Here is a 262709-nt window from a genome sequence, read left to right on the forward strand (position 1 = left end):
TTCGTTTAGAACACAGTCTAGGAGGGAAAACTTTTTGCAGAATTTCGCTATTCACATTGATGATGATAGGACTATGATCGGAGCTAAGGTCAAAGTTTGATTTAATATCACATCGATCGATTGGTATACTTTTGATTATAGCAAAATCTAATAGGTCTGGAATTTTATTTCTATCAGTGGGCCAATAAGTTGGTTCGCCAGTTGATAAATAGTTAAGATTTTTTTGTTGAACTGTTTCCAGGAGATGTTTTCCTTTGGTTGTAATAAGTCTTGAACCCCAGGTAGTGTGTTTTGCATTCCAATCTCCAGCAATTATGTAATGGGAGCCTAGAGAATCAAAAAGTTCATTATATTCTTCAGTTGAGATCATATGTCGAGGGGGACTGTATAGTGAAGCTATGGTAATATGCCATGTTGTGCTTTGTATCTTTACCCTTGCACTTTGTATTTTGTTTGTAATATATGGCTGCAGTTCATAATGTTTAATAGAGTTTTTAATAATTACAGCAGATCCTGCATGAGCTCCACCATCGGGATGATTGGCATAATATATTACATAATTGGGTATTTTGACTACAGTTCTGTCAGTGCTGTGACTTTCAGAAATCAAAAGTATATCAATCTTGTGCATTTTCAGAAAAACAATAATCTCCTGTATATGATTTGCAAGTCCGTTTGAGTTCCAAGCTGCTATGATAAGTGTATGAGCCATTAGTGTGCAATCTTGTTAATAACAGTTGTGAGCATTGTTAATATCATGCTGTTCTGATTAAGTAGCTGGTTGAACATGTCTCTGAATTGGTTAAGGAAGCTGCTCAAGACGTCTGTTAAATTTTCGTTCTCATTGTGTGTTGACTGCCTGTTGGGATTATTTTGTAATATAGCAGAATAAGTCGGCTTTATGTTCGGATGATGATTTTGGAATGTAGTATTAATGGTTGGCGTTTGATGTACTGTTTCTTGGTTTTGTTGGTGGATTTGAGGTGGACCCCTATTGTTGGTTTTCTTGTTAATTAAATCTCGGTATACAGAACAGCCCTTAAAATTGGCTGGATGGCCTCCGTTACATAAAGCACATGTGGCGGGAGTGTTACGTGGCTTCTGGCAGGTTTTTGAGTCATGTCCACGCCCACATATTACACAGTTGAATGGTTTTGTGCAGTATGTTTTTGAATGTCCGTACCTCTGGCATCTCATACACTGAACTATTCCATTCTTAGGTCTAGGAGGCTCAACCGTTATTCTTGTGTGGTGTAAATATTGTATATCAAATATTTCCTTATTATTAGTTTGAGGCTCCAAGTCTACAAAGAATAAGGGTAGAGGTGCTTTACTTACTCTGTGTGTGACGTTGACTATATTTCTAACTTTATGTCCCTTGGATTGTAACTCGTGTTTTATATCATTAACTTTTACAGAATGATGGAGTCCTCTAATAACTACTCGGTAGGCACGTTCCTCTTTTAGTTGATACGTGTGGTGAACTATTCCTTCTTCTCGCAAATATTTTACTAGTTTTCTGTAGATATCTACTGTTTTGGGATATATTTTGACAGTGTTTTCGGATAATGTTCGAGTGTGGAATTCTTCTTCCGCTAAAACGTTTGACAAATTGGTTAACATAGCAGCATAATCAGTAACACCGTAGATGTATATAGGAGGAGGTCTGGATTGTATTGCTGTATTATTATTTTCAGATGTACTTTTGCTTGTATCCTCATTTGTGTCATCAAGGCTATGTAAAGCATCAAATTTGTTTGAAGTAAGTGTGTTTTGTTTATCAGTATTTGTGCTAGCTTTTTTATACCTTTTTCGTTTTTGTTTAATAACATCTTGCCAGGGATGTTTGTCTGTTTCTGGGTTTGGATTTTGTGTTTCATCATCGCTGCTACTCATTGAATAATCAGAGTAATGACTGCAATCCAAATCATCCATGTGCTGTGTTGACGCTGAAGGTCCTGGTGGAACGTCAGGTGCTATCGGATTCGGCATGTTAGTGTTAGGTTGCAATGATTGGTTTTGAGGAGTATAAAAAATTTGCTGACCATGTGTGTTAAAGTTTGGTATCATATTATAATTAGGCATAGTATTAGTTATAAACATGCTTGGTTGACCCTGTATATTTGTATTGCATTGTGTATTAGGATAAAATTGTACATTACCAGATGTAGGTACGTTCTGATGACCCTGTATATTATTGGGATGACTATACATACTGCGAAGATGTTTTTGCTACTCCTTGGATGTAATCTTAATCATCCATTTTTTGAAATTCACACACATTCACATTTAAAAATATTAAAATTATAATATTTACACTTCAACTGTTAATGAGTTTGGTTTTTGTATCGCCAGAATAATTACTCGCTGATAATAAACTCGAAATAGATGTTCACTGCTTGAACGCTAGAATGATAATCAGTAAAGGAAATAAAAATAATAAATTATGGTTTTGCTTGTTTTCGATTCAGAGGGTTGCACACCAGCTAGACAGGCTGTTTCTACCATTTCAGGCTTCCTCAGTAGCTTTCGTTAGTGTGCCTACCTCTGGACCGAAAAACAGCTCTACCATCATTTTAAAGGGAATCTGAAAAATAATTCAAATTTCCCATCAGACGCGATACAGCGACATCTACTAACAAATTGAAGAATCTCAGATGCAGAATCCACCAATTTAATAAGAATTAAAAATGGTAAATAGTATTTTAAAACTGAGATTTTTCGTGTTGAAAGTTCTTACTGGTACATCCTTAATCTGCGACTTTTTCAATTAATAAGACAGCAGACTACGAATATAGAAAACAAAAGGGAAACGATCACATTTCGCTTTCATTCGTCTAGGAAAAACGGACAGCAGAGGAACTTTCAGTACTCAAATCCGAGTAAAGGAAATTAAAATAATAAATGATGGTTTTGCTTGTTTTCGATTCAGAGGGTTGCACACCAGCTAGACAGGCTGTTTCTACCATTTCAGGCGTCCTCAGTAGCTTTCGTTAGTGTGCCTACCTCTGGACCGAAAAACAGCTTTACCATCATTTTAAAGGGAATCTGAAAAATAATTCAAATTTTCATCAGACGCGATACAGCGACATCTACTAACAAATTGAAGAATCTCAGATGCAGAATCCACCAATTTAATAAGAATTAAAAATGGTAAATAGTATTTTAAAACTGAGATTTTTCGTGTTGAAAGTTCTTACTGGTACATCCTTAATCTGCGACTTTTTCAATTAATAAGACAGCAGACGACGAATATAGAAAACGAAAGGGAAACGATCACATTTCGCTTTCATTCGTCTAGCAAAAACGGACAGCAGAGGAACTTTCAGTACTCAAATCCGAGTAAAGGAAATAAAAATAATAAATGATGGTTTTGCTTGTTTTCGATTCAGAGGGTTGCACACAAGTTGCCAGTTATTATTTTTATTGTTTTTGTAATTCTTTAATTCTACTTTTTTTTCTGTATAGATCTATTAAATTGTCTACTTATAAAAATTGCAATGTTATTAAGGGTGGTTTTTAAGGGTTGAAATATTATGATATTATATCCTAAAGCATAAAACAATCATTATTTAACCAGTCAAAATCAAATTTTACCTATATTAAAGTTTACAATGTTTTTATATAATTTTTGGCAATAAGGGTAGTTTACACCCTTAAAAATAATCAACGCCCTTGAGCATGATATAGAATATGAAGTACAGGTTAAGATGATCCTAACCCCAAATTTTTATGTAAATTGATGCAAGCCGAAATTATTCTTTTAGAATAAGTAAACTTTTCATATATAGCTCCAACAAGGGTGGTTTTAAGGGTTGAAATATTTTGATATCATATCTTAAAGCACAAAACAATCATTATGTAACTAATAAGAAGCAAATGTTGACAATATTAAAGTTTAAAATGTTATTTTATAATTTTTTACAATTAGGGGTGGTTTTCACTCTTAAAAAACCAAATGTTGTTCTGAAGCTATTTTTTTGTGGCATTTTTATAATCAAGTATATTCAAATGGGAAATAAGCCACAATTTTACCTAAAAATGATTTTATTAACGTTTCGACGCCCAAGTCGGCTGTCGTTGTCAAAATACAAAATAATACTCTAATGATGGTTTTATTTTGTATTTTGACAACGACACCCGACTTGGGCGTCCAAACGTTAATAAAATCATTTTTAGGTAAAATTGTGGCTTATTTCCCATTTGAATATACTTGATTAAAAAACCAAAAGCGTACAACAGCTCAATATAGAAAATGAACTAGAGGGTGAAGTGAGCCTAATCCCAAATTTTTGTACAAGTCGATGCTGGACGAAAAAATTGCGAGGTTTTGCCATTTTTCCAGCTTCATTTCCTCGACTATAATAGATGTCGGTGCTAGTATCATATTAAGGTGAAGAACATAAAATAGAACCAAGTTACATAAAAATCTCAGTTTAGACAAAAATTGCAGATAGAACCTTGTTATTCTGACGCAACGAAATGATGAAAATTTCATCCTGAGTTAGACGTTTCTGCTGTTCCACCTGGAACTAACAGAGCTATGGGACAATGTCGGTGTTATTTATGTCAGAAAAAAGACCGAAAGTCCCGGCACAACTGTATTGTGTGTAAAAACTTTGTGTTGCCCACACTGTGAAAAATTTCATGTGTTTGTCTTGCAGCGATAATACCTATTGTTTTTAAGAAGAAATGAGTACTTTGTAAAATTATGTTTCATAATATGAAAAACAAGTCCTAATTATCTTTCAAATCAATTTCCTCAACGTTCACATATAAAAAAAATGGATATAAGGATGGGGTGCAAATACACCCCGCACGGTTAGCACCCCGAATCGAAGCACCGCCTTACGAGGGTTAAACAAAGCTCTCAAATCGTTTAACCAGAAGATGTGTTTTCTTCTACAACTCCTTCTACCCTGTATTCTTCCTTGGAAGAATTTGAAGAAATATTATTTGAGATATGATGAAATAATATGATGTAATTTTATTTCATATTAAAAATTAGTTATATTCCGGTTCAAAAATTAAAAACTCATCATTTTTAATTCCGGTGAACGTAGTCTACCTAAATCTGTTTATGTATAAATTGTACACGTTACCATAATGTTTTTTAGTCTATTGTATTCGAATATCTTCAAGGATTTTTTTAAAATGATAATTATATATTATATCGTTATAGTACAATTTCACGATAAGATATTCAAAACATTTATTAGTCATCGTGATAGTTATAAAACAATTATTCAGAGAGGGGCTAAATTATGGAATAAATTCATTTTCTGTAAAATGGACGACTTTGGAGAAAAATCCCCAAAATAGGTCGATTTTTATTTTTAAATTACAATTTTTTGACATATGTTCATAATAGTGACGTCATCCATCTGAGCTTGATGACGTAATCGATGATTTTTTTAAATGGGAATAGGGGTCGTGTGGCACCTCATTTGAAAGGATGTTCAATTCTCTATGCAGTAATATAAACATTAATTTCATTATTTATACATGGTGGCCAAAAAAATAATTTATGAATTAAATTAATTGACGAAAAAAGAAGAATGTACATTGCAATTTATTTAACTCAAAATACTTTCTATCGCTGTCAGAGAATATAAAAAAATGTTTATTTGGCAAATAAACATTGATTTTCGCTTAAATTAAATGTTCAAACTGGCAGAAGGTAGGTTGGAGGCTGTTTGTGATTTAATTTAAGCGAAAAGAAATGTTTATTTGTGAAATAAATATTTTTTTTCTATTTACTGACAGCAGTACAATCTATTTTGAGTTAAATAAGTTACATACATTCTTCTTTTTGAGTCAATTAATTTAATTCAAAAATTATTGTTTAGGCCACCCTGTATAAATATTGATATTAATATTTTTATTACTTAATAGAGAATTGAACACCTTTTCAAATGAGGTGCCACACGACCCCTATTCTTATTTAAAAAAAATCATAGACTACGTCATCACGCTCGGATGGATGACGTCACTACTATGAAATATATGCCAAAAAATTTTAATTTAAAAATAAAAATCGGCCTATTTCGAGATTTCTCTCCTAAGTCGTCCATTTTAAAGAAAATTAATTTATTCCATAATTTAGATCCCCTCTGTATATAAGCACTTTACTGTATATTGCTATGCGACAACACAGACCAAATCTTTATAGTGAGGCAGATTCTTGAATGGATTCGACCATTTCTCGACCAAGATCTCCATTTATATTTTTTTTTTTTTTTTTTTTTTTTTTTTTTTTTTGGAGGTCGTCTGACATATGTCTCCGATGGCACTGCAGCCTCATGGGCTTATTGTGCCAACCATCCTACCTTTTATGTCACCCAATCCACAAGCTTGGTTCCACGTACCAAATTGTACATCCCTAGCATGGGTTGGGTGGCATATTCTGCTGGACTTAATTTTGGTTGTCCATAAATAGCCTGCCTTTTGTGATCCAAAGCCTCACACTCGTACAGTACATGATGTGCTGTTTCAGTTCCCCTATTGCACAGTCTGCAGTTAAGGTTCCCTTCGTACAGCCCAATTCTATTCAGGTGTCCTTTTAGGGCACAGTGACCCGTGAGAAGACCTGTAATTATGCGGAGCTGACTCCTATGTAATTTTATTAGTTCCTCAGCTCTCCGTTTTGAGGGTTCCCTTATTAAGGGCCTCCCGTGTCGCTGACCAGGTACGTTCCCCCAGTATTCTTTGTGTTTGTTTTTGACCCATTCCCTGACTTGTCCCCTAATTATTGTTTTAGGTACTCCTAGAGCAGGTTCTGGGCCAAAATATAAAGTTGATGAACCGTTCCTTGCCAGCTCATCTGCTTTCTCATTACCGTCTATCCCGGTGTGTCCTGGCACCCAGAATAGAGTTACACTATTTCTTTCGGCCAGTTCTTCCAGTTCTTGCCGGCATTCCCATACCAGCCTTGACGTCACTTTCGGGCTCATTAGTGCCTTCAGTGATGCTTGGCTGTCTGTGAGTATATTGATCCGTCTATTTTCATAGGCCCTCAAGTTGTTCATTGCGACACACTGCAGAATTGCGTACATTTCCGCTTGAAACACAGTTGTGTATGTTCCTAGTGAGAAACTGAGTCCTACATTCTCTGTTTCACTAAAAATACCGGCTCCAGTGCCTTCATCGGTTTTTGATCCGTCTGTATACCAGATCGATCCTCTGATTTTGCTACTGATGCTGTTCCATTCCCTTCGGTCATTGATTTCTATTCCGAAGTTCCTATTAAATGTGTATTTTGGTACCATGTGGTCAGTGTATGTATCAGATATACTTACCCCACCATAGTTCCAAATCTGATTATGGCCAAGGTTCTCGTATTTATCCCTTGGTTTTCCTTGCAGCCTGTATGCTCCCATCCTCGCTTCCCCTTTGATAAATATATCAAGAGGGGGTAGGTCTAACAGGGTTTCCAGTGCCGCCGTCGGTGTTGTTTTTATTGCTCCCGTTATTCCCAAGCATGCAAGTCTTTGTATCCTGCTTATCTTGTTTATAGCGGTTCTTTGCTGCATCTTTGTCCACCATACCAAGGATGCATATGTTATCATGGGTCTCACTATCGTTGTATATGTCCAGTACGCCATTTTCGGACAGAGTCCCCATGTTTTTCCATGTGTGCGTCTGGTCAGCATTAATGTCGCCTCCGCTCTTTTAATTACTCTTTCAAGCTGTCGGTTCCAGGTAAGTTCTGGGTCCAGTATAACCCCTAGATACTTTACCTCTTTAGACAGCTCCAATTGTTCACCATTAAGGATCAGAGGCCCTAAGTCCTCCAGCTTCCTTCTTCTGGTGAACGCAATTGTGACTGTTTTGGAAGGACTGACTCTCAGCCCTTCTTCCTCAGTCCATTTGGTGACAATATTAAGGGCCTGTTGCATGCGTTCCCTTACTATGTTTTGGAATTTTCCCTGAACAAGGACTACCAAGTCGTCTGCATAGCCCAGGGTTTCATGGCCGTTCAATTCCAGGGACTCAAGCAAATCGTCCATGACAAGGTTCCATATTAGCGGGGACAGAACACCTCCCTGCGGACACCCTCGTCGGACCTGGGCGATAATGCTCTCCCCTAGAATGGACGTATATACGAGTCTCTGTTGTAGCATGTGGTCTATCCACTTGCAACAAATTTCATCGATCCCTTTTCTCCTCGATGCTCTTGAGATTGTTTCTAAGGATATGTTATTGAACGCTCCTTCTATGTCCAAAAAGGTCGCTAATAGTACCTCTTTGTGCTTGAGAGCATATTCAGCTTTTTCTACAAGCTGATGTAATGCTGTCTCTGTTGACATTCCTGCTCTATATGCATACTGGTTCTTATATATCGGTCTGTTTTCCAATACGCCATCCCGTATATGCCTATCTAGCAGTTTTTCTAGCGTCTTAAGCAGAAAAGACATAAGACTTATTGGTCTCAGAGACTTTGCCCCATCCTGTCCAGTTTTTCCAGGTTTTGGTATAAAAGTTACTCTGATCATTCTCCATGCCTTTGGAATATATCCTAGAGCCAAACTGCTCCGAAGCACTGTACATATTCTATTTGCCAGAAGGTCGGATCCCTTCTGCAACAGTACTGGATAAATCCCATCTAATCCTGGCGATTTATAAGGTTCGAATGAGTGTAGTGCCCATTTTACTTTTTCCCCAGTTACTACTTTCTTTGCTGCCTGCCATTTCTCCTTGGATGCCCACAGAGGGGTATCTAGTTCTGATTTCTGGCAGTTCTCCAAAGTTAAGTCTGTAACTTGGGAACCGGGGAAGTGGACTTTCAGCAGTTCTCTAATAGTTCCTTCCCCTGTTTCTGTGTACTCTCCGTTTTCTGTTTGGAGAGTATATATCGGGCTCTGAGGTCCTTTTGAGAGAATCTTATGGAGTCTGGCGTATTCTGGAGTTCTTTCTATATCCTCACAGTACCTTCTCCATGATTCTCTTTTCTGCTTCCTCAGAGTTTTATTGTACTCAGTTAGGGCCTTTCTGTATTCATCCCAACTGATATTCTTGTTCATTGCGTTGTTGAATTTTTTACGAACTTTCCTTCTTAATTCTTTAAGTCCCTCATTCCACCAGGGCACTTTCCTGTTGGATTCCTTATTGATTGAAGGACAGTTGTCATTATACGCCGAGATGATTGTGTCTTGCAGCTGCTCCACAACCATTTCGAGGTCTGTTGTATTTCTTATCGTATCCTTAGTCTGTTTTAAACTATATTCCAGGTCTGCTTTATAAGCCTCCCAGTTAGTTTTCCTAGGGTTACGATAGGTTTCTAGGGTACATGTTTTTTCCCCTACTTCAAATTGTATGTGTCTGTGATCCGAGCAACTCGCATCATCAGACACACGCCAATTTGTAATTTTATTGCTAACGTAGTTGGTGGCTATCGTTATGTCTATGACCTCCTTTCGAGCCCTAGTCACAAAAGTCGGTTTATTACCTGAATTTATTATGTTCAGCTCGTTTTCCATGACAAATTCGAGTATAGATTCACCTCTTACATTCGTGTTCGTACTTCCCCACGTTGTATGATGTGCATTAGCATCACAGCCGATGATCAGCTGGGTTCTGGACCCCCTGAAGTCTCTTACCAGCTGCTCCACTTCCTTAGTTGGAGGAGAACCAGGTGCATCATATGGAAGGTACGCCGATGCGAGCGTAATCGCTCTTGACACCCTTCCCCTCCCCGGCCTTATCTTGACTGCCGTCAAGTCTCTAAAACAAAAATTTGTTAACGGCAGTATGTTAAATTTCTTTTTGATAATAATGCAGGTTCGAGGGACCTCGGAGGTTCTGTCATATATGAGTTCCCCTCCAACTCCCCCTAACCCCATAATATTTCCCCTGTTCACCCAGGGTTCCTGAATAAGGGCCACATCGAATTCCCTTTTTGCAGCCGTAAGGGCAGCCGAAGCAGCCTTACTGTGCTGCAAGTTAATTTGAAGGATTCTGATTCTCCCCTCCATCTTTTGCTCCAAGGACTCTAAAGATGACCATTCCGAGTCTGTAATAAGCTCGGAAACGGTTCCTCTCGAGGGCCCTGAAGGACACTTCGTCTATAGAGAAGGCCAGGAGTACTCCTTCCTTCTCTACTTTTTTGTTTAGAAGGAGCCACCCTCCCACTCTTAATTCTGGGTTCTGTTGCCCCAGTCGTGTTCGGATAACTCCCTCTTCTTGTGTCTGGCCTGGTATAAACACAAGAACTTTGGGTCTTTTGGGAAGATCTTTGGATTCGACAGCCGTCAAATCCGCGTTCTCCCACAAACGGCCCAGCCGTTCCACTGCACCTACCAGCCAGTTTTTGGTGTGTTCATTAGCGGGGGTAATCCATAAGACGCCTCCGCTAAAGGTAGTTCTGGCGAACTGCAGTGGATTACTGCTCCCCGAAGGAGCTTCATCCATTGCATCCGCAATCCTACTCTGGATCAGGTCAGCTTGAGCCTGATCCAGTGTTACCTCCGGATGTCGTCGATCTATGATCGCCATCCTGAGTCTTTGTGCGGCCTCTGTATAAGAGTCAGCAGGTCTGGGAGCCTGCTTCGTCTTTTTGGAGACCTGGGGTGGTGTAGCAGAGTACTCTCGGGGTCTCTTCTTACTTTCTTTATCGGGTCCTTTGTCTGTCCCGATAGCAGGTCTAGAAGAGCCCTCTTTCCTCTGCATCCTTTTCCGTGGTCGTTGTTCCCACGTCCCTTCTGCCATTTTTCTTTCCTTTGTCTGTTTCCTCTTCTGAGCCCCAGACAAACGTTTTTTGTCTGACAGGTCCATTCTTTCAGCCCCTGTCGTGATTGTATCAGCGGTTCCTTGAGTTCCCGCTGATGCTTCACTGTCGTGTTCTATTGTGTCCACGACATTGCTTGAGCTGGAGGACTCGTCCGAGTCCGAGATCACTCCAGCCTCTTTTTTTTTATTTTGTTTTTGTTGGTCCATGTTTTATCCCACGAGTAGCTAGGGAAGTTTTGGTCACCTGTGCCAGAGCCCCGCATTAACACAGGAAGGCTAATAAAACCAGGGATTCGCCCATTTCCCGGAGTTCGCATAATAGCGGCTTAGCAACCCCTAAGTCCCGTAGGAGCATCCTCTACTACGCCAAACCTTCGGCTTATGCTGTTCCACCTTAGCTTGAGGGGATTTTTATTGTGGTTACCTTCCACTTGGCCGGCCGGTTAAGGCAAGCCCCCACACCTGGCAAACATTTCCTCAACAACCATTTCCATTTATATTACTAAATCTAATAGACAGAGCAACAAGTTATCGGAGAGGCCCAAGGCCTCTTAGCAGTGCCGGAACGCACTGCTAACTTTTTTTTACAAAACCTAAATTTTCTATTTATTTTTTTTTCTTTTCTTAACCAGTGCCGGAACGGCAAAAGATCACCTTTTTTGCTGTGGAACATATTTTTTAGGTTTTTTGGGTCATTATTAACAAGAAAGGTAACTTGTGATTTTTCTCAGAAATGGATAGTTTTCGAGTTATAGACGATTTAAAATCTAAAATATGCGAAAATACGCATTTTTGAGGCTTAAAAACTCAAAGTACTTAAATTGTCGTTTAAACATTCATTTTCAATATTCTGAAGAGTGATTGGATCTAACTTTAATTTACACCGTTGTTATTTAATTGTTAAATATGCGTGTCCGTCCGATTTTTTTGCCGGTGCGGCGCGCTCTGTTTCAACAATCTCCTATTTCCCTCCCAAAAATATTTTTTAGATTCTTTGGAACATTCTAAATAAAATAAGTTTCTTGTCATTTTTCTCAAAAGTTAATAGTTTTAAAGTTATAAGCGATTTAAAATCCGAAAATGTGCATTTTTCGCTTTTTTCAGATTTTAAATCGCTTATAACTTTAAAACTATAAACTTTTGAGGAAAATGACAAGAAACCTATTATATTTAGAATATCCCAAAGAATCTAACAAATATATTTTTCAGGAGAAAATAGAAGATTGTTGAAATAGAGCGCGCCGCACCGGTAAAACAATCGCAATTTACACCTTTCAGTTCTCTGATACTCTTCAGGATCTTGAAAATGAATATTTAATCTATTGGCAACACGGGCGCCCACATAAAAATTTTTAGGGGGGCAAACGTGAAGATGTTACACATTATACAGGGTGTCCCGAAAAGATTGGTCATAAATCATACCACACATTCTGGGGTCAAAAATAGTTCGGTTGAACCTAACTTTTCTCAGTACAAATGTGCTCATAAAAAAAGTTACAGCCCTTTGAAGTTCTTCTCCTTCTTAAAGTGCCTATCCGTTCCGGATGTTGGCGATCAGCATGGCTATCTTGACTTTGTTTACCGCAGCACGGAACAGTTCAGTGGTAGTCGTGTTATACCACTTACGTAAATTTTGAAGCCAGGAAATGCGTCTTCTTCCCGGTCCTCTTTTACCATTTACCTTCCCTTGAAGAATCAGTTGGAGAAGGCCGTAACGCTCTTGATTTCTCATTACATGTCCTAGATATTCTAATTTTTTTGTTTTGACGGTTATGAGAATTTCACACTCTTTCCCCATTCTACGCAGGACTTCCACATTGGTAATTCGGTCAACCCAGGATATACGTAAGATGCGCCTATAACACCACATTTCGAAAGCTTCGAGCCGATTCATAGATGCAACAGTTAGTGTCCATGCTTCCATTCCGTAGAGCAGAACTGAGAATATGTAGCATTTCAACAGACGGTATTTTGTTTTTAAAGCTATGTCTCGACTGTTGAAAATGGGTCTCATTCTAACGTATGCTGCTTTCGCTTTTATTATTCGCTGTTTAATTTCTGTTGAGTGGTCCCATTGGCTATTTAAATTCGTACCCAGATATGTATATTGCTCAACTCTTTCGATATTCTGTTGGTTGATTGTCAGTTGAGCGTTTAGTATTGGTTTCTTACTAATTGTCATAAATTTGGTCTTCTTTATGTTAAGAGCTAGTCCGTATCTGTTGCTGACTTCTGTTATACGATTTGTTAAGATCTGTAAATCATTGAGATTATCGGCAAAAAATATGGTGTCATCTGCATATCTAATGTTATTCAACCATTCACCATTTATCAATACTCCTTTGGTACAACCCTCTAAAGCTTCCTTAAATACCCATTCAGAGTAAATATTGAATAGTAGTGGAGATAAAATACAGCCCTGTCGTACTCCTCGTTCTATTGCAATTTTATCAGTTAACTGGTCTTCTATTTTGATTTTGTCCGTTTGATTGTAATAAATGTTTCTGATAATTCTTAGATCTTTGTTGTCAATTCCAATTTCTTGCATTAGAGTTATTAATTTGTCATGTTTTACTCCGTCAAATGCTTTCTAGTAATCTATAAAGCATACGTATATATTACAATTTACATCCCTGCATCTCTGAAATAGCACTTGGACAGCAAAAGGGGCCTCCCGTGTTCCCAGAGCATCACGAAATCCGAATTGTGTTCTTGTTAGTTGTTCCTCGCACTTTGTATATATTCGTTTGTGAATGACCTTTAGAAATGTTTTAAGTAAATGGCTCATAAGGCTTATAATTCTATAGTCTTCGCACTTTATCGAATTGGGTTTTTTTGGAAGATTTATAAAAGTTGATTCTAGCCATTTTTAGGGAATTATGCCTGTGTCATATATTTTGTTAAATATATTTGTCAACCATTTTATGCCGTCGTAGTCCATAACTTTTAAGAATTCGAAATAAAAATGATCAGGGCCTACTGCTTTACCATCTTTGGTACTTTTGATGGCATACGTTACTTCTTCAACTGTAAGTGGAGGTCCAGATTCGCAATTGATGTTTGTTGTGATGCCAGTGTTACTTCGTATATCTTGAAAAGTTTTTTCCACGTATTTAATCCAAATATCCCTTTTCTGTTCTATTTCCAATATTATGTTTCCCTGATTATCTGTCAGAAATCCAGTGTTCTTGTGTTTATATAAGCCTGCAGCTTCTTTGATCTTTTTATGGAGGTTACACGAATCATGTTTTTGTTGTAATAACTCTATCTCTGTACATTTCGACCTTAGCCAATTTTCTCTTGCTATTTTAATAGCCCTTTTAATTTCGTTATTTATTTTGTTGTAGTTAGTTATTCTTATTATCTTTAGCCTTTCTTCTGTCTTTCATCATATATAGAATCTCCTCTGTCATCCATTTCCTCCATCCATCCTTTGAAGTTACAAAATGAAAATCGATTTTTTTCAATATATCGAAAACTATTAGGGATTTTTTATTGAAAATGGACATGTATCATTCTTATGGCAGGAACGTCTTCTGGAACATCTTCAGGAACTGGCGATAAGCCAGTTTTTTGTCGAGATGCGGCTTCTTTTTTAATATTTTTACATAAACATTTTATGGGGGTTTTGTTCCTTTAAACCCCCAAATGTTTGTGTACAGTCCAATTAAACTATTATTCTGGTACCATTAGTTAAACACAGTGTTTTTAAAACTTTTTTGCCTCTTGGTCTGTTTTTGAAGTCACTTTTTATCGAGATGTGGCTTATTTTTCAAAATATAACTAAAAATCTAAGTTATAAATAAATTTTCAGATTATTAACAGGTGTCTATAATCATACTTAACCATATACAAATATGTGGTGGATTCGACAAATATTCAAAATATCTCGATAAACACTGGCTTATCGAAAAAGTACTTAAAGGCAAAAATGTTTTTAAAACATTGTTTTTAACTAATGGTGCCACAATAATAATTTAATTGGAACGTACACAAAAGTTTGGGGGGGGGGATTAGGGAATAAAACTCCCATAAAATTTTATGGGGTGCACAAATTTAACTTTAATTTTTTTTTAAGATGTTGCTGCCATAAAAATTCCACACGTCCATTTTCAATAAAAAATCCTGTAAGAGTTTTAGATATACGAAAACAGATCGATTTTAATTTTGTAACTTCAAAGGGCTATAACTTTTTTGTGTGCACTATTGTATATAGGTAAGTGAGGTTCAATCAACCTATTTTTGACCCCAAAATATGTGCTGTGTTTGTGTTATAATTTATGACCAATCATTTTGGGGCACCCTGTATTTTGTATACTTTGGATAACCATATATAGTTTAAAGCACCCGAAAAGCCAGGAGGGGCACGGCCCCCCTTTGCCCATGGGTATGGGCGCCAATGCTTGGCAACCTCAAAAATACTATTTTAAATATGAGTTTTTAAGCTAGAAAATGCGTATTTTCGCATTTTTTAGATTTTTAATCGTTTATAACTCGAAAACTATCAACTTGTGAGAAAAATCAGAAGATACCTTTCTTGTTTAGAATAATCCAAAAAACTTAAAAAATATGTTCCAGAGCAAAAAAATGTGATCTTTATATTTGTTTAACAAAAATGTTTGAACAAATTCTGCCCAAAAATTCCGCCCGGTACCCTTCAGATTTGCAGATTTGTTTAAAGGGAACATTTTTGAATAGGAATCAGCAAAGAAACCGAATCAGAAATTTTTTCAAACGGGAGCGGTCTCACCATATGGACTAAAATGTTATATTATCAAAGAATACTAGTGGGTGTGTTTTAGTATTCTTTGTAGATACAGACCACTATCCAAATTTCGTCTACTGCGCTGCGCCGTTGTCACGAGCCACGAGTCACGAGTGTTTGCACTATCTCGAATCTCGACAAGATTTCGACCTCGACACAAACAAAGTGTTTCCACGAAGTTGTATAAAAACACTTTATTTATATACCGGTGCGCGGTGTTTCGTTTAATTCGTATCGTATCAGATCAGCGGTAGTTCTCTCTACTCTAAGTGGACAAATTTAGTTTTCTAAAATGGCACATACATATAAACTTACATATTTTGACTTCCCCGGAAAGGGTGAAGCAATTAGAATGATCTTAAGCTATGGAGAAATACCATTCGAGGACAAACGTATCCAGATGGGGGATTGGCCAAAAATTAAGCCAAGTAAGTAGGTACTTATTATTTTATGACTATAGCCAGAGCCGGATTTAAGGCAGTGGGGGCCCCTGGGCAGCAGGGCCGCCGCTGAGGTGTTGGCCGCCCGTGTGCAACTTAATATTTGCCGCCCCCTTCCAACACTTTAGAAATATGTACATACCATTTAGTATTTAAAGAAATGTGCAGAATATGCATAACAATAATAATTTGTAAATAGATAAATACTTGAACAATTGGAGTAATATCCATGATCCAACGCCCATTATTTGTATATCCTAATTTAAACTTCCATTTAATTAATATAAACCGTGAATAATCATAAACAGATAAAGAAATTAAAAACAAACTTTTCTGGCTTCCGTTTCGGGAAAAATTTTGACAATGTCTTTGTTTTTAATATCCAATATCGCACACACTTCATGTTCGATAGATAACATTGCTAAAGCAGAAAGTCTATCTTGCTTCATTGAAAATCGCAAATAATTTTTAATTATTTTAAGTTTTGAAAACGACCGCTCACCCTTAGCTACACTAAAGGGTAGGAATATACGTACGATTCTGTATTTAAGAATATTACCAGGACGTTTTTCCGCGGTAACATATGGTTGAATAGCTTTAATTTCTTCATATAAATCGATTGCACTAATGTCAGTCTCTGAGCTGTTTAGGTATGTCTGTAAGGGCTTTATACACTTTCTCACAATTGAATATGTTTATCCATTGAATTTCAAAATTCATATCCCTTTTGTTATCATTTTGCAATTCTTCTAAAGCATCATATATATTACTTAGTCACAAAACAAATGAGTGGTTTAGTGCCAGATTTTTAGATTTGCTTATGCCACAATTTTTGTCAATGGGATAATAAGGTCAAACTCGTAACCAAATTATGACTCAACAAAAAAGACTGAATTCCACTTGATTATGTTCTGAGTATTTTGTAATCCATGCAAAAAGGGTACTTAAAAAATATGCATTACATAGAATATGATTTAGAAGACAAATAAATTATTGTAGGCGAAGGAGGCAAGTTTGGCTCAAATTTAAGTTCAAACTTTGTAAATGTGGAGTAAGCAATGTTTTGATCAATGTTTTATACTCAGTGGCGTAGTGCCAACTCAAGATAACGATAAATAAGAAATTATTTTTGATATACATAATTATGTTTGCATAAAACAAAAATTATTTTATGTGAATAATGTGCTGACTTTTTTATGTTTGGGATTTTGTGGGGACCCCCGGAATGTGGGGGCCCCGGGCAGCTGCCCAGCCTGCCCTCCCTTAAATCCGGCCCTGGCTATAGCAATATATTAAAATAGACAAAATATAGCCTATTCTAGACCTACAAAGCTGAAACAATAGCGCTTTTCTTTTTATACTTATTCATATAGTCCAGAAAGCCACTGTGTCCAAGGTGTCCAAAAAATTTTTATTAAATTAAATTATTTGACAAATTGACAAAAAATTAAATTATAGTTACTAATTTATTCCTTTCATTTGCACCATACTGTATACACATGCAACGGTGGAAAATAGTGTCGCGCACGCTTGATTAGCAATTAAAAAACAAAGGAGTTTTGAATATTGTATTGCAAAAAACTCTTCGGCATTTCATCAATCGATGTTTAAAGAATATCTACCTACCTTGGCAGCATTCAAATTTTCAGTTTTTCATATAGTTTTTGAGGGTTAAAAATGGCCGATTTGGCAATTTTTCAATTTTTAATCGCTTATATGTCAAAAGCTATCAACTTTAGAGAAAAATCGCTAAAGACCTTTTCTGTTTGGAATGATCCAAAAAACTTAAAAAAGTTTTGTTCCATGAAAAAAATAATTTTAGGAAAAAAACAAACAAAATCGTTTAAAAAATTTTTGACCCACTTTTGGTCCTGGCAACATGCAAATTTGTTAAAAGGGGTCCTTTTTGAGTTTTTGACTAGGATTGTGCAAAAAATCCGAATCGGAATATATTTTTCCTAGTGGATGCGCAGTGGCTTTCTGGACTAATACTACTTTAATAATATTTTTAATATCTGAGATAATATATTAAATATAAGGCCATTTAGGCCCAGAGCTTGGTTATTTCATGCAATTTTTTTTCTGTTGAGTGATATGGTTCTCCAATTCTGGACATTTTCTTCCAAATCCGCTATAACCACTTCTCACCATCGTCTTCTCGGCCTCCTCTTCTTTTTCTTATAGCATAGCAGAGCCGGATTTAAGGCAGTGGGGGCCCCTGGGCAGAATTGTTGTGAGGCCCTACCTCCTACCATTAAAAAAATATTGTATAAAAGTATTTAAAAAAAAAAAGTATGGTACACAGCCAACTACAGGGATTTCCCGTTTAGCAATTAAAAAAGAATGTTGATCTAATTTTATAAATATATTTACTTATTTTTAAATAATAAAAAAAATACAAGAGTAATAAAAGATATTAAAAATAAACATAGTAAAATGTATAGTTAAAGACCGAGTAGTATTCGAGATTTTTTAATTGAAAATTCCTAGATTGTGTCTGACATGTCTAGTTGTTTTAAGACATTGTGTTCAATGCTCATTATAAATAGATGTTTCAAACGCTTTTGGCCATCGTTGACCGAAGTCGATTTTTAATTAACTTAAATTTTGATAATGATCTATCTCTCTCCACAGCAGTTAGCATCAGAACTCAAAATATAAACGAAGTGTCACCACAACGTTTGGAAACGCATTATCCACGTTCTTTTCGCAGTCAGTACATTTGAAGTTCTTTACTTATTTGATGAGCTGATTTCCTCTTTAAATGAATTGAAAAATCCTACAAACTTTACCAGTTGGACACCTAGATTTTCATCTAAATCATTGCTATAAATGTCGGCACGCTTCAGTGAGTGATCCTTAATTTCATTGGGAGTTAAATTTTCCAAAAAATGTAAAAATCCAAAATTGGAATTAATGGGTTCATATACTTAAGCCACTGACTTAAAGAGGAAACGAAGTGACCTATACCTAATAAGTAAAGTAAATCTAGCAGATAATAAATGTATGTATAGTAAGTTAATATTGGAATACATAATTTGTGAACTGCATAGTAAAATAAAAGTCATTCGTTATTAATATAAATTCGTCCTTATTCGAATGATGTAACAATAGTTTCATAAATAAAAATAATGTCTAATTACTTACAATTAAATCGGTCATTTCAAAAACAGCAAAGTCCACAATTTTCAGAAACTAACTTTTTGAGAGGAATAGACTCCTTTAACGCCCGGTTTCATAATCAACTTAAAGTGAACATTTAACTAAAGTTCACTTTACAGTTGACATTTACCCATATGAATTGCATTGATAAAGGTACCAACTAAAAATTTAAAGTCCACTTTAACTGATTATGAAACCGACCGTAAGATAAACGTTGTGTGCAAAAACGACACCAGTCTAGTAAAAACATTAGGAACAAAATTACAATATACTTAACTCTGAATTTTGATATCAATTTCATCCATCTTTCGACTACATATATAGTTAGTTTTCTTTGCTCTTCTGTAAAATTAGGAATATGTCACTCGTGTTGTTTTTGAAATGACCGATTCAATTAATAAATCGATGGTACATTATGTTGATATTAATTATTGGTAATTTTTTACGAATATTTTTAACAATTACTTTATACTATTCTACAATTAACTTATTAAAAAAATAACATTGGCTTTTATATTTTTAAAAATCTATAGGTACCTACACAGTTTTTCTTATTTGTTATATATTTCTTTGCATAGATTTACTTTAGAGATGTAATAATATCTAATAAACGCAATATTGGTTAAATAAAAAAAGAATGTGTGTGTACTTTGTACGCACGTAAGAAGTTATACTTCTACTACATATGTGATTTTTAAGACAATACCAAAAATTTAAAAAAATAAAAGAATAAAACGCACACAAACACATTGAAAAATGCCACAAAGAAAAAATTATTTCTGAACGATAATAATTGTTGGCAAAAATTTAAATACGCATTTTCTGAAAAAAAAAATTATATAACAAATATACTTACAATCATAAAATGCATAAAAAAATAAAAAAATAAAAACTTGCATCGGGAATCGAACCCGTGAATTTCGCGGCGCTTTGATTCGTAATCGAAGCCTAGACTCACTCGTCCAATTCCACATTATTTGTCATGTGGAAAAATAGGGTAACTGAACGTTTTACTGTTTGACAGTTGTTTTGAATATAATTAAATTATGTAGTTTAAATTTTGTGGAAGAAAATATTAAAATATAACAAAACAGCAAGAAAACAATATATTAGATGAAGATTGGTAGAACTTTTGTTGGTAATCAAAGTAAGTATGTAAATAAAAGGATTACATACCTACTAGATAAATAAATCTACGCCAAAAAATCATAATTTAAAAATAAAAATCGGACCTAATTTGGGATTTCTCTCTAAAATCCCCATTCTTGAGAAAATAAATGTACAGTAGAGCGTCGATTATCCGAACGTCGATCAACCGAACGACCGCTTATTCGAACTATCGACTCCCGCGTCCCGCACTCGAATACCGAGCAAGCGTTAGTAATTGACGCTTAAAATATCTTCAATTTTCTTCAATATTGTATCCAAAAATAATTATGTTGTTGCAAAGACTGCACTTTTTTGTTTAGTTGCTAGTTGTCATTATCAAGATATAAATAAATATGTAGGTATATAAATATGGCTTTTATTCACTTGTGGATAAATATGTATGACTATAAATATGTATCAATATATTGTAGTTCGATTATCCGAACAAATCGGTTTTCCGAACACCTATGTCCCCCAATTAGTGCGGATAATCGACGCTCTACTGTATTTCAACCTAATCCAAATGTATAATTACAATATGATTATAATAAAAACTACTTACCAAATTAGAATGAGTTTTCCTTGTCCAAAATAGTCCAAAAGTCCAAAAATATAGGTATATGAAAACTATTTAAAAAGGCAGTATAACTATTAACTAACTTTTGTTTGTTGTTTCTTTTCACACAAATTTTAAAACGCAACAACCATAAATAATCTAACTACAGCTGTGCCACAGCCGCCATATTGAATAATTTTTGACATGTCATTTGAACATCCAATCAGAACAAAGTTATAATGCGCATGCGCCGGGATCATAGGTTTTAACATATAAAAATTCACCCTCATATCGCCGGTAAAGAAGTATAACTTCAAAAATAAAAAAAGTAAAGATTGATATGGGATTCGAACCAGGATTATCCACGTCCGAAGACAAACGACCAGTTCTCGTCGCCGTCCGCTCGAACTGTCAAGCCATCTAAAATACTCGACGACAGAGTAGGATAGTGACGTCGTCGATACTCCCCTTGAATTAGAAAGAGACTACCGACCAAATAGGCTTATTTATCTCTGTCGCAACCGTCACCCATTTTAAGATCGTAAGGCGCAATCTAGAGTATTATATATCTATGGTTTTCACACCCATAAGTCAGGATATTTCTTGTCACCGTGTTAACAATTTTTAAATTAAACCAGGTCCCTTGCCCGGTATTTAATTCAATTTTTGTATGCAGTCTATTGTTTGTCTTAAGTCTATTTTTTATATCTTCTTCAGCTGTTCCTCTGTTTGATATTATGAAACCTAAAATACCCCGCACAAACCTTATGAAAATTGGGTCCCAGTGGATTTCGTTCATACTTTGGGAAACTACTCTTTGAAGCATCCTGATAAAAAGTTCTCATGGGCACAACTCAATCGTATGAAGGATTTTCAAGATATAGAGGCACAAACTCGGAAAATTATAAGATTTACTGAGTATTCCAATTCGCTGAGTTACTGGTTATCTGGTAACATGTAGAAGTTTGGATCAAGGAAAAATACTAGTAGTCTAGGATTTTTTCATGGCTATCCAATGGCGACCTTTACTTTGACCGTGACCTTAACGGACGTCATCTTCTAGAGTTTCGAGGGTTTTCGGCATTTAATTGATGCAAATGAATTACTGGAAGTTTTTTTGAGGTCGCTAAACACGAATATGCCACCAGAACCGACTCCTGGAGCACCTGGTTTCCAAGGTCAATGACAGGCGCTCCTGGAGTTTCGAGGGTCTTTGGTACTAAATTAATGCAAACGGATTAGTTATAGGTTTTTGTGGTTGCTGAACACAAATACGTGATCAGCACAGAGACAAGAGCACCTGGCGCCTAAGACAGGTTATCTTTCGGAGTTAAAAACCTAAGAGTAATCCATTTGATTCCTCCAAAACTCCAGAAGATAACCTGTCTTAGGCACCAGGTGCTCCTGTGTTCAGCAACCTCAAATACCTATAACTAATCCGTTTGCATTAATGTAGTACCAAAGACCCTCGAAACTCCAAGAGCCCCTTTCATTGACCTTGGAAACCAGGTGTTCCGGGAGTCGGTTCAGATGGCCTATTCGTGTTTAGCGACCTCAAAAAAAACTTCCAGTAATTCATTTGCATCAATTAAATGCCGAAACCATCGAAACTCTAGAAGACGACATCCCTTGCAGTGGCCCTGGGCACCACGTTCTCCGGAGGTCAATTCTGATGGCATATTCGTGTTTAGCGATCCCAAAAACCCATGAGCGGGTAATTTGTACTTGTGCATTCTTTTGATTACCTTTGTCTATTTTCAGCTGTTTTAGTTATGTCTTCTCCGTTGTTAGGTATTCAGTTTTATTTAAGTTTATTTCCATTCAATTTTTTGTATATTCCTGTTCCAGTTTTCTCATCATAAAACTGAGGTCATATTGGTCTTGAGCGACCACTATTTGGTCGTCAGTAAAACTTAGAGTATATATAGGTAATCATCTTTTACTGGTATGCCCATTCAAAAAATATTTTGAAAACCGTAGGGGACAAGAGACAGCCCTGTAGCAGTTCCTTTGTCATCTTAAATGGACTGTATATGGTACTGCTCATTTTGAAAGCTACTTTGTTGTTCTTGTAGAGTGCTTTTATTGCTTTTACTTTTTAGTGCTTCCTGAAATAATATACCGCATTTATACTCAGCCGTGTTGGACAGGGAAGTGGGCAGCGTGAATGTGTAAATAGTTTACTCGCGCTGCTGCTCCTTATGCTACTGCCATTTCACGGCGCTCCCTCAAAAGTCGGTTTTCGAGATAGAAGTCAAAGGATTTGCAGAGCGAGCACGAGTGGGTATTCACATTCAACTACTCTCTCTCTCTCACTTAAGGGAGCAAGACGATGCTGTCGTCACATTCCATTCTTGTGAGTCGTTCGGTAATGAGTTGTGAGGACATTGGCGAGGAACTGATGTGAACAGTGAACACCTCACTCGCGTCGATACCGTTTTTCGGGAAATATTTCCGTCAGCGGCAGCAGCAGTGGCAATAGCTGAGTGTAAATCCGGCCAGATATTATTTTTTTTTAATAATAATCTATTTAACCAGTAGCGGCTCGTGATATATGAGATTTGGAGGCAAAATATAATCATAAAAAACAATTTTTTGTGTTATTTTAAAAATTGTTTGATTCGATTAACATATTTAAAGTTATTATACATTTCAGCTACTCCTCTTGGACAACTTCCCATATTAGAGGTCGATGGTAAAGAAATCCCCCAAAGCACTGCAATCAGCAGGTACTTGGCATCTAAATTAAACCTCGATGGCAAAGATCTGAAGGAAAATCTTGCACTAGATGTTGCAGTAGAAACTCTCTTGGATTTACAAAAAGGTGAGTACCTACTTTGATTTAAATTGCTGCCGGAAAGTGTAGAAATATAGTGTAGAAATATATACCTCTCTAGGCACATCGCCACGCAGCTCGCCAGACACCTCGCCACGCACTCACTACATACTTGCCATGGTAGAACCTATGTTCTATGCAATTTGTGGCGATGTGCGCGGCGAGGTGCGTGACGAGCTGCCTGGAGAAGTGCAGGCAATGTGCCTAGCAAGGTGCGATGCTTCACTATATTTCTACACTTTTTATTAAAATACAGATACACACACCCAAACCACTGGCGAAGCGTCCATGTAACCACTGTTACCATTGATAGCAGTTAAAAATCTTGCAAATAAATATTTTATGACGATGAATAATTCTATTTACCAATATTTTTACCAATAGAAATATATTATTATATTATGTGGTAATAGTACCTAACTCAGTAAATAGCCAACTACTCGAAGACACGAAAATATTGGCGAGTTTATGTGACTCAGTTGCACTGTATTATACTCTGTTACCAGACTTATTTCTGGTTACAATGGTTATATACTCACGCGGGCGCTAGGGACCGGCTAGTGACTGAAAATTTTGAAGAAGCGACGGCATAAGCGCGCTGTGTATCAGTAGCGTTCTTACCAGATTTAAAATTGGTGACAGTACCTATAAAAAGTGTGCGTGCAGTTAACCATGGATGAGTGTCGCTTCTTAATCGATCAACTACTTGAAAAGTAATGCTCCTTGTATACTTTTGAAGAAAAAAATGAGATTAAAAATGAAAGACCTATTTTAAACAATTTAAAAAAGGAATCAACAAATGTAGTTCGATATTTTAAATTTAGTTGGTACTGTGAGAATCCTTGGTTATATTATGGTTGCAAGAAAAATATACTGTATTGTTGGCCATGTCTTCTGGTGGACCAGGTTCACGATTTAAATAGTGTTAGATTTTTAAAAAGAACATGAAAGACATGAAATTTCTTCGTTACTTACATGTAAGATGTATTTATACCCAATTTGATTCAGTTTGGCAAAACAAAAATCAAAAATTCTCTTAATCAAGCTTTTAAAGCAAATATTGCTAAACATAATGAGTTTGTTAAAAAAATAGATAATTATATCCTTATAATAGATACTGTATGTTTTTGGGCCAAACAAAAACTAGCGTTTCGTCGTCATTTTGAGTGCGACGACTCTGACAATCGAGGCAATTACAGGGAATTGTTAACATTAATTGCCAAAAAAGATCAAAAATTTTGTCAACATTTAGAAACATCTGTTTTTTCGAGAGTGTCAAGTGATATACAAAATGATATTATTGAAGCTACACTCACCGGCACAAAATTCCGCCACCCAAAATTGTTGATTAAGTTTGACAATTTATAACTTTATTATTTGTGCTCCGATTTTTAAGATTCTTGCACCAGTTTGTAGGTACATGTATTCATATTGTTTGATATTATTCCGGTAACAAAAAATTTTGCTTGCATGTCATTGTACAGGGGTGAAAGGAAGCGTTGTATTTTCTCCTAATTTTAAAAAATTCTGTGGAAAAATGGAATAGCTGATTTTGTTTCAGAGTCCTGTCATATCTTTCCGGAGGCATCACCAACATTTTGTTTTTTGAATTTTCCGAATATCGTTTTTCTTGTAAGAGCTGTACCATTTTTTGTAAATAAAAACACTGACTGACTCATACAATTGAGGTTGGATTGATAAGATTAGAATGGCCCGCATGCAGCCCAGATCTCAACCATATTGAAAATTTATGGAATGAATAAAAAAGCTATTGGCCGTCATCCTAGGCCTCCAGAAAATTTGGTACATTTATGGCCCTGGTAGAGGAATATCGGGCTATTTCCCAGGCAAGGAAAACACATATTGATTAGATGCTAAACAGATTGCGAGCAGTCGTTGCTGCAAGAGGTGGACATAACCGCTATTGAATTGTTTTGTTGTTAAATTTGTTTTGTTTTGTTAATTTTAGTGCGTTTGATATTTTTTATTAAATAAACCTTCAAAGCAGTGTTTTTAATTACAGCTCTTACAAGAAAAGAAATATTCAGATAGTTCAAAAAACAAGACCTTAGTGATACCTCCAGGATAATACAAAAGGAGTATGAAACAAAATCAGCCCTCCAATTTTTCCACAGAATTTTTTAAAGTTAGGAGAAAAAACAACGCTTACATTCACCCCCGTATAATGCCATCTAAGCAAAAAAATTTTTGTTACCGGAATAATAGTAATTGACATCAATACATGTACCTACAAACTCGTGCAAGAATCTTGAAAATCAAAGTACAAATACTAAAGTTATAGATTGTCAAACTTAATTAAAAATTTTGGGTGGCGGAATTTTGTGCCGGTGAGTGTATATATACATTTAGCCATATCTTAATTTTTTTAAATAAGATTTTTTGCATCTGGTTTTGGTAACACTTCAGAAAAAGTCACGCATCGCCACTGACCCAAACTTATATGGAAGTCACCATGTATTTTAAACTAATATTTATTTCTTTTGAAAAAACTTACAGTACAGCTCGGTAGTATAGGTTATTTGCTTGAGTTGCAAATTGAACGAAAATAAATAAACTAACTTTTGCGTCCAAAATCGAAAATATGCCTCATGTGGGGTTATAGAACTTACAACGAGGAAATATTATTGGTCTTGTGGAGAAAGTAATGTTCTCAGAGGGACATAACTGTAGAGCTAGGCGTACCTAATACAAGGCGTTCTATCCAAAACTTATGCTAGGTAACAGGAGCTTGGAAAGCTCAAAAATAAAGCAAGGGAAAGTCGCCAAAAGTAATAATGGCTCTCCACAATCGTTTAATTGTCCAATAAGCTGAAAGACACCCAACCATTTCTCACCTGCAGCTCCAAAGGCAGCTTTTGGAAGTTACAGGTGTAACTGTTTCAGTTGAAACGATAAGAAGAAGAGTTCGTACCAAGAAGTATATAGCAGGAGACAGTTATGGGCTCCCGAGTTGTCCAGGCAGCACAAGATTGATCGCCTAAATTGGTGTTTTCACCACCAAAACTGGAACATTGTGAATTGACAAAATGTGCTATTTTCAAAAACAGTCCGGATTTAATGTAATCAGATGGAAAATCAGATGACCCACGAAATGTACTTGGGGATTGAGGAAGACAAGCAAGAACGAAAACTGTCAGATCTGTTCACAAATATACAAGGGGAAGTGTAATGTTCTGGAGAGGAATTGTGATCCGTAAAAAAACTCCTTTAATTTTCATCCAATCAACTTTAACTGCTCACAGGTATGTTCATAACCTGTAGTCAGGCTCTGGAGAGGTGCAACAGGAGAAAATTTAATTTTATTGGATGATAATGGACCTCTACATACCATTAAAGTGACTACAGACATAATTGAAGCATAAGTGTTTGCTAGCACACCCTTGTTGCAGAAGCACACCCTTGTTTGGAGTGGCCTGCTTGCTCACCCGAGCTTAATCCTATAGAGTATTTGTGGGATATGCTTAAAAGAAAAATTAGAGCTCGCCCGGATAATCCACAAAACACCACACGGCTAATACAAGCTGCTTTTAAAGGATGGAGCAACCTACCACAACAAAATGTTGATAAATTGATTAGGAGCATGCCCACGCAAACTGAAGCTTGCAAAAATTAGAGCTCGTCCGGATAATCCACAAAACACCGCACGGCTAGTACAAGCTGCTTTTAAAGGATGGAGCAACCTACCACAACAAAATGTTGATAAATTGATTAAGAGCATGCCCACGCAAACTGAAGCTTGCAAAAATTAGAGCTCGTCCGGATAATCCACAAAACACCGCACGGCTAGTACAAGCTGCTTTTAAAGGATGGAGCAACCTACCACAACAAAATGTTGATAAATTGATTAGGAGCATGCCCACGCAAACTGAAGCTGGCATAAGGACTAGAGATGATAACAGTGACTACCACAAAATATAAAAAAAAATAAATAAAAACAAGTTAAACATTATTCGTTTTTTTACATTGAAATTTTTTATGCTATTGACTTTAAAACAACTACTTTCAATTTGTTTGTTAAATACTTTTTTGTTTTATTTAATTGTTATGTATTTAATAAATTGCTTTAAAATAAATATTGTTTGACTTCGTATCTTCGTTTTTTTTTTAAATTCGCACGGAATAGTAAGAAATATCAGATGATTCCAACTTATAGTTTGGTTGTGTGTATGTATCTGAATACGTTTTTGACGCCTCAACACATCCGACCTTAGAGTAGGGAAATATTTCACAGTGAAATTCTCCCTACTCTAAGCATCCGACAAAAGTTCTACAAGTTTTTTTTGTCGAATATCTGAGTTAAATATTGTTTAGATGGAATTAAGCAGCAGTTTTTTGTAATACAGAAATCGAAAAGTCAAACATTACTTAGTTCAAAATGTAACTTTCATTTCAATGAATTGTGGCTTCATCCCATATAAATACAATATTATTTAATATCCGCAAAACTATTATCTGATAAATTATTTTCCATAAGCAGATAAATTGTTCGATTGTTTATGTCCTTCTCCTCGTCAAACGCTATGTAGACCAGGGCGGATCTTTAAAAATATTAGTACATTTGGACGTTGAGGGGTGACTCAAATTGTTTTGCAGAAATTGCTTGAAAATAACTCAAATAATAATATTTGAGTTATTCTCCCTCTCAAAAAGGTCCGGAACATTGTTTAAATAATCAAAATGTCAAAAAATGAAGGAAAAATTCGATTTTTTTCTTCGTTTTTTGATTATAACTTTAAAATTATTTATTTCCGAGAAAAGTTGTACTAACATAAAAGTTGCATAATTAAATTTCCTACAATATAGAATTGGTTAAAAATTTAAAAAATAGTCACCCTTGTTGCAAAATAGCAATAATTGCGAAAAAACTATACACAAACAAGTATTCGTATTTTACGTTTTTTCAACCATTTATGCTACACTTAGGACCTTCATATTTCACCCAGAAAAACTTTATGATACAGTAAAACAATACTGTAAATTTCATTAAGATCGGTTCAATAGATTTTGCAAAATAAATTTTACAATCCAGCTTTCGCAAAAAAAAATTCGTTTTTTTTTAATTGTTACAGGACTGAAAATAAAGCAGATAGCAAGTTGAAATTTTTTTGCGTATAGAAGTGTACTGTACCTTTTATTTGCAATTTGCAAAATTAAAATCGATTAACTGCCACGGCGTCAGGAATTTTTTTAAATAAACATTAATTTTATTGGTGCTACGCGCAGGACAGCGGATAGTTTGCTCTGATTGGGCATTTCAATGACCTTTTGATAATGATTGATACATTTTAATTTTTATTACATTTCGATATAAATAAATAAATTTGTTTATTGCAAAATAAAAACACATACTCTATCCTTTGAAATAACACTTTTTTTAGCAAAAACTTTCTTTGTTCATATATTTTAACTTAGAGAATAAAAGTTTATTATTTTTAAACATATGCAATTGTTTAAACAATATTTCACACACAATAATAAAATTAGTTTGGTTTTTGTGGAATTAAAATATTAAAATACAACAAAATAGGTATAGAGTAAGAAAATAATATATTAAATAGAGATTAGAAGAAATTTTGATGGAAATCAACTTGTGTGAATCGAACACCGCTGTCCTGCACGTAGCACCAAAAATTAATGTTTATTTAAAAAGTTTCCTGACGCCGTGGCAATTATTCGATTTTAATTTTGCAAATTGCAAATGAAAGGTACAGTACACTTCTATAAGCAAAAAAAAATTCAACTTACTATCTGCTTTATTTTCAGTCCTGCAATATTTTTAAAAAATTAATTTTTTTTGCGAAAGCTGGATTGCAAAATTTATTTTGCAAAATCTATTAAACCGATCTTAATGAAATTTACAGTGTTGTTTTACTATATCATAAAGTTTTGATGGGTAAAATATGAAGGTGCTAAGTGTAGTATAAATGGTTGAAAAACGTAAAATGCGAATACTTGTTTTTGTATGGTTTTTTTCGCAAGTATTGCTATTTTGCAACAAGGGTGACTATTTTTTAAATTTTTAACCAATTCTATATTATAGTAAATTTAATTACGCAACTTTTATATCAGTACAACTTTTCTCAGAAATGAACAGTTTTAAAGTTATATTCAAAAAATCAATAAAAAAATGGAATTTTTTCTTCATATTTTGACATTTTGATTATTTAAAGAATGTTCCGGACCATTTTGAGTGGGAGGATAACTCAAATATTATTATTTGAGTTATTTTTAAGCAATTTCTGCAAAAAAATTTGAGTCACCTCTCAACGTCCATCTCAAAACAGATGAGCCCCGGACTAATGTTTTGCTCATCCTTTTTTAATATTTTGCTTTGGTATTTGCTATTTTCTGAAATATATATTATTGTTGAATGCCTGCTGATATTTTATTTTATCACATTATTCTTTTACAGTTACAATAATACTATGTTATTTGAGTTTTTTTTATCTTATGCTAGTAATTTTTCCCGGGACTTTTTTGACGGGGGATACAATCAATTGCCCCTCACAATCACTGAATTCAATTATATCTGACATCCTCCTATATTATCATATCTCCCTCCAATTTTTTTAGGCTTCTTCCAATTTTCTAACTTCCTTCAGTTTTTCCCTTCAATTCCTTCTAATTTTTGCGTATTTATTGAAAAGGACGAGGGATTCCTAGACTGAGAATGTCTTTTGCGGCACAACATTTCGGTCCAATGATTTTTAAATTGTTATTGTATTAATAAGTTATTGAGTTGAAAAAGAAAACAAAAATTAAGTGTGATTTTTAATTTCAAATATCTCATTCAAAAGAAAATTTTGTGTTTATTTTAAGGGACTTTCGGCCCTCTGTAATAATGTAGTCTTTCATTCTGCGTTTAAATTTTCCAAAAATACTTATTAGTTTTCTCAGAATTCGAAAAAAATGAATGCATTTAAAAAGTATTGTGTTATGTTGGTATTGTTACGTTGGTAGATTGCCATGATAATCTTGCGGGGTTGAAATGTCGAGTTGAAACACTGACTCTAACTTTATAACTTTATTTACGATTTACAACATCAATCAACATAAGGTTACTAAGATGTTGTTTCGCGGGGTGGTCCTTTAGGACACCCTTCTCGCAGGATGGCTCACTAGCATAGTAACGATCTGAATAATAACAATCCTACAATAATAATAATCTCAATCCCTCTGTGGGCTATTTATATCTCCTTATAAATTGAACTTTGAAAAGTAAAACTATACGTGAGAGTCTACGAGGTTACACAAACAAAAGTGCGTTAATCAACCTTCGTTTTGTTTGCATATTTAGAAACAATATCTTTTGTAACAACTGAAATTATTTAAAATTATATACGTCTTTTGATACATAAAAATAATTATATTATACAGTAAGGAGTTTTTTCCCCTTACTGTACAATTGGACCGAAATGTGGCGCCTACGCTCTTAAAGTGCCGGATTAGTGAGAGTCTACTGTATTTTATTGTAATTTTTTTTTATAGTTGGCGTCGGAATAAAGTATGAACAGGACGCTGCTAAGAGAGCAGAGAACGTTGAAAAATCGAAACAAGTTCTACCTGTTTATTTTGGAAAACTAGAAGAACATGCTAAGAAACACAATGGTTACATAGTTTTTGACAGGGTAAGTAGAGTACAAGAACTTCTAAACAATAGTTCTTATTAAGTACAGTATGCGGCGAAATACACAGTTGTGAAATCAAGATTGAAATGTTTATGAATATTTATACATATAATTAGTATACATGATGTAGGCTTGCAAACATTATTCACGACGATGTGTCTACTAAACAGATGTTAAGTACGCCTTCTGGCATGAAATAAAGTCCACAATTGCAGAATGTTAGATCGTGGAACGATCTGCCCCCTTCAGCATTCCCCATATATACGAATCAGGTGGCATTAGGTCTGGTGAGTGGCGATCTCCCAAAATCATCGTCCGGAAAGCTATAATAAACTGCCTATAATAACTCTCTCGTTAGAAAAGGGCAAAATTATTTTTCATAAAGTAATAGAACATAGAAACTTCGAGTTTTTCAAGTATAATCAGTTTCTCTGGAAAAAGTCTAAATATGTATTCCGTTGGTGTGTGTGTTGACGGAATTAATTAAATAAGTGTAACAACGAACAGTAATACAGGGTGTAACAAAAATACAGGTCATAAATTTAATCGCATATTCTGGGACCAAAAATAGTTCGATTGAACCTAACTTACCTTAGTACAAATGTGCACATGAAAAAAGTTACAGCCCTTTGAAGTTACAAAATAAAAATCGATTTTTTCCAATATATCGAAAACTATTTGAGATATTTTATTGAAAATGGGCATGTGGCATTCTTATGGCAGTAGTATTTTAAGCAAAGGTTATAGTGAAATTTAGACATCCCATAAAAATTTTATGGGGGTTTTGTTCCTTTAAACCCCCCCAAACTTTTGTATAGGTTCCAATTTAATTATTATTGTAGTACCATTGGTTAAACACAATGTTTTAAAAAATTTTTGCCTCTTTTTCGAAAAGTCTAGTTTTTATCGACATATTTTGAATATTTGTCAAATCCACCACATATTTGTATATGGTTAAGTACGATTATGGAGACTTTGTAATAATTATATGAAAATATGAAAATTTATTTATGATTTATATTTTTAGGTATATTTTGAACCATATTAAAAAAGAAGCCACATCTCGATAAAAGGTGCCTTATCAGAAAAATACAAAGAGGCAAAAAAGTTTTAAAAACATTGTGTTTAACTAATGGTATCGCAGTAATAGGTTAATTGGAACGTACACAAACACTTGGAGGGTTTAAAGGAACAAAACCCCCATACAATTTTTATGTAAACATATTAAAAAAGAAGCCGCAACTCGATAAAAACTGTCTTATCGAAAAAATATTAAGAGCAAAAAAGTTTTAAAAATAATGAACTTCTAATGGTACCACAATAATAACTTAATTGTAACGTACACAAAAGTTTGGGGCGGTTTAAGGGAACAAAACCCCCATAAAATATTTATGGGGTGCACAAATTTCACTATAATTTTGTTTTGAGATTTTGTTGCCATAAGAATACCCCATGTCCATTTTTAATAAAAAATCTCTAATAGTTTTCGATATATTCGAAAAAATCGATTTTCATTTTGTAACTTCAAAGGGCTGTAACTTTTTTATGTGCATATTAGTACTAAGGTTAATTAGGTTAATTCGAACTATTTTTGGTCCCAGAATATGTGATTTAATTTATGACCTGTATATTTGTTACACCCTGTATATTTATTTATTTTGGGTAAACAAGCGGTGTGTTTGCTTATATCTCAAAAGAGGATTGTTTGTTAGCGAGAGCGGTGTGTCTGCATCGTTCGCATGCTATGTAAAGACTGACTTGCCGGACCACCAACTATTATGTCAACTGGTTTTGCGGTTTTGCGATAATGGCAAGAAGGGCCATAAATTATTGCATCTGCCTTTTAAAGACTGAGAACCTTTTTGTATTTTAAGAAGTTGACATAAAGAGTGTGGCAATCTGACGCATCGTAATCTATTAGTGTTTCCTTGAAAGAAACATTAATTTTATACAATCTATTTAGGGATAACATTTCGTTTCTCGAAATCAACGGCCCTGGTTGGCATATGGTTTGTATATTACATGTGAATTTTAAGTGACTAATGTTGTTTCGTTTTGAGAAAAGTTATTAAAAATTAAGAAAATAAAATTAGCAAAAATAATAATTCAAGCGCATCGCTATACATATATGTACTTATGTTTTCCTATGCACGATTATCTTTACTTACAAACCAAACACTAATCTTAATCTCTGTTTGCTTTCAGATGTCATGGGCTGATATTTTATTCGTTTGCGTGTATGAATTTTTAGTCCCTTGTGTAGGTAAAGAAGCAGTATCTGCTTACCCCAGTTTACAACAAGTTTTGAAGAATGTTCTAGCAGCAAAAGGTATTAATAAATATATTAAAAATAGGCCAGCAGTAGAGGGTTATGATTTAAAACAAGATCTTTAAGAATTTTTTATATATTTTTTATTTAATAAAGTAATAATAATTTTCATTATTTTTTATTTCGAAACATTTAATAATAATAATACCAAAATGTACGATGATCTCTAAGAAGGAACACCAATTTGGACGAACCAGTGTGAACGATCAACAAATAGAAAGATAAAAAAAACATACACCTACCTTGGTATAGACGTGAATGAAAATTGGAATGATGTTATATCTTTCCTTTGCCGTTGTACGGAGTTGGGTCGTGGACTCTGGCAGACGTTACATGCAAGAAAAGAGGATTTAGAAATGTGGCTTTACCGTCGTATCCTGAATCTTATACCGACCACGTTACGACGTTACTAATCAGGACGTTTTATTAAGAATACAAAAAGAAAAGAGCTGTTAACTAAAATAAAAATATCCAAAATCGAATACCTCGGTCATATCATCAGGAACAGTGAGAGATATGGGCTGCTGCAACTAATCTTACAGGGAAACGTAGAAGAAAAATGAGGACCAGGAAGGCGAAGGATTTTCTGGCTGAAAAATCTACGTATGTGGTTTAACACAGCAACCACAAATCTTTTCAGAGCAGCAGTGTGCAAATTATAGATTGCCATGATGGTCGCCAATATCCGAAACATATAGGCACTAAAATAAGAAGAATTTAGAAGCATAATACAATCCATATCACGCATTCGTGGAGTAACGTACACAAGGATTTGGTTTATTTATATTAAATGGATGTACAGGGTGGGGCATTAGTGTGACAAAGTCCAATTACTCGTTTGTCGTAAGAGATACAAAAAAAAAGTTATTGGGGTAAAAGTTGGGGCACGGATAGGACCATAATCTAAAAATATTTTCAGATATACAGGGTGACACAAACTTTCGTTTTTTTTAAATAGGACACCCTGTATATTTTTACATTTTTGGATTTTCCTCGATGTCATCTTTCTCAAATTATGAGGTTTTGTAATAATATACGAGGTAGTTTAAAAGATAATTACGTTTTATTGTTAATTTCGTAGCAACATTCACACCCTGTAGAATTCTAGTGATTTAACATCAAAGTTTTTGTTTATGGTCAAACGATTTATAATATAGTCTACTATTTTTAAACATTAATAATATAGCGGAATGTTTAATATTAATATACAGGGTTGGTCAATTTCACGTAATTTTTGTTGCAGTTAATGTTTGGATTAAAGAATCACGGGTAACTCAAAAATTGAAGCACTTAGGTATAGGAAATGCTTAAGAAATAAAAAAGTACCATAAAATATCATTTCATTAGAATAATAAAATACAGGGTGTTCTATTTAAGAAAACTCAGAAAATACTCATTCCGGGTTTTGACCAACCCTGTATATTAATATTAAACATTTCGCTATATTATTAATGTTCAACAATAGTAGACTATATTATAAATCGTTTGACCATAAATAGAAACTTTGATGTTAAATCACTAGATTTCTACAGGGTGTGAATATTGCTACGAAATTAACAATTAAACGTAAGTATCTTTTAAAGTACCTCGTATAATATTACAAAACCCTATATTTTGTGAAAGAAGACATCGAGGAGAATCCAAAAATGTAAAAATATACAGAGTATTCCAAAGTCAAGTTTCAAAGTAAAGTAAATCATGATTTACTTTACTCTGTTTGGAGTACAAAGGGAACTATTCTCGTTGGAACTTTACCGCGCTGAGCAGATGGGACGTGAATTATATATTGTAAAATTCCCTCATTTTCTTAGTCTCGACATCCGTATGGCTTGCAAATTGTAGAAGCCTCGGAGGTGTAACCAGAGAAGGTTCCCATTGTTTTCATTCTGGTGGGATGTAGAGTAGCTTTATGTTGCTTTATGTGCCATTAGAGTGAAAACTTAGACTTTTGATAGCAGTTGCCGCTAGGGCATCTATGCCATTTCGTTCGTTGCGATCCGTGACTGCACGCCGGGGTTTGTTTTGGTTGGATCGGGGAGAGCAGCATATGTGCCTCCTGATGAGAGACTAATAAGTTTCGAAACCGGTAGAGGTGCTTGCGGCACTCTCTGATTGGACTAGAATATCGCGCGGCTGTAGTTTCGTGTTGCAACGACATTGAAAATGGTTATTCATTTTGATTTTACAGAGTATTCCATTTAAAAAAACATAAGTTTGTGTCACCCTGTTAATACGGGTGACCCTGTATATCTGAAAATATTTTTAAATTATGGTCCTATGCGTGCCCTAACTTTTATGTAAATAACTTTTTTTCGTATCTCTTACGACAAACGAGTCATTGGACTTTGTCACACTAATGCCCCACCCTGTATATGTTACCGGCCAAACCCGATTTCAGGACAAACCCAAAGTACAAAACAAAGTATGATGTGCAATAATCAATATTCAAAGTGGATTTAAAAAATTATTCAAATTGCCTTGTGAATCATCGATAGGTATTATACACCGCTGAAATGATAGCGATACTTTTTGCTTTAAGACACATTAGAGAGATTTTGCACCTCTTCAAATAACCGCTAATTTTGGCTCCGCTATGGTTAACTTTATTAAGCATAACGATTACGGCAACGTTAAAAAGCAGAGTTTTTGCAGCCTGTCGAGTAGGTTTTTCGTGTCATCGTTATCGTTATTTAAACATAACCTCACTTCACAACGTTATTGTAATTTTAAGCACATACTTGAACAGTTTTTGATATTTTAATTTATAGGTCATCAAAATTAGAATCTATGGAAATGTAATTTTACTGATCTTTTTACATTCTGGCAACAAAGCAATTTAACCATTACTATAACGATAACGATAAGCACTACTTTAAACCTCCGTAAATTACGGAATCCCTTATGTTTAATAACGATAACGGATCATATATTCGCTACTGCGCAGACGTAGTATAACGATAACCATAACGGAATTGCAAAATACGAGGTGCAAAATCTCTCTATTGTAGTAACGAACCCTATAGCTGCATAACATTTACAGACAGTAAGAGTGCCGATGATAGACTAACTAACGTACATAAGTCCCAACAACTCAATCATATAGAACTGGAAATTATGACTCTTTATAATAAAATTGCAAATTTAGGAAAAACATCATTATATCATGGATAAAGCGACACGCCGGCATCAGGGGTAACGAAATAGTAGACAGGCTAGCCAAATCCGCCCTAGAAATAGGAGAAGAACTTCCCATGAACTTACTACCCATGTCGGATATTAATATTATTAGTAGACGACACCAAAAAGAAAATTGGCAAAGGTATTATCTAAACACGAGTACTGGTAGTAATTAAAAACAAATGCAGCCTGAAATTCCCATTAAAAGATGGTTTCATTCTGTATCAAATCGCCATTTCCATTTCATAAGAGTTATAAATAGATTGAGATGTAATCATGCTCTTACCCCCTTCATATGTACAGTTTGGGTCTCACAGAGACTTGGATCTACAGACCGAGCGCGTCTCGTAAATTGCACGGTTTCGCGCAATCGTACTTGAGACACGTCAGGTGTTTAAAAATTTGATATTATGTGGTGTGAATTTTTAAAACTTTTAAGTGTGGTTTTTGACCGTTGTGAGAAATTATTTATTTAGTTTTGTGTTTATAATTTAAACTCTTGTTTTATTTTTAAAGTGTTCTTTTTGTTGTAAGTAGAAAATGAAACGTTGTCGTTGTACTAAGTGTAACATAAACTTTTCGAAATCTACTAACTTGACGGCACATGTAAAAAGAAAACATCCAAGTAATATCATGTTTTATACAGGGTGTTTGGTAAAGAATGGGCCATAACTTAACCGTAGATTTCTAAGCTTAAAATAGGTGGATTTAAGCTAACTTACCTTAGCATAAAAGTTGATAATAACCGAAATACAGGGTGTCAAAAATTAAACTTTTATTTTATTTATTCTTGAATATTTCCCGAAAGGCATGGGATAACAACAGGAAATTTGGTAAGCGGGGGTTTTTTGGGATGAGAAATCTAAATTCGCCACCAAAACTGATGTATTACCCAGAGGGCGCCACATATACGTTTTTCAGCGCTCATTTAATACGTTCAACTTTTATCCCCTACTCTATATACTTTTTGAATAAAAACTTTTGTTCTCTCAATATTTTTACTTAAAAAAGGTATACTACATTCATCTCACTAATAAACTCAACTACTGTTTTCGAGATAAACGCATTTTAAATCTGCGATACAACATAATTTTTGCATAATATCATTGTAGCTAGACCCGAAAAATAAACATGAAACCATAATAATTGTGCCAGTTCTCATTATTTATGTCATTGCATCGCAAATTCCATTTGAAGAAGTTTGCGATACATTTTTGTAAATTTTTATGATTTTAAGTTATTTTTCGGGTGTAACTACAATGATATTACTTATGCAAAAAATTATGTTGTCTCTCAGATTTAAAATGCGTTTATCTCGATAACGGTTGAGTTTAGCGAGATGAATGTAGTATACCTTTTTACAGATGGCGTAGCTTAGAGATGCATCAAGTCAAACTAGTTTGATTTTTTTCAACAAACTTGACTTGACTTGAAAACCAAACTTTTTTTGTAAAAAAGTTTGACTTGACTTGATTTCGATATCTTTAGGTTTGACTTGAAATCAAACTTCTTCAAACAGTTTGAAGTTTGAATATCATATTGTGCAACGTGTTTATTTTTAATTCTAATTGACAGCATACCGCCTTTTGTTTTGACTTATTTGGACAGATCTGAACCTGTACTCTTCTTCTTCTTCTTGTGCTACTCCTATCAGAGATGGAAATCATCAAGGCTACCCTGACTTTGTTTACAGCTGACCTAAAATGTTCATTAGTGGTGCAGCCAAACCACTCTCTCAAATTCCGCATCCATGACATTCTTCTACGGCCTGGATTCCGTTTTCCTTCTATTTTTCCTTGCATTATATTTTGAAGTAATGCGCATTCATGACCTCTCATCAGGTGACCCAAATACTCGAGTTTTCTTCGTTTTATCGTTAATAAAATTTCTGGGTCTCTTTCTATCCTTCGTATTACTTCAAGATTTGTGATTCTTTCAACCCAACTTATCTTCAGCATTTGACGGTAGCACCACATCTCGAAACTTTCAATATTCTTTATGTCATTCTGTTTGAGAGTCCAGGCCTCTACACCGTATAATAGCGTGTTAAATACGTAGCCTCTTAGCATTCTTAATCGTAGAGTGATGCTTATATCTCTGTTGCAGAAGAATTTTCTCATCTTTATGAAGGTGGCCCTGGCAATTTCGATACGTCTTTTTATTTTATTGTTTTCGTCTCCAGTTTCGTTTATTAAAGTTCCTAAGTATTTGTAACTTGATACTTTTTCAATTTGAATGCCGTTTATACTAATATATGCTGGTTGTGTCATGATTTTACTGAAGACCATATACTTGGTTTTTTTGATATTAATGTTTATGCCATAATTGTTGCAAGTAATATTTATGTTTGTAAGTAATCGTTGTAATTCTTCTACTGTTCTTGCAACTAGTACAGTGTCGTCTGCGTATCCAATATTATTTACAACCTCTCCATTGATTACGATTCCTTCATTTGCTTGCAAAAGGGCTTCCTGACAGATGCTTTCACTATATACATTAAATAGCAGTGGTGACAAAATGCATCCCTGTCTTACTCCTCTACGTATTTCTATTGCTTTTGATATCCCAGTATTATATGGGTATAAGACTTTTCAATCATCTTCCCAATGGTATTAGATCTGAAATAAACATAAATAAATTTCGAGGCAAACTAAAATCGTACCTATTGCAAAATTGTTTCTATAGTGTAAGCGAATATATGGGTGATGTAAATAATTAATTCTATGTACTGTTTGTATTTTATCTTATAATAATTTTTAAGTAATATTTTATATATGCATATATGTATTTGTATTTTAAACTGACGTATCCTATATCATGTAAATGATCTTGCAGGACAAATAAAGTATTCTATTCTATTCTATTCTATCTCATTTTCTATTTTGATGTTAGCTTTCTGATTCCAATATAAGTTGAGAATTATTCGCAGATCTTTATTATCTATGTTTTTTCTTTCAAGAATGTCTCTTACCCTATCGTGGCGTACTCTGTCAAACGCTTTTTCAAAATCGATAAAACATGCATCTACTTCTTGATTAATGTCTAGGCATCTTTGTGTAAGAACATTTAAACCGAAGAGAGCTTCTCGAGTACCTAGTCCTTTTCTGAACCCCATCTGTGTATTACTAATATCTGACTCCAACTTTTGATAAACTCGGTTGTGGATGATTTTTAGAAATATCTTTAGTAGATGGCTCATTAAAGATATTGTTCGATGTTCTGAACATTCTTTTGCATTGGATTTTTTTGGCAGTGTAACGAATGTAGACAGCAGCCACTCTTGAGGTATAATACCAGTATTGTATACTGTGTTAAATAAGTGCAATATTATACCTATTGATTCATCATTCAAGAGCTTTAGTAATTCAGTAGGAACCCCATCGGGTCCATTTGCCTTTCCAGTTTTGGAATTTCTCAGTGCCATTTCTACTTCACATGTTAGGATTTCAGGTCCCGTTACACCATTTACCTGGACAATGTTATTTATGTTGCCCTCAAACAATTCTCTTATGTATTCACTCCATCTATTAATTTTTTCTGTTAAGTCTAGAATAATATTTCCGTCTTTGTCCTTAAGCAAACTTATTTCATGTCTTCTTTGGGTTCCTGTCAGTTCTTTTACTTTTTTATGTATATTGAATGTGTCATACTTTCTTTCATAGTCTTCTATTTCTACACATTGTTCTTTAATCCATGATTCTTTGGCCTTCTTTATTATTTGCTTTATGTTCTTATCAACCTCTCTGTATTTTTCTGAATTATTCTTCAATTTGCGTTTTTTATCCATTAGTTCTAGTATGTCTGGTGTCATCCACACCTTATGATTCTTTGTAGATCTGGTTAGGTGTTTCTTTCCCGTAGTTCTTATTATAGTGTTTATATACTTCAATTTTTCATCTATGTTGTCTGTTCTGCGGATTTGGTTTTCTGCTACACTGCTACCTGTACTCTGCTAGTCCGCAAATTAGTTATATTGGTTATAGGTTATATTCATATTTAGAAGCATACGCTTTGCTTGTTTGTTGTAATACGTTAGTTTTGAAAGGTGTGCTTTGTGCAATAATGTCTGAACCTGAACTTTTTTACGCTCAGAATACGTACCAGAACAAAGTGAGTATGATTTTGAAAATTTCCCCACTGCAACAATTAAGAGAAAAAAATCTGTAGACGAAGCAGAATTAATTAACAAGAAAAATAAATATGTAGGTATACTGATTTATTTAATGTTTTGGCAGGCGATTCCAAAACAATGAAAATTGCAAAGTGCACATTATGTAAAAATAAAAACAGTGTTATAAAAATGACATAGTGGAACTATGTAGTTCTTTAAAACATCTGAAGGTGCATTTAAATCAAAGCGAACACGAACGAACGAACGAAGGAACGAATTCGTAGGTGTTCGCTTGGTTATTCGTTCGCTACAAAGTAGGACCACAGAATAATAAAATCTAATATTATGTTTATTCTAATCTAATATTATATACTTATATTTACTATGATGTGTATCTTATATTTACTATGTTGTCGAACCAATGTCGGATACAGGTGAAGATATAATTTTTAGCGTTGCTAGTTTTATAGTTATTGCAGGACTTGCCGAAAAAAAAAGGAAGAAGAGAGTGTGCTGTTCGAGTTTGTTACAAAAGGGAAAAGAAGGAGGAGGCGATGCCTTGTTAAGTGATTTAATGACTGACAATTTATTCCAAGTTACAAATTTCTGTAGAATGTCTATCGAAGATTTGGAGTCACCTCTGTTAACCGTCAGGGCACATACAGAAGTTGTATTGACTACATAAGCAAAAATTTTAATGTAAAAAAAATAAAAAAAAAAGTTAATTTGATTTGTGATGAGGACACAAACGGCTATCCATTGCTAATAGATAAAAAATTGTTGAAATGGCAGCAAAGGCGGACCAAACCGATTCAGAAGCTGACACAGACTTGGAATTTGACTGTAGATATGTTGATGCACCTATTGTAACTGACAAAGATGCGTTAATAATCTAGAGAAACTGCATCGCATATGCAATAATTCATTGAGTGGTATTCTCAACAAGAAGAAGCCGATAAAGTAGATTGCATGATCTTATGCCGATTAAGAAATTCAGCCGTCGCAAAATGTGAAGCAACAGTAAAACAAATACAGATTTCAGAATATTTTAAATTGATTCGATTGTATGAACACAAATCCCTCTTATATTGTCAAACAAACCATACAAATGAAATTTGAGAGTTGTACTATGAATTCTCAATTTTTTTTAATGTTCTGTTAACCGTCTTTTCGATTATCCGTCATACCCTTGGTCCGGTGCCCTGACGGATAATCGAGGTTCTACTGTACTGTTAAAGAAAGAATGCTGCTAACCCTCCGCTTTCTTGCAACAGGTGACTTCTATGCAAGTCTTAAGTACTTAAGAAAGAAAAATTTCAACTTAAGAAAGTAACAAATGAATTATGAAAAATATATTTAATGGTAAAATTTAAATAAACAATTAATAATTATTTTTGTAGGTCTATAATTTTAATATTATAATATTTGTATATGTACAAAAATAAGTGCATTACCAGACTTAATTCGGTTTTAGTCACCAGCCAGATGTATTTAAAAGCTTAAAAATAATATGTATTTAGCAGTGACGTAAATTTTCATTATTTTTGACTATTTGTAACGATTCCTATAACTATATATACCAGGTACTTTATACTCTTAACTACCAAAGTGTATTTCTGGACCATCGTTCTGCCAATTCGTTTTCATAATAGAATAAAGAATAGTAGGATTTTTTTATTAGAGTTACAACAATAAAGCAACAAATACTGTAAAATATCAAAGAACCTTTTACTGACAGGTACCCATTTTTACCCAAGTTTCGACAAATGCGGGAAGGCATATTGCCCGCACATGTATTTAAAATGGGCCAGTCACTGTTTGAGTTTAAAGTCGTGTTTCTTGTTAGTGAAAGTGAAATTTTAATACAATAATAGCTAAAAAAATGCAATGTGTGTTCTGCAAGGAAAAAAATGAGAAAATAATAAAGATATTATGTATGTCATTTTCTTAAATATAAGCATAAATTTTGATACGACTTCAATTTCATTTTGTCCTGTCTGTATTCTATAATTATTTAATTTAAAACAAAAATAATTTATCCAGGTATTTTTTATTTTGTTGAAAATTTTGACGATAAATTTTAGTTATTAATATTTAATTTAAATCTATCATTATCAACTAATAGTTTGTGATAAATAATACCCGGTTGCACCAACAGATCTTAAGCTTAAGTCTTCTTCTTCTTCAAGTGCCATCTTCGTTCCGAAGGTTGGCGATCATCAGGGCTATACGTATTTTCGAAACCGCTGACCGAAACAATTCGTTGTTGCTACAGCTATACCATTCCCGTAGAATCTTTAGCCAGGAGTTTCGTCTTCTTCCTATGGACCTTTTATTTCCTGCTATCTTCCCTTGCATAATTATTCGAAGCAGTTCATATCTTTCGCCTCTTGTAATGTGTCCTAAGTATTGCAGTTTTCGTTTTTTGATCGTAAATATGACTTCCTTTTCTTTATTCATTCTTCTCAAGACCTCGACGTTTGTGACTCTCTCCGTCCATGATATTCTCAAGATTCTGAGATACATCCACAGTTCAAATGCCTATAATTTTTTGGTATCAATCTTTTTCAGCATCCACGACTCCATTCCGTAGAACAGCACAGAAAGTACGTAACATCTCATCAGGCGAAGTTTCATTTCAAGGCTCAAATCTCTTCCACAGAACACTCTCTTCATTTTAGTGAATATGGATCTGGCTTTTTCTATTCTTATTTTGATTTCTGCTGAGCTATCGTTGTCTTCATTTATAAAAGTACCTAAATATTTGTATTTGCTAACTCGATCGATAATTTCATTGTGTAAATATAAATTTTGGACATTTCGTGTTGATTTCGATATTACCATAAATTTAGTTTTCTTTATGTTCAAAGATAGTCCATATTCTTCGCTGCAGTCTGCTATCTTATTCACCAATGTCTGTAGCTCTTCAAGTGTTTCTGCGATCAGAACGGTGTCGTCGGCAAATCTCAGATTGTTTAATCTAACACCATTTATTTTAATACCTATGGATTGCTCAGAGAGTGTTCTATTCATTACGTCTTCGGAATAGAGATTAAACAGGGTTGGTGACAGTATACACCCTTGTCTCACACCTCGCTTTATTTCAATTTCTTCAGTGGTATTATTCTCTACTCTCACTACTGCTTTCTGATTGTAGTACATATTTGCTATTAGTCGGATGTCTCGTTTATCTAAATTCTTTTCTGCCAGGAGTCTGATTAGATGATCATGCCGCACTTTATCAAAGGCCTTGTTATAATCTATGAAACACAGCAAAAGCTTAAGTCGAGAATACCATAAGAATTAATATAATATAATTATAATATATTACAATAAGAATACCATAATACAGGTTATTACAATACAATAAGAATACCATAATACATAACATATACAGGGTGTAACAAAAATACAGGTCATAAATTGATTCACATATTCTGGGACCAAAAATAGTTTGATTGAACCTAACTTACCTTAGTACAAATGTGCACATAAAAAAAGTTACAGCCCTTTGAAGTTACATAATGAAAATCGATTTTTCCCAATATGTATATCGAAAACTATTAGAGCTTTTTTATTGAAAATGGACATGTAGCATTACTATGGCAGTAGTATCTTAAGAAAAAATTATAGTGAAATTTGGAAATCCCTCAAAAATTTTATGGGGGTTTTGTTCCTTTAAACCCCTCCCCCCCAAACTTTTGTATACGTTCCAATTTAATTATTATTATAGTACTATTAGTTAAACACAATGTTTTAAAAACTTTTTTGCCTCTTAGTACTTTTTCGAATAAACAGTTTTTATCGAGATATTTTGAATATTTGTCAAATCCACCACATATTTGTATATGGTTAAGTACGATTATGGACACTTGGTAATAATATGAAAATTTATTTATGATTTACATTTTTAGGTATATTTTGAACCATATTAAAAAAGAAGCCACATCTCGATAAAAGGTGCCTTATCGAAAAAATACAAAGAGGCAAAAAATTTTAAAAAGACTGTGTTAAACTAACGGTACCGCAGTAATAGTTTAATTGGAACATACACATAAACATTTATGGGGTTTAAAGACACAAAACCCCCATAAATTTTGTATGTAAACGTATTAAAAAATGAAGCCGCATCTCGATAAAAACTGCCTTATCGAAAAAATACTAAGAGGAAAAAAAGTTTTGAAAATATTGAATTTAAGTAATGGTACCACAATAATAAATTAATTGTCACGTACACAAAAGTTTGGGGGGGTTTAAGGGAACAAAACCCCATAAAATTTTTAGGGGGTGCACAAATTTCACTATAATTTTTTTTTTAAAATGTTCCTGTCATAAGAATGCCACATGCTTATTTTCAATAAAAAATCTCCAATAGTTTTCGATATATTCGAGAGAATCGATTTTGATTTTGTAACTTCAAAGGGCTGTAACTTTTTTTATGTGCATATTTGTACTAAGGTAAGTTAGGTTCATTCGAACTATTTTTGGTCCCAGAATACGTACTTTAATTTATGACCTGTATTTTGGTTACACCCTGTATAATAATAGATATAATTGATAATAAGGTAAGAATCTAAAATTATGGTGCAACGTAAGTGATACTCAAGGAGGCCCTATCTATAAGTAGAGCTTAGCTAAGCTGGAGCTTAAGATCTGTTGGTGCAACCAGGCATAAAACGTGCAAAAATGTCTGGCAATTATAAATTCATATTTCTTCTTCTTCTTAAGATGCTGTGCATTTCTGCATAGACGGTGAAACGTTAGATAGTCAGGATTACATAATTCTGTTTTTAGCAGCATTGCGAAGCATTTCATAGCTGTGGGTTCCTGTCCATTGGCGATTATGCAGCCATGACATCTTTTTACGTCCCAGTCCTCTCTTACCCTCTATATTTCCGTCGAGTATCAGTTACTGAAAAGTGTATCGTCGTCCTCGTAATATGTGCCCCAAGTATGTAGTCTTACTTTTAACATAATTAAAAAGTTCCCTATCCTGTAAACCGGCTCTTCTTAGTACTTCCTCCTTTCTGACTCTGTCCATCCATGATATTCTATGTATTCGACGTAAGCACCACATTTCAAACACTTTCGACGCCCAAATCGGGTGTCGTTGTCAAAATACAAAATATTACTAAACTATACACAAATGTTGTTGCTTAGTAAAAAATTCTTCTAATAATTTATTTAATCTGACTCATTTATATCGGCAATTCAGACATATAATATTATACATTTTAAAGTAGAAAACTTTAAAATGATATTGCCAATATTTATGAGTTGCGTTCCTGAAAAATTACTAAACATTTTTATCTCGAGGAAAAGTATATCTATTTAATAAATTAATTTTCAAACTCTTTCAAACTAGTTTGACAAACAGTTTGAATTTTCAAACCTCTAACCATTGACCAGTTTGACTTGACTTGAATTAATTGACAGAAGGATTGACTTGAGTTTGACTTGAATTAAGTCAAACTCAAGTCAAGTTCAAACATTCAAGTCAAACTTGTGCGACTCTAGCGTAGCTACTTTTGCTGTAACTACTCAACACTTAGTTACTCTACCTACCTCAGAGCCGGCCCGAGGGCCGTGCGAGCCGTGCTCCCGAACAGGGCGCCAAGGGTTTGGGGCGAATTTCCCCCCTCCCAAAAAAAAATAAAATGCGATAAATTATTTAAATTATGTCAATTTCTTAAGCCAATTATTCATTCATTTATAATGAATTAGTAATATTTCAGAAAACCTTAGTAAGTTTTAATTTTGTTATAGAAAAATAATTTCCATGTTCAGAATCATCCAGGAGGTCTACAATTTCTTCGCAGGATCACCACATCGTTGGGATGTTCTGAAACAACACGTAACAAACTTGACCCTGAAACCTTTTAGTGAGACTAGGTGGGAGAGTCGAATTAATGCAGTTGTGCCACTGTGATATCAGCTTGGGAAAGTCTATGACGCGCTTTTTGAATGTAGTCAAGACCAAAAAAATTATTGAAGTTGACCCAGCATTCCCTAAAAAAAATGAACTGTTGCCGAGAAAAAAGGAAAATGATTTCTTATGAATCAAGTGATCAAACAGTTCTTGATTCTGAGATCATGTTCAAAACTAAATTCTTCTACGCGGTCTTGGATCAGTGTATCTCTTCTCTAGGAGGCAGATTTGAACAGCTTCAAAACTATCACCGGGTTTCTACATTCAAAGACCACAAGTGATGACAAAACCTTATTAATATGCTGCACGGACCTACACATTGCTCGCACTGATGGCCAGCACAGTGACATTGATGGTCTTCAACTATATTCTGAATTGAAACTTGTCAACAGCATGATTCAGAATGTCGAAAAAGAAGACAAAGGCAAAATCAAAGGCCCCGTTGACATGTTGAGTTACTTAGCGGACAACGGATTTGTGGAGAACTTTCTTAACCTGTGTGTAGCACTTACTCTCCCAGTGTTTGTCGCGAGTGGAGAAAGGAGTTTCTCCAAGTTGAAAATAGTAAAAAATTATCTGAGGTTTTCCATATCGCAAGACAGATTGGTGTGACTAGCTTTGATGTCAATTGAGTTTGTAGTGCCCGAGAATATTAATGTTAATGCAATTGTAAATGAGTTTGCCCAGAGAAAATCTAGAAAAGTTAACTTTGTTCAACTTAGCCTATAACATAAAAATACAATGTCATGTCTCATTGCCTTACAAGGCCTACCACTTTAAATCCAAAGCTCAACATTGCCATTTTCAAGTTCAATTCTTATTAATTTAAAACTATTTTTTCATTATTTCGTTTGATAAATAACCATAGTCATTAAATTTGTATAACCATTTTCCAAACTGTATTCAGGACATGTAACTAAAATCTAGTTGTATAACTTGTCAACTTAAGTTCAAATAAAATATGTTGTATACTACTTTACTTTTACAACCATGATTTTCCTATAAAGTTGAATTTTTGAAAACCAGTTGCCCCTCGGGTGGGCGCCACAATAGTAATTTGCACGGGTGAAATATTACCCACGGGCCGACTCTGACCTACCTACATACAATTTGTATTATTTTATCAAAAAAACAAGCATTTACTCTGCAAATTGTATATTTTGCTTATTTGCTTTGCATTTTCATATGAAAATACCGCGGTATTTATCAATTTATCTTGTACTATTTTTGAACTAGGTGCAATACTTAGGTAATATTATTATTAATAAAAAAATTATATTAAAATACAATGTTAAAAACTTTAATAATATTAGCAATATTAAAAACTTTAATAGTATATTATATGAATCAGTAGAAACGATTATATTTAAATTTGGTAAATTATAACTCCGCACGACCACGCAACTCGAAACACAAGTGCGCAAATACGGTTGCGTGAAGCGTGGCTCGAAGCCGTGCAATTTACGAGACTCGCTCGGATCCTTGTCTCACAGAGTCATCTAACTGTGAGAGTGGAATAGAAGGTGATCTACTAGTTTTATGATAATCTTAATATATTAAAAATTCCACTTCCCGTCTACCTGAACAATTTGATATTTTCTGAAGATATTAATACATTAAAACCAATTTACGAACATAAAAACTGTAAATATAGATTGTAGCAATAAAATTTACCCTGTATTTAAGTAATTTTGTTAAAACAAAGCAGGTATGTTTGTTAAAACAAAGGAAACATGTTTGTTTTTTTGTTATTTTTTTTTAACCCTGTAGATTTAAGTAATTATTGTATATTATAATTGAAAAAAGAAAAGAACAAGAAAAAAAAGAGAAAAGAAAAATCAAAAAAAGAGAAAAAAGCAAAAAAAAAGAAAAAAAATAAGAAGAACTAGCGTAGTAAAAAAAAACAATTAATAAAAAAATAATAAAACAACAAATTAAAGATATAAAAAAATACAAAAAAAATAAATATCCAAAAAAAAATTTACAACCAAAACAGTGTATCATTTAGATAATAATTGTAATATGTTAGTTTGTTATGTATTTAGAGTTAGAAATACAGAAAAAATTCCTCTGATTGAAAAAACAAAATTGTTTGTTTTTAAAATAACAAAATGTGTGGCTAATTGGCTCGGTGAAGGTCATCAAATTCACACAAAAAAAACCTTTCGGGTATTTGTGGCTACTTGACTGCCGATATATGTACGATTCATTCTATCCGTCTATCGAGTACGGCATGGCATCGGCGCGCTTCTATTGTTCATTAGAAATACACGGCTCTATCTCCGCAATGTTCTATTCTTAATATTGAACGCTGTATAGTAACAAAGTAATCGCAAAAATAATGATGGATGCTCGTAAATGTGAGATACAATGTAATAAATACAATTTTAAAATGCAGGTTTATTTAAAAAATAAACCTCTTGAGATTATTACATTGAAGGTTATTATTTTATGTACAAGTACATACATACAGGGCGATCAACTTTCATGATAAAGTCCGTTATATTATTGTAGAGATATACAAAAAAAGTTTCTTACAAAAATAGGAAGTAGCTGGAAGGTTCACATATCAAATTTATGTAGTTACAAATGTCCAAGGTTTTTGGCGTCCAAGCCATTTTGACGAACAACAAATTCCATCCATATAAACGATACTGCTATAAAAGATAGAAACATACAGGGTAGAAAAGTCATATCCATCATGAACGGCATGGCAGTGAGGTTTGGTCAATTAAACTAAGAACAGAGAAAATGTTACTAGGGACAGAAGTGGACTTTTGGATAAGAGCAGGAGCCGAATGAAGAAGAGATCGGATACCAAATGAGAGAATACGAGAAATGATGGGAGTCACTATTACAATAACTGATGACAAAAACAAAATAACTAACAATGGTTAGTTAGCCATATATAGAGAATGCCAGATGACAGGATCCCACAATTTCAAGGAGATTTTGACGTGGATATCACAAGGGAGATGGAAAAGAGGAAGGTCGAGAAGAAGCTGGAGGAAGGAATTGAAGAAGAACTAAAGGAAATGGAAATTCCTCCAGGTCTATGGTTAAACAGAGAAGAAGTGGTGAAACGGTATTTCAAGAAGCGCTCTCAGATTCAATAGAAGATATATGTATCAATGGAGAAGTTTTGAACAACTTACGTTTTGCAGACGATACCGTAATAATAACGGATAACAACAATGATTTACAGAACGTAATGCAATGCCTTAATGAACGCTGTCATGAGTACGGACTGAAGATGAATTTAAGAAAACTAAATGCACGATCATGACTAAGTCAGCACACGCACACATCCAATTGACTATTGAAGATACTGTAATTGAAAGTGTAGATAACTACAAATACTTAGGAACATGGATAACATCAATAAAAATGTAGACCAAATCAAAGAAATTAAGACACGTATTTAAATAGCACGTGCATCATTCATTAAACTTAAAAAGTTTGCTTCGATATAACGTGTTCTCTACTCTTCTTCTGGCTTGGAAGTGTGGACATTAAAACAAGTCCATCGGAATAAGTTGGCCGACTTTGAATTTTGGTGTTAGAGAAGAATCATACGAATATCATGGATTCAAAAAATGTCAAACGTGGAAGTAACTAGAACTATAGGAAATAAACCGGAAATGATATTAATAGGTCTGGATCCCGCGTATGAAAAAAAAGTTGATTAATAGCAAGCTGAAAATTTGTTAATAGCTTAAGGGTGTCTGTCGAATAAACTTTGATATATGGGAACACTGTAACAGGGGCAGTTTTAATTGTGGAACAGTTAAAAATTTGGAACGGTCAGAACACGAAATTTGCACATTTATTTTGTCCGACAGAACAGACATAAACTCTCCGAACAGAGATTAAACTCTCATGCAAAAATCAGACTGAAATTTATCACCTGTCATAATTCCTGTCATTTGATATATTCTACATGTTCCACTCATTAAAACGCCAAGTTGGTGATAAATAGCAGTCTGATTTTTGCATGAGAATCTAATCTCTATTCGGAGAGTTTAAGTCTGTTCTGTCGGACAAAATACATGTGCCGTTTTCGTGGTCTGACCGTTCCAAATTTTTAACCTGTTCCACAGTTAAAACTTCCCCTGTTCCAGTGTTCCCATATATCAATGTTTGTCCGACTAGACACCCTTAAGCTAATAACAAATTTTCAGCTTGCTATTAATCAATTTTTTTTTCATACGCGGGATCCAGACCTATAACTATCAAAAGACGAAAACTGAAGTACTTGGGATATGTGATGGGAGGGCAAAAATACTCATTAATACAGCTTATTATGCAAGGCAAAATCCGAGGACAACGAAATGTGGGAAGACGCAGAACATCCTCGCTTAAGAACTTAAGAGAATGGTTCGAATGCAGTAGTGCAGAGCTATTTAGAGCGGCAGTCAACAGGGTCCGCATTGCCATGATGATTTCCAACCTTCGATAGAGATAGAAGATGGAACTTAAAGAGGAAGAATAATTACTGGAAGACCTGATTAATGCAGCCTTGACTGATATTATTGAAAATGATCAACAATATAATGAAAATCCATCGGTTTTTCAATAGAACGGTGCTCCTTCGCATCATGCTTTACTTGTTCGTCAATATTTAGATCAACATTTTCCACGGCATTAAATTGGGAGAAGAAGTAGCATCGAATAGCCTCCTCGGTATCCTGATTTGTCTCTCCTGGATTTTTTTTGGGAACAACTAAAATGTAAAATACATAGAAATCGTATCCTTAGAAGATTTACTTAAACGAATGCCTCTACGAATCAATCCGTAAATGCTTCGAAATGAGGAAGAACTTTCACCACTTAGTCTACTAAGAAATAAATAACCAGCTAAAAATATTAATTTTGAAATTTATTCCTGTTTTAATTAATAAATCAAATAAAGTACTACTGAACCTAATTTAAAAATTTAAAGGCTAATAAATATGTATGTTTTTCCAAAATGTTGTCGTAGTTTCTGATAATGATTGTTTCATTTTAGAGCGACCACCTTATGTATAGAACTTTATAACGTGCTCACTCAATTAAGCAACTATTTATTCTAGATAAGTTACATAAACTGTTAGTCACGAAATTGCATATAAACACTTTAAACCGGTGCGTGTTTAGTTTAATTCGAATCGTAGCAGCGGTGGTTTTTTGAACAAATTTACTATTCTAAAATGGCACATACATATAAACTTATATATTTTGACGGCCCCGGAAAGGCTGAAGCAATTAGAATGATCTTAAGCTATGGAGAAATTCCATTTGAGGACAAACGTATCCAGATTGGGGATTGGCCAAAACTTAAACCAAGTAAGTACTTGCTATATTATTATGGCTATACCAAAATAAACTATTTTTTTTATTTATACGCATAACAGGCCGTTAAGACCTAGAGCAGTTTTATAATATTCAGGGTGTCCCGAAAAGATTGGTCATAAATTATACCGCACATTCTGGGGTCAAAAATAGTTCGATTGAACCTAACTTAACTTAGTACAAATGTGCTCATAAAAAAAGTTACAGCCCTTTGAAGTTACAAAATGAAAATCGATTTTTTTGAATGTATCGAAAACTATTAGAGATTTTTTATTGAAAACGGACATGTATGATTCTTATGTCAGATACATCTTAAAACAAAATTATAGTGAAATTTGTCCACCCCATAAAAATTTTATGGGGGTTTTGTTCCATTAAACCCCCCCAAACTTTTGTGTACATCCCAATTAATTCATTATTGTGGTACCATTAGTTAAACAAAACGTTTTTAAAACTTTTTTGTCCCTTAGTATTTTTTCGATAAGCCAGTTTTTATCGAGATGCGGCTTCTTATATATTTACATAAAAATTTTCTGTGGGTTTTGCTCCTTTAAACCCCCCAAACGTTTGTGTACGTTCCAATTAAACTATTATTGTGGTACCATTAGTTAAACACAGTGTTTTTAAAACTTTTTTGTCTCTTAGTCTTTTTTTGATAAGTCACCTTTTATCGAAATGTGCCTTCTTTTTCAAAATATACATAAAAATGTAAATTATAAATAAATTTTCAGATTATTAACAGATTTCTACATACATATTATAATCGTACTTAACCATATACAAATATGTGGTGGATTCGACAAATATTCAAAATATCTCGATAAACACTAGCTTATTAAAAAAGTATTAAGAGGCAAAAAAGTTTTAAAAACATTGTTTTTAACTAATGGTAATACAATATTAATTTAGTTCGAACGTACACAAAAGTTTGGGCGGGTTTAAGGGAACAAAACTCCCATAAAATTTTTATGGGGTGCACAAATTTCACTTAAATTTTTTTTTAAGATGTTGCTGCCATAATAATGCCACATGTCCATTTTCAATAAAAAATCTTTAAGAGTTTTCGATATATTTTTTTTATTAACTCCCAGTGTATTTACAATCTGTCACATATCATATATACTATTAAAGGACAATAAGTAAATGATCGGATATTTACATTGGACATGTAGGAAATATTTCCAGTGAATTATTTCCTTTACATAATTAACCTATTTATTTAAAACCGTTATTTATCTGTTATTCTGAGTACACTTAGTTAAACCTGCTTATCAGGTCCGTTGGTTTAAATTTTTTTAAGCGGCGCACTTCACCTATGGTGTTAAATAGATCACTCGCGAGGGGGTTCACATGCGTATTCACTCTATCCCGATATTTTTCACTATGTCGTTTTATTTCACTTTTGATGGTGGGGATTTCTAAGTCTCTTTCTATTGCTGTATTTGGCACGTACCAGGGGGCATTGACTATTATTCTTAAAACCTTATTTTGGAACCTTTGAAGTATTTCTAAGTTTGAATGTGACGCTGTGCCCCATAGCTGGATTCCATATGTCCAGATTGGTTTTAGAATTGATGTATATACAAGTATTTTTTTTTAGAATGGTCAGTTTAGATTTCCTGCCGATAATCCAGTATAGTTGCTGCAGTCTAAGTCCTAGTTATTTTCGCTTGTTGAATATATGTGTCCGCCATGTGAGGCGTTTGTCTAGGTGCATACCTAAGTATTTCACACTATCAGCTTGTGCTAATTGACTGTTATTTAGTTTCACTGGTGGACACTGATTTCTTTTCATCGTGAAAGTAACGTGTATTGATTTGGATTCATTCGCTTTTATTTTCCACTTTTTTAGCCATACTCCTATTTTGTTCAAGTTTGTTTGTAAGTTTCTTGTAGCTCCTGCAGGATTGTGATGGGAGGCTAGTATTGCTGTATCATCAGCAAATGTTGATACTGTTCTTTGTTCTGTAGTGGGAATGTCTGCCGTGTACAATAAATATAATATTGGGCCCAAGGTACTACCCTGTGGTGCTCCAGATTCTATGTGGTAGATGTTAGTATATTCAGACTGCTGTTTTACTAAGAAAAATCTGTTAGTTATGTATGATTTTAATAATGGATAGAAGTTGTGAGGTAAATCTTTTTTTATTTTATACAATAGTCCAAGATGCCACACCTTATCAAAAGCTTGGCTAATATCTATAAATGCGGCTGAACAATACCTTTTCTTTTCTAAGTCATTGCTAATTTGTTTAACGACTCTGTGGACTTGTTCTTTTGTGCCATGTTTTGCTCTAAGGCCAAACTCATGATCTGGTATGAACTTTTTTTCCGTTAATATTGGCTGCATTCGCTTGAGTAGAAGTTTCTCAAATATTTTTGATAAGATTGGCAAGAGACTGATGGGTCTGTACGAGCATATTTCATTAGGGTTTTTCACTTTAATTTTTTTTAAGATGTTGCTGCCATAATAATGCCACATGTTCATTTTCGATCAAAAATCTTTAAGAGTTTTCGATATATGAAAAAAAAATCGATTTTCATTTTGTAACTTCAAAGGGCTGTAACTTTTTTTGTGTGCACTATTGTATATAGGTAAGTGAGGTTCAATTAACCTATTTTTGACCCCAGAATCTGTGGTATAATTTATGACCGATCTTTTCGGGGCATCCCGTATAATCATAATATTAACTAATTGCAATTATTTTAAACACAACTCAAACTTAAATATTGTTATATAATTTTTATGGGAAAAATTTAGAAAATTAATTTATGTCAAAGACCACAAGATCATAGATTTTCATCGCAATGTATATGGCCAAAAATTGTAAATGGTATTAGTTAGTCATAAGCAGTGTTTCGTGGAAAGTGAAAATCGTTCAGTATTAATGATTCTATGAACGGACTTATAAAATTAATACGGTCGGATTATAAAGTACATGTATTCGCTTTGAAGTGAACAATAGGACGTTTATAAATGCTTCTTAGAAGGAAAGACGGTAAACACAATTGTTGAGTTTCAGAATGTCGGGTTTTTATAGCATGTAGAAACACAAAAGTAATTTTGGTATCTTCTGGAATTTGACAAAACGGAAAAGTTGTATACAAAAATAATTTGTTCTTAAGAAAAGAAAGTAGGGATGTAATGTGTAGAGAGGATGTTTTGTGATTGGCGAGAGAGACGCATGGAGGGAGAATGGAGTGTTTGAGTCTGAGTTTGAGGAGAAAAAAGTGGCACTGTGTAATGAAGATCTGAGGTGAGCAGTCCAGTTTTTGAAAAATAAGAAGTCTGTGTAAAGTGGTGAAGTTGGCGGCCGTGTAAGCAGAATCGTGTTGACACGAAATCGTTGATCGAGTTGAGAAGTTAAATCTCCTTGTGTCCGAAGAGATTCCTGTTTCTGTCTGGAACGAGTGGCCGGTTGGTATCAATTTGCACAAGATATCGAGCAGAGAGAAAACTGAGGAGAGATTTCGAGCGAGTGCTGTTGTTTGTTTGTGAAGCAGTTTGGACGAGAAGGATCGTCGCAGCATCCGAGGAGCACGTGTGGGAGAATCGAGGACTACACAATCCATCAGAAGAAGTAATGAAGAGAAAAAAATGTTGTCAGATTATTTGTGAAACGGAGAGAGTTGCTTTATATCACATATCATATTTGTTTATTTTTTATTGAACAGTTCTACAGCATAATTTAGTCATTCAAAAATGCAAAGAAGAAATAAGTAATCTATTCAAAAGGTGAAAAGTAAATTTTGTTTTTTGGTTATATAATAATAAGAACAGTCTAACGAATTATTTAAATGAAAATTTTGTTAAAAAAGGAGATAGCAGAATTAAAGATTAATTTATTAGATAAGAAATAGTTGCAACAAAATTGAGTTTTAGCATACATTTAAATCTTATATTTATGGTATATTGGATAAATAAATAATATTTATAGAATTTATATGACATTGAGTAGGTATATTTATATTCCCTGTTTTGTCCTGGATGAAGTAAGCAACTAGAGATACTAGAAGCCACAAACCAAAGGTAATACAATAAAATAAATTAGCCCTGAGAATAAATTTTATTGGAAAGTTTTATTTAATTTTGGTTTTGTTTTCCGTAAGTAGTAATTAAAATAATTAATTAATTAATCAAAATAAGAATATGCTGATCAATCTCATAACAGAGAGAAAATACAGAGCATAACAATATATACGAACAAACTGCAGCTGTTAGAGTAGGGGATCAGTTAACAGAGGACATAAAGATAAAAAGAGGTGTGCGACAGGGATGTATATTGTCCCCATTATTGTTCAATACATATTCAGAGCACATTATGAACCTAGCGCTAACGGACACAGACGAGGGAATACTTATAAACGGAGAACGATTGAACAACATAAGATACGCTGATGATACTGTCATTTTTGCAGACAGTCTTGAAGGTCTGCAGACACTTGTCTCCAGGGTGGCAGAAGTAAGTAGCAGGTTTGGGCTTGATTTTAACATCAAAAAAACCAAATACATGGTTATAAGCAAAAATAGGATACCACCTGGTCAATTACTAGTTAACCAACAACCTATAACACAAATCACCAACTTTTTTTATTTGGGTGCAAACTTAAATGAACAGTGGCACCAATCGACGGAAATTAAAATAAGGATCGAGAAGGCAAGATCAGCTTTCGTCAAAATGAAAAAAATCTTTAACAGCCACGATATAAAATTGGAAATAAAAATTCGTTTACTAAAATGCTACGTATTCTCCGTTCTTTTATATGGCGTGAAGTCATGGACCTTAACTGAAGCATCACTGAAGAGACTCGAAGCATTTGAGATGTGGTGCTATAGACGCATGTTGAGGATTTCCTGGATAGACAGAGTTACCAACGAAGAAGTTCTACATAGAATGGGTAAAGAGCGCGAACTAGTCGTAACCATAAAACGTCGCAAACTGGAATACCTGGGCCATATAATGCGCAATGAACAACGATATGACCTACTTCGGACCATACTTCAAGGTAAAGTGCATGGGAAAAGATGTCCAATACGAAGAAGAATATCCTGGCTGCACACCGAGAGAAAAAAATTCTTGACATAAAGAAACTTTATTAATATTTAAGAAAGATCGACTTGGCATATTGCCTAAGATATATATCTTTGTATGTAAGATATAATTTTCTAAAATATTTCAAATAAATTCTACTGTAGCCAAAGAAATATATCTTAAACATAATTGAACTATCACTTTCTGGCAAACTTCAAACCCATTTATCAGAAAGAAATTACACTTGATGTTAATTAATTTTATTAGTCATAAAAATATATTTTCTACACATTACAAAACTATTATTTCTGAGCAATAATATTTCTTAGTAAGGAATATTATTATTTTACTATTAATAATTAATTTATTTAATGTTAAGAAATATATTTCGCAGAGATAAACGTATATTTAAAGTTAAGTTAATATTTCTTGAAAATAAAGTGATATTACATACGGCGAAATAAATCATTGTGTTAAGGTAAAATCATTATTTATTAATAAAACAAGATATAAAACGTTATTATTAGATACATACAAATATTTTCTCCACTCTTAAACCACTGGCTTCTACACAACAATAAAAGGATGGAGAGGCAAATTCAACTTCCTCAAATTGTCCATCTTTTGTTAATAGCACTTTGTATATCAGCAATTCACTAAAACAAAATCGTTATGTAGAAAGAGTAAACTTACGGTAATAAAATTTTTTTTATAAAGATATAGATATTATTTTGACAAATTTAGGAAATACAAAAAAAAACAAATACACGGCCCCACATAAGAACTATTAATACTAATATTAATCAATCATATTTAGTTTAAACATGGCATTATTTAACCTACACATCTTTGTTTATATTTTTCTTTTTATTAATGAAATACTAATTATTTTTCTGTATAATATTAAGTCACACAATAAACATTGTTTAGCTAAAACAAGAGGGAAAATACAACCAATGTAAAACATTGAAGCAGACATAATAATATGTAATTTTCTTAATTTTTATAACCTAAAAGAGACAGCATACCTAATCATTAAGAAATTTCATTACGGGAAAGTATTATTAGTTTACATCTAAGTCATTTAATACATATTAACTACTTCACGGTTTTCGGCAATAACATTTCTTAACCATAAACATATATTTCTTTTAGACTAACTGATTTCTTTATCTCAAATAAATTAACAGAAAAAATCCTCAGCGTTGCACCCGCCATGTTTGATATAGCGTTGTATTGTATATTTTTATAGAAGACGATACATTCAAGAAACCTATTATAGTTGATACATAAGTATACACATTTTTAAAAAGGTACTCACATGTATGAAGTTCTACCATTTCTGGAAGGCCCCGCAGTTGGTTAATAACTCCTTTCTTAATATTGTTCTGAAGCTATATATTATATCATTCTGTACCAGCTTTAAATTGTGGCATATTTCCAAGTTAGAATAATAAGCTCCTTTATTTCACAATCATCCATCATTATACCTAAAAAGCATATAAAGATACTATTATGTTTCTTTTTTAACCATTCGGATACGCAACAATATTATTATTACATCTTAAATTACTCAATTTACTTTTATTTAATACCTATATATATGTACGTACCTTCAAAATATCCGTTACTTTTTAAAGTACACCAATAAATCCAACATCCATCTATATGAACATGAACATATCACGCCATCTTGACAAACACTGGCGACTAAATCATAAATAGTTAATCTGCGCAATTATTTTGTGGAAGAAAATCTGTTTGCAAGTAACATTTCGGCATTAATGACAAAGTTTTTATTTCATAACCACAGTTACTACAGAGGGTATTTCTGAAGAATTATTTCTTTTGGTTTAAAATATTTATTTGATTGCAAGAAAATTTCTTGTTCATAAATATAATTATGAATTAACTTAACATTATATTTCTTATACTGCAAAATATTTGTAGTTTTCAATTTAAGAAATAAAAACTTTAGGATAAGAAAATTAAAATTAATTATTTATATGGGAAATAAGCCACAATTAAAATGAAAAAAATAATTTTATTAACGTTTCGACGCCCAAATCGGGTGTCGTTGTCAAAATACAAAATATTGATAATTTTTTGTAATATAATACAATATTTTGTATTTTGACAACGGCACCCGATTTGGGCGTCGAAACGTTAATAAAATTATTTTTTTCATTTTAATTGTGGCTTATTTCCCATATAAATAATTAATCATAAAAATGCCACAAGGAAATAGCTTCAGAACAACATTAAGAAAATTAAATGTAACCATTAATGCATTTCTTAGTATTGAAGAAATTATCTGTAAGAAATTATTGAGTTGTGTTTAAAAAACTCGTTTTTTTATATGTGAACCGGTATGTTTAAGTTAATAGGATATGTTAACTTTTAAGAAATATTGCTCAAAGAAATCGGTGTTTTAGGAGAAAAGAAATTGTTCTCTCGGTGCATAACCTGCGAAAATGGTTTAACTTAAAACCACTACCGGACTTTTCAGGGCAGCAGTCAACAAAGTCAGAATAGCCATGTTAGTGTCCAACATCCGTAACGGATAGGCACCATAAGAAAAAGAACAATATATACAAAGTTCTTAACTACTCTGGGTCTTCCTCCACTCTTTATGGTCTTCCTCAACTTTATTCTTCTTCTTTTTAAGTGCCGTCTCCTAATCGGAGGTTGGATACCATCATCACTATCTTGACTCTATCTACTGCTGCTCTGAAGAGTTCTATAGAACTGCATTTAAACCAGTCCCTTAAATTTTTCAGCCATGTGACTCTCCCTCTTCCTATACTCTTTCCGCCTCTTATCTTTCCCTGTATTATCAGTCCTAACGTTTCATATCGCTGCCACCTCATTACTTCCCCTCATTGCTTTATTAATCCACCCCTGTTTTTGGAACAGATTAGTTTTCTGGTCATAGCCAGTTTAGTCATTCTGTTCACTGCCATTCTTTCTACATGTCCCAATTATCTGATTCTTTGTGACTTGACGAATCTGGTGATGGTAGGTTCTTTGTATAAAGCCATTAATTCGTTGTAGGTTCTTCTCTCCCATTCGTCTTCTCTCTTCCCTCCTCCGAAAACTCGTCTCAACATTTTCCTTTCCCATCTATCAGACTACCCTCTCCTTCTTATCTAATCTTCATGTCTTGCAGGCATATGTTACTATGGGTGTAATTACTATTTTATATATTCGGAGTTTGCCTTGTTTAGAAATGTACTTTGAATACATTAGGGCTCTTAAATTGACTAATTTTTATTCCTTTTTTGCTATTCTGCCCGTTTCTCTCTTTCATTTTCATTGAATACTACACCCTGGTATTCAAAATTTTGAAAACTCTAGTTTTTAGCACTTACAGTACTCTCACTAAAGTCTTCTTTTTTTTTGTTCTATCCCTCCCACGATCATATATTTAGTTTTGTCTCATTTAGCTCCAATCCGAATTTCTGTCTCTCTTCAATAATTTTCTTCACCAGTCTTCTTAATTCTTTTGCGGTTCTTGCAAGATCGTTAGATCATCAGCAAATTCCAAGCACTGGTACTTATTTTTCATAATTGTTCCATCCACATTCATGCTGCATTATCTGATTATAGTTTCTAACACTAAGTTGAATAATGTAGTAGATAAAGAATCTTTCAGTGTTTTATAATTAGATAAGGGATCTCTCTGCCTCAAGCATTTCATGTTCAGCTTTATCATCATAGCAAGTTGTCTGTATCTTATTTAAGGAGAAGAGTTGGGCTACAGTAGATCTGTCCTTTCTAAAGTTGGCTCGGTACTCATGTAGGATTATTTGCATATTTTTTCTTTCCATATTTTTTAATATTCTTGCCAAGATTCTGTATACAGTATATAGTAAGGCTAGATATTATATACCTCTTTAGTTGCCATACTTCAGTTTGTTCCCTTTTTCATTCAGCGGGCATATGCGGGCTTCATATCAATCAGTTGACACTATTTTTTCATCTTCCCATACTTGCACTATTAGTTGATATACCCTTCTCTACAGTTGAGCTCCACCAGACTTGATCATTTCTTGGCATATATCTTTTTCCCAAAATAGACTATATCTACTTATTAAAGCTGAAACAACAGCTTTCTTTTAATAAAATTTGCATAATAGTTTTATTAATAATTTAAGTTTCTAAAAGAATATAGATTCTTCTTAATAATCTAACCAGTAAATGTCGTGATATAATAGTTTTGGTGGCAAAAAATATTCATAAAACTTTTTGGTTTTATCGTACTATTCATAAAACGATCCCTAGGCATTGTCTTCGAAAAAGAAAACGAATTGTATTTTATAAAAAAGACCAATTTATATTCAAAATTTTTATATATTCTAGCTACCCCTCTTGGACAACTTCCCTTGTTAGAGGTCGATGGTAAAGCAATCCCTCAAAGTACTGCAATCTGCAGGTACTTGGCATCAATAGTAAAACTCGATGGCAAAGATGCAAAAGAAAGTCTTGCACTAGATGTTGCAGTAGAAACTCTTTTTGATGTACAAAAACGTGAGTATTTTGATTTAAGTTGCTACCTTATATGTAAAATATTATGTGTGGCCACGATTTTGACACGTCTCAATATACTTATCCAAATAGTTTCTGAAGCTGTTTTCTTGTAGTATGAGTTAAATATTATTTGTGTGGGATTAAGCCATAATTTATTGTAATAAAAATTACATTTTTCGCATAGGGCCTTTCATCGATTGTCATTTGTTTCGAGCTCCTGTCATGTGTCACATAATATTAATATTTAATATATCTACGTCATACGTCTTTGATTTGTATCATTGTTATATACCAATAACGTATGACGTAGATATATTAATATTATGTGACACATGACAGAAGCTCGAAACAAATGACTGTGAATGAAAAGCCATATTCGCTCAGATTATGAGACTTTTTGCTAAATTTTGACCACACTTTGACAATTTTTGAAGTGAAAACTTCTTTAGGGACGTTGTGTGATTTTTGGATAGGGGATTGAATTCGCGACCGTCATCGCGACCGTCATTGCGACCGTCATCGATCATGCAATATATTATTTGTATTATTTGTATAAATTGTATAGAAGTCTTTAAATTTAAAATAAATGTAAAACCTATTTTAGGATGAGGAAAAAGGATTTATTTCGCGACCGTCATCGCGACCATCATCTCTTCGACGAAATAAATTTTGTACGTATATTTATGGAAATGACAACTTCTTTGGGGACGTTGTTCACTTTTTGGATGGGAAAATGTATTAAAATGGCGACCGTTATCTCGACCGTCATCGCTTCGACGAAATAAATTTTTGAAGTGAAAATTTCTTTAGGAACGTTGTGTAATTTTAGATGGGAAAAAAGTATTGAATTAGCGACCGTCATCGCTTCGAAGAAATAAATTTTTGAAGTGAAAACTTCTTGAGGGACGTTGTGCACTTTTTGGATGGGGAAAAATATTAAATTAGCGACCGTAATCGCGACCGTCATCGCTTCGACGAAATAAATTTTTGAAGTGAAAGCTTTTTTAGGGACGTTGTGCATTTTTTGGACGGGGAAAAATTATTAAATTAGCGACCGTCATCACTTCGACGAAATAAATATTTGAAGTTAAAATTTCTTTAGGAACGTTGTGCACTTTTTGGATGGAAAAAGTATTAAATTAGCGACCGTCATCGCTTCGAAGAAACATATTTTTGAAGTGAAAACTTCTTTAGGGACGTTGTGTACTTTTTGGATGGGAAAAAGTATTAAATCAGCGACCGCAATCGCGACCTTCATCGCTTCGACGAAATAAATATTTGAAGTAAAAACTTCTTGAGGAATGTTGTGCACTTTTTGGATGGGGAAAAATTATTAAATTAGCGACCGTCATCGCTTCGACGAAATAAATTTTTGAAGTGAAAACTTATTTAGGGACGTTGTGCACTTTTTGGATGGAAAAAAGTATTAAATTAGCGACCGTCATCGCTTCGAAGAAATAAATTTTTGAAGTGAAAACTTCTTGAGGGACGTTGTGCACTTTTTGGATGGGGAAAAATATTAAATTAGCATCATCGCTTTGATGAAATTGATTTTATGCATTTTTGGATGAGGAAAAATTATTAAATTAGCGACCGTAATCCCTTCGACGAAATACATTTTGAAAGTGAAAATTTCTTTATAGACGTTGTGCACTTTTTGGATAGGGGAAAAGTATTGAATTAGGGACCGTCATCGCGACCGTCATCGTTTGACGAAATAAATTTTGGAAATGAAAACTTCTTTAGGAACGTTGTGTACTTTTTGGATGGAAAAAAGTATTAAATCAGCGACCGCTATCGCGACCGTCATCGCTTCGACGAAATAAATATTTGAAGTAAAAACTTCTTGAGGAATGTTGTGCACTTTTTGGATGGGAAAAAATTATTAAATTAGCGACCGTCATCGCTTCGACGAAATAAATATTTGAAGTTAAAATTTCTTTAGGAACGTTGTGCACTTTTTGGATGGGAAAAGTATTAAATTAGCGACAATCATCGCGACCATCATCGCTTCAACGAAATAAATATTTGAATTGAAAACTTCTTGAGGGACGTTGTGCACTTTTTGGATGGGGAAAAAGTATTAAATTAGCCACCGTCATCGCTTCGACGAAATAAATTTTTGAATTGAAAATTTCTTTAGGGATGCTGTGCACTTCTTGGATGGGAAAAAAGTATTGAATTTGCGACCGTCATCACTTCGCTGAAATAAATTTTGTACGTATATAAATTACTTGTATGTATACATAAATAGCATAGGGCATACGCATCGCGTATATGATATAGGTATAGCAATTCTTTTTGGATGGGGAGAAATAATTGAGCTCGTAATTTATTTACGATAAGAAGTTTTGACTTCTGTCGGCACTTCCACGAGTGCCTTCAATTTTTTTTAAGTTATGCTTCTTTAGGCGAGATTGGTAAAATTGTTGAGAGTGAATTTTTATAAAACAGACAGTATGAACTACGCATACACGACAGCGTGAAGTTAGTCGCTAAATATTTCAAGTTACTTATGTATCAGTGCAAATAAAGTATGAAAGAAATATATTGGCGTTTTTAGTAAATATATTATATTATAATTTTTGTTATAGGGGAAGGGGGGTATGATGGGGTATCTAAGGAAAATAACAAAAATACAACATAATTACTACGTTTATTACTATTACTAATTGATGGCGCGTTACGTCATTATTCTAACTATGATTTGGTACAATCTTTGGAAAATCAACCTATCACATTTTTGAAAAATTAGCCATTAATAAGAACCTTATGAAAAACCATCTTGCCCCATACTGTGGGGTATGATGGGGTATTGGAATTGGGGCATGATGGTGATGCTAATTAATTCTCACAAAACAAACAAAAATGTGTATTTGCTCCAGATCTTCATTGTCCACCCCAGCACAAGCATTGTGAGCTCAACATCCATAGATCTGGCACCCTACCCAGGGTTCTGACGATGTCACTTTATCTATGGCTGTTTTCATAGCATCTCTCGACCACTCTCCTCTTTTTGTTTTTTTCTTGTAAGTACGTACTATCGTATTATCTAAAACAATAATCCAATGTTATTTATTAAGAAATTTAAATTAACCCAGACTTAACACCAATTTCCCATCATACCCCGCACCCAATACCCCATCTTGCCTCAAAAGGTAACTTTGAACAAAAAAAAATTCACTAATTAAATGTTTAACGTATTCACACAAACAATATGCCATTATCAAAATAAGAATACTAGTAAACAACGATAAAAAAGACATTAATGAGGTGATTATAATTACCTTAAAATAACGATGGTTGTCCTTGCACAAAATTAGATCAACGGAGCGATAAAACAGTTTTCCGTTTGTAAACAAAAAACGCGTGCACTCTCATTCACGGTTTCTTTTGCAGTGATCGTTAGTCGAATGACTCTTCCTATTGAGTTATTGTATGCTGTTCACCAACGTGTAGTTTCTTGTTTGTGTGCGGTACCCCGTCTTACCTCGCGACCCCGTCATGCCCCCCATTCCCCTAATAAAATATGCAATGAAATAGCTCACAAACTATATGCGCCAAACATGCGCCTTGGCCGATGATATAGTAATTATGACTGGAAATGAAAAAACCTTCAAAAGAATATAACAATTTGGAATGAAGTACCTACTAAAAGAAAATAATATGAGAATGAATGGGAAGAAAACTAAAGTTAAGGCAATAGCAGAAGAAAAGCAAAATTTGAAAATAAATTTAGAAAACCAAGAAATAGAGCAAGTTAGCTAATTCCAATATTTGGGGATAATAATAAATGAAAATGGAGGACAAGAAATCGAAGTGAAAGAACGAATAAATAAAGCAACGAACTTTTACTTCGCTATAAACAATACATTTAGTAATAAAGAAGTATCTAGGAAAACCAAAATAAATGTGTATAAATTAAGTTACAAACCAGTACTCACCTGTGGATGTGAATCGTGGGTAGTAACAAAAAGAATAAGAAGTCAAATACAAGCTGCAGAGATAAATACTTCTATGCGTGCCGTCCCGTATCCTAGTTCAATCAGAGAGAAGAGGATATGTGTCTACTGATGAAGGACAAAAAAGCCCCAAAACCGGTATATAATCTTCCTGCACTCTCTGATTGAACTAGAATATAATGCTGCTGCATTATCTGGTTGCAACGAAATTGAAAATGTTTATACATTTTTAAATATTTATTTATTTTAAGTATATATTGTTTTATAGTGAGCTCCGAAGTAAGTTATGAACAGGACGCCGCTAGGAAAAAGGAAAAACTTGAAAAATTAAAACAAGGATTACCTGTTTATTTGGTAAAACTAGACGAATATGCTAAGAAACACAATGGTTACATAGCTTTTGAAAGGGTAAGTGGTCTTTATAAGCAATTGACTTGCTTATGTACTTCTATATACGTTTGATTCCATTTAACATTTTTGCTTTATCTATATTTAATATTTCTGAATAGCTGGAAGTCTTTGAAAGAAAAGTCCTAAGGAAAGAAGTTGGACCTGTTAACGAAAACTGAGTACCTATAGATAGTATATGTATAGGTACAACCATGAACTCTACCAACTGTTCAAATAGGCACCGATCTTAGAATTCGTTAAACTTCAGGCTTCGATGGGCTGGTTAAGTAGTGAGAATGGAGGTCAAACGATCGCCGAATAGAACCCTAGATACTAAAATGAAGGGCAAGGGACAAGATCAAAAGAAAGAACGTTAGAATCAGAAGAAGATTGGCGCTGGATCGGAACGGTTTCATTCAAAATTTAGAGAAGGCCAAGGCTACTAGTCAATAGTCAAATAAGTAACTAGTCTACAAATAAGAAAAGGCGAAAATAAAAGATAGAGGAAAGTAGATGTCAACGTAAAAGCACTAAAAAGCTTCACCTATATCACCCTTGTATCTAGGAGTCTAATCAAATAAAAAGGGAAGAGAAGACGCAGACATTTAAAAAAGGATAATAAACTACAATCAATTTTATCTTTCACTTATCCACTGCTGCAGTCCTCTTACGTTAGATAGATGCCAAATTATTTTTTCTAAATTAATAGAACCGAAAAATTTCAAAAATATACCTGGTAGGTACCTATAGTTTCCAAGGAATTATTACAGTAAACCTTAACTTCAGCTTATTACCTATAGTTTCCAAGGAATTATTACAGTAAACCTTAACTTCAGCTTATTACAAAATTATTTGTATTTTGAGTCATGCCGTTAAATTTAGAGATGTAAACATACTGAATAGCAAGTATAATAATTAAACGTACAATCGATTAACATTTAGTATTTTCTACCTGTGCCGGAAACTTAACAACACCATTCAAAACACACCACTCAAATAAAAATCACTTTGTAATAAGCTTAGGATAAGGTTTTACTGCAATAATTTGATGGCAACTATACATACATTTTTAATTCCTTTGGAAAAAAGTCTACCAACTTATGTTTTCCTACGCACGATTATCTTTAATTATAAACCAAACACTAATCTTAATCTTTATTTGTTTTCAGTTGTCATGGGCTGATATTTTATTCGTTTGCATATATGAAGTATTAGTTAATGTTGCAGGTAAGGAGGCTGTAGCTTCCTACCCTAGTTTACAGCAAGTTAAAAAGAATGTTCTAGCAACAAAAGGTATTAATAAATGGATTAAAAATAGACCAGCATTGGAGGGATACGATTTGAAACAAGATCTTTAAGATTTTTTTTTATATATTTTTATTTAATAAATAATTATTATTATCATTTTTTATTTAGAAACATACAATCCATATCAACCACGCATGAGTGGAGTAACGTACACAAGGATTCAGTTTACTTATATTTAAATAGATGTATAATCTAGCTATTATTCTAATATTTCGTACTCTAGGTATAACAAATACATTGGCCTCATAAAAATGACGTTGCACCGTTCACAAGCGGCAGTTAGAGCAGATGGAGAATTAAGTCCCCTGTTTGTTATCAATGTGGGAGTGAGACAGAGAGACGCAATATCAACTATGCTGTTCAATCTAGTTCTTGAGGCAATCGTCAGAAAAACCAATGTATTCGGCCATATAAATACTAAAACAAAAACCATACAAATTACTACATACGGAGACGATTTTGCTATCATTAGTAGGAGGTAACGACTAATGGAAGCGTTTAAGGAAATCGGTCCTGAATCACGAAACAGAGGTCTTAAAATAATCGGAACAAAAACCAAGTACAACACCGTCAAAGAACAACTGATAGTGAAAACAATATCGCAATAGACAACTATACCATCAAACTTGTGGATTCCTTTACATATTTGGGCACAGAAATCGACCAAAAGAATTATGTTAGTAGCAAAATTAATGCACGTATTTCCGATGGTAATCGTACATACTATGCTAATAAAAGATTGATGACATCGAAATTATTAGAGCATTCGAGAGAAAGATACCGAGAAAAGTATACCGCCGGGTGCAAGAAGAAGACGTAACATGGGTTATCAGGAAAAACGACGAAATTAATGAATTAAATGAGTGGTACGAAAGACTTTCATGGCTGGGACATACCCGGAGACAGGAAGATACAAAAACAACAAAGAAAGTATTACAATGGAAGCTGACAGGAAGACGACAAAAGGTAGGCCCATAGCGAGATGGTCGGATGACGTGGAAGACGACCTGAAAACTATGGACAACGGAGAAGAAGGACACAAGAAAGGTCTGAACGGAAGAATATAGCCAGACAGACAGGCAAAGACCGATCCATGGTTATAATATCAAAAGAGGAAGAAAATGTATATAAACATAAATCTTTAAAATGATGTAGTACATGTTCGGTGTTTGTAGTCAAGGTTCTTTTGATCATCTGAGATTCCACATTTTCGTCTTTTTTTTGGTAGCAATCAATCAAAATATGCTTCACCGTCAAAGATAGGGAACAATTTTTGAAGATCGTTGAAGATTCTTTTTACTTTATCGTACTACATACGCAGTATGAGTAGTGTGACCAACTCCAATTTAGTCGAATTCGGGACAAGACTGTAAAAAATAGCTGAAATCCGGGACTTTTCAATGAAAATCGGGCCATTCTTTTTAAATATAAAACTTTAATATCTGTTTACCTATATAACATTTTTATGTTGACATACATATATTTTTGATGGAATTAAGCCACAATTGGTTGTAATGATAATTACATTTTTCTTAGTTTTTGACGTTTCGACTTCCAATTCGGAAAACGTTCTCAAAATGGGAAAAATTATAAAATCAACTCATGTTGGATTTCCATGTAAATATAGCCTTAGGTTAATATAAAAATGTAATTATTATTATAACCAAATGTGGCTTAATCCCATCAAAAATATTGTCAAATATACCACAAGAAAACAGCTTCAGAACATTTTTATGTTGATCATATTTGTCGAACGATTGAATTTGCTTAAAAATGAGAAGAAAACCTTTAAAAATCACTACGATATATCAGAGACGATACTTGAAATACAGAAACGCAAAAAGTCCACAGTTTGAGGTTTCGTAGAACTATAATACCACGATATAAAATTTGGATGTGGTATTTGTATTAGGTACACTCTAGAAATTGTCGACTTTTTTTCGTCCCATCAATTCAATTTCATGTGAATTCTTAGAAGAATAAAGTATTCAAAATTTCAAAATAGAATTTTACCAAAACGTTGAAAATTCGGATGGCCCGGAAGCCTTGCCCGGGACGCCGGGACACGACTTCGTAATTCGGGCCATGTCCCGGATTTTTCGGACTAGTTGGTCACACTAAGTATGAGTATAATAGATAAAGTTATAGGATCGTGCAAAAAAAATTTTTTCAGATTTCACTTTTTTTCGACGTTTTGAGTCCCCCTGAGTCTAAAAAGCAAATAAAAAACATGTCGGAAATATGTACGTATGTACGTACGTACGTATGTACGTACGTATGTCGCCACCGCCCAGCAAAAACTACTGGACCGATTTCGATTAAATTCGGTATAAGTAAGTTTAAGAGAATTTTGTCGAGAAACTAAGCTTTTGAAAAAAACCTCTCAAAGGGGGGCCGAAATAGGGGGGTTATTTGGAGCCCATTTTTGCAAATTTTGACCGAAACGAATGAAATTTAACTTAAAGTTAGCTCATCGATATTTAAATAGAAATACGGAATTTGATATTTCCAAATCCAAAATGGCGGCCAGCATGGCCGACCGCCCACCCGATACATTTCCCTACAAATCTAAAAACTTGTTTAAGATAAATTTAATTTGAAAAAACATCTATATAGCCTAAAGATGGGGCTATAACAAAAATATTATCGTTTTTCGGAAAAAGTTATGGGTTACCTACATTTAAGGGGTCAAAATTTGACATAAATTTGAACTAAATTTTCTCAAAAATGACTCCAAGGAATTTATTTATTTTTTGATATATTTTTGATATCCTATCAGTAAATTGAATAACATTGGTCAGATTTCTTAACTCCTCATGTGAGGGGAGTTATGAATTTTTTATAAAAAAATATTCGAGTGCCCGTAACTACCTCTGTAACAGAAACTAAAATTTTAAATTTGGCAGACATATATAGTACTTTGTTATCTATTAGCACAATAAATTTTACCCACAATATGGCTTCCGGTTTAACCGGAAATGAAAAAAAAAATCTTAATTTTTTACATACGCCCTGTATATTTTTACATATTTTGAAAGAATGTAAAATTATTTTTCCAATGACATAAAACTCGTTGCTGTAACTCAAAAACTCGAAAAGTTACAGAAAATTGAAATTTTGTTAGAACCTTGTGTGTGTCCCCTCTCACGCGATCATAGCATAGCATTATTGTAGGGCAGTCAATGAGGGTATTTGGCTCCGAATTCCATCCTACTACATCGATGTACTTGATATTTTCACAGTAAGTAGGGAATAGCTCAAGAAACAAAATCTACCCTATATACTATGGCGCTTTTATCTTGGGGCAATTCCCACCCCTTCAAGGGGGTGGAAAATTTATTGGTCAAAATAAGCATGGAAGTGGCTAGAGAACCTATTTTTAAGCAAAAACTGACCTATACTTTTTTTTGAGAACTCAATACTTTTTGAGTTATGCGTAGTTGAAAATTGGCCATTTTCATTTAAAAATGACACGTTTTCGGACGGTTTTTTGTGAATACCTTAAAAACTATGCATCAAACTAAAAACACTATATAAATTTTTTTTTTAATTATAAATAACACAGAGATTCGTTCCTTCGTTAATTTTCTATTTATAATAAAAAAAGAGATATGGTAGGTAAAAAGAGTTTGTTTTTTGGTGCATGCTCAAAGTGCTCATGCTTTTGTAGTGTTTGAAAAGGCCTTTAAAACGAGCACCGTTAAATGTCGGTTACATTCAAACTAAGCGAGATATGGTGCAAAAAAATATATGACTAATGTACTTTAAGGAAAAAATGAGAAGTACATACATTTAACCCCTCATTAACCAGAATTTAAATGCATTGTTTTTCTTTTGCAATACCTCTTAATATAGTGTTATTTCTACTTTCAAAAAGTTGGACGGGTGAAAAAAATAAGATCAAATTATAGAGCGCATTTTTAAATTTTCTTAAAATTCTTCCTTTTGCTCCATGCAATTCGAAAATAAAAATGTTCTATCCCCGAGAAGTGGTGAGAACCGCCCCCATGATAAAAGCGCCATAGTATATAGGATAGACTTTGAATTAGGAGATTGGGCTTTGGGCTACTCCCAAAATTTCATTACAATCCATGCAGTAAAATGCAAATATTGTAAACTATTAATTTCTCAGAAAAATGGACTAATTTGAAATGAAAGTATGACTAATATTCTATTGATTTATGCAATAATCTATAGTGTGTCCCCGAACATTTTCTCAAATGCGGGAATTAATGATGCGTAGAACCATAAAATATTTTCAAGTATACAAGGTGTTTCTAAAATATCAAAATAACGAGTAACTTTGTTATTTTTATAGAATGCCAGTATCTAGTACGATAACGATAATAGATCGGTACGATAAAGTTCTCGGGCGGCCCTTCCGTCCAGCGTTTTTGGTTTAGAATTTATGGTTTAATATGTCAGGAATGTATGTCAGGTTTAGTATGGTTTAGTATGGGCAGTATGTCAAATTATTAGTCGGTTAATTATTATTAGGTCTCTTCTATTTAATGGAGTATGCAAGATGGCCTTCACATGCGGAGAGATTCCATTTAGTTTGGTTCCTGCATCTTTCCAGTAGTTTTCCATATAAGAACTCATACATTGAGCATTAACATGGATCATTGAGCGTTTACATTGAGCAAATATTAGGCTTCTAAGGTCGGTGTATGGATCATTTATTAATTTTGTTGTGTATTGTTAATTTATTGTTTGATAAGTTTTCCACTTTCTAATTTCCGTCTATTCATATTCGTACATGCGAAAGTACCCAGAATTATATTTTATTCATTTTTTATTGTAGGAAAGATTGGATTTGCACGGTGTAGGTGTTTACCCCTAACACATTTGTCCTCACTACACGTTTTGAAAAAATGAAGGCTTCCAAAATGGTGTGCAATTTCAGCAGTTTGTATGTATGGATATGACGTGAGTATATAAGGCTGTAAGGGTTTGGTCAGTAGTTGGATTAGCCTTCGAGAAAAATTTATAACTTGTAGAGATCGACCTACTGATCCACATCAAAGTAAGAAGATTTTATTCTTTCTCTGGTGACCAACAACATTTCGATGTAACTGCAAGTAAAATTCTTCTACTAATAACACACTCGAGATTAAATCAATTAAGTAAAAATTATTTACAGAAAAGCATATTATATTTCTGCAAAAAACACTTAAGAGGAAACAGTAGCGATCAACAGGTAGCGAAAACGCGTTCCAAGATTGCGGCTGTAATTTTGAATATTTTTTCGAGATATTTGGCACACGTATTCGTAATATAATAAAGAATGGCGGTACAGAGCCCAATTTGAAAAATATATTAATATGAGGAAATTACTCCGTAATTAAGTACAAAATTAAAAAAAACGAGCCTGTACCGCCATTAAGAAGAACAAAAAATGCACTTTTTTCAAATAAACTTTTTTATCCGATGCCTAGATTTTACGTCATTTTGGAACTACTAATGAAATAAAAAATTTTAGTAGTTCCAAAATGACACAAAATCTGGGCATCGGATAAAAAAGTTTATTTGAAGAAAGTGTATTTTTTGGTTCTTCTTAATGGCGGTACAGGCTCGTTTTTTTAATATTGCATTTAATTACAGAGTAATTTCCACATATTAATATATTTTTCAAATTGGGCTCTGTACCGCCATTCTTTATTATATTACGGATACGTGTACCAAATATCTCGAAAAAATATTCAAAATTACAGCCGCAATCTTGGAACGCGTTTTTGCTACCTGTTGATCGCTACTGTGTCACCTTAAAAGAATTTTTATGCTTTGTCATTTGCAAACATCAAAACTTAATTAAAAACATACTTTATCATCATTACGCGATAAAATCTAAAAGATAGATGTGTCAATAATTAACCAATATGTATTTGTATTAAAAGATTACAATGGTTAAAAATACGAAATAAAAACACTTATGAATCTTAACCAAATACATAGTAGCCGAGAGTTATAAATTGTACTAAACGATCAGGGCATTTAGAGGAACAAATAAATCGATTTTTAAATACAGTTGCACCTAGAGACTTGCAACTTTTTGCATTGTGTTCGGGACGAGGTCAGGAAAAAGTCTATTAGTGCAGTCACTGAAGGTATTCACCTCCGATTTCGTTGAACCTCCATCGATTTTCATAAAAATTGGTGAGCAGTTAGAGGATAACTCAAGGAACAAAGGTGACATGATGCCAACTTGCGCTTTTACCCTGGGGGTTAATGCCACCCTCTTTCGGGGGTGAAAATTATTTTCTTAAAAATAATACCATAAATAGATAGAGGGACAAATTCTAAGCAAAATTTGTTATGTAAAGTTATTAACAGAAATGAATACTTTTTGAGTTATTAAAGATCAAAAATTTTATTTTTTCGTAAAAAAATGCATGTTTTAAAGCTGTTTTTCACGTTTAACTCAAAAACTATGAGCTTTTGCAAAAATACACTCTTTACCTAAAGAACTAAATTAATGTTAATTCGAAGTGAGATATGGGTAATTGAATGTATATTTTTTTCGACTAGTACTCAAATCTAAGTATTTAAGCTTAAATAACGGGAAAACGATGCATTTTATAAAATATACCTGCTAAACACTTGTCAAGGTACTTCGGAATGCCTATCAAATGAGCTCCAGAAGAAGTTAATAGCATCAAAATTAAGCAAGTTATGATGAAAATAAAAGAACCTTTTCGAATTATTTAGGAAAAAGTGAAAAATAAAACATACGCCATTTCCTCAAAAATTAAAATTTATAGTAATCCTTACAATAATTTCTTTGTATTAGCATAAGTAATGATTTTAACATTTTTTACCGGTTTAGAATGCATATTTAAAAAAAAGGTATAATTTAAAAAAATAAGAATTTTTAAAATTATCACTGTTTTCATTTTTTTTTTGATAATAACTCAAAAAATGCGTAAAAAATTATATCTAACCAAATTTTAATATTTTCTATATAAAATATTATACCGTTTTTAATATTTCTGTAGGGTGAAAAATAACCGAATTGGAAGCGTTTAAAGCTTAAATTTTGCTGCGAGAACCATGTAACCGTGGCCATTTAATCTTTGATTTTTAAAAACGTTAGGGGTTTAAAAGATTAAGTTTAACGTTTAATAGTCTTTGGAATTATCTTTCCAGTGGTTTTTAGATTAACTTTATATCGTAAAAATTAAGGGAGTTATTAAAAAAAAGATAACATTTTTCGGAAAAATTTTTAAAAGATAAAGTTTGAAAAATTTTTAGAGCAAAAATTTTAATGCTATCAACTTGTTAGGGATCTCATTTGATAGATATGTACTTCTAAGTACTTTCACAAATGTGTTATAAGTATATGTTATAAAATGCATCATTTTTCCGTAATTTAAGCTTGAGTACTTAGATTTGGGTACTCGCCGAAAAAAATATACATTCAATTACCTATAACTCACTTTTATTTAACAATAAAAGGTTATTTTAGCAAGGACTTCATTTAATTTTTTATTAGCTTCAATTTTGATAATATTAATTTTTTTTGTAAAAACTTATAGTTTTTCAGTTATTTATGGAAAATCGGTTAAAAACATGCATTTTTCTCACGAAAAATTAAAATGTTTGATCTTCAATAACTCAAAAAGCTTTGATTTATTTTAATAACTTTATATAACAAATTTTGCTTACAATTTGTCCACCTATCTAATTATGGGGTTATTTTTAATTAAATAATTTTCACTCCCGAGAAGGGGTGGCATCCACCCCCAGGGTAAAAACGCAAGTTGGCACCATGTCACCTTTGTTCCATGATATATCCTCTAATCACTCACCAATTTTCATGCAAATCGATGGAGGTTGAACGAAATCGGAGGTAATAGCTCATATCCACCTCAGTGACTGCACTATATCTACAATAGAAAAATGGGTGGAAATGCATTTGCACTTACAGTGCGTAAAATGCATCTAAAAGTGCATGAAATTTTTCGGGCCATATCGGATTTTAAGAAAACATGTCAAAATCAGTACAGTGGAACCTTGATTTTGACATGTGTAAAATAGAGAATGTGGTAAAAATTAGTAAAATACATATAAATAATAAACAAATACACGTCGTTATAATTGCAAAATCATGAAATATATATGCACAGTACATCTAAATTACGTTCAGTTGTATTCAGTGTCTATTGTTTATTTCTTGGTAAAAAACTCAGTCAAAGTGAAAAAATATTTGTTTTGTCTGATGAAAATCGGTCCGGCTTAGCCGGACTTCCTGGTTATCGGGGGCCGAGTTATGGAGGTTCCACTGTATATTAATACCAACATCTTATTACTCGGGGGGTTTTGTGGTAGCTGACCCCTGGAGTACCTGATGCCCAGTGTTTTTATTGCTGGGGCACGTCATCTTCTAGAGTTTCGAAGGTTTCCCTCACTAAATTAATGCAAACAGATTACAGAGTATATCATAATTTGTAGTTTCTCGAAAGTGCTCGCTATCTAAGGAAATGGACTGGTCTAACGTAAGCTGATCTATTTAAGCTGCTGTGAATAGGATGAAATGGGTCAATGTGGTCCCTAACATCTCTAGACCATAGGAAACTTTAGAAGAAAAAGCTCGCTATAATCACGATGTCGTCAGCGAACCTGAGATGGTTTACCACATTCTGTCCAATTTATAGTTTTGAAGATGCCTTCCAAGGATAGGTTAAACAGTTTTGGCGATATTACATCTCCTTGTTGAACTCCTCTCTTAATGGGGATGGGCTTTGTATTTTCATTTAGTTGTAATATCATAGTTGCATTTTCATATATATTATTTGTAGAAGTTGCCTATATCTCGAATATATTTTACAATCATTTATAGCTAGTTCTATTGCCCACATCTCGATACTATCAAATGCCTTTTCATAGTCTACAAAAGCAAGAAATACAGGTAGTTGGCATTTATTTGTTTTCTCTATCAATGTTGTCATTGATAGTCAGCCTGTTCAAGCGGTTGGTAATTATCCATTTTGTAAGTCCCAGCTTATAGTGAAGCGGTGAGCGTTGAAAATAGCGGTAAGAGGCGCGTAGATAGAGGTGCCGAAGATATAACTAAGCGGTAAGTGCATATTTAAATAATTTACGAAGTTTTATTTAAGCGATAACTATGCGTTTGTTCACATAGAGGTGAATCTATAGGTAAACCGCTACGCTATCCTCTATGCTCGCCGCTTTACTATAAACTTAGATTTCAACCAATTGTTAATATTTCTCATAAACAGTTTGTATGCTGGGCTGACCAACGATATAGCTCTATAATTTTTTAAATAAACTTTTACATATAAGTAAAACAACTTCTTAGTACTTCGATGTTAGAGTTTATTTAACTATATGGTATACAGCCAACCCATAGAACTATCCCTTTTTAGTTTATAGTTTTTTAGGTCACATTTGTACCCTTTTTGTGTGAGGGTACTGCTGGACTCTCGTTCTAGTCTTTAGGGATTTTGCTATTATTATGGAGACTTTATTAAATAGCTCTGTTAGTATAGGGATTGTTATTGTCTTGCTTGTTTTCAAGAGCTTCTCAATTATTATACAGTCGTGTCATGGAACTTTACTATTTTTTAGCTCTTTTAAAGCTCTTTCTTGTTCGATATTATGTAGTACTGATGTAGTACCTACCTCTGATCCCACTTTTTTTTATTTTTATTTATCTTTATGCGTGAAACTAATAAATTAACATTCAATTATTCAGAGAGTCTAATAATATATAGTTGTGGAACTAGAAATAAATGCATGTAACGATTATAATAATTATTTAGCACTTTTGACTTTTGAGATTAGATATAGTAACTAAATAACTATAAAAACCTTTTCTACCTATCTATGATTTAATTCGAATAATAAAACCGGTGTTTGTAAGTGGAAAAATTTAGTAATCTAAAATGGCACACACATATAAACTGACCTACTTTGATATCCAGTTCATTGGAAGAGGTGAACAGATTCGATTGCTGTTGAGCTATGGAGGAATTCCGTTTGAGGATATACGCATCAAACATGCGGATTGGCCAAAAATTAAACCCAGTAAGTACTAATTATTGTTGCTATAGAATTATAGTCAATAGTTATAGCAAAAAAATAAAATAACAACGGTTTTCTTTTGATACCAAACTAGTATTTTTTATTTGTTTTTATTCCAATTGTATATCGAGTTAAATGTATTAGTTTTTATACTAAGCGTATGTTTTTGAATACGATTACCTATAGCCGTTAATACAAATGTAGTTCTTTGAAATGTAATATACAGTTACAAACTCTCACAGGCGTAGCCAGGTTTTAGTTTCGGAGGGGGTTCAAAAAAATAAAACGACTAAAAGTACATAAAATAACCCTTATATATTGTGCACCCAGTGCTCGAAAATTAGCATCATTATGAAGTGGTTGTTCGGACTCTGGTATAATGTGGATCAGCCCCAAATCAGTTTTACCTCTTAAAGGTATACCTTGTTTACCGCAAAATAATATTCCTTTTGCGATAGGTCTTGATTTTTTAGGTTTTCTTTTTGCTGTCTGTTCCTTTCAGAAGACAACTGCTCATCAATTAACAAAGCCTGGGTAGACATTATTTTTAGGAAGTTATCTGCTAGTTCCGAATTTCATTTGTGATGTGATTTTGCATGAGTTTCGAATATTCCAAGTGCATGTTTCCAATTGCAAAATGGGTCACTTATAAGCTGGCCGACCCGCTGATGATGGCCCCCTTTACTTTCATTATCAGCGAACGTCTCACTACGACACAAATTCTACAGTATGCATTCAGAGCATGAAAACCAGGACAATTTTTATCCATTTCATTTGAAAGCGCAAAATTCGTTTTGTAGAAATGGAAAACTTATAATCTTTAGGTGGAGTCCAAGGCTCTTGTAAGATTTGGGCCTTTAGATATTCACCTTTTATTTGGTCTTGATTTGCATAAAATTCAACATCCAATTTAGAATGATGAAAATATGACATAACAGGTGAGCTGGTTCTAATACTGGTTCGCAAAGAGGGCGCAAGCGGCACCATCGACTCGGTCTCGACATTGAATACTGCAAACGAACTCAAACGAAAATATTTACTAAATTAAACAAAATTTTGTTGCTTACTAAAAATTCTTCTAATACTTAATTTATATAATCTGACTCATTTATATCGGCAATTCAGACATATATTATACATTTTAAAGTAGAAGACTTTAAAATGATATTGCCAATATTTATGAGTTGCGTTCCTGAGACGACTTTACTGAAAGATAGTTCATTCGATTACGTGAAATTAACCCCAACTCAAGAATATAAATGAGTCAGATTTAATAAATTATTAGAAGAATTTTTTACTAAGCAACAACATTTTGTTTAATTTAGTAATATTTTGTATTTTGACAACGACATCCGAATTGGGAGTCGAAACGTTAATAAAAGTATATTTTTCAATTTAATTGTGGCTTATTTCCCAATAAAAATAGTTAATTAGATCTTATGATTTCTAAAACTTTTAGGATGTTTATTCAAGGAAGTGAAATTGAAATGATTAGAACTTAAAAAGGTTTCCATGGCGCCTGTCCTTATTTTAATTTTATAAATATTAATGTCTTAACTTTTCGGGGGGGGGGGGGGGGTTGAACCCCAAAACCCCCTGGCTACGCCCGTGCAAACTCTTCTCTGTCTTCAGCTGTTCTGATTAGCTGTTCAAAATTTAGCCCTCTCCATTGATCGATGTTTCTTAGCCACGATAGTCTTTTCCTTCCTAACTTTTTTCTAACTTTCACTGTGTTTAAAAGTTCTCGTTCCTTGAATATTCTATGCAGCACTTCTTCGTTTGAGGTGTGCGATGTCCATGAGCTTTTCGCTTTTCATGAAATTTTGAGGATTTTCCGGTAGATCCATATTTCAAAGGCCTACAATTTATTTACAGTTGATATTTTAAGGGTACGTCTCAACTGCATACATAGAGAAGAGTCGACCAGGCGCACGTAGCATTTTGATAAACGAGTCGAATTTCGAGTTTTATTCAAGAATCACATAGCAGATAACAGTTTTTTTATTTTTTCGAAAGATTTTCTGGCCTGCTATATTCTTGATCTTATTTCTACATCAGAATTTAGGCTGCTCTCGGTCCAACATGCCAGTTACTTCAATTTATTGACCTATCCTAAAATGTGCCCGTTTATTCTCCAAGGTTGAGGTACATTTTGGTGTTTTCGGATTGACATTACTACCAATCCAATTGCTATTATCTGTTTTATTTTTAATTGTATTAAAAAGAGTTTAATACAGTTTTCTTACTCCTTATCTTGTATGTAGTAATAAGTATACACACAATTTGAAGGGGAGAAACCAATGTGTTCTAGATTGAACGTATACAGGGTGTAACAAAAATACAGGTCATAAATTAAACCACATATTTTGGGACCAAAAGTAGTTCGATTGAACCTAACTTACCTTAGTACAAATGTGCACATAAAAAAAGTTATAGCCCTTTGAAGTTGCAAAATGAAAATGGATTTTTTCCAATATATCGAAAACTATTAGAGATTTTTTATTGAAAATGGACATGTGTCATTGTTATGGCAGGAACACCTTAAAAATAAATTATAGTAAAATTTGTGCTCCCCATAAAAAATTATGGGGGTTCGGTTCCCTTAAACCCACCTAAACTTTTGTGCACGTCCCAATTAAATTATTATTATGGTACCATTAGTAAAACAAAATGTTTTTAAAATTTTTTTGCTTCTTAGTACTTTTTCGAAAAACCAGTTTTTATCGAGATATTTTGAATATTTGTCAAATCCACCACATATTTTGTATATGGTTAAGTACGATTATCGAGACTTGGTAATAATACGAAAAGTTACATTTTTAAGTATATTTTGAACCATATTAAAAAAGAAGCCACATCTCAATAAAATGTGCCTTATCAAAAACATACTAAGAGACAAAAAAGTTTTAAAAACACTGTTTTTAACTAATGGTACCGCAATAACAGTTTAATTGAAACGCATGCAAACATTTGGGGGATTTAAAGGAACAAAACCCCCATAAAATTTTTATGTAAACATATTAAAAAGGAAGCCGTATCTCGATAAAAAATGGCTTATCGAAAAAATACTAATAGGCAAAAAAGTTTTAAAAATATTGTGGTTAACCAAAGGTACCACAATTATAATTTAATTGGAACGTACACAAAAGTTTGGGGGGGTTTAAGGGAACAAAACCCCCATAAATTTTTTATGGGATGCACAAATTTCACTTTAATTTTTTTTAAAGATAATCCTGCCATAAGAATGCCACATGTCTATTTTCAATAAAAAATCTCCAATAGTTTTCGATATATTGGAAAAAATCAATTTTCATTTTATAACTTCAAAGGGCTATAACTTTTTTATGTGCACATCTGTACTAAGGTGAGTTAGGTTCAATCGAACTATTTTTGGTCCTAGAATATGCGGTTTAATTTATGACCTGTATTTTTGTTACACCCTGTATATCTCCACTCCCGTTTTGATGGCCTCGTGGAGAAAGCAAAAATCTCAATACATTAATTTCTAATGTTTTCTTTTTTATCTGTATATAAAAAAAATATTCATTCTAGCTACTCCTCTTGGACAGCTTCCAGTATTAGAGATAGATGGAAAAGCAATCCCCCAATCTACGGCAATCTGTAGATACTTAGCATCACTGGTAAAACTGGATGGCAAAGATGTGAAAGAAAATATTGCACTAGATGTTGCCATCGAAACTATTTTGGATGTACAAAACCGTAAGTTTTTTAAATAAATGTATCTTTAAAATAAAAAATATACACATGCTGTTTAATTGATACATGTCAAGATTTTGCTGTCAAAATATTATATACATACGACCTACGCTCCTTTATGAGAATTAGGTTTATCTATGCTTCGTGTCGCTTCATGTTTAACTATAAATATCTCGAAAAATAATGACTTTATCGTTACGAATGAAGAGTATATTATTTACATAGAAAGTGTTTGATTATCGAAAAATTGCACTAAAGTGGTAATTTCGCCAGTGGCGTAGAATTTGGGAAACTTAAACCATTTACTTTCCCCTATCGTTCGCCTCTGATGATATGACAAATAGTTTTAAAGTACTGGGTACAAATAGGTTTTAAATTTTTAAATAAAACACCCTGTAACTCAGTAAGGACCATGTTTTATGCAAGTAATTTATATGTATAGTCCAGGGCGCGTCTCTTTTGAGATAGACGTTGAGAGGTGACTCAAATGTTTTTGCATAAATTGCTTTAAAATAACTCAAATAATAATATTTGCATTATCCTCCCACTCAAAATGGTCCGGTACATTGTTTAAATAATCAAAATATCAAAATATGAACGAAAAATTCGATTTTTTTATTGGTTTTTTGATTATAACTTTAAAACTATTCATTTCTGAGAAAAGTTGTACTGACATAAAAGTTGCGTAATTAAATTTCCTACAATATAGAATTGGTTACCTATTTAAAAAATATTCGCCCTTGTTGCAAAATAGCAATAATTGCGAAAAAAACCATACCAAAACAAATATTCGCATTTTACGTTTTTCAACCATTTATGCTATACTTACCTTCATATTTTACCCAGAAAAACTTTATGATATAGTAAAACAACACTGTAAATTTCATTAAGATCGGTTTAATAGACTTTGCAAAATAAATTTTGGAATCCAGCTTTCGCAAAAAAAAAACCATTTTTTTAAAATGTTGCAGGACTGAAAATAAAGTAGATAGCAAGTTGATTTTTTTTTTGCTTATAGAAGTGTACTGTACCTTTCATTTCAATTTGCAAAATTAAAATCGATTAATTATCACGGCGTCAGGAAATTTTTTAAATAAACAATAATTTTTGGTGCTACGCGCAGGACAGCGGTGTTCGATTCACACAAGTTGATTTCCACCAAAATTTCTTCCAATCTTTATCTAATATATTATTTTCTTACTCTATATTTTGTTGTATTTTAATTCCACAAAAATCAAACTAATTTTATTATTGTTTGTGAAATATTGTTTAAACAATTGCATATGTTTAAAAATAATAAAGTTTTATTTTCTAAGTTAAAATATATGAACAAAGAAAGTTTTTGCTAAAAAAGTGTTATTTCAAAGAATGGGTTTTTATTTTGAAATGAACAAATTTATTTATTTATATCGAAATGTAATAAAAATTAAAATGTATCAATCATTATCAAAGGTCACTGGAATGCCCAATCAGAGCAAACTATCCGCTGTACTGCGCGTAGCACCAATAATTAATGTTAATTTTAAAAAATTCCTGACGCCGTGGTAGTTAATCGATTTTAATTTTGCAAATTGCAAATAAAAGGTACAGTACACTTCTATACGAAGAACAATTTCAACTTGCTATCTACTTTATTTTCAATCCTGTAACATTTGGAAAAAATGAATTTTTTTTGCGAAAGCTGGATTGCAAAAGTTATTGAACCAATCTTAATGAAATTTACAGTATTGTTTTACTGTATCATAAAGTTGTTCTGGGTGAAATATAAAGGTCCTAAGTGTAACACAAATGGTTTAAAAACGTAAAATGCGATTACATGTTTTTGTATGGTTTTTTCGCAATTATTGCTATTTTGCAACAAGGGTGACTATTTTTTAAATTTTTAACCTATTCTATATTATAGGAAATTTAATTACGCAACTTTTATGTCAGTACAACTTTTCTCGGAAATGAATACTTTTAAAGTTATAATCAAAAAAACAAAGAAAAATATCGAACTTTTCCTTCATTTTTTGACATTTTGATTATTTAAACAATGTTCCGGACCTTTTTGAGAGGGAGGATAACTCAAATATTATTGTTTGAGTTATTTTCAAACAATTTATAGGAGTCTACAGTTAAAACATTTCCAAGTATTAATGAAATGCCCTGTATACATGTAGTTAATGAATGTTTTAATAATATTTGTTGTATCTAATTTTATTTAATTTATGTTTAAATTTTAATTCAATAATCTGATTATACTTAATTCTATATTTTGTTGCAGTTACCTACGATTGTATGTTTATGAGTGATGCGGTAGCAAAAGAGGAAAAACTTAAAAAACTAAAACAAGTCATATCTGTCAATTTTGGAAAATTAGAAGAATATGCGAAAAAACACAATGGCTACATAGCTTTTGAACGAGTAAGTATATTACTAGTCCATTAAAATGTTACATTTTTAAGCCATACCTTGCATTTGTTAGAGGAGTCAATTTTATTTCTTTATTGTGTAGGGGGATCAGTAGAAAATTAAGTTCAAGTTTTTGGGGTCGCAACCCTACGGAAAATCTAATTAAATATAAAATGTAGCAAATTAAATTTTCTACAATTTTGTTTTTATTACTTTATATCGTCAAGTGACCAACAAAAAAGATATAAACAAAAATATGTAAAAAAATTTTAACAAGTTTCTTTTTGGAGGTTACAACTTTTTTTCAGTTCATTTTAAAATAGAATAACATTATAGCAATTTTGTAGATGGTTTTTCAGCGAACAATTTCCACTATAAAGTTGTTTAATTCTATTTATTTATATAGGTTTTACAGCGCTCCAAACTTGACCAGATTCTCGAATGCTCATAGGGATACAATAAAAACAAAAGTTAGGCTTACTGTTCTATCTATATGTATATATTTTTTATTCATACAATTTTTTATAACTTTAACATTTCAAAGCTATTATTAATCTGTTTTTGACCTTTCTCCCCACTACAAAACTTATAACCCGAAGCATATATAGAAAAGGCCCAAGAAGTTATTTGAGGAAAAATTCGCCGGTTCAGAAGAAGAATGACGCAACCACAAAATGCAAAATTCTTAAGAAGAGCAAAAAAACGATTTTTGATATCAAAATCATAAAGTATGATCAAAATTAGCCATTCACCACACCGTGGTCAGGATCTCGAGATTTAAGCGTTTTTTAGGGTGTCCCGCTTGTCTATGAGGTAACATAACTTTTTTCCTATTGCATATTTTGACTTAAAATTTTCCAAAAAACTTCTTCATGAATTATATTTTATTGCTGTGTTGGTTAAAATTATATCCTAAAAAGTTTGTCACTCAACTTTTTTAAGTAAACATGAAACTAACGAAATATTATGACAACATTTTTAAAAAAATCAACAACTCCTTTTTTAATGTGTTTAAACATTTTGGCCAAATTTCATTGTTATCTACATACTTCAGAGATGACATAGTAAAATTTTCAAAAGGAAATATTTACAGACCAAAGATACAGCGAGGTAAATTTGAAAAATCATCGAAATTGATTTTTGGCATTTTTGTATAAAATTTGATTTTTGAACATGTTCCACCAACTCTAGATAAAAATAAACTTCATATTCGGATTTAGCGACCTCGAAAACATAAAAATAGACCAAAATTGGTTATTCACCTTAAATTTGATTTTCGTGGTCGGTATAACGGTTGATGCCGCTGTAATTAAATTTTCTGTAGGACTGCTAGTTTAAGAGATAGAGCGCGAAAGCCCTTTGCACACCTTTTTCCAATATGGCGGCCGGGGGACAAGGGTGGCGACCCCAAAAACTTGAACTTAAGCTTCTACTGAACCCCGCTACACATAAAAAAATAAAATTGACTCCTCTAAGAAATGCAACCCTAAATGTAACATTTCAATGGACTATTATACCTACGTGTATCAAAATTTTTTATCGATGATGTTTCTTTGTAAATACAGTGTGCGTGAAAAGTATGGAAACACAAAGATATCTGCGACACCCCGTGTGATATCGTAACAAAATGTTGGTTATGTATACCTACATATTATATGGACCAGAGATTTAAAATTTAATATTTTTCACATTACCTATACCTAATGTACAGTTTCTGAGATATATGGATAATATGCGTATTTTTTAAATGGGACCACTCGTATATTTTACACTCTTTTCTAATAGTTTTTTATAGCCGGTGCAAGATATAATCTAGACCAGCGGTTCCCAACCTTTTTTAGCTTGAGGCACATTAACTTAAAAACTCGTTCAGTCACGGCATACTTGAGTAAATAAACTCTATAATGAGTATAATCATAATGTATTGTTATAATGTATGTTATAGGTGAATTTCCCTGCACACCTACATGGACTTCAGGGCACACCAGTGTGCCGCGGCACACTGGTTGGGAACCTCTGATCTAGACGGTATTCTGCCTTTCAGTTCTTAAATATTCTGTAGCCTATTTACTCTTTGCTTTGTAAATAACTGCATAAAAATAATCTAGAAGTGTCAAATCCGGGGATCTTGCTGGCCATTTGGTTGTTCCTCTTCTTCCAATCGAACAATTTGGAAATTTATTATCGAGAAACTCACGAACTCTACAGTTTAGGTAGAGAGCAACAATATTTTCTATTAAGTAATCAACTTGACAAACTATCATTTATAGCTATAAAGTACACTTGTAATTGATCTGGAAAATAGTAATTATTTATGTTATTTATGGTTCTCTATGAACCGTTATCTCTTTAGGAACATTCCAAAACTAACGTTGACGTTAATTTATTTTCAGTTGTCATGGGCTGATACTTTATTCGTCTGCGTCTATCAGTTATTGGTCAATGTTGTAGGTAAGGAGACTGTTGATGCTTATCCTAGTTTACTGAAAGTTAAGAAGAACGTTCTAGCTGCAAAAGGTATCAATAACTGGATTAGAAACCGACCAACGTACCCTGGATATGACCTGAAACAAGATCTGTAAGATTTTTTTTGCTAAATGTATTTCATAATAATTATAATTTCTATGTAAAATAAAGGAAATCATTAAAAATTTTGTTTTAATTTTACGCGAGACTATATGAAACAAAGAAGACTGGTCAAAGAAAAGAGATGAACGAACTAATAAAACTAAATAAATTCAGAACGAAGCATGGGCAGGCTACTTTCGATTTCTATATGTTAAAAGTAACAATAATGAACCACAATCACCTGAAGTGACGACAAACGAAGAAATAAGCATTGAGGAGGGAGCGGTAAAGGAAGAATTAAGGAAACACAGGAACATACACAAAAATTTTAGGGGGGTTTAAGAGAACAAAAACCCCATAAAATTTTAATGGGGAGCAAAAATTTCACTATATTTTTTTAAGATGTTCTTGTCATAATAATGCCACATGTCCATTTTCAATAAAAAATCTCTACTACTTTTCGATATATTGGGCAAAATTGATTTTCATTTTGTTACTTCAAAGGACTTCAATGACTTTTTTGTATGTGCACATTTGTACTAAGGTAAGTTAGGTTTAATCAACCTATTTTTGACCCCAGAATCTGTAGTATATTTTATGACCAATCTTTTCGGGACATCCTGTATAACAGTGCAACCACCATCATCGAAGAAATGCAGTAAAAGCAGCTTATTTGGTACGGAGATGTCCAGAGAATGACAGGTCATCGCCTATCGACGTGAAGATTGGTTTCTCAGCCAGCTGAGCGAAAAAAACGAGGAAAATCTAATAGGGGAGTGCATTTAGATTTTCACTTCGGAAAAAATCAAACAAGATAAAACTTTTTGTAATTTTATTAAGAAATGTTTAATAAACAACATATCAAAAAGTTCTACTCGAGAAGTGGGTGCTTCATTTTTTATTAAACAAATGAACAGCGAAGTTAGATGTTTTTTTAAATAACTCCGAAAATGTAATTTTTAGAAAAAAACTGACTTGACCATTGAAAAATTCAGAAAATTTTACAAAAAAACCTTATATAAAGATTTTTCTAAAATTAAATCTCTAGCTTCTGTAATTTTTTATTTATAACGCTAAAGTCACACTTCTGACACACATTGGCGCACTGTAAACTAGCGTTGGAAGAAGTGCACGGTTGAGTTTTTTTTAATGTAATTCTTTAACTAATGGATCAAAAGAAATTTTGCAAATTGGACCTGAAAGAAGATCAAATAAGCTATCTTATGGTTGTAATAAAGAAAAATAAAATGTATGGACATAAGTACGGTGTGGGCGGAAAGTGAGCCTTACATAAATTTTGTTTAAAAATGATTTAAAAATGTGTAACTAATACAATTTTACTTATAAAACTCTCAAATTTGCACAACTTACCTCTAAATTATCTTACTAAACGATGTTTCATTCAAAAAAAATCTCAAAAATTTAATTCAAATAATACGATGTCTCAAAAAATGTAATTTTTGAAAGCTTCGTAGTTGTACAGAATTCCCACCACTTTAAGACGGTATTACTCAAGCTTGAATAAATCTAATACAATTTTTTTGATATCTTTTTAAAGCTTAGGATGTAACCTTTAAAAAGCACTAAATTATTTTAGTTTAAAAATCAAATAAATAATTTCTTTTTGAGAAAACTAAGAAAGATAACAAAAATGTAATACAAAAACCGAAAATTACCAGCTGAAAAAATGTATATACAGAGTGATCAAAACTTTTTTCTGTAAAACTTACCTAAAATACATTTAATAATAAGCTTCAACAATAATAATTGTTCAACCAAAAAATTTTTTTAGCTTTTATACAATATGTCTGCGTAACTTGGAACCTATTAATAACTTTTTTAATATCAGTTTTACGAAAAAAAGTTATTCTTTATAAAATACTCTGCATCGTATATAACATAAGATGCAACCATCAAGTATCAAATTTTGTTAATTTTGTACGAGGTATTTTAAAAAATATGAATTTCACTCAAGAGCAAAGTACCTTTATATTTCACAATATCGAAAATTTTTATAAAGAAAAGTTGTTTGGAATTAAAAACTATGTTCTAATACGTAATTATATCCTTCCTATATTTTCACTTATTATTTAAGATAACTGTTTTATTATTAATTTTATGAAGAAAGTTATTCGTCATAAATAGCTGTGCATGGTCTAACACTTAATATGCAAATATAAAATATTATATTTTATCAATATTAAAAGACTAAGTTTTCACTCTAATGGCATATAACATATCCCACCAGAATGAAAACAATGGGAACCTTCTCTGGTTACACCTCCGAGGCTTCTACAATTTGCAAGCCATACGGATGCTGAGACTAAGGAAGATGAGGGAATTCTACAATTTACAATTCACGTCACATCTGCTCAGCGCGGTAAAGTTCCAACGAGACTGGTTCCCTTCATACTCCACACAGAGTAAATGTAAATCAAAAATGAATAACCATTTTCAATTTCGTTGCAAAACGAAAATACAGCCGAACCATATTCCAGTCCAATCAGAGAGTGCTGCAAGCACCTCTACCGGTTTCGAAACTTATTAGTCTCTCATCAGGAGGCACATATGCTGCTCTCTCATCAGGAGGCACATATGCTATGTCTTTTGCTAGCAGTTGCCGCTAGGGCATCTATGCCATTTCGTTCGTTGCAATTCGGGACTGCACGCTGGGGTTTGTTTTGGTTGGATCAGGGAGAGCAGCATATGTGCCTCCTGATGAGAGACTAATAAGTTTCGAAACCGGTAGAGGTGCTTGCAGCACTCTCTGATTGGACTGGAATATGGTTCGGCTGTATTTTCGTTTTGCAACGAAATTGAAAATGGTTATTCATTTTTATCAATATTATTCTCATTGTTTCGGACAAGACTGTTTGAATTGTCCCGTTTTAAATGAACAAGAAATTGAAGAAAGCGAAGATGTCAGCGTAGTTGGAGGTGATATTGAAGAGATAGATTTTGAATAATTTGTTCTTTCTTTCTAATACATTTTAATTTTTAATATTATTGTGAAAATTATTTGTTTATCTTTTTTTTAAGAATGAAATTCCATATTTTTTTGATTGGATTCTACTTGTTTTTCATTTAAATATCCGCCATTTTGGATCCGCCATTTTGAAATTTAAATTTTTAATCTTTAATTCAGATTCAAGACAATAAATGTTTTAGAAAAATGTTATTTTTTATGTTCTTTTTAGAAAATCCGCATTTTGGATCCGCCATTTTATAGTTTATAATGTTAACATTTAAGTTAGGTTTATCAAAGCTCTCAGAAATAAATATATGTAGAAATAAATACATTTTGTAAAGAAATTATGATTTTATAACTATTTTTAAGTTATCCTCCATTTTGGATCTGCCATTTTATAATTTAAATTATCAAAATTTGATTCAGGTTCAGCAACCTCTCAAAAATATCCACATATATGTAAACAAACACGTTTTATAAAAAAAATAGGATTTTACAACTATATTTTAAGGATTTTTAGGAAAAAATCCGCCATTTTGAATCCGCCATTTTGAATTTGCAAATTGTAATGTCAGATTCGGGTTCAGCATAATCAAAACTAAAATAGAAACATTTTTTATCAAAATAAAATGTTGAATTCACCCATATTCTTAACATTATTTATACAAAATAATTGTTATTGTTTAAACAATTAATAAACAATTAGCGGCGAAATTTGTGAGTAGAACTTTTTACTTTAACATATTTATAAACTAACAAAAAAAGTTTTAGAAAAATATAACCTTGTTTGATTTTTTCCGAAACATTGTATCTTTTCGTTCTAATTGCACTCCCCTATAAAACAATATGGCTTGATGGAGTCCAGAAGGCAATGCCAGAGAGATATTTGACATTCTCAGTCATCGTCCCGGCACAGGAGCGCGTGCGCGAAAACTATTTGCAATTTTAAATCTCAACAATTTGTTAGGTTATCAAATTATTGGTTACATACAATAAGAAATAATTGCTTTTTTTTTACTAGTCTATTATAATTAATGGGTTGCCAGAGTCGTAGCTAGCCAATATTATTCAGACTAGGTGTATTATTTACTTTTCTGACGATAAAATTAAAAATACCCTCTCTATTATAATAATTATTTACCTATACCTTGGTAGAAGAATAATATTTCAAATTAATTTTGACACATTTGAACATTTTTTGAACTGTATGGATGTATGTATTTTTAAAATGGTCTATCTATTCTTACACTTTTGTTTTGAACGTCAACATGTTATGAAAACGATAACATCGAGGAAAGCTGGGAAAAACTCAAAAGTAACATAATTAACAGAGCAACAGAATCACTTAGAGAGAGGAAAGTAACGAATACCAATATATCAAAAAAGAAAACCCCATGGTTTCGAGAGGAAGTGAAGATAAAATGTGAAGAAAAGAAGAAAGCCTTTTTACAATACAGAACACAACAAACACAACAGGCATACAACCACTATAAAAGAATTAGAAACGAAACAAACACTCTAGTCAGACAAATAAAAAGAGAACACTGGGAGAGTTTCTCAAAACAGATGGAACACGACTTCTACGGAACACAAAAGGAAATATGGAGAATGATCAGAGGACAAAGAAAAGAGATGAACGAACTAATAAAAACGAAACACATTCAGAAGGAAACTTGGGCAGACTATTTTCGATCTCTGTTTGATAAAGATAACGATAACGAACCACCAACATCTGAAGTGACAACAAACGAAGAAACAAATATTGAAGAAGCAGAGGTAACGGAAGGATTAAGGAAATTAAAAAATAGAAAGTCACCACTAGATGACAGAATATCGAATGAACTCCTAAAGTATGGAGGACAAGACCTGACCAAACAATTATTAAAACTAATCCAAAAAATAATAGAACAAAACAGAATACCACAAGAATGGAGATCAAGCATCCTGATACCTCTCTTCAAAAAGGGAGAAAAATCTGGACCCGGAGAATTACAGAGGAATTAATTTATTAAACACAACACTAAAATTAACGATTAAAGTAATAACAAACAAACTGAATAAAATTATAACATTAGCAGAAGAACAACAAGGGAAGATCATGCACCGAAGCTATATTTATAATGAGGCAGATTCAAGAAAAATCGTTAGAATACAACAAACCGTCATACTTATGTTTCGTGGACATTAAGAAGGCATTCGACAGGGTCAAATTAAAGGACGTTATCCATTTATTGTACGCAAGAGAGGTACCTCTAGGAATAATTAAAACGATCGAAAATATCTACCAGAACAACACAATAAAAGTAAAAGTAGATGAAGAACTAACTGACCCAATTGAAGCTGGCAATGGGATAAGACAAGGAGATTCCCTGAGACCTCTGTTGTTCAACCTGATCATGGACGAAATAATAAAAAAAGTAAGAACAAAAAAAGGATACCAAATGGGGGAAAAACAACTTAAAATAATCTGCTATGCAGACAACGCAATACTAATCTCTCAAAGTGAAGATGATTTACAACGTATGCTGCACGAATTTAATATAACCGCTAGAAAATTTAACATGTTAATTTCCCCAAAAATGACTAAATGTATGGTTATAACAGCAGATCTAATAAGGTGTAAATTAGAGCTGGAGGGTCAAATAATAGAACAAGTCATGGAGTTTAAATATATAGGCATCACTTTATGCAGCTACGGAAAGCTCGAAACAGAAGTGGAAGATCAGATGAATATAGCAGACAACCGCAGGCAGCCTGAATGAAACAATATGGAGAAATAAATACATCGGAAAAGAAGTGAAAGGCAGAATTTACAAAACAGTCATCAGACCAATAATGACATACACGGCAGAAACACGACCTGATACAGAAAGGACAAAAAGAATGCTAGAAACAGCAGAGATGAAAACATTGCGAAAAATCGATGGTAAGACGATGTGGGATAGAGCTAGAAGTGCAGATATACGAAGGAGATGCAAAGTGGACAACATTAATAACTGGGTGAAATGCAGAAGAGTAGAATCGAACGACCACATAAGCCGAATGACAACAAATAGAGTAGTAAGGACGGCGAGAGACGGTTCCCCAATAGGAAGACGATCAGTGGGAAGACCACGAAAAAGATGGAATGACAATTTACTGGAGGCACATTGAAAAACAGACAGAGTAATGTCTATATAAAAAAAAGAAGAAGAAGACATATGAATACGACAATGGTTTTTGAAATAGTAATATATAAGAATAGGAAGACTAAGATATACAGGACATCTGGCAAGATCACAGCATAACAACCCTCCTAGACGAATTTTATGTCACAACCTGTGGGAAGTAGAAATAGGGGTAGGCCAAAACTTAGATGGAAGGATGGTGTAAGGTGTAGATGAGGATGGGAGAAAAATAGGCGCAGCAAACTGGCAACGGTTGGTAATGGATAGGACTGACTGGCGTAATAGACTTGGGAAGGTCGAGGCTCTTTCATAGGGCTGTAGCACCATTGATGATGAATATCATAGTAATTATTTATAATAAAAGAAAATTTTAAATAATTTACCCTTTATTATTAATATAAGGCGGACACATTTAGAAATGTGTTAGTTCTATTTAACACTAATTAAATAGATTTTATAAATTTTGTCAATATTAAAAATAAATTAACGCGTTAATACGTTTAGTAATTCTGCTAATTGAGTCAAGTAAATTTAATATTCATCGTGGAAGTGCTAAAGGAACAAACTTTCTTGTTAATATGCAACTTATAAAACAACAATCTAATTGAATCTAATGAGAATTTGTCGAGGGCCGACAGACGTGAATGGAGACTAGAAATCGGAAGATGCAGGATGCTATAAACCGGACATTACATACAGATCTTGTTTATTGTTGTCTACAGTTGATTTATAGAAATCTTCAATTTCGTCTCATTTTGCTATGGGTGCATGCCAATTCATTTCAGCTAAATCTGCCTCCATTATGTTACTACACATTGTTATCTCTTTACTAAGTGTGGCTTTCTTGTTTGTATTAGTCTTGTGTTCAAAGTAGTTAAATAGGTGCTAAGTTGTTTGATAGTTTCATTATAACTACTGAAAGCTGATTTTGCAGGCAGTGCAGAAGATTATTCTAGTAGTTTCTCATTATTTTCTGCAACGCAGTTTCATGATTAAGTCAACATCCTTCTTCTTCTTTAAGTGCCGTCTACCAATAAGATGTTTGATATCATCATCACTATGTTTACTCTATCCACTGCTGTTCTGAATAATTCTCTAAAACTGTATTTAAACCAGTCCCTTAAATTTTTCGACCATGTTACTCTCCTTCTTCCTATACTCTTTTCTCCTCTTATGTTTCTTTGTATTATCAGTCTTAGCATTTCATAGAGCTGTCCCTATCCCCTCATTACGTGTCCCAAATTTTGTAACTGTCTTATTTTTATTGTGTTTATTATTTCGTATTCTTTGCCCATTTCTCACAATACTTTCGTATTCGTTTTCTTCTATGTCCGTGCTATTTTAAGAATTCTTATGTAACGCCACATTTCAAATGACAGTAGCTTACTTATATATGTTGTTGCTTCAATGTCTAGCTTTCAAGTTCATACTGCAGTATCGAAAACACATAGCTACTCAGAGCTGTTACTCTCAGTTTTAATCTAAGGTCTTTATTTCAGAGAATTGGTTTCATTTTTACAATCGCATTTCTTATTATTTCTAGTCTGAACCTTATTTCTACTGTTGGTACATTATTTTTGGAATCTGGGTTCCCAGGTATTTGTATATACAACATTAGAAATGTGTAACATCAAGCCTGCGAGGAATTATCCCCCAGAATTGAGTAAATAATGAGTTGGTGCCTCATGCCATATTCTTAATCATCCACCGGTGCTTGTTTGGTAAGCATATGTTGACACATATCCCAGCAAACAGACCGACGTGTTATTGACGTGAATTTTGGGTATATTTGTCACCAATATACGTAAATTGCTTACGTGAATTTCACGTGAAAATTTGGTTGGAATGTCACATTGAAAATACGTCTTTAAATTACGTGAATAACTCGTCTTCAATAGACGTGTTATCTACCTTAAATAGCAATAAAATGTTTCGGGAAATACACGTTGTAAACACGTGTTGATTAACGTATCTTTTAGGAAACGTATATATTAGTTTTCACGTGAAAGATACTTTCTCGGTTCACGTAAATAATTCGACCTTAATTAACTTATGAATCAGGTAATAGTTATCCTATGATAAAAAAAAACAAGCATATAAAGTATTAACAATGTATGTATTTATTTAGTAGAATTTAGAGACTTTAAAATATTTGTCTTGTATAATTATTATACAAGATAATGCAAAAAAATGGCACCGACCTAAAGACACATTAAAAAATATGCAAACACAACACAGGTCACTATTTATTTCGAGGAGGACACTTCTTGTTTTTCTAATTGCACCATCGGCACTTCAACCCTCGAGCAGTGAGGTAAACGTTAATACGAAAGACATTATTATAAATAAGCCCGCCTAAAATAAAACTCTTCACGTTTCACTTTTTGTTGTGGTTGTGAGAAATGTGATGGAAATGTGAGAAGCTGAAATTAGAGCTTATGATCATCGTTTATAAAAATCGATTATTTTTAAATTACAGGTAAACTATTCTACTTAGTTTAAATTAGTATTACATATTTTCTTTTTGTTTTTAAATTTCTTCTACTATTATAACTAATTGGTCTTACTAAAAATCTATTTAAATACCAGAATAATATAAAAAAAATAATCATATCGAAACGTATTATTCGATAAATCGATTAATTTAGTTTTCGAACCAACTATGTTAGTCACGCGATGGTATTATTTAAAGGAGGAGAAAGTCTTGGTAGTACGTCATCACCGCGCGCGATTTGGAAATTAGACTCAATATTATTTTAGCTCCTGTGATATTTTTAAAGAAAAAAATAGCAAAAATAGAAATCAAGGTTGGATTGAAATAGTTATGCTAAATGATTTTAAAAGCGAAATCATAAACTTTTTGTTTCAATATTGGTAGTATGTATTTACATTACTAGGGAGCGGATTTTATGCTAAATGCATATTGCATGCATATTTCGCATATTTGAGAACTTTACTAAATTTTGCATATTTTTAAAGAAACATGCATATTTTGTGCCTATTTAAAAACATTTAAGTCCAAAAAAAAATTTTAAATATTTTAATTCAACACAAAATATTTCCTCGCACAGGCTGTCGTATGTGTATATGAAGGGCTTAATGTGAAACAATGACAAGCCACACATGATTTCAAAACAAGTTAGTGTTATTCTTGGTTAAAGTAATAGTATAACAAGCCACTAACAAATTATCTCAGCCCTTCGTTATTAGATGGCCCGATAAATCTATGGTCACACTACTGCATAGGTCTAGTTTGTCTCTAGTATCTACTCGACATAATGACAAGCCACATCAAAATGGCGAACATGGGCGGAAGCAATTCGGATAATTATTGAGTTCTGATGATTCTAGCAAGAAAAATAGTAAAGTTGACTTGACATTCGATGACAGTGACCGTAACCCTGACTATGTACGATCTAGAAGTGACTCAAGTAATGAAAATACAGCGATATGTAATTTTTTCCTAACATTATTACCATTCAAGATTAATGTAGTGGCTTATGACGTGGCTTGTTATATTATTGCATTTGGTTGTAGGATAATGAACAAGATCCGTCAATAAAAAGGACAAAACCAAATACACCCGTCAAAAATTCCAACAAGTTGATGGAGACAAAGAAATAAACACTGTTTAACACGTATAGGGTTGAAACCACCACGAACTCAGTCAATAATAGAAAATTCTGAATCTACATAAAATTTGGGTATTTATTATTAATGGAATAATGTAACATGCCACATTTTTTTTTAAATGCCACTGTTTTTTCTCGAGTTTCAAGTAATTTTATTAATATTGTTGTCAACTATGATCTCATAAAGGGCATAATGCATGGAAATATCTAAACTAAAACAATAAAAGTTGTTACTGGATTTTTTAATATTATTTTTAACATTCAAAGTCAAATATCTCACTTTTACCTTTTTGAGGCTTGTCATTGTTTCACATTAAGCCCTTCATATATATTAATTCGAGAACTACCTGAAGAGAGACGACTCATTCACTGCCTTTCATTTTTTCTTAGAAAATACCCGATCTTTACACAAAGTACTTACTAGTGCTTATAGTACGCCGTTATAAAATGATTGTAGGTTGTAGTGATGAAGGATGGTTTATCCGGAAATCCGAATTTTATTTACTATTATTGTATTTAGTAGGTACCTATAATTCTGGTAATTCTTTTAAATCCTCTATTGTTAAGAGAATTTACACCTTTAACCATAGTTTTACGATTTTCTAATGGAAATTAACAAGTTATTTTAAATAGTTTTTCAAGTTATAAAAATATTTTATCTGATCAAAGAATATGTTTCCTCGTAAAGAATTTGGAAAGACACACTGTAGAGAATTATAATCGAAGATAATTTATAGTGATATTGTTGTTTTATTTTAAATAGGTAAATTGGTAGCAGTTTTTGTAAAAACTGTGAATAAATTGCATATATAAAAAAAATGATTTTATTTGAAAGATAATAAATAAGATTGCCACCCCCCCCTATAAAAGAACCCCCTAGAATAGAATAGAACAGAAAATTTGTGGTTTCTCGAATTGCGCATTTTTTGAATTTTTGTGCATATCTTGCGCATATTTCGTAATTTTTTACCGCATATATATGCGCATATTTCATCAAAATTGATCGCATATAAATCCGCTCCCTATACATTACTTTTACGTGAAATACATCTAATTTTTCGACGTCCATAAAACACAGTGAGTAAAAATCAAGCGATAGGTATTTAACAAACACCGTTGTAAAATTTTGTTTTCTAAAATATTTCTCAAAATTTAACCAAAGGAAGTTATTTCTGTTTCTTGATTATTACGTGAAATAAACGTTCCTTTGCGATGTAATCGACGTTCACACCTACTATACAAAACATATTATATATACTAGATTCGTCATTATGATTTTATATTATTCTAATGTCAAACATGTATAAAGGAAGCACTAATATATAGGTGAATGATTTGGCACTGAAATACGTTTTTTTCCCGTCATAAATCACCGAGTTACGTATTCGTTGAAATTTGCCGTAAAAACGTAATCATCACGTAACTGGGCTCAAGTCTGTTTGCTGGGATCCTTTACATTCTTCGGCATACTTAGGCATATCCTTGGCTAAATAAAAAAATCTATAATTTTTCATTTTTTATTATTTTATATAAATATAAATTTTAAATTAACTAAAATTAATTATAAAATCCCAACGCATATAAACAAATTCTAAAGATCTTGTTTCAAATCATATCCTTGTGATGTTGGTCTATTTTTGATCCACTTGTTGATACCTTTTGCTGCTAAAACGTTCTTCTTTACTCTCTGTAAATTAGGATACGCAGATACTGCTTCTTTACCTGCAACGTTGACTAGTAATTCATAGACGCAAACGAATAAAATATCAGCCCATGATAGCTGAAAACAAATAAAGATTAACATTAAGATTAGCATTGTGTTTTATTTAAGAAATAAAAACAAAAACCTATTTCTTTTTTCCAGATAAGTTTTTAATCATTTGCAAGTGCCTTCACTGCAAGTTGCAAATTTCTTGGAACTGAAGAAACCAGTGGCGGCCCGTGAGGTAGTGCCATAGAGCCATGGCACTACCTTGCTAACTATGCAGAAACATATTTTTTATCTTAAAAACATCTTAATGCCTGTTAATTTTTTTTGTGATTATTTCTGTGTAGCGCAATGCACATCTAACCACCGACTCTGGCCACCCACAGCTGACCGGATAAGGGATGAAGATCATGAAAATCCCGGTGCCGAAAGGTATAGTGGCACGCCAGAAAAGAGAAAGATTTATGAGCATCCTATGTAAGTGACAGAGATAGAGCGGTATTGCACTTTTAATATACGTTTAAATTGGACTATCCATGCCAGGCTCGAAATCTCGAAAAGTAGATCGTAAGATACAATGTTTTAGATCTATTTCTATAGTTTCTTTACGCGTTCGCTTGACGCTATTGTGTTTATTATCTACTACTGTATTGTATATTTGTGTTTATACTCTACTATATTTTTTAATTTGTAATTATTAGTTAGTGCGTTGTGATCGTGGGTGTCGTAGGTATAAAAATAATATTTTGATTATTTTCTACGTTTAATTTATTTATTGACAATCAATCAAATTAGTATATTAAAAAACTCTTTTGGTGGTTTTTCGTTAGAAAAAAAACTTCAAAATAAAGAACTCGCTCGGCCTTTACCCGATTTAAAAATTGAAAAACAAAGTGGAAATGGACAAAAACTTCGCTGTCGTAAGTTTAATAAAACTATTTATGATAAAAATAGCTGGTTGTGTGGTTGCGAACAAACTAATAAACTGTTCTGTTTTGTATGCGTTTTGTTTGAAGGTGACGAGATATGCGATGCAGTTTTGTTGCGAATAAAAACAAGGTTTACCTTCTCCGGACATTTAGTTGCTTCTCATTTATTTATGTCAGAGAAGTTTTCTGCTTATAAGGATAAGTTCCCCGAATCATTTCTTAATGAAACATGCACACAATTTTTATTTTTAAACAAAACTCGGCTTAAAACTTAATTACAAAATAATTATATCAGCGAGACGAATTAAGTACTACCTCTGGGGCTGTTCCGTTATCAGTTTTATTAAATGATGAAGTTTTAAAATGTACATTTAAAGAAACTGTGAAACTTTTAAGTATATTAATAACCATTCCCATGTCAACATCTGAAGTAGAACGTTGTTTTTCAATGCTAAAACGAATTAAGACATTCCTCAGAAATACCATGAAGGAAGAACGACTAAGTGCTTTAGGTATGCTGTCTGCAGAAAGACATTTGGTAAATGGCATTGACAATTTTAATAATAAAGTCATTGAAAACTTTGCCACCAAAAAAGAAAGAAGGATGGACTTCACATATCGTAAACTTTAACAGTGATATTAAATAACTTTGTGCGTGTGTGTAAATAATAGAATAGTGTTATTTTTATAATTTTCTAAATAGGCTCTAGAGACCAAATCGTAACAACAAACTTCAAGTACATCAGCAGTGGTAGGAAGAATGAAAGATTGACAGCATAGGATTAAAGGACGTGGTGGTCGGATGAGTGCGAGAGACGGAAGCTGATGCGTGATGACGAGCGACTGAGAATCGGGCAAAAGAAGGACATCGGGGAGAAATCATGCCCTAACGGGCGATTCCACCCTGATACCCTAGTATGAGAGGGGTGGGGTTTAGCTGGTCCCGGCCACATCGGAGTTACGGAGGGCAGGGAGGTCCGATTTAGGGCCAAACTGGTCGACGTGACACTGATGAGGTTTCAGCTAAGGAACCCAGCACTGTTGGAAATGTTTACTTCCGACGTCTGTTTGCAGATTCCCCACCTAGTGATGAAAAAAAAAGTACATCAGCAGTAAATACTGGTGGTAAGTTGAGTTTTTTTATTGTTAATTACTTAATTTACGGAACTGTTTTGATAAATTTTGGTCAATTTCTTGGCATCCCAAAAATAGTAATATAGGATAAAAATATCTGCACCTATTTTTTTTAAATTTTTATTTTATATCCTTTTTGACAATATCGTGAAACCGTCACTAAAATTTTAGGCAGCTACCCGGATTCTGGCACTACCTTCCTAAAGTTGTACGAGCCGCCACTGGAAGAAACAGAAATTCAAAGAAGAATAGTAGAGGGGAACAAAGTTTCTTTTTTCACTCGCCCATGTTTTCTACTTCAAAAACATGCACTGGAGATCGAAAATATGTATCTTAGGGGAGTGCATACAGATTTTCACTTCGGAAAAAATCATACAAGATAGAATTTTTTGTAATTTCACTAAAAAATGTTTAATAAACAACATATCAAAAAGTTCTACTCGAGAAGTGGGTGCTTCATTTTTTATTAAACAAACTGCGAAATTCGATACCTTATTTATATAAAGAAATTTTATCTACTCTATGTCATATTATGTTTCAGTTTTTAGTTTGTGAAAACTGTCATTATAAATAGCAGTGCGTGAAGGATTTAAAGTGTGCGTGAAGTAGGGATGGCGGTTTTTGACAAAACACCGGTTTTCGGTTATACCGGTTTTTTTTTTGCTTACGGTTTAACCTGGCGGTTATAACCGGCCAAAAAAACCGGTTTTCCCAAAAACCGGTTTTCGGTTTTTTTAATCCAATAAGTTACAATGTTACATTTACGATGCACTTTAGTTTGCGATACTCCACTCGACTCGATACTCGATATCAATATGATCAAAATTAGTACTATCGAAAGAACATCAATATCAATATAAATAAACCACAATTTTTAATAAAACCATTTTATTCGATTAATTATTGTATTTATTTATTATTATATATTGATTAACGATATTATTAAATATGATATAGCGTAAGATTAATATATACATATTGCAATAATATACAATTTAACCCAACCATTTCAACTTATAAAAAATTTCGTAGACTGTTTCAAATGGGATTTAAAAAAAATAATATCAACATAAATATTTTACTTAAAAATAAATTGCATAATGCAATTTATCTTTTATTTTTACTACCATCAAAAAAATTTATCATGTATTTCTTTTACCACGTTTGTATATTTGTATAATAGGTACATTTTAACTCATTTAATACTTCCTGTATGGGTGTATCGTTTTGAAAACGGAGGAAAATCCTTGGAGATTTGTATTCGTAATCGGTAATTCGATATTGATAGTCAGAACATTATTTTTGGTAATCAGAAAAAGTCATTCACCCACTTTCAATGTCAAGAGTCAAGTGTGACAAATAGACGATGTTTCCGTCTACTTCAACCAGATCACTTCTTATGTAAATATTATGATTACAAATACCTTTTCAACGAAATATTATAATAAAACCTAATTGTTCCTGGCTGATGTGAGTTTGCACTTTCAGTTTGGTTCTGTATTTATAAAATAAAATTTGAATTATGGTTGTGTTTGGAATAATTACTTGAGACTAATAATTTTGATTGGGATCCAAAATAATACCTAACCTAATCCTAATCACCGTAAAAACCTAATAACCGGTTTTTACTTTAAAAAGAAAAAACCGGTTATAACCGGGGCAAAAAACAACCGGTAAAACCGGTTATTGCGAAGTAAAAAAACCGGTTTTAAGTTAAAACCGGTAGGTTTTTCCCATCCCTTGCGTGAAGTAATAATGTATTTTAAATGGGATTTACTTTTTCGCACTGTTTTAACCTTCGCGTTGTCATGGTGACAATCCTTAACTTTCGCGTTGTCATGGTGATGACAATATTTATGAGCAATGAATTACAACAAAAGTTTTGACAGTTTTGTGGTTTGAAAGTAGTTAGAATTTTTAAATGTCAAAATTCTAAAAATTGTAGAATAGCAATTAATTCCAGTGACGAAGAGTTACAGCTTTTTTATTTGTTTATCGTAGATAACATATTGTATGAAACTGTGCGTGAAATACTTTTTGCGAACTTACGCGATTTATAGCACTCGCTCCGTTGTCGCTCGTGCTCTAAAAATCGCGTGCGTTCGCAAAAAGCATACTTCACGAACTGTTTCATAAATAACTATTCTAAAATTAAATCTGTATCTTCTATAATTTTTTATTCATAACGCTAAAGTCACCCTTCTCACAAACATTGGCGCACTGTAAACTAGCGTACAACCAAGTGCACGGTTGAGTTATTTTAATGTAATTCTTTAACTGATCGGTCAAATGAAATTTTATAAATTGGACATTAAAGAAAAATAATTAAGCTATCTTATGGTTATAATCGAAAGAAATAAAATATCTGGACATAAGTACGGTGTGGAGCCTTACATGAATTTTGTTTAAAAATGATTTAAAAATGTTTAACTAACACAATTTTTCTTATAAAACTCTCAATTTTGCACAACTTACTTTTCAAGCAACTTACTAAATGATGTTTCATTCAAAAAAAATCTCAAAAATTTAATTTAAATGATATGACGTCTCAAAAAATGTAATTTTTGAAATCTTCGTAGTTTTATAGAATTACCACCACTTTAAGACGATATTACTCAAGTTTGAACAGATTTATTACAGTTTTATAAGTGCTTTTTTAAAGCTTAGGATGTAATCTTTAAAATTCACTGAATTATTTTACTTTAGAAATTAAATAAACTATTTCTTTTTGAGAAAATTAAGAAAGATAACAAAAATGTAATACAAAAACCGAAAATTACCAGCTAAAAAAATGTTTATACAAAGTGATCAAAACTTTTTTCTGTAAAAATTACCTAAAATACATTTAACAATAAGCTTTAACAATAATAAATGTTCAGCAAAAAAAATTTTTTTTCTGCTCTTATACAGTATGTCTGCGTAACTTGCAACCTATTGATAACTTTTTTATTATCAGTTTTACGAAAAAAAGTTATTCTTTGTAAAATACTCTGCATCATATATAATCTAAGAAGCAATCATCAAATATCAAATGTAATTAATTTTATACGAGGTATGTCAAAAAATATGAATTTCACTCAAGAGTAAAGTATTTTTACATTTCACAATATCGAAAATTTTTATTAAGAAAAGTTGTTTGGAATTAAAAAATTTGTTTTAATGTTGAATTACATCCTTCTAATTAAAATATTGTGAATAATAAAGGCACTTAAGAACTCTTAAGAAAAATTAATATTTTATACATATATTCTGATGGTTGTATCTTAGATTTTAGACCAAGGAGAGCATTTTATGAAGAATAACTTTTTTTTGTAAAAGTGGTAAAAAAATAGTTATCATAATTGAAATAAAATGATGATGAGTAGGTATCCGTAATTTGAGAAAAAATTAAAAAAATTTTTTTTTGACTAGTATGATGTAATTGTATATTTAAACATATAGGTCTGGATCCCGCGTATGAAAAAAAAGTTGATTAATAGCAAGCTGAAAATTTGTTAATAGCTTAAGGGTGTCTAGTCGAATAAACTTTGATATGTGTGAACACTGGAACAGGGGTAGTTTTAATTGTGGAACAGGTTAAAAATTTGGAACGGTCACAGCACGAAAACGGCACATTTATTTTGTCCGACAGAACAGACTTAAACTCTTCGAACAGAGATTAAACTCTCATGCAAAAATCAGACTGCTATTTATCACCAATGGGCGTTTAAATGAGTGGAACATGTAGAATATGTCAAATGACAGGAATTATGACAGGTAATAAATAGCAGTCTGATTTTTTCATGAGAGTTTAATCTCTGTTCGGAGAGTTTAAGTCTGTTCTGTCGGACAAAATAAATGTGCCGTTTTCGTGTTGTGACCGTTTCAAATTTTTAACCTGTTCCACAATTAAAACTACCCCTGTTTCAGTGTTCCCATATATCAAAGTTTATTCGACTAGACACCCTTAAGCTATTAACAAATTTTCAGCTTGCTATTAATCAACTTTTTTTTCATACGCGGGATCCAGACCTAATAGTTTTTAATTTCAAACAACTTTTCACAATATCATTTTTTGATATTCTGGAATATAAAGGTACTTTACTCTTTAACGAAATTCATATTTTTGACATAACTCGTATAAAATTGATAAAATTTGATATACGATGGTTGACTTTTAGATTTTTGACTATCCAGAGCATTTTATGAGGAATAACTTTTTCGTAAAATTGATAATAAAAAAGTTTTCCATGTGGTTCATAGCTACGCAGTAGGGATGGCGGTTTTTGAGCAAACACCGGTTTTCGGTTATACCGGTTTAACCTAGCGGCTATAACCGGCCAAAAAAACCGGTTTTTGGAAAAACCGGTTTTCGGTTTTTTTAATTCAATTGGTTACAAAGTTACATTTACAATACACTTTAGTTTGCGATACTCCATTCGACTCGATATCAATATGATCAAAATTAGTACTATCGAAAGAACATGTATTACTTTTAACACGTTTGTATATTTGTTGAATAGGAAATTTTTTTTTACATTTTAACTCATTTAATACTTCCTGTATGAGTGTATCGTTTTGAAAACGTAACGAAATTCTTGGAGATTCGTATTCGTAATCAGTAATTCGGTATTCATAGTCAGAGCATTATTTTTGGTAATCAGAAAAAGTCATTCACCCACTTTCAATGTCAAGAGTTAAGTGTGAAAAATAGATGATGTTTGCGTCTAATTCAACCAGATCACTTCTTATGTAAATATTATGATTACAAATACCTTTTCAAGGAAATATTATAATAAAACTTAATAATTGTTTCTGGCTGATGTGAGATTGCACTTTAAGTTTGCTTCTGTATTTTATAAAATAAAATAAAATTTGAATTATGGTTTTGTTTGGAATAATTACTAGAGAATAATAACTATGATTGGGATCCGAAATAATACCTAACCTAATCCTAATCACCGTAAAAACCTAATAATCGGTTTTTATTTTAAAAAGCAAAACCGTTTATAACCGAGACAAAAAAAGAACCGGTAAAACCGGTTATTGCGAAGTAAAAAAACCGGTTTTAGGTTTAAACCGGTAGGTTTTTCCCATCCCTACTACGCAGACATACTGTATAAGAGCTTCTGTATAAGAATTTTCAAATTACAATGCCATATTCGGATTCAGCATAATCAAAAACAAAATAGAAACATATTTGATTAAAGTAAAATGATGAATTTAACGATATTTTTAAAATTATTTATACAAAACAATTGTTATTGTTTAAACAATTAATAAACAATTACCGGCCAAATCTGCGAGTAGAACTTTTTACTTTAACAAGTATATAAACTAACAAAAATAGTTTTAGAAAAATATAAGCTTGTTTGAATTTTTCCGAAACAATCCATGTTTTCGTCCTAATTGCACTCCCCTGTCTACAAAACTGTTATCAGGCCAAAATTATCTTATGGATGCGAGACGTGGCTGAAGACATAAAATACAAAAAGAAATCTGGAAGTCTTTGAAAGAAATGTCATAAGGAAGATACAACTATGGACTCTACCAACCCTATAAAGAGGCACCAATCTCAGCATTCGTTAAACTTCAGAGGCTTCGATAGGTTAGTCATGTAATGAAAATGGATGCCGAAATGTGGGTGTATAGATGATGAAAGATTGCCGAAAAGAGCTCCAGATAGTAAAATGCAGGACACAACACCAAAAGGAAAATTTGGGAGGATGAAGTGGCAGCAGATTCGCAAAGTTTGTTAGACGTGAGAACCTGAAGAAGATCGACGCGGCACCAGCATAGTTGGAGGTATAGTTTGGAGAATACCAAGGCTCGATTTGAATTATAGTGCCTTTTTAGAGAAGTAGTTTCACACTAGGTATACAGACCTAATAGCCAATATATATAAAGATGCCACAACAACAATTAAAGTATACGAAGGAACACAATCAATTCAAATAAATAGAGGCGTAAGACAGGGTGACACAATATCACCGAAACTTTTCAATCAGGTTCTGGAAGATATCTTTAAAAGATTAGAATGGGAAGAAAAAGGTATAAAAATTTGTGGACAACGCTTGAACCATCTAAGGTACGCCGATGACATCGTATTGATAACCGATAAAAAAGAAGAATTGTTTGAAATGATGAAAGAACTGGACATAGAAGCCGGAAAGATAGGCCTTAATATGAATTACAGCAAGACCAAAATCATAACAAATACAGATGAGGACATCACAATGAGGATCGGACAAGATGAAATAGAACAAGTTCACGATTATATATATCTGGGTCAAATTATAAAACTTAACAAGGAAAACCAAACAGCAGAGATCAAAAGACGAGTTAGACTGGCATGGGCGGCATTTGGAAAACTAAGCTACATCCTTAAAAACAAAAGATATCCACAACATCTTAAGACCAAGGTATACAATCAATGCGTACTCCCTGTTCTCACTTATGGTTCACAAACGTGGACGTTTACAAAAGCAAAGATGGACAAGATCATAAAGACGCAAAGAGCAATGGAAAGGCAAATGTTGCACATAAAACTATTGGATAAAAAGAGAAACGAGTGGATAAGAGAGAAAACCAAAGTTAGGGATGTTAGACAAGAAGTTGCAAAGTTGAAATGGAGATTTGCCGGACACACTATAAGACAAAAGGAAGACCGATGGAACAAAATTCTCATAAATTGGAGACCGTGGCAATATAATCGAAGCAGAGGAAGATCACAAATGAGATGGGCAGATGATGTCAAGAAGCACGTTGGCTCTAGGTGGATAACTGTAGCGACAGACAGGGAAGAATGGAAAAGGATTGGGGAGGCCTATGTCCAAAGATGGACCGAAGAAGGCTAATTAGATAGATAGAGTTTCACACTATGTTGTTTCGATTCGTGTTTGAAAAATAACGTTGTTTTTTCTTTACCTACGAGCAATACAAAATATATACCTATGAATAGGGTTACCATACGTCCGGATTTCGTCCGGACAGTCCGGATTTGAAAGACATGTCCGGATTGGCGTCCGGATATGAGAAATGTCCGGATTTTTTTCTTTATTAAAAAAATATTTAAAAAAACATATTTAACAAATTACTCGAAGATCTCAAAAATGCAAATTTTATTACGGTTACAATTAATAGTTAAAACAGAAACGAAATCAAACTGACTTCGGTATATGTTCGTTTTTTTAAGCAAAATGAAGGTGTCAACGTGAAACTTTTATTGTTTGATGAACTTTTGGGTGAAACATCTGATCTTTTAGTAGAACATGTTTTAAAATGTATTAAAAAGTACACTATTGATTCAAAAATAGTTTGCCTTTGTGCTGATAATACCAATACTAACTTTGGGGGTGTCAAAAGGCAAGGGCGAGGATATTTTTTTTCCTTGGACTACCCCTGTCCGGATTTGGCCTTAATAAATTATGGTAACCCTACCTATGAATGAAGTGTAATCCTAATATATTACATAATACAAATATGTGTAAATCGTATACTAAAATCAATATGATATCGTAACAAAATATCCAGTTAGAGATAAATCGAAAATTTAATAGATAAGAAAAGAGGGAAAAAGAGAAACTGGTTAACCATGTATCTATAAAAACTTCCTAGATGCACCGAAATGAAAAACAATATTTGAAGTATTTACAAAAACATACTTACTCTGTCAAAAGCTATATATCCATTGTGTTTTTTGGCATAGTCTTCTAACTGTCCAAAATAAGTGGGTATACTTTTTTTCAAATTTTCAAGTGCTTCCTTTTTCTTTGCATCACTTCCAAACATAGATTCAAAGCCAACTGTAAAAAAGAGTATTCAGATAGTACAATCATAATAAGGCTATTCTAATTATGAAATGTAATCAAAAAGAAATATTTTATTATGTTTTGGAATACTGTGAATAATCTAGAATTAATGCTGCAATACAAATATAAATACTCACGTTTTTGTAAATCTAATAGAGTTTCCACTGCAACATCTAGTGCTAGATTTTCCTTAGCGTCTTTCCCATCTAGTTTCACTAGGGATGCTACGTGTCTGCAGATTGCAATAGTTTGAGGGATTGCTTTGCCATCAATCTCCAATACTGGAAGTTGTCCAAGAGGAGTAGCTAAAATATTACAGACATAAATTTTAATACACTAGGAAACGATACTGTCATTGACAGTTATTGAACAGTAGAGTTTATTTTCCTGTATTCATAATAATTATCACCTTAAGAACGCATTTAACAGGGTGAAATTAAAGGAAGTTATCCATTTATTGTACGCAAGAGAGGTACCTCTAGGAATAATTAAAGCGAACCAAAATATCTACCAGAACAACACAATAAAAGTAATAGTAGAAGAAGAGCTAACTGACCCAATTGAAGCTGGAAATAAGACAAGGGATTCCTTAAGTGCTCTATTGTTCAACCTGATCATGGATGAAATAATAAAAAAAGTAAGAACTAAAAAAGAATACCAAATTTAAGAAAAATAACTTAAAATAATCTGTTAATACTAATCTCCCAAAGTGAAGGTGATTTTCAATGTATGCTGTATATCCCCAAAAAAGACCTAATGCATGATTGTAACAGCAAATCTACTGAGATGTAAATTAGAGCTGGAGGGTCAGATAACAGAACAAGTCATGGAATTCAAATACCTAGGCGTCACACTATCTAGCTACGGAAAGCTCGTAACAGAAGTGAAAGATCAAATCGAAAAATAAATGAAAGGCAGAATTTACAAAACAGTCATCAGACCAATAATGACATAATCAGCAGAAACACGATCTGACACAGAGAGGACAAAAAGAATGCTAGAAACAGCAGAGATGAAAACCCTTCTAAGAATCGATGGTAAGACACTACGGGATAGAGATAGAAGCTATACGACGGAGATACAAGGTGGACAACCTAATAACCGGCAAAATGCAGAAGAGTATGGATGAATGGAACGACCACATAAGCCGAATGACAACAGATAGAGTATGAAGGACGGCGAGAGACCTTTCTCAATAGCAGGGGCGTCATTTGATAGGGTCCCTCTTTGATTAAAAATTTACAAAAAATACATCAATTTTCATCATTACATCATATATAATGTATTGTATATATAATGCTTGCACCCCCCCCCCCCCCCAATCAAAATTTCAAATGACGCCCCTGCCCAATAGGAAGATGATCAGTGGGAAGACAACGAAGAGGATGGAATGACAACTTACTGGAGACACATTAAAAAAACAGACAGAGTTATGTCTACATAAAAAGAAGAAGATAGTAATAAAAATTACTTACTAGATTTAATTTTTGGCCAATCCCCAAACTGGATACGTTTATCCTCAAATGGAATTTCTCCATAGTTAAATAGCATCCTAATCGGTTCAGCCCTTGCGGTGAGGTCAAAATAGGTAAGTTTATACGTATGTGCCATTTTTGTTTAATTAAATTTCTCAACAACAATTACCAACTTTACGATATAAATATGTAGAAGGAGACACCAGTATAAAATGATTTTGTTTTACCATGATCAACCTTTTATATTTATATAATGTGTTATCTCATCTACTATGTAGTTAATTACAATGCTATAAACATGATCCATCCTAATGTTTACTATATTGTGTGTTGCATATTCATTCAATGATCATGCAATTTAATCTAATGGGTTTAATCACGAATGACAAATGACTCAGCAATATATTAAACATTATATAAAGACAAGCTGTACCGAAATGATGAATTGGAAAAAATAATTAACTGTAAAATTGACAGTTACAATACCACTTTTCGAATAAAACTTTTATTGATGTATGTTTGTAAATGATTCATAAAATTGGTGACATTTTTCTTCTAAAATTTATCTACGCCTTTAAAATTTACATTTATAGGTATGTTCAGCATAACTGATTTATTTACAGCAACATGCAGACTTTTATTATTAAAACTTAATATATTTATACAGAGTGTACAGAAACTCTCGTGACAAACGAAGACAGGAGATCCATCAGATTATTTTAAGACAATTTAACCCAGTTCACCTAGTCCGAAAATGCTTCCTAGGGAAGCTAGAGCTCTTTGAAGATGGCGTCTTTTAATTAGTTTTTAATACTTCCAAAACGCTTCTATTTAGAGAAACGAAAGCTTGTACCCTTTTTGATCTTCCAGATATAAATCGATTTTATCAATTGCGAATTTCTAGCACTGGTCACAGGCGTCCGTTTTAGATGCCTGTGACTCTTACAACAAACAAATTTCAAAAACAAACACAACTTCACAAACAAATACATTTCGACAAAATTTCAACTACCTAGTTTTATAACGAATTTTCATAAAACTCCAGAGATGACGTAGATATCGGGCACCAGGTAACTAGTACAGCATCGCCGGAGCAAAATTCGTGTTCAGCGACGTCAAAAACCCCGGGATAATAAGTTTCAACGATTTTCATAATGAATTTCCATAAAACTCCAGGAGACGTCGTGCATGAAAATTGAAATCATTTTCATAATTATTTTCTGAGTTGTGAATTTTTATTTTTTAAACATATTGAGATGCACTTTGGCAAATGCATTTTTTGCCTACAAAACAGCAATTTTCATTTGTCCCTCATACCCAAAAGGTTCATAACGATCCGTTTTACTTTAAAAAAGTTAGAGGTGTAATGCTTTATTTCCTCGTCTATAGATATACGATATAGGTACACAATGTTACATTTTACTTTTAATTATTCTTTTTTTTTTTTCTCTTTTCTCTAAAATACCGTATATTTGCTGTGTCATTTTAGATGTAACAATTCATTGACATTCTGCAGTGTCATTGTATGATTATGCGACAGATTAAGCAGATAAGTTAATATTTGGCCAAGGTCTAAGTGCAAAATCATTATTATACTGGTGTCACCTTCTATTCATATCGTAGGTCAGGTTGTTGCTGTTGATAATGTTATTATTACCGAAAATGGCACATACAGTGAGCACGTAAAGGTTGGAATAAATTAATTATCTCGGGAATGGACGATTTTGGAAAAAAATCCCGAAACAGGTAAATTTTTATTTTTAAATTGCGACTTTTTGGCATATGTATCATACTAGTAACGTCACCCATCTAGGCGTGATGACGACATCTATAATTTTTTTAAATGAGAATAAGAGTCATGTTATAGCTCATTTGAAACGTAATTTAATTCTCTATTCAGTTATATAAACATTAACATAATTATTTATACAGGGTGTCCAAAAAAATTTTTTTTGGATTAAATTTATTGACTTAAAAGGAAAAGTGTGTGTAATTTATTTAACTCAAAATACGTTTGACTGCTATCAGAAAACAAGAAATAATGTTTATTTGACAAATAAATATTGTTTTTTGCTTAAATTCAATATTAAACCCGCCACCCACTCTCATCTTAACAGTTTAAATATTTAATTTAAGCAAAAAAGCAATGATTATTTTTCAAATAAACATTTTTTTTCTATTTTCTGAGAGCAGTAAAATGTATTTTGAACTAAATAAATTACATGCATTCTTCTTTTTAGTTCAATAAATTTAATTAAACAAAATTTTTTTTGGACAACCTGTATAAATAATTATGTAAATGTTTATATTACTAAATAAAGAATTAAATTTCCTTTCAAATGAGCTATCACACGATCCCTATTCCCATTTAAAAAAATCATCGATGACGTCATCACGCCCAGATGGGTGACGTCACTAGTATGATATATATGCCAAAAAGTCGTAATTTAAAAATAAAAAACGACCTGTTTCGGGATTTTTTTCCAAAATCGTATATTCTCGAGAAAATGAATTTATTCCAACCTTTACTTGCTCACTGTATATAAAACTTACATATTTTGACCCAACCGCAAGGGCTGAACCGATTAGGTTGCTTCTTCTTCTTAAAGTGCCTATCCGTTCTGGATGTTAACGATCATCATGGCTATTTTGACTTTGTTTACCGCAGCGCGGAACAGTTCACTGGTAGTCGTGTTATACCGCTTTCGTAAATTTTGAAGCCAGGAAATGCGTCTTCTTCCCGGTCCCCTTTTACCATTTACCTTCCCTTGGAGAATCAGTTGGAGAAGGCCGTAACGTTCTTGATTTCTCATTATATGTCCTAGATATTCTAATTTTTTTGTTTTGATGGTTATGAGAATTTCACACTCTTTCCCCATTCTACGCAGGACTTCCACATGGGTAATTCGGTCAACCCAGGATATACGTAAGATGCGCCTATAACACCACATTTCGAAAGCTTCGAGCCGATTCATAGATGCAACAGTTAGTGTCCATGCTTCCATTCCGTAGAGCAGAACTGAGAATATGTAGCATTTTAACAGACCGTATTTTGTTTTTAATGATATGTCTCGACTGTTGAAAATGGGTCTCATTCTAACGTATGCTGCTTTCGCTTTTATTATTCGCTGTTTAATTTCTGTCGAGTGGTCCCATTGGCTATATAAATTCATGCCCAGATATGTATATTGCTCAACTCTTTCGATATTCTGTTGGTTGTTTTTAAGTTGAGCGTTTAGTATTGGTTTTTTACTAATTGTCATAAATTTGATCTTCTTTATGTTTAAAGCTAGTCCGTATCTGTTGCTGACTTCTGTTATACGATTTGTTAATATCTGTAAATCATTCAGATTATCGGCAAAATCTATGGTGTCATCTGCATATCTAATGTTATTCAACCATTCACCACTTATTAATACTCCCTTCGCACAACCGTCTATGTAAAGCTTCCTTAAATACCCATTCAGAGTAAATATTGAATAGTAGTGGAGATAAAATACAGCCCTGTCGTACTCCTCGTTCTATTGTAATTTTATCAGTCAACTGGTCTTCTATTTTGATTTTGGCCGTTTGATTGTAATAAATGTTTCTGATAATTCTCAGATCTTTGTTGTCAATTCCAATTTCTTGCATTAGAGTTATTAATTTGTCAAGTTTTTACTCGGTCAAATGCTTTCTGGTAATCTATAAAGCATACGTATATCACAATTTACATCCCTGCATCTCTGAAATAGCACTTGTAGAGCAAAAAGAGCTTCCCGTGTTCCCAGAGCATCACGAAATCCGAATTGTATTCTTGTTAGTTGTTCCTCGCACTTTGTATATAGTCTTTTGTGAATGACGTTTAGAAATGTTTTAAGTAAATGGCTCATAAGGCTTATAATTCTATAGTCTTCGCACTTTCTCGCATTGGGTTTTTTGGAAGATTTATAAAAGTTGATTCTAGCCATTTTTGGGGAATTATGCCGGTCATATATATTGTTAAATATATTTGTCAACCATTTTATGCCGTCGTAGTCCATAAGTTTTAAGAGTTCGGAATGAAAATTATCAGGGCCTACTGCTTTACCATATTTGGTAATTTTGATGGCATACTTTACTTCTTCGACTGTAAGTGGAGGTCCAGATTCGCAATTGGTGTTTGTTGTGATGCCACTGTTACTTCGTATATCTTCAAAATTTTTTCCACTACATATTTAATCCAAATATCCCTTATTTGCTCTATTTCCAATACTATGTTTCCCTGATTATCTGTCAGAAATCCAGTGTTCTTGTGTTTATATAAGCCTGCAGCTTCTTTGATCTTTTTATGGAGGTTAAACGAATCATGTTTTTGTTGTAATGACTCTATCTCTGTACATTTTGAGCTTAACCAATTTTCTTTTGCTATTTTAATAGCCCTTTTTATTTCGTTATTTATTTTCTTGTAGTTATTCTTATTATCTTTAGCCTTTCTTCTGTCTTCCATCATACATAGAATCTCCTCTGTCATCCATTCTTTTTTCTTTGTTCTTTCAGGTCTTAAGTATTTCTCTGACATTTCTTGACTTACTTTGTGTATCTTTTCTAGTTCTACCTCTGGGCTATCTATTTCTGTATGAACCCACGTTTCTTCTTAGGTTGTTAACTTTAGCAAATACAGGATCAATATTTTCCATACTTTACCGGAACAAAGGAATAAATCGATTTTTAAATACAGCACCTAGAGACTTACAACTTTTTGCATTGTGTTCAGGATGATGCCAGGAAAAAAATTTACCGTAGAAAAATGCATAAACATGTCAAAATAAGCATATTAAGGGCTAGATCTTGTTACTCGGGAGATTTTGGGGTCGCTGAACATGACTTCGCCATCAGAACCGACCTTCGGAACATCTGGTTCCCAGGGTCACTGGTAAGGCACGTCAACGTCTGTAGTTTCGAGGGTTACCGGCATTCAATTGATGCAAATAGTTAGTCGGGCGGTTTTTGGGGTTTTTGGAAACAAATACGCCATCAGAACTGACACCTGAAACCTGGTGTCTAGGTTCACGTCATCTTCCGGAGTTTAAGGGATTTCGGCACTTAGTTGATGCAAACAGATTATTTAGGACTACTGATCACTGATCACGAATACGCAATCAGAGGTGACCCCCGGAGGCATCTAAACATTCCGTATATGTATTTGGCACCTAGGAGTTTTCTATTGGTTCCTTGCGGCATGCGGTCATATTTCAACCAATAAGCGGCGAGGTGCCAAACGCATATACGGAATGTTATTCGGTGTGAAATTCATATACGGAATGTTAAATATTCGTAGACGGAAAAGGATAACTTTTTATTAGTCAGTTAAAAGGAGATTCATTTTAAAATACTTGTTAATGTATTATTAAATAAAAATAAAACAATTATTATAGCATGTGGAATGATATTTGGTCCGAAATTCATATACGGAATGTTAAATATTCGTAGGCGAAAAAAGATGACTTTTTATTAGTCAGTTAAAAGGAGATTGATTTTAAAATACTTGTTAATGCATTATTAAATAAAAATAAAACAACTATAGTATTTGGAATGATATTTGATGTGAAATTCATATGCGGAATGTTAATTATTCGTAGACTAAAAAAGACGACTTTTTATTAAGTCAGTTAAAGAAGACTGATCTTAAAATATTTTGTTAATGTATTATTAAATAAAAATAAAACAAGTATAGCATATGGAATGTTATTTGGTGCGAAATTTATATACGGAATGTTAAATGTTCGTAGATCAAAACAGACGACTATTTCGTCTGGTAGCACACAGCCCTAAACTTCAACAGAAATAACAGAATTGAATAGCTGAAACATAAACCTAAACATATTATACAACACGTGCAAGTCATTAAAATTTCTGCGAAAGCGAAATAGTCAAATAAAGAAATAATAATATCTCTCAAATCTATACCACTCCATTTATAAATTTCGCTTCAAATAACATTCCATATAGGTAATAATTGTTTTATTTTCTTTAATATACATTAACAAAATATTTTAAAATCAGTCTTCTTTAATTGACTTAATAAAAAGTCGTCTTTTTTAGTCAACGAATATTTAACATTCACCATACGAATGTCATACCAAATAACATTTCAAATACTATAATTGTTTTATTTTTATTTAATAATGCATTCATAAGTATTCTAAAATCAATCTCCTTTTAACTGACTAATAAAAAGTTATCTTTTTCCGTCTACGAATATTTAACATTCCGTATATGAATTTCGCACCGAATAACATTCCGTATATGCGATTGGCACCTCGCCGCGTATTGGTTGAAATATGACCGCGTGCTGCAAAGAACCAATAGAAAACTCCTAGGTACCAAATACATATACGGAATGTTTAGATGCCCCCCGAAGCACCTGGTGTCCAAGGTTCCTGCTAAGGCATGTTATCTTCTGGAGTTTGGAGGGGTTTTGGTAATCAGGTGCATCGAGGGTCGGTTCTGATGGCGTATTCTTGTTCAGTGACCCCAAAAACCCACGAGTAATCTGTTTGCATCAATTTAGTGCCGAAAACCCTTGAAACTTCACAGATCACGTGTCTAAGCAGTGAACCTGGGCACTAGGTGTTCCGATGGTGGGTTTTGATGGCGTATTCGTCTTCAGCGACCCCAAAAACCCTTAAGTAGCTGCCACACCATTATGAATAACAATTTTAATTTTTTATTTTTGTAGAGAATATTTGAATTTATTTTTCAATATTATAATTATTTATCAGTTTTTGGGACACTCCGTATATACGAGTAGACAAATATTTCAGTGAGTTAAACTATTCATTTTTATTTTTTTCTAGAAAAGACCTTAAAGTTTTTTGTTTTATAATTGCCTACCTACTCGTATTATTTGAAAAGACACATTCGCCAGCCAACTCTCTTAGTAAACAGACACTTTCAACTCCGAAAAGTGTGTAGAAAAAATAAATCCCTCGCGAGCGACTTCTCTATCTCAGCAATAGCAGTACGAAGACATAGCAGGCCTGCTCAAGATTGTTCACCGAGTATTGACAAGGTAGGAAACCTTTCTATTACAAGTTACTTTAAGGTCCGTTTTTTTTACTGTTATTTTTTTTACTTTAAATTCTTCTTCTTCTTTAAGTACCGTGCCCAAATTTTTAGGCGTGGGTAGCTTCCATAACAATTTGCCGATATCGTTCTCGATCTTGTGCGGCATGTAACAATTGATCTGCTGATAAGCCAGTCCATTGACGAAGGTTTCGGAGCCATGAATATTTCTTTCGACCAATTCCTCTTTTTCCGTCGATCTTTCCATTGAGTATTAACTGCAGCATCCTGTATCTGCTACCTCTCATTATATGCCCCAGATATTCAAGTTTCCTCTTTTTTATCATCTTCATTAAATCACCTTCGCCTTGACCTACTCTGTTTAAGACTTCTCTGTTTGAAATGCGTTGAACCCAAGATATTCTGAGCATTCTACGATACGACTACATCTCAAAGGCTTCTAATTTGTTCATCATGTTAACCTTCATGATCCAGGTTTCACATCCATATAGTAATACAGGATACACATAACATTTTAGGAACTTGATTCTTAGTTGTAAATTCAGCTGAGAGTTGCTCAGAATAGATCTAAGTTTCATAAATGCTCCTCTTGCAATTTCTATACGAGTTTTAATTTCTTCATCCGGATTTAGTGTCTCGTTTATCCAACATCCTAGGTATTTAAAATGGTTAACTTTTGTTATTGATTCATCACTGACAATTAGTTGCATAGGGCCGACGTCTTGTTTACTAACCACAAGTAACTTTCTCTTTGTTGAATTTATGTTAAGTCCGTTATTGGAGCATTCTCTTGTGACTCGATCAATAAGGAATTGAAGATCTTCAGCGATATTTTCAGCCATGATCGCGGTGTCGTCTGCATATCTGATGTTGTTAATAGTTTCTCCCCCGATTCGAACTCCACATTGTCCTTCCAAGGCTTCATTAAAAATTATTTCTGAGTATACGTTAAACAAAGTTGGGGATAACACACAACCCTGTCTGACACCTCTTTGAATGCAAATTTTGTCTGTTTCTTTGCCGTCTACCAGAATAGAAGCTTCTTGATTCCAATATAGATGTTGTAAAAGTCTCAGATCTTTATCATCTATTCCAATCATTTCTAGATATTCAAACAACCTATATTTTAAATTCACCCTATGGTAAAAACAGTCCACTCATAAAGCTCACTGAGTTAGTAGTCTCCTACAAGAAAGATTTAGTAGCAAAATCTAACTACTTAGTACACTTATTTTGACATGTTTATGCACTTTTGGTTGCATTTTATGAACTTTAAAATGCAGTTATACATTTCCACCCATTTTTATATTGTAGAATTTTTCCTGGCATCATCCTGAACACAATGAAAATATGCGAGTCTCTAGATCTATATTTAAAAATCGGTTTATTTTGTGTTAAATGCCCTGGTATATTATAGTTCTTCTAATTCTCTATATGTGAATTTCTTTGTAGTTAAAAATGTATGAGTCATTGCCGTATTGTTTCTTCTTTCTTCTCAGCTTTTACCGTTTCAGGAATCACTGTTTGTTACACTTCTTCGCCACTTATTCCTTCGCCACTTGTTTTTTCGCCACTTACTTCTGTAAGGAAGATCGTCAACCCAAATAAAGGTATTGTCTAATTATGAACAATTGAAACAGACTGTATGACTTGTACACACTTCTAAAAAAGGTCAAACCGGCAAACAGGTGTATGTTCTCAAAGAAATTGAAAGTGTGTAAAAAAATTTTTAATAATCAGCTAAGTACTTTCAACACATAACGTGCCATCATCAGAGCTTCCTAAAAGGACATTTAAGATAAGAGATTTTTTATAAACAAAAGATTGAAAAAAAAACTTACGTCCTCTTATAAATCCTTCATAGAAGAGTAATTGCTAAAATTCACATGATAAATTATGGATACTGGGCAAAAGCCACAGATATCGGGTATAAAACCCTTAAAATTAAAAGTTTATCAAATCTAAATTCTTTTTAGTTTAAAATTACAACATGGCTGCGTCAAACCATTGTGAGTTCACGTGAACAGCTGAGCGCTGTCATTCACTCAAATGATAAAGAAGGAACCACTAATTTATTTTATTTACATACCAATATAGAGGGCGCATAAATTAGTGGTTCCTTCTTTATCATTTGAGTGAATGACAGCGCTCAGCTGTTCACGTGAACTCACAATGGTTTGACGCAGCCATGTTGTAATTTTAAACTAAAAAGAATTTAGATGTGATAAACTTTTAATTTTAAGGGTTTTATACCCGATATCTGTGGCTTTTGCCCAGTATCCATGATTTATCATGTGAATTTTAACAATTACTCTTCTATGAAGGATTTATAAGAGGACGTAAGTTTTTTCAATCTTTTGTTTATAAAAAATCTCTTATCTTAAATGTCCTTTTAGGAAGCTCTGATGATGGCACGTTATGTGTTGAAAGTACTTAGCTGATTATTAAAAATTTTTTTACACACTTTCAATTTCTTTGAGAACATACACCTGTTTGCCGGTTTGACCTTAATTATGAACAAGCTGGGTTTAGATCCAGATATAGCACTAACGACCACTTACTGGTAATAAAATACTTAATAGAGAATTCGGCGGAATACAACAAACCATTGGCACTGATATTCGTGGACTACGAGAAAGCGTTCGATACCATAAATCAGCAGAAAATGTTAAAAGCATTGACAGAATGCCGAATAGACCATCGCTACACCAACATGTGCAGTCATGATCTAAATTTGGAACTTCGCATAAGAATGGTCCGATGTTATATAGTCCCAGTACTACTTTACGGGGTTGAAGCATGGACACTGACAGAATCGCTTTTAAAAAACCTAGAAGCATTTGAAATGTGGGTCTACCGTCGTATTCTGAAGATCAGTTGGGTAGAAAGAGTCACAAACGAAAGGGTTTTGCAACGTTTGAATAAAAGTTGCGAAGTAGTGACTTTGGTCATATAATGCGTCACCCAGAAAAATATGACATACTTCACCTTGTCATGCAAGGTAAAATAATGGGAAAAAGAAGTGTGGGCCGCCGTACAACTTCTTGGCTTAAAAACCTACGCCAATGGTTTGGGAAAACTAGCTCTGAACTATTTCGTGCGGCTATAAATAAGACAATGATTGTTAATATGCTGGGCAACATGAGAGCCAACGATCGACAAGCGGTCTCGGCACCTTAAGAAGGAGAAGAAGACACCAACATGATAAAATATATCTACCAGAATGCAACGGCTAGCGTAAGAGTCTCTGATCAACAAACTAATAAATTCTGTATGCAGCGAGGAGTACGGTAAGGAGACACCATCTCACCAAAGCTGTTCACAACCCTTTTAGAACACACTTTTAAGAAGGCAGATCTGAACGAATATGGTATCAATATAAATGGAGAGAAGCTCAGTCATTTAATATTCGCAGATGACATCGTCCTTATAGCCAATCGTATGGATGATGCAATAATAATGTTGAACAAGTTATATCACGCTTCCTTAGAGGTCGGACTAAGGGTTAACATCAACGAGACGCAAATAATGACTAATCTGGTGCTAAATCGTAATATTGTAGTTGATGGAATGGATATTGAGCATACTTCATCTTATACAATGGATGGAATGGATATTAACCAGACGTGCGGGCTCCCACGTCGCATAGGATTAGCCTGGGCAGCGTTTGGTAAACTGAGCTATGTATTTAAATCGGACTTACCCATATGCCTAAAAACGAAAATATTTGACCAGTGAGTATTGCCTGTACTCACTTATGGAGCGGAAACATTAACACTCACAAAAAAGATAGTGAACAAGATTCGCATAACTCAGAGGGCTATGGAGCGCCAGATGTTGGGCGTCTCCCTGAGGGACTAAATCCCAAACGAAGAAATACGTCGTAGAACAAAACCAACGGACGCCATCTAAAGAATCGCATCGCTCAAGTGGAATTGGGCAGGACCCGTATCGAAAAACGTATTGTCGAGTGGAGGCTACGAGAAGAAGCACTACGGAGTATAGGACGACCACCAACCAGATGGGCTGACGATCTGAAGCGTATTATCGGCAACTGGATGACAGCCGCACAAAACAGAGAAAGATGGAAAGAGCTGAGGGAGACCTATGTCTAGCAGTGGACGAGTACGAGTTGATGATGATGAATTCTCTATATGTGAATTTCTTTGTAGTTAAAAATGTATGAGTCATTGCCGTATTGTTTCTTCTTTCTTCTCAGCTTTTACCGTTTCAGGAATCTCTGTTTGTTACACTTCTTCGGCACTTATTTTTTGACCACTTACTTCTGTAAGGGAGATCGTCAACCCAAATAAGGGTATTGTATAATTATGTAAAAACATAAAATAATTTCCACCTGCTATAAAAATATTTATCTTATTCTTTAGACCGTATAATAATAATTATTTTATTTTAAGTAAATACTTCACGTACTCACTAAACCGAAATAATTTAACCCTATTGTATTATCCAAAATGTTTCACATCGCTCGTAAATAGATTATTTAAATTATTAAATAATCAGGTTGGTGATCAAAAATCGATGCAAACCGCAAAAGCACCAAGGAAATATTTAATAACTTTAATGAATCAATTACACTCCCAATATTTAAAAGAAGCTAAAAGCAGAGCTGTGTTAGTCTTTCAGCCAGTGTTGCAGAGGTCCACCTAGTTACAACATTGCATTCCTCAAAAAAAAATGTATAGTATTATTGTTCTTTTACGATTATCCGGATCTTTAGTCAAAGCTGAGGTAAGTTGGTGTAGTTTTTAAAATGTAGAAATATCCACGAATTTAGGTATATGGTGCAGATTGCATTCCACAACAAGATACCATTTCAAAAGAGAATTTAACCCATTAACGCCCAGTGATACCACATGGTATCACAATAGTGCCTTTCAAAAATGGCGTCTAGCGGTTACATCTAGGAAGGGATAAACGTTATTACCGGCGGGAGTGCGGCAGGTGGATAGTGGATCATCTAGTTGTAGTCAAGCCATTGCGACGAACAGTTTATACGTCTAACGCTTGTGGTCACATGTTTTATTGGTTCGCATTCGTAAACTGTGGTAAAAATGGACATACGCTTCGTGTAAGTAAGAATATACATTTTTAGGGATCATATATTCTATATTCACTTTAGTATTCGCTTAGTAAAAGTGTAAATATGTATTAATTGTATAAATCAGATATCTGAATAAATTTGGGGATATACAGGTCTATCAGATTGATGTTTGATACCATATGGTATCACTGGGCGTTTCCACTGCAATGTTTTTTCATTCCTTTCAGGAAAGGCTTTTCGCTATCTCAAGCTCTGGATATGGTTTGGGGAGACAGTAATTTATCAGAACAGGTAGATGAGATTTTTATTGAGCCTCCCGAGCCTAGTGTGGATACGGACGAAGATTCTGCAGACGAAGATGAGGGAGGCATGACACACAATCTTACAGGACGTCAACTACGCGCACCAGCAGAAGTAAAACTCATAAATAATACTCGGATCGTAAGTGAGCCGGATCCTGTAGACGCCGATACTTTCCCAGATACATCAAGTCATGGTCAACCAAGCAAAGCTCAGCCTCCAACGGATTATCAGGATGAATGGATCAACAATCATCTTGGCTGCAAAAAAATGACTATTCATGGATTGAAGGGGATCTGGAACCTGCATCTTGTAAATTCCCTGATCCAGAGTACAATCAGTTTCAAGGAATGTCGTGTGTAGACATGTTTGAATTGTTCGTTGATGCAGACATCATAGAATACATAACAAAGGAAACTCAGAAATATGCTCTCTTCTGTAATCAACCTGAGCCCAATATTACTGCATCCGAGATAAAATGTTTTCTAGGAATATTGATACTAAGTGGTTATAACATGTTGCCATCTAAACGAATGTACTGGGACGTGAAAGATGATGCAAAAAATGTACTCGTTTCTAATGCTATGCGACGAAACCGTTTTTTACAAATACAACGATTTATTCACTTTGCCGACAACGCACAAATCGATGCATCAGATAAAGTATGGAAACTACGCCCGCTTATGGATAAAATGCAAAACAAGTTTTCAAAGCATTTTGTACCATCACAGCATCTCGATTTTGACGAATCAATGATCAGATATTATGGTCGTCATGGATGCAAGCAATTCATCCGTGGTAAGCCAATAAGATTCGGATACAAAATGTGGTGTCTGAATTCTTCTGATGGATATTTGATTGACTTTGATCTGTATCAAGGAAAAAATCCACGAGGAAATGAGAAATACGAAATCCTTTTTGGGAAATGTGCCTCGCCTCTGGTGTCTATGCTAGGAGAAATGAGTAATCAGCTTCCATATATAGTACATGTCGATAACTTATTTACAGGAATGAACCTATTCAGTTACCTTAGATATACTGGTGTTGGTGCAATAGGAACCATACGTGAAAATCGAGTTCCAAAATCTTGTCCGTTGAGTGACAAAAAAAAATTTTCTAAGATGAAACGAGGTACCTTTGAACATGTCTTGGAAAGAAACACAGGCATACTTCTCGTGCGTTGGCTAGACAACTCAGTTGTTACGATAGCTTCTACAAGTGCGGGGGTATATCCAATTGCACCAGTAAAAAGATACTCTCAGGTCGAAAAGAAACATATTATGGTAGATCGTCCAAATTGTGTGTCTGAATACAATCGTAATATGGGGGAACTGATCTCATGGATGAGAATATTTCAAATTATAGAATAAATATACGAAGCAAGAAATGGTATTGGTCTATTTTTACTTGGATTATAGATACAGCAGTAAATAATGCCTGGTCTTTGTATAGAAAAATAAATCCTAAAACTTCGAACTTAGAGTTTAGGAGAGAAATAGTCCAAGTATATTTGTCAAAATATGGAGTAGCCCCAAAGAGTCCAGGTCCAGCCAGATCTTCCTATCCTAGATTGATGTTGCCTGAATTACGTTTTGATAGTTTGCATCACTATGTTGCTCCATGTAATAGACGTCGTTGTGCAGGGTCCAATTGCAAATCCTTTGGCAGAACAATGTGTTCAAAATGCAATGTAGGACTATGTGTCGCCTGTTTTGCTAATTATCATACCAAGTAATACTAATTGTTTGTCAAATTTAACAATAAAATACATCATTTAATAATTGATTTCACTTATTTCTATGCGTATTCTCACCCTATCTATTTATTATGAATTTGCATCTTATTAATAAATTAATGTAGTCCAACCGCCCAGTGATACCATATGGTAGCACTCATTATCTCCCACCTTATCAGATATATCTGGTAAAACTAACCTGATGTGATCTGATTATACATAAAATAATACTAAAACAGCTAAACTTCTGGAAAAAAACGGAAAAAAAAATTCTGGGCGGTAATGGGTTAAAATTCTCTCATCTTAATTTCCTCGGCATCCTGTTTGATTTATAAATTTTGAAAATCTCAGGAGGTGTAACCAAAGAAAGTATTCCACCTGTTGTCAATCTGGGGGTATGGAGACGATATTTATTGTCATTTTCTGTGCTACTTCGATTGATAACTTACTTTGTTTTTCGGTAGATGGCCCTAGTTCATCCGTGACATTTCTTTCTTTGCAATTCGGAAAGGCCCAAAGTGTGGTATTTGGAAGAATCTGAGAGAGGAGGATATGGGACTACTGATGAGGGGGAGACAACCCCCGAAACCGGTATAGACTCTTCCTGTACTTTCAGATTTGACCATAGTATTATGCAGTTGCTGCATGTTCGTGTTGCAAAGAAATTGAGAATGTTTATACATTTTTGGAAAAAAATTCCTTTTTGTTGATGATACCAGTATCACTTTGAGACATTCTAACATTGTAACTCTTCATGTAACTATAACTTCTAAATACCCAATATAATAAAATATAGAGTATTATTGCTTATAGTTTCTCTTTGTTTTAGCCTTCCTTAACAGAAACGGACCCAGTTGTAAAAGACTCTTTGGCCAAATGCATTAAGGAATACAATTTGACCCTTCAAGATTTCTATGATAGCATCAAAAAGGGCCAACATGACTCAAAAACAAAAGAATTCAGCAATTGTATTTATCAAGCATTACAATTAATTAATGATAAGGGGATAATAAACATTAACAAAGCGACAGATTACATTCGGCATGAATATGGTGATAAAGCGGAAGATATTATAAAACATTGTTTAAATCAAAAAGATACTCCTGTTGAGACATCTTTTGGAGTAAGGCTTTGTATTTCCAATATCGTCAATAATTAGTTAATACATAAATACAATTTTTTGTAATCCCTAAAAATTATCTATTTCATGTAATTTAGAGTAAATTTGTTTCATTTTTATATAAAGCTATTTTCCTACTAACTCATTTTGAACTTATACTTTACTATTAATTTTTTTCTACCATTTTTATATTGCTTTTTTACTGTATCTGTAGACACTTGGTTATAAATAAACGAAATAATAACTAGGTTAGTATTTAATCTTATTTAAAATATCATTCTAGTAGTTCAGAGAAATAAGGGAAAAAATATCCTGCTGGTGACACAACCCTCTCCAGGCCGAAACCAAATTTTTTGAGTAGTATGGATATCTATAATAATAACTTCTTCTTCTTCTTATGCAATCCACTAATGGATGTTCGCGATCACGTTTGACCATTTTTCTCTATCCCTTGCAGTATGTATTAGGTCTCCTATGTTTTTTAGTCCTGTCCATTGTTTGACATTACGGAGCCATGACATTTTCTTCCTGCCCACTCCCCTTCTTCCTTCGATCTTTCCTTCAATTAAGGTTTGCAGAAACTGATATCTTTCATTTCTAATTATGTGTCCCAGGTATGCCGTTTTTCTCTGTTTAATTGTGCACATCAGTTGTCGTTCTGTACCAATTCTTCTCAGGATTTCTTCATTTGTTATTCTTGCGGTCCAGGGAACTTTAAGGATTCGTCGATAGATCCACATCTCAAATGCCTCTAGCTTATTCATTGTGTTTATTTTTAAAGTCCATCCTTCCATGCCATATAGGAGCACCGACCATATATAGCATTTTGTGAATCTTAATCTTAGGTTTAGGTCAAAGTCAGAGTTCGTAAAGACGTTTCTGAATTTCATGAATGCACTGCTGGCTCTTTCTATCCGACATTTAATTTCCATATCCGACATCCAGTCTTCACATAGCCAGGTTCCCAGGTACTTAAACTTTCTTACGCGCTCCACATCTTGGTTGTTATATGCTAGTCTTGCATTTTGATGTTCACATAATTGACGGCTGATTATAAGGAACTTTGTCTTTTTTATGTTGATGCTAAGTCCCATGTTCTCGCTATGCTCTCCAATTTTATTAAGAAGGTTTTGGAGGTCTTCTATATTGTCTGCTATTAAGACCGAATCATCCGCATATCGTATATTATTGACCCAGGTACCATTCACTTTGATGCCGCTTTCGCATTCCTCAAGAGCTTCCTGGAAGATACTTTCTGAATATAGATTGAACAGTAGTGGGGAGAGAATGCATCCCTGTCTTACACCTCTGAGAATTTTTTGAGCTTGCGTTGTTTCATTGATAACATGATATGTTATTATTATATTTACCATATTATGGTAAACATGGTAAATTTTCGCTTTTTTTCGTCTATTGCCAAAAATGTAAGCATTTTAAACAAACTAGAGAGTAGGAAACTCATAAATCATATAAAAAACTTCAATATGGCGTACGCTGAATATGTCAATCCTTATTGGTTGCTTAGAAAATTGCAAAATCGATCATAAATTTTGAGTTTCTATAAATGTTCATAACTTATTTAATAATTAACATAGAACATTCTTATTACAAGGAATGCTGAGCCTTCTGGTGCTTAAATCACACTCTAAATTTTAAAGTAATTGGTCAAATAGTTTAAAAGCTATTTCATTTGTTTTTTCCAAATAAATTTTTTTGCATTAAATAGTCACTTCTAAACTTAAGTTCAAATCTGTTCCTCAGATCGAATACATACGTATTCGGTCTTATACATAATTCTCTTGAATTGCCATAGCTCATACTCTTCCTTTAATTTCCTTATACTGAGACACTTTAAGCAAAAAAAATGTTCTTAATATATATTTTGTGTCCTCTCTGCTTTGTGCAAAAATGACTTCGCCATAATGGTCCATGTGTTGCGCTGTTCTTTTATGTGGAAAATATTATTGCTATCGAAGGCAATGATCCCTCACCTTTTGTCAATCGTCGGGAATAGATTCCACTCATATAGAATCTCCTTCCCTGCTTTAATTTTATTGAATAACATTCGTATAAAGGATACCACCACCCTTGCGTCTTCATATTTCAGCAGCTCCATTTTTCTCTTTCCTGGTCCTGGTGCTTCGAGATTTTTTTGGCTGTCTTTAGTGCTGTAGTGATATTCGTTATCCGTGATGATGAGTGTAATATGTTATAAAAGACACAAAAAATAATACCATATCTCACCGGTAATTACCAAATTTATTTAATACTATTATCAAAATACGATCTGCGATAATCTTTTCGATTCGTCCTCTCTCCCTGTCCTTGAAGCCAAATGTTTGTATCGTGTGTGGTAGCTCTTGTTTGTATCTTGAACCTGTCGTTAAACAACTTTTTTCTACACGAATTCCGATACATACAAGAACTGAATGGATTAGTGAAGATTGATGGAGTTTTAGTTAGTCTCGTTCCAGCGTGTGAATAAGCAGTGTGTAAGTATATTTTTATATTTTTGTGAATATTGATTATTTTGTAATGTTCGCTAGAGCAGATATAGGCCAGGGTAATAAGACAAAAATATACCCTGTTCGTGACACTTCCAACAGCCATGGTACTGAAGTATTTTTCCACAGGTAATACCTATAAAAACAAATTGTAACTACTATTTCCTGGATAGGATCTGGCACCATTTATATTTATAAACAATTTAGTGTCAAAAAACGGCCTTTTCTCCTTTTATTTTTTTCAAATTAATGGAAAACAGTAAGTCTTATGGTTTTCTTAGTACAAACATCTTCGAGAGAATGGAAAAAGCTTTAAAATGGAGTATTACAAAGTTTAATATACTCAGTTGTTGTTAATATAATTGCGAAAAAAAGGTCGAAATTTCAAAAAAATCATTTCGCAATAACTATTGTAAAAATAAGTCTACAGCTTTGAAATTTTTGTCAAATGAGGGTTCACTAGTGCTTAATATAGGACAAAAATTTTAAAGCCATTTATTCAATTGTTTAAATTTTATTTAAATTGATTATCCCAGAGGGCTTTTTTTGCAATAACATAAGTCAGAAAAAAATAATGTTAGACCCATTCTACAGGTGCTAAATGAACGAGCATGAGATAAACTTTCAAATTGGTTTAAAAAAAAGTGAAGAAAAAATGCATTTATTAGTAATAAATAATTATGCAAAAGTATCGTCAATTTTTCCTTATAAACTTACTAAGACTAAACTTAATAAGAAAATCTACGGTTTCGTTTTGATTTAAATCTGTCTTCCTCTATTCTCCGATAGTGCTATTTCTAGGTCTACTTTTGGTTACTTTTGGTATTGACATACTTACCTGGGTTAAACAGAGAACTTGAATCGAGTCGAAATTAATTTCACTTATTCTCCGTTAGTTAGAGGGCGTTCTAATCATCTTCTTTAGGTGCCGTGTCTGTATTCAGACGTTGGCCGTCATCATGTTTACAATTTTCTGAAATCTCTCTCTATCGGCTGCTGCGCGAAATAATTCTTCTACTGTGCAGCCACACCATTGTCTAATATTACGCAGCCATGAAAGTTTCTTTCGACCAATCCATCTCTTTCCCTCCACTTTTCCTTGTATTATAAGGCGAAGCAGATGGTATTTAGGTCCTCTAATTATATGGCCGAAGTATTCTGTTTTTCACCTCTTTATGATGCTTATGAGCAGACGTTCCGAATTCATCATTTGAAGAACATCTTCATTGGAAGTGTGCGAAACCCACGATATCTTTAGGATTCGTCGATAGCACCACAATTCGAATGCTTATATTTTGTTTAGCATTGTGGTTTTTAACGTCCATGTCTCACAACCATACAATAGGATAGACCACACATAACATTTCAGCACCTTCTTTCGAATATTCATCGACAGGTTTCTATTACATAAAACTGGTTTCCAGGTCATAAAAGCCTTCCGTGATATTTCGATCCTAGTTATTATCTCTTCATCAGAGTCACAATTTACATTTAACCAGCTGCCAAGGTACTTGAAATGATTTACCCGTTCTAACTCCTCTCCATCAAGAGAAAGCTGACCTTAATCTATATTAATCTTTCCAACTGCCATCCACTTTGTTTTTGAAATGTTGATTTTAAGGCCTCTCCGATAGCTTGCTTCACTGACTAGATTTAGTAGTGTCTAAAGATCTTGTAAATTTTCAGCAAGAATGGCTGTATCGTCAGCGTATCTAATATTGTTGATTACTTCTCCGCCAAGCCTTACACCCTCTTGTCTGTCATCCAAAGCCTCCCTAAAGATTTCTTCAGAGTACAGATTAAAAAGGGTGGGTGATAAAACACAACCTTGTCGTACTCCACGTTTTATCGGCAGTTTTTCAATACGACTGTCTCCAATTTGGATAGAGGCTACTTGATTGTAATATAAGTATTTCAGCAGTCTTATATCGTAGTGGTCAAGTCCTGCTGCCTGCATACAGTTCTAATCATACTGCGATATAAATAGTTTTAATTTACATCGAGAAACTACGGTCGTGTTGGTGTAAATTTATCTTCCTCGGAGCCTCCTTGACAACAGGTAGACCTAGAAATAGTACTATCGGAGGAGGGAGGGAGACAGATCTAAATCAAAACGAAACCGTAGATTTTCTTATTTTACTAATGCCATACTCTGTATTAGAGTACACAGACTCGTTTCATACGGGTTCTCTGAACCGCAAATTGGAATATTTTCCTAGATAGCCTTTTGGCATTGTCATACCTGGGTTAAACAGAGAACTTGATTCGAGTCGAAATTCATTTCATTTAACTAAATAATTATACAAAAACCAACAGATTGATATTTATATACAATTTCAATATAAACAAAAGTAGGTAAGTAAATGTCATGCCAGTGAACTAACTATTATTGGATCGATAAAAGTCCTTAATGATCCTTAATTTGGTAAAACTTATCTTGATTTTTGTTTGTATCGTAAAATCTTGTTTATATGACTTTTAAATTACTCCTGTAATTTATACTTTTGTGTGGTATGGCCATATAAATACTTCCATTACGTGTCACGTACTATTAAGATAGAAGCATATTATTAATATCTAAAATATACATACAAGGTGAAAACGAAAGATAGCACGAAAGACGAAAGCACTAAAAATGAAACAAGCCATTATCAGAAATTACGACAACATTTTTGAAAAACTCAGCGCAGGGCAATTTTTTATTAAAAGGGGCACCTTTTTTCCAGTAGGTATTTTAGATTATTTTTCTTTCCCCCCTAAGTCAGGAAAAGAACCACCCCAATGTTTTCTAATGGAAATGGGGTAAATAAGGTATCGTTTGAAATCCTTGCAATTTCCTATAAATTAGTCTTTCAATTTTTAAATTTAGTTTTTAAATCTTTCAGTCTTTTCGTCAAATCTCTGACAAGTGGACTACAGCATTTTCGTAGAATGTTGTTAGAATCTTTGAGCAGTGAGAACACCCGTCTGCGGTTCTCTCAAGCTCCAATAGTATTTTTAAGGGCTTGTTCATATAGGGCGTGTTGCCAACGTAAACGTCGCGATTAACCTGTTATTATTAACCATATTTTCCTTGGTATTAAGGTGCAACTTAAAAGGGTGAGATCAAGTAAAACAGGTAAACCGCGCAGTCGACGTTGGCAAACCGCCTGGATAAAAACAATCCCTAACAAAGGGCTTGTTCATATAGGGCGGTTTGCCAACGTCGACGTCGCGGTTTACCTGTTTTCCCCCTGTTTTTCTTGGTGACGTCAAAGGCGACATTAGCAACGACGTTGGCAAACCTCTCTTATATGAACAAGGCCAAAGCGAGGAGTAGGTTGTAATCATTTTCTGCTTGAATTTGGCCTGGCATTTTCCCAGTAGACCACTCTCAGTTGCTTTATCTCTCTTAGGACGTTTTCCACTAATCAAGTTTTTGGTACACCACAATGACTCTTGGTCCGTAAAAAGAGTACCTGCTGCTTCTTTTATCAAGACTATGAACAGTAGGGTGCATCGAAAAAATAAAAGTTGGAAATGTTATATCTAATAGCAAAGTTACTAGTGTTATTTTTCAGCATATTAGTATTTTTATTTTTTTTTTCAAAGCGAATTTTCTTCCCACCTCCTCCCAGCGACCTTGAATTTTATTAAATGTCTGATTTTTATGGAAATTATAATTTATATTATTTGGAATAGAATATGTGCTAACTCGATATAATATCAATTAGAGAAAACTTAAAATGTTTGACCCCGAAAAAACCCCTTTGAAATGTCCCGCTTCGTGAGTCCGTGCGTGTAATTTTCACTTATGTTTGGTGCGATGCCTTATTTTGTTATTATTGTTGTATGTATATTAAATATTTTCAAAATAGATAAACCAGGACCATGGGGAATAAAATCAAGATGTGCTGTGGGACGCCCCATTTTTGGGCAACCACCAAATATACCTGAAAATGTTTTACCGAAATACAAACAAGCGATGAAGTTTTGTGGTTGCAGGAGAATAAAAAGCTCAGCAATAAAGAGCCAGAATTTTCTGATATTGCTGAACAGGTTGCAATTAAATTGGAGGAAATATGGAAAAAGGCTTTAATTCCAATAATTTAACATACAAGAATTATTCAGCTTTTAAAAGCCTATCATGACAAATATATGAAACTTATGAAACCATTTAAGAACAGGCAAAACAGTGAATTTTACAAAAATAAAATTCAATGTTTTAAGAACAAAAGTAAAACTACACATTTCGATCTTGCAGCATGCAAATGTGACACTGATTAATTGTCTTTGTAGCAAATCTCAAAAAGTGCCTCTGGATGATCGCGAATTTCTATTAAATCAAAGAGGTCCCAGAAAAATGGTGATAAGCTCGATTGATAGGGAAAACAAAAACAAATATAATCAGAGAGAACAAAGGTAAAAGAAGAAAGTTACCGACGCAAAGACAAAACTGTAGCTCAAGTAAAAAACAGTACCAAGTTTCATGGTCAATCGATCGTGGAAGAACACATAACACTTGTGCATAAGCCAGGGTGCAAATATTTCGGATATGGGTATCCGCTGTCTGGTATATCAGGAAGTATAAATCCAGCCATTGCATGTGACGAAACAGTCATAAATATTGGCGTTAAGGGTGATGTAATACGGCTGTTAGAAGAACATCTTAAAAAACCGCTTCAGTGGTTTTTATGTCTGCGACATTCAAATTATCTACCCCTTGGACATCAAAAGAAGTTTGTTAGTGACCAAATCAAAAAACGTGAGGGTCTTCAAACTTTCTCCTATAAAAAATTTTGAATCAAACGACTACTTTGAGTTAATTAACTAACAAGGATATCACCTTACAGAACCACCTATATACTCTAGATTTTCGACTGACAATCTGCGAGATTTTATTAAGAATCCTAACTTAGACCTTTTTAACATTGAGATTGAGAATGCCACAAACAATGTGTAGAACGATGTTTCAAGCTTGTGACACAAGCTTCTCTAGCAGTTTGTGGAGCGTATTAGAGGGATGGATTTATAAAAAGTCGAATTGATTCCAGAAAAACTATGCCTCACTTTAATGCTAAATCGGAAGACATCTTCGAATAGAATGCTTTTACCATATTTTTGAAGTTATACTTCTTTATGCGCGATTGGGAGTAAATTTTCATTATTCTGCGCGCATGCGCATACAGAGAGTATGGCGTTTAGTTGCTAAATCTTTCAAGTTATGTATAAATATGTCAGTGCAAAAAAAAAGGTCTGAAAAGAATATATTGGTGTTTTTAGTAAATATATTATTTATTATAATTTTTGTGTCTTTGGATTTGTCTTCCTCGGGAGTAAAAGTAGATATATGTATTATTAAAACATTTATATTTATTATACTTCACTTCATCTGTTTCTTACTGTGAATTGTCATTATATCCGAGACGATAAAAACACAGACCTCGTAGCGTGATTGGTGTAGCATTCAGCTAGAGATCGAGAGGTCTTGAGTTCAAATCCCGAACATTCCTATTCTTTTTTTTTTGGAAAGTGGTAAGCATTAAAATTAGTTTAGTATTTAAATAAAATTAAAATAAACTGTTTAAAGTATATTTATTTCGTTGAACATGTAACAATTCGTTGAAATCATACAATAGATGTATAACTTCTTACGTGCGTACAAAGTACACACACATTCTTTTTTTTGTAATATTTATATACTAACCTCATTTTGTACTTTGCTTTATGTTTATTTTAGTATTGAAAAACTTGGGTGACGTCAGGGAGACGGATAAGTTAGGCTATTTTGTTATAAAGAGAATGTTTTAGTATACTTTTCTTAAGTAAAATTTTTAATTGCCTTGTGAAACCAGAAAATATTTGCCAATTTAAACCGAATTGATTTATTCAAGTTCTATAAGGTATTACATTTCCCTTACAAAAGAAATTCGCATATTAATGTATTTTTTCTAATTTTTAGTTGCCGTGGGGGCAGAAAATATTTTATTTATTTCAACGCAATTTTACTAAAATACTAAATAGTGTGTTAGGCAACTTTTGTGAGCTATTACATTTTCGTTTCGAAATAAAAAATTTTTTCGTCTCTTAACATGTTTTCAAAATTTTTAATTGTCTTGGGGGGGCAGAAGATATTTTCCAATTTCGAAAAAATTTTACCAAAATACTTGACAGTTGATTGGGCAACTTTTGTGAGGTATTACTTTTCCATTGCAAAAAAAAATTTTTTTTTCGCATTTTTCGATGCACCCTAATGGGGTTTCACCCCTATTCAGCGGTCCCCATAAGCGCGGTCCCCGATTCAGCGGTCTCAATTCAGCGGTCCCCGTTTCAGCGGTACCCCGATTCAGCGGTGCCCAATTCAGCGGTCCCCATAAACGCGGTCCCCAATAGAGCGGTCTCAATAAGAAAATAATAATATGACAATGATAAGTAATTAGTTTTAGTGTAGGATATTATTTTAACCTATTCTTGTTTAAAAATATACAGTTAATATCTAAGTATCTGTTATATACACCAGTTAATAGGGAAAAAAATCATCGATTTCACGTAAAGATGTTCTACAGGGTTTTCAAAGTTTTAAACGGTAGATGAGGGATAACTGATGATAATTTCGTGAAGACGTACAGCTGATTTTGCTTTTTCTTAACAATTGTAAAGAATGAAAAAAGCAGTTTTTTGACTATAAAACGTTTCTTGTAAATTTTAGAGAAAAATGTTTCAAGTAAATGTAGATCTTAAAAAGTTCTTTAATTTGGTGGTAAGCATATTGTAATCTATAAATAATTGACCGAGATAATTGCAAAAAACCCTCATTTTTGCAGTAAATTATAAATATTAATAACTTTATTTTTTGCACAATGACGTAAAATTTAATGACTTTAAATTATGTCAATTAATGAGTTATTTAAGTGTGCTAAATTTCAACCAGATCGACCAAATAGTTTATAAGTTATTCAATTTGTTTATCCCAGAGAGCAATTGTTTATACAACTGTTCTTGCCCTACAGTGACTCTGTGAAATATTTAGCAGATCGCAGTCGATTATTTGAGACTTTAAGTTTAAGACGTATTAAAAAATTTTTAACATTTTATTGAAATTGTTATTAAAAAAATTGTTTGAAAAAGACCTGACTTTTTAGCTTATAAACAATTAGAATAACTTAGATATTTTTTATGTTCCGTGCTTGCATGTAGGCTCAATGAAAAGCTGATGAAAAAATTCATATAAAAAAAGAAAAAATAATTTTGATATGACAAACAGAAATCAAGTTAGCATTTATTTTTTAATAAATCATATTTCCGTTGTTCATATAAACTAAGAGCTAAAAATTGAACAGATTGTATATGAGAATCTACATTTTATGATCCAGTTTATGAACTGCCTATGCAGTGAAATAATAAAAAGTTGTGACCCTTTAAAATGATGGAAAATCATGGAAAAATCAATTGATTACATTTTTTAATTATTGAATTTTACAATTATTTCGTAAGAATTCTGTAAATTTTATTAAATAAAGTATATTATTAAGATAAATATATAATAAAAAATATACATTAAAAAAGAAAAAATAGTTTTATATGACCAGTAGAAATCAAGTAACATTTGTTTTTTAATAAATCATATTTCAATTGTTTACAAATATCAATAGGTGAAAATTGAACAGATTTTATATAAGAATCTACATTTTATAATCCAATTTATGGATTGTATATGCAGTGAAATAATAAAAAGTAAGGACCCTTTAAAATAATGGAAAATTCCTGAAAAGTAAATTGATTACATTTATTATAAAAGTTATTGAATTTTACAATTATTATTATTTTGTAAGGATTCTGTAAATTTTATTAAATAAAGTATATTAGTTAGATAAATTCTATAATAATTATAAATTAATGCAATACATAATTTTTTTAATTTGATACTGCCTTAATAAAGTAATTTTTTTTTATTATAATTTTATTCGATGAATCTATTAATATTTTTCTAGGTAAGCATCTAATAAGTATAAATTATATTTTTGCATTATTTAATGATGTATGTGTAAGTTCAATAATTAGAATTAAATTTCTGTATTCGTTTTAATAATAATAGTAATTTATTTGAATAAATATATAATTAAGTACAAAAATTAAAAATAAAAGAATGTTCATGAATTTTAATTTGATTATTCTAGTCAACGTCTACAACTTACAAATTGCTTCTTTGCAAGTTATAGTTCATCTTCTACAAAGTGTATTTATTTCTTTAAATAAATCATCTAACTCAACTTCGTCAAGAATGACTGCAGCGCGATTGAAACATTTTTTTCTCTTCTTCTTCCAGGCTTGTCGTATTTTTCATACTGGCATCATAAATGACCATCATTAAAAATGCTCGTTGCATAATGTAGTATTATTTTGAAAATACGTAAATAAAACATCAAATTTTTTGCAAATTATTTTACCATATTACCCTACTTTTTATGCAATTGCAAAGCTATATATAGGGTGATTTTGGGACAATTTATTGTTTATTTTATAAAATTCATTTTTTATTGTTAAAACTACTGTCCCCAAGAGGTTCCTGTTTTTACTCATTTTCCTGAACGATGCCTCTCAAACGGCATGCTGCAGAACCAAACGCCGCTGAAACGGGTCGGTGGAATCGAGAACCGCCGAAACGGGGACTGCTGAAATGGGTACCGCTGAACCGGGGACTGCTGAAAAGGGTCGGTGAAATCGAGAACCGCTGAAACGGGGACTGTTAAAATGGGGTCTTACCCCCTAATGGACAGTCTCATTTTCAAAGATTTATTTTATGCCCTGGCATCTATGTTACTGAATTGCGTTATGTCTGTCGATTAAGATACTGATTGCAGTTCCAAGCTATTATCAGTTCAAATGTTTGTGGCCTTTAGAGTAGAGCGTTCAATGCAGTTTTGCCTAAAGTAATAAATACCTATTTAGGTTGATATTTTCAGGCCATCTTGAGTACAATCTTCTTCTAGCAGTCCTGCCTAAAATATTGTAGGAGAGGAGTATTAATTTCCAAGGGATATTACCAGTCTGGCGTTAGAACCAACAACCCCTGTTCCTACTCCTCTTGTCTTACTGACGGATCGACATAAAACGCGTGGGCTTCTCTTGTGATTTGTGCAATTTGGTTTTGTGTTAGCTCAAACACGTTTATGATAAAATTTAGTTTGAGTTTGGAATAATGTTTTGCATACATAATATCTGTGGATGGATGGATTTGTTTTGTTCACATCCATAAAATCTTAAGATGCCCACTCAAGTCACCCTAAGATTAAAAACCAATTTATTCTGTCACTATTTCAGCATTGATTAAAATGGCTACGACTTATAAGTTGGAGTATTTTAATTTTACCGGCCGAGGAGAACCAATTCGAATGATTTTGAGTTATGGCAATCTTGAGTTTGAAGACATACGCTACGCCAGGGAAGAGTGGCCGAAAGTTAAACCAAGTAAGCAATCCTTTTTTCAATAATTAATAATAATATTGTTAATATTTAAGCAAAACATTTGAAATAAAAAAGGGTTATTTTTAGATCAGATGAAAGTAAGCCACTTTCATCTAAAGTAAACTTTTTTAATAATCAGCATATTCTTAGTGGTAGGGGAGCCCAAGCGGGGATTTTTGCAGTTACTCGAGCGCGTCAGATTATCATATGGGGAGAAACCTGGTGTCCTACAGATGTACCTCTACCATAATATTAGCTCGTAACACAGGGGTATTCGGTCAAGAGGGGAGTTCGTTAAGGGAGGGCCCGGAAAAAAATCTATCCTTAAAAATACTCGACATTGTCAGATTAAGATAAGGTAAGTTAAGGACATGGAAAACAGTGAATACTTAAAAAATCTGACGATTTGAGCGGGGCGTAAGGAAATGGGTGAGTTAAAAAGTTTCACAAAAAAAAAAGCGAATAATTCGCGAAATTAACGTTAGATCGAAAAACTAAAAAATACGTGTTCAATATTTTTCAAAAATCTATCGAATGATACCAAACATGACCCCCACGGAGAGGGGTGGGGGGTAAATTTAAAATTTTAAATACAAATCCCGCGATATTTCGCAAAATAAACATTAGATCGAAAAACTGCAAAATACACTTAATCAATATTTTTGAAAAATCTATCGAATGGTACCAAACACGACCCCCCACGGAGGTGGGGTGGGGGGTTACTTTAAAATAGGAGCCCCAAATTTTTATTCCAGATTTGGATTCTTTGCGTAAAAATGAGCAACTTTTATTCAAAACATTTTTTCGAATTATGAATAAATGGCGCTATAATCTAAAAAAAAGATTGTGGGAAATGGAAAATTAAATTAAAAATGGAAAGTCCCCACTAAAATGGAAAACTTTACTTAACTTTTTTTAGTTTTAGGGCCTATTCTTCACAACCCAATAAGTCCCCAAAGCGCTCGAGAGACTGCACATTTAGCATACTTCGCTCCCCTACTATAGCACTTAACTTGTAAAAGAAAGAATTAATATCAGTCTTATAAAGAATAAAAGACGTATTGATATACAACATTTCATAAGCAAGACTCACTCTTGTTGAAAAATGTATCAATAAGAATTAAAGAAACAGAAATGAAAAAACAAAGCAGCTCTCATTTTACATAACAAGCATCAGCAGAATGCTCATATTTAAAGGCTTTGGTTGCCAATATTTTTAAAGAAGTCAAAAACCAGAACATACTTACACTAACGCAGTAAATAAAGTCGGAGAACAACTCGTCTACAATCTCATACATAATACATATTATGCAACACATAATACACGAACCCAAATTTAAATGTTACAAACTTTAACAATAAAAAAAAAAACTTAATTTACACAATCACATTAGTCCTGTCGCCAGGGGGGGTACAACGGCCTCGTTAATTCAGATGGACTTACTCAAGTTTTTTTTATGTATTTTGACCCGTAGAACACGAATTTTTTGGGTAACAGTTGATCCGGATGTCGATAAGATTGTTATAGACCAAGAACTTGAGGAATCAAATAACAGCGATTTTTGGCAAAACAAAACACTATTTTGTATTTTTTGGGCCATTTTAAGTAAAAAATATTTCTACAAGTTTTTTCGTAGGATGCACAGTTTTCGAGATAAACGCGGTTGAACTTTAAAAAAATCGAAAAATTGCAATTTTTGAACCCGAATAACTTTTGATTAAAAAATAAAATAGCAAGTCTGCTTACCGCATTTAAAAGTTTAAGTCAAATTATATCGGTTTTGATTATTTCCATTGGTAAAAATTTATTTTTTTATTGTTTAACAAAGCTATAAACACGTAGGGTTTCCCGTGCTTTTACATGCGTTTTAACGCATGTAACGTAGAAATAGTCTTGATTGCACTAGTACCTATTCTACCTACTCGTTCGATTTTAAATGAGAAATCATAGAAACATCACTCACGCACTAGTTGTTTGTAGCTTTGTTTAACAATAACACAATAAATTTTTAGCAATGCAAATAATCAAAACCGACATAATTTGACTTGAACTTTCAAAGGCGCTAAGCAGAATTGCTATTTTATTTTTTAATCAAAAGTTATTCGGGTTTAAAAATTGCAGTTTTTCGATTTTTTGAAAGTTCAACCGCGTTTATCTCGAAAACTGTGCATCCTACTAAAAAACTTGTAGAAATATTTTTTGCTTAAAATGACCCAAAAAATACAAAATATTGTTTTGTTTTGCCAAAAATCGCTGTTATTTGATTCCTCAAGTTCTTGGTCTATAACAATCTTATCGACATCCGGATCAACTGTTACCCAAAAAATTCGTGTTCTACGGGTCAAAATACATAAAAAAAACTTGGGTAAGTCCATCTGAATTAACGAGGCCGTTGTACCCCCCCTGGCGACAGGACTACATCTACGATACAGAAAACAAAACAAATAGTCCGTTCTTTAACGGTAAAATATTGCAAAACCTCTAAATTTTAAAGAACCGCTTGGATTGACATGAAATTTGGCATACACATAGCTAACAAGTCAAAGAAAAAAGTGATATTGTGCCGATATGTGCTTTTGCCCTGGGGGCGGTTTTCACCCCCTTTTGGGGGTGAAAAAATATTCGTCCAAAGAACGTCAGGAAATGGATAAAATGGCTAATTTTAAGTAACTTTTGTTCTATAGAGATTTTTCACTAAGTCAATACTTTTCGAGTTATTCGGCAGTGAATATGTTAATTTTTTCAACAAGATAACCACGCTTTTAGACGGTTTTTCACAAATAACTCAAATAGTAAATAGAGCCTGTAAAAAATTTTAAAAAATGGTGTATATATCACGTCTCTACACCTAGTAGAAGCAGAGTTATAGCTAATGAAAAATAGGTTCATATTCGTCAAATTCCAAATGGAATACTTTAACGTGAAATAACCAAAAATGAAGCACATTTCGGGGAAAACTCATTACAATTTATTTAAAGTGTTTAAAAAAAGCTTCATTTTGTTTTATAAAAAAAATTTCTGTAAGTTTCATCGCTTGAAAGTCGTTATTATTGAAAGGGCTGTAGTTAAAAGGAGTTGAACGAGTCACTGATCACGAATGTATGCTACTTTAGAAACACCAAATCTTAATCAATTTTTGTCTAACAGAAAAACAAAAAAATACATGATATTCAGAAAAGCAAATCTGACTTTTTTTGTTTTTCGAGATTTTTGGTATCTCTAACAATTTTTAAATTATTTTGAAAAAAAAAATATTTTTCAAAATTTCAATTTTTCAAAATTTTACTTTGAAACCAAATTTTTTCAAAAATAAGCACTTTGAATCGATGAAACTTACAGATCATATAAACACAACATAAGTAAAATAATTTGTGGAGCGGCAACGATTAATTTCATTTAAGTTGCTAATTAGGGGGTGGTCTTCCCGATTTTTTTTTGCAAAAACAAAAAGGACCAACTTTATTTTGAGCGTAACTTGCTTAAATTTAATGCCAGAAACTTTTTGTAAAAACAGGAATAAAGATTTTTTAAACACTTTAAAATAGTTATAATGGGGTTTCCCCAGAAAGTATTTAATTTTTTGGATATTTGACGCCGAAATATTCTATTTGAAATTTGGTGAATATGAATCTATTTTTCATTGGCTATAACTCTGGTTCTACGACATCCACAGACCTAACGCGTACACCATTTTTTTAACTTTTTTATTGGCTATATTTTTGCTAAGAACGTCTTTTTCGACAAAATACTTACTTTTTGAGTTATTTGCAAAAAAAACGTCTAAAAATGTGGTTATTTTGTTGAAAAATGAACATATTCACTCGCAAATAACTCGAAAAGTGTTGACTTGGCGAAAAAGCTCTATAGAACAAAAGTTACTTAAAATTAGTCAGTTTACCCATTTTCGGACTTATTTTGGACATATATTTTTTCACCCACAAGAGGGGGTGAAAGTCACCCCCAGGACAAAAGCACACATCGGCACAATATCACTTTTTTTCTTTGACATGTAAGCTATACGTATGCCAAATTTCATGTCAACTAAAGCGGTTCTTTAAAATTTAGAGCAAAAACCGTGAAAGAATGGACTAAAATTAACACAAAGTAACACACAAAACAGTCAGAATATGATGTCCCTAGGTTAATAACACCACCGTAATTTTTTATGGCCTACAAGATCTAAGCCAAGTGTGTCAACTTTTGAAAAGACCTACATAACCTAATAAAAATAGGTTATAGGTACATCTTCCCAGAATTTTTTAAAATAATCTTTTTTTCCCGAGTGAATATCGAAACGTCAAACATTTAAAATTAATTTATCACCAACCGTCACTAAAGTCATTCATTATTGTAATCATTTGCTCTCATTTGCGGCAGTAAAGTAACACTTTATTGTACTGAAAGAAGAATTTTACTTTACCTGCCGCGATTAATCGAGATTGAATGTAGTGGTCGATTACAGTAATCGATTATTTATTTGAGTTAACTTACAATTTATTTACTTTAGTAATTAAAAAATATTGTACACAATTTGCGATATTATCAGTAGTAATTGCACAAGAGCTCTGAAATTATTGAATTTTTCCCGAATGACACTTTGACAGTTTTAATTTCACGAGCCGAAGGCGAGTGAAATTATGTCAAAGTGTCACGAGAGCAAAAATTCTATATTAATTTCAGAGGTCGAGTGCAATTTGTTGCGATTATTTCATGAATAAAACTGTTCAAAACCAAAATTTTATTGTAATTTCTTTATGTAAGTACCATTAAACACACAGTTTTTATAAATATTTGACGATTGAAACTCATCACTTTCATAATTTTTAAAACATTAATTATCATTAATGTCACTGGATGTATTTTTTCGTAGCAACGAAGAGCATCTGACGTAATATACTTAACGACGGAAGATTATCAAAAATTATCGATTTAATTCAGATTTCTGTGGCTTTCTATTGGTCAAAATCTCCTATGAATGAAATAATCAATTAAATTTATGTCAACATGTGAAATTCTGTAGTATTTTGCAATTATATTCATATAAAATAAATTAAAACTTTACAAATTTAGTAATTATTCAATATTGATAACTATCGATTAAAAATCGAAAGCAGCCATCTTGCAAAAGTTATCTGTCACCACTGTCATGAAATTATTATGACGTTTAAAATTTAAAAAGTTCTTAAATTGTAAATTGTAAATAAGTGTTAAAACCAATATCAAATGCGATACAATTTTGTATGCACCACGTCAGTAAAGATTCTTTATCGAACTCGTCTGTTATTCGCCTAGCTCGCTATGCTCATAATATCAGACTCGTTCGATAAAGAGTAACTTTACTGACTTGGTACATAAATAACTAATATTAAAACTGTAATTTTCATTATATTATTCAGTATGCTAAGTTTTGAGTAGTAGAATTTTTCATACGAGTTTGTATGTATCGTGTGTATCATGTATCCTTTTCCTTGTAGGCACAATTACAAACAATGCCAAAGAGCGGGCTTCTTTACATAATAAAATTGATAACATTTTATGACATAAAATATTTCGACAATTTTTCAAGTGTTTTTCAATTAATTAATAAGGGGTGATTCAAAGTTATTGAATTCTTAATGAAATCAATAAAAATGTTAGTAGGTTAATGTCGGTCATTCAGCCTGATAATAATTACGCCTTAGGCAAATGTTTACCTAATAGAAACTTAGAAAAAGAATACCCATTATTAAATAATGACATTGTTTCCGTTTTGTGTACCTACTTATTATTTTAATTATATACAGTAGAAAATATCTATACAGTAGAACCCACGAACAAATTCAAAAAACTCTGCGTAAATACATGTGTATTATGAAATTTTGTTTAAATTTTTTATTGTACTGCCGATGCCCATTCATAGTTGACGGATAAATATACTGGACTATTATAAATACTACCTATAGTGCGGCAGATTCGTGCAAATATTATAATAATTGCACATTTAATGATACAAGCATATAATTTGGTCCACATATACCGCACATATAAAGGTTCAAATTTAGATATGAGGCCATCTCAGATTTTGCCTTTTACAAAAATGGCAGGTATTCAAAATGGGCGACTATACATATGTGACTAATAGCACAATATCTTTTGAATGAAAAGTCCGATTTGAACAAAATTTGGTACATAGGTTCTTTTTGTGATTTACAAGATAGATGTCGTAAACTGGAAGAATCGGTTTACCAGAAGTTGTATTTTTTCTGGTTTTTTATGTAAAAGTATTTTATATTATGTAAATAATTTATTTTCAATTTTTTCACCCTGTATATATTAATTTTTCAAAATGATAATAACACCATTGAAAAGAGCGTAAGAATATGTTTTAGGAAATATTTTGAACTTTTTAGTTATGTTAATTACCATTTAATAAATGCATAACGTATCTTCACATGTACCTATTTGTGGCAGATTCGTGCAAATATTATAAGAATTATTGTGCATTTAATGGTAGAAGCATATAATTTGGACCACATATACTACACATACAAAAGTTTAAATTGAGATATGAGGCCATCTCAGATTTTGCCTTTTACAAAAATGGCGAGCATTCAAAATGGCGGCTACACATATGTGAATAATAGCTCGATAACTTTTGAACGAAAAGTCCGATTTGAGCCAAAATTGGCATCAAGGTTTTTTTTTGATGAATAAGATCGAGGTCTTGAACCGGAAGAATCGGTTTACCAGAAGCTGTGTTTTTACTGTTTTTTATGTAAAAATATGTTGTTTTTTTTTTCAATTTTTTCACCCTGTATATATTAAGTTTTCAAAAAGGTAATACCGCCATTGAAGAGGGTGTAAAAATATTTTTTAGGAAAGGTTCTGAAATTTTTAGTTATGTTAGTTACCATTTAATAAATGCATATCGTATCTTCACATGTACCTATGTGCGCAAATTCATTTTGAAAGCCCGCCATTTTTGTAAAAGACAAAATCTGAGATGGCCTCATATCTAAATTTGAATCTTTGTATGTGGGCCATATTATATGCTTTTACCATTAAATGTACAATAATTCTTATATTATTTGCACGAATCTGCCGCACATGGGTTCATAGGTACATATGAAGATACGGTATGCATTTATTAATTGGTAATTAACATAACTAAAGAGTTTAAAATATTTCCTAAAAAATACTTTTATACTCTTTTCAATGCCGATATTAACTTTTTGAAAAATTAATACATACAGGGTGAAAGAATTAGTAAAGAAACAACATGTTTTTACATAAAAATCAGGAAAAACACAATTTCTTGTAAATCCATTCTTTTGGTTCAGGACCTTGGTCTTACACATCAAAAAAAGAACCAACATACCAAATTTGCTTGACGTCGGACTTTTCGTTCAAGAGTTATCGTGATATTAGTCACATATGTACAGTCGCCATTTTGAATGCCCACCATTTTTTGTAAAAGGTAAAATTTGAGATGGAATTATATCTAAATTTGAATCTTGATGGGTGTAGTATACGTGGTCCAAATTATGTGCTTCTACCATTAAATGCACAATAATTCTTATAATATTTGCACGAATCTGCCACACACAGGTACATGTGAAGATACGTTATGCATTTATTAAATGGTAATTAACATAACTAAAAAGATCAAAATATTTTTTACAAAATATTTTTACGCTCTTTTCAATTGCGGTATTACCATTTTGAAAAATTAATATATAAATATATAAACCAGTAAAACACAACTTCTGGTAAACTGATTCTTTTGTTTCACCATATCCATCTTTTAAATCAAAAAGAGAACCTATATACCAAATTTGGTTGAAATCGGACTTTTTGTTCAAAAGTTATGGTACTATTAAACACATATGTGTAGGGGCCATTTTGAATGTCCGCCATTTTTGTAAAAGGCAAAATCTGAGATGGCCTTATATCTTAATTTGAACCTTTATATGTGTAGTATATGTGGTTCAAATTATATGCTTGTATCATTAAATGTGCAATTGTTTCACATATCGGCCGCACTAGTATTTATCAATCAACGGTTATAATGTTCATACAAAGGAATTTATTTTGAATTTATTTTTTATCATCAGTAAAATTCGCAAATCTCTTCTCTTTCTAAACTATGCTTATAATAATGCTATTTTACGTTTTTCAGCTACTCCTCTTGGTCAAGTGCCGGTTTTGCATATAAACGACAAAAGCATTACTCAAACTGGTCCAATATGTAGATATCTAGCTAATATTGTCGGTCTTGCAGGAAATAATAATGAGGAAAATTTGGAAATCGACGTTGCTGCTGAGATGATTGGCGATGTGTTAAAAAGTAAGTGCTACAGGAACCTCTTACAGTAATAATATTTCATTATTATGTATTAGTCTCTAGTTTATTAGTTATTAATATTGCCCTATAAATGTCTTATAAGTCAGAAAGGCCAAACGTCGTTTTTTGATCATTCGATGTCGACTCTTCCAAACTAAATGATGGAGATGAAGGCTTCCATGATTGCAAAGCAGAATTCGCCAGGCGTTGAATTGTTCGCTCATAGACAGGGAACGTGAGCTGGGTTTAGAGACTGTCGTGAGATAGTTTGGTATTACCCTACTTAATCCTACGTAAAAATAAAACTTAAATTTGATTCGTCGTTGTGATAGTAATCCTTCTCAGTACGAGAGTAACCGAAGGTTCGGATATTTGTTTGACGCACTTACTAGAGCGGGTAATGGTGCGAAGCATTTGTAGGATTAAGTCTGAACAGCTATAAGGCCGTCTCCTGGCTTCTCAAAAGTAGCAACGATATCTCTTGGAGTACAAGAGCTAAAAAGCTCAAAACAATGTGACTTTATTAGGATATCGTAGTTCGGGGTCCGGACAAATAATCCCGGACAAAAACTCCCCGCAAATTATCCCCTTACAAAAAATCCCCACAAAAATCCCCACAAATAATCCCCGAACAAATAATCCCGGACAAAAAAATTACCCACAAAAAATCCCGGACAGATAATCCCCCACAAATTTTTTTGGACAAAATATCCCCACAAAAAATCCCGGACAAAAAATCCCCAAGAAATATTTGTGCCGAATAAGGTTGTCAAATGAATGCTTATAATCCAAGGATGGTACTAAAGATGAGAAATTTGGCCTAGGCTGTCTGTCCGTGCGACCGCGAATATTCCTCCGTCACTATACCAGATAGAAGAACAAATGAGGTGTCGAATAAAGGCTAATAATCCAAGGATGGTACTAAAGATGTGAAAATTTGACCAAGGCTGTCTGTCCGTCGGTCTGTCCGACCGCGAATATAATTCCTCCGTCAATATACCAGGTATAATGAAAAATAAGGTGTCGAATGAAAACTTATAATCCAAGGATCGTATTAAAGAGGATAAAATTGGCCTAGGCTGTCTGTCCGTCCGACCGCGAATATTCCTTTGTCACTATACCAGGTAGAATGAAAAATGAGGTGTCGAATGAAAGCTTACAATCCAACGATGCTACTAAAGGTGAGTAATTTGACCAACTCTGTCTGTCCGTCGGTCTGTCCGACCGCGAATATAACTCCTCCGTCACTGTACCAGGTAGAATGACAAATAAGGTGTCGAATGAAAGCTTATGACCAAGGATGGTAATAAAGATGATAAAATTGGCGTAGGCTGTCTGTCCGTCTGTCCGTCCGACCGCGAATATTCCTCCGTCACTATACCAGGTAGAATGACAAATGAGGTGTCGAATGAAAGCCTATAATCCAACGATGATACTAAAGATGATAAAGTTGACTAAGGCTGTCTGTCCGTCGGTCTGTCCGGCCGCTAATATAACTCCTCCGTCACTGTACCAGGTAGAATGACAAATAAGGTGTCGAATGAAAGCTTTATAAACCGCGGTCAGATGGTCCTACGGACAGACAGTCTAGGTCAATTTTCTCATCTTTAATACCATATTTGGATTATAAGCCTTCATTCGACACCTCATTTATTATTCTACCTGGTATAGTGACGGAGGAATATTCGTGGTCGGACTGACAGACGAACAGACAGTCTAGGATAAATTTATCATATTTAGTAAATTCCTTGGTTATAAGCTATCATTCTATACCTTATTTGTCATTCTACCTGGTACAGTGACGGAGGAGTTATATTCGCGGTCGGACAGACCGACGGACATACAGAGTTGGTCAAATTACTCATCTTTAGTAGCATCGTTGGATTGTAAGCTTTCATTCGACACCTCATTATTCGACACCTCATTTGTCATTCTACCTGGTATAGTGACGGAGGAATATTCGCGGTCGGATGGACAGACGGACAGACAGCCTAGTTCAAATTTATCATCTTTAGTACGATCCTTGGATTATAAGTTTTTATTCGACACCTTATTTGTCATTCTACCTGGTATAGTGACGGAGGAGTTATATTCGCGGTAGGATGGACCGACGGACAGACAGCCTTGGTCAAATTTCTCATTTTTAGTACCATCCTTGGATTATAAGCTTTTATTAGACACCTCGTTTGTCATTCTAACTGGTATAGTGACGGAGGAATATTCGCGGTCGGACGGACAGACAGCCTAGTCCAAATTTCTCATCTTTAGTACCATTCTTGGATTATAAGCATTCATTTGACAACTTTATTCGGCAAAAATATTTCTTGGGGATTTTTTGTCCGTGATTTTTTGTGGGGATATTTTGTCCAAAAAAATTTGTGGGGATTATCTGTCCGGGATTTTTTGTGGGGATTTCTTGTCCGGGGATTATTTGTGGGGATAATTTTGGGGATTTTTTGTCCGGGATTATTTGTCCGGGGATTATTTGTCCTAGCTTCCGTAGACTACCAACATGAGTAATAAAATTTTTTCAATGTTGGAACTCGGAGTTGTGTGTAGACGACTTGCATACCTATCAGAGTGTTGTACCTGCGAATTTTCCATGATGCAATCTATTGAGACTTAGTTCTCAGCTTGTGGATTAGTCTTGGAGTTGGTTGTTAATAATAATATTATTAAGATACGGTTGGATACTCGAGTATATGAATTAACAATATATATGGAATACAAATAAAAGGCAGATACCAAGCACAGTTATTGATTAAATCTTGCGCAAGTACTTTAGCTTCTCAAAGCATCATCAGGTCAAAAAAGGAAGCAATCCAGCACATTCCGCAATGTCATAGACATTATTTACCTACAATTAATAATAATACAAATAATACACACTGGATAAAGGACAAACAGATTAAAATAATTGAATGGGACCTACATTGTAGGCGTTTGGAGGTTTACCTCCAAACGCCGACAAGGCAGCTTCCAAGGTTGCCAGACATTACTCCTATAGATTTTTCAGTCTGGGGCGTATTTAGGAGCAGAGTTTTTACGCGAAAATCGAAGATCACAAACTATGAACACTTATTGTAAATACATAATCATTTCTTGTTAATTTACCAGCCGATTTATGCTCAACCCTGTATACAGGGTGTTTGGTAAAGATGGACCATAGCTTAACCTTAGATTCCAGAGGTTAAAATAAGTCGATTTAAGCTAACTTACCTTAGTACGAAAGTTGATAATAACCGAAATACAGGTGCCAAAATTAAATTTTTATTTTATTCTTGAATATTTCCCAACCAGCATGGAATAATAACACGAAATTTGGTAACCGGGGTTTTTTGGGACAAGAAATCTAAATTCACCACCAAAAATGATGTATTACCCAGAGGGCGCCACATACGCCTTTCAGCGCTTCTTTAATAGGTTCAATTTTTTTATTACGCACTCTGCATACTTTTTGAATTAAAACTTTTATTCTCTTAATATTATTATAATATATTTACTTAAATATGATATACTACATTCATCTCGCTAAACTCAACCATTTTCGAGATAAACGCGTTTTAAATCTGCGAAGCAACATAATTTTTTGCATAATATCATTGTAGTTACACACGAAAAATAACTTAAACCCATAAAAAATTCCAAAAATATATCACAAATTTCTTCAAATGAAATTTTTGATGCAATGACATAAATATGAGAACTGTCACAATTATTATGGTTTCAAGTTGGTTTTTTGGGTGTAACTACATACAATGATATTATGCAAAAAATTATGTTGTATCGCTGATTTAAAATGCGTTTTTCTCGAAAACAGTTGAGTTTAGCGAGATATATGTAGTATACATTTTTTAAGTAAAAAGAATGTGTGTGTACTTTGTACGCACGTAAGAAGTTATACTTCGATTATAATATAATTTCAACGAAATAAATATACCTACTTAACAGTTACAATACAAAAAATTTACAATAATTACCAAAAATGAACCAAAACTTAACAATGCTAAATATTAAAAAAAAAAGAAAAAAAAAAATGAATCGTCCGGGATTTGAACCCGCAATCTCGCGATTTTTTGATCTCTGGTCCAATGCTCTACCAACAAGGCCATCAAGCCGCATGCCAGTTACCTTTCAGATATACATAATTATACATCACGGTGACAAGTGAAATATAAAAATAGATGTTTTATTATTTTACGCCCAAGGAAGACAAATCCAAAGACACAAAATTATAATAAAAAACCTTTTAAACCACCTTTTTCAAATTGCGCAAGTTGTATTATTAATATTAATGTTTTGACGTTTCACAATTTGACAATTCACTTTTAACTGCAGTGCCTTAAAAATTTTAAAGCACTAGTGCCTTAAAGTAGCATTTTTAACGCTCCTATGGAGTCCTAAAAATTGCATTTGTAACACGTGTGTAGAAAAATATATTTAACAACACTAATATATTCTTTCCACACCTTTTCTGGACTGATACATACATAAATTAAAACATTTTGAAGTATAACTTCAAAAATATAATATGAAAACTATTTAAAAAGGCAGTATAACTATTAACTAACCTTTGTTGTTTCTCTTCCCACAAATTTTAAAATGCAAAAACCATACATAACCAAACCGTCAACCGTCCAAACCACAGCTGCGCTACAGCTGCCATAGTGGATGATTTTTGATATGTCATTTGAACATCCAATCAGAACAAAGTTATAATGCGCATGCGCGGGGATCGTAGATTTTAACATATAAAAATTCACCCTCATATCGCGCGTAAAGAAGTATAACTTCAAAAAATAAAGAGAATAAAAGTTCTGATTAAAAAAGTATGTACATAGAGTAAGGAATAAAGAAAATTGAACGTATTAAATGAGCGCTGAAAGACGTATGTGGCGCCCTCTGGGTAATATATCATTTTGATGCCGAATTTAAATTTTTCGCCCCAAAAAACCCCCGCTTACCAAATTTCGTGTTGTTATCTAATGCCTGTCAGGAAATATTCAAGAATAAAAACAAAATAAAAGTTTAAGTTTACACCCTGTATTTCGGTTATTATCAACTTTCGTACTAAAGTAAGTTAGCTTAAATCGTCCTATTTTAAGCTCACGAACTTAAGGTTAAGCTGTGGCACATTCTTTACCAAACACCCTGTATATTAATGTTTTAGCTGCATATGAATACCGTTTTGAAACTGATGAAACAAGAAAAGAGAAAGTTAAGGAGCGACTTCTGGAACTGATGCCGATCATATTTACAGTTTTAGAGGAAAATGCAATTAGGAATCAAGGCTATATTGCTCTTGATAGAGTAAGTATTCTTTTATTAAGTTATATATTTTCTTCTTCTATTTCTTCTTCTTCTTTATAAACAATTCTGGTTGTTCATTGATGGATTAACACCTCTATGAAAGGTTGTCATTCCACCTTTTGCTTGGTCGGCCGATACTTATTCTGCCGCTTGGTGATTTATCTCTTGCTATTTTGCATACTACATTTAGCAATATAATTCGCTTGTCATTCTGCTATTCCCTCTTATCTACTTCCTTATATTATTGACTGTAAAAGGTCAACTGTTCATTTCTCTGGCATTTGCTCCTTGGTCAATATTAATGTTATTACTATTACTTAATGTATTCTTCCCCAGAGATCGTATCCTCCATGTTTTAATAATTCTGCTAAAATTCAGTCCATTCCTGACGCTTTATTGTTTTTTAGTTTCTTTATTATTTGAACCACTTCTTCATTACTCGAATTTTCAATGTGTTATTCCGCCGTATAATAAGTAGGTATACTCGTTTTGTTCATTTTCATTTCTGAACTAATGTATATTTTTAATCCAAAATCCAGAATCTTTAATATAATCGTATTTGTTTCAGAATTTGTATTCTATATCTTTTAATAACACTATAGATTTATTCTTCTTCCAGGTTACTTTTGCTGATATAATATTCCTATGTGCCTACGAAGACATCAGAAATATTTTGGAAAATACAGATGTTATAGCTGATTATCCAAATCTTCAAGAGGTGAAGAAAAATCTTCTATCAATAGAAAGTTTAAAAGATTGGATTCAGAAAAGACCAACTTTGCCGATATTTATATATGACCTTAAAAACGATATTGCCAGTGAATAAGTTTGGTTACCGTGTGTATTGAAGATTTAGAACAAAGGCACCACAAAAAGTTTTGATAGGCACTTGAGATTATTATTTAATGTAATATGATAAAATTGAATTCTTGTTTGATTTTTCGGGACAAGTATTTTAAGAAAAAATCTAACTCTAATCAAGAAAAATTTTCAATCATGTCTAATGTACGAAAGTTCGATCTCATTTCCGAATATGTACATATTTCTAAAAGAATTTAGCTAAAATATATGTACGTTATAAAATGACGTATTTAAACTTTATTTCCTTTTGATATACATCTTTTTGTTCCTCTAATATTTTCTCTAATGACCCTTAAAAAATAGCAGTGTTGAACAAATAATGTAAATATAATACCATGGAATTACACTCTCCAGCTACGGAGACCTGGACAAAGAAGTGAGAAATCAAGAACAAAAAGCATATATACCAGCAGGATGCCTTAATAACACTATATGGCGAAACCGACATATTATCACTGAGATGAAGTCAAGAACACAACTTTGGAGACAACACCCGACAAAATATCAAACAAAGACATTGTAATGATAATAGGCGACTTCAATGCCAAAATTGGTAGAACTCAGCTTGATCATCATATGAGATTCACCTTGGGTCCTTTTGGTCTTGGGGAATGAAATGAACGAGGCGATAGATTAATAGAATTGGCCAAAGAAAATTGTCTGTAATGAATACCTACTTCCAACACCACCCACGAAGACTCTACACTTGGAAATCCCCGGGCGACAGAACAAGAAATGAGATAGATTTCCTAATGATCAATTCAAGGTGGAACTCCTCAGTTACTAACGCAAAAACTTATCCAGGTGCAGATTGTGGAAGCGACCACCAACTCCTTGTAGCTGTATTCCGAATACGTTTTAGAAACAAACAAAAGCCCACTTCTAGAATTCCCAGGTTTACAGAGACTGAACTTTTAACTGTCAAAAAAGAAATAATAAACCCAGTGTTAACTGAGACAAGTACTACCCCCATACATGATATCGAGACTTTCTGGGGAGGTCTTAAAAGAGATATATTAGATACAGCTAAGCAAAGTCGCCAACCCATAAAAAACAACAGTAGTAAACCATGGATCAGTGACCAAACATGGAAAATTATAGAACAAAGAAGGCAACTTAAAGTTGGCAGTTTTGATTTAAACGACTGTCGAAGCTTATCAAGAGAAATCCAAAGAAATTTCCGGATAGATAAAGACAAATACATCTCTAACATTTGTCAGGAAGTAGAAATCCACTTACATCGAAATGAAATAAGAGATCTCTTTCAGAAAGTAAAGTTACTGGCTCGGGAATTCTTCTTCTTCTTCTTCTTTTTATATAGACATTACTCTGTCTGTTTTTCAATGTGCTTCCAGTAAGTTGTCATTCCATCTTTTTCGTGGTCTTCCCACCGATCGTCTTCCTATTGGGGAACCGTCTCTCGCCGTCCCTACTACTCTATTTGTTGTCATTCGGCTTATGTAGTTGTTCCATTCTACTCTTCTGCTTTTCACCCAGTTATTAATGTTGTTCACCTTGCATCTCCTTCGTATATCTGCACTTCTAGCTCTATCCCACATCGTCTTACCATCGATTTTTCGCAATGTTTTCATCTCTGCTGTTTCTAGCATTCTTTTTGTCCTTTCTTTATCAGGTCGTGTGTCTGCCGCGTATGTCATTATTAGTCTGATGACTGTTTTGTAAATTATGCCTTTCACTTCTTTTCCGATGTTTTTATTTTTCCATATTGTTTCATTCAGGCAACCTGCGGCTCTGTTTGCTTTATTCACCTGATCTTCCACTTCTGTTTCGAGCTTTCCGTAGCTGCACAGTGTGATGCCTAGATATTTAAACTCCATGACTTTTTCTATTATTTGACCCTCCAGCTCTAATTTACACCTTATTAGATCTGCTGTTATAACCATGCATTTAGTCTTTTTTGGAGAAATTAACATGTTAAATTTTCTAGCGGTTATATTAAATTCGTGCAGCATACGTTGTAAATCATCTTCACTTTGAGAGATTAGTATTGCGTCGTCTGCATAGCAGATTATTTTAAGTTGTTTTTCTCCTATTTGGTATCCTTTTTTTGTTATTATTTTTTTTATTATTTCGTCCATGATCAGGTTGAACAACAGAGGACTCAGGGAATCTCCCTGTCTTATCCCATTGCCAGCTTCAATTGGGTCAGTTAGTTCTTCATCTACTTTTACTTTTATTGTGTTGTTGTGGTAGATATTTTCGATCGTTTTAATTATTCCTAGAGGTACCTCTCTTGTGTACAATAAATGGATAACGTCCTTTAATTTGGCCCTGTCGAATGCCTTCTTAAAGTCCACAAAACATAAGTATGCCGGTTTGCTGTATTCTAACGATTTTTTTTGAATCTGCCTCATTATAAATATAGCGTCGGTGCATGATCTTCCCGACCTAAAACCTTGTTGTTCTTCTGCTAATGTTATAATTTCATTCAGTTTGTTTGTTATCACTTTGGTCGTTAATTTTAGTGTTGTGTTTAATAAATTAATTCCTCTGTAATTCTCCGGGTCCGATTTTTCTCCCTTTTTGAAGAGAGGTATTAGGATGCTTGATCTCCATTCTTGTGGTATTCTGTTTTGTTGTATTATTTTTGGATTAGTTTTAATAATTGTTTGGTCAGGTCTTGTCCTCCATACTTTAGTAGTTCATTCGATATTCTGTCCTCTCCTGGCGATTTTCTATTTTTTAATTTCCTTAATGCTTCCGTTACCTCTGCTTCTTCAATATTTGTTTCTTCGTTTGTTGTCACTTCAGGTGTTCGTGGTTCGTTATCGTTATCTTTATCAAACAGAGATCGAAAATAGTCTGCCCAAGTTTCCTTCTGAATGTGTTTCGTTTTTATTAGTTCGTTCATCTCTTTTCTTTGTCCTCTGATCATTCTCCATATTTCCTTTTGTGTTCCGTAGAAGTCGTGTTCCATCTGTTTTGAGAAACTCTCCCAGTGTTCTCTTTTTATTTGTCTGACTAGAGTGTTTGTTTCGTTTCTAATTCTTTTATAGTGGTTGTATGCCTGTTATGTTTGTTGTGTTCTGTATTGTAAAAAGGCTTTCTTCTTTTCTTCACATTTTATCTTCACTTCCTCTCGAAACCATGGGGTTTTCTTTTTTGATATATTGGTATTCGTTACTTTCCTCTCTCCAAGTGATTCTGTTGCTGCGTTAATTATGTTACTTTTGAGTTTTTCCCAGCTTTCCTCGATGTTATCGTTTTCTAGTATTTCATTATCAGCAATCTCTGATATTCTTTTTCTATATAAGTGCTCCGTGGATTCCGTACTTAGTCCTTCGACTTTGATTTTTGTTTGTGTTGGTGCCCCTCTCTTAGGTTTGAAGCATTTCATGGTGATTCTAATTTTACATAATACTAGGCTGTGGTCACTACCTACATCTGCTGAGTTGAGGCATCTTACGTCAATTATTTTTGATGGATGTATATCTCTGTTAGTTACAACATAATCTGTCATAGATCTTTGTCCATGGGTATTATTAAATGTATATTTTTGTTGGTCTTTGTGGTCAAAAAAGGTGTTGTTTATTCGAAGTTCGTTATTCGTGCAGAAGTTTATCATCAGTTCTCCATTTTCGTTTTTGACATTCTCATTATGTTTTTGTTTAATTCCAGGTATTACTTGGTTGCCTATTCGAGCGTTAAAATTCCCCAGTATTATCAACTTTCCTCTAAATTGATCTACTACTTGTTGCAATTGATCATAGGATATTTCCCTTGTTGTTTGTGGCTTACTATTTTCTGGGCCGTATACTCCGATGATGTTTAGGTCTTCTTTCTCCATTCTAATTTTTGCTGTGACAATCCTTTCTGATACATATTGACACTCTTTGATGTTATTTTGGTATCTTTGGTGTATTAGTAAGGCTACACCCTCTTTGGCCCTGTTTTATTTTGCTACTCCACTGTAGATTAGTATATATTCGCCTAATTTTGACTGGCCTTTTCCTTTCTTTTTGGTCTCCTATAGAGCGCATATATCTATTTTTTTCTCTTTTAGCTCTTGGGTTATTTCTTGATCTCTAGGGTTGAGCGATCTTATGTTCCAAGTGGTTATTCTCATCTGAGTTTTGGAGGTTTTTCTCATGTCCTTATTTCTTGCCGTGGTCGTCTTCATAATATTATCAATCCGGTTCCGAGGCTTCACATTGTTTCTTTGAGCAGTATTCGTTTTTACGATTGGTAGGTTGCTAAAATTGCCAATCACCCTCCACATTTTATCCGGGCTTGGGACCCGCTGTGGTAACCGCAGAGCTACTCGATCCACCCCGCAATTACCCCAGGCAGTGTTGCTCGGGAATTCAAACCCACAAATTACGCTATAGAGGATGAGACAGGTAATAAATATGGTAAGCGATATGGATGCGGTTCTGGAAACTTAGAATAAATACTGCACAGAACTCTATAAAGCTGAAACCTCTAACATTAATCATATGCAGCACTGTGTCTCAACAACAACCCTAGAACCAGATATTCTAAGGTCTGAAGTTGATGAAGTCATAAAACACCTTAAAAGAAATAAATCACCTGGTTGCGACGACATCCCGGCAGAACTTTTACAGAACATGGGTGAACATGGTCTCCAATTAATGTGGAGACTGTGCAATCATGTATGGAGAATCGGCAAATGGCCCAGTGATTGGTGTACCGCACTATATACTCCCATTCATCAGAAAGGCGTAACCACAAAATGTTGTAACTAACGAACCATTTCACTAATTTCACACCCAAGTAAAATTATGTTGAGAATCATCAAGTGTCGCATACAGACATACCTGGATAGGCAAATACCACAAGAACAGGCAGGCTTCGTGAAGGGTAAAGGCACAAGGGAGCAAATTCTTAATATGCGACCACTCATTGAGAAAGCACGAAAATTCAAAATTCCGATGATCATCTGCTTTCTGGATTATCAGAAGGCATTTGACTGTGTAAACTGGACAGGTTTGTGGAAAGTTCTACATGAGACAGGGGTTCCTGATCATCTGTCAGCTCTGGTGAAAAGCCTATATGAGAACAGTGAAAACAGAATAATAATTGAAAACCATAACTCCGATCCTTTTAAAATAGGTAGAGGAGTCCTACAAGGATGTATTCTATCTTCAAGTCTTTAAATTTCTATGGGGAATATATAATGAGATAAGCACTCGACTAATGGAATGGCGGTATTTCTATCGCAGGAAAGAAGATCTCAAATTTCAGATATGCAGATGATACAGCATTAATAACTGCATTCGAAGAAGAAATGTTCAGCCTGCTGCAGCTAGTGGAAGCCGAAAGCAATAGATATGGTCTCAAGATCAATAAACAAAAATTATGATAGTAGATTATTCAAATTCCCTTCAGACAACAGGAGCCTTAGACCAGTTTGAAGTGGTTAACGAGTTCAGTTACATCAGTAATACAGGATCTTGTCAAACAGAAATACGTAGGAGAATAGGCATGGCCAAAAACGCTATGAGTCGATTATCGAAAATCTGGAAAGATCGCTCCTTGTCGAAGAACATCAAAATAAGATTAGTACGTACCTTAATTTTTCCCATATTTAATTAGGGATCCGAAATATGGACAATGAAAACGGACGACAGAAAAAGGATTGACGCCTTTAAAATGTGGTGCTGGAGAAGAATGCTTCGGATCTCATGGACTGAACACAGATCAAATTACTCATTCCTCCAAGAGCTTAATATTCAGACTCGACTTTCCTCTATTTGCCTCTCCACCGTCTTAAAATTTTTCGGCCATATTGCAAGAAGAAGTGATGATAATCTTGAGAAACTTATAATTTCGGGAAACGTTGAAGGGCGCAGAAGTAGAGGTCGCTCACTTACTCGATGGACGGATCAAGTACAGAAAGCCAGTGGAAAAACCTTCTCTGAATCCATGAGGGAAGCTCAGGACAGAAGTCGATGGAAAGAGATAGTTGCTCGTATTATAGGGAATCACGACACTCAGCAATGAGGAAACGACTGAGGAGGAGGAGGATAACACTACATTTTATACATATTATAATTTCAACCTTATGCTAAAACGCAGAATTTCTCAATGTTTGATATTTAATGTATTATACTTTTAGAAATTATAATTGATATTAAATATATTATATCATAATTAATTAAAATTATTTATTTTTCTTACGTTACATTTTTACAATTTAAGTACTAAATACTAAGATTAAATTATTGACAATTTTGTACACACTTTCCGGTGCTAGTGTCTCTAAGGTATCCTTGATCACAAACGCATTTATGTCTACAAATCATAAAACAAGGTTCATTACATGGCTGAGGTACCTTGTTTTGGCAAGTTACTTCTGACTCAGGACAACAAGGCTCACATCCTTGAATCTCGTGTTCACCACAATGAGGTAAACCAATGATATCTAAAATTAATAAGACAATATTATTACTCATTCGTCATCAAATAATTTTTGAAGTTATACTTCTTTACGATCGAGAGTGAAATTTTATAATTCTGGGCGCATGCGCACACAGACAGTATGTATGGGCCATTCCACGAACATACGCCTGTTTTGGATTACTTCGACAACGAATATTTTACTGTGCAACATAAGAAGTACGAAAGTAAATGCCGCTAATAATTATTCCAATAAACAACAATGTAATTTGCAATTTACTTTCGTTCTTCTTATTTTCCACAGTAAAATATTCGTTGTCGAAGTAATCCAAAACTGGCGTATGTTCGTGGAATAGGGTATAGTTCCTTGCTAAGCTTTCAAGTCATGTATGTATCAGCGCAAATAAGTCATTAAAAGAATATATTATTAGTGTTTTTAGTAAATGTATTATTTATTATAATTTTTGTGTCTTTGGATTTGTCTTCCTTGGGAGTAATATAATACGTATTATTCAAACATTATTTTGTATACCAACTACTTCACTTCATCCATTTGTTTATTACCGTGATTAGTCATAATATCCGAGAAACCGTCAAAACAATGTCTCCGCGGCTCATTGGTAGAGCGTTCGACTCGGGATCGAGAGGTCATGGATTCAAATGCGGCCAATTCCTGTCTTTTTTGAAGTTATACTTCTTTCGGTGCGATTGAGAGTAAAATTTCATAATTCTGCGCGCATGCGCACACAGACAGTATGGTATAAACGTTATACGGGATTTGATTGGGTGTTAAAATCATCTGTCAACAATTGTTCAATATGGAGATTTTGGATAAACAAATTAATGTTGTGTATATTAGTTTTTATTGTTGTGATGGCAGAGAAAAATGCAAGTTTATAATATTGTAGTGACTTTTTAAATAGTTTTTGAAAGCGACAGGTACGTAATAATTGTAAATGTTTCAGTATCCTAATAAAAAATTTCATAGGTAGGACCTACCTATTTGGAAAATTTAAAAAGAACCTACTAAAATAGTATGTAATGCTTTGATTTACATAATTTGATTACCATCAAAATTTCTATCAATATTCACCTAATATATTGTTTTCTTACTCTATGTTTTGTTGTATTCTAATATTTCTTTCAATTCTAAATAATTTCAATTCACAATCAAAATAATTTGGTTAAATTCAGAACCGTCAAAAGTTTAATCCTTTTATTTAGTGGATATTCGCATGATGACACATGATGACACATGGTCTCCGTGGGTAAAAGTTTAAGGTGAATGAATTTCAATACTAACTGCGCTGATAAGCGCCTTCGAACCCCAATGGAAACTTTTATTTTTATTTTTTTATACATTTTATGATTGTAAGTTTATTATATAATTTTTTTTCAGAAAATACGTATTTAGTTAAAAATTTTTCCTACATTGTTCAGAAATCATTTGTGGCATTTTTCAATGTGTTTATTTGTGTGTGTTTTATTCTTTAATTATTTTAATTTTTGGCACTGTTTTAATAAAAAATTTTGAGAAGTAGTGAGTATTAAAATTAGTTTAATATTTAAATAAAATATAAATAAACTGTTTAAAGTATATTAATTTCGTTGAAATCATATAATAGTATAATATAAATATAACTTCTTACGTGCGTACAAAGTACACACACATTATTTTTTTTATTTTATTTTTTTTTTAACTTTTGGATTTTTGAAAAGTGATAAGTATTAAAATTAGTTTAATATTTAAATAAACTAAAAATAAATTGTTTAAAGTATTTTATTTCGTTGAAATCATATTATAATAGAAGTATAACTTCTTACGTGCGTACAAAGTACACACACATTATTTTTTTTGTTGGGTAGATCAAGATATGCATGAATTTCGGACTTCTCTTGTTTGTTTATAGATTGAATTGATTTTTCCTATTTTTTGCACCCCGATAGAAAGCTAATAGACCAGGGCGGATCTGTGAAAAAACGTCTATTTTTGGATGTGCGAGGTGGCATTCGGATTTTTGCAGATAAAGTTAAGTCACAGCTTCAATAATAATAATTGACTTATGCTCCTTCTCAAGTAAGCCCGGAACATTAATAAACAAATTAAAATATATAAAAATTTTCGAAAATCATCGATTTTTTTTCTACTTTCTTTGCTTATAATTTTAAAACGATTCATTTTGGAAAAAAGTCGTGGGGAAGTAAAATAAAGATAATTGAATTTTGTATCATATTTGTCCGGTTAAAAATGTCTTAAATTATTAACCTTTCTGCAAAATAGCAATAAATACATAATAAGGGGGCAAAATAAGCCTATTTTAAAACCTTTTTATATACTTGGCTTGGTTGGTGTCACGGACTCCGCAAATTTTGTAATCCATTTTTAAAATAGTTCTAGGCTACCTAGACACCTGAAATTTTCAGGATAGCTTAGGACTAGCTAACAATGCAATATTTTACTGCTATAATACAGGGTGATTAGTGTGGTGAAGCTACGTAGATCCGTTATAGTAATGCATACCGATAAAACTTAATAACAAAATTTGTAGCGAACTTTGAGCTTTACATTACAAAATTAGTTAGAATGTTTCAGGGTGTTCGATAACATAGTGGCAGACCAAACTTATGTTTTTTTAAATAGAACAACCTGTATTTTATTTTATATTCGAAATCTTCGTAACTTTTCGATTACAAAAATATAAAGGTTTGGTATGTTATACGGGGTATTTACACAGTTATAACCAATTTTATATGAAAATCGTAACAAATTTAACTACCTGTATAAATAAAAGCAAGCACAAGGTCAAAGGTGTATTGACGTCATATTTTTTTATTTATTGTCAAAATTTTCGTAAATGGTTGTTTTGCTAATTTTCTTTATATTGAATACAGGGTGAGTCAAAACGAAAGTACATTATTTTCTCAGTAATTTTAAATAGAACACCCTGTATTTTATATCGTTATCGAAAAGTACCATTACCATACTATAATTTTTGTGTAACATTTCCTATATGTAAATTTATTAGTTTTCGAGATATTTTCATTTTTCAGAGCAAAATTATTAATAATTACGGGTCTAAATCTTTCCAAATTTTAAGTAAGCCATGACTGAATAATTGTCTAAAACTTACAATTTACGATTACTGATTATCAATCTGTAAACAAAGTTGGCTACAATTTTGGTTTTTAACTTTTATTACTATCTATTACTTATAACGGATCTACAAAGCTTTACCCCACTGACCAATCACACTGTGTGGATAAATCTAGTTTTTTTTAATTTCAAACTATTTTAAAAATGTGACTAATGCAATGATATTTTAAAGTATGTTAATAAATCGATATCTACAAATTGATGGTGCCTCAGTGGCACTAGACTGCAGACCGAGAGGTTCCAAGTTGGAACCCGGCTGTTGCGTATCTTTTTTTTAATTGTTTTAATAAATAATTAAAAGTTTATATACTTAAAATTATAATATACCATTTTAAACAACCGTGGTATTATAAAAAAATACTATTTTATACGAGTGTAATTTTTGGAATCATAATTATAAATAACAGCTAATACACCTACTAAAAATTCATATTTTTTAAGTTAATTTTTCTTTCCAAATATGTTGTGTCCTATATATGTACAATAACAAAACCGTGATATTATAAAAAGTACTTTTTTAGTAGAGTGCAATTTTTGGAATTTTAAGCATGTTATCATTAAATCGTTTATCGTTAAATTATTTTATATTCTTTCCTATAAATAATAAAAAGGTTTTATTATAACAAAGTTCTTTTTTATAAAAGTGTAATTATTTATTCAATGTTTTTCAACCACTTTGGTTGCACTTAGAACCTTCGTAATTCGCTTACAAAATTCTTACAGCCTACTTAAATCGTCCAGTTAAATTTCATTAAAATCGACTTTTGCAATCTAAATTTTTTTAAAAAAGTTAAAAATTTTTAAAAACTTTCTGAACAAAAAGTAGACCATCTAGAAGTTTGCTAATTTTTTTACATATAAAGAGGCGCTCTACCTATCTAATGCACTTTACAGAACTAAAATTGGATTATTTAAGCGGCCTCAGCACTGTTTTAAAATTATAAACAATTTTTTGGTTTATAAACAAATGCAGTGAGGACGTTTGAGTTGGAATAAATTCATTTTTCAATTATTTATCAAAAAACATTTTTTTCTGTTTTAGGACAACAGTAAAATGTATTTCGAATTAAATAAATTTTATATGTACTTTCTTCTTTTTGTCTCAATTAATTTAAAAAAGAAATTTTTGGGCACCCTATATAAATAATTATGTTAATGTCTATATTAATAAATAGAGAATTGAACAACCTTTCGAATAAGCTAGCACACGACCCCTATTCTCATTTAAAAATGAGCATGGAGTAATAACACGAAATTTGGCAACCGGGGTTTTTTGGGACAAGAAATCTAAATTCACCACCAAAAATGATATATTTCCCAGAGGGCGCCACATACGCCTTTCAGTGCTTCTTTAATAGGTTCAATTTTTTTATTACGCACTCTGCATAATTTTTGAATCAAAATTTGTATTCTCTTAATATTATTATAATATAGGCCTCAGCACTGTTTTAAAGTTATAAACAATTTTTTGGTTCATAAACAAATTTAGTGAGGACGTTTGAGTTGGAATAAATTCATTTTTCAGTTATTTATCAAAAAAACATTTTTTTCTGTTTTAGGACAACAATAATAAATTATATATGTACTTTCTTCTTTTTGTCTCAATTAATTTAAAAAAGAAATTTTTGGGCACCCTGTATAAATAATTATGTTAATGTCTATATTAATAAATAGAGAATTGAACAACCTTTCGAATAAGCTAGCACACGACCCCTATTCTCATTTAAAAATGAGCATGGAATAATAACACGAAATTTGGCAACCGAGGTTTTTTGGGACAAGAAATCTAAATTCACCACCAAAAATGATATATTTCCCAGAGGGCGCCACATACGCCTTTCAGTGCTTCTTTAATAGGTTCAATTTTTTTATTACGCACTCTGCATAATTTTTGAATCAAAATTTGTATTCTCTTAATATTATTATAATATAGGCCTCAGCACTGTTTTAAAGTTATAAACAATTTTTTGGTTTATAAACAAATATAGTGAGGACGTTTGAGTTAGAATAAATTCATTTTTCAGTTATTTATCAAAAAAACATTTTTTTCTGTTTTAGGACAACAGTAATAAATTATATATGTACTTTCTTCTTTTTGTCTCAATTAATTTAAAAAGAAATTTTTGGGCACCCTGTATAAATAATTATGTTAATGTCTATATTAATAAATAGAGAATTGAACAACCTTTCTCATTTAAAAAAATTATCGATTACGTCATCACACCCAGATGGATGATTACGTCATCACACCCAGATGGATGACGTCACTAGTATGATATACATATATGCCAAAAAATTATAATTTAAATATAAAAATCGACCTGTTTCGGGATTTATCTCCAGAGTCGCCCGTTCTCGAGAAAATGAATTTATTTCAACTCAAACGTCCTCACTATACTTGTTTATAAGCCAAAAAAGAATGTGTGTGTACTTTGTACGCACGTAAGAAGTTATACTTCTATTATATGATTATATGATTATAAACGAAATTAATATACTTTTTATTTATATTTTATTTAAATATTAAATTAATTTATACTTACTACTTCTCAAACATTTTTATTAAAACAGTGCCAAAAAACACATTAAAAATGCCACAAATGATTTCTGAACATTAATTGTCGGAAATTTTTTTAACTAAATACGTATTTTCTGAAAATAAAATTATATAATAAAATATACTTACAATCATAAAATGTATAAAAAAAAATAAAAAAATAAAAGTTTCTATTGGGATTCGAACCAACTTACCACGCGGCTGGTATTTGCGTTGTATTGGGATTCACCCGCATTAAAACTTCGCCACAGAGACAGCTTGTCATTATGTGCGAAGATCGTCTAACTAAACAGATTAACCTTTTGACATTTTTAACTTATGTAAATCAAATTATTTTGATTTTGAATTGAAATGATTTAGAATTGAAAAAATACAACAAAACGTAGAGTAAGAAGACAATATATTAGGTGAATATTGATAGAAATTTTGATGGTAATCAAATTATGTAAATAAAAGTATTACATACTACTTATGTATTTTGGTAGGTTCAAGGTAGGTATCGGAGCCCGTATAACGACTAATAAATTTCGCAATCACTTGCGTCGTGCAAAGTGGCTATGTTCAAATATCATAACAAAATTTGATCAACTATTTATAAAACACTTACCAGTGAAAGATTCTTTAGCTTTGAATAAGCGAGATCTGCGGCACTCATACTAGGCACAGTTTGATGAGCTTTCACATAGGGCTTTTCATCGATTGTCATTTGTTTCGAGCTTCTGTCAAATGTTGTATAATCTGTGTATAATATTAATATACACGGATTATACGACATATGACAGAAGCTCGAAACAAATGAATGTGAATGAAAAGCCCTATTGGCATGCAACAATCATCTCTTCTATGTAAATAAGTCCAAAAATATAATATGAAAACTATTTAAAAAGGCAGTATAACCATTAACTAACTTTTTGTTTGTTGTTTCTCTTCCTACAAATTTTAAAACGCAACAAGCATACAGTATAACCAAACCATGCACAGTCCCACAGCTGCCATATTGGATAATTTTTGTCATGTCATTTGAACATCCAATCAGAACAAAGTTATAATGCGCATGCGCCCGGTCGCTAGGTTTTCACATATAAAATTTCACCGTCATTACGCCCGTAAAGAAGTATAACTTCAAAAATTGTTTATAACTTTAAAACAGTGCTGAGGCCGCTTAAATAATCTGATTTTTATTCTGTAAAGTGTATTAGATATGTAGAGCGTCTCTAGATATGTAAAAAAATTAGCAAACTTCTAAATAATCCACTTTTGTTCAGAAAGCTTTTAAAAAATTTGATCTTTAAAAAAAAATGATTGCAAAAATATTATGCAAAATCTATTAGGTCGATTTTAATTGGTGGACGGTTTAAGTATGTTGTAAGAAATTTTTAAGCGAATTATGAAGGTTCTAAGTGCAACCAAAGTGGTTGAAAAACATTGAATAAAAACAGTTTTTTTGCCCCCTTATTTTCTATTTATTATTATTTGGCAGTAAGGGTAATAATTTAAGACATTTTTAACCAGTCGTATATTACACAAAATTTAATTATGTATCCTTATTTTCTTTCCGTACGACTTTGTTCCAAAATAAATCGTTTTAAAGTTATAGGCAATGAAAGTAGAAAAAAAATCGATATTTTCCGAAATTTTTAAATATTTTAATTTTTTTATTAATGTTCCGGGCATATTTAAGAAGGAGCATAAGTCAATTATAATTACTAAAGTGGTCACTTAATTTTATTTGCAAAAATCCAAATGCCACCTCTCACATCCACCTCAAAACAGATCCGCCCTGGTCTATAAATAATTGACATACAATTACAAAATTTGATTTTTGTAATATTGAAAAAGCTTAAAATGGCGATTTTTTAATGTTAAAAAGTCAATTTGTTACTTTGCAAACTGCAAAATAAGACAAAATCGTCATTTGTTAATAATTATTATCAAAATTAGGTAAAGCATAGGAGACAATAGAAGAAAAAAAGCAATTAAGAAAGAAATAAAAGATCTGAAGAATGTCAGTGAACAAACCATGAAAGAGATGAAGCAACTAATAAAAGAGCTCGCTTTGACGAAAGAAGGAGTGGAAAAAATAGTAAGTGAAAGACCAATAAAAAAAAAGAAGGTGTGCGTACTTTGTACGCACGTAAGAAGTTATACTTCTATTATATCATTTCAACGAAATTAATATACTTAACAGGTTATTTGTATTTTATTTAAATATTAAACTAACTTTCTTTACCTACCACTTTTAAATTTTTTTATTAAAACGATACCAAAAATATAAAAAAAAAGAATATGAATCGTCCGGGATTTGAACCCGGGACCTCTTGATCTCTGGTCACACGCTCTACCACTGATCTATATCCCTTTTGCTTTGACAGGTTACAAGATTTCTAATACATACTGACAAATTTAATAGACCAAAAGTGAAGTATACAAAAATACTTTAAATATACTTACTATTATTATAAAATATCTTATTACCGATGAAGACAAAAAATTAAAAGACACAAACATTATAATAAATAATACATTTACTAAGAACACTAATATATCCTTTTGTATGATATAATATGACTTGTTTGCGCTGACAGCGCTGATACATACATATATCTTGAAAGGTTAGCAACGAAATACATACTGTCTGTGTGCGCATGCGCCCGGCATTAGCACAAAATTTCACTCTCGATCGTAAAGAAGTATAACTTCAATAAACAGTAAAGATTCACTGAAACGATTTTCACAATAATTATACCATCTAGAGAACAAAAAGTTGTAAATAGTAATGAGGACTTAATATGGTTCAGGTTATGGTAACAGTTTAACATTAAAAACTCTGCTTACGTTCAAGTGATTTTTAATATAGTCTACTATTGTTAAGAATCATTAGTATAGCTAATTTTGAAATTTTAGTATACATGGTTGGTCGAAACTCGGAATTAATATTTTCTGAGTTTTCTTAAATGGAACACCCTGTATTTTAGTACTGTAATGAAATGATATTTCATGGTACTTTTTTATTTTATAAGTATTCCCTATACCTAATTGCTTTAATTTGTGAGCTATTGGTGATTCAAGCTAAACATTAATTGCAACAAAAAATACGTAAAATTTTATTAGGCTGGCCGTGAAAAAATTCAATCACAAATAATTTTTCAGAAATAAATACATATTAATCCAGACTAATCCTTAAAATTACCAATAATGGTTTAGCTATCAAAATACCTACGTAGTTAAGATTGTTGGTGCGATTAACAATTAAGCACAAATTAAAGCAGTTAGGTATAGGGAATGCTTAAGAAATAAAAAAGTACCATAAAATATAATTTCATTACAATACTAAAATACAGGGTGTTCCATTTAAGAAAACTCAGAAAATACTCATTCCGAGTTTCGACCAACCCTGTATACTAAAAATAAAAATTTAGCTATACTAATGATTCTTAACAATAGTAGACTATATTAAAAATCATTTGAACGTAAGTAGAGTTTTATAATATGTCAAACTACTACATTTCTACAAGGTGTGAATGTTGCTACGAAATTAATACAAAAACGTAATTATCTTTTAAAATACCCTGTATAACATTACAAAACCTCATATTTTAAAAAAGAAGACATCGAAGAGAATCCAAAAATGTAAAAATATACAGGGTGTCCCATTAAAAAAACGAAGTTATAAGCAACTTCCAGTATAACCGGAAGTAGCAAATAGATGAAAATATTTTCATTAAATAGATGACTCTTCAAAACCCCTTAATTCAAATTTTCATGATTCTGTTGCCTTTAGTTCTCGAGATATTTCTAATAGGCCCTTTATTTGCCTCACCCTGTATAGTTAGATTTATTAAAGCGCAGAGAATAAGATGGCTAGGTCACATAGAGATGAGGAAAAACGACTTACTAAAGTAAAAAGTAAAGTTGTGTAACCTTTTGCTAAGGTCTCGTGTTAGGGTTTTCAGGTCGCGCAAGCGCTCGTACCATGACTTAGCAACGACTATTTACGTAGCCGCGACCGACGGCTTTACGTGCCCTCCAAAGCACGGTGGCGGCTCAGTTAAATTAGAAATTGAAAAATTTGTCAGTGCCAAGATTCGAACACGAGCTCTCCAGCTTGTTAAGCCAGTAACATAGCCACTTCCTGAAGAGACTGGACCAGAGATAACAGAGAGTGAAGTAAAACACACCATTAAAGAACTGAAAATTGGGAAAGCTGTAGGACCGGACGAAATACCGACAGAAATATTGCAACTTATAGCCGGCTGCAATATACATGTAATTGTCGAATTATTTAATATTATATACAGAACAGGTATATTACCTAAAGAATGGCTTCTATCAACATTCGTGGCTATACCGAAAAAGAGAAACGCCAGACAATGTTGCGAACACCGTACCATCAGTCTAATGTGCCACATACTCAAAGTATTTCTAAAGATTATTCATCGTAGAATATACAAAAAGTTAGAACAAGACATTGGACGAACTCATTTCGGATTTAGAAATGTTCAAGGAACCAGAGAAGCATTATTTGCAGTAAATGTGCTAATACAGAGATGTTTAGATGTAAACCAGGACATCTGTGTCTGTTTCCTAGATTATAACAAGGCATTCGATACGGTGAAACATAATCCGTTAATAAAACTACTGAGAACAAAGAACATCGACACACGGGATATAAGAATAATAAATAATCTGCATTATGAACAAAAAGCTGTCATAAGAATAAATAATTTAAACACCAATAAAATAAAAATTAAAAGAGGCGTAGACAGAACTGTGTCTTGTCGCCATCACTGTTTAATGCATACTCAGAAGAAATATTCAAAAAAGCATTAGAAGATGAAGTAGCAGGCATAAAAATAAATGGCCTACCCATATGTGAAATTAGATACGCCGATGACACAATACTAATAGCAGAAACTATTACAGATCTACAAAGAATTTTAGATAAAGTTGTTGCAACGAGTGAAGAATTTGGTCCGTCACTAAACATAAAGGAAACAAAATTCATGGTTATATCAAAGAAAAATATTAGAAACACCAATCTACACGTAAATAATAAGACGATAGAACGAGTTCAGAATTATAATTATTTAGGGACAAACATTAGTGAAATAAACGATTATACCATAGAAATACGAATTACAATAGAAAATGCTAGAAGTGCATTCACTAATATGAAACAAATATGTAGTAGAGTCCTCAGCCTAAATCTTAGAAAGCGAGTACTAAAATGTTATGTATTTTCTGTTCTTTTGTATGGTGTGAAGACATGGACTCTTAATAAACAATGCCTCAATAGATTGGAAGCAATCGAGATGTGGACGTATCGAAGAATGCTGAGAATCTCCTGGACCGACAGAATAACCAATGAGGAAGTACTAAGGAGAATACAGAACAGCAGGGAGATACTGGATTCCATCAAAATAAGAAAACTTCAACACTTGGGTCATACAACACGTGGTGACCCTGTGGTGGAAGAAAGGCGCAGCATAGGAGAAAAATGTCCTGGCTGAGAAATCTCAGAGAATGGTTTGGATGCATCTCAACTGAACTCTTTCGGGCTGTAGTGTCAAAAGTGAGAATAGCTATGATGATTGCCAACCTTTGTCGCGGAGATGGCATGTAAAGAAGAAGAAGATAGCCACTACGCTGCGGCCGCCATAACGACTTACTGATTAAGAAGGTGACCAGATGAAAGCCAGAAACTGAGAGACCAAGGGGAAGATCCAGAGGATGTGAGTACCAGGTTATGATGTTCATCAAAATCCTGAAAGTGAGAATCTGGAGGGAACTAGGCACATATTGAGATGAGTGGAAGAAAATTGTAACGAAAACCAAGTCATAAATATAACAAGCCATGACAATACACAAGAAGAATGCAGAGTGAAGAGCGGAATGAAAAGCCTTTATAATGATAATGATGTTGATGTAGCTCATAGATGTCGATGTAGAAAGTGATGCTAAATAGCATAGGATGACATATTATAGAGATGTTCATATAATTAGTTTAAAACTAAAACAACAAAAAGTCTAAATCTAAAAAATTAGATAAGATTATAGTGATAATTCTTACCAGCTGTAGCAGCTACAACGAGGACCATAAAAATTGCTACAAATACAATTTTCATTTTGACTTTTTGAGTGTAGGTATTTTGGTATAGAATCAAATTTGAAAATGATTTACTAAAGTTAAATTATTCAGCTTAACTTATAGATGTGTTAAAATCAGCAAAATTGATAATATAATTTTTTAAAACCAAACAACTTTAATCTATGTATGCAGGACCGTTTTTGTAGATTTTAGCAATTATGTTATAAATAGAGAAATATAACCTACATAAATCAAATTATAATTTAGAAGATGCTCTTGAAAATCTATTTAAACAATTTATACAGTGTGGGCCAAAAAAACAGTCCACCTCGATATTTGGCATTGTTTATTAGATTTTAAGGAACTGACGAAACAGGTCGATATTTGATCTAAAGGGGACACATTTTTACGGTACATACATCTATCATTTATCATTTATCATATATGGAATAGAGGTCGTGTACTAGCCCATTTGAAAGGGTATTCAGTTCTCTATTCAGTAATATAAATATTAACATAATTATTTATACAGGGTGTCCAAGAAATTTTTTTTTATTAAATCAATTGACACAAAAAGAACAATGTATGTAATTTAATTCAAAATACATCCTACTGCTGTCACAAGACATTGCTTTTAGCTTAATTTCAATAATCAAGCTGCCACCCATCTGCCTCTTGGTAGGTTGAATATTGAATTTAAGCAACAAACAATGTTTATTTATCAAATAAATATTTTTTCTGTTTTCTGTCAGCAGTAAAATGTATTTTGAGTTAAATAAACTACATACTTTCTTCTTTTTGTGTCAATTAATTTAATTCAAAATAATTTTTCTTAGACACCTTGTATAGATAATTATGTCAATGTTAATACTTATGAATAGAAAATTGAATATCCTTTCAAATGAGATAGCCAACGACCGCAATTCCCTATCTAAAAATAAGGGTGGGGGAAGTGGAAGGGAGCGGGTTGACAAATAACAGATATTTGTACCGTAAAAATGTGTCCCACTTAGATAAATAATTTATCTGTTTTATCATTTCCTTAAAATCTAATAAATACTGCCAAATATCGAGGTGGACTGTTTTCTTTGGCCCACCCTGTACAGTAAAACTTGTCGTTTCTAGTTTAAAAATAGCACAAAATATTAGATATTATACCTACATAATTATAAACTTGTTATATTATAAGTTTTATTTTTTTAAATGTTTTGTTCTTCGTTACATTTGAGTGTCGTTGAGAGCTGTAAGGAAGCAGGCCTGGATCTAAGCATACGGAAACCAAAAGACTCGTAATAAATAAACAACAGATTATAAACTCAGAAATCAGATATAATAGACTACATAAAACAGAAGAGATTATCCTGTTACTGACATGTCAAAAAAGCAGACCAAATTCGTTGGATAAATAGAAAAACAGACTGGAGCCCGATAAGAAGAAACAAGAGGGGCAGATCCCAAAGATCAAAGAAAAAATCTTCAGTAAAGGGATTGGATAAACATAAAGAACTGGAAAGAATGGTTGATTGAAGAAATACAGTGAAAAGTGTGAAAATCGTTAGTATATGTATATATTTATGTTATAGACAAACTCCGAAGTTCCGGCGCTCCTAGGTTTGACTACTCAAACCTCAGGTATGAAAACCCCGAAATAAAATCTAGTTTTGACCTTTGAATGAAGAGTTGCTAGTCAACCCTACATAGGAGTGCCTAATTTTTCAGTCAATCGACTGAAAGAAATATAATCTGTTTCGGGCTTTGCCAAGGCGATCCTAGAAGAGACTGACAGGTTCAGTCAAACGTCAATCTGTACTGTACTGTATGTAGACTGACAGATTCAATAAAAAAAGGTTCTTCGGCCATCATCATCATCATTCTCTTTGCCTTATCCCTATGCGGGGTCGGCTTCCCTAATTGGATTTCTCCACACAATTCTATCTTGGGTCATATCAATGTTAATCCCCTTTACCAACATGCCCTGCCTAATCGTCTCCCTCCACGTCTTCTTTGGTCTTCCTCTCTTACTCCTTCCAGGAATCTGCACTTTAGCTACTCTTTGTATTGGATGACTAACGTCTCGACGTTGAACATGACCAAGCCATCTAAACCAATGCTCTCTCATTTTGGCATCAATTGGTGCCACACCTAGACTTCCCCTAATATACTCATTTTTAATTTTATCCTTTCATGTCACTCCACTCATCCATCTAAGCATTCTCATCTCCGCCACATGCATTCGTTGTTCCTCTTTCTTTTTCATTGCCCAACATTCAGTTCCGTACATCATAGCCGGTCTTATGGCTGTTTTATAGAATTTTCCTTTCAGCTTCATTGGAACTTTTCTGTCACACAACACACCACTCGCTTCCTTACACTTCATCCATCCAGCCCTAGTTCTACTGTATGCATCTCCATCTATTTCTCCATTACTCTGTAATACTGATCCCAGGTACTTAAAACTATTGCTTTTTTACAATCAGTTCACCATCCAAAGATACCATTTTATTTGTAGTAACTCCATCTTTAAACGAACATTCCAAATAATCTGCCTTTGTCCTACTAAGTTTTAAACCTTTTTCCTCCAGAGCTCGTGTTCACTGTTCCAGTTTTTGTTATAAGTCTCTTTCACTATTTCCTACTAACACGACATCATCAGCATACATTAAGCACCATGGAATGTTACCCTGTAGTTTCGCTGTTATCTGGTCCAAAACTAATGAGAATAAATACGGACTAAGCACCGGGCCTTGGTGCAATCCTACTTTTACATGAAATTTATCAGTCTCTCCCACACCTGTTCTAACACTAGTCGTTACTCCCTCATACATATCCCTCACAATCTTTACATATGCACCAGGGACTCCTTTCTTATTGAGTGCCCACCACAGAATCTCTCGACGAACTCTATCATATGCTTTCTCAAGATCAATGAATACCATATGAGCGTTTGTTTCTTTACTCCTGTATTTTTCCATCAACTGCCTTATAATGAAAATTGCGTCTGTTGTTGATCTGCCCTGCATAAAGCCAAATTGATTCTCGGATATGTCGGTCTCTTCACGTATCCGTCTACTAATTACTCTCTCCCATATTTTCATGGTGTGGCTAAGCAGTTTTATAGCCCTGAGTTTGCACACTGCTGTATATCTCCCTTGTTTTTGTAGACAGGTACTAGTATACTGCTTCTCCATTCGTCTGGCCTTTGTCCAACTTCCATAATTCTATTAAATAAACTTGCTAGCCACCTTGTTCCTGTCTCTCCCAATGCTTTCCATACTTCCCCAGGAATATCATCTGGTCCTACCGCTTTTCCTTTCTTTATTTTTTGAAGAGGTTGAGCCACTTCCTCGTTTGTTATTTTGGTGATCATTGCTGCTACTGTCTCCGTTGACTCCACAAGCTGTCTGTCAAATTCTTCATTTAATAAGCTGTCAAAGTACTTTCTCCATCTCTTTTTGACATTCTTTTTGTGAACTAGTATTTTATTATTTTCATCTCGGATACACCTAATCTGATTAAAATCTTTTGCTTTCTTTTCTCTCTGTTTGGCTATTTTATATATCTTCGTTTCGCCTTCCCTGGTATCAAGTTGATCGTATAGGTTTGAATACGCTTCTGCTTTAGCTTTTGCTACTGCTAATTTCGCTTCCTTTTTCGCGACCTTATTATAGTTTTGAAGATCTGTGTTGGATCTGGTTTCTTGCCACTTTTTATATAATTTTCCCTCCTCGTTTATTTTTCCTTGAACTTCGTTTGACCACGTCAAACTTCGTTCTTCGGCCATATGAAGAGTTAAAAACACTATCAATTCATCTGGTGAGAAACAAATGATACTGACGATACTATTAAGTGGCAAGTTTCTCATTAGGTGCTGGAATTTTAGATTTACTTAAATAATGATTTCAATATTATTTCAATATTTTCAATATTATTTTTAATTATTATTTGCATGTACATAATTTGGTTTGGCTAATCAGGTTGTACATGTTCTGTGTGCTTACAGTACACTTGGTGCATACTATAAATACTTCGAAAGTAAAATTACATGCATGTGTTGTGCATGCAGAAAATATAAAAATAAATAAAGAAAATACGATTGACGGTCTTCATGCTCATGTTAATGCTATGAAACAATTAACTGAATAAAAATTTTCAACTAATTATGATCCGGAAGATCTGTAACCGTACCCAGGGCCGGCGATAACGGGCCTGCAAGGTATGCACTGCAGGCGAGCGCCCCTGTTCAGGGGGCGCCAAACTGAGCTTTTTGTTCTGCTGGTGCTATACAAAATATTAATTAAAAAAAACGAAGGGCGCCTATGTTAGTGCTGCAGGCAGGTGCCTTATACCCTAGCACCGGCACTGACCATACCTATTCTCAACTTCCGGATTTGATAGAGATAAAGATGCTCGAAAAGTTTAGGGTATCATACGAAATAAAACAGTTGACGGTTTATACAGAGTAAAGATGAAATACCGAACAATAAACACTCTTTTTTCGAGAACTCAAATAAAAGAATGCAAAAAGAATTTTCTTAATTTTGAAGATGTGCCCGCCCGACGTTCAGCTGTCTCTAAGAGAAATCAGTACAAAAGGTTCTAAAGGGGGAAAAGTTAAAATGCTACTGTTTTTTTTTAAGATCTTCCTGCTATAAGAATGATACATGTCCATTTTCAGTATAAAATATCTAACAGTGTTCGATTTATTGGAAAAAATCGATTTTCATTTCGTATCTAGCTTCAAAGGGATGTAACTTTTTTTATGTGCACATTTGTACTAAGGTAAGTTAGGTTCAATCGAACTATTTTTGCTCGAGGCGGCTCGTTTCGTATCCCTCATACTCGCTTCATAATGACCATCATTAAATGCTCGTTGCATAATATACTATTAAAAACCAGTCTCATTTTAATTGGCTTTAATAAAAATCATATTTTTGTTTTACGAATATTTAACATACCGTATATGAATTTCGCACCAAATAACATTCCAAATACTATAATTGTTTTATTTTTATTTAATAATACAGTAACAAGTATTTTAAAATTATTCTCCTTTTAACAGACCCTAATAAAAACTTATCTTTTTCGGTGTACGAATATTTAACATTCCGTATATGAATTTGGAACCGAATAACATTCCGTATATGCGTTTGGGACCTCGCCGCCTATTGGTTAAAATATGACCGCGTGCTGCAACGAACCAATAGAAAACTCCTAGGTTCCAAATACATATATACGGAATGTTTAGATGCTGACCGCTGACAGCCCATGGCGGGCCAAGGTCGCCCTTTGGGGTTTCTAGGCTCTAAAGTTTTACATGGTGTGGAGGCCAGCCAAACCTGTATAATTCAATAAATTTTTGTGTTTTTGCATAAATGTTGAAAAGATAGTTTATTAGATAATCAGTTGTTGTTTGGTAGAAACTAATCAAATATATTCATAATTAGTCCAAGTTGCAGCGTGTGTGACCCTATATCTATATTGTTTTTGAAATTGATGATCTTTGAACTTCAGCGATGATATGATATTGGTAATCAGAGATCTTAATGTACCTTAATGTTTTCGTGTAATTGTCTGTTCTTATAAATTACACAATAAACAAATACAACTATTATTAGTTGTCTCTGTTGTGTTTAATAACAATACCTACATAACGTCTTTATGTAAGATAGATATGGTAATAATCTATCAAATATGGGACCTCCTCGATACCCTCCAATAAAATAACAATTTAATTAAAGCAACATTTTTCAAAATTTTGTTTATATATTAATATAATATCAGCAAATTTATTTTATTTAGCGTATGGCTTAAGTATATCACAGAATATAGTTAGATTTATGCATTATACAATGCATCACAAACAGATGTCCAATTTTTTTATATATTCGATTGACCCTTCGGTTGCCATTACAAAGTCTATAGGGTCGCCTGTGTATGCTCTGCGTGGGCAGTCCTGAACAATGTGACTGATCGTCTGTCTTGCAGCGCCGCAGTCACAAGAAGGCGAGGGGAGTTTACCCCATCTGTGGAGGGAGTCGGCGCATCTTCCACAGTTTGTTCGAATTCGATTAAGGGCTGCCCAAATCTTACGGGGACGTTCAAATTCGCCAGGTTTCCCTATGATGTCCGGTAGACTATGGTAATGCGGATCTGTCCTACTTTCCCAATCTTCTCTCCATCGGGTATTTAAGTCAAAGTTGGATTGCTGCAGCGCTTGAGCAGATTGTAGAGGGGGTAACCTGGATCGGAGACGGTTTCCAAGAATATCGGGGATGTCGTTGTGGACTAGAAGCTGGCGACTGTCCATTATTTTGTTATATTCTTTAACCAATGCATGTTCGCGGCGTAGGTTGGGTGGTGCTATATTACTAAGGGTAGGTAGCCACATTGTAGGGGTGGGCTTAATTGTGCCTGTTATCATACGCATAGTACGGTTTAGTTGGGTGTCGACCAGGTGGGTATGCCTGCTATTTAGCCACACTGGAGCACAGTATTCTGCCACCGGATATATCAGGCCAAGAGCAGAGGATCTTAATGTTGATGCTGTGGACCCCCATGTAGTGCCGCAGAGTTTCTGTATTATATTGTTGCGTGTTTTCAATTTTGCTGCTGTTTTCGTCAGGTGTTCTCTGAATGTGAGCGTTCTGTCTAGAGTAACCCCAAGGTATTTCGGGTATTTATTGTGTTTTAACAGCTTGTTATTAAAATACACTCGCAATTCTCTGTTTGCCAACTTGTTGTTTAGATGAAAAGCTGATACTTCAGTTTTTGTAGTACTTGGCTGTAGTCTCCATTTCTTAAGGTATTCGCTGAGGATGGATAAGTCATTCGTGAGAGTGATTTCTGTAGTTTCTAAAGATTGGTGGCTTGTTGCAAGGGTCCAGTCGTCAGCATATCCAAACTTCCGAGATTCGGTTTCAGGCATGTCAGCAATATAGAGGCTGAAAAGTAAAGGGGCAAGGACAGAACCCTGTGGAAGACCATTGTTAAGTTTCATCTGTCTACTCGTCTCCTTTCCCATTATAACCTGGAAGGCTCTGTTGGTCAGCATGTTGTCAATGAGGTTAATTATCTTTCTGCAGGGGATAATGCGGGCCAGTTTATATATTAATCCCTGTCTCCAAACAGTATCATATGCTGCTGTTAGATCTATAAATACTGTTGCTGTCTTTTGTTTCTTTTGAAAACTAGCTTCTATAAAAGTTGTTAATGACAGCACTTGGTCCGTACAGCTTCGATGAGGGCGGAAGCCAGCTTGTTCAATGGGGACATTTTCTAGTATCCTGTGACTAATTCTGTTGAGGAGAAGCTTTTCTAATAGTTTATATACCATGCTGAGTAGAGCTATGGGGCGGTAGTTTTCTGGCTTATCGTTTGATTTGCCCGGTTTCGGAATTGCAATTATCTTTGTTCGCTTAAGTGAGAAAGGAATGTTACCTGACTGAAGTATATCATTAAAGAACATTGCAAGCCACTGTTTCGTGTATGCACCACTGTGTATCAAGAACTCTGGATGGATACCATCAAACCCAGGTGCTTTACCTGATTTCATTTCTTTCAGCGCATGTGTGATTTCAGAAATAAGTATTCTTGCTGAATATTCGGAGTTCGTTCTGTTCATTTGTTTTAATGCCCTTAAGTCTCTTTTCACGTTGGTAGTATGTGTTCGATCGTGTGGAGCTCTGGATAGAGATACTATATGGGAGGCAACCTTGTTAGGAGACATTTTAGACTCTCTGGATTCCAGCTGGTTAGCTCCTCCAATTTTCCGCAACAAGGACCATGCCTGCCAGCTTGATTTTTTGAAGTCAAGGTTTTCGACAGTCTTTATCCATTTTTGGCGTCTAGCTGTATCGATGTTGTGTAAAAGCTCATCGGCTATTTCTCGGTCACCACTTTCGAGAAACTTCGTGTATAAGTCTTCACATGTTTCAGTCCATCCAGGCACATATTCTTTGCGATACCCCCTAGGGATGGTTTTCTTGGCAGTGCTTATTACTGCGCCCACAAACCTCTCATAATGTTTGCTGGTTGGAGGGACCCAGCTCAAGGTCCGGTCTAGTTGTTCAGAGAATTTCTTCCAGTTTGCTTTTCTAAGATTCCACCTGGGTCGAGGATATGATCTAATTATTGGAATTGATATTCCGATGGTGATAAGCACCGGACGATGTTGAGTATGTGGGAAGTCTGCAAGGACACTTCTCGCAGTTGTTAGTGGTCTGTCATTGGTATCTTTTGAGACAAAACATAGGTCTGGGTTATATTCTTTTCTCCATGCAGCTGATTTAAATGTTCCTCTGTCTTTGGCATCAAAAACTAGGTATGTGTTTTGCTCTTCGGACCATTCTACTAGTGCCTCCCCATTTTCATCATTCGTGGTGTACTTCCACATTTCGTGGTGGCTGTTGAAGTCGCCGATGTATATAGTAGGATGTGGATGAGTCTTTAGCACTTCTGGGTTCCATGTAGTGGCTGGAGGTTTGTATATGTTAACTACGGTAATATCTCCAATCTTGGTGACTACTTCATGTATATTATTTTCATTGGAAGCAGAAAGTAGGAAACCATTTTCTATATTGCAGCGAATGTAGGTTGCGACGCCGTAATGTTTATCATAGGTGGCTCCCAGTAAATCGTAGCCAGGTATCTTTCCCCTTAAATCAAGCTGGACTTTGTCTTCAGTATGGGTCTCTTGTATGGCAACCAGGTCAATGTCGTTATCGTGTAGGATTTTTTGCAACACTTGGCATTTTGCCTGGCTTATGCCCTCGATGTTAAGGTGACAGACTCGGATACACGGTCCGAGATCTCTAGTCAGTTGGTTCTGAGAAGAACCTTTATTTGTTCCCATCGTATGTTTACGTATAGATAAGATTTCTGTTTGTGATCTGTGATGTTGGCAGGATATTGTTTTTGTTTTTCGTTCGTCTGCCGCCAAATTTTTGCTAGTTCATTTAGCGTTACCCAGGGTGCACCACATGGAGGCGAACTAGCATTACACCCCATATCAGCAAATAATTATATAAAATGTTTGAATAGCAATATTTATTGTTTATTCTGAAGCTATTTCCTTGTGACATCTTATGTAATTTACTATATTTGGGAATAAAGCCACAATTTAAGCTTGAAATTAAATAGATTTGAAGTTTCGGCTTCCACTTTGAAAATCGTTATCAAAATACAAAATAGTTTTTAAAAATAAAGCTTTTAAAATACAAAAATGTATAGGGTGTTTCATTAAAAATAAAGATTATGGTCTATGATATACTTACGTGTATCCCCCTGTACATTTAAATTTTTATTTAAAAACACACAATCAAATTTAAAATTAATATTTTTGAAATAAGGACGAGAACAATTTTATTCCACACTGTAGAAAGGCATGAGTCTGTCAGCATTAAAATTTTGTATATACAAGAAAAAGTAAAAAGATTTACTTTAAATGCTGAAAATGAATTATTTAAAAAATTCAAATTTACTGCTCAATGAACAGATACTAGGAGGTCCAACTTATTGAGACTAATAGAACGGCAATAGGTACTGTATAATTTTCCGTGTATCACCAACTTACAAACATGATGGATTTATTTAAGTTCTTCTTACCCTCTACTTCACTATTGGTCTTGTGTCGTTGGTTGCTTCTAGGTGGGGGATGAAAGCCAACCCTTCTCGGCGGTGAAAAACCCTACGTTTAAAATAAGTCCGGAAATGGAAAAACTGATTAATTCTAAGCAACTCGATAGAGTTTTGTCATATTCCATGAATTTGCATATCGTCAGTTAAGATGCAAAAGCTCGTAACCCACAAATGGTTTTTTGTGCCAGAGAGTAAAAAAACATTCTCTGCATGCGGAAGTCATTAGACCTAAATGGAGAATTGTTGATTTAATATCAAGGTATTATAAATACCTTAATATTGAAGCAATAATTTTCTATTTAGGTTTGGCGATCTTCGCATGCAGAGAATGTATTTCTGTTCTCCCGTGGAAAAACTTATTTGTGAGCTTTTGCATCTTCAGCGACGATATTCCATGTTATACAAATTATTGTCTTTTCCTAGGCTTAAGTCGTTATCATCATAATAGGCAACTTGCATAAAATTTTAAATTCGAAAAAAATGGTATAAATCACAACAGAACATAATTTAGAACCTGTATCAAAGATAAAAAAGTTTTGTTTGTCTTTCGTTTGGCCCCTAAAGACGACTAAAAATTCAACTTCTACCCCAAAACGCGTCGTGACGTCACGGGGTTATATGTTTACATTCTACACCAATTGTGTTCTTTTTCTCATGAGGATCTTTCAGTGCGTCACAGTTTTTCGATTTCTTTCTAACGCATTAAATTGTATGTGACAGAAAAAAAGGCACGTCTGTGATTACCGACATTTATAACATTTATTCTAGTTATTCCAGTTGTCGATAGATGGCGCAATAATCGAAGAAAAACTTATTTACGAATTATATAATATATCTTACGAACATAATCTGTACAATTTATAAGACGATACACATCAAAGAAAATACCATTTTATTAATACAATAAACACAATTGATTTGTTTTTATACCAAATTGCAAATAAAATGTGACAACTGTCAGATTTAACTAAAATGTCATGTTGGAATAAATGTCATAAATGTATGTTTTAGCAAACAGTCAAACTAGTCAGAAACCGTCAGCAAACAGTTGGTCAGTGAGAGAACATAATAATACAGTCACCAGTGCTATCCCCTCTACTCGCGCTGGTCGACTATTCGCTGATGGTTTGAAACCGTTTGAAACTGATGCTATAACAAACCTATTATCACGGACTTACCTTTTTTTCTATCATTTGTGACACACTGAAAAATGCTCATGAAAAGAAGAATATATATAATTTTAAATTAGACATTATAAACGTCAGTATAAAATACAGTTATGTGACGTTAAAAGTGTTTTTAATCGTTTGAACTATTCATAGAAAATTTGTACTATTACAAAATGGTTTTATTTTCAATAGTAAACCTTCTTCCCTTTCCTTCAAAAACTGTATCAAACTCCAATCTCAACAAACTGGTATATATTATTAAAACGACATACGATAAATGTCATTAGTCATTAGAATATAAATATTTTTCCTTTATTCCCCGACGACTAGCTGGCCAAATACCCAAGTAGGTGGAGGATAATAAACTAAAGAAGAAGAAGACGAATATACGTAAATATAACCATAAACGGAACCACATAGTTAAACTCTGTGACGTCACGGGTCGTTTGAACTATTTTAAGATACAGAAGACTTTAAATTTGTACTTCTAAGTTATTATGAGTTTTTGAAGCGTGAAATTTTGGAAATCTCATTTTCATACGAAACTGAACATTATTATGTAATAAAAAAATGTGCAAGTTCCCTATTCTATTTGCGGAGCCGGCTTCCCTAATTTCGTCTCTCATTGGGGGGGGGGGACGCTCCCTAAGCGTGTCCCCCCAGATCTTCTTTGGTCTTCCTCTCCCGGTTCTTCCAGGAACTCACAGTTCAGCAATTCTTCGTATTGGGTGAATAACGTCTCGTCGTTTAACATGACCAAACCATTTTAACCTATGCTCCCTCATTTTGGCATCTACTCGTGCCATCTCTAGACTTCCCCTAATGTACTCATTCCTATATAGTCCAGGGTAATAAGGTTTTTTCCATGACACTCGAGCAGCCAAGGTACTGAAGCGTTTTTTCGACAGGTAATACCTATGAGAACAAATTGTAACTATTTCCTGCGTAGGATCTGGCGGCCATTTTTATTTATAAACAATTTAATGTCGAAAAACGGCATTTTTTCCGTTTTTTTTTTCAAATCAATGGAAAACAGTGTACCTTGTGGTTACATTAGTACAAAAATCTTCGAGAACATGTAAAAACCTTTAAAATGACGTATTACAAAGTTTGATACACTTATTTATTGTTAATATAATTGAGAAAAAAGGTCTAAATTTCAAAAAAATTAATTTTGCAATACCTTTTGTAAAAATTAGTGTACAACTTTTAAATTTGTGTCAAATGAGGGTTCATTAGTGCTTAACACGTGACAAAAATTTCGAAGCGATTCATTCAATTGTTTATATTTTATTTAAATTGTTTATCCCAGAGAGCTTTTTTTGCAATAACATGTCAGAAAAACAGAATGTTAAAACCACTCTGTAGGTGTCAAATGTAAGAGCATAAGCTAAACTTTCAAACCTGTTTATAAAATGTTAATAAAGGGTGCATTTATATGTAATAAATAATTATGCAAAAGTCTCGTCAATTTTTCCTTATAAACAATTTGAATAACTTTCTTGTTATGGCTGGTACAAACATTTTTTTTGCACATTCTAAACGATGGTATTTTTATACGCACTTAGAAAAAATAAGTGAGCCTAGGTCGATTAGGGCCAAAGTTAGCAACATTTTTTAAAAAATCCACATCTAATTTGATAAATAAGAATCGAAAATAGCGCTCTTCCATTTTAAAAGACACGAAGTACTCAGAAAAAATTTTGGATTTATTTGCTCTTTAAGGGAGTCGTCAATAAAGCTTCAAAAATAAAGTACAAACGCGACCCGCTTGCTACCGACGAAGTAGAAGCATAAAATCCGTGCGACCTAAAATTGAAATATCAACTTCAAAATCTTACAATTTTTTGTAACTTGGGAACCAACCAATGGATTTTAATGTTTTTTTTTTAATTTGTATGTACTTCTAGCGTACTTTACAAATATGGAGTCTGTTGATTCATAAATTATTTAATAAACAATTTAATTTGTTTAAAAACATTTTTTTTGCCGTATTTTAGGTGAACAACTATAATGTTATGTATGTATCTAATAATTGATAAGAAATTGTAATAAATATATTATTACTACACTCACCTGCACAAAATTCGGCCGCCCAAAATTTTTTATTAAGTTTAATAGTTTATAACTTTATTATTTGTGCTCCGATTTTTAAGATTCTTGCACCAATTTGTAGATACATTACTCATCATCCAAATCAGAACCTAATTTGTCTTCACTCAGTTCTTTATTATCAGGAATATACTCATGATCTAAATCTGAACCTAATCGTCTTCACTTAGATCTCCGAAATCTTCAAAGATCATTGAAATCCACATTGGGACGCTACTCAGCGACATCTCTTAAATGAACTGAAAAGTCTCTGATACAGAATCCGCCATTGAATTAAAATGGTAAATAATTATTTAAATCTGAAACTTTTTTTGTTGGAAATTCTTTCTGGTACATCCTTAATCTGCGACTTTTACAATTTATAAGACCGCAGACGACGAATATAGAAAACAAAAAGGACTCCACTATATGCAGTCACATTCCGTTTTCATTCGTCTAGGAAAAGGACAAAAAGAAACTTCCTAGTACTCAAATCTGAGTAAAGATAGAAAAGTAAAATATTAAAAAAGAAGACTTTTCAGTTCATTTAAGAGATGTCGCTGAATAGCGTCCCAATGTGGATTTCAATGATCTTTGAAATTCACTTTAAATAGATGGGACGGCTGGTTTTCGCTTCAGAGGTGTGCACGCTAGCTCTGCTGAGGAAGCCTGTAAGGCAGAAAGAGCTGTCCAGGGATTGTGCATCCCTCTGAACAGGCACGTAGCCAAGGGAGGGGTCCATGGGGTCCGGACCCCTCCCAAAACTGTCTCGGCTTTGGTACCAAGGCAGCAAGTTTATCCCCAAGTAATTTTTTTTTTTTTTTTGAAAAGTGAACGAAATTATTATTATTTTTTACTAGGATTATTTCTATTTTTATTATTCAGTGTACGGATCAATATATACATCCAATTTAAACATCAGATTTACCAAAAATGAAAGTATTTTATCAGCATTTCAAATTCTTTTACCTTTTACTTTTTATAGAAGACCAGGTGTATCTACTCTTTCTATGGAATCCTATATTTCGTTAATAGTCACTAACATCGCCAGAGACGCTGTCTCTGGCGATGTTAATGTTAGATTAAGTATTAAAAACAACTTACTAGGGTGAGATTGTCGTCATATATGTAGATGTTATATCTTACCCTAGTAAGTTGTTTTTAATACCTAATTTCACCATTGTAGCTTTAATATCATTTTAGCGTCCCTGATGATGTTAGTGAATACTAACAAAATATAGGATTCCGTTCTACATTCTGATTCCGATTCCGTACATTCTATCTTGCACTTAGTAAAAGTAATTTGAAAATTTTTAAAAATGTAAGTTTTACATGGTTAAACTATAATTACGTATTTTTTATGGGAAATAAGCCACAATTTTACTAAAAAATGAATTTATTAACGTTAATTTATTATTAAATTTAATTCATTTATTTTATTTATTATTAAATAATTAAAAATTAATAAATTTAAATAAATTTATTTAATTTATTAAATTTATTAATTAATTTATTAATAATTTATTAATTTTTTATAAATAATTTAAATTTAATAAATTTAAATTATTATTATTTATTTTAATTATTATTAAAATTTTTTTTTTAATTTATTAATTTATTTTTTTTTTTGAAGGTAGATTAAATGTAAGACCAAATACTTACGATGTCGGGATAGTATCACGAGGTTTTTTCCTGGTTTTCCCTCGTGATTTACTATGGAATCTCTAATGCGAGAATTTTACTGTCATCGTTGCATTTGGTTGTCTTTTTAAAGACAGATCACATGCTATGATTTTTTGCAACGGATATTCTTGAGTTGGGATTGATTTCATGTAATCGAATGAACTATCTTTTAGTAAAGTCGTCCCAGGAACGCAACTCATAAATATTGGCGATATCATTTTAAAGTCTTCTACTTTAAAATGTATAATATACGTCTGAATTGCCAATATAAATGAGTCAGATTAAATAAATTATTAGAAGAATTTTTTTACTTAGCAACAACATGTTTGTTTTATTTTAATAGTATTTTGTATTTTGACAACGAAACCCGATTTGGGCTTCGAACCGTTAATAAATTCATTTTTTAGTAAAATTGTGGCTTATTTCTCATAAAAAATACGTAATTATAAAAATGCCACAAGGAAATAGCTTCAGAACAACATGGTTAAACTATTTTAAATTTAGAAATATTTGTCCGCAGATTGCTCGTTTACACTTTACACAAAATTTTGTTGTCATTCTTCTTAGACGGCTAGGGCATAAGTAGCGTACTGTCCGTTTTCTTTCGATAGAATTATTCGGTTGAGAAACTGATTGTATATTTAGGATTTCGTTTATGTCCTGTCGAATATTGCACCGAAAATTTAATTTGTTTAATCTTTTGCGCATCTATGACAAAGCAAAGCTTTTGCCCAAATCAAACATAAACTGAGAGTGGAAAACTGGCTTCCTATTTGTTTTGCGCGAATTATGGAAATATATCACATATGATTGATAGTACTTATGTTTAGTACACACAGTATCCATGGTAATGTTACGGTTGCTACCATGGACCGATTTTGTCAATTCCTTTTCATAAAAATTTGTAAGAGGTAATCCTCCGGTATCGAAGTTTTTGCCAAGATAGGGACTGGCATCAATCATATATTTGGAGAATGAATCGCAAAGCATAGCAATCTTTATGCTTCTACATCAACGGCTTATGTTACTATCGTTAACACTAAAGCGTCGTAATATTTACGACAGGATACCTAATTCACACACTTCTGCACAAAATTTAACTGAAGTTTATACACCAACGTTACTCTAGTACAAAAGAACTCTGGAACCATAGTTCTTGGGATTTTCCGTTGCTCAGAAATTTCGCAAAAAGAGTATTAGTATTCTAGGGTTAAAATAGTTTTTTTTTTAATTTTGCATATGGATCTAAAATTTATTCTGAATATTTTTTCAATACCTTACCGCCCAATCGAACGAAAAATTTGAGTTGTGTTTGGACTCCCTCAGGCACATTTCCTGGCTACGTGCCTGCCTCTGGATCAAAAGCAAGCAAAAACCATATTTTTTACTTTTCTGTCTTTACTCAGATTTGAGTACTAGGAAGTTTCTTTCTGTCCTTTTCTTAGACGAATGAAAACGGCATGTGACTGCATATAGTGGAGTCCTTTTTGTTTTCTATATTCGTCGTCTGCGGTCTTATAAAATATAAAAGTCGCAGATTAAGGATGTACCAGAAAGATTTCCAACAAGAAAAGTTTCAGATTTAAATAATAATTTACCTTTTAGTTTTTATTATAATGGTGGATTCTGTATCTGAGACTTTTCAGTTCATTTTCAGTTCATCATTTTTTCAATTAAAAATTTTTATTTCCAAAGAAAAATAAAATTTAGAGAGTATGGAGCGCCAGATGTTGGGTGTCTCCCTGAGAGACCGAATCCTAAACGACGAAATACATTATCATCATCAATGGCGCTACAACTGTTTGTAAGTCTTTGCCGCGTTTACTATTGCCTTCCACGGAATGGGAAGTTTCATCGCCGCCGGTTCATCGCCGCCGTTTCGATGCCGCCGGTTCATCGCCAGTCCATTTCATCGCCGTCCGTTTCATCGCCAGTTAGTCAGTTGATTTTGTATTATGGGAGATGACACGACACGACGTTAAATTCAGTCCAACACTTTTGACAATTAAAAAGATAAAAAATATTATTATTTAGGTACTGTTCTACTTCCCCTAAATTTTTGTACAGAAATTTTGAGTTCTTTTCGAATTTAAGAAACAGTTTCTCTTGGTTGGAAATGTTGACCGTGAAATTTAAAAGATTATCATTATAATATGTTATATTATAAAAGTTTAAAAGTATATTAAAAGAATAAGTATGGCAACGGGACTGGTCATTTCCTAGAATTCCTAATTAATACTAAAAATAAGTAATAAATGTAACTGTCGAAAATTCGGAAATATATCAGATAGCCATTAACTGACTGGCGATGAATCGGCCGGCGATGAATGGGCCGGCGATGAACTGGCGGCGATGAAACGTCCTAGACCCTGCCTTCCATGTTTGTCGGTCCTGTGCCACTAATTCCCATTGTCGCACTCCCATTTTTTCTAGATCTGCTTTGACTGCATCTTTCCACCTTTTTCTAGGCCGCCCTACAAACCTTCTTCCATCTGGCCTTTCCCAGAACACATTGTTTATAAGACGATTGTCGTTACTGCGTATCACATGCCCTGTCCATCTGAGTCTATTTGCCTTTATATATCTGACTAGATATTTTTTTCCGAATAGAGACTCTAGCTCGTTATTGTATCTGCGCCTCCATTCGTTTGTCACGCTGTCTCTGCAAGGGCCATATATCATTCGAAGGATTTTACGTTCCCACACCAGCAATTTATTTACTTCCATGTTTCGCTTCCATACGCGACTGATGGTTGTATTATGGTCTTATACAGGGTGATTGATTAGTAGGGTAAAGCTAAATAGCTCCGCTATAGTAATCGATAGCAATAAAAGTTAATAACACAAATTTTAGCCACCTTTGAGCTTCACATTACAAAATTAGTTAGAATGTTACAGGGTGTTTGATAACACAGTGGCAGACCAAACTTGTTTTTTTAAATGGAACACCCTATATTTTATTTTAAATTCGAAATCCTGTTAACTTCTCCATCACAAAAATATAAAGATTTGTTATGTTATATAGGGTATTTACAAAGTTATAACCAATTTTATATGAAAATCGTAACAAGTTCAACTCCCTGTATAAATAAAAATAAGCAAAACAACAATGGTTTATTAATGCCATATTTTTTAACGTATTGTCAAAATTTTCAGGAATGGTCGATATTGCTAATTTTCTTCATGTCAAATACAGGGTGAGTCAAAACGCAAGTATATTATTTTCTCAGTAATTTTAAATGGAACACCCTGTATTTTATATCACTATTGAAAAGTACCATTACCGTACTTTAATTTTTAGATAACATTCCCTATGTCTAAATTTATTAGTCTTCGAGATATTTTCATTTTTCAATGGACCAGTAGCGTGGCCATCCAAATCACCAGAATTTAATAAACTGGACTGATTTTTTTGGGGTTACGTTAATAATGAAGTTTATAAAATACCTCCAACAACAAGGGATGAGATGGAAAATAGAATACAAAGTGTATTTCGATGTGTTTATTTACAAATGCTCCGTAGAGTAAGTAGCTCATTCAATGATCGTTTTTAGGCGTACATAAATGTGTTAGGAGATAATTTTGAACACCTTATGTAATTAAATATTAAAAATATTTTATTAAAAGCAGCTTCTAATTTTTTCAAACGTAGTGTTTAATTGTCTTCACAAAATATTGTATTTTGTGTTTGTGTGATTTTTTGTAAAATTTATTACCAATTTTCTTCGTTTATTTGTTGCATTTACATAAAAAGATAGTTTTTAATTGTTTCAAAAATGTTGCATGTAGTGGTTGTGTTTTTGTTTGTAAAATGTATTACTAATAAATTATTTTTATTTCTTTATTTACTACAGTGTTACATTGATTACCGGATTGATAATCGGTAATCTTCAATTGTCAATTCAGTCATGGCTTACTTAAAATTTAGATAAATTTAAACACTTAAAAAAATTTCAGAAGTGATCTAGAAAATAAAAGGTATTGTTCTGCTGCATTCCTGGACATTGGTCAGGCCTTCGACAAGGTATGGCATGCTGGTATGCTCTTTAAACTAAAGAAAAACCTTCCTCATCCTTTTTATCAAATCCTAAAAAGCTATATTTCCAACCGACATTTCCTAGTCAAGCAGGATAATGAATACACAAGCCTAAGACCAATAAAAGCCGGAGTACCACAAGGAAGTGTCTTGGGACCGATATTGTACTTGCTCTACACTGCTGACCTACCCACAAGTAACAAAACAACGTGTGCAACTTTTGCTGATGACACTGCTGTACTAGCCTCTCACCATGATCCAAATACAGCATCCAGAACCCTTCAGAAAGACCTTAATAATATACAAATATGGCTTAAAAAATGGAAGATAAAGGCGAATGAGAGTAAATCCATCCACAGGGCCGTCTTAAGCATACACGGCGCCAGGGTGCGAGACTCATCTTTGCGCCCCCTTTTGTCAGAAGATTATATAGGTTTTAGGTACGCAAAAATTAAAAATAAATATGTTTGCTTTCTTTATTTATATTTTAAAAAACATGGTTTGAGTATTCAAAAAAGATCAATCTTATAACACTATACTATATCAAAGTCAACTTTTCTAGCTTTTAAGTTGGCAAAAGTTTTTATTTCTTCGGTGATACTTTGTACTTGCTTTTCTCTACTTGTTAAAGCCAGGTTTGTTCATCTGTCTTGGTCCATTGTTGAGCGCAGATAATTTTTGATTAATTTAAGTTTAGAAAAATACTTTTCTCCTTCAGCTACTCTTACTGGAAATAGATCTTTAGAAATATTTGGGAAAACTGAGAGTAAATTAATAGATTATACAGGGTGTTTGGTAAAGAATGGGTCATAGCTTAACCTTAGATTTCTGAACTTAAAAAGGTCGATGTAAGCTAACTTACCTTAGTACGAAAGTTGATAATAACTGAAATACAGGGTGTCAAAATTAAACTTTTATTTTATTTATTCTTTAATATTTCCTGACAGGCATGAGATAACAACCCAAAATTTGGTAAGCAGTGATTTTTTGGGACGAAAAATCTAAATTCGCCACCAAAAATGATGTACTACCCAGAAGGCGCCACATAATCCTTTCAGCGCTAATTTAATACGTTCAGTTTTTTTTATCCACTACTATTCTTACATTTTGAATCAAAATTTTTATTTTCTTAATATTTTTACTTAAAACGATATACTACATTCATCTCGCTAAACTTAACCGTTTTCGAAATAAACACATTTTAAATCTGCGATGCAACTTAATTTTTTGCATACTATCATTGTAGTTACACCCGAAAAATAAACTTAAAACCATAATAATTGTGCAAGTTCTCATATTTATGTTATTGCATCGCAAATTCCGTTAGAAGAAATTTGAGATATATTTTTGGAAATTATTCTGTAGCAAATTTCGTTTTGTTAGCTCATGCTTGTCAGGAAATATTCAAGAATAAATAAAATAAAAGTTTAACTTTGGCACCCTGTATTTTGGATATTATCAACTTTCATACCTACTAAGGTACGTTAGCTTAAATCGACCTATTTTAAGCTCAGGAATGTAAGGTTAAGCTATGGCCCATTCTTTACCAAACACCCTGTATAACTTAGAATATCGAGAGGAGTGGTTTTTATTTATAAAAAATATTGGTAACAATTCTAACTCACCGAATAGATCTTCATCATCTATCTATATAAGATCTATTTCCATGCGCTAGTTTTTTTGTAAATTCAAACATTGTGTGTTTTTTTTTTAGTTTTCTTCGGAGTTTCTCCAACTCAATATATTTTCCAAGAACGAAAAATTATGATTATATTCCCTCAACATTTCAAATCTTTTACTTAATATTGCCAATTTTGGCAATTTTTCAATTAATGTCAATGTCCAATGAATAATAATTGAAGTTAACTTTAAAATTTTGTTTTGGGTTCTAACAGAGGCTCGCCTGCAGCCTCGTAATTGAAATGTATTTTTCGGAGACGTGGACGAAGAGTTTCAGAAAATTTAGTTTCGCAATTGAGTTCTTTAGCAATTGGTACTGAGTCAATTCATATCTACTCAAACGCAGTGTCAGTGCGGTTGTTGGCTACATCTTTACTAACTTGATCAAGCATCTTAACAGCTGCCAAAATAATAATATCCCGCGTTTGCAAAGATTTACTGACAATATTAACCTTTGCTAAAATATTTTACCAGTCACGACAGAGCAGATAAACTTAAAGTTTTTTAATTTGGTCATCAATGAGCTTGCGATGTTTCTTGTGTCATTGTCGTACTTGTCAAAAATTGAGTATAATGCATCGTAAATTTTCCCCATATTAAAAGGAAGTATATTTTTAATGAGTCATAAATTTCTTAAACAATTGAAAAAAATTTGTTATTTCTAATGAGCATTTAGCAGCATCATTTAGCACTAAATTAAGGCTGTAAACCGCACAAGGAACATAAAACGCATGAGGATTCATGTCTAAAATTTTTTTTTTCAAGTCCAATATTTTTGGCTCTCATACTTGCCCCATTATCATACCCTTAGCCTCGTAAATCATCTAAATCAATATTCATTAATTTCAAAAATTATAATAAATAATTTGCTAATCCTTGTCTGGTAGTATCAGTAACGAAACCGGTGAAAAACCTAGAAAATTTTCTCTAACTTCGGCAAGCTTTTTTACATGAACCTAACAACAATAGTAAATAATATGTTCCTTGTGGGAAATTCGACATTCAATATTGGTCAAAATTACGCATCACCTTCTTGAAATTATGTATTTTTGGAATAATCTAAATGGGTTTCATATTCCATTTGCATATCGTAGGTGTAGTAAGCATTAATAGCCTTTGTAAAAAATACCGAAAGTGTACTTGTATATTTTTGTTATTTGCAGTTTTTTTTATAGAATTTGAAAGGACAAAAAGCGTAAGTTTGAGCCTAGCAAATGTTCGGCTTGCGCCCCTTGAACTTGGCGCCCGGGTGCCTCGCACCCCTTGCACCCCCGGGTTGAGACGGCCCTGTCCATCCATGTAACCTTCACCATGAGAAGACAAACATGTCCATCTGTAACACTAAATGAAACTCAACTCCCACAAACCGATACTGTCAAGTACCTAGGAATCCATCTTGATAGGAGATTAACTTGGCAAAAACACATTTTTACAAAAAGAAAACAACTAGGAATAAAATTTCGAGAAATGTACTGGATCATCGGTCGTAAATCTCAAGTATCACTTGAAAACAAACTGCTGATATATAAAACTATATTAAAACCAGTGTGGACCTATGGTATCCAACTTTGGGGGACAGCCAGTCAAACTAACCTAGAAATATTGCAGAGATTCCAGAACAAAGTCCTTAGAACAATGCTGAATGCCCCTTGGTACGTGCCAAACTATGTGATAGAGCAAGACCTCAATGTGCCATCCATAAAAACAGTAATAACGGAATATTACAAAAAATATTCCAAGAGACTAGAATCTCATCCAAATGAGTTAGCCAGCAACCTTACTGATGACCACAATGATGTACGACGCCTGAAGAGATTCAAAGTAGTGGATCTAGCAAGAAGATTCGAATAATCTGTGATAACTAAACTTATTTTAATTTGTTTTAATTTAATTTATGTAAAGAGGGTGATCACTGGATCTCCCTCTACAGGTCAAAATTTTCAATTTTTGTCAAATAATTTACCTATTGTTCTCAGTTGAGGACAGATTGTAAATATTACAACATTAAATAAAAAAAAAAAAAAAAAAAATTGCTCTGAGAAATGAAAATATCTCGAAAACTAATAAATTTGGGCATAGGGAATGTTATATAAAAATTAAAGTACGTTAATGTTACTTTTGAATAATGATATAAAATGCAGGGTGTTCCATTTAACATCACTGAGAAAATATTTTACTTGCGTTTTGACTCACCCTGTATTTGATATAAAAAAATTAGCAATATCAATAATTCTTAAAAATTTTGACAATAAATAAAAAATATGGCATTAATAAACCATTGCTGTTGTGCTTATTTTATTTATACAGGGAGTTGAACTTGTTACGATTTTCATACAAAATTGGTATAACTTTGTAAATACCCTGTATAACACTACAAACCTTTATATTTTTGTCATGGAGAAGTTAAAAGGATTTCGAATATAAAAGAAAATATTATGTGTTCCATTTAAAAAAACATAAGTTAGGTCTGCCACTGTGTTATCGAACACCCTGTAACATTCTAACTAATTTTTTAATGTGAAGCTCAAAGGTGGCTAAAATTTTTGTTATTAACTTTTATTGCTATCTATTACTATAGCGGAGTTATCGAGCTTTACCCTACTAATCAATCACCCTGTATATCTGGATTTTTGCACCACGTGAAAGAAGTTTTGACTTAATTAGATGTTTCATGGCAAAGAAAGATCTGTTTCCTGCCATTCAACTTCTCGCTCTAATTTGTTGTCATTTGTAATTGTTGCTGCTAGATATTTAAATTCTTTAACCACTTCGAAGTTATGATCGTTTATAGTAATATTTTGCCTTATTCGCCGTCGTTCTTGTTTTGAGACGACCATGTATTTTGTTTTGTCTTCATTTGTTTTTAGACCGATGCGATGTTTATGCAGCTTCTTCAAAGCTCGAGAAAATATCCTTAATTTCTAATGTTGATTGTGCTACTGCGTCTACGTCATCGGCAAAAACGAGTATAATTTTTGCTCCCTGAGCAGTTATTTTTGGTTTGATTTTGGATAAAGTTTTCGTATGACGTATTCTAAGGCCAGGTTAAACAACAATGGGGACAACGGATCTCCCTGTCTCAGTCCAGAATTTACGCAGAAAGCATTTGATATTTTCCCCCTATTCTAACTTGTGCAAAGGAGTACTTACACTCATTTGTGTTACCGCAGCTAGTTTCTTGGGTACGCCGAGCTCGATCATTGCCTTCCATAATGTTTCACGATTAATTGAATCGTAAGCCTGTTTGAAGTCTATAAAGATCTGATGAACGTCCTGATTATATTCCCAATACTTTTCAAGCATTTGTCTTATTGTAAATATTTGATCAATAGTCGATCTCCCAGGCCTGAACCAACACTGGTAGTCACCAACTATTTCTTCGGCGTATGGTACTAATCTTTTTAATAATATCGTCGAACGAAGAAATACGTCGTAAAACAAAAACAACAGACGCTGTTGAAAAAATCGCATCGCTCAAGTGGAATTGGGCAGGACACGTCGCCAGATTGTCAGACAACCGATGGACAAAACGTATTGTCGAGTGGAGGCTACGAGAAGAAGCACTAAGATGCAGAGGACGCCCACTAACCAAATGGACCGACGATCTGAAACATGTTATCGGTAACTGGATGCAAGTCACACAAAACAGAAACAGATGGAAAGAGCTGAGGGAGACCTACGTCCAGCAGTGGACGAGTAGGGGTTGATAATGATGATGGTGATTAGACAAAAGCCCCATTTTTCTTGGTTTCTCCTGCATAACTTACATCTTTATATTATATCATCTTTGATGCACTGGTCAAGACTAAGATAACCTCACAATTAACTAAAATATACAAAGTCGCTGATTAGACTTATCATAATATTTCTGTTTTGTTGGTTGTTGCAAAATTATAGTTTTTTTAAACCATATCAACAAGTAAATATTCTATTTTGCTTGCATTCACTATTTAATACTAAGTTACTAAGCATATTGAATCATTTTATTCAAAGATTACTGTTAATATGAAGTTATTTCTGATTTGTGTGTTGATTGCGGTCTTGGTGTCAAATTCATTTGCAGAAGAAGGTAAGTTTAAATAATTAATTGATATATTTCTGAGTAGTTTTTGAAGTTATACTTCTTTAGGCGCGATTGAGGGTGAAATTTTATTAATCTGCGCGCATGCGCACACAGACAATATGGAGTTCGTTACTAAATGTTTTAATTTATGTATGTATCAGTCCAGAAAAGGTGTGGAAAGGATATATTAGTGTTTTTAAGTATATTTATCTATAAACGTGTTAAAAATGCAATTTATAGCACTCGATAGGAGCGTTAAAGATGCTACTTTAAAGCACCAGTGCTTTAAAAATTTTAAGGCACTGCAGTTAAAAGTGAATTGACAAATTGTGAAACGTCAAAATATTTATATTTCATTTATTAACATTAATATTAATAATAAAACTTGCGCAATTTGAAAAAGGTGGTTTAAAAGGTTTTTTAAAATTTAATTTAAACTGTATTATGGCATTTTTAACACGTTTGTAGAAAAAAACTATTAAAATTTGTTAGAACATACAAAAATAAAAGTAGATGTTATTCTATAGTTGTTATGATTTACGTATTGACATGACAGTATAGGCAGTTTTGATGTAATGTCAGTCAAGTTCAAGTAAAAGTTTTTGTAGGTATTGTCCTGTAATTGAGAATGAATAAATTATAATTGTTGATATATAAGACGTTTGTAGAAAAAATATTGTATGATATAGGTGTTAAAAAGTACATTTTTAAGGCACTTAAGTGAATTGCAGAATGAGCGAAGCGAATATTTCACATACGTGCCTTAAAATTGCGCTTTTAACATTTATATCATAAATAACTATTATTATAATTTTTGTGTATTTGGACTTGTCTACCTCGGGAATAAGATAATAAGTAATATTTAAAGTATTTTATAATTCACTTCGTATGTTTGTCACTATGTCTGAGAAATCTTGTAGCCCGTATAAACAAAAGGGTATAGCTCAGTGGTAGAGCGTTGGGCTGGAGATCAAGATGTCCCCGTTTCAAATCCTGGTGTTTTCTAATCTTTCTTTAAATTTTGGGATTATTTTAATAATAATTTGTGGAAAGTAGTAAGTAAAAATTAATTTAATCTTTAAATAAAATACAAATAAACTGTCTGAAAGTATATTTATTTCATTGAAGTCATATTTAGAAGTATAACTTCTTACGTGCGTACAAAGTATACACACATTCTTTTTTTATATTGAATCCCAATTATTTTAGCAATCGTGTTCCTTGCATTGTAACCATAAGTCAAATGTATGTCTATTACATAATGGTCATGTAAGTTTACCTTTAACAAACATTCAATCATGACATTATCATATTCTGCATCATCAGTGGCGTCACAGCTCTTTATGAGCCAAAGCCTTCTTCAGAACATTCCTCCATTCGCCCATGTCTCTGGCAACTCTTCTCCGTGCTCTAATTCCAACAGATTTTAAATCAAAGTAAGTCACCGATCGAAGTAGTACAGAAAACGACAATAAATATCGTTCCCATACCACCAGATTGACAACAGATGGAATACTTTCTTTGGTTACACCTCCTGAGATTTTCAAAATTTATAAATCATACAGGATGCCGAGGAAATTAAGATGAGAGAATTTTAAATAATTCACAACCCATCTGCTCAGCGTGGTAAAAGTTCCAACAAGAAAGATTCCTTAGTACTCAACAAAAGAGTAAATGAATTAAAATGTATAAACATATTCAATTTCTTTGCAACACGAAAATGCAGCAGCTGCATAATACTCTCGTTAAATCGGAGAGTGCAGGAAGAGTCTATACCGGTTTCGGAGGTTTTTTCCTCCTCATCAGTAGTCCCATATCCTCTTCGGAAAGGCCCAAGGTATGATGCCTGGGGAAATCGGAGAGAAGAGGATATGGGACTACTGATGAGGAGGAAATAACCTCCTAAACCGGTATAGACTCTTCCTACACTCTCCGATTTAACCAGAGTATTATGCAGCTGCTGCATTTTCGTGTTGCAAAGAAATTGAAAATGTTTATACGATTTTAAATCATTTTTGAAGTACTTTTGATACCTAATCATGATATTACACAAATTCATTTAATATTTAATTTCAGCCTGTTATTTCTTCATTTGCTTTGATTTTCCATGTTTTAAGCTATTTTTAAATTTTGTTCAGATTCATTTGTTGTTTTGTGATGCTCTTTGCGGGTTTATACGTGACACAAGAAGAGCCATGGTATCAGCCAGTTGGATGATAGTTGAGGGATTGCGTATTTTTCTCCTCTCAGAATATGGCCCAGGTATCCAATTTTTTGTGCCTTGATCAAGATAAGCAATTCTCTCTAAGTATTTGCTCTTCTTAAAACTTCCCCGTTTCTCACCCCCTATCTGTCCATGGTATGCGGAACATTCTTCGCAAGGTATACATTTTAAAGCAGTGGCGTACTGAGCATGGTTCCGCGGGTTCCGCGGAACCAGGGCCCGGGCCCCGCAGGGGCCCGCTTTAATGCGCTTTTTGCTTCTTTTGCTTTTAATTTGATGGGAACATTTTGAACTACACAAGTACACACATAAGAAATGTAACTACTTAATAGATTTTAATTTTTGTGTAGGTACTTGTGTAGGTAAAAACGAGGAATAACAAAAATTTGAAAACAAACTGAAATACAGGGAATGCTGTTGTAAGGTTCCCTACACATTTTATCTGCTTTTGTTTTCCAAAGCCCATGTTTCAACTTATAAAGACTAACCGCCAGGGCCAGCCTACACGTGATAACTCAAACACTTTTATATTAGCACGATTCATGAATACGATGTAGGTAAACTACAAAGTTGTAAATATGCATTGCAAGTTTTATTGCAATAATCCCAATACAATAGGGTCGATACTGGTGTTGATAGAACCGTCATCATTCAGCCTGTACTTTAAATTAATTTAGGTAGGTGATTCTTAAAAATTGAAATTAAATTCAAAATATAGACAATAGTGGTAAGGATAACTAGACACTATTAGACACTAATTTCTTTTTAAGAAAATCTCGTCGTTTGATAAAAGATATCAGCCCTACCATTATCCAAGGGTTTTTTTGGTATTCTTTTATTTAAGCGTTTTATCTCCCTAGGCCCTAGAGGTTCGTATGAAATTATTTAACTTGTTTATAAATGTATCATATTATGCAATTTGAGAATCTACTTTGTTCATATAAATTTTATGCCAATGTTCATTTTTTAAAAGCTGTGTTAGTTTTCCGATATTAAGGTTTTTAATTATGACTGGAGTTTTGGATGTAGAAAATTTTTGAGTTTCATTATTTATAAAAACGACTGATAAAAATACAAATAGATATAAAAAATAACGATAGGATTAATATTAATTTACTGTTTTAGTAGTCTATTGTTGTTTTTTAAGTTTCTAACTTCAAAAGTAAGTAAATTTCGATCAAAATAATGTTAGTATATTTGTTTTGGTTGGTAAAAAATGTCGTGAAAATCACCAGAACAATCACCAGATAGATCAGTCTAAAATAACCAGATAGATAGTTTTTTGGTGCATTATTTAATTAATAAGTTAATATAGATTAATAGTATATTAAGAATATTCTGCTAAGAATCTCCTAAGTAGTTTTTGATATCAAAAGAATTAAACCTTTATTGGTATTTATATCAATATGTATAAAATGTGACACTCCTTGTTTTCCCTGTACTCTTCACTTGCTCGATTGGAGCATTATCTATTTGCAGTTGTACTCTTAGAAGTGCACCCTTTTTAATTGCCATGAATTTAGTTTTTCCAGCATTTATCTTCAAGACATATGTTGTTTCGGAATTATTTATTTTACTTAGCATCAACTGCATATCATGTTTGTTATCTGTGATTATCGCGGTGTCGTCGGCGTAACAAATGTGATTTATCGGGTATCCGTTGACTTTTATACCACAGGCAGTGCCTTCAAGTGCCTCTGCAAAAACATTCTCCACATCGAGGTGGAACAGCACAAGAGACAAAATACATCCCTGTCGCACCCCTCTTAAAATTTCAAATTCCTCTGTGTTCGTTGATTGGTTCAGCCTCTCATGTTTTTCTGTAAAAATATTAGTACATTTGGACGTTGAGAGTTGACTCAAATTTTTTTGCAGAAATTGCTTGAAAATAGCAATAATTGCGAAAAAAAAAACGATAAAAAAAAACAAGTATTCGCATTTTACCTTTTTCAACCATTTATGCTACACTTAGGACCTTCATATTTTACCAAGAAAAACTTTATGATATTGGAAAACAATCCTGTGAATTTCATTAAGATCGGTTGAATAGATTTTGCAAAATAAATTTTGCGATCAGCTTTCGCAAAAAAAATTATTTTTTTTCAAAATCTTGCAGGACTGAATATAAAGCAGACAGCAAGTTTAATTTTTTTTACATATAGACGAATACCGTACCTTTCATTTGCAATTTGCAAAATTAAAATAGGTTAACCACTACGACGTCAGGAATTTTTTTAAATACACATATTTTTTTGGTGCTACGCGCAGGACAGCGGATAGTTTGCTCTGATTGGGCATTCCAATGACCTTTGATAGTGATTGACAAATTTTAATTTTTAGTACATTTCGATAAAAATAAATAAATTTGTTTATTGCAAAATAAAAACACATGCTCTGTCTTTTGAAATAACACTTTTTTTGGCAAAAACTTTCTTTGTTCATACATTTTAAGTCAGAGAATAAAAGTTTATTATTTCTAAACATATGCAACTGTTTAAACAATATTTCACAAACAATAATCAAATTAGTTTGATTTTTGTGGAATTAAAATATTAAAATACAACAAAATATAGTGTAAGAAAATAAGATATTAGATAAAGATTGGAAGAAATTTTGGTGTAAATCAACTTGTGTGAATCGAACACCGCTGTCCTGCGCGTAGCACCAAAAATTAATGTTTATATAAAAAAATTCCTGCGCCGTGGTAGTTGATGGATTTTAATTTTAAAAAATTCAAATGAAAGGTACGGAATTCTATACGCAAAAAAATCAACTTGCAATCTGCTTTATTTTCAGTCCTGCAACATTTTGAAAAAAAATAATTATTTTTGCGAAAGCTGGATTGGAAAATTTATTTTGCAAAATCTATTGCACTGATATTAATGAAATTTACAATATTGTTTTACTATATTATATAATTTTTGTGGGTAAAACATGAAGGTCCAAAGTGTAGCATAAATGGTTGAAAAACGTAAAAAGCAAGTACTTGTTTTTATGTTTTTTTTCGCAATTATTGCCATTTTGCAACAAGGGTGACAATTTTTAAAATTTGTAGCTGACCCTGTATTGTAGGAAATTTAATTACGCAACTTTTATATTTGTACAACTTTTCTCGAAAGTGAATACTTTGAAAGTTATAATCAACAAAAAACGAAGAAAATAATCGAATTTTTCCTTCATTTTTTGACATTTTGATTATTTAAACAATGTTCCGGACATTTTTGAGTGGGAGGATAACCCAATTAATATTATAGGAGTTAACTCCAAGAAATTTCTGCAAAAAAATTTGAGTCACCTCTCAACGTCCATCTCAAAACAGATGCGCCCTGGACTAAGTAGAAATTTTGGATAACTCTTATGTCTTGTTCTAAACAATTTTTATTAAATTTTCAGAGCCAAGAGAATGTGGTGAAAATGAAGAAGCAGGATGTGAGCCCTGTTGTCCTGAGCAAGAAATAACATGCCAAAATAAAAAACCACGCGCATGTCCTGAACTAGGATGTTTGCCAATTTGTAATTTTAAATGCGTCTGCGTTAATGGATTCACAAGAGACACTGTATCCGGAAAATGTGTAAAACATTGTTAGAAATATGGTTTAAAAAATGTTAGTTTTAAATAAAAATGTTTATTTTAGTTAGTAAAATGGTAGTACATTTTTATTTTTCTTATTTTCATGATTCCCAAAAGAATTTAGAAAAAGCTTTTATGGAGTGACTCACAAAAAAACAAAAATTTTTAGATAAAGTACCCAGACGACGAATTAAGATAGCCAGAAGCGCTTTCAATAAGATGAAAATAGTTAAGTATTTTCTATGGGAAATAAGCCACAATTTTACTAAAAAATGAATTTATTAACGTTTCGAAGCCCAAATCGGGTTTCGTTGTCAAAATACAAAATACTATTAAAATAAACAAAAATGTTGTTGCTAAGTAAAAAAAAAATCTTTGGCTAATATATTTATGGAGGATTTCGAAACTAATATCATTTTTAAACAAAATTTAAAACCCACAGTGTGGTGGAGATATGTAATGATGTGTTTTCAATATGGCCTCATAGATCAGAATTGTTGGATACATTCCTGAATATTATAAACGATCAAGAAGAGACAATAAAATTTACAATGGAAAAAGAATACAATAACACTTTGCCTTTCCTCGATGTTTTAGTCTCAAAGAAGGATACTGGATATGAGACTCAAGTGTATAGAAAACCAACACACACCAATATATATCTCAATTACAAATCAAATCACAACATCAACGTTAAAAAGGGAATCGTTAAATCCTTATATGATAGAGCCAAAATTACTTGTTCTAACGAAAATTCATTTTTAGAAGAAAAACAATTGTTAACATCTGTTTTATTAAAAAATGATTATCCTTTATCGTTTGGAACAGAACAACTTAGAACGGGATCCTACAACATTCACAAGAAATAATACGACGAAAATAACAATACCATATATAAAAGGACTATCCGAGAAACTTAAAACAATAGGAAATAAATTCAACATTTCAACAACATTCAAAACAACAAACACATTGAGATCTATTCTATCTAAAACAAAACCTAACAATGAACAAGAAAGAACAAAGAATTGCATTTATAAAATACCTTGTGAATGTGAACAATTTTATTTAGGTGAAACATCAAGACCATTAAACGTTAGAATAAGTGAACATCAGTCTTTTATTAAAAATAGAGAATTTGATAGATCTCAAATCTGTCAACACGCATGGGATAATGAACATAGAGATCAGTGGAGAGATTCAAGTATAGTCCTGAAAGAAACAGATAGTAAAAAGAGAAAAATCAAAGAAGCGGCTCTAATTATGCTAAATGAAACCAATTGTGTCGCAAATTCCTCGGTAGAATGCAGTAGGATGTGGTTACCCATACTGAAAGAGGAAGTCAATAAAAAGAAAATACCACGATTAGTAAGTCAATAGTACAAATTTTATATTTTAGTATTACTTATTGTATATCTATGTATTATTAAAATTATTTTTAATTCAAACATATTAAAGTCGGAATTTGGTATCAGTTTTTTGAAGGTAAATTAAATGTAAGACCAAATACTTACGATGTCGGGATAGTATCAAGAGGTTTTTTCCTGGTTTTTCCTCGTGATTTACTATGAAATCTCTAACGCGAGAATTTTACTGTCATCGTTGAATTTGGTTGTCTTTTTAAAGACAGATCACATGCTATGATTTTTTTGCGACGGATATTCTTGAGTTGGGATTGATTTCATGTAATCCAATGAACTATCTTTTAGTAAAGTCGTCCCAGGAACGCAACTCATAAATATTGGTGATATCATTTTAAAGTCTTCTACTTTAAAATGTATAATATACGTCTGAATTGCCAATCTAAATGAGTCAGATTAAATAAATTATTAGAAGATTTTTTTTACTTAGCAACAACATTTTTGTTTATTTTAATAGTATTTTGTATTTTGACAACGAAACCCGATTTGGGCATCGAAACGTTAATAAATTCATTTTTTAGTAAAATTGTGGCTTATTTCCCATAGAAAATACTTAATTATAAAATGAAATAATACATTATAAAATGAAGTGTTTAATACTTTTCTCTTTTAAAATACATAATAATTAGGTAGTACCCATACTAATTAGTAAGTAAGTAATTAAATTTTCAATGTTAATACTCTACATATGATTTGGTACTGTATTTGAAAAGTAAACAATAAATATTCAAAATGTAGTGGTCGGGATTTTTACTTATGCGAGGATTGTCGCATGTCGGGATTTTGGCTTGTCCGGATTCTGTCGTATCGGGATTTTGACGTGGCGGGATTTTGGCTGTCGGGATTTTGGCTGTCGGGTATAAGTAACCTTCCGTCTACCAGGCGGGTCCTTTAAACCCGGTTGCAATATTCAATGTAATATTTTTCACTTAAAATAGCATTGGAATTTCGACCAGTCCTTATTTCTCTACTATGCACTTACCGTCTTAAATAGTTAGTTGTTTTGTGTTGTATTGAATTATTTTTTAATTTGAGGGGAGCCCAAGCGTGAATTACAGGGAAAAACCGTGTATAGTCGGTTCGCTAAACTCAGACGCAACTGGCTAGATATTTTAGTCGATAATTTTTTTGTTTTTTGCCAATTTTGCAAAAATTGGCAAAATTACTAACTATTTAGTGATTATTAACTATTTAGTAATTATTTTTTGCCAATTTTACTAAAATTGGCAAAATTACCGACTAAAATATCTAGAAAGTTGCGTCTGAGTTTAGCGAACAGACCCATGTAAATGTCTCTCTTCTTTTTCTTCTTTTTACATAGACATTACTCTGTATGTTTCTCAATGTGCCTCCAGTAAGTTGTCATTCCATCTTTTACGTGGTCTTCCCACTGATCGTCTTCCTATTGGGGAACCGTCTCTCGCCGTCCTTACTACTCTATTTGTTGTCATTCGGCTTATATGGTCGTTCCATTCTACTCTTCTGCTTTTCACCCAGTTATTAATGTTGTCCACCTTGCATCTTCTTCGTATATCTGCACTTCTAGCTCTATCCCACAGCGTCTTACCATCGATTTTTCGCAATATTTTCATCTCTGCTGTTTCTAGCATTCTTTTTGTCGTTTCTGTATCAGGTCGTGTTTCTGCCGCGTATGTCATTATTAGTCTGATGACTGTTTTGTAAATTCTGCCTTTCACTTCTTTTCCGATGTTTTTATTTCTCCATATTGTTTCATTCAGGCAACCTGCGGCTCTGTTTGCTTTATTCACCTGATCTTCCACTTCTGTTTCGAGCTTTCCGTAGCTGCATAGTGTGATGTCTAGATATTTAAACTCCATGACTTGTTCTATTATTTGACCCTCCAGCTCTAATTTACACCTTATTAGATCTGCTGTTATAACCACGCATTTAGTCTTTTTTGGGGAAATTAACATGGTAAATTTTCTAGTGGTTATATTAAATTCGTGCAGCATACGTTGTAAATCATCTTCACTTTGAGAGATTAGTGTTGCGTCGTCTGCATAGCAAATTATTTTAAGTTGTTTTTCTCCCATTTCGTATCCTATTTTGGTTCTTACTTTTTTTATTATTTCGTCCATGATCAGGTTGAACAACAGAGGACTCAGGGAATCTCCCTGTCTTATCCCATTGCCGGCTTCAATTGGGTCAGTTAGTTCTTCTTCTACTTTTACTTTTATTGTGTTGTTCTGGTAGATATTTTCGATCGTTTTAATTATTCCTAGAGGTACATCTCTTGCGTACAATAAATGGATAACGTCCTTTAATTTGACCCTGTCGAGTGCCTTCTTAAGGTCCACTAAACATAAGTATGCCGGTTTGTTGTATTCTAACGATTTTTCTTGAATCTGCCTCATTATAAATATAGCGTCGGTGCATGATCTTCCCGACCTAAAACCTTGTTGTTCTTCTGCTAATGTTATAATTTGATTCAGTTTTGTTATCACTTTGGTCGTTAATTTTAATGTTGTGTTTAATAAATTAATTCCTCTGTAATTCTCCGGGTCCGATTTTTCTCCCTTTTTGAAGAGAGGTATTAGGATGCTTGATCTCCATTCCTGTGGTATTCTGTTTTGTTCTATTATTTTTTGGATTAGTTTTAATAATTGTTTGGTCAGGTCTTGTCCTCCATACTTTAGGAGTTCATTCGATATTCTGTCCTCTCCTGGCGATTTTATATTTTTTAGTTTCCTTAATGCTTCCGTTACCTCTGCTTCTTTAATATTTGTTTCTTCGTTTGTTGTCACTTCAGGTGTTGGTGGTTCGTTATCGTTATCTTTAGCAAACAAAGATCGAAAATAGTCTGCCCAAGTTTCCTTCTGAATGTGTTTCGTTTTTATTAGTTCGTTCATCTCCTTTCTTTTTCCTCTGATCATTCTCCATATTTCCTTTTGTGTTCCGTAGAAGTCGTGTTCCATCTGTTTTGAGAAACCCTCCCAGTGTTCTCTTTTTATTTGTCTGACTATAGTGTTTGTTTCGTTTCTAATTCTTTTATAGTGGTTGTATACCTGTTGTGTTTGTTGTGTTCTGTATTGTAAAAAGGCTTTCTTCTTTTCTTCACATTTTATCCTCACTTCCTCTAGAAACCATGGGGTTTTCTTTTTTGATATATTGGTATTCGTTACTTTCCTCTCTCCAAGTGATTCTGTTGCTGCGTTAATTATGTTACTTTTGAGTTTTTCCCAGCTTTCCTCGATGTTATCGTTTTCTAGTATTTCATTATCAGCAATCTTCTCTGATATTCTTTTTCTATACAAGTACTCCGTGGATTCCGTACTTAGTCCTTCGACTTTGATTTTTGTTTGTGTTGGTGCCACTCTCTTAGGTTTGAAGCATTTCATGGTGATTCTAATTTTACATAATACTAGGCTGTGGTCATGTAAATGTACGTCTACCATATATTGGCTCTTAATACAGGGGAGTTCTTTAAGGGAGATCCGAAAAAAATTTATCCTTAAGCTCGAAATCGTCAGATTAAGATAAGGTAAGTTAAGTACATGCAAAACAGCGTACATTTCAAAACATGATGATTTGAGCGGGGCCTAATTAAATGGGCGAATAGCAAAGTCTCACTAACAAAGCGAATATTTCACGAAGTGAACGTTAGATCGAGAAACTAAAAAATAAGTACTCAATATTTTTCAAAAATCTATCTTCTTCTTCTTTACGTGCCATCTCCGCGACGAAGGTTGGCAATTATCATTGCTATGACATGCAACTTTTGACAACAACTTTTGAGCCCGAAAGAATTCAGTTGAGCTGCATCCAAACCATTCTCTGAGATTTCTCAGCAAGGACATTTTTCTCCTACCTAAGCTGCGTCTTCCTTGAATCTTTCCCAGCATAATTAATTTTAGGAGTTCATATCTGTCACCACGTGTGATGCGACGTAAGTATTGAAGTTATCTTATTTTGATGGAATCTACTATCTCCCTGCTGTTCTCTATTCTTCTTAGTACTTCCTAATGTCCACATTTCAAATGCTTCCAATCTATTGAGACATTGTTTATTAAGGGTCCATGTCTCCAAACTATACAAAAGAACAGAAAATACATAAAATTTTAGTACTCGCTTTCTAAGATTTAGGCTGAAGTCTTTACTACATAATTTTTGTTTCAGATTAGAGAATGCACTTCTAGCCTTCTAGCCTTTTCTATTCTAATTCTGATTTCTTTAAAAAATCCTCCTGAAAAAAAAACATCCTAAAAAAATTATATTCTTTCTTAAATATCTATCGAGAGATACCAAACACGACACCCCACGGTGACGGGGGGGGGGGGGGGTATTTTAAAATAAAAATCCACTAGGAAAATAAAATTCGTGTAGCTGACTGTATACCATAAATCACAAAAAATCCAGGTTATATCCAGGAATAATTGCAACATCCATCTGTATTAATAATAATATGTAGTATTATTTAAGATCTTGAAACTTTTAAAGGGTATTCACCCATAACTTTTTGGTTGCTCGCGCATGCATGCTATTGTAAGTATGGCCTCTGTCAATTCTTAACCTAGTCAACTTTTATAACATTGTCTATTATTAATTAGGTTATACTTACTATTTTAGGGCTTAACACTGATGATGGATTACCTATTATTCCGAAAACGTTTTGTTTTGTGATGTAACCCTTATTGGGGTCTTTTAAAAATATACCTTTTACAAAGGATCTTGAATTTTTTTTAATTTAAAATCTTAAATAGGAGCCCCCATTTTTATGGCAGATTTGGATTACCTAAGTAAAGATATAATAAGTAACTTTGATTCGAGACATTTTTGGAATTATTATGGATAGATGACGCTATAATTGGAAAAAACAATTGTTGGAAATGAAAAATTAAATTAAAATGGAAAGTCCCCACTTTATGAAAAACTTAACTTTTTTGGTTTTAGGACCTAATCTTCACAACCCAATAGGTCCCCATAACGCTCGAGTAACTGCAAATTTAGCCTACTTTACTCTCCTACTAAATATTCGGGGGATTTTTTTATTAATACTACCACTAATCAAGAGGGTCCAATTGACCCACTATTTAGAGTATAAAAAGGCAGAGAAGTTATTAGCACTGTAAAGAACAGAAGATTGTTGAGGGCAAGAGCGGCCCTGGACGTAGACGTATATCATGGCTGGACAATGTTAGGAAATGGGCTGATGGAACGTTAACTGATCTATTTCGAGCTGTTGTGAATATAATAAAGTGGGTCTTCACTAGAATTGGCTAAAATCAGAATTTATAGCGATACCTAAAAACAGGGTGCAATAAAGTGCGAAGAATATCGAACAATCAGTCTAATGAGCCATTGAAACCATTGAACCAATGAAGCCATTAAAACTGTTTCTAAGAGTCATTCATGGAAGAATTTATAAGAAGCGCGAAGAACAAATATCGGACAGACAGTTCGTTTTCATTAATGCAGTGGGTACCAGAGAGGCACTTTTCGGAGTACAGGTCCTGATTCAAAGATGCAGGGACGTTGATTGCGACGTATACGCATGCGTGATCGACTATTGAAAGTCATTTGACAGAGTTCAACACCAAAAGATGATTAACATTTTGAAAGAAGCAGACTTGGATGACAAAGACCCCAGAATAATTATTTCCAAACTCTACTAGAATCAGACCGAATATATGAAAATTATTAATGGAGAAGAAATAGATCGTATAAAAATACTACGTGGAGTTAGACTAGTGGGCCATCTTAAAATCTTGGAAGAAATTCCTTTGAATTCTAAGGATAAGCCGACAGACGTCATGCCGGTCAAATTCGACTTCGAAACACCATTTGAAGGGGTCATATAAAACCACCAAATGGGCGACGTATACGCATGCGTGATCGACTATTAAAAGTCATTTGACAGAGTTCAACACCAAAAGATGATTAACATTTTGAAAGAAGCAGACTTGGATGACAAAGACCTCAGAATAATTATTTCAGAACTCTACTGGAATCAGACGGCATATATGAAAATTAATGGAGAAGAAACAGATCATATAAAAATACTACGTGGAGTTAGACTAGTGGGCCATCTTAAAATCTTGGAAGAAATTCCTTTGAATTCTAAGGATAAGTCAACAGACATCATGCCAGTCAAATTCGACTTCGAAACACCATTTGAAGTGGTCATATAAAACCACCAAATGGATGAAACAGTTGAACCGAAACTGGAGGAAGGTTCACTCGTATGGTATACGGATGGCTCTGAGATAGATGAAAGGGCGGGAGTGGGAGTTCCTGGGCCGAATTTCAGGCTATCCAAATCTCTTGGAAAAGCCCCAACTATCTTTCAGGCAGAAATACATGCCATACAGATTAGTGCCCAAGAATGTCTCAACGAGACACTAGTAGAGCAAAAGTATTCATTTTATCAGACAGCCAAGCTGCCTTAAAGGCTCTAAAGTCATTTACTTGTGAGTCAAAGTTGGTTTGGGAATGTAAACAATCCCTTAAAAAGCTGGCGGAACGCAACAAAGTAAGTTTGATGTGGGTGCCAGGTCACAAGGAAATTGCAGGAAATGAGGAAGCTGATAGCCTCGCAAAAGAAGGGGTCAATACCCCAGGGGCTCATAAAGGTGTCGCCTAGTGCAACAAACCGCCTTCTCGAAATGAGTAAAAAATATATAAAAATGGTCACTGGCTTTCTCACTGGTCACTGCCCTCTGATATATCATCTCAAAAAAATGGGCAAATCCGATAGTGAGAACTGTCGTTTCTGTGACAACGAAAAAGAAACGGCAGAACACATTCTATGCAATTGCGTAGCGCTGTTCTGCAAACGACTAAAATTCCTAGAAGAGGTCACCCTAACGCCCTCTGACATAGGAAAAAAGTCACCTAGGATGCTAATCAATTCCATCAGAAGTATTGGCATCTTAGAGTTTAACTAGGTTAAGGTATGCACAAAAGATCTTTGTAGGTCGAAGTGTTGAGAGGCTCCATAGCCTTAAAGACCTCACATAATCTAATCCAGTGTTTCCCAAACTTATCTAAAGCGCGACCCCTTTTTGTTAAAAAAATTGTTTACGACCCCCTACTCATCACCCAAACCAAAATATCGACAAAAATAGCGTGCCTAATTTACAACTAATGGTTTCTCAAATTTTATTTTACTTTACTGTTTAAATTCTACATTTACTAAACTAAATACATTTAAAAAATTCAACAGTTATTTTAATAATTGCGATCTGTCCCACTAGTACACTAGTAGTACTTCTGCGAGACTAGCATTTACAATAAAAATAAATAATAAAAAGTCGACTGCACATTGTACACCGCGACATCTTTGTGTCTACATCGCAATACTTTTCCATGATATTCGCGAAGGCTCTACTCCTTACTTCGCTACTAGATGGCACTCTGGAACGTTCTCGTAGCCTCGTTTTGGCTTTATATAAGCGGCGATGTGCAAAGAGACCTCAGTTCGAAACAGCACGTTGTGGCGAATGCAGCGGTATTAATGAGTAAATATTTTGCGACTTACGTATTCCCGTTTACGTATTTACGTCTACGATAAATTACAAATTATGGATAAGTTTTTAAAAAGAAGTGCAGAACCATCTACGTCTGAAAGTGGCAGTAATGAAAAGAAAAACAGACTTTACAGTGATGAATATCTTAAATATGGTTTTACCATTATTTCCAATAAACCAAAATGTGTTATTTGCGGAGAAGTATTGTCAAACGAAAGCATGAAGCCATCAAAGTTACTTCGACATTTAAATAGCAAACATCCAGATAAAAAAGACAAACCCGTAGAATTCTTTGAAAGAAAGCTGAACGTCCTTCACAAACAGCAAGATACTTTTCAATTGGCAACCACTACTAACGAAAAAGCATTATTATCAAGTTATAAAGTTGCTTATCGCGTTGTCAAAACTAGTAATCCGCACACAATTGCTGAAAATCTGATTTTGCCAGCAGCTGTTGAAATGGTACATATAATGATTGGTGAAAAAGAGTCTGCAAAGTTAAAAACAATACCTCTGTCAAATAATACTATCCAAAGAAGAATTAGTGATATGGCAGAATATATTCAAGCGCAAGTTGTGGAAAATCTTAATAAATGCACGTACTTCTCTCTTCAAATGGACGAATCCACGGATATATCTAACTGTGCCCAATTTATTACGTTTGTAAGATATGATACAAATAATGGCATTCAAGAAGATATTTTATTTTGTTCCCCATTGGAGACCAATACCACTGGAAAATGTTTATTCAACAGTTTTGTGAAACGCACAAGTAAATATGTTATTGACTGGGGAAAATGTATTGCTATATGCACAGATGGCGCTAAAGCTATGACAGGACATCAATCTGGTCTTGTCGTCAGATTACAAGAAATAATGCCTAATGCCACATGGAGACATTGTTTTTTAGATCGAGAAGCTCTGGCGTCAAAAGCTTTACCTCCTGAAATGGACTGTGTTATGAAATCCATCATTAAAGTTGTAAATTCCATTAAAGGAAAAGCTTTACAGACCCGTACTTTTCGAAAAATCTGCGAAGACATGGGTGCTATATTTCAAAGTCTTCTTTATCACACCGAAGTAAGGTGGCTTTCAAGGGGCAACGTCTTAAAAAGAGTATTTGACTTAAGAGCAGAGCTTTTAATGTATTTGAAAGATGAGAAGTCCCCATATGAAAATCAATTTTCCGATCCTATTTGGCTTTTGAAACTAGGTTTCTTTGCTGATATATTCGAACAATTAAATATTTTGAACAGTAATTTGCAAGGTCGCGACATTAATATAATTACAGCCACAGATAAAATTAAGGGGTTTATAAGAAAAATCGATTTATGGTCAACTTCACTTGGCAAAAAGCAGCTCGATTCATTCCAGTGCGTTCAGGAAATTATAGAAAATGTATGTTACAGTGCTACACATTTTGAACAAGTTTATGCAGGCATGCAAGTTACTTTGCTTAATTTAAAACAACAGCTCTGTGATTATTTCCCAGAAGAAATTCAAAACAGTTACGACAGTTGCAGATGGATACTGAATCCGTTTTTAGCCGATTCCTTTCAACATGCTGAAATACCAATAAACATGAAAGAACAACTTATTGAAATATCAAGTGATGGAATGTTGAAGCTCCAAATTTTTTCCCAGAACCCGGACGAATTTTGGACCAAAAAGATGCAGGAATACCCTCAGTTGGCGAATGAAGCTGTAAAATGTTTGGTTCCATTTGTAACATCATATTTATGTGAGTTAAGTTTCTCGTCTATGACTGCCATTAAAACAAAAGTGAGAAATCGTCTCGTACTTGAAAACGATATAATTGTGTGTGTCTCAAATACACAGCCTAGATTTGAAAGACTAGTTTCAAAAAAACAGGCGCGTGGGTCTCATTAACATTGTAATATTTGACTTTATTTTTTTCTTTTACTTTTAAGGACTTTTTAAGGACTTTTAATATTTAGTTTTATGTTTCGTTTGATAATTAATTGTTAATTTTTATTTACGGCTTTATTAAAATAAAAATACATGATTTAACAAAGTAGTGTTTTTGTCTTATTTTGGAAATTTCCGGCGACCCCCCTAGTACCTCATTGCGACCCCCCAGGGGGTCGCGACCCACACTTTGGGAAACACTGATCTAATCTAATCTACTGGAACTAGACCGCATATATGAAAATTAACGCAGAAGAAACAGATAAAAATACTACGTGGAGTTAGACAGGGATGTATCCTTTTGTAGTTGATATTTAATATGTATTCCGAGAAAATTTTTAACGAGGCTCTATACGGAGTATTTGAAGGCATCCTTCTAAATGGAGAAAGAGTAAACAACAAAAAAGAGACATTTGAGACGTTATGCTTTTTTTTTATATTATTGTACGGAGCAGAGGCGTAGACACCACTATTAAAAATCTTGAAGCTTTTGAGATAAGGCTTTATGGAAGAATGCTGAGAATATCCTGGATAGCAAGGATCACGAACAAGGAAGTTTTAGGAAGAATGAAGAAGGAACCGGAGATTGTGTTTACCATCATACGCATAACACGGCAGTATCTGGGACAAGTTATAAGAAATCAGCATCGTTACTCCCTGCTACAGTCCACATTGCAAGGTAAAGTCAAAGGTAAGCGGGGACATGGTAGAAGGAGAATATCAGGGCTGCGAAATTTCAAGTCGCACCGAGCAAGGTTATGATTGCCAATATGATTTCCAACATTCGAGACGGATTGGAACCAGAAGAAGAAGAAGAAGAAGAAGAAGAAGAAGAAGAAGAAGAAGAAGGGTCTTCACTATAAGATAGGCACCTTTAAAAAAAGAAGAATGTAAATAAGCGATTATAATGTTACAATGTTGCATACATTTATCTATACGATTATTAGTGTATGGTACTTTTAATGCAATGGTCATGATTGAGATAACCCCATTCTTAATAATTAAAATATACAAAAATCCTGATACGCCAGTCAATGAGAGCAAGAAGAGGATATTACCTCCGAATTCAATCCTACTACATGGATTTTAATGAAATTTTGGGAATAGCCTCTACTTATCTCCTAATTCAAAATCTACTCTATATACTCTGGTGCTTTTATCTTGGGGGCGGTTCCCCCCTCTTCTCGTGGGTAGACATTTTTTTTATTAAAATAACTATGGAATTGGCTAGAGAAACTATTTCTAAGTAAAAACTGTTCTATAATTTTTTTTTGAAAACTCAATACTTTTTGATTATGGTTCAACGTGGTTAAAAATTGGCCATTTTCAATTAAACAGAACACCTTTTCGAACGGTTTTTTGCGAAATAAAACTATGAACCTAACTAAAAAAACTATATAAAACATGTTTGTAATTTATAAAGAAACAAATAGATTCGTCTCTTCATAGATCTTCTAGTTATAATACAAGAAGAGATATGGTAGGTGATAAGAGTTTGTTTTTTGTGCATCCTCAAATCGGAGTATTCAACTTGAAACGACAGAGAAATGGTCGATTTTAGGTGTATAATGCTACCAGTACCTTTTGTAATGCTTGAAAAGACCTTTAAAATGAGCAATATTAAATGTCGATTACATTCAAACTAAGTGGGATCTGCAGCAAAAAATTTGAGTACTGATGTATTTAATAAAAAAATGATAAATCTATTTAACCCCTCATCCACCAGAATTTAAATGCATCGTTTTTCTTCTACAATTCCTTTTATTATAGTGTTATTTCTATGTTTAAAAATGTGGACGGGTTTAAAATGTACGGTTTTTGAAAAAAATAAGATAAAATTTTATAGTTGATGGATTCGACCGTTACTTGATGGAAGTTCATTTTATCTAACAATAAAACACTGAAAACGTTTGTTTTCTATACTTCCACAAAATTTATTATATCTAAGTGACTACAGCTGTTTCGGCGGAGTGCCTTTCTCAAGTAATATAGTTTACAATGTGTTTGCCTTTTTAATCTTCAACTGAAGAGGTTGAGGAGTGGGGAGCTGTTTGTCTCGAGTTGGTCATTCAGAATTATATCTGTATTTTTCAGTTTATTAATTTCCATAGATTCTAAAAAAGATAGCTTAAGGCCTTTATTTTGAATATGTAGAATTTGAAACTCTTCATTGAAAGAATGATTATGAACTAGAAGGTGAAGTGCGTATGTAGAAGTGTCTGTTTTTCTATTGTTGAATGCCCTTTTGTGTTCTGCTATCCGTTTGTCAAAAGTTCTGCCAGTTTGACCGATGTACGTTTTCGGACAGTCACCACAAGTTAGTTTGTACACACCACTCTGTAGTTGCTTTCTCTTTCGGCTTTTATTGTTCTTAATATATTTGCTTAAGTTGTTGTTAGTTCTGAAAGCTGCTGTTATTCCTTTCTTTTTTATGTATCTGGCTATTGTTGTTGTTATCTTGCCTCTCTCTGCTCTCTCTATGTGAGAGAGCAGAAGGTACTGGGTTCTTTCTGTGGTGTATCCACCACCACAGAAAGAACCCAGTACCTTCTGCTCTCTCACATATACTGGCAAGATAACAACAACAATAGCCAGATACATAAAAAAGAAAGGAATAACACCAGCTTTCAGAACTAACAATAACTTAAGCAAATATATTAAGAACAATAAAAGCCGAAAGAGAAAGCAACTACAGAGTGGTGTGTACAAACTAACTTGTGGTGACTGTCCGAAAACGTACATCGGTCAAACTGGCAGAACTTTTGACAAACGGATAGCAGAACACAAAAGGGCATTCAACAATAGAAAAACAGACACTTCTACATACGCACTTCACCTTCTAGATCATAATCATTCTTTCAATGAAGAGTTTCAAATTCTACATATTCAAAATAAAGGCCTTAAGCTATCTTTTTTAGAATCTATGGAAATTAATAAACTGAAAAATACAGATATAATTCTGAATGACCAACTCGAGACAAACAGCTCCCCACTCCTCAACCTCTTCAGTTGAAGATTAAAAAGGCAAACACATTGTAAACTATATTACTTGAGAAAGGCACTCCGCCGAAACAGCTGTAGTCACTTAGATATAATAAATTTTGTGGAAGTATAGAAAACAAACGTTTTCAGTGTTTTATTGTTAAATTTTATAGTGTTCTATAATGTTCTAAAAAACCTTCTCTCCATGTAACTTAAGAATAATAAAAGATACAGTAATATAAAACAGAAACAACATTTTTATCTAAAAAAACCCTATATTTTTGTATATTATCTTTTTTTTTGTATTTCTTTTTTAAGAAAATTTAAAAATGCACTCTATCATTTGATCTTATTTTTTTCAACAACCATTCGTTTTAATCCCGTCCAACTTTTTTAACATAGAAAATAACACTATAAAAAAGGTATTGTTGAACAAAGATGATGCCTTTAAATTCTGGTGGATGAGGGTTAAATATACTTCTCATTTTTTCCTGAAATACATTAGTTATAAATTTTTTTGGAGCATATCTCGCTTAGTTTGAACGCAGTCGACATTTAATATTCCTCATTTTAAAGGTCCTTTCAAGCATACAAATGTTACTGGTAGCATTATACATCTAAAATCGACCGTGTCTCTGTTACTTCAATTTGAATATACCGATTTGAGCATGCACCAAAAAAACACCTACCATGTCTCCTTTGGTATTATATGTAACTAGAAGATTTATCAAAGAACGAATCTCTTTGTTTTTTATAGGCTACAAAAATGTTTTATACAGTTTGTACAGTAGTTAGATGCATATTTTTAAGGTATTCGCAAAAAACCGTCCGAAAAGGTATAATTTTTCAATAAGAATGGAACATTTTCAACCACGAACTCAAAAAGTATATGGAGTTCTCGAAATAAAATTATAGAACCGTTTTTGCTTAGCATTAGGTTCTCTAGCTACTTCCGTGGTTATTTTGACAAAAAAAATTTCCACACACTTGAAGAGGTGGGAACCGCCCCCAAGATAAAAAGCGCCATAGTATATAGGGTAGACTTTGTTTCTTGAACTATTCCTTACTTACTTTGAAAATATTAAGTAAATCGATGTAGTAGGATGGAATTCGAAGCCAAATAACCGCATTGACTGCCCTATGATTAGACTATCACAATATATTTTTATCTTGTTAGTTGTAGCAAAATTATAGTTTGTTAAACCAGATCATTGCCCTACATCACTATGTGGTAACAGGATTTTTTTGAAAATATATAGTATATAATATATACCAAGGAAATATAATATATAAACACAGTACTAAGTTACTAGGGCATATTGAATCCATTTTATTCAAAGATTATTGTTAACATGAAGTTATTTTTGATTTGTGTGTTGATTGCAATTTTGGTGTCAAATTCAATTCAAGAACAACGTAAGTTTAATTAATTAATTATTATATTTATTGTTATTTATTTATTGAAACCCATTTATTTTAACAATATGTTCCTTGCATTGTAACAATATGTCAAATGTATGTCTTTTATACAGGGTGTCCAGAAACTCTCCCGACAAACGAAGACCGGACATTGCTCAGATAATTTGAAGATAATTTAGCCCAATGCTTCCATAGTCCGGAAATGCTTCCTAAGGTAGCTAGAGCTTTTTAAAGATGGCGTCTTGTAATTAGTTTTTTTTAAATAGGTCAAGAACGCTTCTATTTAGAAAAACGGAAACTGATATGCTTATTGTATGCAGAGATAAATCGATCCTTTGCGAATTTCTAGTACCGGTCATAGGCGTCCGTTTTGGGTAGGGCAACGGTTATTTTATCGCATAACTTTTTTGTCTTTAACTTTTAACTATTTCTGACACTGGATTATTAAATTGTGAGGTGTTTTAAAGGTACCTACTCTTGCATTAAGTCGGTAGGACGCACCGTTTTTAGAAAAATATATTTGAAAATTTTTAGTTTTTTAATTTGTAAAATATTTGAAATTTTTTCCAAAATTAAACGGTGTATTTTATCGACTTAAAGCAATAGTAACTTTTAGTGCTAGAATACCTCATAATTTAATAATCCAGTGTCAAAAATGCTTAAAAATTAAAGACAAAAAATTATACGATAAAATAACCGTTGACCTAATCAAAACGGACGCAATGGCCGGTACAGTCAAACCCGCTTATTAGAATACCTCTTAAAGGAATATCCCGGTTTAAGGAATAGAAATTTGAGGTCCCGAAATATTTATAGTAGCAACCAATGATCGGTTATTAGAATATCCCGGTTATAGGAATACTTTTACTTGGCACAAAGGCTATTTCAATAAGCGGGTTTGACTGTAATAGAAATTCCCAATTGATGGAATTGATTTATCTCTGAAAGATAAATAGGAGTACCAGTTTTCGTTTTTGTAAATAGAAGTGTTCTGAAGCTATTTAAAAAAAACTAATTACAAGACTCATCTTTAAAGAGGCAACCCTCTAGCTCCCTTGACATTTTTGACTAGATGAATTGAGTTAAATTATCTGGGTTTTATTGGGTTTTTCTCTTGTCCACTCATTTCTCTTTTTATTCATTAGTCTTATGTTCAACATTTTTCTTTCCATTGAGAACCATAAATGAGAACAGGGAGTACTCATTGATTGTATATCTTAAGTTTTATAATGTGGCCCGATATATCTAATCGTGAACTTGTTCTATTTCATCTTGTTCGATACTCATTGTGATGTGCTCATCTGTATTTGTCATGGTTTTGGTCTTGCTGTAATTATTCATTTTAAGGCCTATCTTTCCAGCTTCTATGTCCATTTCTTTCATCATTTCAAACAATTCATCTTTTTTATCGGTTATCAATACGATGTTGGTTATCAAATTGAAAAAGTATTAAGTTACAAATACTTGAGAACTTTAATAAACAAAACTGGAGAACAAATCAATGAAATAAAAAGGCGTATCGAAATTGCCAGGGCGACCTTCATAAAGATATGAAAATTCTTCTGCAGTAGAGATATTAGCATCCCTCTACGATTAAGAATTCTCAGGGGTACGTATTTACCAAGCTTTTATACGGCGTAGAGGCCTGGACACTCAAACATAACAACATAAAAAATATTAAAAGTTTCGAGATGTGGTGCTACCGTCGAAGGCTGAAGATAAATTGGGTTGAAAGAGTCACAAACTTTAAAGTTATACGAAGGATAGAAAAAAACCCAGAAATTTTGTTAACAATAAACGAAAATAAACTCGAATATTTAGATCACCTGATGAGAGGACATGAATACGCATTACTTGAAAATATCGTGCAAGGAAAAATAAAAAAAAACGGAATCCAGGCTGTAGAAAAATGTCATGGTTGCGGAATTTTAAGAGTGGTTTGATTGTAACACCAATGAACTCTTTAGGTCAGCTGTAAACAGGGTCAGGATAGCCTTGATGATTTCCAATCTCCAATAGGAGTGGTACAAGAAGAAGAAAAATACGATGTCATAGCGAACCTTAGATGGTTTAAGCGTTGTCAACAAATTTTTATACATGAAGTAAAAAAACAGACGTACTCGCAATCATTTATTGTTTAACTTCCAACCATCAGGTCAACAGTTACAAGTAAACTAAATGCTACAAATAAAAACCAGAGTTAGAACATTGTTTGGTTGTAAAAAAGATGCTAAAAAGATCCATAAAATCAAGACCATATTTAAGAATATATAAATATATAAATTAAAGCCTAGACAAATGGATATGTATGCACACATACTGACAATAAAAAACGCTCTTATGCCCGCAAACATATGCAAATGTATGCGGTCTGTGATAATGCAATGTAAACGTGTTGTACCTACATGCCGCTACAAGGAGTTATTTCTGTAGTCTCCAGTAACATAATTTATTGCTCAAGTTATGCTTATGGGGATTTGATTGGACAGACGGTATATGCTGCATAGGTTAACAAGTATATGGGCAAGTTCTTGAAGGTAGAGAGAAAAATGGCAAAAGACAGCCAACAAATCTGTGTGTGCTATTTTGTTTGTGAAATGTAATAAAAAGTGATATCATATTATATTTAATATGTAACGGTTTTAATGGTTTATTTATATTTACTAAAAGAGTTATAGTTTGTTATTTCCTGACCGTGAATTTTTAACAATAACCTTTTTTATTCCTGGGTTTGTCGGTCTGATAAAATAAAACACTTTATTTTTGCTTAAACGTTTCGGCTAATTGCCATTTTCAATAAGCACTTTAAATTTTAATGATTAAAGCATTACACTTAACATTACACTTAATATTGTATTTTCACCTACACGTTATATTTTAACATTCATAAAATGCATGCTACATTCTCGGTGTTTTAAGTGAGAATGAAATAATTTGGCCTGTCTCGCACCATATGCAGACACTTTAAATCGGTTTCAGGTCGTAAACTATAACCGCATAACTATAATCGTTCGTAACTGTATACATAATCTTTAGTTTACGACCTGAAACCGATTTAAAGTGTCTGCATATGGTGCGAGACAGGCCAAATTATTTCATTCTCACTTAAAACATCGAGAATGTAGCATGCATTTTATGAATGTTAAAATATAACGTGTAGGTGAAAATACAATATTAAGTAACTCTAACAAGAAGTAAAACCACTTCTATGTAAATTGGTATATTTATTAAAACTTAAAAAATCCCAATGGATTGAATAAAATATGTCCAATTCAGAACGTTTTCAGACCTATCGGTCCATCATCAGTGAATCTACAATAAAATAAGTAATCCCACTATTAGAATTGAAAGATGGTTGAAATTTTTTTAAAAGCTAAAAAAATGTGGTTAGATTACTTACGTGCATACTTGCTAAATAGCCCCAGAACCAAACAATGGTTGAATTTAAAATTCAATTTACATTATTTAAAAATAATATTAAACAGGCTAAACGCCGATGTTAAAGGATATAGCCTATGGGAACATGGTGAAACCCTACCAAAACCTCAATCAACCATCTTAGGCCAACTTTGACTATAAAGTGTCAGAAGTGTGTAAGGAACTGTTTGAAGTGACATTGACAGTAGAGAAAAAGGTAGTCGATTTTCAAAGTTAATTAACCAAAAGGTCATGACCCACAACAAATGATAAAGATTTTAATATCTGAAAATGTCTAACATTTTTAAATCTATTGGTTTTTGAAAAGAAATTGTGATATACAAAATTAACTAAGAACATAAGATTGTTTATGTTGACTGTATACTATAACATTAGATTGATCAAATTGATAGAAAGAAAGTTAAGCTGCTGTCAATAATGATAAAAAGATAAAAATAGATGAAGGTGAGAGAAGAGAAAGAATAAGTATTAGTTGGAATGTTATTGTACAAAATGAATAAAATGGTAGGCAAGTTAATCAAGTCTATATTGTATTGGTGGTTGTATATGTAAAAGGAAAATATTGTTATTTAAAAATAAATGCAAATTTTTGTAAATAATGGATTTGCGTTAGGATACAGTCAAATACTTAAGAGTGTGTAATATGTAAATGAAAAGGATTGTAATTATTATGAGATGTTTTATTTTTTAATTTTATTTTAAAAGTTTTGAGAGAATTCTTGTGACAAAGTGAGGGTATGTGAAGTTAGAGATAAAGAAATGTATGATTATAACTGATTGTGATGCCACCTACATCGGCAGAACTTACAGATACCTTTCTACCCGATCTGCAGAACACAGCAAGAGAGATACCACTTCTGCCTTTTCACACCATTTAAAAGTCAATAAACATGAACTTAAGATTCCTGAAGGTGTCCAGTTTATACACAATATTCAACAAAACAATACACTCCGTTTAGACTTATACGAAGATTTGGAGATTGTCAAGGACCTGAAGAAGAGTCCCAACTGTGTCAATAGACAAACATCCCTTAACCGCAATTTTGTCCCCATTCACCGCCAATTATTCTCATAATTCCTATTTTTTCAACTTCCTCTTTTCATCCTTTTCTTTCTCTTTTAACTTACTCTCCCTTCTTTTTTTCAAATTTTCCTCTTTCCTTCATTGCTTCCAAACTCCTTTACCCAACTAACATTATTAACTACTGAACCCTATTAACCATCACCTCATTAATTCACCCTACTATCTTTTCACTTCTTTTTCATTTCATTACTTCATTCAGTTTAATTCCACACCTCATCTTTTCTTTATCCCTCTCTTTCCCTTAAAATTCTTGTCTTTATACCTTACACCACAGCCCTCTACTTTTTGTCTTTGACTTTTTCCAAGTAATTTTTTACCTCTCCAACTAACATCCCATCACTTAATTTCAGTTCTCACATTCAGATCCATTATCATTACAATTAAATTATATCAATATTCTTTTTCTTACTTTGGTTTTATTTTATTCAGTACACTTTCAATATTATTTTCATTTTAATTTCATTCTTGTATCAACTGGACCAGCTATAATCATACATTTCTTTATCTCTAACTTCACATACCCTCACTTTGTCACAAGAATTCTCTCAAAACTTTTAAAATAAAATTAAAAAATAAAACATCTCATAATAATTAACTGTATCCTAACTCAAATCCATTATTTACAAAAATTTGCATTTATTTTTAAATAACAATATTTTCCTTTTACATATACAACCACCAATACAATATAGACTTGATTAACTTGCCTACCATTTTATTCATTTTGTACAATAACATTCCAACTAATACTTATTCTTTCTCTTCTCTCACCTTCATCTATTTTTATCCTTTTTTCATTATTGACAGCAGCTTAACTTTCTTTCTATCAATTTGATCAATCTAATGTTATAGTATACAGTCAACATAAATAATCTTATATTCTAAATTAATTTTGTATATCACAATTTCTTTTCAAAAACCAATAGATTTAAAAATGTTAGACATTTTCAGATATTAAAATCTTTATCATTTGTTGTGGGTCATGACCTTTTGGTTAATTAACTTTGAAAATCAACTACCTTTTTCTCTACTGTCAATGTCACTTCAAACAGTTCCTTACACACTTCTGACACTTTATAGTCAAAGTTGGCCTAAGATGGTTGATTGAGGTTTTGGTAGGGTTTCACCATGTTCCCATAGGCTATATCCTTTAACGTCGGCGTTTAGCCTGTTTAATATTATTTTTAAATAATTTAAATTGAATTTTAAATTCAACCATTGTTTGGTTCTGGGGCTATTTAGCAAGTATGCACGTAAGTAATCTAACCACACTTTTTTAGCTTTTAAAAAAATTTCAACCATCTTTCAATTCTAATAGTTGGATTACTTATTTTATTGTAGATTCACTGATGATGGACCGATAGGTCTGAAAACGTTCTGAATTGGACATATTTTATTCAATCCATTGGGATTTTTTAAGTTTTAATAAATATACCAATATACATAGAAGTGGTTTTACTTCTTGTTAGAGTTTCTTAACTATATGGTATACAACAACAAGTGTAATGTTTTAATCATTAAAATTTAAAGTGCTTATTGAAAATGGCAATTAGCCGAAACGTTTAAGCAAAAATAAAGTGTTTTATTTTATCAGACCGACAAACCCAGGAATAAAAAAGGTTATTGCTAAAAGATTTATATTTATTTTTGTGTTGATGAGTGTAAGATTGACAACGTTTGGATCAAAAGAGTTATTCAACATTATTCAATTATTTGGATCAGTCAACGTTTTGGATATCTGAAATTGGTGTTAACTCTGATTATGTAATTGTAACTCATTGCTCCTAGATGTTCTTAGGAGCAGTGGTCGTAATAAGGAAGAAACAATTAAATGATTGTATCAGCAGTCATATGATTATAGGATTTGAGTTAGTTAACATCAATAGGTATCTGAAACTGAAAACCAAAACTGAAAAGAAAAGAAAGAAACCAATAGGTTCAGTTGTGTATAGTATTTTTACTACAAAAACGTTATTACGTAGGTCAAAATTTTTGACGTAAGAGAACTGTCAAAACATTAGAATGTGACTTTTCATTATTGCCGTGTTTATAATAAACATAGCAATAATGAAAAGTCACATTCTAATGTTTTGACAGTTCTCTTACGTCAAAAATTTTGACCTAGGGGAGACTGTTGTACCTAGAGCCACTTTTTTTAAATTTTCGTCTAGAAAAAAATGGACATGTTTTTCAGGGATTTTACGTATTTGGTAAATTCTATACATATTTGTGCAATATAGAAACAGATTAGATAAAAAAAATACAAAAAAATAAAGTGCATATTTAAACAAAAATGACAGCCTTACATGGCGGCCCAAGGTACACGAGGTCATGTACCTTGAGACAAGCCTCCTGTACCTTGGGCCGCCAGTAAAACAAGAGAACAAAACTGAAAGTTGTAACGGTTTGTGTTGGCTCCATATTTTCCATTTCACGATCGGTTACATAGGAGCCCAAAAAATCTTGATCTGAAAATTTTTCGCTGTCTAAGGGATATATTCCAGAAGCTCTAAAGCCGCTAATAATATTGCTGGGGGTGAAAGCTCGAGGATAAGCTTTTCCAATGACTTCGGCCACTGAGCAGATATCAAAGGTTTTTCGACCATTACTAAACAACCAAGATTCACCTCCTTGGCTATAAAAGGTTTTGAGGGGCCCATATACTGTCAAATCAAGTGGTTGAAGTTTGTTCGAAGTGTGAGGAGGAAAGGTAATCATTACAATTCCCGCATTGGATGCTTTTTCTACTGCTTCGATAGACAGGTGAGATTCGTGATTATCTAAAAATAATATTACTCGTTCGTCCTTTGAACACTTGACATGCTGGGTGAAGTGGTCCAGAAATTTCAGAAACAACTGAATATTTGACCACCCTGAGGCCGTTGCAGCTCCGACGGTTCCTGGAGGAGCCCCAAAAATTATTCTATCTTTAAAAAACACCCTAGAAAAAATCAACATAGGTGGGATGTAGTTTCCTGTAGCACTTATCGCTGCTATCATAGTCACGAGGCTTCCTCTCTCGGCCGATGTAGAACTACCAAGTTGTTTAATTCCTTTCGGAGCAATTATTTTTGACTGCGATTGAACAGTGCTTACACCGGTCTTATCTAAGTTCAAATTTCTGTTAAGAGGAATTACTCTAAATCGACTGTGGACGGTTTTGATGTTGTCAAATTTTTTTTGACATTGACCCTGTTGAAACTGATTGACCTACTGAGACTTGTTGCTTCGGGTTTTCGAATTGACAATACGTCCTTATGCCTTTTCAAATGCCTCTCATCCACTCTTCACCGGCAATTTTTTCTGTGTGCCAAGAATCTGGAAATTTCTTATTATTGGCGACAGCATATTTGTAAGCTAGCTGTCTTACGCCTTTCTTAGATAAACCGTACTGCATTAAAGTAATCTTTTTTATATACTAAGCTTATCTCAACTAAGCAAGTTTCCTCCATGTCAGTAAACACTTGGCGTACAACATAATTTACAGAATAGTGATATTCTCCTCCTTCCGGTTCTTGAAATTTTCTCGCCTCTCTAGCAAGTGTAGCACGGCTAATCTTAAAAACTCTGGAAGCCTGTCTACAGCTAATACATTTTGTTGGATTCTCATGGAATATAGACTCCAAAGCCCCCTTTAACGATTCAGGATTAATCGTTTCTCGCTTTTTTTCCAGTCTTGCTACGTGGCATAATGAGAGGTTATATCCTGCAAGTAAAAAAACGAAATAAATACCTAGCTATAATTTAAATTTTAAAAAACATTAATGTCCGACTGGTGTATTATTTAATAAATAATGACATGATTTGACGGGAGTTAAAAACGCAAGTTTTACCAAACTATTTAATTATCTATACGAAAACCAAAGGCTCGTGTACCTTCGGCCATGGCTCATGTACCTTGGGCCATGGCCCAAGGTACAGGATGTGTTTCTGGCCCAAGGTACAAGAGGGTACACTTTTTTAGAAAAACAAATTTCTAACTTAGGGGTTATGTTTAAAACAAACAACAACAATAAATAAATACTTACCAGTAACCTGTTGATATAACTATACACTTGAATTATTAAAAACACAATCTTGTATCACAATACTGGCACTCAAATTTTTCAAAAATATTTACTTTTAAGTCTCAAAACTAACTTCTGTTGCGCAAAACCTCAGTTTGCCGCGGATTTACACCAGACTAAAATTTTGACGTAGCGGTAACCATAAGCAAATGATTTAGTTCGTTCTGGTGTTAGTAGATGAAGACACTGGTTTTAAATTTGAAGTGGCCCAAGGTACAACGGCCTAAAGGTACAACAGTCTCCCCTACGTAATAACGTTTTTGTAGTAAAAATACTATAGTCGGGTAAACATAAGTGAAAATAAGAGACTCAGTTTAAAGTCATTTTTAATACCTTTTTATGATACCCTGATACCCGATACCTGGGTTGACCGAATTACTAATGTGGAAGTCCTGCGTAGAATGGAGAAACAGTGTGAAATTCTCATAACCATCAAAACAAAAAAATTAGAATATCTAGGACATGTAATGAGAAATCAAGAACGTTACGGCCTTCTCCAACTGATTCTCCAAGGGAAGGTAAATGGTAAAAGAGGACCGGGAAGAAGACGCATTTCCTGGCTTCAAAATTTACGAAAGTGGTATAACACCACTACCACTGAACTGTTCCTCGCTGCGGTAAACAAAGTCAAGATAGCCATGATGATCGCCAACATCCGGAACGGATAGGCACTTTAAGAAGCGCATCTCCCTGTCGCAGCCCAACATGCGTTTCAAACGCCTGTGATTGTTCGCCCTGTATTTCGATTTGCAAACAACTTTACGCATTGTAGCCTTAACCAATCTTATCAGTTTATCAGGGATGTGGAATTCATCCACGGCTTCATACAATTTATTTCTTAGAACACTATCATAGGCGAGATAGAATATCTAATCCTAAAAAGCGAGATAGAATATGCTATAAGGAACACTAAAGGGGGTAAAGCTGCAGGACCAGATGAAATTCCTGTAGAATTGTTGAAACTTATAGACGACGACACACTTGAAATAATGGTGAACCTGTTTACCACAATTTATAGAACAGGCATCATACCAAAGAAATGGCTCTCCTCTACTTTTGTCATAATACCGAAGACGAATAACGCCAGAGAGTGTTCAGACCACAGAACTATAGCATTGATTAGCCACACACTAAAATTATTTTTAAAAATAATTCACAAAAGAATATTTAATAAACTAGAAGTGGACATAAGCGCCACAAAGTTTGGATTCAGAAGTAGACTGGGAACACGGGAAGCTTTGTTTGGTCTGTGTTAATGCAAAGATGTTCTCCAAGATGTTGTAAACCAAGATCTATAGGTAGGTTTCATAGATTTTGAGAAGGCCTTCAATGAATTCAGACACCAGAAGCTGTATGAAATTCTAAGAAGCAAAAACATCGACAGTCGCGACATTAATATTATATCCAGGATGTATTGGGGACAAACAGCAAAAATCAAGGTTGATAATCAGTTAACCGAAGAAATTGAGATTCGTCGAGGTGTGCGTCAGGGTTGTGTCCTTTCTCCACTACTATTCAATATATATAGCGCGAAACAATATGTCAGGAAGCACTCCTAGAGCAAAATATTGGTATGAACATTAACGGAGAGTTAATTAATAATATACGATACGCTGATGACACGCTAATAATAACACATCACCTAGCAAATCTACATAGTCCATTCTTTCACGGTTTTTGCTCTAAATTTTAAAGAACCGCTTGTATTGACATGAAATTTGGCATACGCATAGCTTACATGTCAAAGAAAAAAAGTGATATTGTGCCGACGTGTGCTTTTGCCCTGGGGGTGACTTTCACCCCCTCTTGGGGGTGAAAAAATATATGTCCAAAACAACTCCGGAAATGGGTAAACGGACTAATTTTAAGTAACTTTTGTTCTACAGAGCTTTTTCGCCAAGTCAACACTTTGCGAGTGAATATGTTCATTTTTCAACAAAATAACCACATTTTTAGACGGTTTTTCGCAAATAACTCAAAAAGTAAGTATTTTGTCGAAAAAACCGTTCTTAGCAAAAATATAGCCTATAAAAAAGTAAAAAAAAAATGGTGTACGCGTTAGGTCTCTGGATCTCGTAGAACCAGAGTTATAGCCAATGAAATATAGATTCATATTCACCAAATTTCAAATAGAATATTTCGACGTGAAATATCCAAAAAATTAAGCACTTTTTGGGGAAAACCCATTTTAACTTTTTTAAAGTGTTTAACATTATTTCTGTTTTTACGAAAGTTACGCTCAAAATAAAGTTGGTCCCTTTTGTTTTTGCAAAAAAAAATCGGGAAGACCACCCCCTAATTAGCAACTTAAATGAAATTAATCGTTGCCGCTCCATAAATTATTTTACTTACATTGTGTTTATATGATCTGTAAGTTTCATCGATTCAAAGTGTTTATTTTTGAAAAAATTTGGTTTCAAAGTAAAATTTTTAAAAATTTAAATTTTGAAAAATATGCTTTTTTTCAAAATAACTTAAAAATTGTTAGAGATACCAAAAGTCTCGAAATACAAAAAAAGTCAGATTTACTTTTCTGAATATCATGTATTTTTTTGTTTTTCTGTTAGACAAAAATTGATCAAGATTTGGTGTTTCTAAATTTGCATACATTCGTGATCAGTGACTCGTTCAACCCCTTTTAACTACAGCCGTTTCAATAATAAGGACTTTGAACCGATTAAACTTACAAATCATATAAACAATATATACACGAGTCAAGAAACTTGTGAAGACGTTACGATTAAGTTCATTTAAGATACTAATTAGGGGGTGATTTTCTCGATTTTTTTACCAAAACCAAAAGGGACTAACTTTATTTTGAGCGTAACTTGTTTAATTTTGATGCTAGAAATTTTTTTTTTAAACAAAAATGAAGCTTTTTTTAAACACTTTAAATAAGTTTAAATGAGTTTTCCCCGAAATGTGCTTCATTTTTGGTTATTTCACGTTAAAATATTCCACTTGGAATTTGACGAATATGAACCTATATTTCATTGGCTATAACTCTGCTTCTACTAAATAAAAAAACGTGATATATTCACTATTTTTTTAAATTTTTTATAGGCTATATTTTTGCTAAGAATGCTTTTTCGACAAAATACTTACAATTTGAGTTATTTGCGAAAAACCGTCTAAAAGCGTGGTTATTTTGTTGAAAAAATGAACATATTCATTGCCAAATAACTCGAAAAGTATTGACTTATTAAAAAAACTCTATAGAACAAAAGTTACTTTAAATTAGCCAGTTTACCCATTTCCTGAATTTGTTTGGACGAATATTTTTTAACCCCCAAGAGGGGGTGAAAACCACCCCCAGGGCAAAAGCACATATCGGCACAATATCACTTTTTTTCTTTGACTTGTTAGCTGTGTGTATGCCAAATTTCATGTCAATCCAAGCGATTCTTTAAAATTTAAAGGTTTTGCAATATTTTACCGTTAATGAATGGACTAACAGTATTTAATGGAAAACATAAACACTCATACCAATAAATATGGTATAAAACTGAACATCAAAAAGACTAAATTCATGATTGTAACGAAGAAACTATACACCAATGTGAATTTAACCATAAATAATCAGCCAGTTGAAAGAGTTACGTCCTACAAGTATTTAGGGGTTTGCTTCACTGATACTAATGACCAGACAAGAGAAATCAAGAGATCAAGAGAATGCGAAGTCATAAAAACCATATAAACTAAAAAACTAGAATATCTAGGCCACATAATGAGAGGAGAAAATTACTCTCTGCTAAGACTCATGATCCAAGGAAAAATCTCGGGAAAGAGAAATGTGGGACGTAGGAGGATTTCCTGGTTGCGAAATTTAAGGGAGCGGTATGGGTGCAGTTCAATACAGTTGTTCAGAGCTGCAGCCAACAAAGTTAAGATTGCTGTGATGGTAGCCAACCTCCGATAGGAGACGGTACTGCAAGAAAAAGTGTCGATATTTAATTCATTGGTTTTTTCCAGTACTTGCTTTAGCACAAAGATCTGGTCTGTTGTTGATCGACCAGGCCTAAAAAGACTTTGATATTCTCCAAGAAGCTCCTCTGAATGTGCACTTAGGCGACTACATAAGATACTCGAAAATATTTTGTAGACTGTATTAAGGAGGGTTATTCCCCTATAGTTTCTACATTCCAATTGATCACCTTTTTTGTGTAGCGGGCAAACTATTCCAATACACCACTCTTCCGGGATTTGTTCCTCATTCCAGGCTCTCAGCATTATTTTATACAGTGCTAGTCAAAAGTCCGTACCCCCCCTCGTATCTTTTGAACGGTTATTCCTATAATAGTGAAATTTGGAGGGAGGAAATAAACGGACGTAAGCTTCTTAACTAGTCATGACAGGTGACGTAATAGTGACAGATGACGTTACAGAGCCACTGTGACCGATAATTTTAAATGGGACTTTATGGCAAGTGATACCTCGTTTGAAAGGTATTGAAAATACCTATTCAGTCATACTAATTTTGTTTGAGTTTAAGCTAATTTTGATGAATAAATGAAATAAATATAGAATTGTAGTTTCGCATTTAATTAATAAAAATTCAAAATTCCGCCTATGATTACTTGTCAAACAGGTTGACGTTGACGTAAAAACTACTAGAAAATTAAAAAACGTCAACTTTTTTGACAAAAAATCCATAGGCGGACATTTGAATTTTTATTAATTAAATTCGAAACTACAATATTATATTTATTTAATTTATTCACCAAAATCAAAATCAACCTAAACCCAAAAAAATTAGTATGACTGACTAGGTATTTTAAATACCTTTCAAACGAGGTATCACTTGCCATAAGGTCCTATTTAAAATTATCGGTCACAGTGGCTCTGTAACGTCATCTGTCACTATTACGTCACCTGTCATAACTAGTTAAGAAGCTTAAGTCCGTTTATTTACTCCCTCCAAATTTCACTATTATAGGTATAATCGTTCAAAAGATACGAGGGGGGTACGGACTTTTGACTAGCACTGTATATTTGATTAGCCAGAGTAGCACCTCCATATTTAATAAGTTCCGCGGGTATACTATCACTTCCTGGCAGTGGCGGCGCCTGGTGTAAAATATTGGGGGTTCACACATAATGTTAACATATAAAAAGACCTTGAGACCCTATTTCCGTAGGTAAAGGCTTTTGAGTGTCTTCAAATTGTAAAAATCAAAGGACCTTATTAACAATTACAATAAATAATGTATTTTATTGACTTAAAATTATAATTTAGTGTTTAAATGTTACAAGCAAGTTTTGTAACGAAAGTCAGTGGCCTGTTATTTTTTAGATAAATTATTCACAAACAAATTCAGTAAAATTTGGAATTTCTTGAATCATTTTTTTTTTATTGAAAACATTGCGAGTGCAGTTAATCGATCCTGGCCCATAGCTATTCGAAGGAAAGTTTTGATACGTTTCAATGCAAAGAGACATCGTTCTGTTTCTGCAGTTGTCACTGGCATCGTAACAAGTACATAATTGGAGAATTCCAATCTGGAATTCCAACTGGATAGTTAAAATCGTATCTTCTATTTTATTCATTATGCTTCCTCTTCTCCAAATATGTGCTTCACACCTACACAATTTGTAAGTTTTTACACAAATCTCCATTTTAAATAATCATTTATAATCCCGACGTTTGCACTTTGGTACATTCTTAATTAACAAATTTGGTTTCGGCATTTTTAATTTTTCTTCTAAATACAATGAAGAACATTTAATTGATTTTAAATATTCCACGTCCACAAATCCTTTCATTCTTAATATAATTCCGAAATTCGAACTTCATGAAAGCAACATCCATGCACGTTGAAAACACCAAAGATCATGCCATAAGATCACATCCAACTTGTGATCCTGTGGCCATCTAAACTTGTGGGCTAGAGCGGGTAGCGGGGTGGGTGGTGAGTTGTATTTTGTCGTCTGAAAAGTCGTTGGTATAGGAACCACTGTGAGAGCGGTGAACGCGAGGTTCTGTCTAAGGCCTCGCATCCGTGAACTTTCTCCTTTGAAATAGAGTAAAAATAATTAAATGTTACCTATTAGATACTTATAAACTCCTTTGATCTGTTATTTCGAATTTCAATTACTGTATAGTTAGATTAAAATGTTATTTATAGAATGATAAATATTACATATATGAATGTTGGTGTGAAAATAATTTTGGGGGTTCACGTGCACATGTGCACTTATGGAGAAACCGCCACTGCTTCCTGGAGATTTTAATTTTTTAGGTGTTTTATTGCATTCCGTACTTCTTGAATTGACGGTGGCTCTAATGGTGTATTGTTGCTTGCTCCTGGGGGTGGTTGATTTGGATCTTCTTTAATACATTTTTATATGTTTTTCTTCGCATTCAAATATTTTAATAATATCTTCCAGAGTCTGATTGAAAAGTTTTGGCGATATTGTGTTACCCCTGTCTTGCGCCTCTATCTTTTTTTTATGTAATCAAATATTATTAACAAATATTTTTCCATCTGTAAAAGTCCTTATACATTTTTTAATGAAATAATTATATGAAAATTATATTGTTAATTTTAAAGAAACTTCCATTTAATATGTTTATTCTAAACTATGTATTCTTATTAAATTTTCAGAGGCATTGATTTGTGGTGAACATGAAGATTACGATGAGCTCTGTTGTCTCGAGCAAGAAATAACATGCCAAAACAAAAAAGCACGTCCATGTCCTGATCTAGGATACAGTAGGTTTTGTGGTATAAGATGCCTCTGTGTTGATGGATTCATAAGAGATACCATATCAGGAAAATGTGTAAAACACTGTTAGAAATAAGTCTAAAAAACATTTGTGAATAACAATGTTTATATTTGCAGTTAGTAAAATATTAGTAGATTTTTCTTTTTCTTGTTTTTTTATTTTAATTATTTCCAAACTATGATTTCCAAAAAGAAAAGTGATTAAAAGAAAAGACGCAACCTGGATCAAAAAATGTGAACATATAGATCAACAATTAGTAGGAACTAGGAGTTCAGAAGCATGGAAGATGATAAAGAATGTCAGAATATCACATAAAGGCGGGCACACAATTAAGAGTATATTATGTGATACCGAGCGGGAACAACATTTTAAGGAAGTGTTACTAGAAAAACGACCACAATACACAACAAGAATGCAAGAAAGAGAGAATGACAAACAGAGAGAACACGAAATAGAACTAGATAAAAGTAAAGTTGAAGAAGCTATTAAAACTATGAAATCCCGGAAAGCACCCTGAGCTGGAGGAATTGATCCTGAATTAATAAAATATGGACCAACCAAACTATGGGATATGCTTAAAAACTTTTCGAAAGATGTCTGAATGGAGAAAAGTACCAGATGAATGGCTCCCATTCCACCAGACCATACCACCAGATTCGCAGGATTCAGGCCTCAACGAAGCACCACTGACCAAGTGCTCTCTGTAACTACCTACATAGAGGCAGGTTACCAAAGAAAACTGAAGACGTCTGTGGCATTCATCGATTTATCAGCTGCATATGACACGGTTTGGAAAGATGGCCTCATCTATAAGCTCCTGAAAATAATCCCCTGCAATGCAACCGCCCGACTCATAAATACTATGCTGAGCAGTAGAAACTTTCGTGTAACCATGGGAACTACAGTGAGCAAACAGAGAATGCTTAACAACGGCCTCCCCCAGGGCTGCTATTTAGTATGTATATAGCTGATATGCCCCCTACCAGATCTAAAAAAATTGGATATGCAGACGACTGGGCACTTGCAACTCAAAACTCCTTAATACAAAACTCCGAGGCAATCCTAACGGAAGATCTGGAACGCCTGGTTAAGTACTTTAAACAATGGAGACTTAAACCTAACCCCAAAAAAACCGAGGTTAGCTGTTTTCACCTGAACAACAATATGGCCCACTTAAAACTTAAAGTGTACATTGATAACCAACTGCTCACGCACAACTATAATCCCAAGTACCTCGGCATCACCCTGGACAGAACACTCTCCTTTAAGAAACATCTTGAGAACACCGCAGCAAAGCTGAGAACCCGTAACAACATCATACAGAAGCTTTGCGGGACTACATGGGGCTCAACAGCAAGTACACTTCGGTGTTCAGCCCTTGGCCTCGTATACTCCGCAGCTGAATACTGCTCCCCTGTTTGGCTGAACAGCGTTCACACAAAAATTATAGATACTCAGCTCAATGTCGCCATGCGTCTCATATCTGGAACGATCAAGTCTACACCTGTGGAGTGGCTTCCACTACTGAGCCACATACCTCCACCTAACCTTCGTCGTCAGCTCTGCTTAGAGAATTCCAAAAGCTGCTTAACAACCCGCAGTTACCTATACACACATATGTCGCCGACGCTAACTCACATCGATTGCGCTCCAGAAAACCTCCGACTAGAGATGCAATAAACTTGAGTTCCAACAATTTCTAAATGAACTCCCAGTGGAAGAACATGCAGAGCGACAGACCGAACCTAATAATGAGAAACACACCATGCATCACAGAAACTCCACCAGGTTTTGACCTCCCCCGAAAATCATGGTCAACTCTTAACAGGATAAGAACGGGTCATGGAGTCTGCGCAGATTCCCTTTATAAATGGAAAATGAGAACCTCTGCTGAGTGCGACTGCGGCGCCGAGAAACAGACCATCCAGCATATGATTGCCGAATGCCCTCGGAGAAAGTATGATGGAGATCCTCTGGACTTCGCCTCTGCAACACCAGCGTCGATTGAATATATTAATACATTAGATGTTAGACTATAACATATGTGTGATAATGTTGTGTATCAAATTGCCATACGCTAAATAAATAAAATAAATAATACCACCAGATTGACAACAGGTGGAATACTTTCTTTGGTTACACCTCCTGAGACTTTTACAATTTATAAGTCATACAGGTGCCGAGAAAATTAAGATGAGAGAATTTTAAATAATTCACAACTCATCTGCTCAGCGTGGTAAAAGTTCCAACAAGAAAGATTCCTTAATACTCATATAAAAGAGTAAATGAATTAAAAATGTATAAACATTTTCAATTTCTTTGCAACACGAAAATGGAACAGCGGCTTTTTTTTATTACAAAGTATTACACAATTATTCTAATCATTTTTGTTTTTACGACGTGGAAGTGATATCTAAATTGTTTTTAATAAATAATTGGGACTCAAATAAGTGTATATAATAATTAAAAAACAAGGTGATATCGAAACTGATTGTATTAATTAAAAGACCAAATAATTACTTATAATAAACTTTGGTGAATAGAAATCGGCCCACTTTAAACTTTTGACTTGAACTATATTTTTTTCAGAAACTATTACTCGGATGAAAAAAAGGGATTTACTGTTTGAAAGATAATTTAATATGCTTTAATATGAGTATACATTTATGAAAATTTATTTCGACTTCTTGTATTTAACATTGTAAAATGAATGCATAAGTTTATTGTAAACACAAAAAGGGTATTTGACAATTAAAAATTTAACAATTCATGTTTTAATAATGGCTACGCCCTCCTCTTGCACTAATAACTTTCTCATTTATGATTAGGCATAAATCTAGTCCACAAAAGGGTTTAATACCATAGATCATCTCCTTGCTATGAAAATATTGATAGAGAAGGCAAACGAATACAACCTAGATTTATGTTTAGCCTTTGTAGACTATGAAAAAACGTTCGATAGTGTCGAGATATGGTCGATAGAAAAGCTCTAAATAATAGCAGTATAGACTTCAGGTACAGTCAGTCTTACATAACATCTATAAAACAGCAACTATGACAGTCGAATGGGAAAAAAAAACAAACAAAATTAATCCCATAGAAATACGTAGAGGCGTAAGACAAGGAGATGTAATATCCCCAAAACTCTTCACCTTAGCTCTGGAGTTTAGACGTCTTTAAAGAACTGGAATGGGAAGACATTGGTATCAACATAAACGGAAAGAATCTCAATCACCTCAGATATTGCGATGATGTTGTCCTTATTACAACCAACCAAGAAGAACTAGCCACAATGCTGACTCAACTAGCACACGAATCAGAGAAGATAGGATTAAAAATGAACATGAGCGAAATGAACAAAAATCATGACAAATACATTATTTGTATTTGTCATGAGTAAATATAGTCTGGGCTGATTATCGGAGAATAGGCGATTTTTGGGAAAAGTTATTTACCAGCAATTTTATTGCTGGAATCGAATTATAAGATCCTATATATTAATAATATAGGTATGCAAAGTCCTCAGATAGTGTGCTACTTTTTTATAAACAAAATGGCGCCCGAAAATCGTGTTTTTTCAATTATTGCTCTATAACTCCGAAGATTTTAATTACACAACAAAAATACCCAAATAAAAATTCACCGCGATTAAATTCTGCATAGAGACGTGTTTTTCCCGATCTGCTCCGATGAAAATTTTTCTCGGAAAATGCAGGTTTTCCCAACAAAATCTTTAATTTTCAAATAAAGTTTTAGATAAGTAATTATCTACCAATAATTAAATCATTTGGTGACTTAAAAGCCTTCTTGGTTTAGAATATAGTTCCAGAAGGTGATGAAAATTAAACGAATATTTTAGCAACAATTCAATTGTTAATTAATAATTTACGGTCGCAATAATAACCAAAATAATTATGATACACTGATCAAACTTTGAAATCTTATAAAGATGAGATGCCTATTTAACATTTTGTCGACAAAATATAAATTTTTTATTTTTTTGCATAATCCTTAAATGTTTAAAAAATAGTTATAAACAAATTAACGTTTCTCAGACAGTTTTTATTATATTTTAATTATAAAACATAGCTAAAATGCGAATTTCAAATATCTTGAAAATTAATGCTTTAAAACTTTTTTGTGTTTATAATTTTTTTTAATTCTTTTCTTTAAAGCGTAGAAGTGAGTTTAAAGTTCAAGCTAATTATTTACAAAAAATATCGATTATCAGTTTAATGGTTATATTTTAATTAAAGATTATAAATATATTTTTTTGTAATTTACACGCTCGAAAGTAGAATAATACAGTGCTGTAGCTAAAATTTTCACTCGGATCGACGACCGGCCGCGCCAGACGTACACTTTTATAAATAATATAATATGCTGCGTGTCAGTCGCTTCGAGTGAACATTTTAATTCCGACTTCGTACCAGGCCTACTTTTGCGCTAAAAATTACAAAAAAAGTATTTTTAATCTTTGATTAAAATATAACCATTGCAATAATTTTTGACATTCTTTGTGAATAATTAGATTGTACCATAGACTCACTTTTAAGCTTTGAAACAATTAAAAAAAATCATAAACAACGGAGAAATCTTATATCTACTTTGCTGTTTCATAACTTTTTTGCAAATGGTTGGAAAATTTTTTTAAAGCATTAATTTTCAAGACTTATGAAATACACATTTTAAATATTTTATATAATTAGAATATAATAAACAATTTCTGAGAAATGTTAATTTTTTTATAAAAATTTTTTTTTAAGATTTAAAGATTATGCAAAAGAATTAAAAATTTATATTTTGTCGACAAAATATTAAATAGGCATCACACCTTAATAATCTTTCTAAGTTTGATCAATGTCTCATGATTATTTTGGTTTTTATTGCGACTGTAAATTGTTAATTAACAATTGAATTGTTGCTAAAATATTCGTTTCATTTTCACCGGCTTCTGAATTTATTATCTATACCAAGAAAGCTTTTTTCACCAAGCTATATAATGATTGATAAATAATTACTGACCCAAAAAATTTATTTGAAAATTCGAGATTTTGTTGGAAAAACCCACATTTTCCGAGGAAAATTTTCATCAGAGCAAATCGGAAAAACATATCTCTATGCAGAATTTAATTGCGGTGAATTTTTATTTGAGTATTTTTGTTGTAAAGTTAAAATCTTCGGAGTTATAGAGCAATAATTGAAAAAAATACGATTTGTCGGCGCTATTTTGTTTATAAAAAAAGTAGCACACTATCTGCGGACTTTGTATACCTATATTAATAATATATAGGATCTTATAATTCAATTCCAGCAATAAAATTGCTGGTAAATAACCTTTCTTTGTACTTTACTAATTAGACCAGCGTATTATAACTATTTTTTTTTTCAAAATTTAAAGATTATGCAAAAAAAAGAAAAATTTATATTTTGTCGATAAAATATTAAATAAGCATCTCATCTTTATAATCTTTATAAGTTTGATCAATGTATCATGATTATTTTGGTTATTATTGCGATCGTAAATTGTTAATTAACAATTGAATTGTTGCTAAAATATTCGTTTAATTTTCACCGGCTTCTGGAATTACAATCTATACCAAGAAAGCTTTGATGTCACTCAGTTATTTAGTTATTGATTAATAATTGCTTACCTAAAACTTTATTTGAAAATTAGAGTTTTTGTTAGGAATACCCGCATTTTCCGAGGACAATTTTTGTCGGAGCAAATCGTGAAAAACAAATCTCTATGCAGAATTTAATTGCGGTGAACTTTTATTTGGGTGTTTTTGTTGTAAGGTTAAAATCTTCGGAGTTATAGAGCAATAATTGAAAAAAATACGATTTGTCGGCGCCATTTTGTTTATAAAAAAAGTAGCACACTATCTGTGGACTTTGCATACCTATATTATTAATATATAAATAGGATCTTATAATTCGATTCCAGCAATAAAATTGCTGGTAAATAACTTTTCCATGAATTTTGCTAATTAGCCAAGAGTAATATGAATATGTATATGTAAATAGAACAGAATAAATATAAATATAAGTAATGTCAATATTGAGGTTGTTGACGAATATATATATATACCTGGGTCAAATAATCAAAGCTAATAAAGAGAACCAAACAATTGAAGTACAGAGAAGAATCCGATTCGCGTGGGCAGCGTTTGGAAAGTTAAGATGGATACTAAAAAGCACAAAGATACAACAGTACCTAAAAACCTGTGTATTTGACCAGTGCATCCTTCCTGTTCTGACGTATGGCTCAGAAACATGGACATTAACAAAGGCCAATATAAACAAAAAAAGTAACTCGGAGAAAAATAGAAAGATCCATGTTGGGAATAAAACTACAAGACAGAAATCAAACAAATGGATAAGAGAGAAAACAAAAGTAGAAAATGTAACTGAGCATAAAACATAGTTAAAATGGAGATTTGCAGCCCACAATGCGAGACAGGAAGATAAAAGATGGAATGCTGAAAAACAAAACTGGAGACCGTCGACACGAAGAAGAGGACGAGGAAGGAAGACCTCAGATGCAATGGAAGGACGATATTGTAAAAGCTGCAGGAACTACCTGGAAAAGTGCAGCCAAGAACAGACGAAAATGGAAAGATTTGGGGAAGGCCTATGTCCAAAGTTGGATAGAAATGGGCTAAAAAAGAAGAAGAAGAACTTGGGACGAAGAAGATGGGACGTTAAGCCACTCTTCTACTGCGAGAATATGCTGTGTACCATTAATTACAAGTAAATTTAATAAAAAATTTGTCCTGGTAAAGTAAAAGGTATATTAGTTTAAAAAGCCCCTATAGGGCTACAAACATAAAAACAAAACGTTTTAGCTCTGTAACAAGGGTATCATCAGTGTTACAAGAACATAGTGAACCACCCAAAAATACAAAGGTAAAATTCTTTTAATAATAGACTAATGCCTGGTTGCACTAACAGATCTTAAGCTCCAGCTTAGCTAAGCTCTACTTATAGATAGGGCCTCCTTGAGTGTCACTTACGTTGCACCATAATTTTCGATTCTTGCCTTATTATCAATTATATCTATTATTGTATTATGATATTTTTATTATAATATATTGTAATTATATTATATTAATTCTTGTGATATTCTCGTCTTGAGCTTAAGATCTATTGGTGCAACCGGGCATTAAAGTCTTATATATGTGTAAACATCGTAAAATCCAAAGGATGGATTGAGAATTGTTACCTAGTTTTTGTTACCCACTTACCACATGTGGGAGTCATATGTTGTCCTAAGGCCATATCCATAGGATCTATATCCATCCATTGGATTTTACGATGTTTACACATAATATATACACTGTGTCAATTTTAAAACTTACAATGGCTATATCTCACGAACAAAAGCTGATATCGAAAAATGCTTGAAACCGTTCCTAGGATAGTAAGGGGGAACTAAAATGACATGAAAGAGAACTCACCCCCATCAACCCCCTAGGCCCCACCCATCACAACCAAAAAGGTTTAAATTGCAAACACCTACTTGTGATACATCATTGAAAAGGCTATAAAAAATGCTATTCAATGGTATAAATAATAATTATACAGGGTGAAGCAATAATTGTGAAACTTTGGGTTAAATGAAAAATTTAATAAGGTTTTGTTGAATTACAAATGTATTAAAAATGTCAATTAAGTAAATATTTAATGTGAATGTGAATTTCCGTTGTTTGGTAAACAATAATACAGCCTATTTTCAAATTCTGCACGAAATTTAGCAAATGTTCTAGTAATAGGACGACATGCTTGAGTAATTCTTTCTCGCAATTCCCCAAGTGAAGCAAATTGAGTTTTATAAACAACTGATTTAGGGTAACCCCATATAAAAAAAGTAATATACTATTCTACTATAAAAAGCACTATCCAATGGTATAAATAATAATTATACAGGGTGTTAATATCAGCTGGCTTACTATGACTTTTGTATTTGTAATGCTATCTCTCGGACTATTATTTTAAATGGTAAGTGTCCGCTCGTACTTTTTTTTGTTAACTAAAACTTAATTTGCCATTTTTGCCTTAAATCAGTTGTTTATAAAACTTAACTTGTGTCACTTGGGAAATTGCGAGAAATAATTACTCAAGCATGTCGCCCTGTTACTAGAAAAATATTTGTCAAATTTCGTGCAGAATTTGAAAATAGACTCTATTATTGTATACAAAACAACGGAACCCACTTTGAACATTTACTTAATTGACATTTTTATCAAATTTGTAGTTCAACAAAACCTCATTAAATATTTCATTTAAGCCAAAGTTTCACAATTATTGCTTCACCCTGTATAATTATTATTTATACCATTGGATAGCATTTTTTATAGCCTTTTTAATGATGTATCACAAGTAGCGGTTTGCAATTTAAACTTTTTTGGTTGTGGTGGGTGGGGCTTAGGGAGTTGATGGGGGTGAGTTCTCTTTCATGTCATTTTAGTTCCCCCTTACTATCCTAGAAACGGTTTCAAGCATTTTTCATTTTCAGCTTTTGTTCGTGAGATATAGCCATTGTAAGTTTTAAAATTGACACACTGTATAAGACTTTTAGTCTATTTTTAAAAGGTTTTTACCTTTTTATTTTTGGGTGGCTCACCATGTGAGCCTCTTGTTACAAAGCGAAAACGTTTTGTTTTTATGTTTGTAGCCCTATAGGGGCTTTTTAAAGTGATACACCTTTTACCAGGACATTTTTTATTAAATTTACCTTTATACAGGGTGTCCAGAAACTCTACCGACAAACGAAGACAGGAGTTTCCTCAGATAATTTTAAGATAATTTAACCCAATTCACCTAGCCGAAAATGCTTCCTAAGGGAGCTAGAGCTCTTTGAAGATGGCGTCATGTAATTAGTTTTTCTTAAATACCCCCAGAACGCTTTTATTTAGAAAAACGAAAATTTGTATGCTTATTTACTTTCCAGATATAGATCGATTTCATCCATTACGAATTTCTAGTACAGGTCATAGGCGTGCATTTTGGGTAGGGGGACGGTTGTTTTATCGCATAACTTTTTTGTCTTTCACTTTTAAGCATTTCCGACACTGTATTATTAAATTGTGAAGTATTCCAGTACTAAAAGATACTCTTTTTGAAATTTTGATTTGAAAAAAATATTGAAAAAAAAATTGAAAAAAAAAACGATGTATTTTACAAACTTAAAGTAAGAGTAACTTTTAGTACTCGAATACCTCAAAATTTAATAATCTAGTGTCGAAAATGCTTAAAAATTAAAGACAAAAAGTTGTGCTATAAAATAACTGTTGACCTACCCAAAACCGACGCCTATGACCGGTACTGGAAATTCGCAATTAATAAAATCAATTCATCTCTGGAATATAAATAAATGTACCAGTTTTCGTCTTTCTAAACATTTTTTTTTTATTTTTTTTTTTTTTGAAATTCCAAAATCGAAAAATTTTGAAATGGATTTTTATAGAAAACGGTGTGTCCTACCGACTTAAAGCAAGACTACCTTTTAGTACTAGAAAACCTCATAATTCAATAATCCAGTGACAAAAATGCTTAAAAGTTAAAGACAAAAAAGTTATGGGATAAAATAACCGTTGCCCTACCCAAAATGGACGCCTCTGACCGGTACTAGAAATTCACAAAGGATGAAATCGATTTATCTCTGGACGATATAATACGCGTACTAATTTTCGTTTTTCTAAATATAAGCGTTCTGGAGGTATTTAAGAAAAACTAATTACATGACGCCATCTTCAAAGAGCTCTAGCTCCCTTAGGAAGCATTTTCGGACTAGGTGAATTGGTTTAAATTATCTTAAAATTATCTGAGGAATCTCCTGTCTTCGTTTGTCGGTAGAGTTTCTGGACACCCTGTATAATAAATATATTTGTATGTTTATTTCAATTTGTATTTTTAACATTTGAATGTTAGCTACAACGGCTCTGTAAATGTGACAATTATCTTCTGTAAATATTGAAACTAAAGATAATGAATTATCACAAATTATATAATAATAACAACTATAATGTTGGTATATAAATCCAACAAATAAATAAAATTTGTTATTAATTCTTGTTGGGATTAATTTTTTATTCTAAAATAGTAGTACCTATTTTACTTACACCATGAATAAAGTACTTTTGGTATTTGTTTTGGCAACTGTCCTAGTTCAAGTATTTGCCCAGAGTGGTAAGTAGCAAATTATATTATAGTAATTTTGTTAATTTTAGAACTACCATCATCAACATGATCACGATCATCATATAAGGTGTTTTTTTTACAAACTTTATATGACGAATTTTTTTGCCAAAGATTTTGTTCAATGTTATTTTTTCTATTTGTTCCTGTTATACAGGGTGTAACAAAAATACAGGTCATAAATTAAATCACATATTCTGGGTCTAAAAATAGATAGACTGAACCTAACTTACCTTACAAATGTGCACATAAAAAAAGTTATAGCCCCTTGAAGTTACAAAATAAAAATCGATTTTTTCCAAAATATTGAAAACTATTAGAGATTTTTTATTGAAAATGAACAGGTGGCTTTCTTATGACAGGAACATCTTAACAAAAAATAAAAGTGAAATTTGTCCACCCCATTAAAATTTTATGTGGGCTTTGTTCTCTTAAACCTCCCCACAAATATGTGTGTACGTTCCAAATTAATTATTATTGTGGTACCATCAGTTAAACAAAATATTTTTAAAACATTTCTGTCTCTTTGTAATTTTTCAATAAGTCAGTTTTTATCGAGATATTTTGAACATTTGTAAAATCCATCACAATTGTTTACATGTAAGTAAGATTATAGAGACCTGATATGATAATAATATGAAAATTATTAATTGTGAATTTACATTTTTGGGTATATTTTGAAACATATTAATATCTCGATAAAAAATCGTTTATCGAAAAAATTCTAAGAGACAAAAACGTTTTAAAAATATTGTGTTTAAATAATGGGGGCGCAATAATAGTTTAATTTGAAGGTACACAAACATATGGGGCGTTTAAGGGAACAAAACTCCAATAAAATGTTTATGTAAACATATTAAAAAAGCTGCATCTCGATAAAAACTGCTTTATCGAAAAAATAGTAACAGGCAAAAAGTTTGAAAAACATTGTGTTTAACTAATGGTACCGCAATAATAATTAAATTGAAACGTGGACAAAAGTTTGGGTGGTTTAAGGGAACAAAACCCCTATAAAATTTTTTTTTGTGTGTACAAATTTAACTATTATTATTATTTTTTAATACTCTTACCATAAGAATACCACAAGCCCATTTTCAATAAAAAATCTTTAACAGTTTTCGATATACATATTGGAAAAATCGATTTTCATTTTGTAACTCCAAAGGGCTGTAACTTTTTTATGTGCACATTTGTACTAAGGTAAGTTAGGTTCAATCGAGCTATTTTTGGTCTCAGAATACGTGATTTAATTTCTTACCTACCTTTTTGTTACAGCCTGTATAGCTTTATCCATGTGTGTGTTGGTCCTTCTTTCTATCTTTCCTTTTCCAAGAGTCTTATCATGCCAAAACTGCCTAGCATGCGAGCGGTTTACTCCTGAAAAAATCGCTTAGAAACGGAATATACCGACTATTTTTTTGCCTTTCTACCCTAATAAACATTTTTATCCGATTCTAGTTTTCAAAGTTCAAATGTATTCTTTTTTAAACAATTTCCCAAATTGCCTCGAATAACATTTTTTAGGCGTATTTCATGAAGTAAATACTTTTTCTCTCTTGGTAATTTTTCGAAAACTGCTTCCTTTTCGAGTTGTTTGCAATTTTTTATTGAAAAAATGCCTTAGTTATTGATTCTGGGAATTTTTTTCTATGAAACTCCAAAATGAATTGTAATTTCACAAAAAACTGTATAATGTGCAAACCTTTAAATAGAATAAGTGGTTTCAATCTTCCTAAAAAATAGTTTTTTATTCAAAATATTTGGGTCTATGTCTTCAGCAAGAAAGGAACCACATACCTATCCTTGTCAGATATTCTTACTGGTACTTAAAAATTTAAACATTATAAAGCTTTTTATATAATTGCAATTCATTTATATTAGTGCATAGTTGTTTAGAAAACAAATCCAAAAATCAGTAATTATGGCATATTTTTAACAAAAATTTTTACGTATATCGAAAACAGATATATCGAAAAAAGTGTTTTTCGAAAAATTGCCTAAGAAAGAAATTGTTATTTCAGTGAGATAAGCCTAACAAATATGCAATAATAAATAAAAATAAAAATAAATTTAATAAATTGTAATTTAATCACATATATAAAATATTATTTAAGTTGATTATGCTATAAGAAAACAGTTTCAAAACCTCTTTAAGTTTAATTCTCTTTGTATAGAAATTGGGTTTTCAAGTCTACACTGTGGGCCGAAATAAAGGAGTACATTTTTTAGTTGAAAATAACTTTTTTGTTTTTTGGGCTATTTAATTTCTTTTTGCAGGGCTAATAGACTAACATGTCCTCAATATGACAGAAAATTTGGAAGGAAAAATATCGTACATGGTCGGACTTATAAAAAAAATTATGTGACGGTGCGTTTGAGCTCATTGCAAATGAAAACTGTCTAAGCTAAAATTGAACTGATATGCTCTTTTGGTAGGATAGCTATCCACAAGACTTCAATAAAAAAGAAATTTTTCAAAATTACCAGATTCGCAAAATATAATTTTTTTATTAAATTAGGAAAATGCAAAATTTTAACAAATAACACATTTATGAAAACAGTTTAATAATTTTAAAAGTTAGAGTAAAATATTATGAATGTGGCCACCATTATTGTTTACCAGTTCTTGAAGTCGTCTGCGCCATAAATTGATAGTCCCATTTATTACACCCTGTTAAAAATTGTTCCAAACAAACTGCATTCTTTCTTTGAGCTGTTCGACGGTTTCAAATTGTTGTCCGTCATACAAATTTTTTTCGAAAATTCCCCAAATTAAATAGTCAACCGGATTTACTTCTGGGCGTTAGGTGGCCATATCTCTGGCTCAATATAGTCCGGGCAATTTTAACTTAAGAATATCCTTATATTGTGGGAAGTGTGCGAAGGAGCACAATCCTGCTGGAAAGTGTAACCATAACATACTTCTTCATGATTTGATCTTGATATGTTTCTGAATTAAGTTTTACCCCGGTATCAACAAGAATTAGATGAGATTTTCCCAACATGAAATTTGAACACTCTATTAATTTGAGTATTTTTAGGAGGCCGTAAATACAACATTTTTTCATCTGAAAACCATATTTTTCTAATGTCTTCACGAGAACGGAATCTTCTTAGTAGCAAATTACATCTTTCCAGTCGTTTTTCTCTTACATTGGCAGTAAATTTTTGACAGTAAACTTTTTTAAATACTTTAAGATGGCCATCTTCTTTAATGATTCTTCGAACTGATGTGCGGGAAATCCTAGTTTCTTTTGCGATTTTCCTTGTTCCAACAGATGGGCCAGGTTGCAAATTTGCCAATTTTCCTCAGGAAATTCATTTACAATTTATCTTGCACCATAATTATATTTTTCACGGTAATTAATTAATATTCTATCCTCTTTGCTTAAAAGTTTCTAAAACGCAATGATTCGCGTTATAAAGTGGCAGTTGATATATCAGATAACTCAAGAACTGTCAAGAAATAACGCAAGTAGTTAAGTTAAATATGATACATCACACCAATTCGAGGATTATAACTTAACTATTATTCGAGGATTATAACTTTACGTTAACTATATAACTTCGTCATCCATCATACGGCTGATTGTCTTTATCGACTTCCACAAAGCATTTGACACAGTGGAAACAGTTTCTGTCTTAAAAGCACTATCAGAATGCAGAAGAGACCACAGGTATTAGGTCAATATATACGAAAATGCGACAACAACTAGTAACGTCCATTGCATGACTGAGAAGATAAAAATTGGTAGAAGGGTGCCGCAAAGAGATACCTTGTCGCCAAAACTACTTATAACAGTTATGGAGCGCTTGTTTAAACGAGTGGAAATCAAAGGGTATTAGCATCGATATTAAATCATCTTCGATATGCTGATGACATTTTTCTCATAACAGACGATTCAGGACAAGCAAGAGTTATGCTACAATAACTACAGAAAGCAACACAGAGTGTAGGTTTAAACATAAACTATGGAAAACAAAAATGATGACCAATCTCGTCCCCAATGAGCTAATAAGATTAAGAGCTCATAGATCTTGTGGAAAAATATGTGTACATATTTGAGTAACGAAATAAGGTTAACGCGAGACAGCCAACATGTGATCTACTCAGAAGACTAAGTTCAGATTAGACTGCATTCGGAAAAATGAGAGACGTTTATAAAATAAATATACCAATCCATTTAAAAAGGAAAGCTTTTAACTAGTGTTCCGAACAATCTCTCGTTCTCACTCCAACGTGTATTATTTTTACATAGGATTCTCTTTGTTACTTCAAACTTTGTTCCTCAAATGTTATTTCTAATATAACGTTGAAGAAATAACTATCTCATAACGGTGACGGATACATCACACCTAGTTTTAGCTAAATAATTATGGGATGGTTATTCCTGAGAGTTATCTTAACTTTAACTCAAATGTTAAAAATAACTTCGGTCATCCATCATAGGGCTGAATAGCAAGTGGTCAATTATATTCGATAGAATTATAGTTGAATCCCATATAAAATAATATTTAAGTTAAACGTGCTACAAGAGAACAATTTCAGAATAATATTTAATTTTTAGCCAGCCGTGTTCAATTAGGCAGGCTTGACTGCGGAGAAAATGCTGTACAAGGTTGTGCTCCCTGTTGTCCAGAAGCAGAAGCAACTTGTTCCAACAAAGTTCCTCAACCATGTCCTGGTATTTGCACTAGAGAATGTAGGATCCAATGTCGTTGTGCTCAAGGATACTTGAAAGACACGGCCACTGGAAAGTGTGTCAAAGAATGTTAATTTCTTATTTCTAAATATCTCAATTATATTTACTTAATAATTATGCAATGTAAAACAAAAATATAACAAATAAATCTTTATATTAAAATATCGGACTCTATGTTACAATATCGACTCAAACGCCTTTCCTCATCTTCTACCTCTGTTTCCTCTGAAGAACTACCGAAAAGCATCACGAAGTAGGATATAGCCATTGCTTTTCCTTCATGCTGTCGAAGTCATTGCTTCTCTCCTTCTAACCGTCCCTGTTCCCTGCTCTCCTCCTTTTAATGCGACGAAGATACTGGAGAACTTCCGTCATCAAGCTGCCTTCGATGAAAGCATTTCTGCTACTAACGTAGTTGTAGATAAAGGGTATTCCTTTCTTCAGCTAGCACTCCAATGGGTAGCATCTTTGCCATGATATATCCTGGCCCTGAGGATGGGTTGCATCCTCAGATACAGTGATGAATGCGCTGGTAACTCTTAAGGTGTTCAGATGATAGGTATACTGATGCGACCTTCCTCTGTGGTTCCTGGGTTCCGAGAATGTTAGCCCAAACTGGTATTTCGTATATTCATACTCACTTCCTGCTTTGTTTTGGGACACCTACATTCGGCATTAGCCGTGATAAAGCTGCCTGCTCTAGCACTGACCTGCTTCACCTGCTGCTTTAAACTGAGTCTGGATATCAATCATCACTCCCAAGTACCGAAGGAATAGTTGTGATGTGATTTCATGTTCTCCAATGCTCAGTGTTACAGTTTCCACCTGGTTCCGACAAATAATAAGCATTGATTGTGTTCTTCCACTTCATTAAGATAATTTGCCATGATCACCACAGCCACTTCATCGGCATATACTACGAGCCTAGCATCCTTGAGTAATTCTAGATTTAGTAGCCCATCATACATAATATTTCACAAGTGAAGACCTAGCATAGAGCCCTGTGGTACCCCTCCAACGATTTTATATTCCCTAGGACCGTACTTTGTGTCATACTTCAAAAGTGGATCATTAAAATAGCTAGTCACTATCCTCCTTAGATGCCTATGCAGTTGGCGGAGTTGAAAGCATTTTTTTATGTACAATGTGGCCACCAGACAGTACTTCTTCCTAGTATGTGTATGTGTCTATATGCGTATACGTATAGTTTACTTATTATTTCACGGGGGTAAGATCTACTCCTTCATGCTGTCGACGTCATTACTCCTCTCCTTTTAACCGTCCCTATTTTTAGCTCTTGACAATAATGACTTGACAATAATGAACTCTATGTATAGGCACCACCCCAGAAGATTGTACACTTGGATCTCACCTGGCGGACGACACCGAAATCAAATCGATTACATAATGATTAAACATCGCTGGAAAACATCTATTAGCCAATGTAAAACACGACCTAGCGCTGACTGCGGCTCTGACCACCAACTTCTTTTTGCAACGCTAAAGCAAAAATGCAAGGCAGGTGCTAGGGTCCGAAACAAGAGGATATCAAAAATAAAAGATACACAACAATTTAAAAGCCAATGTAATGAAAGATTCGAAAATATTTTACCAACTATCGCCACTCATGATTCCGAAAAGATTTGGTTATCTTTTAAAAATACCTTGATACAGACCTTGGCTGACTGCGAGGCACAGTCTAATGCCGTCTCAACCGGACCAAATAAAGTGTGGATGTCTGCAGATACTTTTGACCTCGTTGAAGAACGTAGAAAACTTAAAATTGCTGGAATCGAGAACCCTCTCAGGAATTCCCAGTACCGACAGCTATCTAGAGCTATTCAGGCTGCTTGTAGACGAGACAAAAACAAGCATATAGAGAAAATCTGCAGAGAAATTCAACTACATGCCGACACAAATAACACCAAAGAACTCTTTGATAAAGTCAGACTACTCACACGTAAATTCAAACAGAAATCTTGGTCTATCAAAGATGATGAAGGTAATGTACAGACGGATTTGGACAAGGTTATTGATGTTTGGAGGGCGTATTGTAAGTCTTTATACGCCAATACGGACCAGATGTCAGCGGACACCCCGTTTGTACCTGACTGCCAGACCTCCAATTTCCATTCTCCTTCAACAGAGACACACCACACTAGTTTTGAATCTGAACCTGACATACTTTTTTCCGAGGTGGAATTCGCTTTAAAAAGACTTAAGTTAAACAAAGCAGCAGGATATGATCTCATTACTGCAGACGTCTTGAAGCATCTTCCGGAATGTGGAGTGAAAATATTACATCGATTGTGTAATGAAATATGGCACACAGGCGTTTGGCCTGAGGATTGGAGAAAGACCATAATCATACCTCTTCATAAGAAAGGTTCAACAAATAATTGTAACAACTACAGGCTATTAGCTCTAATATCACACGCCAGTAAGGTGATCCTCTACATACTGCAACGGCGTCTAGAAAACTTCATAAGTTGGCAAATAGCACCTGAGCAGGCTGGATTTGTAAAGGGCAGAGGTACTAGAGAACAAATCCTTAATGTAAGAAACATCATAGAAAAAGCCAGAGAATACCAGATCCCGATATTTATATGTTTCGTCGATTATACAAAGGCCTTTGATAATGTTAGATGGGACAAACTATGGAACATATTGACGACAATGGGTGTACCTAAACACTTGACTCACCTTATTAGCAAACTGTACCAAGATAACCTGGCATATATTCGAATGGACGGATACCTGTCTGACAAATGCACTTTGGAGAAGGGAGTACGACAAGGATGCGTTTTATCTCCCTTATTATTTAACATCTATTCGGAGTTCATAATACGCAGAGTCTTGGATGGTTGGGAGGGAGGAGTAAACCTAGGTGGTGTTAAGATATCTAACTTGCGTTTCGCAGACGACACTACACTTCTAGCCTCTACTCCAGAAGAAATTATTGAATTATTAAAAAAACTCGAGGAAGAAAGTGCTAAATTTGGACTCATGGTTAACTACAACAAAACCAAAATCATGGTTATTGATCGCCAACAACAGTTTCCTGAAACCCAAACTATTGCGGGATGCGAGGTAGTCTCATCTATGATATATCTTGGAGCTCTAGTTAACAACACAGGCAGTTGTGAACTCGAAATTAGAAGACGCATTCAACTAGCAAGAGCAGAAATGAGTGAACTAAACGGGGTCTGGCGTGATCTTCACATTACTATGACAAACAAAAAGAGACTCGTTTCAACTCTGGTCTTTTCCATATTTTACTATGCATGCGAGACATGGACAGTCAAAGAATCAGATAGACGACGTATAGACGCCTTTGAAATGTGGACATGGAGACGCCTGCTTCGAATTCCATGGACGGCTCGCCGTACAAATGTCTCGGTTCTGGATGAAATTAAACCGGATCAGCGTCTCTCCAGTACCGTTTACTCTAGAATTTTAAAGTTCTTTGGTCATATCCATCGGAGTGATCACAAAATGGAGCGGTTGGTGGTCCAAGGAAGGCCTCAGACTCAACGCCAACGCGGAAGATCTCCACAGCGATGGGCGGACATTACTAAAAAGCTTCTCAACAAACAGTATACTGAGGCAATACATGTATCTGATGACCGCGACCAGTGGAGAAATATTATCAATCAAACTGTCCGAGCTGCTGAAGCCCAATTATGAACCACAACACATCTACTAAGATGTTAATGACTATGATGATGATGATTTTTAGCTCTCCTTCTTTCAGTGCATTGAAGATTCTAGAGAACTTTAATCGCAAATGTTCTGATTACATCCCAAAATGCCTTCAATAAAACCTCTCTGAAGAGATTTTCTGTCTGAAGTCTTCATCAGACTGTACTGTTACTGTTCATTTAGGCCAGGAACCGAAGCTTTTCACCTCGCAATTTTTACAGAATGGATCGATTTGCTTGAAAATTTGAGAATAAGTAGTGGATACTCCAAGGATCAAAATCTATATGATTACGAAAGGCGCTTTTACCATGGGGGTGGTTGCCACCCCATCTCGGGGGTGGAAATTTTTTATTATATTTTGACCTAAAAAGTTGATAAAAAAAATCTAAGGAAAAAATATTCTATACATTTTTTTGATAAAATAGAAAATAGTATAGAAATTTTATTTGATAGTATAGAAAAAATCAATGTTTTTCGATATACTCATTTACGATTCACTTAATTTCTTACCAAGGGAATTTTTGCGAATTTAATAACCTACAATTTTATATTGAAACATTTTTTCGTATCTCTGATGCTAATCTTTCTATTCTGAAGAAAATGGCATTTTTTACCAAACTATAAAAATTCGTTATTCGCTTTTAACTACAGTTTTTTAAAAACCAATAATTTTAAGCCAGTCAAACTTCTCGGATCTATTAATAATACATACATACAAGTAAATATGAATGAATAAGGCCAATGACTAAAAACACCGCTAACTTACATTATTATGCTTCCAATTGAATTTCTCCTTTTTTTTTCAAAAAAATATATTGATTTTTAACCGTAACTTTTTTATTTTAGAAAGTATGGTGAAAAATATTTTTTTTTACAACCGTGTTAAAAATGCAATTTTTAGCACTCCATACGAGCGTTAAAAATGCTAGTTTAAGGCACTAGTGCTTTAAAAATTTTATGGCACTGTAGTTCGTATTGACCGTATAGGCAATTTTGATGTAATGTCAAAAAATATAAAAATGGAATGTCAGTCAAGTTCAAGTAAAAGTTTTTGTAGATATTGTCCTGTAATTGCGTTTGTAGAAAAATATTGTATGATATGCGTGTTAAAAAGTACATTTTTAAGGCACTCATGTGAATTGCAGAACTCGCTTCGCTCATTCTGTAAACTTTCACATGCGTGCCTTAAACGTGTACTTTTAACACTTATATCATAAATAACTATTGTAGGTTTTTACAAGATCTATAAGCCTATTAATATTAAATCTTTTTAAAATCTTCATCACTTTTTCACTGAAAACTGACATTCTTTTCATTATAACTCACTTAATTTTTGAGCTAGAGACTTTTATTGCTAGAGATATATATTTTTAAGTACTTTAAATTAGTTTGAACAAGTTGTCCTCGAAAAATGCATAGTTTTCCCGTCTTTTGACTTTGAAACTACAATATTTAGCATTTGACGAAGAAGAGCCAACATAATATAATAAAGTAAAGCTCGATTACTATGGTCTTAAAGAAAATTTAAAAAAACAGTTTTGTGTATTTTTTCAGAAGGTACATTTTTGTTAAGTATAGTTGTTTTGATAAAACGAAGACTTTTGGAGTTATCAGCAGAAAACTTATTAAAAACATTGGATTTTTTCGATATTAAACTAACACTTTCGATAGCGAATAAATCCAAAACTATCAATTTTATCAAAAAAATGTATAAAACGTTTGTTGCTTAAAATGAATGTTTTTACCAACTTTTGCGAGTAATAGTTATTTATGATATAAGTGTTAAAAGTACACGTTTAAGGCACGCATGTGACAGTTTGCAGAATGAGCGAAGCGAGTTCTGCAATTCACAATGAGTGCCTTAAAAATGTACTTTTTAACAAGTATATCATACAATATTTTTTCTACAAACGTAATTACAGGACAATATCTACAAAAACTTTTACTTGAATGTGACTGACATTCCATTTTTATATTTTTCTTGACATTACATCAAAATTGCCTATACTGTCAATACGTAAATTTTAACTGCAGTGTCTTAAAAATTTTAAAGCACTAGTGCCTTAAAGTAGCATTTTTAACGCTCGTATAGAGTGCTAAAAATTACATTTTTAACACGTTCTTAGAAAAAATATAATAAAAAATTTCCACCCCTTAGATGGAATAGCAACCACCCCCATGGTAAAAGCTCCTTTCGGCATGATATAGATTTTGATCCTTGGACTATCCACTACTTATTCTCAAATTTTCAAGCAAATCGATCCATTCTGTAAAAATTGCGAGGTTTTGTCCTATTTTAAGCTTCATTACTTGTAGCCCAGTAAATGAACGGGAAATTCGGCGATACCGTGTAATTTTCAGGGGCAACTCCGAATTGCATGAAAATTTGGATATAAGTTCTACTTACCCTCCACTTCAAAGTTGAAATTGTGCCGTTTTTTGCTTTTACTTGGGGGGTGACAGTCACCCCTTCTCGGGGGTGAAAAAACATACGTTCAAGATAAGACCGGAAATGGATAAAATGACTGATTTTAAGCAACTTTTGTTCTATAGAGGTTTTTACGTAAGTCAATAATTTTCGAGTTATTTGCCATTGAAAATGTTGATTTTTCGACAAAAAAACTACGTTTTCAGACGGGTTTTCGCAAATAACTCAAAAGTAAATATTTTATCAAAAAAAATATACTTGGCAAAAGTGTAGCTTATAAAAAACCCAAAAAAAGGGTGTATCAGTAAAGTCTATCAATCAAATAAAAGCAAAGTTGTAGCTCATGAAAAATACGTTCTTATTCAACTAATTCCAAATCGAATATTTCAAGGTGAAATCACCGAAAAATTAGGCACTTTTCGGGAAAAACCCATTTAAATTTTTTTAAAGTGTTTATAAAAAGCTCTGTTTTAATTGTTAACAAAAGTTTTAGCATTAAAAATAAGCGAGTTACGCTCAAAATAAAGTTGGCCCTCTTTTTTTTTGTAAAAAATCATGAAAATCTCGCCGTTTTTAGCTCCCCAAATGAAATTAATCGCTACCGCTTTACAAACAATTTACTTACCTATCTATTTTTTATATGATCGGTCAGTCTCGCCGGTTTAAAGTGTTTATTTTTGAAAGGGTTATAATTGAGAAAGCTTGAATGGGTCACTAATCACGAGTGTATGCAAATTTTGAACAGCCATATCTTAACCAATTTTTGTCTTACGGAGAAACAAAATGAAACTAACATGATTATAATAGCAAAACCTACATTTTTTTACTCTTTAAGATTTTTCTTATCGCTAATACTTTTTAAGTTATTTTGTAAAAATGAAATTTTTCAAAAATTTTTAGAAATTTTTTTTACTATAAAACCAAATGTTTTCAAAAATAAGCACTTCAAACTAATCAAACTTACAGATTCTATAAACAATACACATACAGTTAAAATAAATGGTAAAGCCAAACGATTAATTTCATTTAGGGTGCTAAATAAAGGGAGGTTTTCACGATTTTTTTTACCAAAAAAAGGGGCCAAGTTTTTTTTTAGTGTAACTCGTTTATTTTTAATGCTGTAAACTTTTGTAAAAAACAAATCATAAGCTTTTTTAAAAACTTTAAAAATGTTAATAAGGTTTTCCCGAAATACGCTTCTTTCTTCGGTGATTTCGCGTTGAATTATTCGATTTGGAATTAGACGAATAAGAACGTATTTTTCATGAGCTACAACATTGCTTCTACTCAATTTGTAAACTTAACTGGTACACCATTTTTTTAGTTTTTTTATAGGCTACACTTTTACTAAAAATATTTTTTTCGATAAAATATTTACTTTTTGAGTTATTTGGGAAAAACGGTCTGAAAACGTAGTTTTTTTGTCGAAAAATCAACATTTTAAATCGCGAATAACTCGAAAAGTATTGACTTACGTGAAAAACTTTATAGAACAAAAGGTGCTTAAAATAAGTCAATTTATCCATTTCCGGCCTTATTCCAAACACGCGTTTTTCACCCCCCGAGAAGGGGTAAATGTCACCCCCCAAGTAAAAGCAACCAACGGTACAAATTCAACTTTGAAGTGGAGGGTAAGTAGAACCTAAATCCAAATTTTTATGCAATTCGGAGTTGCCCCTGGAAATTACACTACCAAACGGTCATTTATTGGGCTATTGGACTAATTTGGAATCTGTAAATGTTTATCCAATTCGTTAATAATTTTTATTTTACAATTTTTTCTTTTGAAAACAATATCCAAATTAGAAATCGAAATGGCAAAACAAATGTAAAATGTAGGTATTTTTCATTACAGTCAATGTTGTGGTTTAATTCCATATAAAATAGTACTCAAGTTAAAGATGCCATACAAAAAAAGTTAGTTTCGGAACCTATCTTATTTTTAGCTGGACGTGTTCCATTGAGCCTTAACTGCGGAGAAAATTCTGTACAGGGTTGTGCTCCCTGTTGCCCAGAAGCAGAAGCCACTTGTTCCAATAAAGTGCCTCAACAGTGTCATGGTATTTGTACTCAAGATTGTAGGAGCTACTGTCACTGTGTGAAAGGATACTTAAAAGATACAGCAACTGGAAAATGTGTTAGAGAATGTTAATTTATTTTAAATAAATTTATTAAATAACTATGCAATGTAAAAATATGTAACAAATAAATGTGTATTTAAGGCCATCGGTACATAATTCGCAAATATTTTACGGTTATCCCTATTTTGTCAGTCTTTACACAGCAAATTACGTGTAGTAAAATTGACACTGGTATGGATATGTAAACATTACTAGAATGTCATTCTACTTGAAAATGTCATCATTAACTTAAAGAGATGGCTTTTGAATGTTCTTGGATAACTGTTATTTGTATAATTGCAAATTATTAATTCAGTTAATAAATGTGACTATTTCATTCATAGGAGATTCTGACCAATAGAAAGCTACAGAAATCTGAATTAAATCAATAATTTTTGATAATCTCCCGTCGTTAAGTATATTACGTCAGATGCCCTTCGTTGCTACGAAAAAATACATTCAGTGACATTAATGACAATTAATGTTTTAAAAATTATAAAAGTGATGACTTTCAATCGTCAAATATTTATAAAAACTGTGTGTTTAATGGTACTTACATAAATAAATTACAATAAAATTTTGGTTTTGAACAGTTTTATTCATGAAATAATCGCAACAAATTGCACTCGACCTCTGAAATTAATATATAATTTTTGCTCTCGTGACACTTTGACATAATTTCGCCTTCGGTTCGTGAAATTAAAACTGTCAAAGTGTCACTCGGGAAAAATTCAATAATTTCAGAGCTCTTGTGCAATTACTACTGATAATTTTTTCACTAACTATGTATTCAGTGATTGTAATAATTTATATATACAACAATAACTAATACTCAATCAAGAAAGGAGGAAAAGTGTAAAAGTGATTTTTTAATAATATATTGTTATTATGGAACGCTTACAATTTTGAACATCTTTAATAACAAAATACTTGGATCGCAGAATATATTATAATGATGTATTCTCTGCTTGGATCTTCCACAAATAATACACAATAAATAACTTTTTATTAAGTTCACGTCTTAAATCAATTATTTATCAAATACACTATATATTAATATTATTTAATCAACAACTCAAAATATTGCCGATGCCATGTCAAATATTTAAAATGGTCACTGATTGTCAGTGTCTGACTGACAATATGCTGACAATATTCTATTCGACTGAGTGCGTTGTAAGACAATGATATATTTGGAAAATATTACCATGGACATTGTGTTCATTTTTTTCGAATCCTGAAAAAACCAATAAATATTTTTGAAAAATTTAAACGCACAATGAAAGACTAAATTATTACCGAGGGCCGAAAGTCCCTTAGAATAAATAAAAAGTATATTTTGAATGAGATATTTGAAATTAAAAATCACACTAAATTTTCTCTTAGTTTTTCACCCCTGTAACTTATTAAAATAAACATTATAGAAGTTCTCAGGGACTTTCGGCCCTCGCTAATAACGTAATCTTTCATTCTGCGTTTAAATTTTTTAAAAATACTTATTAGTTTTCTCAGGATTCGAAAAAAATAAATCCTCATTTGAATAGCATTGCAGCCGAAAATACGTACCCATTCTCTTAAAAGAGAAACATCAAAATTACAATTATTTTCGTAATGGTAGGGAAGCTCAAGAATTTTTTGCGTCACTCGAGCACGTCAGAAAATCACATGGGGAGAAACCTTGTACCCTGTAAATGTACCCCTACCATATATGGACTCTTAATACAGAGGTATGCGTTGGGGGCAGTCCGTAAAAAAATCTATCCTTAGAAAAACTCTAAAACATCAGATTAAGACGAGGTAAGTCAAGTACAACAAACGGAGCCTGTTAAAATAAACCGAGGAGTAAGACAAGGAGATACCATCTCGCCCAAGCTATTCAACCAAGCGCTAGAAGATTTGTTCAAACAAATGCACTGGGATGGTTTGGGTATAAACATAAACGGGCAATATCTGAATCAGTTACGATATGCTGATGATATTGTATTAATAGCAGAAAGAAGTGAAGAATTACAAAGAATGATGGAAGAACTAGTAATTACAGTGGCACAAACAAGAATAGAACAAGTAAAAGAGTATATATATCTAGGACAAATCACTAGATTAAATAAAGAAAATCAGACCGAAGAAATAAAGCGAAGAATAAAATTGGCCTGGGCATCATTCGGAAAACTGTCTTATATGCTAAAGAACAGAAAATACCCGCAATACCTAAAAACAAAAGTCTTCAATCAATGTATACTCCCTGTTTTAATATATGGCTCTCAGACATGGACGTTTTACAAAAGAGAATATGGAAAAAATAGCAAAGACAGAAAGAGCCATGGAAAGACAAATGCTGAACATTAAATTATCAGACAGGAAAAGAAACGAATGGATCCCTAACAAAACAAAAGTGGAAGACGTCTCTACCCAAGTAGCAAAGCTTAAATAAAAGTTCGCTGGACACACCCTACGGCAGAAGGATGAAAGATGGACTAAGATGATTATACATTGGAGACCAAGGAACCACAAACGAAAAAGGGGAAGGCCACAGATGCGATGGTCAGATGACCTGAAGAAACACACTGAGTCAAAATGGATGCAAATTGCCCAAGATAGAGAGGCATGGAAGAAGGAAAAAGAGGCCTATATCCAAGGATGGATGTTTAGGGCTGATTAGATAGAAGTTAAGTACATGAACAACAGTGAATATTTCAAAAATTTGATTTGATTGGGGCGAAAGAAGTACAATAATTATAGAAAACACAAACAAAACATAAACGTAACTATCCGTTTAGTGGAAGACCACCATTAGACAAAACATAATATGTATAAACACTGCTTTTTGTCATATTAAAATTAAAATATTTTCTTATAGACCTTTTTTTAGAAAAAAAAATCTCACATTTTTTAACCATAAATTCTCTTATTATGTGTAAATTGGCTGACTAAATTATTAAACAAATTAACTAGTAAACTAAAAAAACTCAAGGATATTAATTAATTATAATGAGAAACTTATTCAAAAAACAATCATTAAAAGACTTGTCTAAAAGCTGTGCCATTATACCATAGATCAGTTTTGCAGTTATTTATCATTATCACTCAAGTTTTCAACAATTCGTGCAGAATGAACAAAATTATTGTTTTATTATTATTATCAGTGTACTCAGCTACAACTGCAGTAAGTACTTTTTATCTCTGTTATGTTAAAAACTAAAGGGTTGTCAACAGCTAGTGCCTTCTTCCAATCCTTTCTTTGACATGGCTTCATCAACTTCATTTTTCCATGATCTTCTCGGTCGTCCTCACCTCCTTGTTCCTCTTTGGTTGCATTCTATAACCTTGTTTATCCATGTATTTTATGTTCTACGTACGTGGCACAAATACAACAAAGACAAAGTTACTTGTGGTTAGCAAACAAGACGTGGGCCTTATGCAACTAATTGTCAATAATGAACCTTTAACAAAAGTTAACCATTTTAAATACCTAGGATGTTGAGTAAGCGAGACATTAAATCCGGATGAAGAAATTAAAATTCGTATAGAAATTGCAAGAGTGGCATTTATGAAACTTTGATCTATTCTGAGCTGATAGATTTTAATTATGGTATGGACTGTAATTATTTGCGCTGGTATGGATATATTGCATTAAGAAAACTATATTTAAATTTGAAGTTTATTCTGACAACTTGGTAAAAATTCAGTTATTTCTATATTAACAAATTGAAGAATCTCAGATGCAGAATCCACCAATTTAATAAATTAAAATGGTAGATAGTATTTTAAAACTGAGATTTTTCGTTTTTGAAAGTTCTTACTGGTACATCCTTAATCTGCGACTTTTTCAATTAATAAGACAGCAGACGACGAATATAGAAAACGAAAGGGAAACGATCACATTTCGCTTTCATTCGTCTAGGAAAAACGGACAGCAGAGAAACTTTCAGTATGTACTCAAATCCGAGTAAAGGAAATAAAAATAATAAATGATGGTTTTGCTTGTTTTCGATTCAGAGGGTTGCACACCAGCTAGACAGGCACTGTTTCTACCCTTTCAGGCGTCATCAGTAGCTTTCGATAGTGTGCCCACCTCTGAACCGAAAAACAGCTCCACCATTTGAATGAAATTTGAATTATTTTTCAGATTCCCTTTAAAATGATGGTGTAGCTGTTTTTCGGTTCAGAGGTGGGCACACTATCGAAAGCTACTGATGACGCCTGAAAGGGTAGAAACAGTGCCTGTCTAGCTGGTGTGCAACCCTCTGAATCGAAAACAAGCAAAACCATCATTTATTATATTTATTATTATTTCTATATTGTTTATCAAGGTGCATGCATCACCATGCAAACATAAATCTTTTTTTATTTTCTTTTCATCTTCTACGAAACTGTCACATAACAAAAAAAGTCAAAAAGTTCCTAACATGAGCAACCCTCAACTGAATTTACAACTAAGAATCAAGTTCCTAAAATGTTCTGTGTATCATGTATTACTATAATATAGATATCCATATTATGGATGTGAAACCTGGATCATGAAGGTTAACATGATGAACAAATTAGAAGCCTTCGAGATGTGGTCATATCGTAGAATGCTCAGAATATCTTGGATTCAATGCATTTCAAACAGAGAAGTCTTAAACAGAGTAGGTCAAGGCGAAGGTGACTTAATGAAGATGATAAAAAAGAGAAAACTTGAATACCTCGGGCATATAATGAGAGGTATCAGATACAGGATGCTGCAGTTAATACTCAACGGAAAGGTCGACGGAAAAAGAGGAATTGGTCGGAAGAAATATTCATGGCTCCGGAACCTTTGTCAATGAACTGGCTTATCAGCAGATCAACTATTTAGGGCAATCAATGAGGGTATTTGGCTCCGAATTCCATCCTACTACATCGATTTATTTGATATTTTCACAGTAAGTAGGAAATAGCTTAAGAAGCAAAGTCTACCTATAGTTACTCTATAGGTCCATTTTCCGTTGGAACTTTACCAAGCTGCAGACGGAGGTTGTGAATTGCAACTTTTCAGAATTCCGTCTTGTCTTCACTGCAGCATCCATCTGGCTTGCGCAAATTTTAGAAGTCATGGAGGTGTTACAAGGGAAATGGACCAATAAGTTTTCAATTTAAAAATTTTTAGTAATATTTTTAATATTTTTCAATATTATTAATGTTGCTATTAGGATTGAAAACTTTACCTTTTTTTTATTGTAATATTCTTGGTGTTTGAATAAAGTTATTTTAAAGCAGAGTAACAATATTATTAGTTAATGTATTTTTTGTATCGAAAAAAAAAATTAATTTTGAATAGTTTCTTGAAAGTAACATGACAGGGATGAAAGTCGCATCTGAGAACGGACCGGATTAGCACATGAGCAGAGCAATTATGTACCTACCCATGTATCTAGTAGCGTGGCGCTTACTGTATATTTAAAACACTACTTATTTATTGTTTTCTTTATATTTTAGCCATCATTGGGCCAAACCGATCCAGTAGTAATAGCAGCTGTAAAAACATGTGCTCAAGCAAACAGTCTTTCACTTCAGGACTTCTACAATCACCTACGAAAAGGTGAATATGGTGCAAATGTCAAAGAATTCAACCTTTGTTTTTACGGAAGCGAAGGGTTGAAGATAGTTGATGATAAAGGAATGATTGATAAAGCTCTAGCTGCAGACTTCATTCGCAGAGAATATGGTGATAAAGCGGAAGACATTATCAAAAATTGCTTAATTGACAAAGACAATGCACTTGAGACTTCGTGGGGAGTTCGTCTATGTATTACAAAGGCAACACTTTAAATGAGCCCAATAAAATAAAATTACATTAAAATGTAATTCCGTACAGGTTGGAATAATTTTTTTATCAAAGTTTAGGTACAAACAAAAGATATTTTCAAGAAAGTATATGATTCATATGAGGGCATCATTGTTTAAATAATTAAAAATGGGTAATTTTTGCACAGAATTTACTTTTTTAACTGCTGAGGTAATTCATGTTTTTATTAAGATTTTTACAGTTTTTTTTCTGCAAAGCTGAAGAAACAATATTTTATATAAGACTTACTGAATTAAATTTGACCCTTAATTAATTTAAATAATTGTAAGTCAAAATTGAAAAACAAATTTCCAAAAAAATATTATTTGCATTATAAATAAACACTATAAAACATTTTGTTTTGCAGTAAAAGTTGCACTATGGTACTAAACCGAAAAAAAATTGGTTAATAAATATTAAGTACTTTATGAGATACTTAATTTGTTTATAAAAAATTACCATTTTTTAAATTGCAAAAACACGGTTGTTGCCGATGGAGTATACAAGTTTTTAAGGTCTTATTTTTTTGCTTTATACAGTATGTCCCTGTAAGTTGTATCCATATGGAAAACTTTTTTACTATTAATTTTACGAAAAAAAGTTATTCTTTATAAAAAGCTCTGCATGGTCCAAAACCTAAGATTTAATCATAAAATATCACATTTTTTGAATATTATACGAGGTATGTCAAAAAGTTTGAATTTCACTCAAGAGTAAAGTAGCTTTATTTTTCGTAATATTGGAAATTGCTATTATGAAAAGTTATTTGGAATTAAAAACTATATTCTAATATGCAATTACATCCTTCTAATTGAAAAAGTTTTTTTTTTGAGAAATTATGGATAACTATCATTATTTTTTCAGTTGTTTCAATTCTGATAACTCTTTTATTATTAATTTTACGAAAAGAAGTGATTCTTAATAAAAAGTTCTGGATAGTCTAAAATACAACCATCTTATATTAAATTTTATCAATTTTATACGAGGTATGTCAAAAAAGATAAATTTAGATCAAAAGTAAAGTACCTTTATAGTTCAGAATATTTCAATTAGAAGGATGTAATTACATACTGAAACATAGTTTTTAATTCTAAATAACTTTTCATGATAACAATTTTCGATATTGTGAAAAATAAACGTATTTTACTCTTGAGCGAAATTCATATTTTTTGACATACCTCGTATAAAATTGATAAAATTTGACAAAAGATGGTTGTATTTTAGGTTTTAGACCATGCAGAACTTTTTATTAAGAATCACTTTTTTTCGTAAAATTAATAATAAAAGAGTTATCTGAATTAAAATAACTGAAAATAATGATAGTTATCCATATTTTTCAAAAAAAAATTCAATTAGAAGGATGTAATTGTATACTAGAATACAGTTTTTAATTCCAAACAACTTTTCATAATAGCAATTTTCAATATTGTGAAAAATAAAGCTACTTTACTCTTGAGTGAAATTCAAACTTTTTGACATACCTCGTATAATATTCAAAAAATTTGATATTTGATGGTTAAATCTTTTTGGTTTTGGACCATGCAGAGCTTTTTATAAAGAATAACTTTTTTTCGTAAAATTAATAATAAAAAAGTTTTCCATATGGATACAACTTACAGGGACATACTGTATATATTTTCGACAGATGTATTGACAAGTTAAAATTTCAATTAAACACCCCTCCAAAATGGTGTGTGAAAATTGGTGTAATTTGTTTAAAACTTTATTTTTTAATAACATCGCCATGATTAAAAATTTTGAAATTATTTTTCGATATTCCTGTTCCTGGTAGTTTTTGACACATTTACAAATGAAAAAAAAATTCTATATCAATTTTTTGCCGAGATAGCTTTTCCAAGTTTAAAAATTCATATTTTGTTTATTTATCAATATTAACATTTTAAAGTGCGTGAGTACATCTATCAACCCTACTACTCAACAATGTCATTTATACATAGTGTAAAAATTTTAGAGTATTTTAAAAAATAATGATTCTCGTAGCGACATTAAATGAAAACTTTTTGCATGAAGAGTGGTGCAGTAGTACTTTGCAATATCTTCGTTAATAATGGACCAATTTCAATGTTTTTTTTTTTTTAGTTTAGAGTAGCATATAAAAATAATAACGTCTAAATGACACTTTTTACAATAAATATTCGTCAATTTGTATAAATAAACAAATTTTTTTCACTACGTGTGATAAATAAAAATTGACACAAAAAATTTCTTATAAAAAAATTAACAATATAATACTGAATTAGCATTAAAAATTTAAAGACTTTTAAAATTAAGTAAGTATCTCATAAACTACTCAGTATTTATCAACCAATTTTTTCAATTTATACTGATATGATAGCGCAACTTTTTGCGTAAAACAAAATGTTTGATAGTGCTTATTTATAATGCAAATAATATTTTTTTGGAAACTTGTTTTTCAATTTTTATTTACAATTATTTAAATAAATTAAATGTCAAATTTAATTTAGTAAGGCTTATATAAAATATTGTTTCTTCAGCTTTGCAAAAAAAAATTGTAAAAACCTTAATACGAACATAAATTACCGCAGCACTTAAAAAAGTAAATTTTGAGCAACAATTATACTTTTTCTCATGAGCATCTTTCAGTGCGTCACAGTTTTTCGATTTCTTTCTAACGCATTAAATTGTATGTGACAGAAAAAAACGCACGTCGGTGATTACATTTCGTCGGTGACATTTATAACATTTATTCTAGTTGTCAATAGATGGCGCTATAATCGAAAAAAAATTATTTACGAATTATATAATATATATCTACGAATATAATCAGTACAATTTATAAGACTATACAAATCAAAGAAAATACCATTTTATAAATGCAATAAACACAATTGATTTGTTTTTATGCCAAATTGCAAATAAAATGTGACAACTGTCAGATTTAACTAAAATTTCATGTCACTAAAATGTATATTATCACGGACTTACCTTTTTTTCCTATCATTTGTGACGCACTGAAAAATGCTCATGAAAAGAAGCATACCTATTTTAATTATTTAAACAATGATCCCTCATATGAATCATATACTTTCTTGAAAATACCTTTTGCTTTGACCTAAACTTTGATAAAAAATTTATTCCATCCTGTACGGAATTACATTTTGATTTACATGTATTGTATTTTTATTTAATCGGTCTAAATATTATATGCGGAAATAAAGATTTGAATTTTACTAGATAGTTGTAATATATTTTATTTTATAAACAATTGTATCTATAATTCTATTCAATTTTACTACCCCTATTATAATAATTGTATGCCTGTTTTAGACAAAACAGGCCTTAAACTATGTTCCATAAAATAGAAGAAGGAGAGGAAGACCACCATTCGGATGGAGAGAAGGAATCAGAGGAATAATGAGAGATGGAGCCGTAAATGAGGAGGAATGGACCGTCTGAACAAGGTGGATATCGAAATGCGGGACACGGCAGAGGCTATAGCACCCCTCCAAACTAGACTCCGACACAAGAGGGATAAAATTGACGTTAACCACACGCCTAAGCAATCTAAAATACGCCGACGATATCTGCCTATTAGGATAAATGTTACAAGATGTGGCTGACCAATTGGAAACACTTTCCAATGAAGCCAATAATTTAGGCAATGTTGTCTAATGCCGACATTGATTTTAATTTCTTCCGTGTGCCGTGTGTACAGAGGCGGCTTTACCTATTTTGCAGGGTGTGCGGTGCACACGGGCGCCGGGATGTTGGGGGCGCCGAGCGCCGAAGAGCGAGTCCTTTACTTTGTTCCAACATAAAATATGCTTTAAAACGAAAATTGGAAAAATTCTTTGTAAAAGGTATAAAAATGTTATTAAAAATCGATTTTATAAAAAAATCATCATCGGTGTTAGACAGACTGGATGCCAGCTGAGCAACCAAAGAAATATTCGGATAAAAACCTTTTATATATAATATGGATGCATTAAAGGTGCATACTTAAATAAAATGCCTTAGGGTGGATACATGGCAACAAGGATAATGCCCTTACGTATTGAATTTCCCAACACGTGGGATGCAAATTGAGTTGTTTACATTCCAATGACTTAATGGCAACTCAATGACTTAATGGCAGCTTTAAAACGATTCATGAAAAATTATATTGGCACTTAAGCGCGATTTATAGATTGCTGCCCGCTCGGCTGTCCGTCCAACGGACGGGCGGCAATCTTTTGATTCGTTTGAAGACATACCGACATTGAT

The 262709-nt window shown here is 33.1% G+C and overlaps 7 protein-coding genes across 13 annotated transcripts; 5 read left to right on the top strand and 2 right to left on the bottom strand.

The window, feature by feature from the left end:
• The first annotated feature begins 15585 nt into the window (after positions 1-15585).
• Positions 15586-150843, top strand: LOC126886795 (glutathione S-transferase-like). Of its 7 annotated transcripts, none has more exons than XM_050653855.1 (5): positions 98366-98503; positions 135980-136126; positions 144283-144450; positions 149618-149757; positions 150377-150843. In XM_050653855.1, exons 2-5 carry the CDS (start codon positions 135991-135993, stop codon positions 150581-150583), a joined length of 651 nt encoding a protein of 216 aa, XP_050509812.1. In that variant the 5' UTR covers positions 98366-98503; positions 135980-135990; the 3' UTR covers positions 150584-150843. The 7 variants fall into 7 exon arrangements, with proteins under 7 accessions (XP_050509813.1, XP_050509816.1, XP_050509815.1 ...); XM_050653854.1 differs by lacking the exon at positions 98366-98503 and adding an exon at positions 126483-126667; XM_050653856.1 differs by lacking the exons at positions 98366-98503; positions 135980-136126 and adding an exon at positions 15586-15921.
• LOC126886797 (glutathione S-transferase-like) lies at positions 51922-67481 on the top strand. Its single transcript, XM_050653861.1, has 4 exons — positions 51922-52156; positions 61558-61725; positions 65956-66095; positions 67247-67481. Exons 1-4 carry the CDS (start codon positions 52021-52023, stop codon positions 67433-67435), a joined length of 633 nt encoding a protein of 210 aa, XP_050509818.1. The 5' UTR covers positions 51922-52020; the 3' UTR covers positions 67436-67481.
• On the bottom strand, positions 97379-109137 carry LOC126886798 (glutathione S-transferase-like). The gene is made up of 4 exons (XM_050653863.1): positions 108912-109137; positions 107574-107741; positions 107294-107430; positions 97379-97655 (listed from the first exon to the last, which is right to left on the bottom strand). Exons 1-4 carry the CDS (start codon positions 109045-109047, stop codon positions 97467-97469), a joined length of 630 nt encoding a protein of 209 aa, XP_050509820.1. The 5' UTR covers positions 109048-109137; the 3' UTR covers positions 97379-97466.
• Positions 120455-124423, top strand: LOC126886801 (uncharacterized). The gene is made up of 2 exons (XM_050653866.1): positions 120455-120707; positions 123885-124423. The coding sequence occupies exons 1-2, from the start codon at positions 120654-120656 to the stop codon at positions 124212-124214; spliced, it is 384 nt and encodes a 127-aa protein (XP_050509823.1). The 5' UTR covers positions 120455-120653; the 3' UTR covers positions 124215-124423.
• A 5909-nt stretch (positions 150844-156752) lies between the features above and the next one.
• Positions 156753-168949, bottom strand: LOC126886803 (chymotrypsin inhibitor Ani s 6-like). The gene is made up of 2 exons (XM_050653869.1): positions 168781-168949; positions 156753-157024 (listed from the first exon to the last, which is right to left on the bottom strand). The coding sequence occupies exons 1-2, from the start codon at positions 168833-168835 to the stop codon at positions 156822-156824; spliced, it is 258 nt and encodes an 85-aa protein (XP_050509826.1). The 5' UTR covers positions 168836-168949; the 3' UTR covers positions 156753-156821.
• A 70578-nt stretch (positions 168950-239527) lies between these two features.
• Positions 239528-244570, top strand: LOC126886805 (chymotrypsin inhibitor-like). Its single transcript, XM_050653870.1, has 2 exons — positions 239528-239696; positions 244274-244570. Exons 1-2 carry the CDS (start codon positions 239633-239635, stop codon positions 244480-244482), a joined length of 273 nt encoding a protein of 90 aa, XP_050509827.1. The 5' UTR covers positions 239528-239632; the 3' UTR covers positions 244483-244570.
• An 11086-nt stretch (positions 244571-255656) lies between these two features.
• LOC126886806 (uncharacterized) lies at positions 255657-261683 on the top strand. Its single transcript, XM_050653871.1, has 2 exons — positions 255657-255821; positions 258116-261683. Exons 1-2 carry the CDS (start codon positions 255768-255770, stop codon positions 258446-258448), a joined length of 387 nt encoding a protein of 128 aa, XP_050509828.1. The 5' UTR covers positions 255657-255767; the 3' UTR covers positions 258449-261683.
• The last annotated feature ends 1026 nt before the right edge of the window (positions 261684-262709 follow it).

The sequence above is a fragment of the Diabrotica virgifera genome, chromosome 6 (assembly GCF_917563875.1).
Source record: "Diabrotica virgifera virgifera chromosome 6, PGI_DIABVI_V3a".
NCBI classification, from domain to species: Eukaryota; Metazoa; Arthropoda; class Insecta; order Coleoptera; family Chrysomelidae; genus Diabrotica; species Diabrotica virgifera.

Excerpts from the sequence above, each read along its gene's own strand:
- LOC126886797 (XM_050653861.1), top strand. The coding sequence starts at position 52,021 with ATGGCACATACATATAAACTTATATATTTTGACGGCCCCGGAAAGGCT. Across the intron at positions 52,157-61,557 it reads TTGGCCAAAACTTAAACCAA|CTACCCCTCTTGGACAACTT; the intron begins GTAAGTACTTGC and ends TATATATTCTAG. Across the intron at positions 61,726-65,955 it reads TCTTTTTGATGTACAAAAAC|TGAGCTCCGAAGTAAGTTAT; the intron begins GTGAGTATTTTG and ends ATTGTTTTATAG.
- LOC126886795 (XM_050653853.1), top strand. The coding sequence starts at position 77,291 with ATGGCACACACATATAAACTGACCTACTTTGATATCCAGTTCATTGGA. Across the intron at positions 77,433-144,282 it reads TTGGCCAAAAATTAAACCCA|CTACTCCTCTTGGTCAAGTG; the intron begins GTAAGTACTAAT and ends TACGTTTTTCAG. Across the intron at positions 149,758-150,376 it reads GCTATATTGCTCTTGATAGA|GTTACTTTTGCTGATATAAT; the intron begins GTAAGTATTCTT and ends TTCTTCTTCCAG.
- LOC126886798 (XM_050653863.1), bottom strand. The coding sequence starts at position 109,047 with ATGGCACATACGTATAAACTTACCTATTTTGACCTCACCGCAAGGGCT. Across the intron at positions 107,742-108,911 it reads TTGGCCAAAAATTAAATCTA|CTACTCCTCTTGGACAACTT; the intron begins GTAAGTAATTTT and ends GTAATATTTTAG. Across the intron at positions 97,656-107,293 it reads GATATATAGCTTTTGACAGA|CTATCATGGGCTGATATTTT; the intron begins GTAAGTATGTTT and ends ATTTGTTTTCAG.
- LOC126886801 (XM_050653866.1), top strand. The coding sequence starts at position 120,654 with ATGTATAGTATTATTGTTCTTTTACGATTATCCGGATCTTTAGTCAAA. Across the intron at positions 120,708-123,884 it reads GATCTTTAGTCAAAGCTGAG|CCTTCCTTAACAGAAACGGA; the intron begins GTAAGTTGGTGT and ends TCTTTGTTTTAG.
- LOC126886803 (XM_050653869.1), bottom strand. The coding sequence starts at position 168,835 with ATGAAAATTGTATTTGTAGCAATTTTTATGGTCCTCGTTGTAGCTGCT. Across the intron at positions 157,025-168,780 it reads CGTTGTAGCTGCTACAGCTG|ATATCATTGGTTTACCTCAT; the intron begins GTAAGAATTATC and ends TATTAATTTTAG.
- LOC126886805 (XM_050653870.1), top strand. The coding sequence starts at position 239,633 with ATGAATAAAGTACTTTTGGTATTTGTTTTGGCAACTGTCCTAGTTCAA. Across the intron at positions 239,697-244,273 it reads TCAAGTATTTGCCCAGAGTG|CCAGCCGTGTTCAATTAGGC; the intron begins GTAAGTAGCAAA and ends TTTAATTTTTAG.
- LOC126886806 (XM_050653871.1), top strand. The coding sequence starts at position 255,768 with ATGAACAAAATTATTGTTTTATTATTATTATCAGTGTACTCAGCTACA. Across the intron at positions 255,822-258,115 it reads TGTACTCAGCTACAACTGCA|CCATCATTGGGCCAAACCGA; the intron begins GTAAGTACTTTT and ends TTTATATTTTAG.